Source organism: Muntiacus reevesi, chromosome 1, assembly GCF_963930625.1.
Source record: "Muntiacus reevesi chromosome 1, mMunRee1.1, whole genome shotgun sequence".
Classification (NCBI taxonomy): Eukaryota; Metazoa; Chordata; class Mammalia; order Artiodactyla; family Cervidae; genus Muntiacus; species Muntiacus reevesi.
The window spans coordinates 179,757,399-179,983,322 of NC_089249.1; the positions used below are offsets into that span (position 1 = coordinate 179,757,399).

The 225,924-nt window shown below is 43.2% G+C and overlaps 2 protein-coding genes and 1 long non-coding RNA gene across 8 annotated transcripts; 2 read left to right on the forward strand and 1 right to left on the reverse strand.

Moving 5' to 3' along the window:
- The first annotated feature begins 92,444 nt into the window (after nt 1-92,444).
- Nucleotides 92,445-136,030, forward strand: GFPT2 (glutamine-fructose-6-phosphate transaminase 2). Its single transcript, XM_065917240.1, has 19 exons — nt 92,445-92,550; nt 107,932-108,039; nt 109,034-109,132; nt 110,008-110,133; nt 112,397-112,455; nt 113,104-113,238; nt 114,931-114,992; nt 116,535-116,614; nt 117,051-117,168; nt 121,590-121,753; nt 123,130-123,225; nt 123,305-123,402; nt 123,673-123,793; nt 127,505-127,662; nt 127,813-127,927; nt 130,599-130,726; nt 132,627-132,794; nt 133,823-133,984; nt 135,179-136,030. Exons 1-19 carry the CDS (start codon nt 92,544-92,546, stop codon nt 135,221-135,223), a joined length of 2,049 nt encoding a protein of 682 aa, XP_065773312.1. The 5' UTR covers nt 92,445-92,543; the 3' UTR covers nt 135,224-136,030.
- Nucleotides 134,623-144,527, reverse strand: LOC136155484 (uncharacterized). Of its 2 annotated transcripts, none has more exons than XR_010660830.1 (3): nt 144,110-144,527; nt 136,805-136,932; nt 134,623-135,391 (listed from the first exon to the last, which is right to left on the reverse strand). It is a non-coding gene; the product is annotated as an uncharacterized lncRNA (long non-coding RNA). The 2 variants fall into 2 exon arrangements; XR_010660831.1 differs by having other exon boundaries at nt 136,805-136,935.
- Nucleotides 144,528-144,694: 167 nt separating this feature from the next.
- On the forward strand, nt 144,695-214,511 carry MAPK9 (mitogen-activated protein kinase 9). 5 transcript variants are annotated; one of them, XM_065917241.1, is made up of 12 exons: nt 144,695-144,901; nt 159,483-159,653; nt 171,357-171,486; nt 177,156-177,214; nt 180,065-180,203; nt 200,292-200,457; nt 201,896-201,967; nt 205,408-205,590; nt 207,015-207,139; nt 208,520-208,583; nt 209,877-209,948; nt 211,448-214,511. In XM_065917241.1, the coding sequence occupies exons 2-12, from the start codon at nt 159,532-159,534 to the stop codon at nt 211,588-211,590; spliced, it is 1,275 nt and encodes a 424-aa protein (XP_065773313.1). In that variant the 5' UTR covers nt 144,695-144,901; nt 159,483-159,531; the 3' UTR covers nt 211,591-214,511. The 5 variants fall into 5 exon arrangements, with proteins under 5 accessions (XP_065773313.1, XP_065773316.1, XP_065773317.1 ...); XM_065917244.1 differs by having other exon boundaries at nt 211,443-211,586; XM_065917245.1 differs by having other exon boundaries at nt 211,338-211,464.
- The last annotated feature ends 11,413 nt before the right edge of the window (nt 214,512-225,924 follow it).

Consider the following 225,924-nt stretch of genomic DNA (forward strand, 5'->3'; position numbering starts at 1 on the left):
ACACATGTTCAAAATCACTAATCATTAGGAAAATGCAAATCAAAACCACAAGATGCCACTTCATACCCACTAGGATGGCAATAGTAATAGCTATAACAGAAAATAACAAATGTCAGTGAGGAAAAATTGGAACCCTGCTCCCAAAACCTGACCCCGAAAAATACAGGCCTGGGTTAGCATCTCAACTCTACACATAAAACCAGTAAACCTAGTGAAATAACCAATCCCTTAGAGCCTCTGTTTCCTCATCTGGGACATGGGGATGATAATATCTACTGTGGACTATGGTGAAGAAGTAGTGATGAGAGATGTTATGCTGTGCCTCATTCTAAAGTTCTGAGGCAGAAAGATAATGTGTGTCAAGGACCTAGCACCAGTAAGCTTCCTTTATTCTGTTTCCGTTCCCCTCTATGGACCCTCCCTTCTCCCTGGACACTCTGCCTTTGCGACCTCACTCCTTCTCCACCCAAGCTTTCAGGAGAGGGTCTGACAATCTCAGGCCTGCCTATGTGTAAGCACAGAGTTCAAAGATTGACAGAGAGGGGCACATGGGAGAAATGAGACCAGGACATCGCTTCCCAGGACCCCTGAAAGTCCAGCTTTGGCCTATGGAAAGCTGAATTCTCAATTCTGTGGTAAGTAATCACAGACCACTCCAGGCTCACAATCCATTTCCAACAAGTTATGTTTGTGGCTAAGACAGCATGGTACCGGCTTAAAAAACCTCCAGTCCCTGCTTCCCAGCAGGACTGCCCCTTCCCCAGAAGTGGCAGCCCTCTCACTCTCTGGGCTCTCTGCTAGGGTGGGCCCCAGGCACACATGCCTTCATGTGGCTGTAATCACAGTGCTCTTCCCACAGTGAGTTGCTCAGGCCTCCAAATTGCGACATAGCTCTTAGCACTTTGCTTTCCAACACCATCAAGCCAAAGTATGTGAGCTCAAAAAACCACGCCTTGCTGTGAAAGGTTCCCCCTCTTTGGTTTATTTCATCAGAGCAAATTCCCAGCAGAGAGATTCTTGGCCTAGAGAACATGAACAAATATTTTTATGGCTCTATCTACTTATTGACAAATTATCTTCCCATATGCTTGTATATTCTCACTATCAATAAATGAATATACTTGGCTTCACTGCAGTATTATTGACTTTGATTCTTATTTAATTTTTAAAATGTTTGCAAATAGCTTTATTCTTCCACTTTTACAAATAAAAGTTGCTTGTTGTAATATTCATATACTGTAGACAAAGAGGTCGCTGGTAATTAGACATCTTATATAAAATAACTAAAATCCTAAAATCCCCTGTATACCATGCAAGCACATTTTGCTACACAACTGTAATATACCTTTATAACACTAAACAGTCAAGAAGTCTCTGGTGTCATTTGATAACCAATCCTTGATCACATTTTCCTACTGCCTCAGAAATAGTCTCTTTTCTTTTGGGAAGAAAAGATCCCCCTCAAAGGCCACCCAGGATATTTGGATGTTACATTTCTTAATTCTCTTTTAATCTAAAATGCCTCTCACCCTTTTGCTTTTCTTACCTTTTATTTATTGCATAAGCTAAGTCAGTCATCCTCTAGAGTGTTCCCTCTTTCCCAATTTGTCTGGGCTGCCTAGGGGTGTCATTTAACTGGATCCTTTATTTCCCCTTCAAGGCTCAGATATGGTTCTGACTGGCCAGAGGGCCCAGAACTGGGAAGTTGTGGGGTAGGATGTGACCCAGGTTTCTTGCCTTCTGCAAGGCTCCTCCTTGCAGTGCAGACTGGGTCACAGATCACAGCCAGCCCTGGCACTGGCTTCCCTCCAGGAGTGGCAGTCGAGGAAACCATCAGTATGTAAACATGCCCCTTTAAGACTGCCCTTAAAATTTTCTTCTAGAAGGACACAGCATGACCAAGAGTGTCGGGCTCAACAAATGCTTATTGGCCTCTGTCCCTTACAAAATGTAGAGGCTAGTCTGTTGGTAGCTACACCCAAAGGCTGTCCAGTAAAGGTGGCCAGGTAAGGTCCCTGAGATGTGGGCTTGCTGGCAGAGTTCAAAGCTGAGACAAGGGAGTGGAGGAACCAGCCCCAGAGCAAGTAAAGGTGAAGGAGTCACTGGGGCTTGGAGATGCCCCAGAGTAACAGAGAAGAACCCATTTAGCCCAAGGAAGGGCACTGCAGAAACTTACCCAGACCCCAAATATCTTTCACTAGGAGAAACACTCCTTCAGCCAGTCCAGTCATACAGGGAGTACAGCGGCCATTAAACGAATGGTAGAGAGGCATGCACTAATATACATTCCACTCAACAACAGGGTTGATGGTGAAAAACATCAAACTGCAGGAAAAGTAGGGACAGATTATGCCATTTGTAACACATACAGAGAGATGCTTGCCTAGGTACAGGTGAATGCAAGTGTCTGTAATTGCATTGGGAGGATCTGAAAGTACCGTCAGCAAATCTAAACAGTGTTACCTGGGGGCCTGATATTCAGCAAAGGGTGAGTGGTCAAGGAGTCTTGGCTTTACTGAAATAATTTTATTTGTATCAGAAAAATCCATTCATGTCTTACTTGAGTATTTGGAGTTAATTAGCTATGAATGGCAAGCTGCTCAGACTCCCATGGTAGCCACTGTTACCTCAGCATAGACTGGCAAGGCTGGGGATGCTCTAGGCACTGAGGAAAGCAAGATGGACAGGTCCTTGAACCCTAGACCCTGGCTGCTACCCCTAAGCACCGGGCAATGCAAGCAAGGACACATGCCAGGCCCCCAGCAACTATCCTGGCTTGCAGCAGGCCTTCCTGCCCAGTGGCTGGGACCCTTGCCCTGGGCCTTCTCTCCCTTCCAAGGACAAGGACCCTGGGGACTGAGGGGTCACCCATTCTGGCTGAGTATATGTTAGGAATGGCTCTGCAGTCCATCTGCATTATGGCCAGGTTCAGAGCCCTTCAAGCTTGTGGCCAGCAGGTGAGGAGTTGCTATCAACTCCAACACAACACCACCACCTTGGTCAGAACAGATCCAGATCTGGTCACAGGGACACTTGCTGGAGGCAGAACCTGGGAAGAGATATCCTCCCTCAGAAGTAGCCATCTTGTTCCCTGAATCATGCTCTAGACCCTGGCTCAGCTTGGAGCAGTTGCTCCTGGGGTTCTGGAAGGCTGTGGTGAGACTAACTGACTAAATGAAGCTGCAAGGTAAAAGAGAAGAGTGGGCCCAGGTGCTCAGCAGCATGGCAGGCCCTCTGACACTGAAATTCGGTTTCCATTCACTGCTGTGGTTTGAGTCTGGTGGGAGGACATTTAGATGTTCCTCACATCTAAAGTGGCCTATTGCTAAACTGCCCTACAGTGATGGGGTGCCAACTATCTCCCACCAGCAACCACACGCTTTGTCTAAAATACTTTGATATGAAGGAAGGAGGGTGTGATGATGAAGTCAGGCTGATTGCTACTGCTTGCATCCTTTGGCCTGACCTTCTCCAGGGATGGAACTGTACAGACACTGCTGGTGGATGCCCTGTCAATAGCTGAAGCCTACTCTAAGGTCACACAGCACCCCTGCATCTCTCTCCCTGGGGTAATTTGGTTATTCCAGACGTATCACTGTCTCTGGGCAGGGCAGTCCTGAGGTACTGAGGAACTGATTTCCCAGGATGATGGTGGGGGGTGTCAGTGCCCCAGCCTCTTTGCTGGTGGGACCTCTCAAAGAGTGTGCCTCCAAGTCTCTGGAAGTTCTCCGGGAGACTGAGCCCCAGCAGTAGCCTGTTCATTAACATGTTCTTTTTGGGTGTTAATCCCTTCCCATGTCCCTTCTCTACTCACTCAGAGGATTTACCACAACTTATGCTCAATAAACGAGAGAAATGGCATGGACCTAACAGAAGCAGAAGATATTAAGAACAGGTGGCAAGAACACACAGAAGAACTGTACAAAAAAGATCTTCATGACCCAGATAATCACAATGGTGTGATCACTCACCTCGAGCCGGACATCCTGGAATGTGAAGTCAAGTGGGTCTTAGGAAGCATCACTACGAACAAAGTTAGTGGAGGTGGTGGAATTCCAGTTGAGCTATTTCAAATCCTAAAAGATGATGCTGTGAAAATGCTGCACTCAATATGCCAGCAAATTTGGAAAACTCAGCAGTGGCCACAGCACTGGAAAATGTCAGTTTTCATTTCAATCCCAAGGAAGGGCAATGCCAAAGATTGTTCAAACTACCACACAATTGCACTCATCTCACAATGTAGCAATGTAATGCTCAAAATTCTCCAAGCCAGGCTTCAACAGTATGTGAACCAAGAACTTCCAAATGTTCAAGTGGGATTTAGAAAAGGCAGAAGAACCAGAGACCAAATTGTCAACATCCATTGGATCATAGAAAAAGTAACAGAGTTCTAGAAAAACATCTACTTCTGCTTTATTGACTATGCTGGAGCATTTGAATGTGTGGATCACAACAAACTGTGGAAAATTCTTCAAGAGATGGCAATACCAGACCACCTGACCTGCTTCCTGAGAAACCTGTATGCAGGTCAAGAAGTCACAGTTAGAACCGGACATGGGACAAGAGACTGGTTCCAAGTTGGGAAAGCAGTGTGTCAAGGCTGTATATTGTCACATTATTTATTTAACTTACAAGCTGAGTGCATCATGCGAAATGCTGAACTGGATGAAGCACAAGATGGAATCAAGATTGCCAGGGGAAATATCAATAACCTCAGACATGCACATGACACCACCCTTATGCCAAAAGGCAAAGAGGAACTAAAGAGCTTCTTGATGAAGGTGAAAGAGGAGGGTGAAAAAGCTGGCTTAAAACTTAACATTCAGAAAACTAAGATCGTAACATCTGGTCCCATCACTTCATGGCAAATAGATGGGGAAACAATGGAAACAGTGAGAGACTCTATTTTGGGGGGCTCCAAAATCACTGCAGATGGTGAGTGCAGTCATGAAATTAAAAGATGCTTGCTCCTTGGAAGTTATGACCAACCTAGACAGAATATTAAAAAGCAGAGACATTACTTTGCCAACAAATGTCCATCTAATCAAAGCTATGGTTTCTCCAGTAGTCATGTATGGATGTGAGAGTTGGACTATAAAGAAAGCTGAGCGCTGAAGAATTGGTGATTTTGAACTGTGGTGTTGGAGAAGACTCTTAAGAGTTCCTTGGACAGCAAGATCAAACCAGTCAATCCTAAAGGAAATCAGTCCTGAGTATTCATTGGAAGGACTGATGCTGAAGCTGAAACTCCAACATTTTGGCCACCTGATGGAAAGAACTGACTCATTGGAAAATCCCCTGATGTTGGGAAAAATTGAAGGCAGGAAGAGAAGGGGACAAGAGAGGGTGAGATGGTTGGATGGCATCACTGACTTGTTGGACATGAGTTTGAGCAAGCTCCGAGTGTTGTTGATGGACAGGGAAGCCTGACGTGCTATAATCCATGGGATCGCAAAGGATGGGACACAACTGAGTGACTGAACTGAACTGAACTGGCCTTATCCTGATATCAAAACCTGGCAAAGCCATTGCAAGAAAAGAACACTACAGACTTCCTTACCAATATATAGGCAAGATTCTTAAACAGAAGCTTACCAAATCCAATTTAACAATTGTAAAAATATTAATAAATCATGACCAATAAGGGTTTATCCCAAAAGTAAGTTTGATTTAACATTCAAAAATTAAACAATGTTACTGATCACATATAGTGAGTTTAAATAGTATTTCCTCAAAAACACATCCACTCAGAAATTCAGAATGTGACTTTATTTGGAGATAGAGTCTTTGCAGATTTAATTAGTTAAGGATCTTGACAAGAAATCATCCTGGATTTAGGGTGAGCCCTAGATTCAACGATTGGAATCCTTATAAGAGGATAAAAGAGGTCACAGATAATAAACACAGAGAAGGTGATGATAAAAGTGTGCAGAGATTGGAATTATTCAATCACTACACAATGAACAACTGGGGCCATGAGATGCTAGAAGAAGTGAAAAAATGATTCTTCCCTAGAGCCTGAAGGGGCAGAATAGCTTTGCTGACACCTTGATTTCAGAGACTGCTAGACTCCATAATTGTGAGAGAATAAATTTTTGTGTTCCTAAGCCACAAAGTTTGTGGTAATTTGATATAGCAATTACTATACTTTATTAAAAAGTAAAATAGACATTAGCTTGTCTCTGAACACTTGATAGAATGCATTTGTGAAGTCATCTGGCCCTGGACTTTCATTTCTGGGGACATTTTTTTGGTCACAGTTTCAGTTTCAGTACTTGTGATTGGTCTGTTCATAATTTCTTTTTTGTTCTGGTTCAGTCTTGGAAGATTTTACTTTTTGAAGAATTCATTCGTTTCTCCCAGGTTGTCCATTTTATTGGCATAAAATTGCACATAGTAGTCTCCTATTATCCTTTGTATTCCTGTGTTGTCTATTGCAACTTCTCCCTTTTCATTTCTAATTTTGCTGATTTGAGTCTTCTTGCTTTTTTTCCTGATGAGTCAGGCTATTGGTTGGTCAGTTTTGTTTATCTTCTCAAAGAATCAGCTTTTAGTTTTATTGATCTTTTCTTTGTTTCCTTCATTTCTTTTTCAGTTATTCCTTCTCTTATCTATATGATTTCTTTCCTTCTACTAACGTTGGGATTTTTTAATTTTTGTTTTTCTTTTTCTAGTTGCTTTAGCTCTAAGGTTAGGTTTTCTATTTGATGTTTTTCTTATTTCTTGAGGTAGGATTGCATTACTATAAGCTTCCCTCTTAAAACTGACTTTGCTGCATCCCGTAAGTTTTGGGTCATTGTGTTTTTGTTGTAATTTGTCTCATTTTTTTTTTAATTTCCACTTTGATTTCTTCAGTAACCTCTTGGTTATTATAGAATTATATTGTTTAATTTCCATGTGTTTGTGTTGTTTAGAGTTTTATTTTCCCTGTAATTGATATCTAATCTGATAGTATTGTGGTCAGAAAAGATGTTTGGTATAATCCTTCTCAAATTCTTTGAATTTGAGAGGGATTGTTGTGTGGTTCAGCCACTTGGGCTCAGTCATGTCTGAATCTTTGGAACCCATGGCCTGCAGCATGCCAGGCTTCCCTGTCCTTCACTATATCCCAGAGTTTGCTCAAACTCATGCCCATTGAGTTGATGGTGCCATCCAATCATCTCATCATTTGTTGCCCTTTCTTCCACTCTCAATCTTTCCCAGCATCAGGGTTTTTCCAATGAGTCAGCTCTTCTCATCAGGTGGCCAAAGTAATAAAGCTTCAGGTTCAGCATCAGTCCTTCCAATGAATATTCAGGATTGAGTTCCTTTAGGACTGACTGGTTTGATCTCCTTGCAGTCCAAGGAACTCTCAAGAATCTTCTCCAGTACCACAGTTCAAAAGCACCAGTTTTTCAGTGCTCAGCCTTCTTTATGGTCCAACTCTCACATCTATACATGACTACTGGAAAAAAAAATTTGTCAGCAATGTGATGTCTCCGCTTTTTAGTATGCTATCTAGATTTGTCAGAGCTCTTCTTCCAAGGAGCAAGTGTCTTTTAATTTCATGGCTGCAATCACTATCTGCAGTGACTGTAGAGCCTAAGAAAATAAAGTCTCTCATTGTTTTCACTGTTTCCCCATCTGATGGGAACCGATGCCATGATCTTAATGTTTTTTTTAATCTTAGCTTTTTGAATGTTGAGTTTTAAACCAGCTTTTTCCCTTTCCTCTTTCACCTTCATCAAAAGGCCCTTTAGTTCCTCTTCACTTTCTGCCATAGGGTTGTGTCATCTACGTATCTGAGGCTATTGATATTTCTCCTGGCAATTTTGATTCCAGCTTGTGATTCATCCAGTCCAGCATTTTGCATGATGTACTCTGCATATAGTTTAAATAAGCAAGGTGACAATATACAACCTTGACATACTCCTTTCCCAATTTGGAACCAGTCTTTTTGTTCCATGTCTGGTTCTAACTGCTGCTTCTTCATCTGCATACACGTTTCTCAGGAGGCAGGTAAGGTGGTCTGGTATTCCCATTTCTTTAAGAATTTTCAAGTTTGCTGGGATCCCAATGTTAGGGAAATTAAAAAGTCTTGTTTAGGCTTTCAAGTCAAAGCAGAATAGGACTCTGACCTTGTTTTAACCTGCCCGGACAATGCTGTGACTATAAGTCCCCTCGCTGACTGCTGTGAGTGCAAACCTTACAGCACTGTAAATAGGATAAGGGATGAATCTTGAGACTGTTGAGCCCATACAGGGGGTCTGGCCAATCAGGCCAAGGCTTAACATTCTAAGTTTTACACAACAAAACAGCATTAACATGAAACCAGAGCTCCAATTTGCTCACAGATTGATGATGCTATCAGTTTGCGTCCTGGGATTATAAGCGGGAACCCCAAACTGCAATTTTTGAAGTCTCGCCCATGGAGTGGATGTACTTCCTGGAACCTTTTACCATTTGGGACTCCAGATGTGCTGTGTCACAGGACTTCCCAGTGCTGTTTGGATGTTGGTCAAATCCCAATTTGGTGATGTATCCTCTGCTGTTTCTCTTTCTCTTTTCTTTTAATGTTAGTGTATTGAAAGTAAGCTAGATAATTCTCTAATAAATACTGATATTATTTATTTGTATATAACAAGTGGCTTATTTTGTTAACAAACCCTTTGACCCTGAGATGAAAGTGAAAACTTTCTGCAAAACTTCCAAAAAAAAAAAAAAAAAAAAAACTGCAGAGGGAGGAAAACTGCCAAACTCATTCTACCAGACCACCATCACCCTGGTACCAAAACCAAAGATGTCACACAGAGAAAAATAAATAAAATAAAAGTCAATATCATTGTGAACATAGACGCAATAATTCTCAACAAAATACTAGCAAACAGAGTCCAACAGCACATTAAATGGATCATACACCATGTTCAAGAGTTGTTTATCCCAAGGATGCAATGATTTGTCAATATATGCAAATCAATCAAAGTGATACACCATACTAACAGATTGAAAGATAAAAATCATATGATAATCCCAATAAATGTGGGGAAATCTTTTGACAAAATTCAACACACATTTTTGATTAAAAAAAAAAAACTCTTTAGAATATAGACAGAGAAGGAACCTTAAAACAATAAAAATAATGTATGACAACCCTCAGCAAACATTATTTTCAGTGGTGAAAAACTGAAAGCATTTCCTCTAAGATCAGGATTAAGACAAAAGTACCCACACTTGCCATTATTATGCAGCATAGTTTTGGAAGTCTGGACCTAACAGAAGCAGATGTTAAGAAGAATATACACAAGAACAAAAAAGATCTTAATGATCCGGATAACCATGATGGTGTGATTCCTCAATTAGAGTCAGACATCCTGGAGTGTAAAGTCAAGTGGGCCTTAGGAAGCATCACTATGAACAAAGCTAATGGAGATAAGGGAATTTCAGCTGAGCTATTTTAAGTCCTAAAAGATGATGCTGCGAAAGTGCTGCACTCAATATGCCAGCAAATTTAGAAAACTCAGCAGTGGCCACAAGACTGGAAAAAATTAGTTTTCATTCCAATCCCAAAGAATGGCAATGCAAAAGATTGTGCAAACTACCACACAACTGCACTCATTTCACATGCTAGCAAGGTCATGTTCAAAATCCTTCAAACTAGCCTGCAACAGTACATGAACCAAGAGCTTCCAGATGTACAAGCTGGATTTAGAAAAGGTAGAGGAACCAGAGATCAAATTGCCAACATCCGATGGATTATAAAAAAGCAGGAGAATTCCAGAAAAACATCTATTTCTGCTTCATTGACTATGCTAAAGCCTTTGGATGTGTGAATCACAACAAACTGTGGAAAATTCTTCAAGAGATGGGAATACCAGACCCACCTTACCTGCGTCCTGAGAAATCTGTAGGCAGGTCAAGAAACAACAGTTAGAACTGGACATGGAGCGACACACTGGTTCCAAATTGGGAAAGGAGTATGTCAAGACTATATATTGTCACCCTGCTTATTTAACTTATATGCAGAGTACCTCAAGTGAAATGTGGGCTGGATGAATCACAAGCTGGATCAAGATTGCAGGGAGAAATATCAATAGCCTCAGATATGCAGATGACACCACCCTTATGGCAGAAAGTGAAGAGGAAGTAAAGAGCCTCTTGATGAAAGTGAAAGAGGAGAGTGAAAAAGCTGGTTTAAACTTCAGCACTCACTAAACTAAGACCATGGCATCCGGTCCCATCAGTTGAGATGGAAAGCAACGGGAACAGTGAGGAACTATTTTCCTGTCTCCACAATCACCCTGGACCATGACTGCTGCCGGGAAATTAAAAGACACTTGCTCCTTGGGAAAAAAGTTATGAAAACCTAGACAGCTTATTCAAAAGCAGAGACATTGGTTTGCAACCAAAGGTCCAGATTATCAAAGCTATGGTTTTTCCAATAGTCATGCACAGATGTGAGAGTTGGTCCATAATGAAGGCTAAACTCCAAAAAATCGATGGTTTTATTTGTGGTGCTAGAGAAGGCTCTTGAGTCCCTTGGACAGCAAAGAGATCAAACAAGTGAATCCTCAAGGAAATCAGTCCTGAATATTCATTGGAAGGACTAATGATGAAGCGGATGCTCCAATGCTTTGGCCCCCTGATGAGAAGAGCCACTCATTAGAAAAGACCCTGATGCTGGGCAAGATGGAAGACAGGAGGAAAAGGGGAGGACAAAGGATTAGATCATTGGATGGCATCACCGACACGATGGACATGAGTTTGAGCAAGCTCTGGAATATGGTGAAGTACAGGGAAGACTGGGGTGCTGCAGTTCATGGGGTTGCAAAGAGTTGAACACAAATGAGCAACCAAACAAGAACAAAGCCATGACAGTGAGAGAAGAAGAAGAAATAAAAGGAATCCAGATTGGAAAAGAAGAGTTTAAATTCTCACTGTTTGCAGATGACATGATACTATACATAGAATGCCCTAAAGATGCCACAGAAAATTACTAGAGCTAATCAGTGAATATAGTAAAGTCACAGGATACAAAATCAATACACAGAAATCCCTTGCATTCCTATTATTAAAGACAAAAAATCATAGAAAGAAATTAAGGAGGCAACTCCACTCACCATTGCAACAAAAAGATTAAAATTCCTAAGAATAAACCTACCTAAAGAGACAAAACACCTATGCTCTGAAAACTACAAGACACTGATGAAAGAAATCGAGACAACAAAAAGAGATGGAGGAATATACCATGTTCTTGGATTGAAAGAATTAATTTTGTGAAAATGACTATACTATCCAAAGCAATCTACAGATCCAGTGCAATCCCTATGAAATTACCAAAAGCATTTTTCACAGAACTGGAACAAAAAATCTCACAACTTATATGGAAACACAAAAGTCCCCAAATAGCCAAAGTAATCTTGAGAAAGAGAAACAGAGCTGGAGGAATCAAACTTCCTGACTTCAGACTACAGACTACAAAGCTACATTAAACAAAGCAGTATGGTACTGGCACAAAAACAAAAATATATACCAATGGAACAAGATAGAGAGCCCAGATATAAACTCACGCAACTATGGGCACCTCATCACTGACAAAGTAAGAAAGAATATTCAATGGAGAAAAGACAGCCTCTTCATTAAGTGGTGCTGGGAAAACTCAGTTCAGTTCAGTTACTCAGTCATGTTCAACTCTTTGCAACCCCATGGGCTGCAGCATACCAGGCTCCCCTGTCCATCAACAACTCATGGAGGTTGCTCAAACTCATGTCCATTGAGTTCGTGATGCCATCCAACCACCTCATGTTTTCCGCTTCTTCTCCCACCTTCAATCTTTCCCAGCATCAGGGTCTTTTTCAATGAGTCAGTTCTCCACAACAGGTGGCCAAAATATTGGAGCTTCAGCACCAGTTCCTCAAATGATTTTTCTGGGCTGATTTTCTTTAGGATTGACTGGTTTGATTTCCTTGCAGTCCAAGGGACTCTCAAGAGTCTTCTCCAACACCACAGCTCAAAACCATCAATTCTTCAGCATTCAGCCTTTATAGTCCAACTCTCACATCTGTACATGACTACTAGAGAAACCATAGCTTTGATTAGATGGACTTTTTTTTTTTTTTTTTTTTTTGCCAAAGTAATGTCTTTGCTTTTTAATATGCTGTCTAGGTTCGTCACAGCTTTTCTTCCAAGGACCATATGTCTTTTAATTTCATGGCTGCAGTCACCATTTGCAGTGATTTTGGAGCCCAAGAAAATAAAGCCTGTCACTGTTTCCATTGTTCCCCCACCTATTTGCCATGAAATGGTGGGACCAGGTGCCATGATCTTAGTTTTTTGAATGCTGAGTTTTAAGCCAGCTTTTTCACTCTCTTTCACTTTCATCAAGAGTCTCTTTAGTTCTTCTTCACTTTCTGCCACAAGGGTGGTGTCATCTGCATATCTGAGATTATTGATATTTCTCCCGGCAATCTTGATTCCAGCTTGTGCTTCATCCAGCCCAGCGTTTCTCATGATGTACTCTGCATATAAGTCAAATAAGCAGGGCGACAATATACAGCTTTGATGTACTCTTTTTCCAGTTTGTAACTAGTCTCTTGTCCCATGTTCAGTTCTAACTATTGCTTCTTGACCTGCATATAGATTTCTCAGGAGGCAGGTAAGGTGGTCTGGTATTCCTATCTCCTGAATTTTCCAGTTTCTTGTAATCCACACATTCAAAGGCTTTAGCATAGTCAATGAAGCAGAAGTAGATGTTCTTCTGGAATTCTCTTGCTTTTTCTATGACCCAACAGATGTTGGCAATTTGGTCTCTGGTTCCTCTGCCTTCCAGCTTGAACATCTGGAAGTTCATGGGTTCACGTACTCTTGAAGCCTGGCTTGGAGAATTTTGAGCATTACTTTGCTAGTTTGCTATGTTCTTTGGCATTGGCTTTCTTTGGGATTGGAATGAAAACTGACCTTTTCCAATCCTGTGGCCACTGCTGAGTTTTCCAAATTTGCTGGCATATTGAGTGAAGCACTTTCACAGCATCATCTTTTAGGATTTGAAATAGCTCAACTGGAATCCCATCACTTCTACTAGCTTTGTTCGCAGTGATGCTTCCTAAGGTCCACTTGACTTTGTATTCCAGGATGTCTGGCTCTAGGTGAGTGACCACACCATCATGGTTATCTCGGTCATGAAGATTTTTTTTTTGTACAGTTCTGTGCTTTCTTACCACCTCTTCTTAATATCTTCTGCTTCTGTTAGGTCCATACCATTTCTATTCTTTATTGAACCCATCTTTGCATGAAGTATTCCCTTGGTATCACTGATGATAGAAATCTATGGGTATCTCTAATTTTCTTGAAGAGATCTCTAGTCTTTCTCATTCTATTGTTATCCTCTGTTTCTTTGCATTGATCACTGAGGAATGCTTTCTTATCACTCCTTACTATTCTTTGGAACTGTGCATTCAAATATGTATATCTTTCATTTTCTCCTTTGCCTTTCACTTCTCTTCTTTTCTCAGCTATTTGTAAGGCTTCCTCAGACAACCATTTTGCCTTTCTGGATTTTGTCTTTAGGGAAAACTAGATACCTACATGTAAAAGAATGAAATTAGAACACTTCCTAACAGTATACAGAAAACTGGATTAGAGACCTAAATGTAAGACCAGACAATATAAAACTCTTAGAAGGAAACACAAGTAAAACATTCTTTGACATAAATAGTAGCAAGATCTGCTATGACCCAGTTCCTAGAGTAATGGAAAATGTAATAAAAAACAAATAGAAAAACAAAAGTAATGGAATGTAATGGAAAAACAAAAGTAATGGAAAGTAATGGAAAAACAAAAATAAACAAATGGGACCTAATTAAACTTAAAAGTTTTTTCACAGCAAAGGAAACTATAAGCAAGATGAAAAGACAATCCTCAGAATGGGAAAAAATAATTACAAATGAAGTAACTGGCAAAGGATTAATCTCCAAAATATATTAATACAAGCAGATGATGCAGCTCAATATCAGAAAAACAAACAACACAATGAAAAAATGGGCAAAAGACCTCAACAGACATTTCTTCAAAGAAGACATATGAATTGCCAAGAAATACATGAAAAGATGCTCAACATGGCTTATTGTAACTAAGGAAATTTAAGTCAAAACTAAAATGAGATATCACCTCACACCAATCAGAATGGCCATCACAAAAAAACTACAAACAGTAAATGTTAAAGAGGATGTGGAGAAAAGGGAACTCTTGCACTTTTGGTGAGAATGTAAACTGATACAGTCACTATGGAGAACAGCATGGAGATTCCTTAAAAAAAGAAAAAGAAAAAAAATCTAGGAATAAAACTACCATATGACCCAGCAATCCCACTCCTGGGCATGTATCCTGAGAAGACCATAACTGAAAAAGATACATGTACCTGGTGTTCATTGTAGCACTATTACAATAGCTAGGACATGAAAGCAACCTAGATTTCCATAGACAGATACATGGATAAAGAAGCTGTGGTTCATATATACAATGGAATATGATTCAGCCATATAATTCACCCTGAATATTCATTGGGAGGACTAATGCTGAAGCTGAAGCTCCACTACTTTGGCCACCTGATGCAAAGAATCTACACGCTGGCAAAGACCCTGATGCTGGGAAAGATTGAAGACAAAAGGAGAAGCGGTGGCAGAGGACAAGATGGTTAGATATCATCACTGACTCAGTGGACATGAATTTCAGGAAACTCCAAGAGATAGTGAAGAACAAAGCCTGGCATGCTGCAATCCATGGGGTCACAAAGAACTGGACACAACTTAGTGACTGAACAACCTTACAAATTACTTACATAAAAGGGAATGCATTGATGTAAGTTCTAACGATGTGGATGAACCTAGAGCCTGTTATACAGAATGAAATTAGAAAGAGAAAAACATATATCATCTGTTAATACATATATATAGAATCTAGAAAAAATGGTGCTGATTAATCTTTTTGCAGGGCAAGAATAGAGATGCAGATAATGGACTTGCAGACACAGTGGGAAAGGAGAGGGTAGAATGAATTTAGAGAGTAGCATTGAAATGTATACATTATGATACGTAAAATAAATAGCTAATGGAAAATTGCTATATAACACAGGGAGTCAACTCGTGCTCTGTGACAACCTAGAGGGGTAGGATGGTGGGGAGGGAGGTTTAAGAGGCAGGGAGCATATGTATACTTATGGCTGATTCATGTTGTTGTCCAGCAGAAACTTACACAACATTGTAAAGCAATTATCCTCCAATTAAAACTATATTTTAAAAAGATTATGGAAGACTTCTATCTCTACACATTTGATGGGCTTGAGTTGCTCTTGATCAGCAAGAGTTTCTTTTAGGAAGATGAGATGAACCTGGAGCCAAAGAGAGCAAGAACTAGTTAGAATTGCCTGTATGTCTTTATTTGTCGCTGATGGCCTCAACAGATTTCAGAAGTGTTGCTTTATTTTCACCTTCCAAAACTTGAAAAAAAAAAATCTTGTTTGGGCCAATAATAAAATATCATACAAGATAGGGAATGCTGGTAAACTGTTCTGGCTTAGCCAAGATGACATTTCTAAAACTCCACAGGTCAGTTTATTTTCCTTTACTTTAATGTCTTTATTTTTTAAATGTTTGATTTTGCTTCACTTACTTAATGTCATAGTTGTGGGAATTACATGTGAATATACAATGAAAATCACTTAGCTCTTGAATATTTTTTTGCCAATTTTGGGGAATTTTCAGTCGTTATTTTTCAAATACATTTTCTACATTCTTTTCCTCTCCTTTTGGGACTATGATGACATAAATGTTAGACCTTTTGGTATTGCTCCATAAGTCCTGGAGACTCTGTTCCTTTTTTTCTACATTTTTCTCCCTATTGTCAGTTTTTCACATCAGGCTGCCGAAGAATTGAAGCTTCAACATCAGCACCAGACCTTCCAATGAATATTCAGTGTTGATTTCCTTTGGGATTGACTGGTTTAATCTCCTTAAAGTCCAAAGGATTCTCAAGAGTCTTCTCCAGCACCACAATTCAAAAGCATCAATTCTTTGGAGCTTAGACTTTATGGTCCAACTCTCACATCCATACATGGCTACTGGAAAAACCATAGCTTTGACTAGATGGACCTTTGTTGACAAAGTAATGTCTCTACTTTTTAAAATACAATATTTATGTTTTTCATAGCTTTTCTTCCAAGTAGCAAGCATCTTTTAATTTCATGGCTGCAGTCACCATGCACATTGATTTTGGAGCCCAAGAAAATAAAATTTGTCACTACTTCAACTCTTTCCCCTTCTGTTTGCCATGAAGTGATGGGAGCAGATGCCTCAATCTTAGTTTTTTTCATTTTGAGTTGAAAACCAACTTTTTGACTCTCTACTTTTACCCTCCAACAGACCACATTTTGTTGGAACATGGTCCATTGGAGAAATGAAGGAAACTACTTCAGGATTCCTGCCTCAAGAACTCCATGATCAGTATGAAAAGGCAAAAAGATATGATACTGGAACATGAACCTCCCAGGTCGGTAGGTGTCCAATATGCTACTGGGGAAAAGTGGAGAAACAGCTCCAGAGAGAATGAAGAGACTGAGCCAAAGTGGAAATGATACCAGTCATAGATGTGCTTCATGGTGAAAATCCGATGCTATAAAGAATAATATTGCATAGGAAACTGGAATGTTAGCTCCATGAATCAAGTTAAATTGGATGTGGCCAGACAGGAGAAAGCAAGAGTGCACATCGATATTTTAGGAATCAGTGAATTAAAATGGATGGGAATGGGAGAATCTAATTCAAATGACCAGTGCTTCCCTGGTGGCTCAGATGGTAAAGAATCCACCTGCAATGTGGGTGACCTGGGTTTGATCCCTGGGGTGGGAAGATCCCCTGGAGGAGAGCATGGCAACCCAGTCTAGTATTCTTGCCTGGAGAATCCCCCTGGACAGAGGAGCCTGGTGGGCTGCCGTCCATGGGGTCGCAAAGAATTGGACACGACTGAGTGACTAAGAACAGCACAGCATACACATATCCCCTCCATCATCATTCTTGACAGAAAGAACACAATAGAAGAGTGTGTCCTTCGAGGTATTCATTCAGATGACCATTAGGTCTACTACTGTGAGCAAGAATTCCATAGGAGAAATGGAGTATTCCTCACAATCAACAAAAGAGTCTGAAGTGCAGTACTTGGATGCAATCTCAAAAACAACAAAGTGATCGCAATTCGTTTCCAAGGCAAGTCATTCAGCATCACAGAAATCCAACTCTATGCCACAACCACTAATGCTGAAGAAGCTGAAGTTGAATGGTTCTATGAAGAAATACAAGACCTTCTAGAACTAACACCCAAAACAAATGTCCTTTTCTTCATAGAGGACGGGAATGCAAAAACAGGAAGTTAAGAGATATCTGGAGTAACAGACAAAAAAGACTAACAGAGTTCTGCCAAGAGAACGCACTGGTCATAGCAAACACCCTCTTCCATCAACACAAGAGATGACTCTACACATGGACATCATCAGATGGTCAATACCAAAATCAGATAGATTATATTCTTTGCACCAAAGATGGAGAAGCTCTACACAGTCAGTAAAAACAAGACCAGGTACTGACTGTCACTTAGATCATGAGCTCATTATCACAAAATTCAGACTTTAAATTGAAGAAAGTAGGGAAATCTACTAGGCCATTCAGGTATGACCTAAATCAAATCCCTTATGGGGCTTCCAGTTCAAGGTGGTAGAGTAGGATATATGCTCATCTCCTCCTGAGACAGCACCAAAATCACAACTAGCTGTTGGACAACCATTGATAGGACGGCACTGGAGTCCACCAAAACAAGATGCCCCGTGTCCAAAGACAAAGAAGAATTTGCAATGAGATGGTAGGAGGGCACAATCATGATAAATTCAAATCTCATACCTGCCATGTGGGTTACCCACAAACTGGAAAACAAAAAAACCAAAGAAGTTCTCCCACAGTTGTGAAGTTTCTGAACCTGGTGTCAAGCTTCCCAGCCTGGAGATTCAACAAAGGGACTGGGAATACCCAAGGAATCTGACCTTGAAGGCCAGTATGATTTGATTTTGAACTTCCAAAGGATTGGGGGAGACAGAAACTCCAGTCTTGGAGGTCCCAAACAAAATCTTGCATATGCCAAGACCTAGAGGAGAGTAGCAGTGGCCCCACAGGAGACAACCAAAAGTACCTGCTAGTGTTGGAGGGTCTCCTGTGGAGACATGGGTTGTCAGGGGCTCACCACAGAGACAGAAACACTGGCAACAGAAGTCCTAGAAGTCCTTACCCCCTTGGTGTAAGCCCTCTTGGAAGTCACCATCAACCCTACTATAGAACGGGCAGATCCCATGGCCGGGTCACCAACAAAGTGTGGGAGCACAACCCCACCTATCAGCAGACAATTGGATTAAAGCTTTACTGAGCAAGGCCCTGCCCACCAGAACAAGACCCAGTTTTTCCCACTGCCAGTCCCTCCCATCAAGAAGCTGACACAAGCCTCTTAGCCTCCTCTATCAGAGGGCAGATAGAAGAAGCAAGAAGTACCACAATCTCACAGTTAGAACCAAAACCACTTTACAGAAAGTTAATCAGGATGAAAAAGCAGAAAATTATGTCCCAGGTAAAGGGACAAGGTAAAACCCCAGAAAAACAATGAAAGAAAGTGGAAATAAACAACCTTCCAGAAAAATAATTCAGAATAATGATAGTGAAGATGATCCAAGATCTTGGGAAAACAATGAAAAAGATGCAAGAAATGTTTACTAAAGACCTACAAGAACTAAAGAACAAACAGAGATGAATAATACACTAGAAGGAATCCATAGCACAATGACTGAGCCAGAAGAATTAATAAATGACCTGGAGGACAGAATGGTGGAATTCACTGCCACAGAATAGAATATTAAAAAAAGAATTTAAAAAATGAAAACAGCCTAAGAGACCTCAGGGACAACATTTAACTAGCCAACGTTCATATTTTCGGGGTCCCAGAAGGAGAGGAGAGAAAGGACCTGAAAAAATATTTGAAGAGATAATAGCTGAAAACTTCCCTAACATGGGAAAGAAAATAGCCAACCAAGTCCAAGAAGCACAGAAAGTCCTAGGCAGGATAAACCCAAAAAGGAACACACTGAGACACATAGTAATCAAACTGACAAAAATTAAAGACAAAGAAAAATATTAAAAATAACAAGGGGAAAATTACAAATATCATACAAGGGAATTCCCATCAGGTTCCCACTGATTTCTCAACAAAAACTTTGCAAGCCATAAAGGAATGGCACGATATTTTTAAAGTGGTGAAATAAATAAATAAATAAAGTGGTGATAGGGAAGAACCTACAACCAAGAATACTCTCCCCAGCAAGACTCTCATTCAGATTTGACAGAGAAATAAAAAGCTTTCCAGACAAGCAAAATTTAAGAGAATTCAGTGCCACCAAACCAAGCTTTACAACAAATGCTAAAGGAACTTCTCTAGGCAACAAACACAAGAGAAGGAAAAGATCTACAGAAAATAAACCCAAAACACTTAAGAAAATGGTAATAGGGTGCACATGTCTCTTTCAGATCTGGTTTCCTCAGTGTGTATGCCCAGAAGTGGGATTGCTGGGTCATATGGCAGTTCTATTTCCAGTTTTTTAAGAAATCTCCACACTGTTCTCCAGAGCGGCTGTACTAGTTTGCATTCCCACCAACAGTGTAAGAGGGTTCCCTTTTCTCCACACCCTCTTCAGCATTTATTGCTTGTAGACTTTTGGATAGCAGCTATCCTGACTGGCGTGTAATGGCACTTCATCGTTGTTTTGATTTGCATTTCTCTGATAATGAGTGATGTTGAGCATCTTTTCATGTGTTTGTTAGCCATCTGTATGTCTTCTTTGGAGAAATGTCTGTTTAGTTCTTTGGCCCATTTTTTGATTGGGTCATTTATTTTTTTGGAATTGAGCTGCAGGAGTTGCTTGTATATTTTTGAGATTAATCCTTTGTCAGTTGCTTCATTTGCTGTTATTTTCTCCCAATCTGAGGGCTGTCTTTTCACCTTGCTTATAGTTTCCTTTGTTTTGCAAAAACTTTAAGTTTCATTAGGTCCCATTTGTTTATTTTTGCTTTTATTTCCAATATTCTGGGAGGTGGGTCATAGAGGATCCTGCTGTGATTTATGTCGGAGAGTGCTTTGCCTATATTCTCCTCTAGGAGTTTTATAGTTTCTGGTCTTACATTTAGATCTTTAATCCATTTTGAGTTTATTTTTGTGTATGGTGTTAAAAAGTGTTCCAGTTTCATTCTTTTACAAGTGGTTGACCAGTTTTCCCAGCACCATTTGTTAAAGAAGTTGTCTTTTTTCCACTGCATATCCTTGCCTCCTTTGTCGAAGATAAGGTGTCCACAGGTTCGTGGATTTATCTCTGGACTTTCTATTCTGTTCCATTGATCTATATTTCTGTCTTTGTGCCAGTACCATACTGTTTTGATGACTGTGACACGTGCACCCCAATGTTCATCGCAGCACTGTTTATAATAGCCAGGACATGGAAGCAACCTAGATGCCCATCAGCAGACGAATGGATAAGGAAGCTATGGTACATATACATCATGGAATATTACTCAGCCATTAAAAAGAATTCATTTGAATCAGTTCTAATGAGATGGATGAAACAGGAGCCCATTATACAGAGTGAAGTAAGCCAGAAAGATAAAGACCAATACAGTATACTAACGCATATATATGGAATTTAGAAAGATGGTAATGATAACTCTATATGCAAAACAGAAAAAGAGACACAGATGTACAGAACAAAATTTTGGACTCTGTGGGAGAAGGCGAGGGTGGGATGTTTCGAGAGAACAGCATCAAAACATGTATATTATCTAGGGTGAAACAGATCACCAGCCCAGGCTGGATGCATGAGACAAGTGCTCAGGGCTGGTGCACTGGGAAGACCCAGAGGATTCGGGTGGAGAGGGAGGTGGGAGGGGGGATCGGGATGGGGAATACTTGTAAATCCATGGCTAATTCATGTCAATGTATGACAAAAACCATTACAATATTGTAAAGTAATTAGCCTCCAACTAATAAAAATAAATGAAAAAAAAAAGAAAATTGTAATAGGAACAAACATATTTATAACTACCTTAAATATAAATGGATTAAATACACCAACCAAAAGACATAGACTAACTGGACATATATGCACATCCACTTGCCACATCACTCTGCCTGACCCCCTCCCTGCCCCCCACAACTCTATATGGTTATTTTATATTGTTAGGTTAATCATGTTCCCATTATGGCTTACAATTGTAATTATCTTCTATTTTTTGTCTGGCTATTGATTGTGAAAACTTATAAACATCTTTTACTTTTGTGATTAGGTAACTATTACTCACTTGTATCGTGATTGGTCAACAGAAAAATAAAAGAATTCTGTATCACCAAAACTGCCATTTAATAGAAAAACCTGCAATCACTTTTTAAAATCCAGATACATATCAGAATTATCTTGTAATTTTTTGAAAAATACAAATGCCCAGATATTGCTTTTTGTCTCCAAAGCTCCAGATATGCTTCTAATGACAAACATGTTTAAAAGCAACTGGACTATATAATGATCTTTTGCTTTTAACTGGTTTGTTTCTCTTTTTCTATTTCATATTCAGTGCTCCTATTTCATTCAGTTTATGTTTTCCAATTTCTGCATCTATTCTTTTTTTTTTTTTTTTTTTAATATTCCTTCTCAAGTCTTTATCAGGGATTCCCTGATATCTCGGTTGGTAAAGAATACGCCTGCAATGCAAGAGACCCCTGTTCAATTCCTGGGTTGGGAAGATCCACTGGAGAAGGCAAAGGCTACCCACTACAGTATTCTTGGGCTTCTCTTATGGTTTGGCTTATAAAGAATTGACCCCCAATGCAGGAGACCCCAGTTTGATCCCTGGGCTGGGAAGATCCACTAGGGAAGGGAATGGCTACCAACTCCAGTATTCTGGCCTAGAGAATTCCTTGAGGTCACAAAGAGTCAGACATGACTGAGTGACTTTCACTTTTAACTGTCAAGCCTTTATCAAGTGCAGTACAGGATGTCTTCAAGAAAATTAGAGTTACCAAGGGAATATTTCATGCAAAGATGGGCACAATGAAGGACAAAAATGGCAAGAATCTAACAGAAGCAGAAGAGATTAAGAAAAGGTGGCAAGAATACACAGAAGAACTATATAAAAAAAGGTCTTAATGACCCAGATAACCATGATAGTGTGGTCAATCAGAGCCAGACATCCTGGAATGTGAAGACAAGTGGGCCTTAGGAAGTATCACTACAAACAAAGCTAGTGGAAGCAATAGGATTCCAGCTGAGCAATTTCGAATTCTAAAAGATGATGCTGTGAAAGTGCTACACTCAAAATGCCAGCAAATTTAGAAAACTCAGCAGTGGCCACAGGAAAAGGTCAGTTTTCATTCCAATCCCAAAGAAAGGCAATGCCAAAGAATGTTCAAACTACCACACAATTGCACTCATTTCACATGTTAACGAGGTAATATTCAAAGACCTTCAAGCTAAGCTTCGGCAGTATGTGAACCAAGAACTTCCAGATGTACAAACTGGATTTAGAAAAGGCAGAGAAAGAGAGATCAAACTGCCAACATCCATTGTTCAGTCACTCAGTTGTATCTGACTTTTTGCGATCCCAGGGACTGTAGCCCACCAGGCTCCTCTCTCCATGGGATTTTTCAGGCAAGAATGCTGGAGTGGGTTGTCATTTCCTACTCCAACATCTGTTGGTATTATAGGAAAAGCAAGACAATATCAGAAAACCATCTACTTCTGGTTCATTGACTACCCTAAAGCCTTTAACTGTGTGAATCACAGCAAACTTTGGAAAATTCTGAAAGTGATAGGAATACCAAATCACCTTATGTGCCTCCTGAGAAGCCTATATGCAGGTCAAAAAGTAACAGTTAGAACCAAACATGGAACAACAGACTGGTTCAAAATTAGGAAAGGAGTACATCAAGGCTGTATATTGTCACCCTGCTTATTTAACTTAATGTGGAGTACATCATGTGAAATGCCCAGCTGGATGACTCATAAGCTAGAATCAAGATTGCTGGGAGAAATATCAACAACCTCAAGTGTGCAGATGATACCACCCTAATGGCAGAAATAGAAGAAGAACTAAAGAGCTTCTTGATGAAAGTGAAAGAGAAGAGTGAAAAAGCTGGCTTAAAACTCAACATACGAAAAGCGAAGATCATGGCATCCAGTCCCATCACTTCATGGCAAATAGATGGGGAATAATGGAGGCACTGGCAGATTTTATTTTCTTGGGCTCTACAATCACTGCAAGTGGTGACTGCAGCCATGAAATTAAAATACCCTTGCTTCTCGTTAAAGGAAAAAAAAAAAAAAAAACTATGACAAACCCAGGTAGCATATTAAAGCAGAGGCATCACTTTGCTGACAAAGGTCCATATAGTCAAAGCTATGGTTTTCCCAGCAGTCATGTATGGATGTGAGAGTTGGACCATAAAGTCTTATGGAGAAAAATTGATTCTTTTGAATTGTGGTGCTGGAGAAAACTCTTCAGAGTCCCCTGGACAGCAAGGAGATCAAAACTGTCAATCCTGAAGGAAATCAACCCTGAATATTCATTGGAAGGACTGATGCCAAAGGTGAAGTTCCAATATTTGACCATCTGATAAGAAGAAATGACTCATTGGAAAAGGCCCTGATGCTGGGAAAGATTGAGGGCAGAAGGAGAAGGGGAAGATAGAGGATGAAATGATGGGATGGCATCACCGACTCAATGGACATGAGTTTGAGTAAGCTCCAAGAGTTGGTGATGGACAGGGAAACTTGGCATGCTGCAGTCTGTGGGGTTGCAAAGAGTTGGACATGACTGAGCCACTGAACTGAGGATGGTCATAACTTTTCTTCCAAGGAGCAAGCATCTTTTAATTTCATGGCTGCAATCACCATCTGCAGTGAGTTGGAGTCCAAGAAAATAAAGTCTGTCACTGTTTCCAATGTTTCCCCATCTATTTGCCATGAAGTGATGTGACCAGATACCATGATCTTAGTTTTCTGAATGTTGAGTTTTTCACTTTTTTTTCCAGCTTTTTCACTCTCCTCTTTCACTTTCATCAAAAGGCTCTTTAGTTCCTCTTCACTTTCTGCCATAAGGGTGATGTCATCTGCATATATGAGGTTATTTATATTTCTCCCGGCAATCTTGATTCCAGCTTGTACATCATCCAACCTGGCATTTCTCATGATGTACTCTGTATATAAGTTGAATAAGCAGGGTGATAATATATAGCCTTGACATACTCTTTTCAGAATTTTGAACCAATCCATTGTTCCATGTCCGATTCTAATTGTAAGCTATCTAATGATAGTAAAACCATCTTTGTGTGTGGTTGCTTGAACTAAAACAATTTCAAATTCCATTTGTTCATTGCTGAGTTGATTTCTCCTCAGAAACTGTGGAGGAAAGAAGAGTGGACTGAAATATTTAAAGTATTGAGAGAAAAATCCACTAATCTGGAATTCTATGTTCTACAAGATAATCCTTCCAAAGTAAAGGTGAAATAAAGACCTTCTCAGGCATACAAAAATTAAGATAATTTGCTCTTGTTCTTGATTTTAAAACCCTTAGAAATTTAGGAAGAAATAATTTGATGGAAAATGTTTGACTTTTTTATGCTAACCTTGTATCTTGCAAACTTGCTAATTTCTTATCAGTTCCAGGACTGTTCTTGTCGATTCTACTAGATTTTCTAAATACAAAATCATACCATTTGTGAACACAGATATTTTTATTTCTTCCTTCCCAATCTGTGCACCTTTTATTTCCTTCTCTAGTCTTATTGCATTGACTAAGACTTTCAATATGATGTTGAAAAGCAGTGGTAAGAGAGAGCAGAGAAAGATTAAAGATTATTCCTACTCTTAATGGGCAAACTTCAAGTTTCTAACCATTAAGTTTAATATTAGCTGTAGGGTTTTTTGTATGTGTTATTTAACAAGAAGAAGGAGTTCCCCTCTAGTCCTAAATTTCTGAGGGTTTTTAAATCATGAATAGGAGCAAATTATCTTAACTTCTGTATACCTGAGTAGTCTTTATTTCCCTTCACTTTGGAAGGATTATCTTGCAGAACATAGAATTCCAAGTTAGTGAATTTTTCTTTCAATACTTTAAATAGTTCACTCCACTCTTCTTTCCTTCACAGTTTCTGAAGAGAAATCAAATTTAATTATTACATTTGTTCCTTATAGGTAAGATCCCCCCCCCCCACCTGCTGTTATTTTTTAAAGATTTTTTCCCCTTGATCTTGACTACCTACAACTTGAATAACATATGCCTAAGTGTATTTTTTTGTTTGCCATGTATCCGGCTTACTCTTTTCTGAACTTGCTGGATCTGTGGTTGGCTCTGACACTAATTTGGGAAATTTTCAGTCAGTGTTGATTCAAATATTTCTTCAGTTTCTTTCTCTCTTTCTTCTGGTATTCTCTTATAAGTCTTCATTTTAAAGTCTATGTTTTGTCTGATATAAGTAATGCTACTCCAGCTTCCTTTTGATTTCTATTTGCATGGAAAATCTTTTTCCATCCCCTCACTTTCAGTCTGTATGTGTCCCTAGGTTTGAAGTGGGTTTCTTGTAGACAGCATTTATAGAATCTTGTTTTTATATCCATTCAGCTGCTGCTGCTGCTGCAAAGTCACTTCAGTCATGTCCGAATCTGTGTGACCCCATAGACGGCAACTCACCCGGCTCCCCCATCCCTGGGATTCTCCAGGCAAGAACACTGGAGTGGGTTGCCATTTCCTTCTCCAATGCATGAAAGTGAAAAGTGAAAGTGAAGTCCCTCAGTCATGTCTGACTCTTCGCGACCCCATGGACTGCAGCCTACCAGGCTCCTCCGTCCGTGGGATTTTCCAGGCAAGAGTACTGGAGTGGGGTGCCATTGCCTTGTCCGATCCATTCAGCTAGTCTATGTCTTTGGGTTGGAGCATTTAATCCATTTGCATTTAAGGTAATTATTGATACCTATGTTCCTATTGCCATTTTTCTTAATTGTTTTGGGTTTGCTTTGGCAGCTCTTTTTCTTCTCTTGTGTTTCCTATCTAGAGAGAAGTTCTTTTAACATTTGTTGTAGAGCTGGTTTGGTGCTGAATTATCTTAACTTTTGCTTGTCTGTAAAGCTTTTGATTTCTCCTTTGAATCTGAATAACAGCCTTGCTGGGTAAAGTAATATGAGCTGTAGACTTTTTCCCTTTCATCGCTTTAAATATATCCTGCCAATCCCTTCTGGCCTGTAGAGTTTCTGCTGAAAAATCAGCTGATAACCTTATGGGAATTCCCTTGTATGTTATTTGTTTCTTTTCCCTTGCCACTTTTAATATTTTTTCTTTGTGTTTCATTTTTTTTGTTTGATTAATATGTGTCTCGGCATGTTTCTCCTTGGGTTTATCTTATACAGGACTCTCTTTGCTTCCTGGACTTGAGTGATTATTTCCTTTCTCACATTAGGGAAGTTTCCAACTATAGTCTTTTCAAATAGTTTCTCAGACCCTTTCTCTTTCTTTTCTTCTTTTGGGACTCCTATAATTCAAATATTGATGTGTTTAGTGTTGTCCCAGAGGTCTCTGAGACGGTTCTCACTTCTTTGCATTCTTTTTTCTTTATTCTGTTCCATGACAGTGATTTCCACCATTTTATCTTCCAACTCACTTATTCATTCATTCCTCTGCCTCAGTTATCTGTTATTGATTCCTTCTATTATGTTTTTCATTTCAGTTATTGTATTGTTCATCACCTTTTTTGTTCTTTAGTTATTCTAGGTCTTTGCTAAACATTTCTTATATCTTCTCAATCTGTGCCTCCATTCTATTTCCAAGATATTAGGTCATCTTTACTATCATTCCTCTGAATTCTTTTTCAGGTAGATTGTCTATTTCCTCTTTGTTTAGTTAGTCTTGTAGGTTTGTACCTTGCTTCTTCATTTGCAACATATTCCGCTGTTGTCTCATTTTGTCTAACTTGCTGTGTCTGTGGTCTTCTTTCCACAGACTGCAGGGCTACAATTCCTCTTCAGGTGTCTGCCCCTGGTGGCTGAGGTTGGTTCAGGGATGTGTGAACTCCCGGTGGGAGAGACTGGGACCTGCACTCTGGTGGGCAGAGCTAAGTTTTGTCCCTCTGGTGAGGAAGGCCGCATTTCAGGGGATGTGTCTGGGGGAGTCTGTGAGCTTCGTATGACTTTAGGCAGCCTGTGTGTGGGGCTGTGTCCCTGTCTTGCTGGTTGTTTGATCTGAGGCATTTAGCACTGGAACTTGCAGGCTGTTGGGTGGAGCCAGGTCTTGGTGCCAAGATGGGACCTCCAGGAAAGTTCATACTGATTATTCCCTGGGACCGAGAATTCTCTGTTGTTCCAGGGGCCTGGACTTAGCATTTCCATCACAGGGGCTCAGGTTCGACTCCTGGCTGGGGAAACAAGACCCTGCAAGCCATAAAATGCAGCCAAACAAAAAAAAAAAAAAAAAAAATGGAAAAGAAAATAGGCTAACAAAAATCAAAACAATTAAAACCAAACAAAAATCCCACAAAGAAGACAAAAGAAGAAAACAAACAAAAAATCCAAACCAAAACAAATAATGAAAATAAAACTAGCAAAAACAGCAAAAGAAAGTAAAGCAAACAAAAATTAAATACAGAGGCCAGCAAAACAAAAAGGAAAAGAAAACAGAACCAGTACAAATGATAAAAAAAAAAAAAAACTAACCAAACCAAACAAAAACACAAAGAAAACAAGAAAGAATAAAACAAGCAAACAAACAAGACTCCAGAAAAAAACAAAACACACAGTAAAAAAAAAATCAACAAAAGCAAGAAAAAAAGAAACAGAAAAGCAGAAAGCAAAGAAAACAAAAAATAAACACACAAAAGGACAACAAAACCAAAAAGCAATCAAAAACTGACCAGGTGGGGGGTGGGGGGTGCTAAAAAACAAAAACGAGAAAGACAGAAAAGCAAACAACAAATAAAATAAAGACAGATAAAAATATGTTTTAAAAATAAAGTTAAAATAACGATAACAAAACAAACAAAAAGTCCCCGGGGACTCCACTATCAATGTGCTTGTCCTCATAGTAAGCCACAGCCAACCCCCACCTCCCCAGGAAGTCCTTCAAGACCTCTAGGTAAGTCTTTGGACCCATCCTGGGACAGCTCAGACTCTGACGACACAATTGCTTCAGGCATGTGCCCCCACAATCCACAGCTGCTAAAGCTAGACTAGTAGTTGTTGAAGGAGTACTTATAATCCATTCAGATGTTCCACAGGTATTGGGTAAAACAGGCAGGCTTCCCTCATAGCTCAGTTGGTAAAGAATCCACCTGCAATGCAGGAGACCCCAGCTCAATTCCTGGGTCGGGAAGATCCACTGGAGAAGGGATAGGCTACCCACTCCAGTATTCTTGGGCTTCCCTTGTGGCTCAGCTTGTAAAGAATCTGCCTGCAATGCAGGAGACCTGGGTTTGATCCCTGGGCTGGGAAGATCCCCGGGAGAAAGGAAAGGGTACCCACTCCAGTATTATGGCATGGAGGACCCCAAGGACTCTATAGTCCATGGGGTTGCAAAGAATGGAACACGACTGGGTGACTTTCGCTTTCACTTTTCATACCAGGCTAGTCTCGGGGTTTTAATCTACTGGCATGTGCAGTTGTGTGGGAAGATTCCAGTTCCTCTGCCTCAGCTGCACAGCCCCTGGGGCTCAGCTCTGGTCTCAGCCCCACCTGTGTGGGCCAGCCTCAGGCGTCTGCTCCATGCCCAGGTGCTGTGCTGTGCTTAGCCTCTCAGTCATGTCCAACTCTGCAACACCATGGACTGTAGCCCGCCAGGCTCCTGTGTCTGTGGGGACTCTCCAGGCAAGAATACTGGAGTGGGCTGCCATGCCCTCTCCCAGGGGATCTTTCCAACCCAGGGATCAAACCCAGGTCTCCCCCATTGCAGATGGATTGTTTACCGTCTGCACCACCAGCGAAGCCCATGCTCAGGTAAGAGGACGCAAAGGCAGCAACTGACTGGGGCGTGCTTGCTCACTTAAGTGGGAAGGGCAAGAGGTGGCTACTAACCGGAGTGCACATTCTTGGTCAAGCAGGAGGGGATTCCCTCTGTTGGAAACCCCTCCCAGTGCCTGCAGAGGCAGGGGCCGGTGTGTAAGGAAAGAGTCTGTGATGGTGACCCGGCCCCTTGTGCCACTCAGCAGTGGCACCTGACTTCCAGGGCAGTCTACACTACCTCCAGGTTCCGGCTGCAGAGTTCCTCACTCCTGTCCCCTCCGACTGTCTCCATGCAGCTGAGCTCCTTACTTCCATCCCTTCAGCTGTCTCCTCGCAGCCTGCAGCAGTCCTCTTCCTAGGTCTGCTCTCCTAACCCCATGCTCCAGCGCCCAGTCCCTACCCACACTGGTGGACACCTGTCTCAGGCTGGGGCATGCTGTTTTGTTGTACAGACAATCTGTGCAAGTCTCGCTCTATCCTGACTGCCACAGACTGGCCATTGCACTTTCTTCTAATAGCCCCCGAAGCACCCCCTATCTTTATTACAGCATATTTCACTGCTGGTGAGGGGGCCCTCCCCAGGTTCAGTAACTACTCCTTTCCTTCAGCTCTCCACCCCTCAAGTGGTGAGGATTCCACCCCCCTTCCTTTTTTCTTTTTCTTCCCTTTCTCTCATCTGTCCTACCTGGTTACATGGGAACCCTTTCTTATACTTAGAGGTGTCCAAAGTCCTCTGCTGGCATTTAGCAGGGGCTCTGTGAGAATTTCTCCACTTGTAGATGTATTCTTGATGTATCTGTGGGGAGCAGTGAACCCCAAGTCCTCCTGTTCCACCATCTTGACCACTCTCTGATATTCTCATTACACATATATTACATCACCTGTAGTTGTACCACAGTTCTTGAATTTTATCTTTTTCCTCTTCACTTTTCAGTTTTGGGCTTCCCTCATGGCTCAGATGGTAAAGAATTTGCCTGCAATGCAGGAGACCTGGGTTCAATCCCTGGGTCAGGAAGATCCCCTAGAGAAGGGAAAGGCAACCCACTCTGGTATTCTTGCTTGGAGTATTCCATTGACAAAGAAGCCTGGTGGGCTATAGTGCATGGGGTCACAAAGAGTTGGACATGACTGAGTGACTAATACTTTTACTTTCACTTTTTGACATTTCTATTGACACATCCTTAAGAAGGGGAATCTACATCACGTCCAGTCCACTAATGAGACCATCAAAGTCATTCTTCATTTTTGTTACAGCAATTTCCATCATCAGCATTTCTTTTTTATTCTTAGAATTTTCATTTCTCTGCTTACATTGCCTATCTGTTCTTGTGTGTTGTCCTCTTTTTCCATTCAAGCTCTTAGCATATTAATCATAATTGCTTAAAATTCTCAATATGATAATTTCAACTTCTCTGCCATATCTGATGCTTTTTTTAATCTCTTGAAACTGTGTTTTGGCTTTCTTGAATGCCTTGTATTTTTTTTGTTGAAAGTCAGACCTGATGGATAAAAAGAACACTGGTAAATAGATCTTAGTAGTGTAATAATAAGGTGTGAGGAGAGAGGGAAGTGTTTCATAGGCTTATGATTAGGTTTCAGTCTTTAAATGAGGCTATGCCCCTGGACAGTGAACTTCACAAGTGCTTCTCAGTTTTCCACTCCCTCAGGTAAGATAGGATGACCAGAGAAGGATAGAGTTAGGTATTTCCCTTCCCCCAGGTAGAAGGCTACCTTTAAGGAAATGATAATAGTTATATTTGTTCCTCCAGGTGAATCAGATAATTCCAATTGGCAAGGCTCTGGCAAAATAGTTACACTTGAGGACTAGTATTTCAAGAAGAACAGAGTGTTCTGACATATTTTTAAATAGTTACTTTTCCCTCTCTTTGCAAGAAGCACAAGGGGACTTTTCTCTGATATTCACTGTGAGAACCTAGTAGAGTTCCTAGAGGTAAAACTCACGAAAGTGTGGATGTCCGCTCCAGCACTGGGTTGCCTGGAGCTTTTAACTCTCAGACTTGTCCACACTGAGGTTCCAACTCATCAACTGCAATTTAGGCACTGGTTTCTGTGTAAAGGTTTCTGCTCTGAGGTTTCTACTCTAATTTGTGACTGTCTGTATCAGCCTGTATGTCCAACTGGGGGGACAGTACTTTGCCCTATGACCTCATTTCTCTGACAGATCTAAAAAGAGTTTTTGAGTTTTCAGTTTGTTTAACTTTTTATTTGTCATTCAGACAGAGTGATGGCTTTCAAGCTGCTTACATGCCAGTCTGGAAACTGGGCATCTCATTTGTTTTTTAGCGTCCTCAGCTGCTCCACTCATTTTGTTCACTTTTAATTGCATTTAGTGGGAAAAACAGGATAGCGTGCTTATTCCATCTTCATTAGAACTTAGTTTTTGGAATACAATGTAATAAATATACGGTTGGAGGAAACACTGAGAAAAATATTTAACAAAATCTTACCAATTATTTCTGGTAGTCGGATTTGGGGAGATTTCTTATTCACTTTCTTATTCTTATCCACTTTCTTATTCACAGTCCATAGGCTCTGTGTGACCTATGATATTTCCTTCTCTGGGGGATCTTCCCAATCCAGGGATTGAACCTGCGTCTCTTATGTCTCCTGCATTGGCAGGCAGGTTCTTTGCCACTAGTGCCACCTGGGAGGCCTCTTATTCACTTTTTGGTCACTTCCAACATTTCTCTAATGATGTTATTGCTTGTAAAATTAGAAAAAAATCATTAAGCATTCTTACAATAACCCAAGTAGTCATGAACTCCCATTTAATGGTCAGAATCATTTCTAAGGCATACGTTTTGGACCATTTGGACAGATGGAGAGGTTATATGAAGTGCTGTTGTGGGGTAAAGGCAGCATCCAGGTAATGTGAACATTCTCGTTCCAGCCTTGGATACCACATCTGCTCAGGTGGAAGGAAGAGAGCAAGTGCAGATGCTGGCCTTTCCTCTTTCAAGGAACAGATCCCTAAGACTTTGTTTATTTTACTTTTCACAGTCTATTTTATATTGCCTAAATATTCCATTATAATAAAAATGTAAAAACAAAACAAAAGAACCATTGCCATAGGCTCTGACATTCCCTTACCCCACTCCTTGGGGCTGTGGACACATGTAGTACTTAATTGGTGGCGTCCCGAAAGATACATCTATGCCCAAATCCCTAGAACCTGCGGATATGACCTCATTTACCAAAAATAGTCTTTGCAGATGTAATTAAGTTAAGGGTCATGAGACAAGGAGCTCATTCTATGTTATCAGGGTGGGCCCTAAATCCAATAACAGATGGTTTTGTAAAAGAAGAGGAGAGCAACACAAAGGAGAAAGTGACATGAACATAGAGACAGATATTGGAATGACATGGCCAAAAGCCAAGGAAGATGGCAACCACCAACAGTTAGAAGAAGCAAATAATGGATTCTTTTCTAGAACCTCAGAGGGGAGTGTGTCTCTGTTGAGCCTTGCTTTGGGGTTTCTGGCCTCCAGAACTGTAATAGAATAAATATCGCTTGTTTGTGGCAATTTGTTACAACAGTCCTAGGGAACAAATACACCTTTAGAGAGGCCCAACTGTTGGCAGGTAATCCTGCCTTGGCCTTCTCCGTCTAGAAGTCAGACCCCAGGCAGACTGATGAGAAGTCAGTTGCAATCTGCTGTGGGAAGAGCAGAAGAGGGCAGCCTGAGGCCCTAGCAGGAGAGAAGACATAACCAGGGAGAAACCCAGTGCCTTCTGAGGAGGTGTTCCTGGTATACTGGTGGAGCTACCTATGGAAAGTATCTCCGTCGTGAATGTTATTCAACTGAATATTATATCCTTGGGCAAATGTGAATATCAGTCAGAATAGGGAAGGTCAGGCTGAAATTACAAAGAACCCTAAACTCTTTGTGAATTATAACAACAAAGGTTTGTTTTTTCTCTTATTACACATTTATATTGGATTATATATGGGTTCTGCTCCATATTTTCTGTCTCCATGATTCAGGCTGAAGAAGCAGGCACCATTTGAGATAATAATAGTCATCATGACAGAGGGAAGGGGAACATAAGCAGTTAAATTTCCAGACTCATTTGTCTGCCTCACTAGTCATTCAAACCTACTCAAACAAGGAGGGGAGGAAGTGTGATTCTATCATCTGTACAGAAGGTGAAGAGTTAAAATTATTGAGTAAACAGCTTAACAACTAGTACACTTTCTGTGAATCCAGAGGCAGGATATTACATTTTCCTTTCAGTGATTACTACAGAGCACAGGGCCTGGCTAAGATTATGTTTAGTTACTGCCAAATAAAAGAAAGACAGGAGGGAGGAAGGAAAAAAATAAAGAAGGAAGGGAGAAAGGATAAAGTCCTTGACATGTAGAAAATGTTTTAAGAGTTTTTCCAAACCAGCATGAAAATGGAATACAATAGGAGCGCTATAAGCTAGCTGCAATTGAATTGACTTTTATTTTTGTCCCTCCCAGTTTTGACTTACAGATTTTTGTCAAATTGAAGCCCACAGCCAGATAGCCTAGAAAAGCACAGCTTGAAAGCCTGAGGTCAGGAGCAAGGTCAGTGCTGGTGGACCTGACTTGAGCAGTCAGAACAGTGGCTGTCCATCAGAGCAAACCTTGGTACAGGTTCAGTGCCAGACTGCTCTTCCCTCCCCCATCCTTGAAACATGTTCCAGGGACCCAGGGCATGCCCACTTAATACACAGTGTATCATTTGTGTACCCACATGACTGCTCTGGCATGCTCTGTTTGGGCCAAAATATGTACTCTACTTCTAACATCCCACCTGGATGACAACACAGACCTGCAACCTTGCTTTCATTTCAGTATTACCCTTGAATTATTATATGCAAGTGTCAGAAACCCCACTCAAAATGGTTTTAAAAAGGAGTGCAAGTGGTTACAGATGGTAACCAGATGGTTACAGATGGTGGATCCAGCAGTGTAAACCAATCCTCTGTTTCTCAGCCTGGCTTTTTTCCATTAGCCTCATTCTCAAACTTGCTGTTCCCCATTGTGTTGTGCTGGCCTATGACCCTAGACTGATGCAAGAGTATTGTAGGGGTTTGAGAAATAGTTGTGGAATGAATGAATGATGGGCTTAGCATTCCAGCTTTATGTCCTATATTAGCTTAGCAATTCCATGGAAAAGACAGTAAGTGACTCTTTCCAAACCTGTCCTCAGGGTTGACGCTAATTAGTCTGGCCTGGATTTGCATCATGCATTTGTCAGAGTAGGCTAGATTTTGCCGGTTACCAGGTCAATCCTGAAGTCATTTACTGCTCATTCATATTATAGTCCAATGTCTTTGAGAGATGGGGGCTTTGCTCTAAGTAGTCACCAAGAAAAGTGTCCAGGCTCCTTCCATTTGATTTCCATTTCAATGTGAGGTTTTGTGGTTAACAGGGAAAAGCAAAAGAGAATATCCCATGTGAGAGATGTGTTAGGGTACAGGTCTACAAGTGGCATCCATCACTTCTTTCCAATTGCCATTGGCCAGAGCTGGCACAGCAGGAGGATAGAGTAGTCTTACAGATTGCTGAGGGCTATATGACCCCTTGAATTGGACGCTGAGGCCAGGAAGCTCACTGTTCTGATTGGTGAGGTCTAGGTTACACATGTAGCCCTGAGGTCAGAGAAGCAGATCAGCCCATCAAACCCCCTGGGCTGACTGCAAAGGATGCCTGCTTCCCTGCAGGAAAATGAGAGCACAATTACTATAAGTGAGGAGGACACTGGGCAAGCACAAATAATGCACAAATAAAGCAACCTAGGTGTTGCTTCTTAACCTTCTTCAGCTTCACTCAGGGCCAGCAGACTCCTTCTGAGCATCCTCACAGGGTCAAGTTGGTAAAAGGTCTCAGAACACTTTGATTTTATTTAAATTATTCTCAAATAAATGTTAGACCTCTGTGGTCCAGTTCAGTCACTCAGTCGTGTCTGACTCTTTGTGACCCCATGGACTGCAGTCCGCCAGGCTTCCCTGTCCATCACCAATGCTGAAACTCATGTCCACTTAGTCAGTGATGCCATCCAACCATCTCATCCTCTGTCGTCCCCTTCTCCTCTCACCTTCAATCTTTCCCAGCATCAGGGTCTCTTCAAATGAGTCAGTTCTTTGCATGAGGTGGCCAAAATATTGGAGTTTCAGCTTCAGCATCAGTCCTTCCAGTGAATATTCAGGACTGATTTCCTTTAGGATTGACTAGTTTGATCTCCTTACTGTCCAAGGGACTCTCAAGAGTCTTCTCCAACACCACAATTCAAAAGCATCAATTCTTTGGCACTGTTTCTTTATATATTACTTTATAATGATCACTCACCTTGATCACTCACCCTGTGGTCCATCAAAATCTAATTTAGTGAGACTATTCGAGGCTTGTTTTCACCACACAGACTCTGCACAGATAAAAAGATTTAGAATAAAATATTGAATACCTAGAAAGTAATATGTATTGTGATTATAAATCTCATGTATATTACTTGTAGAAAGAATTAATCAGCTTTCATTGAGATATGCTACAGTAACAAATAATCCCCCAAATCTCAGTGGCTTATAGCAGCAACAATTTATTTCTCATTCATTGGCAGTGGGCCAACAGGCTCTGTCCTATGTATCTTCACTCCAAATGCAGGCTGAAAGATTAGTCGCATTGAGACATACAGTTCACAAAGCAAGGAAGACAGGACTAGCCAAGTCATAATGGCTTTTAAAGTGTCTCCTCTGACACTGTCCATGCCACTTGTGTTCACACTCCATTGGTTAAGCAAGTCAATGGCCAAGTTCAATGTCAGGGGAACTGGGCAGTGTACCTGTACCAGAGGGAGGCACTGCAGAGTCACAGGCAACGGGCAGAGACACCTCACAGGCAAAAGGAGACTAAAAGAGTAGGAACAAAATGGTATCTATGACAAGGATAAAAAATATACTTATCACAATTTCATCATCCAGAGATAAACACTCTTACCTTCTTGGTGGATTTTTTTCAGTGTATATTCCTAGGCACATGTAAACTAACACTCCTGTCTAATCACAATTTGCATGAATCATTCAACATACTCAAAGGCGATCAAAAATAGGTACTCTAACCAACTGGCATTTCAAACCACAGTCAGATGATGTGATCAGCCTCCCCCAGTCGAATCTACACCCTACCACCCCAACAAACCGGTTGCCCAGACCAGCTAACTAATTTGGCTGGCTCTTGCTCTTCATCAGCTCAGTCGTTTCTGACTCTTTGCTACCCCAAGGTTGCAGCATGCCAGACGTCCCTGTTCTTTACTATCTCCCAGAGTCTGCTCAAACTCATACCCGTTGAGTTGATGATGCCATCCAACCATATCATCCTCTGTCACCCCCTTCTCCTCCTGCTCTCAATCTTTCCTAGCATCAGGATTTTTTTCCAGTGAGTCAGTTCCTTCATTAGATGACAAAAGTATTGGAGCTTCAGCATCAGTCCTTCCAATGAATATTCAGGGTTGATTTCCTTTAGGATTGACTGGTTTGATCACCTTGCAGTCCAAGGGACTCTCGAGTCTTCTCCAACACCACAGTTCAAAAGCATCAATTGTTTGGTGCTCAGCTTTCTTTATAGTCCAACTCTCACATCCATACATGACTACTAGAAAAACCATAGCTTTGACTAGACGGACCTTTGTTGACAAAGTAATGTCTCTGCTTTTTAATATGCTGTCTAGGTTGGTCATAGATTTTCTTCCAATGAGTAAGCGTCTTTTAATTTCATGGCTGCAGTCACCATCTGCATTGATTTTGGAGCCCAAGAAAATAAAGTCTCTCACTGTTTCCACTGTTTTCCCATCTATTTGCCATGAAGTGATGGGACCAGATGCCATGACCTTAGTTTTTTGAATGTTGAGTTTTAAGCCAACTTTTTCACTCTCCTCTTTCACTTTCATCCAGAGACTCTTCAGTTCCTCTTCACTTTCTGCCATAAGGGTGGTGTCATCTGCATATCTGAGGTTATTGATATTTTTCTGTGTATTCTTGATTCCGGCTTGCACATCATCCAGCCCAGCATTTCACATGATGTACTCTGTACATAAGTTAAATAAGCAGGGTGATAATATATAGCCTTGAAGTACTCCTTTCCCAATTTGGAACCAGTCTGTTGCTTCATGTCTGGTTCTAACTGTTTCTTCTTGATCTGCATATAGGTTTCTCAAGAGGCAGGTAAGGTGGCATGGTATTCCCATCTTTTTAAGAATTGTCCACAGTTTGTTACTATCCACAGACTCAGAGGCTTTGGCACAGGCAATTTTGCAGGAGAAACAGACTAACTGATATGGTACTGATGGAGTGTGTACTGCATGTCAGATGTCAGTATTTGTTGACTTAATTGTGTTGATTTGATTATGTGAAATGAGTCCAACTGACTTTATAAGTGCGGTATTGTGATTTATAAGAAATATATATATTTGGTCATTCAGATGAACAAAATATATCATGGTTCCTAAATCACAGGTCCCAAAACCCTTGGAACTTTCTGAATGATAAGAACAACAGGAACATCTTTAAAATATTTGACTTCTGGCCCTCACTTCCTGAAAACAGAGTCATAAAGGTGAAATGAGTGTCTTGTCATTCATAACAAGCCCCTTTCCATCTCAACTGTGTTTATGTTAATGAGGCGAGTTTTGGAAGGCAGCTAAGGATGGGGGCTGCTTGCCAAGGGAACCAACTGGAATAGAGGTCTGGAACTTTCAGCGCCACTCCTGATTTCCAAGGAGTGAAGGGGGACTGAAGGTTGAATCAAGGTTCAAGAATTGCTTAGTGGTGTGGGTAAAACTCCCACCCTCCACACATTGGAATTGGAGTCAAATCCTAAGTGTATTTTTTTTCTACATGATATCTTATTTTTTATTTTATAAGGGTTTCCCTGTGTTGTTAAAAACTTTTAAAAGTTTTCTGTGTTCTAAGAACCTTTAAAAAAATTTTGCAAGCACAATTTTAGTGACCATGTAAAGTTTTATTGTATGGTTATGTCATAATCACTTAACCTAAGTGCTGAATATTTTAAATGCTTCTAATGTGTGATATTTAAATAATAAGCTGCTGCAATCTGCATATGTTTGTAAAATAATCTCTTAATAAAAAACTGACTCATTTTCATCATAGAATATGCAGATAAAATTAAATTTGCCTATAATTTTACCTCCTAGAGACAATCATATGAATATACTTAAATATACACACTTATTTATAAACAAAAGTGAGATCATTTAAAATGAATGTTGTGTGATTTTTTTATTTATCTTCATGCTCGAGTCTCAAGATAAGAGAAGATAACAGGATTTCCTATTTGGAACCAGTCTGTTGTTCCATGTCCAGTTCTAACTGTTGCTTCCTGACCTGCACTACTCCTAATTGTCTCCAAATCTGAGGCCAGTGCCAACTGTAACCTATTGCTATATTTCCACCATTTCTTATGGCAGAGTAAGAGAAACTTAAGAGAACATTAAAATACAGCAAAATATTGCCCCCATACCTTCATCAAAGGAAAGAAAAGGCCAAGAAGATAAGGAGTTCAGAAAGAGCACAGTTCCATGTGATGCCTGCTGAGGCCAAATTTTCAGGATGTTTTCTTCACTCATCTGATGGGGTTTCAGTTAGTATGGCTCCAGTTGCCAGAAACTGGCTGATCTGGCTTAACTGCGGTCACACTTCTAAAGCCTCCATTCTCACTGTTGTTCAGTTTCTTGGCCCTCTTCTCTCTCTCAGGGCCTCTCCCTCCACATGGTCTTTCCCAGTAGGCTTTCCAACAAGAAAGCTGGACTTTTTACATTCCGCTCTCAAGAGTGCGAATGTAGAAAGGACTTTTTCAGACTCAGAACTGTCACTGGCCCAGAGTCACCTCTGACTTATTCTATTAATATTAGTTAAAACAAGTCACAGGCCCAGCCCACATTCTGAGGAAAGGGACTGCATAAGGATCTGCATGCTGAGACGTGTGATTCATTGAAGGCCTTCAATTTTTAAAATGAGTCTGTACCTCCTAAGAATTCTCAGAAATATGCCAGCAGGGGCCATGCTAGGTCATTTCACTTAGAAATTAAAGGAAGTGGAGAAAGGGGACCCTAGAGAAGAGGAAAACATGGAGTCATTTGGATAACACACCAAGAACATGAAAAATGGCCCAGCACCTGGAAGCTGCCACAGAGGCTGCAATGTTCCTAACTGAATACGACTTCTGTTGAAAACAATAATCAGGCAAGGCAACCCCATGAGTATGAAGGAAAGTTATGACCAACCTAGACGGCATATTAAAAAGCAGAGACATTACTTTGCCAACCAAGGTCCGTCTCGTCAAGGCTATGGTTTTTCCAGTAGTCATGTATGGATGTGAGAGTTGGACTGTGAAGAAAGCTGAGCACCAAAAAATTGATGCTTTTGAACTGTGGTGTTGGAGAAGACTCTTGAGAGTCCCTTGGACTGCAAGGAGATCCAACCAGTCCATCCTAAAGGAGATCAGTCCTGGTGTTCATTGGAAGGACTGATGCTGAAGCTGAAACTCCAGTACTTTGGCCACCTCATGTGAAGAGCTAACTCATTGGAAAAGACCCTGATGCTGGGAGGGATTGGGGGCAGGAGGAGAAGAGAACGACACAGGATGAGATGGCTGGATGGCATCACCAACTCGATGGACATGAGTTTGAGTAAACTCCGGGAGTTGGTGATGGACAGGGAGGCCTGGCGTGCTGTGATTCTTGGGGTCGCAAAGAGTCGGACACAACTGAGCAACTGAACTGAACACAGAGAAAATCACACAATCATACAAATACCAACAGCACAATCTTAGGATCTCTGAGAGACTATTGATTTTTTACTAATGACAAGTCTAAACGTCTCTGTTCCTCCTATCTCCTAAGTCAATGTTATTAAAAATCACCAAATTGTCCCTGCACCCAGTCTACAACTGATCTTTATTCCCCAAGATGCTCCTTAGGACCATCCAGCACAAGCCCACATTCTACAGGTCCCTCCCAACTCCCACAGTCCTTCTAGATTGTGTGCTCTCCCTTTGCTGTAGACTATCCCTGACTGTATATTCCTGGTGGTCTTTGACTGGTAGGCTTTGACACCATTTATTCATTCATTCATTCATTTTAACACTATTTACTGTCTGTCCATATACTTATTCCTCTCTTCCACAGGTTTCAGACCTGCCCCAACCTCCCAGGGCCTGATTCCATTTCCAGCACTCTGACCCCATATAACTAAATCAGTTAAATTGATTCTTTCTGGGATGCAGAAGTGTTGTCTTAGCACTGGCCCCAGAAGACCATGAGAAGATATGTCCTCATGTGTAAGCAGGTTAAAAAGGAAGAGCTTCATCAAATCTCACAGCCTTCTGGACCCTTCCCTTCTCTTGTAGGTCTGCTTTCCTGCCTTTGCAACATATCTTATCACCTCTCAGAGGTAGACTGGGCTGTGTAACTTACTGACCTCATCTATCAGGTCATGGGTCAGCCTCTTCTCCTTGTATCCCCAGTCAGGGACAGGGCCCAGCCCTGATCTTGGATGCTCTGATGGAACCTCTCAAGAAGTTATGGGGGAGTGACTGCTAAATTCTGTTAGGAAAGCAAAGAGTAGAGCTTAGGGTCAATGCCAAATCCTACCAGTGGTCTGAGAAGAGGATGAAGTCAACAGGGATGGCTGGAAATAGGCTGAAGTCCAGAAGAGGTCATTCTGACCACCATTGCTGAGAACCATTCCATATTCCAGCCATGGTCGACACTTTACATAACTTCCTTCTAAGCTTTTGTTTCCAGGAGTCTCAAGACCATCCTAGAACTCACAAGACTCAATACCAGGTTATATTCATAAGCTAATGTTTATTACAGCAAAAAACAAGAGTAAAAGCAAAATGAAAAAGACATGCATCAGATAAGGTCCAGTAAGTTTAGGCTCAGGCTTCCAAGTCCTTCCCCCATTGGGACCACATAGGACACAGTTTTCTCTGTAGCAGAGAACTAAGACCTCTGTGAAGTATCTCTGCCCAGGAAAGCTCACTCAAGTCTTCAGATCCAGATTCTTACAGAGAGCTGGTCACCTAGGCACATCCTGCTTTGACAACCAAAACTCAGGTTTCTAGAGAGGAAACCAGATACATCAGCAGCCCTGATGCTTACACCGAAAAATTCTGGATGGTACGTTTCAGAAATGCCCCACTGATCCAGCCATACACAGCATCATTAATCAGTAGCAAACAAACAAAACAAAAGATTCTGAGGGCCACATTCCCAGGAATTGACCAAGGGTCGATCTTGAATCTAGGCTCCTCTGAGGATATACAAGGACTGAGCAACTAGACCTGCTGCATTAATTCTTTGCTCACAGCTTCATAATGAGCTTGCATGTGGGGATTGCTAGCCTTTACAGAGGAGGAAACTGAGGCTCGGGGATACAAAATGACAAACTGGGGCAGGGACTTGAACCCAGGACTGTGTGGGATGGAAAAGTCGTGTCTGACTCTTTGTGACCCCACGGACTATACACTCCACAGAATTCTCCAGGCCAGAATACTGGAGTGGGTAGCCTTTCCCTTCTCCAGGGGATCTTCCCAACCCAGGGATCAAACCCAGGTCTCCTGCATTGCAGGCAGATTCTTTACCTGCTAGCCACAAGGGAAGCCCAAGAATACTGGAGTGGGTAGCCTATCCTTTCTCCAGTGGATCTCCCCAACCCAGAAATTGGACTGCATTGCAGGCGGATTCTTTACCAGCTGAGTTATCAGGGTGTGGGAGGGAAGATATATATTATTAGTAAGCAAGGACTCTAAGACTAGGTAGGTCTGGGTCCCCAGAATGATTCTGCCACTAAACCCCAATATTGTCACAGGCAATTTCAGCCCAACTGTATAATAAAAGCAAAAATGATAGCTCTCTCAGAGAACCATTGCTAGAAATGCCTGAAATAAGGCAGGAGATGTGCTTAGTACAGTTCACAGCACACCTTGAGTGATGTGTAAACTTGAGTGTTCCAGGCTGCAGTGACGAGGAGGCACAACCTGACTCCAGCCAGAAGCACAAAAACTGCTCTAAGTGAAAGGCTGTTGCTGAATGATAAGAGGCCGGGATTCTTGACCTCCGGAGGAGACGAATTTAATCCAGGGTCAGAGATGAGGCTGGATCGCTCAGAGATTTTGTGTAATAAAGTTTTATTAAAATATAAAGGAGATAGATAAAGCTTCTGGCATAGGCATCAGAAGGCGCAGAAAGAATGCCCCCCTGCTAGTCTTCAGCTTGATGTTATGTAGTCACTCGCAGTCTGTTAATGAAAAGAAAGGAATGTCTTAAAACTCAGAATGGCACCAGGCCCCTCACCCATAAATTGCATTTTGTGATAATCCTGGCACCAGATGATTCATCCCAGGCCATAAAACGATTGACTTGAATCTTGTAGAAGGGCAGATTACCATACAAATAGTTTTGTTTACATAGATTAGGGGAACAATGTCTGAGTATAACATACAAGTTTGTCAAGTAGGTTCTGAGCCATTTGGTGGAACTTGAAGACAGAGTCTGGGGTATATTAACATAGTTTAAGACAAACGTTTCCATAAGAAAAAAAGTATTGGTTAACTCAAGGTTTGAGAATAGTTAGGTTCAGGTGAAATCAGGTGTCATGGCAACACAGCATTTTAAGAGAAACTTCCTTTTAAATTTGTATAGAGAAGGAAAAAAATATCGCTAGTTTGTTTCCTCCTGCTGCTGAAGAGAGATCAAAATGTCTGGCACTTGCAGCCTATTTCCTCCATTTGGAGACCCCTGGCCTTCCTGCCTGTTACCCTCTCATAAGCAAAGTGGCAAGTGGTGCACTTTCAGTCCAAAGAGGCTGCTGCAGCTCAGCTTAGAAACACTATGGCCCTGACATCCCCTGGACTCTTCCTTGCTCCATCAGGAGCAGCAGATAGGAGAGGCCCCAGAAGGCAATCCTGGCATCTCCCTTGAGACAGGTCCAGGCTGTGGGTCTCACTGCCGGCATGCCAGCCTCTGATGGGATCCTGGGGGCAGGCCTGGGGCTGGGGCTTAGCCTGCACAAGTGCCGGGTGCCTGGCCCAGGGAAGCCTGGCCAGTAGACAGTATGTTCTCCTCCGCACAGGAGAGGAGTCCGTCCCCACAGCCTGCAGTAATCCAAGGTCCAGGCCTGGTCTTTGGAAGCCCTTTCCCAGGTGTCTGTGGGCGGCAGGACTCTGACAAGGTCCTCTGTATCATACACCAAGCAGGGGCAGCTGCAAGCAGCTGTCTGGTTTGTGGCCACCTTCAAACCTTCAGCGAGGCAGCCAGACTGGGAAGGGGGCCAAGCAAGGGTTTAGAATGAACAGACCTAGCTCCCCATGGGGACAGGCCCTCAGGTCTCTGGGTCTCAGTAGCCTCATTTATAAGTTGGGTGCAAAATTTTAATGAAAAACTGCATGATTCAGAGGATCTAACAGTCACTGGAGGCCACACCAGCCCACAGATTTGGGTTATCTGGTACTCACAGAACATCTTAACATTTTAAACTGATTGCCAACATTTTAACATCAGAAGACATTTGTTTGGAGAAGGCGATGGCAACCCACTCCGATTCTCTTGCCTGGAGAATCCCAGGGATGGCGGAGCCTGGTGGGCTGCTGTCTATGGAGTTGCACAGAGTTGGACACGACTGATGCGACTTAGCAGCAGCAAACCAGTCCTTCAGCAAAGATACTGGAAACGGAAATAGGACCATATAATACCTACCCGTGGCAGTGGAGACAGAGCTGCAGAAGAGAACATATGAACCAACCCGTGTTCTAACATGGTCCATGGACCTCTGGAGAACCCAGAGCTTCCTGGGTTATTTCCAAAAGCTCTGTGGACATGTTTGGGTTTTTTCCTGGAGAGAAGGTTCCCTGACTTAAGAGGAGCTACTAACTCACTGAGGATTAAGAAGCACTATGCTGGTTCAGCCTCATCTTTGACAGGAAAAGGAAACTTCATGCCCAGGGTCCCACAGAGTGCAAGATTCAGCACAGGGCCTTGGATTCCAGTGGGCCAGTCATGTCCTCCATCCACCCACACCATCCTGCTCTCCTCACCTCTCATGACACATTGGAGTTGTATGTTGGACCCAAGCCTAGTTTCTCTCTTGATCAAATTTTAGGGTAAGTGAGTTAGGTAGCAACTCTTCACTCAATAAAGTCGTCACAGTTTGCATGTTTGTTTCACTGTAAAGGAGTAGTACATGGTCATTAAGGATTTGAAAAGATCAAAGGAGAAAACAGCTTCAGTCACCCCTCGTCTCAACCTTCGGGAGTGTAGCCACTGAGGTATTTCAGTGTTTGCTTCTAGTCACTAATCTCTCTCTATAGATGGGGTGTGTGAGTGTGTGGGTTCAACTTTGGTTGTGTTCATTCTGTATATTCACATTATGCCTTTTTCCTCCGTGTTGTAAAAAAAAAAAAAAAAGACATTTGTCTAAAATCTGAATTTCCAGCTTCTCTGTAAAGGTAGAAGAAGGCTATGATCTGTCTCATGCGAACTGCAGCCCCACAAAGCCACAGGTAGCTAAAGCTGGGCAGCCGTTCCTTCAGTCAAGAGCCTCACTCCCTTCCCTGTTCAGCCACAGGCCCAGCTTCTTGCTCCTCTGACAGCCAGCTATGTAATCTGGACCTGCCAACTGCATGGCATGGGCTGCCAGGTGATGCTCCAAGAGTTCCAGGCAGGTTGGGCCAGATGGAGACCTTTTCAGGCTAGATTCTGATCTGCAGCCCCAGCCACATCATCTGTGTGTCCCCAAGCCAGTGTTGTCCCTGGTCCAGCGTGGAGGAAGTTACTTTCCCTGCCAGCCAGCTGTGGACACGAGCAGGACGAGTAGGGTTGAGGAAGCGGGTGACAGTGGGGGACTGGAGCGGGGCAGCCCAGCCAGGCACTCTCCTTCTTCCTTCACACCCAGGCAGGAACCTGAAGCCCCAGCAGGGCCTGACTCCAGGCAATGCAGGAGATGTTGGCTTCCTGCTGCCTGACTGGGAAAGAGCAGCCGGGGTGTGGGGTGGGGGAGCAGCTGGAAATCACAGACATGGGGAGATGAGTCCCACAGGCTGTGGGAAATCTGCAAAGGCTCTGGGTGGGGCAGGTCAGAGGTTTCACAGAGTGGGGATACTGTGGGAGGCAGGACTCTACCAGCGAGGACCACTGGGCCTTAAGGGCCTGCCTAGGAGGAGGAGGTATCCCCATCACAGGAAGGATGAGGGTGGGCAGCACTTGTCAACCCTACATCTTGCTCTGGGAGCTGATGGGGCAGGAAACCAGGCCTGCTCAACTCACTGAGTCTGTGTGGCTCCAGGCATCACTCTGGAAGGCAGAATGTAGACAGCAAGAGGCTGACAGGTTCTTCCTCCTTCTAGCAGGCTTCTCTAACGGCTACTCTTGAGTCCTTTTCCTTCGTTTTTTGTTTTGTTTTGTTTTGTCTTGTTTTTTGGCAAGCTCCTTCAAAACATCATTGAAAAGGTTCTTCCTTCCTAAAGTTTCCTTTGATCCTTGGGAAAACCTCCCTCTTTCTGCTATCCCCAGGGCCTTAGACATCACCAGGTTGTCCCACCAGCTGTCCACTCTATATTGTGATGGGATAGTCACATAGCTGAGTTCCCCACCAGGCCCTGAAAGCTATTGAAAAGGGCCACCTCCTGTGTCCCCGGTACTCAGGCCAAGAGCTGGCACAGAGTGGCTGCTACTTCCATGGTTCATGGGGCAGGGTCACTGTGTCCTCTCAGAGCAGCCCACATGCCTATGGTCCTTGCACAAGCTGCAGGCCCTCTCCTACAAGTGTGCAGCCTCATGGTTTCAAGGCCTATGTGCGGCAGGCCCAGGGGACAGGCGGGGTCTGCATGAGCTCAGAGGGGTGTGTGCGGGACAAGCATGAAGTCATGCTTGTTTACCAGGCTCTGACACAGCGCTCGTCATTTCCTCCCCACTGAGCCACACAGTGCTTTTCCAGCTCAGCCAGCCTCTGACTTATTCTCTGGCATCACACATTGTCACACTTACAGCCCACTTCAGCAGCAATGATGGGATGTTTGTCTGCACTTTGGCTTCATGAGGAGAGACCCTCCCAGCAGCTGGCTTCTTGGATCTGACATGGCAAAGTCTGCGAGGTGCCCCAGCTGCAGCTCAGGGTGTCTTTGGGGAGCATGAGGCAGGCAGAGCTGGGAGCCCAGCCAGGAGATCCCAGAAGGGAATTATCACAGGGACAGAGAAAGGGGGATGCCTTCTTGACCATGAATCTCCCAGTGAAGGGCCTGCAGCGTCAAGAGTCAAAAATGAGGACTGTCAAGGAGTAGCCAGAAGGGCCCCAAAGAGAGAGAGGCAGGGAGGGCTAAGAGACCACGTGCATCAGGTGGGGGCAAGGGGCTGGCAGGATCACTAGAGAGCAGATGAAGCAAGCTGGCCCGGAACTTCATTCCCTAAGTGCCGACCCTGAGGGAAAATGCCCTATGGAGCCAGACAATGGAGAGGCAGACTTCACAGCCTAGAGTGTGCTGTCCTACCTAAAGGCACTGACTTTCAAACAGCTTAAAACTTGCTGTGAAGTCAAAGCAGAAACGTGCATAAACATACAGGTACACACACAGACACACACTAACGTGCACGCATATGCGTGCTCTGCCCCATTTGCTCCATGACCACTTCGAGGTCCCTGGGAAGAAGTCTGTCAGATCCTCGGAGTTTGAGGGCAAGCTATTTTGTCTTCAAGGAAGGGTCACAGACTAGATCTGATCATGATGAAAAATGAGGGATCTACTGTAAAGATAGCATGGAGATCTAGCTATTTACAGTATCTTACTGAAATACAGTTTGTTGTTGTTGTTCAGTTGCTAAGTCGTGTCCTACTCTTTGTGACCCCATGGACCAGCACACCAGGCTTCCCTGACCTTCACTATCTCCTGGACTTTGCTCAAAATCATGTCCATTAAGTCAGTGATGCCATCCAACCGTCTCATCCTCTGTCGTCCCCTTCTCCTGCTGCCTTCAATCCTTCCCAGCATTAGGGTCTTTTCCACTGAGTCAGCTCTTCCCATGAAGTGACCAAAGTATTGGAACTTCAGCTTCAGCATCAGTCCTTCCAATGAATATTCAGGGTTGACTGATTTGATCTCCTTGTAGTTCAAGGGACTACAATTGATGAAAGCATAAATTCTTTGGTCCTCAGCCTTTTTTATGGTCCAACTCTCACATCTGTAAATAACTACTAGAAAACCATAACTTTGACTATACAGACCTTTCTTCGCCAAGTGATGTCTTTGCTTTTTAACATGCTGTCTAGGTTAGTCAAAATTTTCCTTCCAAGGATCAAGCATCTTCTAATTTGGCTTCAGTCACCTACCACAGTGATTTTGGAGCCCAAGAAAATTAATTCTGTTACTGTTTCCACTTTTTCCCCTTCTATTTGCCATGAAGTGATGGGACCAGATCCAAGATCTTAGTTTTTTGAATGTTGAGCTTTAAGTCAGCTTTTCCACTCTCTTCTTTCACCCTCATCAAGAAGCTCTCCTCTTCATTTTTTGCCATTAGAGTGGTATCATCTGCATATCTGAGGTTATTGATCTTTCTCTTGATAATGTTGATTCCAGCTTGTGATTCATCAAGTCTAGCATTTTGCGTGATGTACTCTGAATAGAAGTTAAATAAGTAGGGTGACAAATAAAGCCTTGTACTCCTTTCCCAATTTTGAGCCAGTTCCACATGCTGTTCTAACTGTTGCTTCTTGACCCACATACATACAGATTTCTCTGGTGGTCTGTTATTCCCATTGCTTCAAGAATTTTCCACAGTTTGTAGTGATCCACATAGTCAAAGGCTTTAGCATAATCAGTGTAACAGACATAGATGTTTTCCTGGAATTCCCTTGCTTATTCTATGATCCAACAAATGTTAGCAATTTGACTTCTTGTTCCTCTGCCTTTTCTAAACACAGCTTGTACATCTGAGAGTTCTCGGTTCATATACTGCTAAAGCTTAGCTTGAAGGATTTTGAGCATAATCTTGCTAGCACATGAAAGGAATACAGCTGTGCAGTAGTTTGAACACTCTTTGGCATTTCCCTTGTTTGGGATTGAAATGAAAAGTGACCTTTTCCATTCCTGTGACCAGTGCTGAGGTTTCCAAGTTTGCTGGCATATTGAGTGCAACACTTTAACACCATCATCTTTTAGGTTTCTAAATAGTTCAGCTTTATGCAAATACAATTTACATACAGTAAAACACACAAATCTTAAGTACAAAGGTGGTGAGTTTTTACCTATGTCTATGGACAGAGGAGCCTGGTGGGCTGCCATCTATGGGGTCACACAGAGTCAGACAAGACTGAAGCAACTTCGCGTGCATGCATGCATACCCAGGTAACCTTCACCTAGATCAATATAAAAGCATTTCCATCACTGCAGAAAGCTCCCTCATGCCCATCCCTAGTCAAGCCATACCTGTCCCACCCCCAGAGGCAACCACTGTTTGCATTCTATAATCATACATTAGTTTACACTGATTTTGAACTTTGTATAAATTGAATCATACTGCATAAACATTCTTGTACAAGTTTGTGTGAAGTTGTGGTTTTGTTTTCCTTGGGTAAATGCCTAGAATAAGATTGCTATGTCATAAATTATCAGTATGTTTAAGTTCATCAGAAACTGATGAGCAGTTTTCCAAAGCAATTGGACCATTTAAACTCTCACCAGCAATGAGACTTGTTTCATATCTTCATCAGCTTTTGGTACTGTCAGTTTTGTAAATTTAGACAGGCAAAGGGATGGGTAGTGGTATTTTGTTGAATTTGTATTTTCCTGATGAGTAATGAAACTAAGCACATTTTCATATGCCTATTGATCATATTGGATATTTGGATATCTTTTGTAAAGTACCTATGCAGAATTTTCTTTTCGTTTTTTATTGAGTTTCATCATTTTCTTTTTTAATTAGTAGAGGCTCTTTATAAATTCTAGGTATTCTATATACTCTAATCCTTTGTAAGATATATGTACTATGAATATTTTCTCCCAGTCCATGTCTTGCCTTTTCACTTCCTTAATGGTATTTGTGGGTGAACAGAAGTTTTCTATTTCATTGAAGTCAAATTTATCTTTTTTTGTTTTATGATTAAGTCTGTTTACAGTTTAAGAAATATTTGTCTACTCTAAGATCATGAAAATATTTTCCTGTTTTCTTCTAGTTGCTTTATTGTTTTATCTTTCACATTTAGGTCTTTGATTTATTTCAAAGTAATTTTTTTTTTTTTGTATGATGTAAGGTAAGGGATCAAGGGTCACTGGTGTACATAAATTTCCAGTTGAGTTAGCACCATTTATTTAAAAGGTCTTCCCTTCCACATTACACTGAAGCCTTGTTGAAAACATATGTGTGAATCTATTTCTGGGCTCTGTATTCTTTCCATTGGTCTGTCTGTTCTTATACCAACACAACAATATCTTGATTACCATAGCCTTGTAGTAATCTTGATATCACACAGTGTAAATCTTCCAGCTTTGTCCCTGTTGAAGTTTGTCTTAGCTCTTTATATTTCCATTAAAATAAAATTTATATTTATATTCCATTAAAATAAAATTTATATTTTATTTTTTATGAAGTAATGTTTTCTTTAATCTTTTCCTGATATAAAAAGTAATGCGTATTCATTGTATCCATAGAAATTTTAGAATCAGTTTGTTAAGTTTGCTGAAATTTTCACATTGAAGTTATAAATCAACTTAAAGAGAACTGATCTCCTAACAAGAATGACCCTTACAATCCATGAACATGGTACACCTCTCTATTATTTAGAACTTCATTAATTTCCTTCAGTGCATTTGTGTTAAGTCACTTCAGCTGTGTACAACTCTTTGTGACCCTATGGACTGTAGCCCACCAGGCTCCTCTGTCCATGGGGATTCTCCAGGCAAGAGTACTGGAGTGGGTTGCGGTTTCTTCCTCCTGGAGGTCTTCCTGACCCAGGGACTGATCCCTCATCTCTAACGTCTCCCACATTGGCAGGCGGGTTTTTTTTTACCACTAGAGCTGCCTGGAAAGCCCAATTTCCTTCAGTAATGTCTTGTATTTTTAAGTGTATAAATCTTGTACATTTATCATTAAAATTTTTAATATTATTGTAGTGAGTATTTTTTGTACCACTGTGGTCTCTTTCTAATGGTAACTCTATTCTTCTCTTTCTCTCAACCATTGTGTACATACTCTCAAATTTTGAAATGAGCCATCTGATTGAAATATTCATTACAGCAATCTCCCTAAAGAGAGGACTGCCCTTGAGTCTGATAACTAACCTGAGCTGGAATCTTCAAGTACAATATTTTTTTTTTCACATAAAATAGAAACTGTGTGTGACAGTCACTGTGACTGACACGCCTGCAACAATTCTATAGTGCATTGAATGGTGTAGCCTCACCCAAAGGTATATCCACTTAGAACCTCAGAATGTGACCTTGTTGTTCTTGTTCAATTGCTAAGTCATGTCCGACTCTTTAAGACCCCATGGACTGCAGCACGACAAGCTTCCCTGTCCCTCACCATCTCCTGGAGTTCACCCAAATTCATGTCCACTGAATCAGTGATGTCATCCAATCATCTCACCCTCTGCTGCCCTCTTCTCCTTTTGCCTTCAATCTTCCCCAGCATTGAGGTCTTTTTCAATGAGTCGGCTCCTAGCATCAGGTGGCCAAAGTATTGACGCTTCAGCATTAGTCCTTCCAATGAGTATTCAGGGTTGATTTCCTTAGGATTGACTGGTTTGATCTCCTTGCTGTCCAAGGGACTCTCAAGAGTCTTTTCCAGCACCACAACTCAAAAGCATCAATTCAACATTCAGCCTTATTTATGGTCCATCTCTCACATCCATACATGACTACTGGAAAAACCATAGCTTAGACTATGTGGACTTTTGTCAGCAGAGTGATGTCTTTGCTTTTTAATATACTGTCTAGGTTTATCATAGCCTTCCTTCCAAGAAGCAAGAATCTTCTAATTTCATGGTTAGAGTCACCATCTGCAGTGATTTTGGAGCCCAAGAAGAGAAATCTGTCACTGTTTCCACTTTCTCCATTTCTATTTGCCATAAAGTGATGGGACCAGATGCCACAATCTTAGTTTTTTGAATGTTGAGTTTTAAGCCAGGTATTTCACTCTCTTTCTTCACCCCCATCAAGAGGCTCTTTAATTCCTCTTCACGTTCTGCCATTAGAGTGGTATCATCTGAATATCTGAGGGTGTTGACATTTCTCCTGATAATCTTGATTCCAGCTTATGTTTCATCCAACCTGGCATTTCACATTATGTACTCTGCATATAAGTTAAATGAGCAGGGTGACAATAAACCAGTCAGTTTTTCCATGTCCAGTTTTAACTGTTGCTTCTTGACCTGCATACAGATTTCTCAGGAGACAGGTAAGGTGGCCTGGTACTCTCATCTCTTTAAGAATTTTCCACAATTTATTGTGATTCACACAGTCAAAGGCTTTTAGTGCAATGGAAATATATGTTTTTCTGGAATTCCCTTGCTTTCTCTATGATCCAACGAATATCGGCAATTTGACTCTGATTCCTCAGCCTTTTCTAAACCCAGCTTGGACATCTGGAAGTTCTCGATTGAAGTACTGCTGAAGCCTATCTTGAACGATTCTGAGCATATCCTTACTAGCATGGGAAGTAGCACAACTGTCTGGCAATTTGAACATTCTTTAGCATTGCCCTTCTTAGGAATTGGGATGAAAACTGACATTTTCCAGTCCTGTGGCCACTGCTATGTTTTACAAATTTGCTGACATATTGAGTGCATCACTTTAACACCATCATCTTTTAGTATTTTAAATAGCTCAGCTGAGATTCCATCACTTCCACTAGCTTTTTTTGTGGTAATGCTTCCTAAAGCCCATTCCAGGATATCTGGCTCTAGATGAGTGATCACACCATCATGGTTATCCAGGTCATCAAGACCTTTTTTGCATAGTTCTTCTGTGTATTCTTGCCACCTCTTCTTAATCTCTTCTGCCTGTTAAGTCTTTACCATTTCTGTCCTTTATCATACCCATCCTTGCATGAAATATACCTTTGATATATTCTATTTTCTTGCAGAGATCTCTAGTCTTTCCCATTCTATTGTTTTCCTCTATTTCTTTGACTTTAATTTAAATAAAAACCTTTAATTATGTAATTAAGGTAAAGCTCTTGAGACGAGTACACCTTGGAATAAGGTGGGCCTTATCTCCAGTGACAGGTGTCCTTGTAAAAGACAAAAAGGAGAAGATCCACAGAGAGTGCACAGAGGGGAGAAAGTCTTATGAAGACAAAGGAACTGGAATGATGGTTCTACAAGGCAAGGAACATAGGACTGTCCACAGGCACCAGAAACTGGAAGAGGCAGCGGGATGGATTCTCCCTCATCTCCCTCATGGTCTCCAGAAGAAGCCAGCCCTGCTGACACCTTTATTTCAGACTTCTGTCCTCCAGAACTGTGAGAGAATAAATTTATGTTATTCTTAGTCATCCAGATTGTGGTAAATTGTTGTGACAGCCCCAAGAAACTATAAAACATACACAGGCTGGTAACCAATACATAATAGACACCTGAACTGATGGATGATTTCCTCCAGTGTACCTGGTTGAATGAAAGAGATGCAGGCAGAAGCATCTTCCTCTTTCATACCACACCTTTCCCTCCATGATCTGGAGACTGACCCTGAGCTTCAGTGGGGCCAGCCCCACACTGGGATTCCTGTGGCAGAAAATGAGGGGCCTGGCCAGGTCCTTCACTGCTCTGTACCATGTTCTTCTGACTCCTCCTGGGTTGGAGATGTGGGAGAGGAGGGAGGAGAAGTATTGTTTTTTACTTTATGTTGATGCCTTCTGTGTGTGGCAGATATCCAAATGCGAATTCATTCCTTGGTTGAGTGCTTCTGGAATTCTCTCAGCAACCTCTGGTTACAGTTTCCTTATACTGGCAATGCTTCCTTGTTTGGCTGTGAAAGACCCTCTCTCTGACCCTGATCTGGAAATTCATCTGGCAGACACCCTCTTGGGGCTTGGCAACTCAAGGCCATCCACCTTTTAGATATCCAGTGACCTCAGGAAGCTCGCTCATCGTGCTGTGCCAGACTACAAATACAAGCCTTTCCCAACATGCTGCTATACTTAAGTGACTTTAAAGTGAGACTTAGCATCTGGTAGGTCAGTTTCTCCTAACCCTTTTATTTTAATAATATCCTTGTATACTTACTCATTGCTATAAACATTTTAAAATTTTTATTTTATTTTTGGTTGTGCTGGGTCTTTGTTGCTGCACTCGGGCTTTCTCTAACTGCTGTGAGCGTAGGGCTACTCTTTCCTGGGATGCACAGGCTTCTCATTGCGGTTGCATTTCTTGTTGCAGAGCACAGGCTCTAGGCACTCTGGCTTCAGTGGTTGTAGCACGGGGGTTCAGTGGTTGTGGCTCATGCACTCTCGGGAGCAGGCTCAGTAGTTACGGCGCTTGGTTATGGGCTTAGTTGCTCCAAGACATGAGAAATCTTCCTGGACCAGGGATTGAACCCATGCCCCTTGCAGGTGAATTCTTATCCACTATACCACCAGGGAAGTCCCTACTCTTTGTGATTATACTTTTAAAGCATTTGCCTAGCTCCCTATCTCTCTTCCCATCACCTTCCCTAGTCCTCAGAAGCCAAAACACGTTAAACTTCTATTCCAATTTGAGAGAAATAGCATTTCTATGATATTGCATTTTTTCCATCCAAGAACATAAATTTTGTTTATTTGTTAAATTTTGGGTCTTTCCATTCAGTATCATGGGTATTCTAATACAGGTTTTGTATCTTTCTTTTTAAAATTATTTTTAAGATTTCACAGCTGTTGTGAAAACACTTCAACATTCGTTTCTACCTGTTTAAGAAGAAAATATATTTTATATATCATATTTTCAGCCACCTTAAATTTTCTTATAAATCTTAGTTCAGTTCAGTCACTCAGTCGTCTTAGCGACCCCACGAACTGCAGCACGCCAGGCCTCCCTGTCTATCACCAACTCCCAGAGTCCACCCAAACCCATGTCCATTGAGTCGGTGATGCCATCCAACCATCTAATCCTCTGTCATTCCCGTCTCCTCCTGCCCTCAATCTTTCCCAGCATCAGGGTCTTCTCAAATGAGTTAGCTCTCCGCATCAGTTGGCCAAAGTGTTCGAGTTTCAGCTTCAACATCAGTCCTTCATTGAATATTCAGGACTGATTTCCTTTAGGATGGACTGGTTGGATCTCCTTGCAGTCCAAGGGACTCTGAAGACTCCTTTCCAAAACCACAGTTCAAAAGCATCAATTCTTTGGCACTCAACTTTCTTTATAGTCCAACTGTCACATCCATACATAACCACTGGAAAAACCATAGACTTGACGAGATGGACCTTTGTTGGCAAAGTAATATCTCTGCTTTTTATATGCTATCTAGGTTGGTCATAACTTTCCTTCCAAGGAGCAAGCACCTTTTAATTTCATGGCTGCAATCACAATCTGCAGTGATTTTGGAGCCCCCAAAAATAAAGTCTGACACTGTGTCCATTGTTTCCCCATCTATTTGCCATAAAGTGATGAGACCAGATGCCATGATCTTAGTTTTCTGAATGTTGAGCTTTAAGCCAACTTTTTCACTCTCCTCTTTCACTTTCATCAAGAGGCTCTTTAGTTCCTCTTCACTTTCTGCCATAAGGGTGGTGTCATCTGCATATCTGAGGTTATTGTTATTTCTCTCGGCAATCTTGATTCCAGCTTGTGCTTCTTCCAGCCCAGCATTTATCATGATGCATATAAGTTAAATAAGCAGGGTGACAATAAACAGCCTTGACATACTCCTTTTCCTATTTGGAACCAGTCTGTTGTTCCATGTCCAGTTCTAACTGTTGCTTCCTGACCTACATACAGGTTTCTCAAGAGGCAGGTCAGGTGGTCTGGTATTCCCATCTCTTTCAGAATTTTCCACAGTTTATTGTGATCCACACAGTCGAAGGCTTTGGTATAGTCAATAAAGCAGAAATAGATGTTTTCCTGGAACTCTCTTGCTTTTTTGATGATCCAGCAGATGTCGGCAACTTGATCTCTGGTTCCTCTGCCTTTTCTAAAACCAGCTTGTACATCTGGAAGTTCACGGTTCATATATTGCTGAAGCCTGACTTGGAGAATTTTAAGCATTACTTTACTACTGTGTGAGATGAGTGCAATTGTGCAGTAGTTTGAGCATTCTTTGAGATGTCTTTCTTTGGGATTAGAATGAAAACTGACATTTTCCAGTCCTGTGGCCACTGCTGATTTTCCAAATTTGCTGGCATATTGAGTGCAGCACTTTCACAGCATCATCTTTCAGGATTTGAAAGAGCTCAACTGGAATTCCATCACCTCCACTAGCTTTGTTCATAGTGATGCTTCCTAAGGCCCACTTGACTTCACATTCCAGGATGTCTGGCTCTAGGTGAGGGATCACATCATTGTGATTATCTGGGTCGTGAAGCTCTTTTTTGTACAGTTCTTCTGTGTATTCTTGCCACCTCTTTTTAATATCTTCTGCTTCTGTTAGGTCCATACCATTTCTGTCCTTTATTGAGCCCATCTTTGCATGAAATGTTCCCTTGGTATCTCTAATTTTCTTGAAGAGATCTCTAGTCTTTCCCATTCTATTGTTTTCCTCTATTTCTTTGCATTGATCACTGAGGAATGCTTTCTTATCTCTCCTTGCTATTCTTTGGAACTCTGCATTCAAATGGGTATATCTTTCCTTTTCTCCTTTGCTTTTCGCTTCCCTTCTTTTCACAGCTATCTGTAAGGCCTCCTCGGACAGCCATTTTCCTTTTTTACATTTCTCTTGCTTGGGGATGGTCTTGATCCCTGTCTCCTGTACAATGTCACGAACCTCCATCCATAGTTCACCAGGCACTGTCTATCAGATCAGATGTCCCTTAAATCTATTTCTCACTTCCACTGTATAATCATAAGGAATTTGATTTAGGTCATACCTGAATGGCCTAGTGGTTCTCTCCACTTTCTCAATTTCAGTCTGAATTTGGCAAGGAGTTCATGATCCGAGCCACAGTCAGCTCCCAGTCTTGTTTTTACTGACTGTATAGAGCTTCACCATCTTTGGCTGCAAAGAATATAATCAATCTGATTTTGGCGTCGACCATCTGGTGATGTCCATGTGTAGAGTCTTCTCTTGTGTTGTTGGAAGAGGGTGTTTGCTATGACCAGTGCGTTCTCTTGGCAGAACTCTATTAGCCTTTGCCCTGCTTCATTCTGTACTCCAAGGCCAAATTTGCCTGTTACTCCAGGTGTTTCTTGACTTCCTACTTTTGCATTCCAGTCCCCTGTGATGAAAAGGACATCTTTTTTGGGTGTTAGATCTAGAAGTTCTTGTAGGTCTTCATAGAACTGTTCCACTTCTTCAGCATTACAGGTTGGGCATAGACTTGGGTTATCCGTGATATTGAATGATTTGCCTTGGAAACAGACAGAAATCATTCTGTCGTTTTTGAGATTGCATCCAAGTACTGCATTTCGGACTCTCTCGTTGACTATGATGGCTACTCCATTTCTTCTAAGGGACTCCTGCCCACAGTAGTAGATATAATGGTCATCTGAGTTAAATTCACCCATTCCAGTCCATCTTAGTTCACTGAATCCTAGAATGTTCACTCTTGTCATCTCTTTGACCACTTACAATTTGCGTTGATTCATGGACCTGACATTCCAGGTTCCTATGCAACATTGCTCTTTACAGCATCTAACCCTGCTTCCATCACCAGTCCCATTCACAACTGGGTGTTGTTTTTGCTTTGGCTCCATCCCTTCAGTCTTAGTAGTCTGTTTCTAAAATGTCTTGGAAACACAGTTTCCAGATTCCAGTCATTTTGTTTGTAAATAAATGCAATTTTGTCTTTTTTCTCTAATGTAACCAATTATTTTCTTTTCTTGCACTATTTCTTTAGCACCTCAAAAATAGGCTTGAATTTAATGATGACATCACAAATATACTTTTTGCTGGCAATTTAATTAAAGTGATTTCAACCTACCAATAAATAGTGTATTTGCTATTGGTTTATCTTTGCTAATTTTTAATTTCATCTTCACTTAATTTGAATTTTTTTTAGGACATATTGCTAAATTGTATTAAATGCCTTGTTACATGTCTTGATATCAGTCCAGTTCAGTCGCTCAGTCGTGTCTGACTCTTTGCGACCCCAAGAATCACAGCACGCCAGGCCTCCCTGTCCATCACCAACTCCCGGAGTTTACTCAAACTCATGCCCATCGAGTCAGTGATGCCATCCAGCCATCTCATCCTCTGTCGTCCCCTTCTCCTCCTGCCCCCAATCCCTCCCAGCATCAGGGTCTTTTCCAGTAAGTCAACTCTTCACATGAGGTGGCCAAAGTATTGGAGTTTCAGCTTCAACATCAGTCCTTCCAATGAACACCCAGGACTGATCTCCTTTAGGATGGACTGGTTGGATCTCCTTGCAGTCCAAGGGACTCTCAAGAGTCTTCTCCAACACCACAGTTCAAAAGTATCAATTTTTCGGTGCTTAGCTTTCTTCACAGTCCAACTCTCACATCCATGCATGACCACTGGAAAAACCATAGCCTTGACGAGACAGACCTTTGTTGGTGAAGTAATGTCTCTGCTTTTTAATATGCTGTCTAGGTTGGTCATAACTTTCCTTCCAAGGAGCAAGCACCTTTTAATTTCATGGTGATTTTGGAGCAGTCACCATCTGCAGTGATTTTGGAGCCCAAAAAATAAAGTCTGACACTGTTTCCACTGTCTCCCCATCTATTTCCCATGAGGTGATGGGACCAGATGCCATGATCTTAGTTTTCTGAATGTTGAGCTTTAAGCTAACTTTTTCACTCTCCTTTTCACTTTCATCAAGAGGCTTTTTAGTTCCTCTTCACTTTCTGTCATAAGGGTGGTGTCATCTGCATATCTGAGGTTATTGTTATTTCTCCTGGCAATCTTGATTCCAGCTTGTGCTTCTTCCAGCCGAGCATTTATCATGATTTCCTCTGCATATAAATTAAATAAGCAGGATGACAGTAAACAGCCTTGACATACTCCTTTTCCTATTTGGAACCAGTCTGTTGTTCCATGTCCAGTTCTAACTGTTGCTTCCTGACATGCATACAGGTTTCTCAAGAGGCAGGTCAGGTGGCCTGGTATTCCCATCTCTTTCAGAATTTCCCACAGTTTATTGTGATCCACACAGTCGAAGGCTTTGGTATAGTCAATAAAGCAGAAATAGATGTTTTCCTGGAACTCTCTTGCTTTTTTGATGATCCAGCGGATATTGGCAATTTGATCTCTGGTTCCTCTGCCTTTTCTAAATCCAGCTTAAAAATCTGGAAGTTCTTGGTTCACGTATTGCTGAAGCCTGGCTTGGAGAATTTTGAGCATTACTTTACTAGCGTGTGAGATGAATGCAATTGTGCAGTAGTTTGAGCATTCTTTGGGATTGGAATAAAAACTGACATTTTCCAGTCCTGTGGCCACTGCTGAGTTTTCCAAATTTGTTGGCATATTGATTGAGGCACTTTCACAGCATCATCTTTCAGGGTTTGAAATAGCTCAACTGGAATTCCATCACCTCCACTAGCTTTGTTCTTTGTGATGCTTTCTAAGGCCCACTTGACTTCACATTCCAGGATGTCTGGCTCTAGGTGAGGAATCACACAATTGTGATTATCGGGGTCATGAAGATCTTTTTTGTATAGTTCTTCTGTATATTTTTGCCACCTCTTCTTAATATCTTCTGCTTCTGTTAGGTCCATACCATTTCTGTCTTTTATTGAGCCCATCTTTGCATGAAATATTCCCTTGGTATCTCTAATTTTCTTGACGAGATCTCTAGTCTTTCCCAATCTGTTGTTTTCCTCTATTTCTTTGCATTGATTGCTGAGGAAGGCTTTCTTATCTCTCCTTGCTATTCTTTGAAACTCTGCATTCAAATGGGAATATCTTTCCTTTTCTCCTTTGCTTTTAGCTTCTCTTCGTTTCACAGCTATTTGTAAGACCTCCTCAGACAACCATTTCCCCTTTTTGCATTTCTTTTCCATGGGGATGGTCTTGATCCCTGTCGCCTGTACAATGTCATGAACCTCCGTCCATAGTTCATCAGGCTCTCTGTCTATCAGATCTAGTCTATCTAGAGGTAGCCACCGAGAGCGCCAGGCTGTGACAGCACAGGAGCGTGGCCGAGAGGAGCTTCCCCACGCCCAAGGACAGGAGCCCCGCCCGAGAGGAGCTATCCCACCTCCAAGGAGCTGCTGTTTCGCTGGCGCAGGAGGGTCGAGAGGAGCTACTTCACGTTCAAGGTCAGGAGGGGCGGCTGTGAGAAGATACCCCTCATCCAAGGTAAGGAGCAATGGATGCGCTTTGCTGGAGCAGCCGTGAAGAGATACCCCACGTCCAATGTAAGAGAAACCCAAGTAAGACAGTAAGTGTAGCGAGAGGGCATCAGAGGGCAGACACACTAAAACCATAGTCACAGAAAACTAGCCAACCTGATCACAGGACCACAGTCTTGTCTAACTCAATGTCTTGATATAGTCACATACTTTTTCTCTCTTATGTAAATATTTCCTAGTCTTGAATAAATTTTCATTTTTGGAATAAGCCCTGTTTGGTCACTGTGTGTGTGTGTGTGTGTGTGTGTGTGTATGTATGTATATATATATATATATATATATATGTATATGTATATGTATGTATATATATATACTATAGTTTAAAATATTATATATTGCATTATATTTTATATGTAATATCTTATTATATAAAATGATATATAATATAAATTTCATATATAAATAAAATACATGTTTACATGTATGCTAAGTCACTTCAGTTGTGTCTGACTCTTTGTGACCCTATGGACTGTAGCTTGCCAAGCCCCTCTGTCCATGGGATTCTCCAGACAAGAATACTATAGTGGGTTGCCATGCCCTCCTCCAGGGGATCTTCCCAACCCAGGGATCAAACCCACATCTCTTATGTCTCCTGTATTGGTAGGCAAGTTCTTTACCACTAGTGCCACCTGGGAAGCCCCATATACTGCATATGTTATTAGAAATAGGGTTTATAAAAAATTAAGTTGCTCAAAATAAGATAACATTTACACAAAGGAGTAAAAGTATATGAATGTATATATATATATGTGTGTGTGTGTGTGTATACACATGTCATGTATATATAGTATATAGTATACATTCACGTATCATGTATATATAGCATATATATATATAACTGGTTTCAATTTTCTATCATCCTGTCATAAAACAAATGTAGTTATAAATCATAGTGCACCAGGACCCAGGAAAGAGGAACAGTGAGCCACAAGAGAGTGAACAGACTTACCTGTGAGTGTCCAGGAGTCTCCAGTGGAGATGTGGGCCCACAGAGGCCTCCTGTGGGGTCAGGAGCACTAAACACAACAGTGCTGGGTAAGTCCTTTTGAAGGAGGGCACCAGTAACACCATTGCACCTACCATAGTTTGGCCTCAGTCCAAAGAACAGGGAGGGAACACAGTCAGGCCCATCAACAGAAAATTGGATCAAACATTTACTGAGCATGGCCCCACCCATGAGAACAAGACTCATAATCCCTCACAGCCAGTTCCTCTCATCAGGAAGCTTCCACAAGCCTCTTATCCTTATCCATCAGAGGGCAGAGAGAATGAAAACCACGATCACAGAAAATTAACCAAAGTGATCACATGGATCACAGCCTTGTCTAACTCAATGAAACTATGAGTCATGCCACGTAGGGCCACCCAAGATGGACGGGTCTTGGTGGAGATTTCAAACAAAACATGGTCCACTGGAAAAGGCAAATGCAAACCACTTCAGTATTCCTGCCTTGAGAACCAAGTGAACAGTACAAAAAGGCAAAAAGATAGGACACTGAAAGATGAACTCTCCAGACAAGTAGGTGCCCAATATGCTACTGGAGAAGAGTAGAGAAATAACTCCAGAAAGAATGACAAGACAGAGACAAAATGAAATCAACATTCAGTTGTGGATATGACTGGGGATGGAAGTACAGTCCGATGCTGTAAAGAACATATTGCATACAAACATGGAATGTTAAGACTATGAATCAAGGTAAATTGGAAGTGGTCAAACAGGAGATAGTATGAGTGAACATTGACATTTTAGGAATCAGTGAACTAAAATGGACTAGAATGGGCGAATTTAATTCAGATGACCATTATATCTAATACTGTGGGCAAGAAATACTCAGAAGAACTGGAGTAGCCCTCATAGTCAGCAAAAGAGTCTGAAATTCAGTTCTTGGGTGCAATCTCAAAAACAACAAAATGATCTCTGTTCGTTTCCAGGACAAACCACTCAATATCATAGTAATCCAAGTCTATGCCCCATCCCTAATGCCAAAGAAGCTGAAGTTGAAAGTTCTACAATGACCTACAAAAACTTCTAGAATTCACACCAAAAAAAAAAAAAAAAAAAGATGTCCTTTTCATCCTAGGTGACTGGAATGCAAAAGTAGGAAGTCAAGAGATAACTGCAGTAACAGGGAGGTTTGGCCTTGGATTACAAAATAAAGAAGGGCAAAGGCTACCAGAGTTTTGCCAAAAGAACGCACTGGTCATAACAAACCCTCTACCAAGAACACAAGAGTCAACTCTACACATGGGCATTACCACGTGGTCAATACCAAAATCAGATTGATTATATTCTTTGCAGCCAAAGATGGAGAAGCTCTATGCAGTCAGCAGAAACAAGACTGGGAGCTGACTGTGGCTCAGATCATGAAGTTCTTATTGCCAAAATCAGACTTAAATTGAAGAAAGTAAGGAAAACCACTAGACCATTCTTGTATGACTTAAATCAAACCTCTTATGATTAGACACTGGAAGTGACAAATAGATTAAAGGGATTAGATCTGATAGACAGAGTGCCTGAAGAACAATAGACGGATGTTTATGATTTTGTACAAGAGGCAGTGATCAAAACCATCCCCAAGAAGAAGAAATGCAACAAGTCAAAAGGGTTATCTGAGGAGGCCTTACAAATAGCTGAGAAAAGAAGAGAAGTGAAGACAAAGGAGAAAAGGAAAGATATATCCATCTGAATGCAGACCTCCAAAGAATAGCAAGGAGAGATAAGAAAGCCTTCCTCAGTGATAAATGCAAAGAAATAGAGGAAAACAATAGAATGGGAAAGACTAGAGATCTCTTCAAGAAAATTAGAGATACCAAGGGAACATTTCATGCAAAGAAGAGCACAATAAAAGACAGAAAGAGTATCGACCTAACAGAAGCAGAAGATATTAGGAAAAGGTGGCAAGAATATGCAGAAGAACTATACAAAAAAGATCTTAATGACCCAGATAACCACGATGGTGTGATCACTCAACCAGAGTCAGACATCCTGGAATGTGAAGTCAAGTGGCCTTAGGAAGTATCACTACGAACAAAGCTAGTGGAGGTGATGGAATTCCAGTTGAGCTCTTTCAAATCCTGAAAGATGATGCTGTGAAAGTGCTGCACTCAATATGCCAGCAAATTTGGAAAATCAGCAGTGGCCACAGGACTGGAAAATGTCAGTTTTCATTCCAATCCCAAAGAAAGGCAATCCCAAAGAATGTTCAAACTACCACACAATTGCACTCATCTCACATGCTAGCAAAGCAATGCTCAAAATTCTCCAAGCTAGTCTTCAACAATACATGAATGGAGAACTTCCAGATGTTCAAGCTAGATTTAGAAAAGGCAGAGGAACCAGAGATCAAATTGCCAACATCTGTTGGCTCATATAAAAAGCAAAAGAATTCCAGAAAAACATCTACTTCTGCTTCATTGACTACACCAAAGCCTTTGACTGTGTGGATGACAACAAACTGGAAAATCTGTCAAGAGATGGGAATACCAGACCACCTGATCTGCCTCTTGAGAAATCTGTATGCAGGTCAAGAGGCAACAGTTAGAACCGGACATGGGACAAGAGACTGATTCCAAATTGGGAAAGGAGTACATCAAGGCTGTATATTGTCACCCTGCTTATTTAATTTAATGCAGAGTACAACATGCAAAATGTCGGGCTGGATGAAACACAAGCTGGAATCAAGATTGCAGGGAGAAATATCAATAACCTCAGATATGCAGATGACACCACCCTTATGGCAGAAAGCAAAGAGGAACTAAAGAGCATCTTGATGAAGGTGAAAGAGGGGAGTGAAAATGCTGGCTTAAAACTCAGCATTCAGAAAACTAAGATCATGGCATCTGGTCCCATCACTTCATGGCAAATAGATGGGGAAACAATGGAAACAGTGACAGACTTAATTTTCTTGGGCTCCAAAATCACTGTAGATGGTGACTGCAGCCATGAAATGAAAAGAGGCTTGCTCCTTGGAAGAAAAGTTATGACAAATCTAGACAGCATATGAAAAAGCAGAAACATTACTTTGCCAACAAATGTCCTTATAATCAAAGCTATGGTCTTTCCCAGTAGTCATGTATGGATGTGAGAGCTGGACCATAAAGAAAGCTAGGCATCGAAGAATTGATGCTTTTGAACTGTGTGTTGGATAAGACACTTACGAGTCCCTTGGACTGCAAGGAGATCAAACCAGTCAATCCTAAACGAAATCAATCCTGAATATTCATTGGAAGAACTGATGCTGAAGCTGAAGCTCTAGTACTTTGGCCAGCTGATGAGAAGAACTGACTCACTGGAAAAGACCATGATGCTGGGAAAGGTTGAAGGTGGGAGGAGAAGGGGATGACAGAGGATGAGATGGTTGGATGGCATCACTGACTCAATGGACATGGGTTTTAGAAAGCTCCAGGGGATTCTGATGGACCAGGAAGCCGGGAGTGCTGCAGTCCATGTGGTTGCAAAGAGTCAGACACAACTGAGTGACTGAACTGAACTGAATCATGAAAATGAAGTAAAAGCAAAATGAAAGTATTAAATTCTAGTTACATACCATTGCCTTTGGAAGGCTATACAGTGTAGTGGTTAGAGCACAAACTCAGGAGCCAGCCTTTGTGGTGCAGGAAGCACCACTACATGCACCCAGATGAGAAGTTGCATTTTCCAGCTTCACTTACAGATGGAGGTAAGTAAGGAGTTTTAATTGGGTCTTTTGAGAAAGGTTGACTTTTCATAATTCTGTTCATTACCTTTTCTCCCCATTTTTTTCAATTTAGACTCTTGTTATGATAGCTGGAGCTTTAGCAGCCATCTTTTGAGCATGAGGATGATTGCCACAGGCTGAGAATGGTGGAGAAATCTGGGTCCTGGAGATATCATGGAGCCATCACATGTAGCCTGCCTAGGCCCAGGCTGCATTTACATGGGACAGAAATGCACTTGTCTTGTTTAAGCCACTGTCCTTTCCTGAATATAATTTCCAGCTGAAAGAAGTGACAAAGGTGCCAGCTCACCCCACTGCAAGAGTCTTGCACACAACAAGCCTCTCCTACCCTCTCCTGCCAGCTGCAGGCCAATCCTAAGGAAACAGGAGAGGGGGCCACAGGGGAGTCACAGGCCTATATGGCTTTCCAGCCATGCAGCCTATATGGGAAAGTATGAGCATCAGCCATGTTGTTCTGGGAGCCCCTAGGCTGTCCAAGACACCTGGCTGTCTTTAGCGGGTTGACTAAACACCAGAAACCTAAGCTTCTTGGGACATAAACACTACAGATACCTTCAAATCCATCAAGACTCAATTTTCCTGTGCTCTCCCTGCTGGCTAGCAGCTCAGCCAGAACCAGTGCCTCACACTCTGAAGTGGGAAACTTTCTACTCCAAAACCTAGCCTCATTTCATAGAGGACTCAAGGTTGGAGGCCCCTTTCTGAGGCCCCAGGACAAGCATCACCACTTGCAGCCAGAGCTGCTGGGCAATTGTCAAAACAGGGAATGCCTTATGAGAGCTCTTCGAGTTCCCTGTATCTTGTGTTCAGTTTTCAGAACCACTGGGCAGACCCTTCTCCCCAAAAGCCTGTGGGTCTGGGAGCGTCTATGGCCTTTCTCAGCCCCATACATCCCATAACACTGTTGACCGGGAGTTTGTCCAAGTCCACATGCTCACAAGCACTGCTACCTTTCTGTGAGTACCAAGCAGCTGTCTTCTCCCTTGCCCAGTACTCCCAGCAACAATGGCCCTGCTTTCCAATGCTCAGTAAGAGCTTCTGCTTCATCTAGCTTCTTGCACACGCTTTTTCCCACCTTGGCCCATATTTGTCTCCTGGTTTGAGAGGGCAAGATTCTCTTTATTAGGGATGCAAATGGCATCAAGTTGACTTAAATAGCAAAGGAATATATTGGATCACGCATCTGTAAAGTCTAAGGATGGATTTCAGGTGAGACTTGCTCCAACTGTTCAGACATTATCACCAAGAATCTAATTCTCTTCTATCTGCTCTTCCTTCCACGGCAATGGCACCTTCCTGATGACCTCAGTTCCTCTAGGTTCTTCTCTCATGTTAACAAATGAGCTGTGACAGTTCTGTGCTCATGTCCTTTCCCCACACAGAGCTGGAGGCTGGGGCACGACAGGGTTCCAAGTCCCAGGCCCAGAAGGAATAGGAGAGAGATACAGAAGGATAGGCAGATTTGAGGGATGTGGATGCTTCTGCAAAGAGGAAAGGGGCCTGAGCCAGTCCCCACAGGAGCTGGCGGTGGGAACAGCAATGATGAGGGCTACCCAGGTTACCATGGCTACAGCTCTCTGAGGGGTCACAGCCGTCCTCCCCCCACAGAGGAGGATGCAAGGCTCAAGGAGGTTAAGCAACATCCCAGGTAGACATGGGTAGGAACAGAGCAGGCTCTGTTGGCTTTCCTGGCTCTCCTCTGACACTTGGATGCTGAGGCCTTGGAGTGGGTGACCCACCATGAAGATGGAGTAGAGTGGTGGCTGCAGGAGTGGAACCCAAGGGACCAAGCTGAGAAAGGACCTGGGGAGGAGCCCTGAGGTCTGGCCGGCAGTGACTTGAGGTAGGTGCATATCTCAGACCCTCTTGTTGCCCTGAGAAACAGCACTGCTTGGACTCTCTTGCTGCACAAGAAATCCAAAAGTTCTGGTTGCTAAACTGAGTTCATGTTTAAAGAAATACACAGGGATGGAGCAGAAGCAAGACTCTAGTCTGGCTGGAGGGCTAGCCTGAAGCAAGCCTTTCATGCAAGGCTTACTGAGTTGTCACCACCACCTGGGGTACTATTAACCCATTGTACACATGGGAGGCTGTAACACGGAAATGAGGTCACCTGTTCAAGGCACAAGCCAGGGGCTCCTGCTGCAAAGTGTCTTGGCCTCGGGCTTGCCAGTCCCAGGAAAGATGGGGAGGAAGCACTGGTACAAGTGTGTTCCTTCAGAGCCTTCTTCAAGAACCCAGGAGGGTAGGGAGATGCCAGACTGGCAGGCTGCAGAGTAGATGTTTTACCCCAGGATAGAAAGCCCCGTGCTCGCCTACTCCCCTGTTCCCCAGGATGCTGGCCTATTTCTCTAGTACATTCTTGGCAGCATCTTATTCCTGATCCCCTTGAGACACAGACCTTTCCCAGTGCCTTCCTATTCAGACACACAGTTGAAAGGACCAGGTGTGCAAATTTAACTGAACAAAGCTTCTTTTCTTTCTCACGGGAAGAGTGAAGGCCAGACCTCGGGCTCCTACCAGTGAGGGGAAGGGTTTGGCCCAGCCATCGGCTCAACTGGAAAAAAAGCATAGCATTCTCAGACGGGGACCTTCTCTATTTCAGGGACTCAGAGTTCCAAGTTTCAAAGCAGTCTCTGTGTTCACCTCTGAATTTTGACAAGGACTGACTTGGAGTCTCCAGGACGGGAGGCCTCACATGTGTTACCAAGGTGGTTCCAGGGTTCTCTGAGCTGCTCCCCTGGCTCACAGCTACCACCCCAAGGACACAGACACAGGAAGCAGAAAAGCACACTGAAGTTCTCTCTGAAAAGACTTTGTAGAGTACTTGATGAGTTTATTCTTTATTACTATTTGTCTTGCTTTAATTTATTGTCATGAATAATACTGTCCTAAAAAATAAACTAAAACAGTTATTTTAAAAGGTAAGTTCCCTGATTGGGTTATTTAGAACATTGCCTAAAATGAAGCACAGGGCAACCATTAAGAAGTATCTTAATGTGTAAGAAAGAGACAAAAATCTCTTCCTTCTACTTAAAGAAAAATAAAAGACATGATTTTTGGGAAAAAGAGAGCCTGTTGCAGATCAGCACAGAGACAGGAGCGGTTAGATGGGGCAGGTGACCAGACTCTGCAGATCCTGGGTCTCTGCACCCATTCATGTAGCTTGGATGGGCCCCTCAGTATCATTTCATCCTCCATCTGACCCCCAATGCACTTTTCAACCAACACAAACAGTTACTACACATCAGGCACTGTTCTAGAATCTAAGGCTACAGCAGTGGACAAAATAGACAAAAATCCCTCCCCTTGTGAAGGCCATTCTCATGAGGGAGACAGACAAGTGACACACACCCAGTGGGTGGCCTGCTGACAAAACTTCTATTCTGGAGAGAAACAGAGCCAGGAGGGAGGAAGGGAGATGCTGGGATATGGGGTGTACCCCCGACACCCTGGTGGTAGGGAAAGGTGCTTCATTGTTAAGTACCATGTTCAGGGGAAAACTTCCCTGGGAAAGTGACAGGAGAGCAAAGACCTGAGGAAGCGAGAGAGGCTCCCGCAGGATTCTGGGTGAGAAGAGCACCAAGCATAGGAAGGGGACGGTGTGTGAGGAGACGAGCTCACGCGCTCCAGAAGCAGACGGGCCGCCATTCTGTGTGACTGGATGAAGTGGCGGGCGGGAGAGTGGCGAGGAAACGAGCTCATGCGCTCCATTCTGTGTGAGTGGATGAAGTGGCGGGCGGGAGAGTGGCGAGGAAACAAGCTCACACGCTCCAGAAGCAGAGGGGCCGCCATTCTGTGTGAGTGGAGGAAGTGACGGGCAGGAGAGTGGTGGGGAGACGAGCTCACGCGCTCCAGAAGCAGACGGGCCGCCATTCTGTGTGAGTGGATGAAGTGGCGGGCGGGAGAGTGGAGGGGAGACGGGCTCACGCGCTCCAGAAGCAGGGGGGCCGCCATTCTGTGTGAGTGGATGAAGTGGCGGGCGGGAGAGTGGTGGGGAGACGAGTTCACGCGCTCCAGAAGCAGACGGGCCGCCATTCTGTGTGAGTGGATGAAGTGACGGGGCGGGAGAGTGGCAGGAGGTGGAGGGGAGCTGAAACAGTGAAGAGGAGGGACCCTACTGGTATGGGGTTCCCCCAAAAAAGATATGTTCCAGAATCTGTGAATGTGACCCTCTTTGGAATATGAGTCTTTGCAGACATAACTAATTAAGGATCTCAAGATGAGATAGAGCATCCTGGATTACCCAGGTGGACCCTAAATCCAGTGATAAGCATCCATGAGAGAAACAGGAGAGATGCAGACACAGGGGAAAAGCCAATGTGAAGATGGAGGCCAAGGTGAGAATAATGCAGCCTCAAGCCAAGAAGTGTTTGGAGCCACCAGAAGCTGGGAGAGAAAAGGGAGGGTCCTCCCCTAGAGCCTTCAGAGAAACAGTGGCCCTGCCCACTTCTTCATTTCAGCCCACTGAAGCTGATTTTGTCCTACTAGCCTCCAGAATTATGTGCTGTGTGACTGTGGGTTGCTTTGTAATCACTGATTTTGTTATGGCAGCCACAGATATGGGCCAGGATGAAGGTGGGGAGACCAATGTGGGGGTCACTCCAAGACACAATCACCCAAGTGACTCCCAATCCATCAGATCTGCCCATATCCAGGGTTTGACATGTTTACCCACTGCCTCGTGATTTTTTATTTAAAAAAAAGAAGTATCTCTCTGTTTAAATTTAAATACACATCTCAAATTGCAATATTAGATCAGTAAGTTAAATATAAAACTAGATTCATTTTCATAAATAGAAGGTAGCCATGAAAATAAATTCAAGGAAAGCCAAACTGTTACCACATTCTAATGACATACCGCACTACCTACTGAGTACTCTGAGTCTGTAGGCACCTCTTTGTGTCTGAAAACATAAAATAGGTGTAGTGTCAGAGAAGCAGCAAAGGCCTTCAGCCTCAGAGAGAGCCGCTCCAGCACTGCCCTCGTTGTGGGCTGCACGGCACACCCACACGGGGGCCACCACGGCCTACACCCCTCAAGTCCCTAAGCCACCACCAGCAGCATCTTGGGTGCTGTTGGTCTCTGTGTCAAATCCAGTGTGTGGGAGAAGGGTTTCCATGATGGGGGCAGGGACTTGCACCTTGGAGAGGTTGCAACAAGGTTCATTCCCTGGAAATGGACGGTTAAACTGATATGAGCTTCTCCCTTGGACAGTGAACAGTCTGGGGATGAGCCCAGTTTTATTCGTATTTTTAAATGTTGAGGTATCAAATGAAGTGCATCAGTATTTAGTTACAGATTTACTTTGCTCCACATGGGTTTTTTGAGGGGTTTCCAAGGTGACACAGTGACAAAGAATCCGCCTGCCAATGCAGGAGACACCAGAGACATGAGTTCACTCCCTGGGTTGAGAAGATCCCCTGGAGAAGGAAATGGCAACCCACTCCAGTATTCTTGCTTAGAAAATACCACGGACAGAGGAGCCTGGCAGGCTATAGTCCATGGAGTTGCAAAGAGTCAGACACGACTTAGCGAATAAAAGCAGGGCCACACTGCTTCTCCAAGAGTCTGACCTCTGAGTAAGTCATAAACCCACAAGCCTTCCTCAGCAGGGAGTGAAGGTCAAGGTGTTTCTTCCCCAGAGCTGTCTGTGTTTCTTTGTTAGAGGTTACAGTTCCTGGCTGGCAGCCCTTCCAGATAGCCAACCTCCCCCTTCTGAGTTTCTGATCCTGTGTACTGCTTCTGTCCCTTCAGGCAGATGGTGGTGGCAAAACTTCACCATTACAAAGTTTTGGGGTTTTGCACTGTCCCTCAAGGTTTTCCTACATCCTCCCCATACCTTGAAGGAGTCTTTTGTTAAATTCTTCTTAAGTTACCCTATCTGCCCCAGAAACACATCCTCAGAATGATCCCTGGGACTCAGTTGTTTGTATATTCGAGGAACACAAACCACAGCTCCTTGCAGGGGGAAGGAGGATGTGGAATATCTGGCATGCAGTGGCATCAGGAGTCCCCAAAGGATGGCTGGTGGTGGCATGAGATAAGTGCAGGTAGATGGCAAGGCATCAAGTGACTGTGACACTCATGGTCCAGGGAACAGTAACAACCCTAGAGCATCATTTGTCAAATGTGGCTTCTGTCCATGGACTGGTGCCATCCATCAGAAATCAAATAAATTTAAAAACTGAGTGAGTTTGGAAATCTTTATGGCATTTTGATCTAGCTGCAGCACTCAAGTGCATCTGAGAGCACAGCCAGTGTTCTCATTGCACACGTCACAGAACTGCTGGGGTGTTGTCAAAGACTCATGGTGAGCCACACGTGGTGCAGGAGCATCCTTAGTGATGGCTGCATGACTGTGTTACCATATGTGTTACCATGTGTGGGGATTCAGAGTTAGTCTTTTCCATAACACAAAAGTAGTTAAATGATGGGATTCATTTTTTCCTTTGAAAGATAATTTAAGTTTAATTATAACTTACAAAATTAATTGAAAAAAGTAGGGAACACCACTAGATCATTCAGGTATGACCTAAATCAAATCCCTTATGATTATACAGTGGAAGTGAGAAATAGATTTAAGGGACTAGATCTGATAGACAGAGTGCCTGATGAACTATGGATGGAGGTTCGTGACATTGTACAGGAGACAGGGATCAAGACCATCCCCAAGCAAGAGAAATGTAAAAAAGGAAAGTGGCTGTCCAAGGAGGCCTTACATACAGCTGTGAAAAGAAGGGAAGCAAAAAGCAAAGGAGAAAAGGAAAACTATACCCATTTGAATACAGAGTTCCAAAGAATAGCAAGGAGAGATAAGAAAGCATTCCTCAGTGATCAATGCAAAGAAATAGAGGAAAACAATAGAATGGGAAAGACTAGAGATCTCTTCAAGAAAATTAGAGATACCAAGGGAACATTTCATGCAAAGATGGGCTCAATAAAGGACAGAAATGGTATGGACCTAACAGAAGCAGAAGATATTAAAAAGAGGTGGCAAGAATACACAGAAGAACTGTGCAAAAAAGATCTTCATGACCCAGATAATCATGATGGTGTGATTCCTCACCTAGAGTCAGACATCCTGGAGTGTGAAGTCAAGTAGGCCTTAGGAAGCATCACTATGAACAAAGCTAGTGGAGGTGATGGAATTCCAGTTGAGCTCTTTCAAATCCTGAAAGATGATGCTGTGAAAGTGCTGCACTTAATATGCCAGCAAATTTGGAAAATCAGCAGTGGCCACAGGACTGGAAAAGGTCAGTTTTCATTCCAATCCCTAAGAAAGGCAATGCCAAAGAATGTTCAAACTACCACACAATTGCACTCATCTCACACGGTAGTAAAGTAATGCTCAAAATTCTCCAAGGCAGGCTTCAGCAATATATGAACCATGAACTTCCAGATTTTTAAGCTGGTTTTAGAAAAGGCAGAGGAACCAGAGATCAAGTTGCCGACATCTGCTGGATCATCAAAAAAGCAAGAGAGTTCCAGGAAAACATCTATTTCTGCTTTATTGACTACGCCAAAGCCTTTGATTGTGTGGATCACAATAAACTGTGGGAAATTCTGAAAGAGATGGGAATACCAGATCACCTGACCTGCCTCTTGAGAAACCTGTGTGTAGGTCAGGAAGCAACAGTTAGAACTGGACATGGAACAACAGACTGGTTCCAAATAGGAAAAGGAGTATGTCAAGGCTGTTTACTGTCACCCTGCTTATTTAATTTATATGCAGAGGACATCATGAGAAACGCTGGGCTGGATGAAGCACAAGCTGGAATCAAGATTGCCGAGAGAAATAACAATAACCTCAGATATGCAGATGACACCACCCTTATGGCAGAAAGTGAAGAAGAACTAAAGAGCCTCTTGATGAAAGTGAAAGAGGAGAGTGAAAAAGTTGGCTTAAAGCTCAACATTCAGAAAACTAAGATCATGGCATCTGGTCCCTTCACTTCATGGCAAATAGATGGGGAAACAGTGGCTGACTTTATTTTTAGGGGCTCTAAATTCACTGCAGATGGTGACTGCTGCCACGAAATTAAAAGATGCTTACTCCTTGGAAGGAAAGTTATGACCAACCTAGACAGCATATTAAAAAGCAGAGACATTACTTTACCAACAAAGGTCCGTCTAGTCAAGGATATGGTTTTTCCAGTGGTCATGTATGGATGTGAGAGTTGGACTAAGTGCCAAAGAATTGATGCTTTTGAACTGTGGTGTTGGAGAAGACTCTTGAGAGTCCCTTGGACTGCAAGGAGATCAAACCAGTCCATCCTAAAGGACATCAGTCCTGAGTGTTCATTGGAAAGACATATGTTGAAGCTGAAACTCCAATACTTTGGTCAGCTGATGCAAAGAGCTGACTCATTTGAAAAGACCCTGATGCTGGGAAAGATTGAGGGCAGGAGGAGAATGGGACGACAGAGGATGAGATGGTTGGATGGCATCACCGACTCAATGGACATGGGTTTGTGTGGACTCTGGTAGTTGGTGATGGGCAGGGAGGTCTGGCGTGCTGTGGATCATGGGGTTGCGAAGAGTTGGACATGACTGAGTGACTGAACTGAACTGAACAGAATTGATTGTGATTGTTATTAATGGAGATTAATTTTTAAAATATGATGACTTGCTCCATTTTAGAGAGAAATTTAAAGTGCATATCTTGAGCTTGCTCACTTTAAAATCTCTGCATTCATTTCTGTCAACATACCTCTGTGTAAGATGGCATTGGTTTCTCTACTATTGAAATTATGATGGACTTCCCTGGTGGTCCAGTTAAGACTCTGCACTTCCACTGGTCAGGGGAACTAAGATCCTGTATGCTGTGTATCCTGAGACACGGCTCCCCAAAATTTTTTTAATAAATAAAATTACTAAAGCAAAGAATAGAAAAAGCTTTATTTAAAAAATATATTATTCCCTGAGTGTAGCACTGTGTCAATTCAATCTATTAAATAAATTAACAAGTGATTTGTGGCCTCTTACCAACTTCCTAGACCAGGAGTACCTAGACAAGAGGTGAGGCCATGCTCTTGAAAGAAGACTCTAAAACTAGCATTATATTTTAAATCTTCCCTTATGCTTTCCCCAGTGGGACCCACTGTCATTTTCCAGAGTAACTGTGCACCCTGGGAAAGTACCTAGATCTTTCCAGGAACTGAAAGCTGCCTGTGAAATGATGTTAATCCTTGGAAACCTGAAATGGCCCACTGATCAGAATGGGGCTTATGGAGGTGAAGTGATAGGTGGGGTCCTTTTATTTTTTTTTATAAAAACATATTTATTGTTGGTTTGAAGACAATTACTGTGTTATTACATTCAGTTAATGGATTTTGGTTTTTTTTTAATTGGTGTATAATTGCTTTACAATGCTATGTTAGTTTCTGGTGCACAACAATGTGACTCTGCTATATGTACACAAATGTTCCCTCCTTCTGGAGCTTCCCTCCCAGCCCCCCATCCCACCCCTCTAGGTCATCACAGAGCACCTTCCCACTAGCTAGCTATTTTACACATTGTAGTGTATATATACCAATGCTATTCTCTCAATTCATCCCACCCTCTCTTTCTCCCAAACCCCATGTCCACAAGTCCATTTTGTATGGCTGTGTCTCTGTTCCTCCCCTGCGAATAGGTACGTCAATAGGTAGGTGGAGACTTGACTAGCTCCATCTCATAGTGGGCCCAATCATTATTTCATAAGTCCCGGCATGCATGGGGTGACAGTAACCTGCGTCATACCTAGATGAAGACTCACATTGATTCCCTGACTCAAGGCGATTATGAAAAAAAGTATGGAGCCTTGGTATACTCCCTTATCCCACCAAGAGAGTAAAGTGAAAGCAGCGCTGTATCACTGGGGTGTGCAGGGATTGACCCACTTCAAAGATTTGAAAAATGCAGAGCGGAGACTCCCACAGCATCCTCACTTAACTCGCCTGTGTATTCAGTGCAAATGCTGGGTTGGGGGTGGGGTGGTAAATGCGGTTCTACACGTGGTACTTTTCCAGAGCAAATAAACTCAGTTCCTGGCAACTATTACCCAGCTAGTGAATTTGTTTTTCCTATTCCTGTCAGTAAAGAAAATCCAAGGCACTTTGTCTTCACATACCTTGGGGCCATGTCACTTGTTTCTTGAAATCCCACCAAACAAAATGCTGGTCCATTGCACTGACCACATTGTACTATGCAGGGAGCAGCAAGCATCCTAGAAACCTTAGTGAGGAAACATTCCTGCCAGAGGTAAACCATGGGAAACTTCAGGGACCTCCACAAAGGCAAAGTTTGTAAGAGCCTGATGATCTTGGAAATGCCTCCAAAGAGAGAGATAAGATGCTCTATACTGCTGCACCCATCAGAAAAAGAGAGGTAAAAATCTTCAGATTTTGGAGGCAACATATGCTACCTTTGAATACCCGTTTCAACCATTTCCTGGGTAACCTGTGATTGTGAGTAAGGCCTGGAACAGGAAAGAGCCCTCCCTAGCACAGAAGACAGGTTCCTGGAGAAAGCCATGCCCTCTTCTGCCAACATGATTCTCTACTTGAAAATAACTTTCTGACCTCCTGCTGAGCCATAGTAGAGCATGTCCATTTGACCTTGGCATAGGGATAGCAAGTGTTCTGGAAGACCTGAAATACCCATCAGGAACTGACCCAACAAATCACAAAACTGTATATGCAAAATAGTCTTCCATCTTAAAACAGAAATAGTAAGTGCAAGCAGGTCTAGAAGACACAGTGTGCTATAGACACAGTTGCTATAGGAGGCTGGGATCCCCACTGGACTCAGCCCAGTGCTTTCCTGCTTCTTTCCCAACTTACTTTGGGTGTCTCAGGGAGCTGCTTCAAGATCAGTTGACAGGGAGTTAAAGGTCCTGTCTCATGCATAGGTTCTATAGCAAGCAAGCCAGCCTCAGAACAAAGTGAATAGCAGCTCCCATAGAGCCCCCTCCTCCAGATGACCCAGAAAGAACATGGTGAAGGGAAATCCTCTCTTTGGAGGCCCTGAATAAGGTGGCCTTGGTGACAGGGACAGAGGCATGCATGCATGGGCTCAACAGCATGAACTTTGCTGCACCAAGGTTAATCTGGCCACTGTCACTGCTGAGTAGCTACCTGCCAACAGCAGGAGCCAGTACAAACCCCCTGGCATGGCACCACTCCTGAGGGACCAGCTGGCCATTCATTGGCAGGCTCATTATGTAGGAGCCCTGCCATTATGGAAGGAAAATTATTTTGTTCTACTGGGATGCTGCATATTCCAAATTCATGTTTGCCTCCCCAGCCCGTAGAGTTTCTGCAACACCATCATTCATAGACTCAGAGATCATCTTATCCACTATATAGCATCCCCATGCAACATTGCCTCCAGCCAAGGGACACATTTTATGACAAAGGACTGTACCAAGGCCACGTCTCTTCACTGAAAAGCAGCTGGCTCATAAAAGTGGTGGAAGAGCCTGCTGAAAGGTTCCATTTTGGGCATCATCTGTGAGGAAATGGCTTTTGAGTTTGGAGTACTGGCCTGCAAAGTGTTGTATACGCCTCACACTGCTGACTAATTATGCTGCCATCTCCTCCTTAGGCAGAATTTGTAAGCTTGGGAGCCAGCTGTGGAAATGGGAGTGCCCCCTTCCCCCTCCCCCCCCCCCCACTATTTCACCAACATCCACTTAAAGAAATTTTGCTTCTCATTTAAGTGACCTTAGGCTCTGTGGGAGTTTACCTGTCCTGGCACCTAGAGGAGGAAATAGCATACTTATTATTCCTACTGCTGGAAGTTAAGAGTGTCTCCTGGCCATCTGAGCCAGGAGGATGGAAGAGGACACTGTACTGGATAGGAGACTGACTCCAATTCCCAGAAAGATACTGGGTTTTTGCTGTGCAGTGGGAACAAGGAAGACGCTGTGTGAGCCCATGCGATTCCCTGCGGTGCATCCTAGGACCCCTGGCCCAACAGTACTGGCTATCAGTTTAGATCTCCTGGCAGCTACAAAGTCAGAACTCAGGTGTCTATGTTTTAATCTGTTCTTTCTCCACTGCCCCACCACCCACTTTTCCCCTGCTATCACACACACACACAAAGAAAACAGTGGTGATGGTGAGCATTTTAGATTTCTCGTGGGGCCAAATTAAAAAACAAAATTTACTCCATAACAATACTATATCTGAGAAGTTGGTAAACTATAGCCTGTGGACCCATCTAATTTGTTACCTATTTTGTAAATAAAATTTAAATAAGGGCACACCCACACTCATGGTTTATGTATCATCAATGGCTGCTATAGCAGAGTTGAGTTCCAACGAAGAGAGTATGGCTTCCAAGGCTTAAATATTTACTATTTGGTCCTTGATAGAAGAAGTTGTGTTGGGGAGGATATGCAAAGAAAGGAAGCTTTGTACACTTTGGTGAGAAAATGAAGCCACTATGGAAAACTACAGAAATTCTTTTTTAAAAAATTAAAAATAGATCTACCCTATGATCCAGAAATTTCACTTCTGGGTATGGATTCAAAGGAAATAGAAACACTACTTGAAAAGATATCTGCACCCCTATGTTCTCTGTAGCATTATTTACAACAGTCAAGACATGGAAGTAATATAATAGAGTATCATCCAGCTATTTAAAAAAAGGCAGTCTTGCCATCTGTAATAACACAGATGAACCTTGAGGGCATTATGGTAAGTGAAGTCAGACAGAGAAAGACAAATACTGTATGATCTTATTTATGTGTAAATCTATACAAACCAACAGAAAACCAACTTGTAGAATAGATTGGCGGTTGCCAATACATTGGAGGGAGGAGGTAAGGAGTGTGCAAAATGGATGAAGGTGGTCAAAAGGTATTAATACAAACTTCCAGTTACAAAATATGTAAGACCTGGGATGTAATATATATCATGGTGACAATAGTTAATAGTACTGTATTGTATATTTGAAAGTGGCTAGGGGACTTCCCAGGTGGCGCTAGTGGTAAAGAACCCGCCTGCCGATGCAGGAGACATAGACACGCGCGTGCGATCCCTGCGGCAGAAAGATCCCCTGGAGAAGGGAATGGCAGCCCACTCCAGCATTCTTGCCTGGAGAATCCCATGGACAGACGAGCCTGGCGGCTACAGCCCATAGGCTCGCAAAGAGTCAGACATGACAGAAGCAACTTAGCACGCATGCAAGAGAGTAAATCTTTAAAATTCTCATCATAAGAAGAACTGTAACTGATGTGAGGTGATGGGTGTTAAGTAGACTTATTGTGATCATTTTGCATTCCAGTATATACAACTATGAATCATTGTGTTGCACACCTAAAACTAAAATGATATTTTATATCAATTATCTCTCAATAAAAATGAAAAAGTTGGCCAATACTTACTATCATTATTATGAAATGTTGGACCCCTTGTAGATGCATGAAATTTTCCCTGAAAGAATAGATGTTGAGGGCAATCTTTCATTTGCCCCTCCAGATTCACTATCTACCATCCTTCATCCTATTTTATATCCCAGGAGGCTGGTCTGTATGGACCACCTCAAAGGGCTCTCTTTCTCTTTGGCTTCCATTTGAGTTCAGCAGTGGGAGACATTTAGCTGGAGACTGGAGGGAGCAAGGAGAGTGAGACTGTTCCTGCCAGGCCACCTGCCTCCCAGCCCAAGCACACAGCTTCTGTCAGACAGTCTTCTCCACACAACCAGTTCAGTCTCAAGTTTCCAGAGGTTTCCTCCCTTTCCTCATTCCTTCAGGTCAAGGAACAGTATCATTCCCTACTGATAATAGCACGAGAGTACTGCCTATGATTTCCTTACATCCTGTCCATACCTTCACAGTGGGTTCTTATATGAAAATCTTTTCCAACCACCCAACTTAAGGGTGGCATCTTATCCTGCAGAAACCTTGACTGGTACAAAATATAACTGCTTATTTTTTCTACAATGAAACAATTTGAATCCTTCAGGATTGTATTCAATTTTAGTAGATTCCTCCTAATCCCCACTGATTCAGGATTTCACTTATGCATACATCACACACTACTGCCCCTGCCTTCTTGGAGTTGTATGTAAGTAGAGTGACCCTACAACTGATTTGCAGGCTATAGTTCCAGTTGACACCTGTTGTGTCAACATTGCTATTAGTCATGCCCTCCTTCACATCCCTCTGCAATGCAGGGGACCCCTGTTCGATTGCTGGGTCGGGAAGATCCCCTGGAGAAGGGATAGGCTACCCACTCCAGTATTCTGACCTAGAGAACTCCCTGGACTATATAGTCTATGGGGTTGCAAAGAGTTGGACACAACTGAGTGACTTTCACTTTCACTTTCACTTCTAGAGTCCCCGGTTTAGATAGTCAATAATGTAGTGACCCTACATGGATGGTGCTGGGTCTAGACAGTAGGTGATGTGGTGACCTCTTTAGAAAGTGCTGGGCTAGTCTAGGGGTCACTCTCATTTTTTGTCCAGACTATCCAGCTGGCATAAACCCCTTTACCTAGTCTGGCACTGAACTTTCAATCCTTGCGGTTTCCGTGGCATCCTCATCTCTCCTGACAGCAGAGCCTTCCGCATCCTTCTTTTTTTTCAGCTCCTTCTGCCCACTGTTATAGCCACTTGGGGTTTGTCAGTAAACAAAATGGGGGTGAGAGGTTGGGGGGAAAAGTGCTGCTTGCAAGGGTTTTTCTTCTTTCTGATTTTTGAAAAGGTGTTTGTAAGGCTGTGAACTTTCCTCCCAATTTGGATGTATCCCTCAAGTTTTAATACATACATTCTTACACAATTTCTGCTCTAATTCCTCTTCTTCTAGGGTTATTTAGAAGGATTGTGCTTTTTATTTTCAATTAGGTTTTTTTTAACTATCCTTTTATTGTACTCAGAAAAATATTCCTGTCAGCTTCTTTTACTCAACCCTCACAACAACTCATCAAGCTAGAGTATCATTCCCATTTCACATGAGAAAATGGAGGTCCATAAACAACCAGTAGTTAAGGGTCTTAGGGGTAGAGCAGAGACTCAATCCTAACCCAACAGGCTGAAAGTTGCTTCCCTGTCATGAAGGAGTCCACTGGGGGCTCTCGACAGGGAAGAGCCTGCTTGGCAGCTGCTTCTTGGCATCTGCGCTTTGCCTCCGCTCAGTGGTGACAGCAGAGGAACAAGTTGGCCTAGTCAGAGATGTGTCGCTACCCTCTCGGGCCCGAGAAGCCACCCTCAGATCTCAGCAGCAGAGGCCCCACTTAGCTCTCCCTCCAGCGCAGCAGAGGAAGCAAGGCACTGGCAGGGAGGCTGCCTACAGCCTTGCTCACTCGGTCCTGTTCTCCCAAGGCATCACGGTGAGCGGGGGGCAAGGAGTGGGTGTCAGGCAAGTAGCCAGGACCACTGGGTAGCTGCTTTTTAACAGGGGGCAGTCAGGGAAAGCCTCACCGAGGGGAGGGACATGAGCCAGTCCTGTGTAGCAATTAGGGCAAACGAACGTTCGAGCTCAGGGGATGGCAAAGGCCAAGGCCTTGAAGATGAAACAAGCAACTTCTTGTGCTGTCCACTCCTCACCACATCTGAGCATAGCCTTAGAGGGCTTTCATATCATCTCCTTGCCTCTGCTTTGCTCTTTGTTCACACATATACATGCGCACATCCATATATTTGTAGTCATACATATTCAAACACACTTTCAAACACACATACACAAGTTCCCACAAGCACATGCGTGTGCACACGCCTATACACACAAACCCCCAGCACGTGGTGGACACCTCTGATAACAGTTTGAACTAATGTTGGCCACGGAGAGTTTTGATGAGTGATGGAGCATATGCCAAATCCGAGAGTGCCACCCCACCTGAAGAGCCAGTGTCAGCACCAGCCTGTGATCACTCGAGGGCCCCCCGACGGCCGGAAGACTCTACACAGTGCACTGAGCATCTCTGGCTCCTCTTTCCATCTGTCCAATGGGTGTATTGGCCCAGAAGGCCTTGGAGTTCTTGTAGCCAGCTGTAGCCTGACTCAGCCGAACTCTGCAAAAAAAAAAAAAAAAAAACACAGCTTATTTTCTTCTTCTGTTAAAGTAAAGATGAAAATTCAAAAATCCTGTTGTTCTGGGAAGGGTGACAGAAAGGCTATCTGGCCAACACCCATCCCCATTGCCAGTGATCTCTCATTCCCAGCTGTGTTTTTAGGAGAAAATAAATAAGACTCCAAAAGCTGACAGCAGGGTGACTCTGTGGTTGTCCTCGGCAGAGGCCCAGCAGAGAACCCACAGGGATTACAGTCCCTTGGCCTGGTTGGAGTTCCACCCATTGGTCCCTGCTGGAGCCACTTCAGTTCCAATCGCAGGGCACAGCAGCAGTAGTCCCCTTCCCGTGGATGGCCCAGCCTGTGCCTGGGCTACCGCTCTCAGACTCTTTCTGGCCTTCTCCACTATCTTCTGAGCCCCTACTCTGTGCTTCACGGTTTGCAGAGGACATCCTCATCTATCCTCATCATTACACAGAAGCTAGGATTTCTCAGCCCCATTTGACTGATGAGAAAACCAACGCGCAGGAAGATGAAGGGGTTTACAGGGTCACAGGCCAGCAAAAGGGAGCACCAGAAGTCTGATCAAAACTCTGGACTTGAATTCCTTAGCATTCTCTCCCATCCCCTCTATACCCTCCATCTCTTCAAAGCCGGGTCCCCAAGTCCAAACAGTGTTTCCAGCTCTGAGCTCCAGACTCATGTCCAACAGACTGTGGACCACTCTGGTGCGATAGTGGACCACTGAGGTCTGCAGTCACCTCAGTTTCAACAGGACCCAAGCGGTAGTCCTCACCCCCCACTCAGCCTGCTACCATCTTGTATTTCAAAGATCAGCAAACGGCTCTTCTGCTGCCTCTAGAGCTGGACACTGGGGGCCCTGCTATGGCTCTCTTCCTTCCCACTGCCCACTTCTGCTATCTCTGCCTGGCCAACTTCCCAGGTCTCCTGTTCACCTCCTCTCTCACCCCAGGCCTGCACCAGTCTCCTCCTGCTCCAGAAATCTGTCTAAAGTGCAAAACTCATCAGGTGACTTCTCCATAAGGACTTATACTAAAACTCTGTGAAGTTCTGAAGTTCTAATTAAAATTCAGGAAGCGTTTTTATGATACTCAACTGATTGAAGATCTTATTTACATTTTTCACTTGTATAGTTTTTTCCAAGCTGAGGAAAGCGTTGACCATCTAGGAAATGGCCAATCATACAGCTTAAGTATAGTCACGGCGTTCAATATCACTTTACCTGGAGCTGGAAGCATTTGCTTTTGAAGTTGTACATAAAAATAACGTACATGTTGAAAGGTTTCTATGGTACTGATTTATCAAAATTGAATTTTTAAAGAAAATATTTAGACAGTAAAATAAACTTTTCTTCTTGTCAAAAATACAAAAAAAGAAGGAACCCCAGCCTCACTAGCTCAACTTGAGGTCTGATTCCACCTGGGTGGGCTTCCAACTTATCTCTCTTCTGCCTGACCTTATCAGTCCCACTGATTTGTGAGAGACAAAAGATTTCCCCATTAGTGATGCCCTTAGTCTGGTCACAGCACCTCAGATTTTACTTGAGGATGTCCACTCCCACCTTCCCTGGTGGCTCAGTAGTAAAGAATCCGCCTGCCAAGGCAGGAGACACAGATGTGGTTTCCATCCCTGAGTAGGGAAGATTCCCTGAAGAAGGAAATGGCAACCCACTCCAGTATTCTTGCCTGGAGAATCCCATGGACAGAGGAGCCTGGTGGGGTCTGCAGTCCATGGGGTCACAAAAAAGTCAGGTGTGACTTAGTGATCAAGCAAAAATGGCCACCTTTACCGCCTGAGACACTCAGCAAGTTCGATGGGCGGATGTGGACCACTCAGCATCTTCCCCCTTTCCCATCTGGGGACCCTTTCTTTCATCTCTCATTCCAGGTAGTTCTTGGGGTGAACCCCAGCCTCCAGCTCCCAGTTCAGTTCCATGACTGGGGAAGTAAATTCACTTCTCACCCCTCACCAGGGTGGCTTATTGTATAGACCCCAGCCACTGGAAGGGGAACGTGCCTAAGACCTGAGACAACCCAGTGTCATGTCCATCATCTTCAGTCAGCCAGGTATGGATGGGACCTGGCACAAAGTCACGTGTAGCCAGGACCCCTGGCATCGGCAATCACCACAACCTGCCTACATGCTTAGGGAGCTAAGACACGGTTAGCAGGTCCCTTCCAGGAAAGGCTCCCGTGTTCTCTTGTTACCACTATCTCTGCCATTCCACATACACCCATGGACATGTCAGGCTGGAAGCAATGGGTGTTGATGTCAACCTGTCTTCAGTTATTTTTGTTCACAAATGTGGGTCTGCAGACCCATGAAAATTTCCGAAGTATTTCACTTCATAGACTGAATCCAGTCAGCCTGAGGACATGGGATGGTTTGTACCCCTGTAGGACAAAGAGCTCCTTGTGCTCCTTGTCCCAGCTTCTCTGTTGAGGAGCTGGCTAGCTAGGCAGGGCCAAGAAGGCCAAGATCTCAGCTCAGCCGGCGCACAGGCACGGGCGGTGCCAGGGGCCACGGCGAAGAGCTGGTGGTGTAGGGGACACTGAGCCCAGCACTCCTCCGTAGACACTGTCCCTCCCCAATGAGCCTGTGGGGCTGGAACTCAGGCCCGCACGTGCCCCACAGCCCTCAGCCTCCCAGCAGCAGCGAGCCCTGGTCACAGGCTTGCCGCCAGCCGCTTTCCCGGCAGCACTGAAGACCCACACTGCGGCTCCCTAGCAAGGAGCCAGCCTCTCTGCTCCCCAGGAGCACATGAGCCTTAAGGACAAGGAGCCTTTTCCCACCAACCTCGGAGGCTCTTGATTTTTTTTCAGGAGAATGATGAAAACGTTTTTGAATTGATTGTGGTAATGGTTGCACAACTCTGTGAATATGCCTAAAACCATTGACCTGCGTGCTTTATGTAAGCGAGTTGCACGGGGTGTGAATTCTATCTCAATAAAACTGTTACCTATGAAACCAAACACAATGAGGGTTACACGCTTCATAACATCTTTGAGAGCCCTCTTTTCTACTGAACAGCATATCCGTGCTGTGTTTCTTACTGGTACTTTCCACTCTTCATGAAACCGGTCTCCTGTCAATACATATTGCCAAATTTCTCTCTAGAAAGTTGTACCCACTGACACTTTCTCAGGCATTGTGTGAGAGGGTCTGTGGTCTTCATCTTAAGGAAGGAGAGATTGCCTTGTTCAAGACCACACATAAGTTTGCAGAAAGTCAGGGGTCAAACCTGACCAGCCCGACTCTGGGGCCAGTGACCTCTCTGCCATCACGGCTGCCTCTGGCTTGCACCAGTATCTCCTCCCCTCCTGGTCTCTACATCTCCTGCCTGCTTCAGGCCCTGGAGATGCTGGTTTTCCAGTAGCATGGGGTCCCAACACAGGCTGCTCTGTCTGCTCTGAGACAGGCAGGAGACAGGTATCCAAAGAAACATCATGAAAGGCCTCGTGGGGTATAAAAACACCATCCCAAATGGTGCAGGCAGCGGTGTGGGGGCTGTTGTGTATGTTTTACGGATAATAAAAGTCTTATCACACAAAGGCACTGTGTCGACATTATTAGTATCCTGATTTGAATCAACAAGTTATTGAAAAAAACTTTGAGACAATTGAGGAATACTGAATATATTCCAATATATATCAATGTTGAAAATGAGTATCTGATAATATTAAGATATCACTATTAATTTTGTTTGATTGGATCATGGAATTGAAGTCATAAGAGCCTTTCTTTGTAAATACACATAATAAATTATTAACAAATCAAATCATGTCAGGATTTGTTCCAGCAAAACAGAAAACTCATTATTTTTGAAATTCGTCATAATGAAAATATGTGTACATGTGTTCATAACTGCTAAGATCAAAAAGATTTTCTAAAGATAGTATTGTTAAGGAGAAGAAGTTAAAAAAACACTGCACAAAATCTGATTTCCATGTGCAAGATAAGGAAGAGGGTTTCTGTAGAAGGATTATTTCAGAACACATGAAAGGCCTTTCCATGCCACACGACAGGGAGACCTGTTTCATTGTCCCACTGGTCTTGCCTCTGAAGGATGTGTTTTTACCATCAGAGGCATCAAGGTCCTCCTTTATGTCAGCTCAGGCTGGATAGAGTGAATTTCTGTCCCTAACAACAGAGCCAGACTTTATTTTTTTGGGCTCCAAAATCACTAGAGATGGTGACTGCAGCCATGAAATTAAAAGACGCTTACTCCTTGGAAGGAAAGTTATGACCAACCTAGACAGCATATTGAAAAGCAGAGACATTACTTTGCCAACAAAGGTCCATCTAGTCAAGGCTATGGTTTTTCCAGTGGTCATGTATAGATGTGAGAGTTGGACTGTGTAGAACGCTGAGCGCTGAAGAATTGATACTTTTGAACTGTGGTGTTGGACAAGACTCTTGAGAGTTCCTTGGACTGCACGGAGATCCAACCAGTCCATCCTAAAGGAGATCAGTCCTGCATGTTCGTTGGAAGGACTGATGCTGAAGCTGAAACTCCAGTACTTTGGCCACCTCATGCGAAGAGTTGACTCATTGGAAAAGACCCTGATGCTGGGAGGGATTGGGGGCAGGAGGAGAAGGGGACAACAGAGGATGAGATGGCTGGATGGCATCACCGACTCGATGGACATGAGTTTGAGTAAACTCTGGGAGTTGGTGATGGACAGGGAGGCCTGGCGTGCTGCAATTCATGGGGTTGCAAAGAGTCGGACACGACTGGGCGACGAAACTGAACTGAACTGACTAAACAACAGAGCAACTTCACTGATGTGAAGGTGGACAGATGCTCAGCCAGGGCCCCTAAATTCTCTGGCAGCTGATTTCCTGGAGTACTGAAAGGCATGAGACCTCGCCAGGTCCCCTTTTCACAGAAGGCTGAAGTTTCAGTAACAACTGCCTCGCAGGTTATACAAACAGGGGGTGATGCTACCTGTATCCCGTGAGAGCCCTCAGTGCATTTTAGAAAGATCAGTACTTGGAGGACCATGTCTAGTTCACGGAGGACAGAAGGCTCTGCCCCCAAAGTGTAGGGCCCAGAAAGGGAGCGAATGCCTCCTCCATGAACAGGCAGTCTGCCTGGCACCCCCTGAGCAGGGGCCAAGGAGAGGGCACACAGGGCAATAGTCCCTGGGGGCAAGGGCCAGCCTTACCAGGGAAGGCAGGGCCCCTACCCAAGCAAGCACAAAGTGCCTCAGAAATCCAGGCACGCGTGATTTCAAGCCTGGGTTGGTGTGTACAAATCTGCTTCCCTCTGTTTTATTTCCACTCCTGGATTTCCCCCACCAGAGTCAAGCTGATTACAAATGACATCCAGTCTTACATTCCGAAACCTTGGCAACTTCACCAGAAAGAAAGGTCCAGAAAAACCCTTCCAGAATGACACTCACTGGTTCTCAGGAACCTGATTTAGGCCCCTCGCCTGGCCCAGACCCAACCTTATGTTCAGAGTATGATGCTCTCATTGTCCAGGCCTGGGTCATGCTCTCACCCCAGGGGTCAGGGGGTAAATCAGCCCCTGTGCTCCAACAGGCCAAGAGTGGGGGAAGGGAGACTCCACAGGGGAATCCAGGCTGTTTCCCCCAAAGGGGAGGGAGACAGGCCCAGATGTCTCCTGCCCATCAGTTACTCCAAAAGGCACATTCTCCTGCCTGCCTAGTGAACACCCAGATGGTGTTCACTCTCTGAAGCCTTCTTCCTGCATCAACAGGATCTGGGAAGGTCTCATATCCCACTGCCTCAACGAACACAAAATGAAGCCACATATGGGTCAAGAGGAGCTCCAGGATTGCTTGGGTGCACAGCCCCCTGCCTGGTAGAACTCACCTTTATGGAGGATGCCCTCCATTGTCCTTCACGGTAGCCCACCCAGAAGCCCACCCTCTCCACTCGATGGAGAAGGAAACCAGAGGGTTCTGGACCCCAGACCTCCATCTTCTGTCTTTTGCCTGGGCTCTAAGAATCACAACCAAATTCTGCTTCTAGACTGAACAACTCGGAGGGGACACTTGCAGTATCCTTGGAGAGCCCCTTCTCCACTCCCTCGCCCAGGACTCTGTATGATACCAGCAGTATGAAGAAGTAGCAGACCCAGCTGCCTCTGGGCCCAGGCAGGAAACCCAGGCAGGTAGGACAGCCAGCACCAGCCTAGGAGGGGAGGCGGGGAGAAAATGGTTGTCAGGTTCTTCTTGGGACACTGCTACACTTGGTGCTGGGCAGCCACTGCCCCTCAGGGTGGGGCCATGGATCGCCCCACAAGAATCAGTCACAAGAAACCGGAAGTCTGAGGCACAGCCTGGGCCCTTTTTAACCTCCCCTTGGTAGCGGGGAAAACAAGCAGACAAGAATGCAGGTCAGAGTCTCGGCAGGGATTCATGAGAGCCAGAGTGACCAACTGTCATAGTTTGCCCAGGATTGAGGGGTTTCTGGAACATTGGAACTTCAGTGCTAAAACCAGAACAGTCCCAGGCAAATTCAGACAGCTCATGTCACCCTGGGTGATGCCCCTGGCCAGGTGGATTTAGAGCTTTTCCTAAAGGAAATGTGTAGGGTTTAGGAGACCAACAGGGCTAGATCAGCATCAAGGCATGCTCAGCCCAAGCGCAACCACTCGGAAAACTTTTTATGTCACATCCCCATGCCCTCACTACAAACTCTATTTTTGGCATATATCGTCATTATTTAAACAACATTATGGTCCTACTGCCAAAACTCTTTTGTAGCCAATGTTTGAATTCTGATTAGAAAGAATTTTAAATTGTCTTTCAAAGCCTGGATTTGGCCCAGGAATGCCAGCTTTGTCCCTGATGTCCCGCTGGTGCCATTGTACCCAGAGAAAGCTGGGCCTGTGTTCTGCTTGGCCAGGAGAGGGTGTATGCGTACGTGGGGTGAGCAGAAATCTGTGATTGCATCAGGCTTTGGATGGGGGATGGTAGTGAGTGGGGGGCAGTAGGCCCACCCCATGAAGGCTCTATGGTGAAGACTGGTGATGATAACACCTGCATGGCATGACCCAAATTCAACTCGTGCCAAGCAATGCAGTGTTTCAAGCTCCATGTTTCAGACAAGTATCTCCCCAGAAACAAAAGGGTACTAGATTCACCTTCACTCTCCTGCTGCTCTGCGCCCTGTTAAGCTGGCCTTCATCTGGGGTCCCAGGCCCTCTGACTTCTGGTTGGCTCTAGAAACCCAGCAGGAGGCCTGGAGTTGGGGGGTGCAGTTAGCATAGCCATCCTCTCCCCCACAAGGCCTTCAGTTCTGTCTGGCAGCCTCTCCCACAGCTGCCCTCTCTGACACCTGCTCTTTCATAAACAATGGTTAACCCTTAAAATTGTTTTTGTTCTTTATTTTCTAAATGAATGTATACTTCTTCTGGAAGAAAAAAGCTATAAAGATTTATAATTAGCCCTATTTTTAAAAAAAAATTAACTTATGATTATAAAAGACCCGAGTTCACCCTTGTGGCAGACCTCTTCTGGCAGGGGAGAGAAGGTGAAACAAGTTCTCCAAGGAATTCCTCAGCAAAGTCACCTCTGTGTTGGCCTAGCCGATGCTGAAAGGGTGGTCTTCTGTTTCATCAGGGGTGTAGTTGGGCGGGGGGGTGGGCAGGAGAGGGGGTTGGCGTAGAGACACCTGGTGGCCAAATCTTGAACTGCAAGTTTTGAGCTCCCCCTTACCCATGCTCCAGCCAAACTTCAGAGGCCTTCCTACCCCAGGCCCTTACTCTGTGGGAAGATTCCTACCTCACTTTCCCTCCTGGCTCAAGGTTTTGGCTGTCCCTGACCCCTGGACCCAGGTCAGTCTCTTAGATTCTCCCTAGCCATGGGCCTTTTGTACCCCACTCACCAGTTCAGTTCAGTTCAGTCGCTCAGTCACATCTAACTCTGTGACCACATGGACTGCAGCTCACCGAGCTTCCCTGTCCACCACCATTTCCCGGAGCTTACTCAAACTCACATCCATTGAGTCGGTGAGGCCATCCAACCATCTCATCTTCTGTCATCCCCTTCTCCTTCTGATTTCAATCTTTCCCAGCATCAGGGACTTTTCCAATGAGTCAGTACTTCTCATCAGGTGGCCAAAGTATTGGAGCTTCAGCTTCAGGAACAGTCCTTCCAATGAATATTTAAGATTGATTTCCTTTAGGATTGACTGGTTTGATCCCCTTGCAGTCCAAAGTACTCTCAAGAGTCTTCTCCAGCATCACAGTTCAAAACCATCAATTCTTCAGTGCTCAGTTTTCTTTATGGTCAAACTCTGCATCCATACATGACTATTGGAGAAACCACAGCTTTGACTAGATGAACATTTGTCGCCAAAGTAATGTCTCTGCTTTTTAATATGCTGTCTAGGTTGGTCATAGCTTTTCTTCCAAGGAGCAAGCATCTTTTAATTTCATGGCTGCAGTCACCATCTGCAGTGATTTTGGAGCCCAAGAAAATAAATTCTGTCACTGTTTCCACATCTATTTGCAATGAAGTGATGGGACTGGATGCCATGATCTTAGTTTTTTGAATGTTGAGTTTTAAGCCAGCTTTTAAACTCTCTCCTTTCACCTTCATCAAGAGCCTGTTTAGCGAAGAAATTCCTCTTTGCTTTCTACCATAAAGGTGGTGTCATCTGAATAGCTGAGGTTATTGATATTTCTCCAGTCCACTCACACCCCATCTGCACACCCCAGCCTATCAGGAGGGAGGTGATGAAAGGCTGGTGGGTGACTTCCTGCCCCACCACCAGGTCTGATCTCATCTGTTGCTGCTCCTTGTTCTCCTCACCTCCAAAATCTGAGCTGAGGCTCAGCCAGCCCTGAGGCAGGGTACTCCATCTAAGTGATAACATCTGGGTTGTCTGGCCCACGCTCCCTGAACCCCACCTGCTGTGGAGATCACTCAAAGTCCCCCTAGAATCTCATGCCTCCCCCCAGATGGAGTGATGCCATGCAGGGCTCCCAGCTGCAAGCACATCCCTAGCTTCCTGGACATGCCTCTGAGGCCTGGGAAGCAGTATATCCCACAGCTCTGGGCAGGGTTGGGGCTCTGGGCAAAAGGAGCCAATATCAAGGTTTGCTTGGCATTTCTGCTCCCAGAAGGGTACAAAGAAATAAGGAGGAAGAGGTCATCACTCCAAGCCATCCAGGGGCCACAGCCCAGCTGGGGCAGTTGGAGACTGGCGGTAAGGTCCTCGATGGAAGTCCCTGGGAGCTGGTGACAGCCCAGTCAGGACTTCTGCTGGAGTCAGAGAGTGGCTTTCATCATACCATGGACCCTGCAGTCCTCCCTAGGCTCTGACAGAAATGTCACAGCTGAGAAAACAGCTGAACAGGGCTTGTGACCAGGAGATAGCAGGTACCTTCCGTGTCCCCCAGAACAGCCACAGGACTCAGATGAACTCTGTACGGGGTGCAGGAGAGCAGATCTTTGGGCTGTTTGGAAGAAATCAGATCAATGAGCAAATCGTCTGACTTTAATAGTTGACTTGAGGGTGAAAAAAGTGCAGGAAAAGAAGCCCTGTCTGTGATTGCTGTTTGCAATGCTGGTGTAAGCTCCCCACTGGCCACAGGGGTCACTCCTCGAAAGAGCTAGCCATGGCGATCAGCCTGGGCAATAGACAACCAGCACTCATTGGGAGTGGGCTCAGGGCCCTGCTCCACCCGGCCCTGTGGGCTTCTGGCTCCAGCTACCCAGGCTCACCCTTCTGGAAGCACAGGGGCAGGGCCAGGCTGGGGAAGGTATCTATGAAGGGTCTCATATCCTCACTCCTCTGAGAGGAACCAAGTTGAGTCTCTTGATCCAGACCAGCCCCCTGGCTCCTGGTTTTGTGACTTTGGTCAGATTGCTTAATTTCACCAAACCTCAGGGCCTCCTGAGCTGCCCCCACCCAGACAGGTCCTAGACAAGGTGAGACCAGGAAGGGGCTCCAGTCAGCAAGACCTTATGTGCTAGGGCCACCAGCAACCTAATTGTTCCCCTGGACCTCCTCTGGATCCCAGTTCCAACAGGTTGAAGGAATTAGGATTAGACTTGGTTGCAAATGACAAAAGTCACTTCAGAGTGCCTCAGGTGAAGACAGGAATTTACTAAGCCCTGATATTAAGAAGCCTAGGGATAGATTGTGGCTTCAGGTTGAGCTGAAACCAGGGACTCCAAAAATATGTATCTTTCTCCATCCTAGGGATCTGCTTTGCTCTGGGTCCTTTGCTCTCAGAAAGCCTCTCCCCACAAGAGTGACAAGAGTGACAAGAGTGTTCCGGACATCACCAGTCTGCCAGCTGGACAAGGGACAAGCTCATCTTTTCTGTTGACCTCCCTCACGTCCATAAGCAGATTGTCAAGGGCCCAGCATGGGCCACACATTGACCCCTAAACCAACAGCCGAGTTACCTATCGGTTATGTGGCCAGCCCCAGGCCACTGTCCTCCCAAAAGTCTCCCAGGGACTGGTCCCCAAAGCAGGGCAGCACTGCAGATACCCCTACAGGGGCCCTAGCATTCATGCCGTTCACCAGAGGGAGCTGTGAATTCCTGGGGAGGATAGGGGACAGATGTGGACCCTGTTAGGACCTCAGGGCTCCTGGTGTCTTGGTTCTAGCAGAGGGCCTAATAATATCACCCTATTCCCTCCTCAGTTACAGAGGGTGGAGGTCAGTCTGGGGCAGAACAGCCTCATCTCCCAACTCAAGGTCTAGCCCTCAGCCCCAGGAGGGGGTTTTTGCACATAGCAGTACCTCCCTTCTTGAGTCTGTTGACTTCCTTTGGCAACTGCCCTGGCTCTATACTGACCTGCACCAGCTCCAGCCCCTGCCTAGCTCCAGGCAGCCTGGCACCTTCCACATCAGCCAGGTCTGTCCGCTCTCCCTATATCCCACCCAGAACTGCCCAGCTCTCTGTGACACTGGACCAAGTGTCTGCCTCCCCACCATTTTGTAAGAGCCAGGAGGGCCCAAGCGAGATCTATTTTTACTGATCTTTAGAGCCTACTACTAGGACAGGCACGAAGCCAGCTGCTCAGGAAAGAGGGAAGGAGTGAGTGAAATGGACAGTGCACTGTGGAGGGGGAAAAGCAAATGTGGCAGCTCCTGAAAACCACCTGTTTCCCAGCAGCTCTACTCAACCAACCCCCTCCTTACTGTTGCTCAGCCTCAGTTTTCTCAAAGGTCCAATGGGTACAATAAACACTTCCGCCTGCCAGGTCCTGCAGAGTCTTGACGCTAGAGACAGATTACATCAGGAAAACTGTTCTAGACAAGACGTAAAAAGCTTCGTTTTTTTTTGCCCCCCTCTAATACGACTTAAGAGTATCTGTTTAGAATTTCAAGATTTTTTTTTTTTAAGTAAAATCAAAAAAAACACCAGATGGCCTCAAAGTACGCAAATGTTGGGCCAGTTCTCGTGACCTTCCTCCGGAGACCAGGCTGAAAGCGCAGAGCGGTGGGGGGGGCAGGAACTCAGGCTTCGGTGACTCACGGCGGGGCCAGATTAGGCTTCCCGCGATTAGACCGGACGAGCGCAGGCCAGCTGCGCCGAGAAGTGGGCCAGCACACCTCCCTCCGGGATAGGCGGCTTCCTAGGCTCCCCCAGCTTTAATCAGTGCTTGGGGAATCCCGGCCTCTGATTTCCGGCTCTGCGGTAATCCCAGGTTCAAGTTCTGACAGCGACCCCTCTGCCGGATTTTGGCAAAGTCCCATTCCATCTCTGAGCCTACCTGTGCGCTGAGAGGAGCCTACCTGTGCGCAGAGAGACGCACACTCGAAACGCGGTTTATTGTGCGGGACAGAGGGCTCTGTGACTTACACTGGAAACCACATTACATCTCGGGAGGTAGGTTTCATTGCTATGCCCATTCTACAGATGGGGAAACTGAAGCACAAAGCGACTCAGGCCCCTGCTCGAGGTCCCACCACACCTACTCTGTGGCTGAGTCTCGATCTGAACTCAGGAAGCTCGCTGCGACCACCCGCCTGTTTCCTGCACCCACGTGTTACAGCGCGGGAGCCGCCCCTCTTGGGCGGCTTGCAGACTCGCGGGGGCCGGGTGCCCGCCGTTGTCACGACAACCGGCGGCCAATGGGGAGCGGACAGCCGGGAAGAGGCCCCGCCCCGCCCCCGCCCCTGGCGGCGGGCTCCCGCTGTAAGGACCCGAGGCCCGGGCGCGCTCGGGAGAGACGGCGGTTAGCGGCGAGCGGAGGCCAGGATCCAGCAAGGGCGCGAGCAGCAGCAGAGATGTGTGGTGAGTGCAGTGCCCACCGCCGCGGCGGCCGCGGGCTCCGGAGTCCCAGCATCTCAGAGCCTGGGCCCGAGAGCCGGGTGCCTGGGACTGGAGGTGGCGCGAAATGGGGGCGCCGACGAGGAGGGGCTCTCGCGGGCTGGGCCTGCAGCCGAGTTGGCCGTCCCACTGCGGGGTGAAGGAGAAGGTCGCCTCACCCCAGTCTGCAACCCACATCGGGGAGGCAATTGGTCCTGTCCTGGGCCCTCGAAACACAGAGGTGTGTTACCTCTGCACCTCATGTCCAGTGGTAAAAGCGCCCCCAAGTCTCCCACAAAGGCGGCCAAATGCAAGCTAGCGTGCTGGGGGTGCCCATCCGGCTCTCCATCTCCAGCAACTGAGGAGAGGCGACCACACCTGCTCCGCCCCAGTGGTGTGGGGAGCGGCCCCTGGTGAGCCCGGGAAGGGCCTGTGCGTCCTCCTCGCTTCCCAAAGTGAACTTCTTCTCCCTAGAAGGGTGGATTCCGTATTGCCGCCCCTTTATTGCAAAGAGCGCTCGACGAGGCACAGGGAAGGAGCAACAGTAACCGCCGAGCGTCGGGCGAATCTGGGAGAAGCAGCACTAGACTGGGAGAGGACTGGGGCCCCGCCTCTTGAGTACCGCGGTGACGCCTTAACGGTGGGGAGGGCGGCCCAGCCCGGCGCGCGCATCAACGATCCCTTACTCTCTCTGCTGGGTCGCCTCCCTGCTGGGGACACGGCTGAGAACTTCTGCTGGGACAAAAGGTCACTGTGCGTTTTTTTTTTTTTTTTTAATTGAGTGGGATTCAGTTACCCATTTCAGCCTCCTGTGGGTGGAGGACCTGTTGGAACGTTTGAAGCCATGAAAGGCCTCTGTCTGACTTTGCTGAGGGCTACTGGGGTGGAGTGTGCCAGCGGTGAGCTGTGGGCCAAAGTCTGTACAGGCCTTGTTTCTGAGGCCAGGCGCTCCTGTAAACCGGGAAAGGGACCGACTGATGGAGGAACAGGCCCCAGATTTTTGGGATGCCGCTACCCCAGGTCAAACAGACATCAATTTAAATTCCGGAACTCTCAGCAAAAATGTCAAGATTCCTGGGCATCATTGGTATTGTATATAATGGGTTGCCTGTAGGCCATTCCTGGGGAGAGAGAGAAGGCAAAGGTGGCAATTTTGCCAAAAGGCTTTGGGTTCCAAACTCCTTAGTGTGGCATTCAAGGCCCTTGGCCCCCTGGTGGTCTTGGAGCCAGACTGAGATCCTCCCACTGGGTCTGCGCCTCTAGCATGAGCAGCTTCCCTCCTTCTTCCTCTCAGATGCCCTTTTGCCCTTAAGACCACCTTGACTTTCATCCCAGCTTCAGTCTGTAACTGACCTATCAGGGCTCTAACCCACCCTCCAGCCCTCAGTGAAGTCAAGTCTTGTGGAGTTACTGCATGGGAACATTGTTTCCTTTTCTTGTAGCCAAGAGAAAGTCTTAGCTGGGCGCTAATGTGTCTTTTACATATTTCTGATTCTTGCACAGAGGAAGCTGTCCTGGGCTCGGAGCTTACAGAAATAGTGGGCTGGAATTGAACCCATTGGTTTGGTTTGTTAGTGTTTTTTTGGATTATTGTGTGGTCTGTATATATATGGCAAGTGATACTGGTTTTCCTTTATGTCTGTTTTCCTTTTGTACTTATTTAAGTTTTGGAACTTTTGTCAAATTTATAGAAAAATATTCAAGAAACAGTTGTGCGTTTGATACCAGGATAGTGCAATAATCATGAAGGTGCTCCTGGAATAAACCAATTACCCCCTTCACTTTACATTTCGGGAAATTGAGGCCCAGGGAAATCTGTGCACATCTTTGAGCAGTTGTTTTCTCTGGACTGGCTGTGGCTCCACTGGGATGCCACCTCGAAGCCATCTCAGAGCTCAGATCTCTGGAGCTGGTTCTGCAGGGGTCAGCAGGAGTTGAACTGGAGGTCTTTCCTTATCAGTTGCTGATGACCAGGCTCACAGTGGCTCCTGATCCCCTTTCTCTTTGCTGCTTCTCCCACAGGAAGCTAGACCCAGTTTTAGTTGACCCTTTGCTCACTATGCAGATGACCCTCAAAGTTTCAATGAACTGAGAAGTTTAGCCTGGCAGCCCCATGCCAAACCAGCAGACAGACAGCTTTCTGTTTGGTGCAGAAACAGAAACTTTATTTTTTTAATTACTTACCAAGCTACACAATTGGGAGATTTCACATAATTAGGTAGGATTTTGACTTCCCTTGAAAAAATCCAAAGATGAGCAACTCTGAGTCCATGTTTCTGAATAGTTTACAGTGGCCCCTGGAATGACAGGTGCAAACTCCCTTGTTCTCCCACGCTGACTCAGCTGCTTCACTCACACATGTTAGCTGATGACCCCCGTGCAGTCTGAGCTTGGGACCCCAGCATAGTGGAGACAGGGACACTGACTTTCCCCAGAAGAGAGGGAGGGGCCTGGGACAGTGCCGCAGGTCTGATTTCAAGACTGAGCTCTGCCGAGAGAAGAGGATGATAGGCATACCAGACTGAAGGCACAACATATGCAAGGGCATGATGGCATGTATGTGTGGGGGTTTGACAGAAAGAATTGCATGTCCTGTCTGTGAATTCTTAAATCTTTTGTGCTCAGTCATGTCTGATTCTTTGCAACTCCATGGACAGTAGCCCTCCAGGCTCCTCTGTCCATAGAATTTCCCAGGCAAGAGTACTAGAATGGGTTGCCATTTCCTACTATAACCCTATATGTTTAGTAACCTTTTTGTGGGCTATTATTCATCCTACTACAGCTGGATTCTTGCTTTCAGATGCTTTCCCTGAGAATAGTCCAGTGCTGCCAATCCCACATAGCAACAGATTGTCCAGCTAGCCAGAAGCATGGTGACCAGAGGGCTGCTGGTCAACACCCACCTCCTCTGGTCCCAGCACTCCACTCTCAAACTAGAGCCGCTGCAGTCAGAAGGTGAACATGGGCATCAGTTAAATACCCCTTCCTTCACTGGCATCATGCTGCATACCCAGTTGGACCAAGTAGGTTTCATACTCTCTCTAAAAGTCAGTTCCCATGTCATATAAATAACGTGCGTCTTGCTCTCCATGCATGCAGGTGATACCCTTTCCACTTACCTCTTTCTGCAAGACACAGGCAAGGTTTTATTCCCCAGAATCAAGACAGGCCAGGACACGCACACACTACACACACCGTGTGTTTACTGCACAGTGGTCTTTCAGGAGAGTTTGTCAGTGCTTATGGGGGTTTGCTTGCCTCTTGTCTTAGCTGAGGAAACAGCAAGTCAGGGAGATTACTTGACTCAGGAGAGCTCATCTTTTTGTCCCTAAGTTCTTTCGGCTCTCAGAACCTTGTCATATTTGACACTCCCTTCCCCCTTGTAACAGTTCAGTTCATGAATGGATGCCTCAGAAGAGACTGGGCTTGAGTTGATAGAGCTCAGACTCTGGGGTCAGGTCACCTAGCTTGTTGCCTCTCCAAGTTACAGGAATCCTGAGAAACAGAACCCCCTACCCAGTGATGTGCCGATAAATGTTAAACAACTCTTTAGCTCGTTCATCAGTTTCTGTGGTATGAATACTCTTACCATGGCTGATTTCAGGTAGGTCATCAAATGTGAGGTCCCTGAGCTTAGCACTGGGAAGCGATGCACACAGCTGGTCCTTAGGAGCCAGTCTCAGCAGCTTCCGAACACCAACGCCCCTACTTGTGGGACTTTTTTGGCACTCTCGTGCGGAGGGCTGCAGCGAGGTTGGCAGAGCAGGGACTCTGCACAGGCTGCTACCCTCCTCCTCATCCTCCTCCTGCTCCTCCTCCTCTCCATCATCATGCCATTTACCCATCAATCTTATTCATCAGGAGTTTCCCGAGTTCTGAGAAACCTTCTGGAGATTTTGTGATATAAGATTAGCAAATGGGGCTTTTTAAATTGAGTTTATTTTTATATTTAGCAAAATTTGCTTATAAAGGAATAGGAACTTGAGGTTACAAGCACTCTTTAGAGAAAGTTCTGAAGACACATTAGGTGCAAAGCCAAGTAATTTCATCTAGTCATCTGCCTCTTTAATTTTCAAAGGAAATATTTTACTGTAAAGAAAAGAAAAGTCTAGCCTAATATGGCAGTTTGAACTATTTTCTTGAAAGTTTTTAAAATACAGTTTAGAGTATTTATGTGTTGCTTCCCCTTTGTTTTGGTGAAATGGTGAAATGCTGATGGCACAGGGACACCACGAGTTTTTTGTTAAAAAGAAAAATGCCTTGCTCACGTTTACCGCAGGAAGCAGAGTCTCCTGTTATTCCAGGGGTTCAAGCGCTGTAGTAACTTGGAGCCCCGAGGATGCCTGAAGCAGGGTAAGGCTGTCCCCAGAGGAGCCAACCCCCTCCTGACCCTGAGCCAGGCCTTGGGGCTCCTCTGCCTCTGCTTGAGGACCCAGCTGTGGGACCTCCGTCTTGACTCACTTTACTCTCACTCTGCAGGGAAGCAGCAGGAATTGTCATCCCTGCTTCATGAATAAAGTAGCCTCCCCTGGTCTGCATGAGGGAGGCCTGGACATCCAGAGAGGCCAAAGCCCCCTCTTGCAGCCCTTGCTCTTGGCCTGGTGGCCTCCATCCTGGGGGCCTTCACCTGGAAGAGTATAATCCTACCTCCCCTGGCATGCCACACACACATACACATCTGACACTCAAGCATAAACTCACACACAGGTACTGACTCACACAATACACACCCAACACACATACCTGGCAGTCAAACACACACATGCACACACTCTCTTACACACACACACACACACACCGTACACACACACGAATTCTATGAGGCAGAGATCTCACTGGCCGTGCCTTCCAGTTTAGGACTCAGAATATTATCTAATCTCTACGAGGCTCATGGACTAAGGACATCAGATGCTTCAATTCTGAAAAGCATTATTGGTAGTAGTGGAAAGAGCAACCTCTGAGTGGAGGGTGCCAGCCTGGCTGGGTGGTGACATAGCCCTAATGGAGTAAGCCGCTACCCTGTGTGAGGTACGGGTGGTACTCTGTCTGGGACTGTCCACCCTCAATCACAGGGCAGTGCTTTTCATTGGGAAGCTGATCCTTGGAAAGGTGGAGATGTTTTCCAAAACTATAGCCACAGAATCGGAATATGGACCCCAATCCACCCTCTGTGAACTTAGACCTTCTTCCCTCATCGTCCAAGCCCCAAATGACCCCTCTCCCCATCTTGTACCCTATACCCCAGGGGTGGTAGGTTCCATGAGTTCAGTGATCCTAGTTCTGACTAGAAATCCAGAGACATCGCCCCTCCTTGTGGTCATTGTTATAATAACAAATTCACTTGAAGGTTTAAAGCACCCCTGCCTCATGAATGAATCTCTGAGGTGCGTTTGGTCCTGAGTCCCTAGATGATCTCTCAAGCCATATTTGAAGGGAGCATTAGAATTCTCAGACCCCCAAGGTGGGCTGGGCCAAGGGACTGCAGTCCCCTCTCAAAGGGCTTGTCTCTGTCCTGAATCACATGTGCAGTCTCTTCTGGACTCCCTCTGTGTTTATCCGTGTTTTTTTTTCCCTTTAGAACTTTTTCTCACTCTTCTCATCAGTTTTAAGAGTGGGACCCTGAAAACACAAAAAACCTCAAATAGCCAAAGCAATCTTGAGAAAGAAGAATGGAAATGGAGGAATCAACCTGCCTGACTTCAGACTATACTGCAAAACTACAGTCATCAAGACAGTATGGTACTGGCACAAAGACAGAAATATAGATCAATGGAACAAAATAGAAAGCCCAGAGATAAACCCACACACCTATGGACACCTTTTCTTTGACAACGGAGTCTAAAATATACAACGGAGAAAACTTTAACAAATGGTGCTGGGAAAACTGGTCAACCACCTGTAAAATAATGAAAGTAGAATACTTTCTAACACCATATACAAAAATAAACTCAAAATGGATTAAAGCTCTAAATGTAAGACCAGAAACTATAAAACTCTTAGAGGAGAACATAGGCAGAACACTCTCTAACATAAATCACAGCAAGATCCTCTATGACCCACCTCCCAGAGTAATGGAAATAAAAGCAAAAATAAACAAATGGGACCTAATTAAAAGCTTTTGCACAATGAAGGAAACTATAAGCTAGGTGAAAAGGCAGCCTCCAGAGTGGGAGAAAATAATAGCAAATGAAGCAACTGACAAAGAATTAATCTCAAAAATATATAAGCAGTGCATGCAGCTCAATACCAGAAAAATGAAAAAGTGGGCAAAAGAACTAAACAGACATTTCTCCAAAGAAGACATACAGATGACTAATAAACACTTGAAAAGATGCTCAACATCACTCATTATCAGAGAAATGCAAATCAAAACCACAATGAGGCACCATCTTATACCAGTCGGAATGGCTGCCATCAAAAAGTCTATAAACAGTAAATATTGAAGAGGGTGTAGAGAAAAGGGAACCCTCTTACACTGTTGGTGGGAATGCCAATTAGTATAGCCACTATTGAGAACAGTGTGGAGATTCCTTAAAAAACTGGAAATAGAACTGCCATTTGACCCAGTAATCCTGCTGTTGGGCTTACACACCAAGGAAACCAGAACTGAAAGAGACACGTGTACCCTAATGTTCATCGCAGCACTGTTTACAATAGCCAGGACATGGAGGCAACCTAGATGTCCACTGGCAGATGACTGGATAAGGAAGTTGTAGTACATATACACAATGGAATATTACTCAGCTATAAAAATGAATACATTTGAGTCAGTTCTGATGAGGTGGATGAAACTGGAGCCTATTATGCAAGAGTCAAGTAAGTCAGAAAGAGAAACACCAATACAGTATATTAACATATATATATATATATATATATATATATATGTGGAATTTAGAAAGACAGTAGCAACAACCCTATATGCAAGACAGCAAAAGAGACACAGATGTAAAGAACAGATTTTTGGATTCTGTGGGAGATGGAGAGGTGGGATGATTTGAGAGAATAACATTGAAACAAGTATATTACCATATGTAAAATAGATGACCAGAGCAAGTTTGATGTATGAAGCAGGGCACTCAGAGCTGGTGCTCTGGGACAACCCAGAGGGATGGGGTAGGGAGGGAAGTGGGAGGGGGTTCAGGGTGGGGGGACACATGCACATGTGACTGATTCATATCAATGTATGGCAAAAACCATCACAGTGTTGTAAAGTAATTATCCTCCAATAAAATAAACTTTTTAAAAAAAGAGTGGGGCCCTGAAAAGCTGTTTGGAGGCTCTGGATGCCAGGATGGCAGAGTGGGTACAGGGTATACCCTGAGCTGCAGTGGTTGGGCCAAGGTAGCCTCTGCCCCAGGACTGGGCATTTCTCCAACCAGCTTGGAGGGATTTTGCTATCCCTCTTGGGCAAGAGAGGGAGGTATGTAGTGAGAGCCTGCCTTGCTGTGGCTTGCCTCTGCTCTGTGGGGAGGGGACTGGATGGGAAGAGAAAGCTGGAGTCAGAAAAAGGAGTGTCCCATGGAGAGGTTGACCTCCTAGGGGTCAGGGGAGGGTGTATCAGGGTGGCCTGGACCCCACCAGGGAGTTTTGAGTGTGTCCATCAGCAGCCAGGTGGGCGTCTCCCCACAAGCCAAATCCCATCTGCTAACTATTTCTCATCCCTTGGGGGTAGAATTCTGAGACAGGTCTTATGCTAATTGGGGGAGCAGCAGTGTTGAGCCGTCTGCAGTCAGGTATACCTAGTTGTGAATTACTCAACTCTTTGGCCTTGGAGCCAGAAATGCCCTGTCTGTCCATGGGAGCCACAGCCTGAGCATAGGCATTGTGAGGTTTAGATAAAATGAGATTGACACATGGGAACGCTTCATAACCGATCATAGTAATGGTTGTGATTTACTCTGCAGCCCCTTCTGGGATCCTTCCCCAGGACATGGTCCATTTATCTAGAAAGCTCTCCACTCCAGCCCTAGGATGCTCATAGTACATGGTGGCTGGGGGTGGGTAATGCTGGGGCATATGTCTTTGTGTGTCTTGAGTGTCTTGAGATTACCACTGGAGCAGTGCCTTCCTGCCCTGGTGAAAGGAGCTAACACGCAGGGACATCAGGCTCAGCACTACCTACCTCTCTGGCCTTTGTGTCCCCAGTGTTTACACACTGAGGTTCTCACTGCTCATGCATTGAGAGTGACTGTCTCCAGCCCAGCTCAAAGGTCACCTTCTCTGAGATAACTCCCTAAACCTGTTCATTTATTGATGCATTTATTCATTCAAAAAAATAGTCACTGAGCACCTAAAATGTACCAGGCTCTGCTCTGGGTTCTGGGCAATGAATAAGCAATGGATAGACAAATAAACAAGACATGTGTGGTCTCCATCCTCATGAAGGTTATAATCCAGAAGGGAGTCAGACAGAAGACAAGAAGGGAAGTGCTATATGGGAAATAAAGGGCTGTGTGACTTTTTAAAAGCTGGGAGAGGGGACAGCCTGCAATAGGCCAGGTGGGTGACCTGTCAGCTGGCCCCTGCAGGATGAATTGAAGCCACCTCTTCAGAGAGCCAGGCCAAGAGTCCTCTGCCCCTTTCCCACCTCTCAGCATCTAGCCTCTCTGCCTGCAAATCTCCTGAGCAGGGGGATGGTCCCTGTGAACCATGACCTCTCCTGACTCCGCCTGCAAGGCCCCCTGACTGGGCCGTCTCAGCAGCACTTAGCTCAGTGATGTGGCCCCTGTGGGTCAGAGAAATGTGTATGGGATGATTTACATCTTAATCAAGCTGTCACCAGATCACACATTTGGTTTAACCATCACTTCCCCAAGAAGAAAGCCAAAAACAAATAACAGTAAAATGGTACTGTTTTCCTTGTGGTTTTATTTAATCATTTTTCAAGAGCTTCTTGTGCCGTATGCATACCTGCATTTGTGCCACATTCTCCCCAGGAGGAAGAAGCTCCTTGCCTGCTCCTTTTTCACAGCCACAGACACTGTTCCTGCTGCTTTACACAGACTCCTGTGAATTCTCTCAATAGCCCTGGGAAGTAGGTGGCGCCATCACCATGCTCCCCTGGGAGGTCAGTGACTTGCTCCAGGCCACACAGACAGAACAAGGGGTGGGCTGGGATTTGAAATCAGCATTTGGCAAAGGTAGCAGGTGGTAGCTGCTACCTTCTATGCTTCTCACTGTCACAGACTAGTGAGCAGGCGAAAGAGGAGTCACTCAGGTGTGGTGACCCTAAGGCTGTCTTGTTCCATATGAGACCGGCTATAAGACAGTGCTTTCTCACTTGTGGAGGCTACTGTTCCTCCAGGTGAGCAGAGCTGGGGAGCTACAGTGAGGTCAAACTGGGCTAGATGACAATCCTGTACCCACCACTCTCTAATTATATATGTACAATATGTATAGCAGCACATAGTAAAATACTATATGCAGGCACATGGCAAAATATTCCTGACTGTACACAAAGGACATATGCAGCAGAAAAGAAATCTCTGCCTCTTGTCAGCATCCTCATCAGAGGCCATCACTGTTCCCTGGCTCTCCCAGCAATACTCTGCATGTCTTCCTGCCCCACCTTAGATAATTTACTCATACTCTGCAGGCCACTCTTTCGCTTGACACATCTTGGAGATGTAGCTTGTTTTCCAAGAGAACACACAGCCTTACCTTATGCTCTATGTAGGGCTGCCTGCCTGTGGCCCTGCAGTGGCCACATGTGGCTGCGCCATCACTTACTTGGGCCCTGCTAGGAGTCAGGCTGTCCCCAGTCTTCAGCTACCACAAACAGCACTGAGCAATTATCTTCATGCATGCACACTTGAATCTCAGCACAAGTGTCTGCTGGATACATTCCTAGAAGTGCAGAAGCTTGATCACCAGATGTGTACATTTTAATTTGAGAGATTGCAAGTTGCCTTCCAAGAGAGTGCACAAATTTAAACTCTTATTGTCAAAAACTGGTTGATCTTAACTGATTTCATAGGTAAAAAATGGATTCTCTCTGCAACTCTGATTGCTGATGGAAGGGATTCCAGAAGGGAAATCTGACATGAATAGCAAGCAAGATTCCTGAGAAAGCAGCTTTGTATGCTATATCATTATTTTTAAAACAGTAAGAGCCTCATGGAGGTGCTGGTTTATTCACTCTCATCTGGTAGCATGCAGGGAGAGTGCAGCCAAGAGCAGAGGAGAGAAACAGTGCTTAAAAGAACTTACTGAACACATGTTGGTATGCTAGAGATTTCATGTTAGAAGTTAGATTTATGCCTTCTTGCGCAAAGACCTTGAAAACCACTTCTTGGCAACCCCTCTCACCACAGTAATCAACCAAACAGTGTCTGAGTGGCTGCCAAGCCTCCCAGCTGGGTGTGGACACAGCTGGTGCTCCTGAGCGCCAGGACCCTTTAGCCGTTCCAGCTTATTCCAGCCCATCAGGGACTGTGGAGCAGCAGTCAAGGCAGCCGCAACCAAGGAGGCTGTTGTAGATCTCAGAGCCAGAGGTGTGTATGTGCCTGACATGAGTTCAGAAGTGAAGTGTGACTCAGAGGAAGGGGAATTACAGGGGAGAATTTAAGAGCAGAGCCATATAGCACTCTTTCAGAAGGGTATTTTGGATTTAAAATAACTGGCCTGTGGGTGGGCCTTTGTGTCATTTGCAATGGCTGTTAGCTCCATTTTGTGAAATGTAGGTATAATTCTAGAGCAATTCCCAAGGTGCCAGGAAAGTTTTGCAGTTTAAAAGATACAAAAATGGTTTGTGAGTTGCTCCATCCTTCATATAGCCAGCTCTCATAGCTGTGTGCTCGTTACATTGACTGGAATTTCACCATATCCCTCCAGGGAACTTCCTACTTTTTTTGCAAAAAAGTTAATATTATGAAAAGTTTTACCTAATCATAGATTTTGGTGATGGCTACACAACTCTGTGAATGTACTTAAAAACCATTGTATTATATACTATTTCAAGTGTATAATATTATGGTATGTGACTTATGAGAAATGCTGGACTGGATGAGGTACAAGCTGGAATCAAGATAGGTGGGAGAAACATCAACAACCTCCAATAGGCAGATGATACCACTCTAGTGGCAGAAAGTGAAGAGGAACTAAAGAGCCTCTTGATGAAGGTGAAGGAGGAGAGTGAAAGAGCTGGCTTAAGACTAAATATTTTAAAAAACTAAGATCATGGCATCCACTCCCATTACTGAATGGTTAATAGAAGGGGAAAAGTGGAAGTAGTGACAGATTTCCTCTTCTTGGGCTCCAAAATCATGGTGGATGGTGACTGCCACCATGAAATCAGAAGACTATTGCTTTTTGGCAGGAAAGCGATGACAAACCTAGGCAATGTGTTGAAAAGCAGAGACATTACTGAAAAAAGTCTGTATAGTCAAGGCTATGGTCTTTCCAGTGGTCAGGTATAATTGTGAGAACTGGACCATAAAGAAGGCAGAACGCCAAAGAATTGATGCCTTTAACTGTGGTGCTGGAGGAGACTGCTGAAAGTCCCTTGGAGAGCAAGGAGATCAAATCAGTCAATCTTGGGGAGATCTATCCTGAACGTTCACTGGAAGGACTGATATGGAAGCTCTAGTAGTTTGGTCATCTCATGCCAACAGACAACTCATTGGAAAAGTCCCTGATGCTGGAAAAGATTGAGAGCAGAAGGTAGATGAATGGCTGGATGGCATCACTGGTGGAATGAATGTGAACTTGGTCCAACTCTGGGAGGTGGTGAGGGACAGGGAAGCCTGGTATGCTGCAGTCCATGGGGTCGCAAAGAGTCAGATGTGACTGAGCAACTGAACAGCAACAACATATGACTTGTATCCCAACGGTGGTTTAATTGCTCAGTCATGTCCAACTCTGTGCAACCCTGTGGGCTATAGCCTGCCAGGTTCCTCTGTCCATGGGGTTTCCCTGGCAAGAATACTGGAGTTGGTTGTCATTTTCTTCTCAGGGGATCTTCCCAAACCAGTACTTGAACCTGGATCTCCTGCATTGTAGGCAGATTCTTTACCAACTGAGCCATCAGGGAAGCCCCTGTATCCTATTAGAACTGTTAAAAATTTACATTAAAAGGTAATGGTCTTTTTTTATATTTAAGTAAGTTGACAAAAATACATCTTGTGGCCAGACATGTTTAGGTTTGAAGTGTAGGATAAATTGTGAGCTCCTGAAGCACAGATGCTTAGCTGGGTAAATGCTTCTCACCTGACCTAGAAGACAAAAATAACTGACTACCAAAATTATCCTTGGCCATTTTTAAAGGAAAACGTCTGTAACTGCTCAGAAAGCACACTGCGCATGTTTTAAAATATAAATTCTACATCTTAATACTTGTGTGCAAATATATCCTATATACAGTAGCATACAGTACCTAGAAATGCAAAATATAATTTTTAGCACTGTATAATTTTATCATCTTTTTTTGACTGAGTGTGTCTAGATTAATTTTAGCAAGTTATGTTTCACGTGATGTGACCCTTGTTACAGCTTCAATTCAGTTCAGTTCACTTCAGTTGCTCAGTTGTATCCGACTCTTTGCAATTGCATGGACTGCAGCATACTAGGCCTCCCTATCCCTCACCATCTTCTGTAGTTTGCCCAAGTTCACGTTCATTGATTTGGTAATGCTGTCCAGCCATCTTCCTTGTCTATCGCCAACTCCTGGAGCTTGCTCAAACTCATGCTCATTGAGTCGGTGGCATATAATATTTACTTAATTGAAGTTTAATCATTCATTCAATTATACAGTATTCACTTGAATCTAATCTAGAAACATTACAGAAATATCACATGAGTGGTTTGCTATATAATCATTATCAGTCCTCAGTTATATGCTGGCAGTTTGCCCTCTCCAAGGTTTATCTTTGGCAAATTTTTTCTCCAGTTTTATTGAGATATAGTTGACATATAGTTGACATGTAAGTTTAAGGTACACAACATCAGTTCAGTTCAGTTGTTCAGTTGTGTCTGACTCTTTGTGACCCCATGGACTGCAGCACACCAGGCTTCCATATCCATCACCAACTCCCAGAGCTTGCTCAGACTCATGTCCATCAAGTCGGTGATGCCATCCAACCACCTCATTCTCTGTCATCCCCTTCTCCTCCTGCCTTCAGTCTTTCACAGCACCAGGGTCTTTTCCAATGAGTCAGTTCTTCGCATCAGTTGGCCAAAGTATTGGAACTTCAGCTTCAGCATCAGTCCTTCCAATGAGTATTTAGGACTGACTGGTACACAACATAGTGATTTGTATATGTATATATGTATTGGTATGTGTTATATAGGTATGTGTTTATGTGTATACATGGGCTTCCAAGGTGGTTCTAGCGGTAAAGAACCTGCCTGCCAATGCAGGAGACATGAGAGATGTGGGTTCAATTCCTGGGTTTAGGAAAATCCTCTGAAGGAGGGCATGGCAAAACCCACTCCAGTATTCTTACCTGGAGAAACCCCATGGACAGAGGAGCCTGGTAAGCTACAGTCCATGGGATTGCAAAGAGTCAGACATGACTGAAGCAACTTAGCATGCATTCATGCGTGTATATACATGTTGCAGAATGATTACCCCCAGTAAGATTAGTTAACATTCATCACCTCACATATTTAAAAGTTTTTCACTGTGATAAGAGCATTTAAGATCTACTGTCTTAGCAACTTTGAAATATACAATAGAATATTATTAACTGTAGTCACCATGCTATACATTACATCCACAGAATTAATCTTATAACTGGAAGTTTCTACCTGTGGACCACCTTCACGTAATTCCCTCACCCCTTACCCACTACCTATGGCAACCACTAATCTGATTTCGTTATTCATGAGTTAGTTTTTTTAGATTCTATATATAAATGAGATCATACAATTTTTGCCTTTCTCTGTCTGATATACTTCATTTAGCATATTGTCCTTAAGATTCATGCATATTGTCACAAATGGCAGGATTTCTTTTTTATGGCTGGATGATATTCCATTAATACTACATATATATATATATATATATATATATATATATATATATATATATATTCCATGGTTTCTTTGTTCATTCATCCATCAATGGACTCTTAAGTTAATACAGATTTGTGGTCATTTTATTCAGCACCCCTGGCAGCTCAGACAGTAAAAGAATTCACCTGCAGTGCAGGAGACTCGGGTTCAGTCCCTGGATTGGGAAGATCCCCTGGAGAAGGGAATGGCAATTCACTCCAGTATTTTTTTCTGGAGAATTCCATGGACAGGGGAGTCTGGCAGGCTACAGTCCACGGGGTCTCAAAGAGTCGGACACAACTGAGCAACTAACCCTTATTTCCTTACTTAACACTATTCCACATGCATTTATTGAACAAGGACCATGTGCCAAGACACAGTAAGAAATATAAAGATAGAAGCACCTGCTGTGACTTTGTCAGGAGATTTAGATGTCTCAGGATGTAAGAGCATTGGGCAGCAGCCACCAGAGCAAGTGAACTCTTCTGGCCAGGGCCCGGATAAGCCTGCCCCAGAAGGTGGGGTTGGAGCTGGACTGTGAGAGAGGCAAGTTTTCCTGTGTAGGGCAAAAGGACAGAGAGATGATGTTTTGGAACACTCCCAGAGCAAGACAGACACAGACCTAGGGTTCATAGTCTCAAGCACTAGAGTGGAGGAGTTTGAAAAGAACCAACATGATGACTGTTTTTTCCTATTTGGTAAAATCTTGTTTTGATATATGATTGCTGAAAATAAAGCCAAACAAAATCTTCTCGATTGGTAGGCCTTCCTTGATGATAAGGATTCTCTGTGGGGCCAAGAGATGATTTTATGCTTGCTATTGTGTAACAGCAGTGCTTGTTGAATGTAATGCTCCAAGCCGCAAGGCCAAGTGGAAAGTGGAACTTAGGTCCCAGCCCCTGCTCCTACCTGTGGCGGGAGGCTGGGGTGATCTCCTTATCACTCTTCCTAGGAGTGTTCGGTGCAAACCCAAGGAGTTCACAGAGCGGGGACTTCCAGGTGTCCCCAGGTAGTTGCTTTGTTTTGCTGATCTTTTCTGTTATAAATGCTGCCACAGTGAACCATGTCTTCTGCAAGTATGTCCATCAGAGAAATCGTGGAATTGCAAGGCCATGCTGTGTGTGTGTGTGTGTTCTTCACAGGCTTTGTGAGTCCTTTAGTCACTGCAGGAGGACTGCATACCATGCCCTTCTAGAAGCAGGAAGGGAGTTTGGCTCTTCTTCCACTGTGTCTGGGGAAGGCCACACCGTCCTCTGCAGGCAGAGGAAGCTCTCCGGTGAGGCACGTCCAGTGGTGTCTGTGTCTCCGGAAGTGTTTTCTTCTAAACATGAACCAAGTGTTTTGTAAATGTATGATTTCCCCCTCTTTTAACAGGAATCTTCGCCTACATGAATTACAGAGTCCCCCGGACAAGGAAGGAGATTTTTGAAACCCTCATCAAGGGCCTGCAGCGGCTTGAGTACAGAGGCTATGACTCAGCAGGTAAGCTCCAAAGGAGACCACCATGCAAACATAAGGCTTGTTCGTTAAAGAAATTTGAAGATTTCTATAGAAAAATAGAAAGGAAAAACAAGGGTAAGAAAAAACCCATCAAAAGTGCCCCCCATCAATATCAATACCTCTTCTGGTCATCTGGGGTCTTGGGACAGTAGAAGTGTCATGCAGTTATTTATTGTTTTTACCTAATTACAATTATGCCATTCTGTAATTTTGTATTCTTCTTTCACTTGCCTTGTCATTTTCCGTTATCCTCAATGCTTGCTAACATAATCTAAGTGACTGCACAGTACTCCTCTGGATGACCATCTCACAGTTCACTTCTCCATCCACATAAGAGGTGGCTATTTAGTCTGTTCCCATTTTTAATTAAGCAACCTTAGGAGAAGAAAGAAGAGCCAGATAATTATATATCCCTATAAATTCTTAATTGGAAAAGGAAAAGGCAACCCACTCCAGCATTCTTGCCTGGAGAATCCCATGGACAGAGGAGCCTGGCAGGCTACAGTCGCATGGGGTCGCAAGATTCATGCACAACTTAGTGACTAATCCACCACCACCACCATAAATTCTTATTAGAAAGCAAGGTGGAAGATGGCAGGAGCACTAGTGCAGTGGAAATGCTGTTGTTACAGTGCCAGAGTGCAAAGCACAGAAGCTTTCTTAAATGAGCCCACTGCCTTTGGTGGCAGACACAGTGGCATGCCTCCTACAGGCAGGCTCCCAGGAGTTATCCTGGGTGAGCAGCCACAGCAGGGCTCAAGCGTGTGTTCCCTGCCTGCTGGGAAGCACTGCCACAGCCATAGCCTCCTCTTTCCAAGCTGATATTCTAACACTGTCTGGTTCTCTTCTGGGCTGCAAGCCTAAGGAATGAGAACCAATAAATTCACAGTTGTGTAGCCCTCCCCTGGGTTGCTCCCTATAATGAAGTGTGAGAGATAAAACAAATTCCAGTACAAAAATCATGTTTTCTTTACAGGTGTGGCAATTGATGGAAATAATAATGAAGTCAAAGAAAGGCATATCCAACTAGTCAAGAAAAGAGGAAATGTCAAGGCCCTTGATGAAGAGCTTTACAGTAAGTGGAGGACTTGACGAGTTCGAAGCAAATACAGCCTAGGCTGCTTGAGAAGCTCTCATCCCAGCAGCATTGGAGGCTAAAGACGTTAACCTATTCGTCTTTAGGAGGAGGGTTAAATCCATGTTGCAAAACTGCTGCCCAGAGCATGGGATGGTTTATTTCAGGTGACGGTGCTCTGAGTATCTCTTTTTCAATATTTAGTACTTACGTATTTTAATTTTTCTGGCAAATGATTCTGCTTTCCCATTTATGGTGAGTGAAGTCACTCAGTCATGTCCGACTCTTTGCGACCCCATGGACAGTAGCCTGCACCAGGCTCCTCCATCCATGGGATTTTCTAGGCAAGAGTACTGGAGTGGGTTGCCATTTCCTTCTCCAGGGAATCTTCCCGACCCAGGAATCGAACCCAGGTCTCCTGCATTGTAGACAGACGCTTTACCGTCTGAGCCTTTATTTTTTTTTCTTTAATTATTTATTTATTTGGCACTGGGTCCTAGCTGCAACACGTGGGATCTTCTTTATTATAGCTGAAGCCAGCTCTTAGTTGCAGCATGTGGTATCTAGTTCCCTGACCAGGGATCAAACACGGGCCCCCAGCATGGGGAGTGCAGAACCTTAGCCTCTGGACCACCAGGGAAATCCCTGAGCCTTCATTTTTAAAGTGAGTTTATTTCAAGTAAGTGAGTTAAGTTATTGATAAGTACTAAGTAACACGAGGGTCTGGCAGAAACTCCCAGAATGGGGCCTTTGTGGTTTATGATGGAATGTACTTTTGGTGTGGCTGATGTCTCCATTTAATGAAGCCACCTTAGGTAACAGCATCATGTCAATGCTTATTTTTAAAGTGTGGCAAACATTTTTCCTTCATCTAGAACAAGACAGCATGGACTTGAAAGTGGAGTTTGAGACCCACTTTGGCATTGCCCACACACGCTGGGCCACTCACGGGGTGCCCAATGCTGTCAACAGCCACCCGCAGCGCTCAGACAAAGGCAACGGTATGTAGTACAGCCTTGCTCCCCTGCCCCAGGGGCGTGACTGGCCCTGTGACGTGTGTGTCAGACTTGATCCACACTCAACGCCACCTGGCTTCTCAGCTGCCCTGTCTTCCCTGAGTATCCAAACTGGTGACCCTGGGTCCTGGACAGGAGGCAAATTCAACCTGGCCTCCTAAGTGCAGATGCCTGTGGGGAGTGCTGACTCCATGGGCATCCGCAGGAACATAGTGGCCCTTCCCACAAATTCTGTTGGCCCTGGGGACCCAGCCTCAGGGGGACTTGGTGGTGCAAAGGGTTGAAGACCTGGGCATTGTTTCTCGACTAGGGACCAGGGTGTTCCAGAGGGCAGAGTGCCTGAGGAAAGGTTTGAGTTCATCTCTCATCCGGCTGTACCCAGCCCTGCCTCTGAAGAGAGTGGTCCGCACCAGGGCAGGTAGAAGTGCTGATCTTGTCTAACACCTGAGGTGCCTGCTCCAATCCTGACCTTCCAAGTCCCCTCGCAGCACGTCAGCCCCCAGTAGGCCTGGGCCCACATGGCTTGCCTGAGCCCACAGGACGGCTCTCTGTGTGGCGGCTCCCTTAAACGGTGCCCCCAGCTCCCTCACACACAGGCAGGACGTGTGGGTTCGGAGCTGCCGCCGGAAGCTCTCAGAGACTCTGTGCTCAGCCCCCAGGGGTGTCAGGGCCTCTGGGAGCAGGATACATGGGCATATGAGAAGGCAGGGGATAATCCCTGACTCCTTACAGGGCTTCAAGGGCAACAAAGGTCTGAGACATCATCTAGAGGGTCACCACTCTAGTTTGGGCCTGGTCAGGTCAGAAAACTCCACAACCCACACCTGGTCATGATGGGAAGAGCGTCCGGGAGAGAGCATGATTTCTGGAGTCAGCCAGGGCCCCCAACCCCCAGGCTGATTCCCAAATGCAGCATAATGCAAGTTCTTGCCAAGCATCGTATTAGAGCAGGGCTCAGATACATCAGGGTAGCTGTGGGGTGTTTAATGAACATGCTGAACATGTTAGTCACTTCAGTCGTGTCCAACTCTGCGTGACCCCATGGACTGTAACCCGCCAGGCTCCTCTGTCCATGGGGATTCTCCAGGCAATAATACTGAAGTGGCTTGCCATTTCCTTGTCCAGGGAATCTTCCTTACCCAGGGATCAAGCCCTGGTCTCCTGCACTGCAGGCAGATTCTTTACCATCTGAGCCACCAAGGGTATTTATTGTGTTGGCTGAAAAATTTGTTCTGTAACATCTTAGGGAAAAACCTGAAACAAACTTTTTGGCCCACTCAATACTATTAACTAAACACTTGACAAGCCTCACTTGCTGTTAGTTGTTGTGGAAGTCAGGCCACAGGAGATAGCACCTCCCTGGTGCCTTTGCCCCTGTTCACACTGGTGCCTGGAGGCAGCTCCCCCTGCCCAGTCTGGGAGGGTGAAGCCTCTTCCAGAGAACAGGGAAACCCAGGGCATGCCTCTCAGCAGAGCAGCCGCATCAACCCCAGCCTCCTGCCCACTCACATGATAGGGTGGATCCCACCTCAGTGCAGACAGTGAGTCTGTGTCCCCAAAGCAGGGAGGCTCCAAGGAGATCCCTCCACACCCAAACTTGGAAGTGCCTGCCCTGACTCAGGATGAATAATTGAAAAGAAAACAACCAGGAAACAAGATTCGTAAGGTTTCTCTCTCATCACTGATAGCCGAAGAGCATTCTTTCAAGGAAGACTTATACCCAACAGCTGCATTGCATACAAAAATTACACAAAGAAGTCTTTTACAAAGAAAACACAGATTCTTGAAAACAAATTATTGATGAGAAGTTAAGACAATAGGCTCTGATGAGAGAAAGTGTGACAGGGTTAAGAAAACAATGTGAGGAAACTATGTCACAATAGATATGAAAAAAAAATGGAGAAGGGAGTGGATGTGAAGACAGTTAATAGGTAATGAAGGGTTAATCATCTCACGTGACATAAATACCAACATCTATTTCATGATATTGTAGCCCACAAATCAGAACTCAGTGCATGGCCAGGCTGATGGATGCTTTTTATCAAAGGAGAAATGTGTTATTTCCTCGGGTTTAAATTGAAGTCGTGGCAGATGTCAGTTCTCACCTCTATAAATGAAGTTTGCTTAACACAAGTGTCTGTATAAGCAAAGTTTGTAGAGTTTCAAGCTGTCAAATTGTCTGTCTTCACATCTGACTTGAACTTCACATTTTCATAGCATTTCTCTCTTGACTAAACTTTTCTTCCAGAATTCGTTGTCATCCATAATGGGATCATCACAAATTACAAAGACCTGAGGAAATTTCTGGTAAGATACTGCCCCTGGGTAATATCTAAGTCAAGAGATATTGGTCTTTCCCAGAAACTTTCCAACCGTCTTATTTCCTGGAGAAAAAAAGGCAGGAGCAAATTGCCATCCACTCTTGGCCACGTCACCACATTGGACGCTGACCTTATCCCTAGCTCAGCCTCCTTCCCAGATCTCCCTGGAGGAGAGGGAAGGGCATTCACATTTACCTCAAATGTTGTTTCAGATTCACAGCAGATTCTCAAGAACAAAGTGTATTCACTAAATAACATACCGACTCATACACCAAATGGAATGCAGGGTGGGAAGACAGACGCAAGTGTTTCAAGTATGAAGAGGTTGTGGTATTGGTTGGGAGGTGGTGGATTTGACTCAGTGTATTTGATCATTTTGATTGCTACATTTTTTGCAATGTCCAGATTAATTGCAAGGACAAGCTTCTGAGGCGGGATGATCTCAGGGAAGACTAGAGTGACTCAGCTGTGTTAGGCTGTGGGACTCAGGCAAACATTTCTCATCCCTTCCCTGTTTTCCTTGTTCTCGCCTTAAGTCACTCCAAGGACAAGTCATGAGGGAGGAGAGGGAGCTGGCCAGGCCAACATTGCACAATACCTGTTATCTGACACTTTGTCCAACCAAATATTCCAGGAAAGCAAAGGCTATGAGTTTGAGTCAGAAACAGATACGGAAACCATTGCCAAGCTGATTAAATACGTGTTCGACAACAGAGAAACTGAGGACATTACATTTTCAACTCTGGTAGAGAGAGTCATTCAGCAGCTGGTAAGTTACAGTTCTCACTTGTCTAAACCCTCCCTTCATTCCTTTACAGTTTTCATCAGCATTTATTAGGCAAACCCGCACCAAGTACCTGAGGACTAAAGATGGCTTATCCACAGTGTCTGGCCTTAAAAGGTTGCATCCTTGTACATATGGGAGGAGTTCTGAGGTTTTGGTGGGGGACTGCCCAGGAGAGACCCCTCTTTGGAGAAGGAGATAGAGTAGGCCCTCCGTGGGATGGTGGAGGGAGGAGGAGAGGGCTCCAGACTTGCTAGAGTCCACCCTCTGAGCATCGGTGACGTCCATAGTTTCCCCCAAGATGGGGGCAGTTTGGAGACAGTGTTCAGGGCCAAGAGTCTGGAACATCTGGGGTCAGAGGCTTCTTTGGGTACAAACACTGCAGTTTAAAATATGTGACCCTTTTGTCTTTTCAGTCTTTTTTTTTTTAAGTAAGTCTACTGTTAAACCCTTTGCCGTATGACTCCTGTCTTGGGGGACCTTAATTTAGAGAACATATTTATAAATAAAAGCCTGTCCCATAACTAATGCACAGTGAACCAGTTTAGTTTTGCAGCATAGTATTTCCTCTTTCCCATTTGTAATTTTAAATTTTGGGAATGCATCCCAGTGGTGGCCCTTTTAAACGTCAGCGGTGTACCCGTAGCAACACAGAGCTCTTTTTGGCAGAGACTGGGAAGAACTTTTCTGTTCAGTCCTACTTCATTGTTGACAAACCAGCAGGATGAATATCAGGCTCCTCAGATTCTGTCTAAACCCCCTTCATCTGGGGCAGTTTGAAAGACCCTTAGAGGCCTGGAGTTGCTGGCCCCGGGTATCTCTGGCACACTGGCCATAGTGTAAGACCCTGGGTGTGCCCAGGTTCCCAAGTCTTAGAAATCCAGACTGATAGCTGGCTGTACATAAGGTCAAGTAGGGTCCTGGTTAGTATGGATGGTCAGAATGTAGGAGAGAGTTTTGCATCAAGGTTTTAAATAAGGAGAGTATTTGGAGTCTTGAGATAGGAGAGCTATATTCTAATTCTGATTTGCACAAACCAACAAGGTAAGACACAGAGTCGTTATTGCCATAGAAATAATAATTATAACAACTCATGCTTCCATGGCAGGCAGTGTTCTAGGCACTTAAAATGCTTTGGCTCACAGAAACTGTACAAGATGGCCGCTCACCACGAGGCACAAAGAAGACTGAAACGATTGCCCAGTTAAGGCGAGGAGCCCGAATTTGAACCCAGGCACTAACGTGTGTGGAGCTAAATAGAGGTCCTAGTTTAGCCCCTTTCATCCTCATGATTGCTCCCTGAGTAGGTACAGTCCCTGAGGCCCAGGGCCGCACCCCTGCAGTTCTCATTTCCTAGCCGCAGCAGTCCACCCAGTTCATCACAGAGCCAGAAGCTGTTCCTTCTGGGCCTGGACAGGGCGATGTGTATTGCTCACGGTGAAATCCACAAGTTCCGGGCTTTGGTGCTTGATTGTGGAGTGGTCGGTTTCTGGTTCCCCTCCTGACATCCCTGTGCATGTGCCATCTTGCATTCAGTACCCTGAGTGAATGACCCCAGGACCGCCTGCAGTGAAGAGGCCCCAGGGAGAGCTGTCTGCAGTCGTGGACTGACTGGGCTGCAGCAGCCTAGCTTAGCCAGAGTGAGTTGTTCTTCAGTCTCCTTTCTTGTCTTTTCAGGAAGGTGCATTTGCCCTGGTTTTCAAGAGCATCCACTACCCTGGAGAAGCCGTGGCCACAAGGTAAGGCAGAATGCACTGACAATTCCAGTTACAAATAAATAAAACAAAATCACTTAGCTTGAGGCCCAAGGTAGGAGCAGGGCCTCTGGCAAAGTGGAAGGTACTAAAGGACAACTGTGGCTGGAGTTTCTGGTTTCTTTAAAAGAGAAACTAGAAAATTGGATATTTATTTGAAATCTCTAGATTTTTTTTTTTTAGGAATTGACAATAAATTCCAACTGAAAATAAAATTGTATAGCAAGGGCAGATCCAGGTTTCAGGTCAGTTTCAAAGATTCCCTTTAGAAAAAGCATGTAAAATTATGAACATGAAATTAAGAACAAAAATGAATGTTGATTTGAGTCCAGTAAAGAAGAGACCTTGAAAGCCAAGAGCTTTCATCACCTTCATGCCGGGTGTGACCCAAGAATCAGCTGAGAGGGCCTGGGTCAGCCCACACATCCTTCTGTTAGAGCCCAGTACTGTGTGGGTTCACACAAGTGGGTGTGTGGGTGCCGTTATACCACCTACCTGTCCATCTGTCTCTCCATCCACCATTTGTCTATCTACTCATTCATCTGTCCATCCCTTCTATCCATCCATCTGTCTCTCCATCCACAGTCAATCTGACCATCTACCCATTCATCTATCCATCACTCCAACCAATACTTGTTGAGCACTTGCTGCGTGCTGAGCCGGGGACCCAGGGACACTGGACCCTTAAGGACTGGACAGTTGGTTGTGCAGGAGGGCAGAGCTGGGCTGAGAATGTCGTTCTCTGTGATGGGGGCTGGGAGGCAGTGCACAGGGGGCCCAAGGGGAAGCAGGTGTCGGCCTGGGTAAGGCAGGCAGAGAAACCAGCGTGAGCAAGGAGCCCCAAGCGAGGGATCTGCAGTTAGGCCAGGATGGTGACAGGGAGGGGCGCTGGTGGGACTTGAGGCTCCTGTAGTCTCAGTGTGTGCTTACTGACGCCTTCTATGTGCCCGGCATGGGTGACAGCAGCGAGCAGGGTTGTCTGGACACTACCCCGTGAAACCCGAGAGCTGGTGGGGAGTCGGGAGGTGGCAGAGGTCCAGCTCCGTAGGATCTAGGCTGCCCTGTGGGTGCAGGCTTCATGCAGAAGGCACTGGGGAGCCATTGAGAACGTACCTGTGGCCCAGACTATCACAATATCAAGGCAGGAAATAATGTGAATGTATTATAATTTTATTTTTCCTTGAACAGGAACTAAATTGCCATTTGGAACTTAAGCATTTCAAATTATAGAATTATAAAATGCTCGTTGGTCCCTGTCACATTTTGAAACTCCTTTTAAAGTCTGTTATCGTGATGTTACTATTTTGAATGCAGAAGAAGGTAGTGTGAAGAAGCAATAAAAGTTTATTTTTCTAAATTATCTATAATTAGTGGTTCTGTAATTTCTGGAACAATCTTTGGGATCTTGGAGTTTCTTTGCCCTGGAAAGGGGGCTCAATGTGGGTACCATCTCAGTGTTCAGAGGACATCCAGCCCAGCCCAGGGTGTCAAGGCAATAGGTAACTCAGTTTCCTCTTATTCTTACAGGAGAGGCAGTCCCCTGCTCATCGGAGTAAGGAGCAAATACAAACTCTCCACAGAACAGATCCCCGTCTTATATAGGACACGTAAGTTTCTTGAGAAGGACTTGAACAGCGCCACAGTGTTCCGGGGGCAGCAGCGCCCCTCAGAGGCAGGATGCGTTCCTGCACCCTGCTGGGACCAGGTCCAAATGGTTTTCATGCAACTGAGACTTGGCTCCATGTTTTCAAAAGCTTTTTATTGTGTATATTTTCAATTATGTACACAAGCCAAAGGAGCTGTATGTGGTTCTGTTACATAAAGGCACCCATGTCCTGATATGAGTGTTGATTTGGTTTGTTTTGTTACCAGTCAATTCAGAGCTCTTCCTATTTGGAGATCTTTTACACAATTTGGCTGATACAGACAAAGCTAAAAATTGCACATTTCTGCCACACGTGTTCAAAGGGGAAACTGGCTTCTTCCTGTTGTTCAGAGGAAATAGCTTGAACAGGATTTGTGATCCTTCCCTTCGTTTTCTAGGCAATATTGAGAATGTGAAGAATATCTGTAAAACAAGGATGAAGAGGCTGGACAGCTCGACCTGCCTTCACGCTGTGGGCAATAAAGCAGTGGAATTCTTTTTTGCTTCTGATGCAAGGTAGCCAGACCTTGTTTCCTTTCTTTCCGAGGATTATGGAATCAAGAAAGACGGGCTGAACACCCTCCTTCCTTACTTACCCCCTCATTTGAGCTGTTTTCTCAAAGCTCAGCAAGGGGAAGAGGTGACGGCCCTCCCGAGGGAATCCTCGCCCAGTGACCACCTTGGGCGTGGCTGGCAGCAGCAGCCCTGGTGGCCACAGGCGAAGTCCACTGATCTAACAACATATGGGGCTGTACAGAATAATTGAATTAGTTGCCAACATTGTAAAACTGGGAAATTTTCCATAAAAATCTAAACGTCTGACTTTCTTGGATAACCAACAGACTTGAGCACACCAGACAGCTCCCTCCAGTCCTTTCTGCGGGGATTCAGAGGCTGCTCCCTTTAGATGGGCAAGTGTCTCCAGACCTTCGGTCCTTCTTGAGCCTCGCCTGCCTTTGCCAGAGTCTGCCCATTCATAAAAGACAGAGTCAAGATTGAGGGTTCTGGCCCAGTGGACCCCAAAGTCCACATTCTCATCAGTACACCAAACAGTAATTCTGAAACTTGAGAGAAAGTATGCTTCATGCCCATTTTAGTGTATCCAAAAAGTGGATACACACAAATACACTCAGAAAAGACAGAAGCACTTTCCTGCTAGTTGAAATAGAAAACCATCATGTGCGCTTAGTCGCTCAGTCGTGTCCGACTCTTTGCAAGTTCACGGACTGTAGCCTGCCAGGCTCCTCTGTCCATGAGGATGCTCCAGGCAAGCACACTGGAGTGGGTAGCCATGCCCTGCTTCAGGGGATCTTCCCAACCCAGGAATCAAACTGGGTCTCCTGCATTGCAGGCAGATTCTTTACCAGCTGAGCTACCAGGGAAGCCCTAGAAAACCATCATAAACACAACCACTACCACCTCCTTTATCCAAATCTTCATTATGCCTTTTTTTCCCACCACCCTCTGGCAGGGCCTCAATGTGAAGCAAGACCTCCCCAGGTGAGGTCTCCCGGGAAACCTGAAGTAACGGGAATCTGCAGCCCAGGCTGCAAGGCCTGTTTCAGCCCCTGTATTTCATGCTGATTAGGAAAGGGCAGCAGTTCCCAAACTGTGTTTCTTAGTGCACCATTTCAATGAGAAACTAATATTTCAGTGCTTCTAAGATATATAGTTATTTTATAGATTTTAGCATCTATGAGTAGCATCTTGCAATTATAATTTGCTATAGTTTTAATTTTTTAGAAGCACATAAAATAATCACAATCTTAAGATCAATATTACCTTGTATTCAGTGAAGTATGGTAGATGTTTCTCAAAAAAAAAAAGCCATAAGTACATGAAAGATTAAGCAATTATTTATAGGCAATATGATCATATACTTTTATATGATTATATAAAGTCCACCTGATAAGCTGTCAGAAGTAATACTTATGGGTCTTCAGAGTATAAAGATGTGGAAATTTGACATCCCAGGAGTAGCCACTTTGCTGTCAGCTCGAGATGGGTAGTAGGGGACCATATCCACCCTATCCCCGACTCATGTCTCCATAAGTGACTGGTACAGTTGGCTCTCAGCAAAACTTTGTTGAACGAAAAAAGTAATCTATTTACCACAGCTGGAAAAAAAAAGTTGTAATCCCTTAAAATAAATTTAAATAGAAACAATTCAGAACCTGTTTGGAGAAGATTGCAAAAGTTTACCATAAGAAACAAGAAGAGATTTGAATACAGGGAAAGATTCCACATTCCTTGGTAGGGAAGTCATGTCCGACTCTTTGCAACTCTATGGATGATGCAGTCCATGGAATTTTCCAGACCAGAATACTGAAGTTGGTAGCCGTTCTCTTCTCCAGGGGATCTTCCCAACCCAGGGATCAAACCCAGGTCTCCCACATTGCAGGTGGATTCTTGTACCGTCTGAACCACCAGGGAAGCCCAAGAATACTGGAGTGGGTAAGCCTATCCCTTCTCCAGTGGATCTTCCTGACCCAGGAATTGAACCAGGGTCTCCTGCATTGCAGGCGGATTCTTTACCAGCTGAGCTACCAGGGTGGTCCTAAAATAAATTTAAATAAAAATAATTCAAAACCTATTTTGAAAAGACTGCGAAAGCTTACCATGAGAAACCAGAAGAGATTTGAATAAACGGAGAGATTACCACATTTCTTGGTAGGAAGGCTTAGTGTTGTTATGAAGACATTAATTGGTTTACAGTTAATTTAATAATTTAAAATTATTTTTAAAGACATGTACTCTTCTTAAATTAATCTGTAAATTCAATTCTGTCATTAAATCTTTGACATTCTTTTGTTTGTGTAAGTTTTTGGAACTTGAAAAAGTGATTCTACAGTGTGCTGTGTGTATGGATGAAACAGTACATGTTGGAAAATGAGAGTGACGGAGGTGACTCTCTGGCGTATGAAGGCATGCTGTGGAGCTCTCGTGACAACAGTGACCAGCTTGCCCTGTCCACTGAAAGCTGGACGCTGTGAGGAGGGCTTTGCCAAGACTCCCTTGTAGTCGTCACAACAGACCTCTAGAGGAGGCACCGTGGTTACCTTCCATCCTGAAGCTGAGGAACCCAAGGCGGGCTTAGAGGGGTCGTGTCTGTGTTGTCCAAGGCCACAGCTGGTGAGAGACAGGGATGAGGACTCCACCTCGGGTCTAACTCCTGGACCTGTAATCTTGATGACTCCCCACCCACTCTGTAAATTAAAGCAGTCGTTATATTTAAACATGCAGATTACATGCACACGTAAATCAAGCACACATGTTAAGCCCTGTCTGAAGGAAAGTACAGTGTAAGCTGTATTTCTTTACTGGAGATTGAATCAGGCTATTTTTACTTCTTCCTGTTGTTGACTGTGTTTTCTGCTTTTTATTCAAAGAACATATATTGTTTAAAATATTTTTTCTAGTGCAAGGGCTTTCCACCCTACATTATCTTTCTTCGCTAGGATCTGGAGATGCCTCTCTTAGAGCCATCAACTTGATTGTTTTCTCTTTTTAGCTTTGTATCAGCAGTTTTAAATGCTCATTTTTCTGCACAGGGTACAGATTGGTGTAGCACTTGGTGGAATGAGCGTTTTTTTCTCTCATGGCCCTTCAAGTACCACCTTCATAGTGTTAAGTGTTAGTCGCTCAGTCACGTCTAAGTCTTTGCAACCCCATGGACTATAGCCTGCCAGGCTAGTCTGTGCATGGAATTCTCCAGGCAGGAATACTGGAGTTGGTAGCCATTGCCTTCTCCAGGGGATCTTCCTGACCCAGGGATCGCCTGCATTTGCAGGTGAATTCTTTACTGTCTGAACCACCAGGAAAGCCCACTCTCATGGCTTTTACCATGTCTGTGTACCACCTGTACTATTGCTTACCTTTCTGTTTCATTTACCATCTCAAGGGAAAAATCATTACTTTTCACACAGAGAAAGTTATAAAAATAAATACAATGACTGCACATTTCATTAATGGGTAGATCTTACAGTTAACTTTAAGTCCCTCCCTTGGCTTGCATGCATGTGTATGTGTGTACAAGAGGAGTCATTTGTCCGAAGGAGTTTCCTACTAAATGGATTTTGTTGTGCCTCTTCCATGGTCTTCTGTTTTCCCTGCAAACAGGAGTTTACAGTTATCTAGAAACTTGATCATCAGGTTTGATGTTTTTTTGGCAAGACTATTTAATAGGTAGTGTGTACTTCCATCAGGAGGCTCTATGTTTCATTGTCGTTTTGTGGTACTGTTAAAATCGGTATCACCGGCCTTATTCATCCATTATAAAGCTGCTCTCAGAGTTTCATCTCTTCGTGTCAGTAGCCACTGACAGACCTTGATTAGAGCTATTAACAGTTATAAGTTCATAGGTTGATTATTATAATTCTGTCATTCCTTATTAGCTGTATTTACCTCCTATAAAGAGAAACTTGTCTTCTTAAAGTGTGGTTATTCTGAAAGACAGATCATTTGGAAAGGCAAGATAAATGTTTCATACTTTCCCTTTATGATTCAGAAAAATGTTAGTTCTTGAACATTCTCCACAGTTGACATTGTTTGGATCCTGATTTGAAGAAAGCAATTATAAAAGGACATCTATGAGATTATTGGGGAAATTTGAACCTGCTGGATATTTGATGATATGAAGGAATAACTATTACTCTAAGATGTGATAATGGTATTAGAGTAGGGTTACAAAATAATTCTTACCTTTTAGAGCTATAAGCCAAAAGGTTTACAGATGATTTGATGTCTGGGGCTGGCTTCAAAGTAGTTCTGGGGGCTGGAAGGGGCAGGAGGTATGAATTAGTGTAACTATGGCATATGGCAAAGTGCTCTTCGGTGCTGCTGATACGGACCCACAGTTGAGACGCAGTGAGTAACTGCCATCTTGTAACTGTCAAGGGTGGGCCCTGTCTCTGACACCCATGTTTTCCTTGCTCCAGTGCTATCATAGAGCACACCAACCGGGTCATCTTCCTTGAGGATGATGACATTGCCGCAGTGGCTGATGGGAAGCTCTCTATTCACCGGGTCAAGCGTTTGGCTAGTGATGACCCATCTCGAGCCATCCAGACCTTGCAGATGGAATTGCAGCAAATCATGAAAGGCAAGTGTCTTTTGAGAGTCCCTGTGCAGCAACCTCAGGGGCAGGTACTCGGGGGGGGGGGAGACTCTCTTCCCAGTCCAGGGCGGGCACCACAGCCTTCCTGCCTGCTCTAAGCGCTGGGATGGGGCCGCAGGTGGTCTGTGGTTCATGTAGCTCAGGGAATGGGGGGTGCCTGGCCTGGCTACTCCAAAGGGAATGTCTGGCTGTGTCCAGGAACCAGGTCTTCCTGCTTGATCTGACCTCAGTCCATCAACTACCTCCCTTCAGAACTCTCTAGGACACATTCCTACAGGCCTGCGGTAAACAGGACTGCTTTCTCCTCGCCAAGGGAGCCCGTCTTCCTGCACCCACACTGGTCTCTGTGCACACGCTTCTCCACAGGGCCACCTGGGTAAACTTTTAAAAGCGCAAATCATACCCTCTTATACTGCTGCGTAAAGCCCTCCGATGGCTTCCCACTGCTCCTTGAATAAAACCCACACTCCCAGCAGCAGCCCACAACCACCCACACCCAGCCGGGCACCACCTCATGCAACCCTTTCTCACTATGCCTCTGTCCACCCATCCGGCCCTCCTCACCATTACTCAGACAAGTCGAGTGCTTCCTTACCTGAGGGGGGCACTCACTCAGCTTCTCACAGGACCGGCTTCTTTTGGTCATTTCCCCCAAAACGTTGCTCCCTCAGAGGGCCCTTCTCTGATCTGTATCTGCTGTGGCCCCACCTCTCCTCACTTGCTCTGTTTGCTTCGTGTCACCCTTTCTACAAGTCCTCTGCCGAGGGCAGCATACGAGGACGCTGCAATGCTGGGCATCATGCATCTGTATGTCACAGAGGGCACTCACCCTGTCTGCACACCTGTTGACAGGCATCAGGCATAACGCCTGTCAGGATGTCTGGGATATTATCTGCTTTCATTCACATCAGAGTCCTAGAAATATGTGGCTCAAAAGGTTTTTTTGTTTTTCATTTCAATGCAGAAGTTAGGAGTGTATTTGGTTTTAAAAAGTGGCCTATTTCCTTGGACTTGCTTCATGCGTACTTTCCTAAGTAGGAGGGTAGAAGGAAGGGAAGCATTGTGCTTTCTTGTGGCCTTGCCAAGAGGAGCATGGCCCAGGAAGGCCAGCCACGCATTTGTTGCTTACATCCCTCCCTCCTTCAAGCTGCAGGGTGTGATATGCACAGTGAAGACAGTAAGCATACCTGACCTGACTTGTCACCGTGAGTCTCAGATGGGACAATACCTGGAGATACCCTTCGTAATCTGTAGTGGCCTTTATACGTGTCCCTGTGACTGCATAACTTTTCTTAAAAGCTAAGCAGTGGTAGTGTAACAAAATTAAAATTGACTCATCTTGTTGATGCTTGTTTGACCAGGTAACTTCAGTGCATTTATGCAGAAGGAGATATTTGAACAGCCAGAATCAGTTTTCAATACCATGAGAGGTCGAGTGAATTTTGAGACCAACACAGGTAATCCCTCATCGGAGCCCCAGGCCTATGCGTGGTGCCTGCGTCATGTCAGCATTAATGCCCTGCGTGTGTCCTGCAGTGCTCCTGGGTGGCTTGAAAGACCACTTGAAGGAGATCAGACGATGCCGGCGGCTCATTGTGATTGGCTGTGGGACCAGCTACCACGCTGCTGTGGCCGTAAGTGCGACAGGTCGACCCTCAGTAGTGCCCAGGAGGCAGTGTCGGCTAGGGCAAGATGAGTCTTAGATCCTGTCCTCTCTTTGGCCTTCCAAACTTGTTGCCATGGGCCAGTATGAGAACTGGCATGGAGCCGTGTCTTCTGCAGTTTGGCCTGTGAATGCCTGCATTTCCCTGCCCACCTGTATGTAGTGATGTCTTAGAAGCTCAGCTGTCTTTGTCCCTGTAGTATCTGTAACTGACTCTAGTTCCCATTTTTGTTGGCTTTAGACGCGGCAAGTTTTGGAGGAACTGACCGAGCTCCCTGTGATGGTTGAACTTGCTAGTGATTTTCTGGACAGGAACACACCTGTGTTCAGGGATGACGTTTGCTTTTTCATAAGCCAGTCAGGTAAGGGCGATAGGTTTCCGTTAGTTCACCTCAGGTCTCTGTCCTCCCAGTGAGGCACTGCACAGCTCCCCCTCCTTCATCCACTGATGTTCTCTGCACAGACCGTGCCCCACATGCTCTGAGCTCAGAGCCACTTAACCCTCAGAGTCATCAACTACTGTCCTGTTTTATGAGGAGGGCCATGCAGCAGCAAAGTTTTTCCTTCTCCTGACATTCCAAGTCCAAGACTTAAGAGCCCCCTCACCGAGGTACTCATAAATGTGTGTTGGGTTTAAATTAGAGGAAAGTTTAATGCTCCTGGTTGACAGTCCCTTCGAGAACTGCTTGGGCACCATGCAATGCTCACGCAGTCCAGCAGTTGGAGGCATAGACACTCCTCACATGTAGAGAATCCAGGCTACCCTCTCTCAGCTCAGGAAACCCTGCCAGGGTGCCTTTCTAACATTCTGGAGCATTTGTTCCAGCTCAAGGCAGGACAGAGGGTCCGGGAGGTGATGCACGGCTGTGTGCTTGGAACTCGTATGCATGAGCTCTGGGAGAATTCTTATAACACTTAACTCTGCAGAATTCCAAACCTTTATAGAAAAGAGTCTCGCCTGAGGAAGCGCCTAGCCTAAGCAGTTATGTTATGAAATAGCTCACCCCTTTTGTATCATCATAGCCACTTTAACCCCTCTCTTTCACTGGCTTATTTAAAAGTCTATATCACACATGTTATTTTATCCATAAATATTTCAGAATGTATCTGTAAATGATAAAAGAAAAAATATAACAACAGTGTCATTATCACAGCTGCAGCATTAACAGAATGCCTTAATATCTCTTTATGCTGTTTTCAGCATGAATTATTAATAGCGTTTACATTTCAGTGACAAGCTAAGAAAAACTAACACTGACATACCCACTATCTAGCTGACCACCTCGTTCGCGGGTGCTGCCCTCTAGCTTCAGTTGCCACTTACCTTTGGGTTTATAATTCTGTCACAGCCTAAAAATGTTTCATGAATTGGTGGAAGCCACTAACCAAAGAATGGAGGTGCATTTAGTGTGGAAATAATACAGTGGTACCTCATGAGTGACTTCATAGAAGGAGTTTAAAGTTTCATTTTGTTTCGCTCTGTACATTAAAAATTTTAAAACTATCAAAAATGGGTATACTGATGAATATAGATATGTCCCCAACTCCCAGCCCTGGCCCCCACTGGTGCTGAGAAAGGGCCGTGTGGCCCACTGTGCTGGATGCAAGTCTGAGTGGAAACAGGAAAGAAGTGGGTCACAGTTGCACCAGCGTGCACTGGAACAAAGTTAGGATGGCAGAGCCAAAAGTGGTGGCTCTGTGGACACTGAATGTTTGATTTTATATTCTGGATCATATCTAATTTCACTTGAGTTCTTTAGGACTAACCAACAGGGACTTCTTGCTGTTTTATGCGTGAACCTATGTAAGTTGTTTTTTAATAAAAAATAATTTGAGTCCACCCTTGGAGGCTACAAGAAATGTTTTGCTTTAAAACAAGATCTGTTTGAAAAGCACCATATAGGGTCATTCTTGCTTTTTAAATATTAAATTTCAGCCCATTCTGAATGAGATTGTTTAGAGTCCAAAAAAGAATACTGGGAGCCAGGCCCAAGCCAGGCCTACTCCATCACCCATAGCTAATTGGCCTTGAGCAAGTGAGGCATTGATTTCCTCCATCTCTGAACACCTCATCCTAAAGGGGAAATGGAGGTGATGCCTCCCATTGGGGAGGAGTTGTCATGAGAATTCAGTGGGACAGTGGGTGAGAAACTACTTGTCACATAAATAGTAGCGAAATCTTGAATCTGAGAATCCACCAGGGCACAAGGCCAGACAGAGTGGGTTAAACAGAAAATGGGAAGTGAGATAACAGAAGAGTAAGTATAAACCACTCTGTCTTACGATTCAAGAAAAATTAGAGAAGACCAGGGACAAGAGAGGCTTAAGCCATTTTTATTTTTTCTCATTTGTTTTTATTAATTGGAGGCTAATTATTTTACAATATTGTAGTGGTTTTTGCCATACATTGACATGAATCAGCCATGGATTTACATGTGTTCCCCATCCTGAATCTTAAGCCATTTTTAGAAAAACTTGTCTCACATATTTTTCATGAAAACCTCAATTATGGAATTTAAATGTTCTGTTTAACATTCAACCACACACAAACTTTTAATAAGTTCCTTCCAAATTAGTTCCACTTACGAGTCAGCTTTCATCTTCTATTTACAGAAATGATCACAGTGAACCACATTAACTGCGTTACTAAACACCCAAGTGATCAAGTGATTCCCATATGCCTTTGCGGTGGTGGTCCCCACATGGAGGCCCCATCCAGTTGAAGAGTACCAATTGTCATGATCAAGGTTTCAACATCCCTAGAACATGCACTTCACACTAAACAGTAAAATGAGAAGTGATAAGTTAATTTCAAACTTTGAATCCAAATCCCTATGAATGTTTTATTTATAAATAGTTTTTTTTAATAAATAAGTTTTAAATATTTAAATAAATAATGATTAAATATAAATAATTTATAAATAGTTTATTTATAAATAAACATTTATTTATTAAATAGTAAAAAGTTCCTATTTACTTTTAAGACTAAAGAATTCTCCTTTTTTCAAGATCTAAGTGCTAATTGTGTCTCTGGCATTCAGTTCAGTTCAATTCAGTCGCTCAGTCGTGTCCGACTCTTTGCGACCCCATGAATCACAGCACTCCAGGCCTCCCTGTCCATCACAAACTCCCGGAGTTTACTCAAACTCATGCCCATCGAGTTGGTGATGCCATCCAGCCATCTCATCCTCTGTTGTCCCCTTCTCCTCCTGCCTCCAATCCCTCCAAGCATCAGGGTCTTTTCCAATGAGTAAACTCTTTGCATGAGGTGGCCAAAGTATTGGAGCTTAAGCTTCAGCATCAGTCCCTCCCAGGACTTATCTCCTTCAGGATGTACTGGTTGGGTAACCTTGTAGTCTAAGGGACTGTCAAGAGTCTTCTCCAACACCACAGTTCAAAAGCATCAATTTTTCAGTGCTCAGCTTTCTTCACAGTCCAACTCTCACATCCATACATGACCACTGGAAAAACCATAGCCTTGACCAGATGGACCTTTGTTGGTAAAGTAATGTCTCTGCTTTTTAATATGCTGTCTAGGTTGGTCATAACTTTCCTTCCAAGAAGTAAGCATCTTTTAATTTCATGGCTGCAGTCACCATCTGTAGTGATTTTGGAGCCCCAAAAAATAAAGTCTGACACTGTTTCCACTGTCTCCCTATCTGTTTCCCATGCGGTGATGGGACCAGAAGCCATGATCTTAGTTTTCTGAATGTTGAGCTTTAAGCCAACTTTTTCACTCTCCTCTTTCACTTTCATCAAGAGGCTTTTTAGTTCCTCTTCACTTTCTGCCATAAGGGTGGTGTCATCTGCATATCTGAGGTTATTGATATTTCTCCTGGCAATCTTAATTCCAGCTTGAGCTAATAAAGAACATCTTACATTAAAAAAAAAAAAAAGAAAAGAAAAGAATCAAGTAGAAAAAATTGTTGACCACACATTTCCCTTTCTAAACACACACAAACTGTCTGGGCACCAGTTTCTGCCTAAGAGCCAGAAGTAAATGAGTCAGGGGTGGAGGTTAAGGCTGGCAGAGCCACATACCTGTGAACTGAAAAGAAGGATCTGTGTGGCAGGGGAGACTGCAGACACGCTCCTGGCACTGCGCTACTGTAAGGACCGCCGAGCTCTGACCGTGGGCATCACCAACACTGTGGGCAGCTCCATCTCCCGAGAGACTGACTGCGGCGTCCACATCAATGCAGGACCGGAGATTGGTGTGGCCAGCACGAAGGTAGGAGCCACGTGGGCACCCACAGGAGGGCCTCTGCTGGGTGGGGAGCAGAGGGGAGCCCTGGAAGGGAGCCCCGGGATCTGTCTCATCTTGAGCCGTCACCACATGCACATTGCCCCAGTTCTGCTAGCACCACTCTTCTGTCCTCAGGCTTACACCAGTCAGTTCATCTCCTTGGTGATGTTTGGTCTGATGATGTCTGAAGACCGCATTTCACTGCAAAACAGAAGGCGAGAGATCATCCATGGCCTGAAATCTCTGCCCGGTATGTTCCAGAGCTCACCTGCTCGTTGTCAAATCCTGTGGACTGTTCCTGGCTGCTCCTTTGCCTGACTCTCTCCATAAATGATTCTGTTAATCATTCCCTTCTCCTCAAAACTTCTACTTACTGCTAAACTCCTGTAGCAGCCCCGGCACTGGGCCAGGATTCCAGTCCGCACTTGTCCTCAGGCCTTGGAGCCCTGCACGCTGGGGCCCTGTGCCTCTGACCCTTGCCAGCTCCCTTCCCTTCCAGGGCCTCCCTCACCAACCTTCTGATCTTCAGCAATGCCGAGCGCTTTTCACCGGAAGACATTTGTACTGGCTCTTTCTTCTACCAAAACCCTCTTCCTCCAGCTCTTCATATGACAAACAGCTCCCGTCACCCAAGTCTTAGCTGAAAAGTCGCCTCCTGAGACCCTCCTTAGTAACCCTAGTAGGGGCCTTAATCTGTGCAACCCCATGGATTGTACCTTCCAGGCTCCTCTGTGCATGGAATTCTTCAGGCAAGAGTACATGCCCTCCGCCAGGAGATTTTCTCAACCCAGGGATTGAACCGGGTCTCCTGCATTGCAGGCAGATTCTTGCCTGCAAGAATTGGGAAGCCCAATCCCCTGATTAGCGCTCTATAAGCAGGAACCCATTTCTTTCCTTTATAGCACATGCCTGTTCTCCTGTGTATTGGCCTGTCTTCCCCAACCGTGTCACCCTAGTGAGCACCAGCTCTGTGTCAGAGTCACTGTGGTGTCCAGGTGTCCAGCCAGGGCAGACAATCAGGAGTTGCTCAGGAAACACGGGAGTGAACGGCCCCAAGGCTCTTCTGGGCGGGGCTGTTCCCAGTCTTACCAGACTTTCTTCTGCAACCAAGGGCAAAGAGAAGGCAGTGAGGGAAAACCACTGTGTAACCATACAAGATCTCAAGGTCTGAATCTGACCAAGACAACATTCTAAAAATTTATTAACAAGAAAAGCATTTTAACTTTAAGCCAGGTAATAATCCTGCAAGAACAGGACTGTCTTCTGGTAAGTGGGCAGTTATCAAGATGTGACCCAAAGATCCTGGGGGTCTAAAAGACCCTTTCAGTGAAAACTGTTTTTGTAGTAACATGGTATTCATGATAAATAAGATGCTTTGCCTTTCCTGCCGTGTGGACATTTACAGTACATTACAGTGGCCACCACTGGCACTTTCAGCACTCTTCAGGGCTGAGGCAGTACAATGTTCTCATGACCAACATGCAACAACTTCACTTAGCAATGTCTTTGATTATGTGGCAAAATGCATTAATTGTACTAAATTGTAACACTTTTTAATATTCTATGTGACAAATGGGATGTATGCAGAAAGTGCTTCTGCTGCACCCTGAAGTCCGACGGTTGTTCCAGAGAAAAGCGCCCTGTGGTTGACTGAGTAGCAAGCTGACTTGGTATTTGGCAGACATTTTCTCAAAAGTGAACCAACTCAGCCCAAAACTTCAAGAAAAGCTGATGATAGTATCCATTGCCAATGATAACCTTTGAACTTTCAACCAAAACAGGATCTGGAAAACTTGCAGCTGTCAGCTCAAGTGTGACAACCTCCCAATACTCAGAAACATCCCTGATAAGCTCACAGTGATTTTAACAAGTCTGATTTTTTTTTTTTAATATTTTATAATGTGTCCATTTTTGAAAGATTTGAATAATCCAGTGAATCAATATTTTGCAAATGGCCAATGCAGTGTTACAAAATTATGCACATGTAAAAGATCCATTTAAGCAAGTACACAATAGACTAATACATTTTAAGTTGACAAAGTAGGAAATTTTTATTGATATGATCTCAGATACCACATTTGCACTTACTGTTTTAAGAAATTGTCACTTCTTAAGTTTGGCGTAATATCAAAGACATTCACAATTATTTGAAAATTTTATTTAGATACTCTTTCTTTCTCCAGCTGCAAATCTGTGAGGCCAGATTTTCTTCAACTAAAAAACATATTGCAATGGATTGATTGAGGAAACAGATAAGAGAATCTGTCTTCTATGAAAAAGTCAGGCATTAAGGATTTACAAAAATGTAAACAGTGCCGCTCTTCTCACTGTTTTTTTTTTTTTTTAATTTCATGGGTTTATTGTTATTTTTAAATGAGTGATTAATTTTTTCAGTTTCTAATCTGGTAAATATTGATAGATAAATCCCACAAAAATAAAGGCAACAAAGGCTCTTAGAAATTCACAATGAATTTTAAGATTATAAAGGAATCCTGAAACCAAAGAGTTTGAGGAGTGCTGGTCCATCTCATATAGGCTTTTTCCCAGACATAGCCATGGCCAGATAAGGGGTATTAAACTGGAGTATCAGCTCTGGCTGGCCAGCTGGAGATTTAGCCTCACTGACCCTCTGTTGCCTTGCCTGTAAAATGGAGCTAGAAATAACACTTCCCTGCTTACCTTATGTGGTCAGGAAAATATGAACACAAATACAAATCACCGTCACAATAAAATCCTAGCTGATAACACAAGCTGTTTCCCATAATCTGCATTTAAAATTCTTTTAAACTAATGCAAGGGAGACAAGTGTGTAAGCGATGTGAGTTCGGAAGCCTTGTCTTATACTCCATGACTTTTCTCTGTGAATCTTGCTCTATAATTGGTGTGACTGGCTCTCCCCCTCTGCTGTGTGCTTGACTTAGAGCTGATCAAGGAAGTGCTGTCCCTGGATGAGAAGATCCACGACCTGGCCCTGGAGCTCTACACGCAGAGGTCGCTTCTGGTCATGGGGCGAGGCTACAACTATGCCACGTGCCTGGAAGGAGCCCTGGTGAGCCCCCTCTGCCCAACCCCCACCTGCACCGGCCCCTGAGTGAGGGCAGGCGCGGGAGACACCTCAGGAAACGTACAGGAGGGAGGGCAGGGCATTGAGCTGGGGGAGGGGAGGGCGTCGCTCTCTGACCCAGTGTTCTAGCCCTGCTGACATGGAGATGCAGGTCTCTCCTGCAGAGAGGGGCAGGGCCCAGAGCCCTGGGGTGTGAGCCTGCACCAGGCGCTATCTGGGATAGCCCATTCAAACCTCACGAGCATCTTCGGAGAGACTGGCAGTTATTGTTCACGTTTGACCCAGGAGGACATTGAGCCTCCAAAAAATTCACCTTGCTCAAGATTACATAGTAGAAGTGATCAAGCTAAAATTCAAACTCAGTTAAAAAAAAAAAAAAACAAACACTTTGCTCTTTTCTATTCCCACAAGAAGTCTGTGTGGGAGGATTTGGGCAGACAGAACTGCAGGGTAGAGTCTCTACAAAGTTTCCCGTGTTACTCCTCAATCTTCTGCGGTGAGGTGAGATCCTACAGGAGAGAAGCATAGAAAGCCGTGCAGTTTTTATATCAATGACTGGCTGTTTTGCCCACTGCAGCAATAAAGATGTGGCTTGAGAGAAAGCTGATGGAGTAGGGGCAAGATACCAAGACCACAGGGCTGCTAAGAGGGTGGAAAGAGATGTACAGAGACCCGAGCCTAGAGTTTGGCTTACTCATCCTCCATTTGCTGTTTATGGATCAGATGATCAAGCAAGGTAAATGGGAGACAGTGTCAGAAGGGTGGCAGTATCTATAACTCAGCTAGAACCCCGTCCTCTCCCTGTGGAGCAAGTGCCTATACCCCACCACTGCGCCCAGTTGGAATAATGATGCCACTGGTGGGAAACAGTATTATAGGAGGTAGGGAATTGGGGTGAGGTGCAAGCCATGAGTTGCCTGATTGCAGTAAGCTTCAGCTCCCACATCCTTCCAGTGGAGATTCTGGCACCTCTGAGAGGCCAGGCACACAGCTACTCAGGAGCAATAGACTCAATGCTCGGGCAGGGCACCTTTTGGTACCCCACGGCTATGCCTCTGCTGTCTAGTGTGGGATGCTCAGCTGCAGCTCCTGAGTGTGCTGGTGAAAGATGCATATTCAACTATGTCTCCAAGTTAGTCCTGGAGGAAAGAAAGAAGCTTTTACACTGCTGCTGGCACAAGTCCGTGGCCCCTCTGTGGTCGCTTGGGTACAGTACTTCTGCTGTCTGCAGCATCCAGGGTGGGGCCACACTTCTAACAATGTTTCCCTGACCCAAATAGTTCTAGGGGAGTTGACAAATGTTTTCTTCAACACTCTCACCAGTTCAGTGACATGGGTTTTAATGGTAACTGGAAAAAAAAAATGTATCTCTCTAAACATAGGGGGAAACTCCATTAACACCCCAGTGTGTGTCTTTTTGCTTGATAGTTAAGTTGGAGCAACACTTTAGAAGTTATTAATGATCTAGAATTGAGGGATTGGTTAATCAGATAATTAAATGAAGGTGTGGAATATAATGCCATCATTACAAACTATGACTGTTAGGGAAACCATGGGGCTGGCTCAAAAGGAAAGGGGAAAAGCTAGATTGACACTGACTTGCCCATCCCGGTGGGGGCAGGATGGCTGTGCCCCAGAGCTAGCGACTGAGGACACAAGCTGTGTGCTGGGCTTTGTGCGTGCTCTAGACAGCAGGTAACCCTCTTCCCTGGGCCTGGCCTCACTGGCTGCCCTCAGTACCACTGACCACTCCAGTGTGTCCATCTGCCTGTGGACCTCAGCTCCCTGCTTTCTGGATCATCCTTTCCCTGGCTTCCCTTTCTCCCCACTGGGTGATCTGCTCCCATTAGCAGCATGACACTGATTCCACCTCATGTTTCCCCAGAAAATAAAAGAGATAACCTACATGCACTCAGAAGGCATCCTGGCTGGAGAGTTGAAGCACGGCCCCCTGGCACTGATTGACAAGCAGATGCCTGTCATCATGGTCATCATGAAGGATCCTTGCTTTGCCAAATGCCAGAATGCCCTGCAGCAGGTCACAGCCCGCCAGGTGAGGCCTTCCGCCAGGTTGGGTCACTTCTCTCCTGTTCTCTTCCACTCATGCCCACCTCACCCACTGTTGGCCAGCACCAGCAATGAGTGTTCGTTCCTGCTAGTGAGCAGGTGTGAGCACACACTTCTGGGATCCCTCACGCATGGTGCACATTCAGAAAGGGACTGGCCAGCCTGCAGCCACCCCCACAGAAGCTCCTAGGTGAGGCCCGGTGATCCAGATGACCCGGAGGGGTCCTGGATCCGAAACATGAGATCAAAGGAGGTCTGGTGGAGATCCCTGGGGAGCAGTTCTGATATTGGCCACCCAGAGTTAGATTTCACAGGTGAAGGACTCTGTCCTCTACAAGACCACCCTCACGTCAGCCACCAACTGCAGTCTTTCGGCTTCCCAGCCCACCCACATTTCTGACCAACTGGATCCAAATTCAGGAGTTTCCATTACTGAAACCGCCCCCCACCCCCAGTTTCAGTAGTCCACTAGGACTTGGAAAACACAGGCTGCTTCCTCTGCCCCAAACAGTCTTCCCACCTTTCTTCCAGCAGTTGGCCTCTCTTCATTCAGGTCTCAATACAAATGCCTCCTTTTCAGAGAACTTCTCAAACCTTCCCACTGTCTCCCAATCATGTTACGGGGTTTTACTGCCATGGTGACATTTATCGGAAATTCACTGCTATTTATTGGTTTGCTTATTGACATTTTTGTTTTCCTACCACTTGACTATGAGCCCCTAGAGTAAGGGGTAAGAACTCCTGCTCTTTGCAAGGCACACTGAAGCCACTCAATAAATGGGTGCTGAATTAATGCACCACCACAACCCCAGAAGCATAGGAACCTTTTGACAAAAGCCTCCAAACTCTTTGACCTTTACACAAATCAGATACCTCACCTGACCCATAAGTCCAGCAAAGACAAAAGATCACTGTTATTATTGCAATACGTTGATCTTAGAAACTCTGCTGTGTGTGACGGATTGCTCTTTTCAGAGATGACCTGCATCTTGTGATCACATTTCTCTGTCTTAGGGTCGCCCGATTATACTGTGCTCCAAGGACGACACTGAGAGCTCCAAGTTCGCATATAAAACGATCGAGCTGCCCCACACCGTGGACTGCCTGCAGGGCATCCTGAGTGTGATTCCACTGCAGCTCCTCTCCTTTCACCTGGCTGTACTCCGAGGATATGACGTACGTCTAAAAACTGCACCTCATCCAGCAAAGGGGAGAGACATAATCCCAGAGTTCCATTTGGCTTTTAATACTTATTGGGTATAAATATTCATAAGGGAAATATTTTCATTTAAAATAATTTTTTAAAGTAACTTATACCCCCTGAAAACAACGACAGGAACTGCAAGATGTGTGAAGACCGTATTAAACCATAAGCTTCTCACCCAGAGGCAATTTGATGAGCAAATTTAATATCTTAGTTTGGTCTTTTCCTTGTGCCTATAAATTTTTTAAGATTTTTTGAGATAATATCAAGGATGAAATTTCACAACTTTCTTTTTAATACATTACAAGTGTATACAAGTTCTCAGATCTTGAACTTGTAAGCAGCATTTGATCGTTGCACAATATTCCACCACAGTCTTATAACACAGATTTTAACAGTGACTTAATCAGTCTTCTGTTGGTTAAACCGTTTCTAATCTTTTGGAATATCTGCATAAATAACAATTGCAGTGAATTATCTTTGTGCATATGTACATCTTCCTCCCATATTAGAAGGTTTATCCTCAATCTAGCAAATCATTCAACATTTTGGGATTCCTATTTCAATTTCTGTTCCAGAAAAGAACCAATTTATGATCTCACCAGAAAGAGTGTGCGGATAGAAGTTTTATTACAATTTTATTCTGAGGAGCTTTAAAAAATACATATCAACACCAAAAACAATATAACAAACATCCGATGGTACATACATCATCCATCATTGACATTTGTTTCTTCTCTTCTTTAATGTTATTGTAAACAAAATAAGACCCTGTAGATAAAGTCGAAGCCCACTTTATCAACCATCCTCAGTCACATTTCCTTCCCAAGCCCCACCCTTAACCAATATTTTAGTGTGTCTACTTCCAAGAAAAGTGAATTTTTAACAGTACAAATTGAGCTAGCTGTTTTTAATAGCATGAATCATATCCTTTTAATAGTGTTAACACTGCATGACACATATCAGGTGCACCATTAACGTTTACTGTATAAACATAATTGTTTCTAGAATAAGAAATCCCTTCCAAGATGCAGGTCTCAAGGAGCTCATGGTTGGAGGTGCCCAGGAATATTCATCTCCCTATTGTAAAGTACTTTGAGAGCTGGCTTTACAACAGTATGTTGCTAAGACCTGTGGGTCTGAGCAGCTACTTTCTGTTGTTTTAGGTTGACTTCCCCAGAAATCTGGCCAAGTCTGTAACCGTGGAATGAGAATGGAGAGGAGACCACTGCCACCTTGAAGACCTGTCCCAGTGAAACCAAGTGGGAAGAAAAGCTGGCATTCGGCGTGTTCTCAGTAGATCCCGATAGAGCTTGACAGCTTCCATGTGCCTTGTACCCAAGTGCTTTGCTTACAGCAGGTAGTGTTTTCTCTGTGTCCTGAAGTTGCCAGAGGAGAAGGGAATCATTGTTTACACATGGGGATCTGAGCAGACTCTTCCAATACCGTGCAATAGAGATACAGCTCTCTTCAGAGTAACTGTGAACCTTTTTTAACCAACACTAGTTAAAGACAAAGTATTTATAATGACAGTTGTATAGCTTTTAAGTTATTTTTCTAGTATGTGGCTTTCTGTAGCCAACGGTGCCCTCAGGCTACCCAGTGCACCCGGTCCCTGGCAGGGAATGTTCATCTCAGATTTGAGTGCCAGGCATTGCCCCTCTGGACTCCTTTCTCCTTTCCCATCCTCTCTTGGCTGCTACTGAGTCCTGTGCCCTGACCTCAAGGAAGCTGCCTCCCACCATCTTCCTATGCCTCCATAGGTCTATGACATCGCAGCTCTTTTCAACAGTGTCTTCTCATCTAAATCTCTCCGCCTGTCCAACTTCTCTTTCATCTCATCATGGTTCTTTTTCAGCCCAGGCAGCATTTTGGTCCCTGCTCCTGCCCATAGTAAAAACAGCCCGAAAAATCCATGCAAGCAAATAGTTTCAAGTGGGCTACCTTGCCCTCTATTTAAAAGCATGCACAATCAAAGTACTATGCAATTTTAAGACAATAAATAACAGTAAAATTTAGTGTGTGTGTGTGTGTGTTAATCTTGTTCTTTTTGTGTACATATTTTTTGAGGGCTCCTCAAAACAAACTGAGCAGTAACTCATGGGGGCGGCCCTGTTTCTTGGTAGCCACTGGCATTGCCCCCATACCCATGACCTGTATGCTTCTAGGAGGAAAATGAGGACTGTGTTAGGGTGGGACAAAATGCAGGAGGTTTGGAACTCTGGAATGAGAATCCACTCAACAGATGTTGGAGGGGGTTGGGCCATGAGATTCTGCTTGAGATGGCTGCCCAGAGCCTGCACACAGCATACAGAGGTGAAACTCAAGATTTGTACTTTTTTCCCCAATGATCCTATAAAGTTACCAATTTTATTAATAGAATCAGGCAGGAAGATAGAAAGCCAGAGAGGCAGTTCTGCAGTTGGAATCTGGCTCCCTATGAAAGTGCTATCCCAGATAGCACGAATGGTGTCTTCATGGCAACTAACTGATATGTGGGGCTCTAGAATACCATCAGGTCTTAGCTCTGAATTACCTGTGGGCTATTCAGTGACTTTTCCATCTCCTTCTAGGCTCTCCCCTGTATAACGGGGGTTGGAAACCGGGGGACTACATTTCCAGTTAAATTCCACCAGTGAGAAGCACTCCTGGGAGATTTGAAAGTTTAGAAATTGTATTATTCATTGAGAAATTCGTATCTCTTATTTCTGCTCTGGCAGAAGCAGATAGGGGGTCCTATTGTGGCCCTTAGCACTGATACACCCACTATGGCAGTGCTCCATAAAACTCACCCATCACTCAGTGCTCCACACTGCTGGCCACCAACAGAGGCTTCCTGTGGCTCCTCCAGGATCCCACTTCTGAAGAGCTGGCAGGAACCCGAGGGGCCCTGATGGCGTTCTCAGACCTTCCTTCTGCCCTTCTTACAAATAAACAAGGGTGTAAGTTCTGCTGGAAATGCCTGCTCTGGTTCCTGACCAAACAATGACCAGAACAACTTTTGAGGTTAGGAGACTACAAACTAGCCAGAACATCTTTATCTGAACAGGAACCAGAAAAATGTATTTCATCCTTCACTCCTGAAGTGATGACTATCCTCACTTCCATACTAATTCATCCCTGGCTTTTCTTTATAGTTCTGTTTATCATATTCACATAATAATATTTAAACAAAATTACTACCTAGTCTTGAAATCAGAGGACAAGCACACACCAGCCATGCAGGAAGGGCAGCGCTGCCCCCGCTGGGCAGAGGCTCCCAGAGGAGGTGAGCAGAGCAGTCCTGGGGCACGGTCTGACTTCCGTTTCTCCGGGAAGTGACAAAGCCCTTTCTGGGGAACTTGCAAGCAAAACCACGAGTGGGTTTGAGAAACAGGGCTCTCCATAAACAGGTGTCAGCCAGGTGCTGGACATGCAGCAGAAGCCGAGTCAGTGAGAGTGGCTGCTCTGTCTTCTCCTGAGCCCACCGTGGTCTACTTCCTGTTCTCGGGGAAAAGCTGAAAACCCCTGTGAGTGATGTGTGTGTCCTCAGCAGAGCCTAAGAGGAGAGACCCTTCTTACACATGGTCAAGACAAGGCAAGCACTGATGAGAATCTGGGCCAGTTCTCCTGAGCATTCTGTGCTCAAGTAAAGAAGGTGACCTGATGGAAATGGGGGTCTTGGTGATGACAGGCCATGTGGTTCAGCTGCCCTCCCCATCAGCAGCAGAGCTGTCACTCTGGGGTCACCTTTCATCTTCCTCCAGGAAGTCCCGCCTCATCGCTCATCTCTCTTGCTTCCTGTCTCATAGTCTTCTTCTGAATTTTCTTTTTTGTTCTAGTGGAGCACATCCTCCTTGAGTAAAGATGCTGGGAGGTAAATGTTTTGAGGCCTAGCATGTCCAGAAATGACTTTATTACTCACACTTGATTGAAGGTTTAGCTAGTTATATAATTCTAGGTCAGATAAAAATGTTTCTTTCAGAATCATAAAGGCAACGATCCCTTATCATGTTCTCAGTATTGCAGCTGAGGAGTCCAAAGTCCCTCTGGTACGCCTGTGTCAGTGACCTCCTTATTTCCTTCCTTTTGGTCCCTATGTTCTCAAATATCACAACAAGGTGGCTTGGATCTCTCTTCATTTAGTGTTGACTTCAGTCTGGTTACTCATAACTGTCAGGTCTGGATGTTCTCTTGAGTTACTTTCTTGTAGACTTCATTTTGCTTCTCAAGCCTTTCTGTTATTCAGAGGTGAAGCTGCTGGAACATATATCTCAGGGGTAGAGACTTTGACTACAGAGGTCAAACTACTAGAATGACCTGTAATTTCTTATCCTTTCTATGATTCATCTTAGCTTTTTGTGCTACTAATTGGGAGGTTTTTTCAGTTTTCTCTCCCAACCTGTCTACTACCAAGATTTTTCATTTCTTCCAAATGATTTAATTTCCAAGAGCTTTTTTTTTTTAGCTCTGATATGTTTAACTAAAGCCCATAATTTATTCATATGTCCATAATTTGTCTCTAATTCCCTTTTCCTATTCAAGGACATCACATGTCTCCTTCTGGCTATGACAGTTTCTCAGACTTCCCTTGTTTTTTATTACTTTGACAGTTTTGAGGACTATTGGTGGATATTTTGTAGAATGTCCTACACTTGTATCTGTCTGATGCTATTCTCATGGTTCTCATGGTTAAGACTGGTGTTCTGTGTTTTGGAGAGGAAGACTCCAGAAGTAAAATGCCATTCTCATCATTTCATATCAAGGGTACATACTGTCAACATGTCTTATCACTGTGATGTTAAACATGGTCACCTGACCAAGGCAGTGTTTGTCAGATTCTCTATTCCCCAGGGCTTTCTGGGGAATCTGCTTTCCATACTGAACTCTTTAGAAGGAAGCCACAATGCCTACCCCACACTTAAAGAGTAAGGAGTTATGCTTCACCTCCATAGGAGGGACGTATCCACATAAATTATTTGGAATTCAGTACAGATTTGTCTGTTCTCCCCCACTTTTTTGTTGTTAAATCATCTATTTCTATTACTATGAAACTCATGGATATTTATTTTCATACTTTGAGTCACAACCTAGAACTAGGTTACTTATTTTGTTGTTCAAATTTTTCAGCGATGGCTACTGGGACTCCTTCAGTGGGCTCCTGTGGCACGCCCCCTTGTTTGTGGATGTGCTTCGGAAGCACTTCCTGTCTTGCCTACAGCCTGCTCTAGGCTCATCTTGGATATTCCCAGACCCTGTCCTAGAATCAGCCATTACTCTAAGGACCCCTGGTTTCCTTTATTTGAGAATGGCATTAGAAACAAGACTTAGGCTCTGAGTGTCTTACTCCCGGGATGTCATCGCTTCTAAGCCATCTCAGCTGAGAGCACAAGACATAGTTTGTGTGTTGAATTTTTTTTAATGGTGGTTCTTGTTTCAAGGAGGCAATATTTTTTCATATCCTCTGAAGCCTGCAAAGATTTTTTTTTTTCTGTTGGAATTTCCTTCTCTACATAGCCTGTTTTTCTATTTGATTTGTCTTAGTTTTCTTTGCCATGTGACCATGGACTGTTCAGTCAGATTCAAGGTAGGTGGAACAGTCCTGGGCACACAGTGGCACTTATTTTGATGCTGAGATTCACCACTGGTCAATGTGGTAGGGGACTTGTGGGCAGATGGGGGGTCAGGCCTTTCCTTTAGTCTTCAGGGTTGGTCAGACTTGCAGAAAAGTTTTCCAGTCCCTTGCGTTTGAGCAAGGGTCCAGCAGCTGGTACTCTGGGAAAGACATGGAAGAGGAGCGCTGAGGATCACGGCATTCAGTCTTGGGGCCATGGGGTCCCCATTCGCATACAGCTCCCATACTTTCAGCTATGCCCCCAGCTCGGACACCCTGCTTCTTATCACTGGAAAGTAAAATCCAGACTTCTGCCTTTCCCAACTGTTTTCTACCCTGTCTCTTTCCATGTCCTCATATGAGGCCGACTGACCAGCACAGGGGTGGGAGCGAGCTATTGCAGTCCCCCTATGGGGGTTTTTCAAACTTGATTTGAGACAGAGGGCCATCCCCTCAGGTGGTGGGAGAGCAGAAGGTGAAATGGGAAGAAGGAAGCTGACACAGAGGAATGGGATGGGACAGAGAGCCTCCCTCTGGCTGCCAATTCCTCACCCTAGCTCTCAAGCCTGCAGTACGGAGACCAGCTTTACCCCTGCAATCCCTCAGGTGCTACGATGCAGGAAACTCCCCACATTGTCCCCATTGGCTTAACTGCAGTGTGACTTTCTATAACACAACTGAGACAGTATTGACTTGAACCCTCTGGCACATCTCTGGTCCTGGTAAGGGTTGGGGAGAAGACAGAGGAGGGCTTAGGGGAGTGGAGGGAGAGCAGGCCGTGTAGGGGGAGACTGAAAGCCCACTCCACATGGAACCAAGGCAATAAGCTAATCCCTTGCCCAAAGGACCATAACTGAAGTGGAGAGCCTGACTGGAACCCAGGCAAAGAGGCCCGCGTGGGATGGGGAGGTGGGCAGTGTCTGCAGCATCCAGGGCAGGGAAGGGCAGCCAGAAACAGATTCTAAAGGGCCTCCTCATGGGCAGGCCAAGGGCAGAAGTCCCCAGTCAAAAACCAAGCAAGGTTTTCCTGACTACTCCTCTCTCAGCCCTACACCGTATCTCCAAGACCCAACAATTCCACCTCTTAAAGTTTTTTTTTTCCTTTACATTAAGTTTTCTTTGTATAATTTACACACATTAAGTCATCTCTTCTTAGGTGCACAGTTCTGAGTTTTGATACATATATAGTCATACGCCTGTGCGCTAAGTCGCTTCAGTCATGTCCGACTCTGTGCAACCCCATGGACTGTAGCCCATGAGGCTCCTCTGTCCATGGGATTTTCCAGGCAAGAATACTGAGTGGGTTGCCATTCCCTTCTCCAGGGGATCTTCCTGACCAGGGACTGAACCCATGTCATAGTCATATGAGGGCCACCATAATTAAGATACAAATAAGAGTATACCCAACATCCCAAAAAGAAAGCTGACTGTTGAAGAATTGATGCTTTTGAACTGTGGTGTTGGAGAAGACTCTTGAGAGTCCCTTGGACTGCAAGGAGATCCAACCAGTCCATCCTAAAGGAAATCAGTCCTGAATATTCATTGGAAGGACTGATGCTGAAACTGAAGCTCCAATACTTTGGCCACCTGATGCGAGGAACTGACCCACTGGAAAAGACCCTGATGCTGGGAAAGACTGAAGACATGAGAAGGGGAAGAGAGAGGATAAGATGGTTGGATGGCATCACTGACTCGATGGACATGAGTTTGAGCAGGTTCTGGGAGTTGGTGATGGACAGGGAAGCCTGGAGTGCTGCAGTCCATGGGATTGCAAAGAGCTGGACACAACTGAGCAACTGAACTGAGCTGAACTGATCATCCCTAAAAATTCACTTGTGGCTCCTGGTAATTATCTCCCCCCGCCCTCTACCTTGACCTCTGGCAACCACTAATATGACTTTGCTTTTCCCAGAAGGTCATATATATGGAATCATATGTGGTCTTATGTTTGGTTTCTTTCACTTACTGTTTTTAGTATTTTTCCTTGTTGTGCACTTGCCATCAGGCCAGCTGTCAGGCAATATCCTACTGCACGGATATACCACAGTTCCTTTCCATTCACTGAATTATGGACACATGGGTTGTTCCTAGTTTTTCACTTTTTTGAATAAAGCTGATATGAACATTCTTTATGTGAACATGCTTTTATTTCTCTTGGGTATATAGCCAGTGATGGGATTGCTAGGCGATATGACAGGTATATGTTTAATGTCATCAGAAACTATCAAACTGTTTTTCGAAGTGGATAAACCAGTTTGCTTTTCCACCAGCAGTGTATGAGAGTTCCACAACATTGCCAACACTCGCTATTGTCTTTTTTAATACAGCCATCCTATTGGGGTGTGTAGCGGGGTGTGTACTGATAGTGGGTTGTAAATTAACTTGCATTTTCTTAAAGTTTTGAAACAATTTTAAAACCAGTTCCTTCCTCTTGACACCTGCTGCCTCGGACCCAGGCCAGCTGTCATCTTCTCTTAGAGGGCTGTAGCAATAGCTCTTTAATTGGTCTTGTGATCTTAAGTCCCTCAACCCTGAAACTTCATGTGCCTTAATGATCTTTCCAAAACAAACATCCCATCACATTGCTCACTTCCTTTCTTCACACTCCACAGCAGCTGCCCATTACCTCCATAGCCAGGTCTCCACCCTGTGATGCCCCAAGGCCCAGTAGGAAAGGAGTGAGTGAAGTCGCAGGCAGAAGTGGGTAATAGGGAGTTAAGACTGTGGTGAACTAGGGTCTCACCTAATGGGGCAGCTGCCACTCAGTTCCAGCTGAAACTATGGGAATGTGAACCTCACGTTGCCAGAGCTTTAACTATTAGCCAGACAGTGAAACCAACAATTTGAGAGTTTTCAAGGTGAAAGCTCCCAATTTTTAAATGTTGGCAACTAAAAAACATAGAAACCTAGAAAACTCTCAGGGTTAAACAAGGCACTTAGTGAGCTGAAGCCAGACTATGGGCCTCCAGTCACCCGTGCCAGTCCACCCACCTCAAAGCCCCCATAACTTTCCAGTATCCCTTCTCCACCTCCAACAAGAATAGCTGACGTGTGGCTCCCCGAACACAGCGTGCAGGTCTTCACCTCAGAACCGCTGGGTCTGAATGCTCTGTCTGCCTAAAGCACTGGCCCAGCACATTCCTGCTGGCTTTCCATCCTCAGCTGAGGCTTCCTCTTGTCCAGGAGGCCTTCCTCAACTGCTTTTCCCCACCTGGCAGGCTAGATCAGCTGTCAGTCATGCCCATATGTTCCCCTCTCCCCCATCCCTGCAGTTCTCAACACACTTGTGGCAGAATCTTCTCACTTGTTAGCCTCCACTGGAATTCTGTACACTCTTCCAAGTACAGGCCAGCTCCCTGACCTCTATCCTGTCACTTCAGCTGTGTCCATAAACGTTCACTGCACGTCATAAGCCAGAAAAAAGCGGAATCCTTTCAGAAAACTACATGACATGCTCTCCTCTGATGTGTACAATGATTTTTGGAACTCACTTTGCATGGGGGTGATTGCTGCAAAGTCAGGACTGCAGTGTATCTGAGAATAGGTGCTCCTTTCTAATCTGAAAGGCACCTAGGAACGCTCCTTTGTAAACCAACAGCTCTGACAGCCAGACCTCCTTAGTTTCCCATAATCCTTGATGGTGGCAATTGTTGCTTCCTATTTTCTGTTGTGCTTCCAGAACAGAGAGCAGCATGGTTGGGTGTGGGCAGGAGCCTATCAGGTGGGCCCTCATCAGTGCAGGCTACACTCGGGAACTACAATTTCAAACGCGGATGGGCCATGCTTAGTTTTAGAAAACTCGCTCTGGTAGCCAAGACGAGGGTGGCCTAAGGGGAACTCTGTACCTGGATCCCTTCCTCTACACTACCCCTCTTCTGAGGGCCTGGTGCCCCCAGCCTGGCCCTGGGTCACAGGCTTGCCAGTCTCCCCAAATTCTGCCACTCTGCTCGGAGCCCCTTAGCCCCTTAACTTCCCCATTTGCAGAGTCCTGCTCCTTCCCTCCAGTTTGGCCCTTGCCCTGGCCACCCTATGAGGGCTGTTCCTCCTTTACAGTTCACAAGTCTCCCCATCCCCAAAGTCCTCTCGCCCCACCCACTGAGCTCTGAGATCTTCCCCAATGGGTCCAGGCTTCGTGCCTCACTTCTAGCTTTGCTAATGGAAACACGGATCTGACAACAACTCACCCATCATTTCACACCTTCAGACCTGCTGGAACCAGATCCAGAGGCTAGCCGGGGGAGATGCCTCTGAAGAAGGTCACTACCAACAAATCATAGGTCCTAAGGGCCCTCAGCACTGCACTCCATTCCCTCCCTTCTCCTCCCTCTCCTCCCTCTGCCATTCTCCTCTGAGAAGACCAGGAATGATCCTTTGTAAAACTACAGCTCTGAGAGTCAGACCTCCTGAGTTTCCCATAATCCTCGATGGTGGCAATTTTTGTTCGAGAGGCTTGAACTCTGCTCCAGGCTCACCAGCCAGTCTCCTCCTCCCCTCTGTCACTGACCTGCCGGGCCCAGGTGCCTACACATGGCCATCTTCTCCCATGCCTCGGCTTCTGGCAGCAACCCTCAAACTCCTTCACAGTGAGAAAAGGAATCCAAGGTCCGTTCCTCTCGTCTCCACGTCCTTGCCGCCTCCGCCTCCCAGTCCTGGACGCCAAGGCCCCGTCGCCCTGGCCCTCCCCTCATGGACCTTCTCCACCTTCCTCCAGACCGACTCGCCGCTGTCAGTCTGCACCTGCAAGCCCAGCGGCCAGGCTTTCGGTTCCGTCAGTCCCCTTCTCTATCGCCTCCCAGCGCGGTGTTCGGCCGCCGCATCGCGGGCGCCTGTAGAGCTCAGTCGGCGCGCCGAGCCGGGCCTGCGTCAATAAGACGCAGAGCGATCGGCAGCGCGGACGCCGAGCGCCGCTCTCCGAAGAACTGGTCAACCAGCGCCGGGCTGGCCCCACCTCTCCTCCGGAGCCGCCCGGCAGTAGCCCCAGCCCCGCGCGCGCGCGATTGGCCGCGCCCGCCCAGCTTCCCGCGCGCTGATTGGCCGGGGCACGGATCGGTCAGGCCGGGCGCCGCGGCGGCGGCTGCAGCGGAGGAGAAGCAATCCAGACCGGAAGGGTCCTAAGCGCCCCGGCGCCCCTCACACCCTTTGCGGCGGCGGCGACGGCGGCGGCGGGGCGGAGCGGAGCAGAGCGGGGCGGGGCGGCCGGCCGAGCCCGGGGCAGCGGAGCCGCGAGCAGCTAGCGCGCTGCGCCGCCAGTCCGCCCGCCAGCCCTCTCCCTCTGGCGCGGCGGCGGGGAGGCGAGGTGAGCCCGGCGGGCGGGTTAGGCCCAGCGGGGACTCTGGGACCGAGCCTCGCCGGGGAGGGGCGGCGGGAAGGCCGCGGGGCCAGGCTCCGCGGGGACAGGGGGGTGCGGAGCGGGAAGACCGAGTTCTGTGGGCCGACCGGGGTCTGCGGGGTGCTGGCGACCCCGGCCGCAGCCCCTCGTCCTCCAGGCTGCCGCAGTCACCCCCTTACGCCCGGCTGTCCTCGCCCCACAGCTGCGGGCTCGCTACCCGCTCTGGCCCCGGCAGACCTGCTGGAGGGTCTGTGGGCGCCCCCTCCCCCGCCCCGATTGTTTGGCACCCAGCTGCATACCTCCTCCCGGATGCTCAGAAGCCTGGGATCTGATTCCTGCGACCTTGGCGAAGGCACTGATCCTTGCTGTTCCTCTGTTTTCCCCTCGGCAAAGTGGGGGAAATGTCTCCCCTTTTTGGACAGGGTTGTTGTCAAGCTCTCTGAATGTGTGTGAAAGCCCCTGGGCAGGAGCCCGCCCGGTGCACACTTGTGGAAAAATGGGCGGGATACTGCTTGCTGGTTTGAGTGTAGCAGAGTCCGCCCAGAGTCCTCCATCCTCGTGCTCCCCAAGTGCCTTGTCATTGCATACTCAGTGCCCAGCAGTGCCTGAGCGGGCCCTGACCAACTCACCCCCGATAAGTCCCCCAACCCGGAGCACTGGTCTCCTAACCTACGCATCTTACTGGCCTTGAACATTCAGCCCTGTTTACCTCAGGACCTTTGCATTTGTATCCAGTGATTGGAGTTGCCTCCCAGATCTTTGCAGAGCTGACTCCTTCTGGTCCTTCTCCTCACATGTTTCAATTTACAGTATGCTGTTCTTGACCACCCTTTTTATTCCTTTAGTCATTCTGTCTCATTATGTTAATTTTCTTTCCAGTATCTGGTTTGAAACTATTCTATTGATTTGCCTGTTTATTTTCTGTTTCTCCCATTAGGATTATAGCTTTATGAAAACAGGTAGTTGTCTGATTTGTCCACTGCTTTATCCCCAGTGCTTAGAAAGCACACAGTAAGTATTCAGTAATATTAGTTAAGTGAGTGAATGAATGAATGAATGACCCTGCCAGCCTGTTGCCTCTGCTTTCTCTGTTTAGTGACTTCTGACTAACTTGTGAAACTTGTATGCAGATGGTAGGTTGCTTTAGTTTTGTGAAACATTTTGATGTCCTTGACCCCTTTATTTGGTAACTATCAGAACAAGCTGTAATATAAAATCTGACATTTTTATAATGTTTTAGCTCTAACTTCCTTCCTCGCATTCAGGACACATTGACTGAATTCTACATTATCTAGGTCAGCTTTCTGCTCAGCCCTGGGGACACAAAGGCAGTAGCAACAGGGTCCCTTCCTCCGGAGAGCCCAAGAGCCCAGTAGAGAAAGCAGACATGCAGACAGTGCTCGGACAGCTTGCTGTAGAGGAGGGGCTGTGCTGTGGGAGCTTGGAGGAGGTGGTGGTGCTTGGCTGGTGCTGGAGTTGACTTGAATGGTGATGAGAAGCTTGTCAGGTCTAGGGGAAGGCAAGAAGTGGGGAAGGGCAGGGTGAAGGGGGAGCTTCAGCCCAGTCAGTTCAGTTCACTCACTCAGTCGTGTGCAACTCTTTGAGATCCCATGGACTACAGCACGCCAGGCTTCCTTGTCCATCACCAACTCCTGGGGCTTGCTTAAACTCATGTCCATCAAGTCGGTGATGCCATCCAACCATCTCATCCTCTGTCATCCCCTTCTCCCATATTCAGCCCAATATTGGGGTCAAAACTCAGTCTGTGGGGCCAGGTGTGAGAGATTGGAGTAGTGGAGACCCTTGAGAACCAGACGCCACTTACCCAGCAATTTTTAGAAAGAAGTCAGAACTTGAGATTTGTATCTGTACTCTCTTCATTTTTAATTGTTGGCAGTAGCTTATTTTAAAATGTTTTCAGTGCTATGAGCCAAGCAAATGCAGACCTCATTCAGTTTTATATCAGGATTGTTGGACTCCGGACTTCAAGGCAGGTTGTTTAGGAGGGAAGAGTTGCAGTGAGCTAGAAAGGTAGCCCAAGGCTAGGGGAGCTAGGCCCTATTTGTCCAGGGACTCTCTTTTGTCACTGGAGCCCTGTGATAGCAGCTAGGAAGCCTGCTAGCCTCCACTTTCTACACAGAAGGAAACAGAGGCTCCCAGAGTTTGAGCAGTCTGTTTTATAGCAAGCAGCTGGAAAGTGAAATTTGAACCCAGGTCTCCCACAGATCAGCATTCTTTCCTGAGCCCCTTAGGTCTGAGTATTTTCTTTGGCTCTTAATTTGTTCTGGAAGAATAAAATCCAATCTAGTTAGTGTTTCCCTTCATTTAGCCTTTTTTTTCCCCTTCAAAACGATCCTACAGGGTTAAAGACAATCCTATTTTGGCATAGTCATTTCTGAAGAGTTTTGATTTTCCTGAGTTTCTTGAGGAGAATCCACTCCTGAGAACTTAATTTTCAGGTTGCTACTTTGAGTAATTTGTTGACAGATTAAAATGTGTTTATTTGGCCTTCCTAAATAAGTGTTAGAGGGTACACCTCAATTTGTCTGTTTAAAATAAAATGTCTTAACTTTCTGGATAGAGAAAAGTGCAGATGATGCAATTACTAGTGAGTAAACCAATTTATTTCATGATATATGAGGTAAAACAAAGCCACATTTTTTCCTTAACATTGTCGATTTGGCAGTAGGAGGGCATGGCAGCTCACTCCAGTATTCTTGCCTGAAGAATCCCATGGGCAAAGGAGCCTGGCAGGCTTCAGTCCATAGGGTCACAAAGAATTGGACATGACTGAAGTGACTAATACACATGCACGCACAGCTGTTTCTGATCTAGTTATACTTGGTTAAGAAGGTGACATTTTTACATAATTTTCCTTAAGGATTATTAAATTTGTATTTGGCCTTTTGTGATTGTATGAACTAGTTTCAACAACAGTCTTTGTTATAACTGTTTATTATGAGAAATTTCAAACATGTAGGAAAGTGAACAGAGTAGTATCCAGCTTCAGCAATTACTAACTACTGGTCAACCTTGTTCATCCCTGACCTCATGCCTACAACCCTCATACACGCCCCCCCCCCCCACACACACACACACTGCACTTTCATTTTCAAGCAAATCCTAACTATCATGTCATTTCACCCATAAGTTTTTCAGTTTATGTCTGAAAAATTTTTTAAATAAGGATTCTTTTAAACTTGGAAAAGCAGAAATTAGCCATTCTGTCATATCAAATAGCCAGTTAGCATTCAGATTTCCAGTTGTCTCATAAATTTTATAGTTTCTTTAATAGTTTCTTCCTTGGACTCCAGATCCAGATAAGGACCATTTATTGTGTTTGGTTGATAATATCTTTTAATCTGTAGATCCCGCTTTATTTCTGTTTTTCTTTTCCTTGTTGTTTATTTGTTGAAGTGATAATATTTCTGTTATTGGGATTTTACTGATTGTACCTCTGCAATGTAATTTCTCGTGTTTCTCTGTATTTCTTGAAAATTTGTAGTTGGATTTAGACTAGGTTTGGTTGGATCCAGGGAGCCTTCTTAGGTGGAGTGTGCGCTTCCTCTAGAGGCAAGTAATCTTGCTTGACTCACACTATGATGTTAGCTACTGTTGATACTCAGTGCCTGGACCCTTTGATTCATTAAAAGGCCAAATTATTTGGGGGGACAAGTTTGTGTATCTTTTGCACAGCAAGAATTCATTTTTTATAAAGTACTGTGGGTCTTTTCAGATTTTATATTGGCCTTTGGATTGCCAGCTAAAATGTTTTTAACTGGTGCCTCAAATCCTCTTTGGAAAATGTTGGGGTATAAATTAATAGATATAAAAATAATCAGCAAGAGTAGTCTCAATTTTAGCATAGGAATTCCTTATAGCTAAGGAAATTTACTAGATATTTGAAAGTGGAATTTAGCAAGTTTGATTTTTTTTTAATTTTATTTAGTTTTTTGGTTCATTTTCTTGGTTTTGGATTTTATAAAGTATTCTACTCCCTCTTTCTCCTAGCTAATTTTACCTAAGAATTTTTCTTAAGTAAAGACTACATACTCTAAAACATTTCAGGCATAATAAAAATAGATTCTAAGGATATATGGATTACAAATGAGGTGGGTATTTTTTCCCCCTCCCTTGTGGCTCAGATGGTAAAGAATCTGCCTGCAGTGCAGGAAATCCCGGTTCAATCCCTGGGTCGGGAAGAACCCCCGGAGAAGGGAATGGCAACCCACTCCAGTATTCCTGCCTGGAAAATCCCAAGAACACAGAAACCAGGAAACAACTGAGCAACTAACACTTTCAGGTTTTCAAAAGCAAGATGTTAACTCTCTTTATGTTAAATAAATTCTGGCCTGTTTTAAGGTTGTTATTTAAAGTATTTCCATACCTGAATTATTTGGCATTAGGAGAATGAACAGTGTGAAAACCACCTGTTAGCTTGTCTTTCCTTAGGCCAACATAGAAAAAACCTGGGGATTTGGTTTAAAAACATATTTTTACTTAGAACAATTTGTTTAAAAAGCATAGCTCCACTCCCTACAATGATTCTGAGAGAAAGAATAAGAATAATTGCCTTTAAAACAACTCCTTTTCCTTAAAATATATATGTTTATACATACACATATGTTTCTACAGATTTGTAAATAATTTAATATGTTACACTATTTGAATATTGTGTATCTAAATTGATGCTGCTACTAGTTTGATTTCAGAATATCTAGGCTTAAGGATGCAAACCAAATAGTGAATCCCCTAGCTCTGATTCTGGAATCAAATCTGTTTTTCTAACTCTTAACTCTCAGAAACATAGCTACTATTATATGTTGTAGAGTGGATGATTTCTAAAAATTTCATGACACATCATCTATCTGCCACACCCTAGAATGAAAAGTAAATTCTGTGCATTGCTTCCTGTCGTATCGTTCATGGAGTTGCTCACCAGTATTAACCATGTCAACCTTTGCACTTACCAGGTTCTAGTTCACATTTTCAGAATGCAGATATTTGTTTGGAACAAGCAGAGTGGGTGTGGTAACATCTGTTCTGAGGTCGGCTAAGGTGAAACCATGGCCTATGCTGAGCACTGCGCTGGCTGTCCTCAGAGGTAGACTCTGCAGTTATCTCCGTTCTACAGATGAGTGTAGTCACTTGCCCAGGTTCACTCACCCTGACTCCAGAGCTGCCTTACACTTATCGTCCCATTTAGTTTTCCTTTAACAAGTATTTACTGGGCACTCACTGTGTAATTAGCAGAGGACTGAGAAATAGAGGAGCTCACAGAGCAGAAGCAGAGATAGACTTGCAAGGCAAACGAATACAGATTGTGGGGCCCAGAAAAGGGGGAGTGCCTGGCACAAGTGGAAAGGAAGGCCTACTGAGGGAGACTTGCAGGAAAAGCAGGTGCTTGCCCTGGACTTAGGAGGATGAAGTTTGGCCAGGAGCACAGAACGGAGAGGGAAGTCCTATCAGGCAGAGAGACCTAAAGGTGTACAGTAGCTGGTCTGCTGCTCCCAGTGGGGTTGATAATGCTTGAGAGTGAGCCAGAGGCCCTACAGAACTCCTCTGCTGCTCGCAGGATTAGAATTTTACTCTTTTTTTTTCCATTTATTTTTATTAGTTGGAGGCCAGTTACTTTACAATATTGTAGTGGTTTTTGCCATACATTGACGTGAATCAGCCATGGATTTACATATATTCATCCTGATCCCCCCTCCCACTTCCCTCTCCACCCTATCCCTATGAAAAGGATTTGTGATTATACTACCCTTATGTTTGAGTTCCTTCGATAGTGACCGACTGTGTTAAGAATAAAATTCTAGTGCTCAGGGCTGGTGCACTAGAGTTTTGCTCTTAACACAGTCGGTCACTATTGAAGGAACTCAAACATAAGGGTAGTATAATCATAAATCCTTTTCAACAAATCTCTTTTAATTCTTATTTTGAAATAATTACAAATCCTAAGAGGTTGCAGAAATAGTTCAGAGAGGTCCTGTGCCCCCTTCACCCAGTATCCCCCGACGGTTGCGTGTTTATGTAGCTATAGTACGATACCAGAACCAGGCAGTTAGTATTGGTACAGTGTTTGTATAGTTCTCTGTTGTTTTATCACATATGGAGGTTCATATAACCACCGCCATTGCCATCAAGATACCGAACTATTTCATCATCCCAAAGATCTCCCTTGTACTACCCCTTTATAACCACACCGCCCCCCTTACCCCCCACCATCCGTAATTCCTGGTAACCACTAATCTGCTCTATATCGCTGTAATTTTTCATTTTAGGGATGTTGTATACATGAATTATGGGCCTTTTGAAATTGGCTTTTATCACTAAAATTGTCACTAAAATTTCATAATGCCCTATGACCTACCCAAATTGTTGCTGAGTATCAATAATTCAATCATTTTTAGTGCCGGGTGGTAGTCCATCGTATGGATGGATGTACAGAAATTTGTTTAACCATTCACCCACTGAAAGACATCTGGATTTCTTCCAGTTTTGAACTATTTACGTATATAACTGCTTGAGCATTCGTGTAAAGGTTTTCATGTGCACAGACCATGGATTGGAGGTATCAGGAATGGAGACTGGGAGAGCACTTTGGCTGTTGGTGTGTCTTGGGCACAATGAGGTGTTTACTCACAACACTGGGTATCAGGGCTGGAGGTGGGGAGACTGATGACTGCAAGGGGCCAGTAGGAGATATTCTTGCTAGACACTTAGGATCCAACTGTGAGTAATATGATAGCCAACTACTAGTTGTTATTCTTTGTCTTAGTATATGCCATAACTTAAGAACTGATGTTCAAAAGAGTGGCTCTGAGATGTTGTAAGGTTTCTGGTTATTCAGAAAAGATAAAGTTGTGCTAAGATCCCTGGAGAAGGGAATAGATACCCACTCCAGTATTTTTGCCTGGAGAATTCTATGGACAGAGGAGCCTGGTGGGCTACAGTCTTTGGGGTTTCAAAGAGTCAGACACGACTGAGTGACTAACACACACACAGGCGTACTATTTTTAATGAGAATAAAGTAGGAAGAAAGAACAATTTGATTAAAACTTTTAGCAGCAAGCATTGAAACAAAGAAGGTGATTGTGAAAATCTGCTTTTAATCACAGCAGTCAGTTCATTTAAATATTGAATGCCCTGGGTATTCTGAAGCATTAGTGTAATTAAAGGTTTGATTCTGTGGATCACTGCTTTATCTTCATCATCAGAAGAAAAGTGTCTAGGTGGGTTGAAGGCAACAAGATTGTGAAGACCTGTATTATTTTGTCCTGGTTCTAACTAGCCCTTTGGCAATCACTTTACTTTCTAAGTAAAATTAGAGATATTCCAGTACTATATTGGGAAGAGCATGGATATTGTAGTCAAATACACCTCAATTCAAATCCAGGCTATGCTACACTCCAGCTGAGAATCTGGGCAAGTTACTTCCTGTCTGCAAGTTGTTTCCTCATCTGCAGGGTGAGGATAGTACCCTGGATCTCACAAGCTGTTCAGTTCAGTTCAGTTCAGTTCAGTCGCTCAGTCGTGTCTGACTCTTTGAGACCCCTTGAACTGCAGCACGCCACACCTCCCTGTCCATTACCAACTCCCGGAGTCCACCCAAACTCATGTCCATTGAGTCGGTGATGCCATCCAACCATCTCATCCTCTGTCGTCCCCTTCTCCTCCCACCTTCAGTCTTTCCCAGCATCAGGGTCTTTTCAAATGAGTCAGCTCTTCACATCAGGTGGCCAAAGTACTGGAGTTTCAGCTTCAACATCAGTTCCTCCAGTGAACACCCAAGACTGATCTCCTTTAGGATGGACTGGTTGGATCTCCTTGCAGTCCAAGGGACTCTCAAGATTTTCTCCAACACCACAGTTCAAAAGCATCAATTAATTCTTCGGCACTCAGCTTTGTTTATAGTCCGGCTCTCACATCCATACATGACCACTGGAAAAACCATAGCCTTGACTAGACGGACCTTTGTTGGCAAAGTAATATCTCTGCTTTTTAATATGCTGTCTAGGTTGATCATAACTCCTTCCAAGGAGCAAGTATCTTTTAATTTCGTGGCTGCAGTCACCACCTGCAGGAGAATGTATGTAACTGTGTACTGATCCTGGCCCTCTTGCCTCCCTGTCTCGTCTCATCTACCTCAAATCCATTCTCTGTAAAGGGGTCAGGGTGACCATTCTTCAGCTTTTTATTTAAAGCGTTTAGTTTTTAAAATGTGAAATATGTGTATAGGTAAAAGAAAAAAAAATGTTATAATGTCAGGAATGAAAGTCTCATTTTCCACTGTTTCTCTGCACTTGCTAGTGTATTGACTGTGTTTGTGTATTTTTCTGTACAGTGGCATTTACTGCATGTACTCTTCTTTGACTTGTTTTATTTCCTGATACATCTTAAACGTCTTTGCATATCAATGCCTAAAGTCCCTGCATTGTTAATGGCTTTTTTATGCTTTTATGCCATAATTTATTCAATCATTCCAAGGGTACTTTTTAGATTATTTTTAGTTTTTTGCCTATTACAGGCAGTGTTGTAAACATCCTTGGACGGTTGTCTTTGCATCCTTGTACAAGTATGTTTGTCAGGTGGAGTCATGCAGATTTTTCCTTAGATATTACCTATTTTACTTCCAAATAGTGTTTTACTAATTTATGTAATTTATACTCACCAGTATTGTGAAAGTACATGCTTTGTCACAGCTAGGTTGTTACTTGCATGCAGGTCTTGCCTCCTCCAGGAAACCTTCCTCTGCATCTGCCTCTCACTCATGCATTCCAGTTGTTCTCTCCTTCTGCACACCACTCTGCTGCACTTCTGCCATGCAGACAGCGCATACCCCCAGGACACTTCCTGTATGGTATGATAATTATGTGTTGGTGGTTTGGAGGGAAAGGATTGTCTGCTTAGTACTCCATGGTTTCCTTGGTGGCTCAGAGAGTAAAGAATCTGCCTGCAATGCTGGAGACCTGGGTTCGATTCCTGGGATGGGAAAATCCCCTGGAGAAAGGAATGACAACCCACTCCAGTATTCTTGAATGGAGAATTCCATGGAGAGAGGAGCCTGGTGGGCTATAGTCCATGGGGTGGCAAAGAGTTGGACATGACTGAGCGACTGACACACACACACACACTCACACACTCACACACACACTTGCACACACACACAGTTGCACGCACACACACTCTCACACACACACTCTCACACGCTTTCTCAGACACATACACACTCACAGACACACACACACACACACTCACACCCTCAGACACACACATGCTCACATGCACACACACACACACTCACACACTCTCACACTCACACACAGTCACACACTCACACCCACTCACATTCACATACACTCTCACACACACACAGTCACACACTCACACCCACTCACACTCACACACACACACTCACTCTCACACTCACACACACATACTCACACAGTCACACACTCACACCCACTCACATTCACATACATTCACACACACTCACACAGTCACACACACACACCCACTCACACTCACACACACACACTCACTCTCACACTCACACACATACTCACACAGTCACACACTCACACCCACTCACACACACATTCACACACACACACACACCCCTCATGTTTGGTACACTGCAGGCTATCAGGAAATGTTTGTTGGGAGAGCTGAGTAGTAAATAGTAGCTGACATCTCCCCAAGACTCGCACTACATGCTCCCCACTGCTGTTTCCCAGTTGAATGTTATAACTGTACAGCTGTGGTGGACAGATGTGCTGTGCTAAGTCACTTCAGTCGTGTCCGGCTCTTTGTGACCCCAGGGACTGTAGCCCGCCAGGCTCTTCTGTCCATGGGATTCTCCAGGCAAGAGTACTGGAGTGGGTTGCCATGCCCTCCTCTAGGGAATCTTCCCGACCCAGGGACCAAATCTGTGCCTCTTACATCCCCTGCATTAGCAGGCAGGGTCTTTACCACTAGTCTTTACCACTAAGCCCCAGAAAGCTATAGTTAGAGCTAATTTTTTTATTAAGAAAAGTTCATCAGAGATTTAATACTATGTTTACAGTACCTGAATTGTTTATATTTAGAATACTAGAGGTAGAGGAAAAAGTTTTAAAGCATTTCTTACTCCAGGCTGTAAATAGATAGGAATGTTCCTCCTGCCCAATGTTTGTTCATAGAGTGGGTAGATTTTACTCCAATATCCTGTAGGGGATACTACAGGAGTCTCCAATCTTGAAGAAATAGAGTTTTTCAGTTAGAGCAATTCATTTGACAAGCATTCATCAAAGCAGCATGGTAAGTGGGGAGGGTGTAGACATGAGGCAGTTGCCTTTAGCAAAGGCCATGCCGCTTCCTGACCTTGAGGCATCCACTCACCACGCTCAGGTCTGTAAGCGCAGAGTGTATCCTCCCTTTGAGGAGCTCCTCGCCTGGCAGAGAGGGGCAGAGGCAGGCCTACCGAAGCTGAGTGACAGGCGGCGGGTCCCACTGCTGGGCGCCGAGGTGAGGAGCCAGCCCCTGCTGGGGATGGGAGTCAAGTCAGGGACTCTGCCTTCCGTGTGTTGGTAATGTGGGTGCCTGAAGAAGTCTTACACTGCTCAATTTGTAAATTGTCTTCTGAAGCCTGGTTGATGTCCATTTTGTTTGTGACTGTTTCTTTTGTTTGTGGTTGTTTTTTAGTAGCTGAGTAGTGTCTGACTCTTTGTGACGCCTTGGGCTGTAGTCTGCCAGGCTCCTCTGTCCATGGGATTTTCTAGGCAAGAACACTGCAGTGGGTTGCCATTTTCTTCTCCAGGGGATCTCCCAACCCAGGGATTGAACCTGCGTCTCCTGAATTGGCACGTGGATTGTTTATTGCTGAGCCACCAGGATCACGAGGTCCATTTTGTTGAAATACATCTCAGGAGTTGATTTCATTAACAGTTAATTTTTATGTTTTCTTCTTTGGGCTTGGGGTTCTTTCTCTTGCTCTCATGAAGCCCAGGCTTGGCAGAGGAGGTGGCCCTAACAGATTCTTTGTTAAGTGACTTTCTTTTTTCCTGCCTGATAAGGGCAACTTATTTTAATTTAAAAATTATTTAAAATCTTGAGATGAAATTGTATTAATTATTGATCTAATGATGTAATATAGGGGGCTTCCCTGGTGGCTCAGATGATAAAGAATCTGCTTGCAATGCAGGAGACCAGGGTTTGATCCCTGGGTTGGGAAGATTCCCTGGAGAAGGGGATGCCTATCCACTCCAGTGTTCTTGTCTGGAGAATTCCGTGGATAGAGGACCCTGTGCGCTACAGTCCATGGGGTCACAGAGTTGAACACAACTAAGTGAGTAACACAATGATGTAATATACTTCCCAAATTCACAAAAGCTAATCTAATACTGTACCAGTCAGAGTATGGGTTACAACAGCTGTAGCAAAGAGATTTCCAGAATTATTCAACATGATCTAGATTAATTTATGCCAATCTCAATGTGGACAGGTGGACCAGAATGGCCCAGCTCTGTTCCACACCGACATTCAGGACTCTGGCTCGTGGGTGATTCTAGTGTCTTCAGCATGTAACTTCTGGGACTACAACTGCTGATCACCCAGCCACCAGCAAGGGAGAAAGATAGATTGAAAGGCAAGCAGCTTTCTGTTTAAAAAATGATCTAGAAGTAACATCCATCATTTCTGCTCACATCTTATTAGGTAAAAGTTGGTCGTCTGGCCACACCTGGCTGCCAGGAAAGTGGCCAAATGTCTTCTCTAGCTGGACAGCTGTTTGTCCAGCTGGAACAGGATGGCTCTTATTATTAAAGTGAAGGGAGGAGTGGATCCTGGAGTAGGTCAGCAGCCGGGCCCTCTCATACTGTCCCTGGCCTCTTTAGACCTATCCAAAGTCAAACTCTCCAACTCTGCAGTTATCTCCTGCCTACCTTCCGCTGTTTCACCTTTATTTCTCCCCATCTCCTACAGGGCAACAAGTTACACACATTCTTCCTCTAAGCCATGCATTTCCTTCTTTTCCCCACCTACCAGATCCTGCCATTTTTGTCAGGTCTGCCTGTTTTGAGCCCTGCTCATTCCAGTCAGTCCCTTTCTCAGCTTCCCGAATGACCTCTCTGAAAAGCAAGTCTGAGAGCCTGTGCCTCTTGTGCTTTGATGCCTCCACAGCCCTTAGGCCCAGGTCCAGACCCAGATGGCTCCCAATGGCTTCCAAGGCTCGTGATGATCTGGCCTTGTTTTCTGTCTCCAGTTTTTCCTGTACGACCCAGCAAGACCAAATCTCAAATGACTTGTCATGCTTAGAAGGCACCTCCAGCTCTCTCCACATGCTCCTTCTCTTCCCTGCACCTTAAACCCCCGTCCTTCTGGCTTTAGGACCCTCCTTGCATTCACTCACTTCTGGGTGTACGCACAGTGTGCACTCTCTGCAAATTTGAAACCCAAAAGGCAGGCAGGCTGGCTGTTCTGGCAAGGGACATGGTCCACAGTGGTACTCAAATGCTTTGTGAATGACCATCATTGCTGGTACATTACTATATGGCAAAGAAACAGCAGATTGTATTGACTCCTGGCTTTTCGCTGAGTCTGTCTCTGATCCTTTGCATTTGTACTCCCCTGGTCAAGCTGAGCACCATGTCTGAGCACAGACTGTGAGCTCTGTGCTTTTACTCTCTGGCAAGATTGTCCAGGGCCAAGGCCTCCTCTTCCATGAAGCTCTTCTTGTTTCTGCACTCCTGCTTGTGGGTTGAACGTCTTTTGCCTTTCAGATTTGTTTACATTTTGCTTATAGCCCTTACCTCTTTGTAACTTAGATTACAATAAAGATAACAGACTCATTACTCACATTTCTTCCTCAAAGAGTGAATTAGATGATGCTTCAAGACCAATTCCTGGTTGATCTTGCCATGTCTTTTGTATTATTTATCACTTTCTTGTTCAAAGGCACCCCACAAATGTTGAAATGAATTGTCTCAACCTCCTAAAAACTATAAATAAATTAAGAGAAGGATATTCCTTCAGATGTCAGTAAAATGGAGCAGCATCATGAGGGACTCATGAGCTACAGTATTATAGGGTCAGATCAGCAGAAGTGTATTGAATGTTAACTCTGTCCCAGGGCCCAGGCCCTCCCTGTCCTGGAAATACAAGGTGCCACGGTGATCAAGATGGACCTCCCCCTACCCTCTTAGAGCTTAGGACCAGCTTCGCACAGCTGCATGGCTTAGCCAGCTCACTAAGCTTTGGGTCGCTGCAGTGTAGCACGGGGCTGGCGATCCCTGTGGGTCATCGTGAGCAGTTTGTCAGTTTATCTAGTGCAGTGCTGGCCTCCCAGAGACAGTCCTCAACTAGTGTGCAATGACTCTTGGTCAGAGTGGCTACTGGTGCTAATAGCTGTGCCTCAGTCACTGCCCTGAGAATGGTAAAAAAATACATATATGAAGCAAATATAAATTTTATGAAATACGTATCACCAGTACCAAAAATTCCATGAGTAGACATTAAATGTTAGGTGGTAGAACAAACAGGCAAGAAGTTGGGGCAGCTGTAGAATAAAATTTAAATTCTGTGTTTTTAAATAGTGTGGAATACTTACCTAAGTGATTTTATTGTTGGCCTTTTAATTTTTAAATAATGACCAATATAAATAACTTGCTAACTTTTGAATAAATATTGTCAGACAGGAGCCAGGAAACTAAGTAAGGGTAACTTCCTTCCAATTGATTTCTGTTTGTTTTGTTTTCTGTATAAAATCACATAGGCTCCTGCAGCGTAAAGATCTTAGCTTACTGTCTAAACCACAAAAAGGCTGCTCTGGGGCTGCCAGTTTATACTCAGACCTCGTGATTAACATCATAGTGTCCATGTTATTGACTGTAGGTTATGACGGAATTTTCTGTCTGTACTGAAGCCCACTAGTGACATGGGCTTCCGGGAATATAGGCTAGCTCCAGAACCAGCTCGAAAGTTAGGAACACACTCACCAGTATGCATGGTGCTCACAGATGTCACCAGCCCTCCAACACCCTGTTGTCCTTTAACTTAGCACTTTTATAATCACTTTGACATCAGATTTGCTTTGTGGTTCATCCCTTTAGCCTGAATTTGGGGACAGAGCAGAAGCCTGGTTCATTTGTTTTTCTGCGTGGACATAGACATGTTCATTTTGCAACATCTCCAGAACACCTCCATGTCTGGTTGAGACAGTTCAGCATAATCTGGCCCCACAGGAAACTGATGAGAATTACATAGTGACGTGGTCTTGTCATGGCTAGTAAAAATGTGCAAATTCTTTTCTCCAAAGGTGGTGGTTTCCTAATCCAGTCCCTTAAGATGTGGTCATGCGGGGTCTCAAAGTTTCTTCCCTTCATAATAGTCTTGTACATTAAGATGGATGTCGTTGTATTTTTTGGTTGTTGCTTAAGTTCAGAACTTGGTCTGAGTTTATCAGCCTATAACCATAATGTCTTATATGCCAAAAATTTGAAACACTATTAAGTGAGCTATGCATGTATAATTTCAGTAAGAAGTCATGTTCATTGTTTTTTTCTTCAAGGAATCTGACGACTGTACCAGTTCTTTGGAATATTATATGACACTACATCATGAGTGACAGTAAATGTGATAGTCAGTTTTACAGTGTACAAGTGGCAGACTCAACTTTCACTGTCCTGAAGCGATACCAGCAGTTGAAACCAATTGGCTCTGGAGCCCAAGGAATTGTTTGGTAAGTATGGTCTGTTTCAGTAGTGTAGATTGAGTTTTTGTTGTAATAAAAACTTAATAGTTCTAAGCTGTCAGAATTTAAAAAACACTGATGATAAAAAATACTCTTTGCTATAGGTTTATAAGCTAAATTGAATCAACCTCTTGCTTTTGTTACATATAGTCAGATTATAGGATGCAAACTCAAATTCTTAAAAATGCTGCATAAATTTAAATAGGTAGAAATTTTTCTTTGTTTCTTTTTTCTTTTTTTGTTTGCCTTTTCCATTCCCCCTGTCATAATGATATTAGAATAATAGGTATGACAGTGAGTTGTAACCGAAATTTGGAGTTTTATTCATTTCTTCATCCTGGCCACCCTTCCCCCTCCCCCTTTTATTCCCAATCACTCCTATTCATTTCTAGGCGCCATCATTGCAGTGCCTCGCCCTTCATTGGCAGGATGAGGCCAGTCAGTGTCATTATCACCCCATGGATTAACCAGGAAGGGATGCCGTGTGAGGGGTTGGGCTGGCCGGCTCTTCCTTGGTGTCTCACTTCAGCTATGTGTCCAGCCCAGCCGTCAGAACCGTTGGTCTGACCCTGAACCTTAGTCTCTTGCTTGGTAAGACAGTCAGCTGCCGCGACATCACTGGCCAGCTAAAGGTAAAGTTTTTCACATTTTCTAGACTACAGTTATCAGCACCTCCCAAACTTTTTATCCCTTAGTTTTCTGGGCAATATCTTTTCTTCTTCTTTTGGTCAATAAAAACAAGATTGCCTTTACATCTAAGAGGAACTGTGGTAAAGCTAATGATTATAGCTGGTAGGTAAAGGGAATTCAAGATAAAAGAGAACTCTTGAGTGTTCTGGCTGGGGAGTTTATATTTTTATTAGAGGTATTGAGTTTAGAGAATCTGCATCTGTGGTTTGTAACTGATACTCTGTTGTAGAGACGTATAATCAGGGAAGGTAGTTGTTTTCTTCAGCCTAGGTAGTCAGAGGTCCTGGGAGCTGAGGAGTTGGTAGTCCAGAGATTCCTAGAAAAGCTAATGAGGGAGAAGGGGCTGTTGGGAAAGAATGCCTGGCTTGCATCTAAAATAGTGGTGATCTTAACTTTCAATGGATAGCTTGTTATATTGGTACTTAAAAACCCAATGTACCAAGAGAATTTTTAAAGTGAATGGATGGCTCATATTAGGATACTTTGATGTCAGTAAGAAATTCTAGTTGTAAAATATTCTTTTGATTTATAATATATCTCTTATTTGGAACTGAATGGTAATTTGACATAGGAAATTAAGCAAGACAGATGAAAAGGACTTTTAATGTAATAACCACATTTAGAAGTTGATTAGAAGTTCATAATTGTAAATGGAGGTCTTTATAAGGTTTAGGCAGTTAAAATTAATGACTTCATTACAGCATGGTAAATGACAACGAACTTACATGTTACTTTATAAAATACTGTTTCTCAGGAATTAGTTTTGATTTCCAGTTTGCATATACTACTTCTCATCTTTGTTTTTTTAAAGAAATGTTTAATAATGAAATTACTCATCATGGATGTATATTTTTCATTAAAAAATTCTAGTTTTGAAATGAAAGCTCCTAAATGTACCATTATAAGCTAAACCTCCTCTCATAAAAGCATTGGTAGAATTATAATATAGAAAGTTCTGAATTTTGAAAACATTTTAAAAACTAGGAGTCCAGAAAATCATCTGTAGGCACTTGATTTTCAAAAAGGGTGCCAAGATTATTCAAAGGGGAAAGAGCACTCTCTTCAACAAATGGTGCTGAGACAACTGGATACCCACATACGAAAGAATGAAGTTGGACATCATGTGGAAATTTAGCTTCAAATGTATCAGTGACCTATATTTAGGACTTAAAACCAAATGAAACTCTTAGAAGAAAACAAGCGGGGAAAGCTTCATGACCTTGAATTTAGAAATGACACCAAAAGCATGAGCAACAAAAGAAAAAAATTGGACTTCATAAAAAAAATCTTTTTTGTGCATCAAAGAATACCAACAAGAGAGTGAAAAAACAACCCACAAATGGGAAAATATTTGCAAGTCATATATCTGACCAGAGTCTAATACTTATAAAGATCTTTTACAACTCAGTAACACAGAAGACAATTTTTAAAAAAAGAACGGACAAAGGACTTGAATAGACATTTCCCCTAAAGATTTATGGCCAATAAACATGAAAAGATGTTCATTGTTAGTCATTTGGCAAATGCAAATCAAAACCACAATGAAGTACAACTTCACACCCACTAGGTAGCCATAATCAACAAAATGGAAAATAACAAATTTTGACAAGGACATAAAGCGAACAAAATTAGAACCCTCATACATTGCTGGTCAGAACCGTTGGTCTGACCCTGAACCTTAGTCTCTTGCTTGGTAAGACAGTCAGCTGCCGCGACATCACTGGCCAGCTAAAGGTAAAGTTTTTCACATTTTCTAGACAACAGTTATCAGCAAATGTAAAATGGTACGTAAATGTAAAATGTTTAGGCAGTTAAATGTAAAATGGTACGGCAATTTGTGAAAACCAGTTTGGCGTCTCCTCAACAAGTTCAGTTCAGTTCAGTCGCTCAGTCGTGTCTGACCCTTTGCAACCCCATGAACCACAGCACACCAGGCCTCCCTGTCCATCACCAACTCCTGGAGTTTACCCAAACTCATGTCCATTGAGTCAGTGATGCCATCCAATCATCTCATCCTCTGTCATCTGCCATCACCTTCTCCTCCTGCCTTCGATCTTTCCCAGCATCAGGGTCTTTTCAAATGAGTCAGCTCTTCGCATCTGGTGGCCAAAGTATTGGAGTTTCAGCTTCAGCATCAGTCCTTCCAATGAACACTCAGGTGTTAAACACGGAATTATTATATGACCTAGTAAATATTCCTAGATATATTCCCAAAAGAATTAAAAACAGATGTTCAAAAAAGACTGTATATAAATGTTCATAACAGTACTGTTCACAGTAGCTGAAAGGTGAAAACAGGCCAACTGTCCATCAATAAATGAATGGATACACAAACTGTTATATACATACATGGAATATTATTCATAAAAAGAAATGAAGCTCTGATGTATGCTGTGACACGGATGATCTGCAAAAACATGTTAAGTGAAAGAAGCCAGACCCAAAAGGTAGTACTATTATATGAGTCCAAAGTAGGTGCATCCATAGAGAGAGGTGCAGATTGGTGGTTAACTAGGACAAGAGGGAGACGAATGGGGAGCAATTTCATAATGGGTATGGAGTTACCTTTTGGGGTGATGAAAATTTGGGGGTTTATTTAAAGGTGGTGATTGCACAACACTGAATGTGCTAAATGTTACTGAATTGTTCACTTTAAAATGGCTCATTTTATGTTTATGTGATTTTTTTTGAAAAAAAAATGTAAGCTGAAGGATGCCTTAAGTTAAGGATGTTTGTCATTTAATGGATACTCTAGTATTATAATATTATATTAAATATTATAATATTTTCATTTATACAGTAAAATGTGTTGTCATTTTTTGTAACTTATTTAAATTCTTTTAAAATTATTTAAAAGAAAATACTAAGAGAATGTACGTTTAACTCTTAGTATTTTCTTTTAAATAATTTTAAAAGAATTTAAATAATAAAATTTTAAATAATTTGTTGGGAATTTTATTAACATTTGTAGGAGCAGCTGTCACCTCACATACATGTAGATGCTAAAATTTTAACACCATCCTGAATCTCATGTCTTGCAAATTCCATTTCCATAACCTGAATTTTTATTTTAAGGAAAGATCGAAAAATGAATTTTGCCCGTTTCTCCTTAAGAAAGAAGTCATTATTTTGAACTGATTAAGGTAGCTCTAAATGAACCCCTGCATTATAAAATAAAACAGTTTTTTTATAATCTTTGATGTAGTTATTCACTTAAGTTTGTAATCCAAGCTAGTTATTCATTACCAAATCAAAATCTTTTAGTTGGGTTAACGTTGCTGATTCATGAAAAAGGGGTTAGTTAATTTGATTCAGATTATTGGTACTTTGTTTTAGAAATGTTTGTGCAGTTATGAAAATTATTCTTAGACTTTTGGGATGTTTTCTTTTGGCTTTTAGATGAGGTGCTATCACAAGAGTGGGCCTAGAGGATTGGAGACCTGGTTTCCATTATTACTTTATCACTCCTTTCTACCAGAGCCTGTGCTGGCTTTCTGTCAGCCGGGAAGGTGGGTGGCTTCTCCTCACCTTCTTTCTAGGCTTGAGGCTTCACGGTTCCCCTGAACTGCAACACTGATGGTGCTGGCAGTCCTACTTCCAGACTGACAAGAGAGAGACTTCCCCCACTTGTCTTCGGAGGATTTTTTTTTCTGCCCGTTTTGCACAGCATCTTGAATATTGGCATTATGCTTTAAAAAGTCCTCAGAAGAAAAGTGTTCTTTTTGTACAAGGCATAAGGAGAGGATATTTTTACCTTGTTGTACTGTTTAGATGAAGCAAGAAACTATGAATGGTTCCAGTCAGATTTGTTTCTTTCTTATCACTGTTAGAAGGGCCTGAGTATCCCTACCATCAAGCCCTGACTTTTAGCCTCTTCCCTTCAGTGGTCCCTTTTCTGCAAACCTGACAGAATCTTTCCCATGTCCATCACTTTTGTCCCCACTGCATCTCCTGGTTGGGGAATTCTCTGCAACCCTGCTGGTTTATCCAGGCACTATCCCCGGTCTTTTAAGACTTAGCTCTGAAACTCCAGATAGTCTCGGTTCATGCCTGGAATAGAGCCTTCTTTCTGGTTAAACTAAATGCTGGACTAATGCACATGTGCACACTCGTGTGCACATGCATGCTCCAGGACTGTAAGATAATAAATTTGTGTTTTAAACTAGTCAATCTGTGGTAATTTGTTATAGCAACAATATTAAACGAATACATGTGTGTTCTTACATTTTTGAGAAATAAAATATCATAGTAGCAATAATGCATGGTTTATAAAAGCTTGTTAATCATCTAAACTAGAGCTTTATAAAGACATTGACATTGAAGTCTCTCAGTCATGTCCGGCTCTTTGCGACACCATGGACTGTAGCCCACCAGACTCCTCCATCCATGGGATTTTCCAGGCAAGAGTACTGGAGTGGGTTGCCATTTCCTTCTCCATTATAAAGACATAGGGACAGGTAAATTAAAGTGCAGGTACTGATATAAGATTAAATGGAGGAGCTGGGATCCAAATAAAATATTTTGACTCCTAATTCTGAATTGTAAAACAGCTGTCTGATTTATTTGCTTCTATGTTTTTGTTGTTCATTAAAACTGTTAGTAAAATAATTAGGAGGTAACTTTTTAAATGTTTATCATTTGCAGTATTTATAAAATTAAGTTATTAGTAGAATTAAATAGTTACAAGCTCTATAGGAAAAATGTGTGTGTGTTTCTTTCATGTAGATTCATTTTTTTTTTTCTCTCCGTCTAAAATCTCAAGCTGTTAGTCAGAACACTAGGGAGTATTTGTTTTTCAAAACAATTCTATGAAGCGTTTAACTTCTTTTTTTTTTTTTGCTTTTTAAAAAAAATTTTAATTGAATTATAGTTGGTTTACAGTGTTGTTAATGTTTGCTGTACAGCAAAGTGGTTCAGCTGTATGTATAAATGCATTCCTTTTTTTAAAATATTCTTCTCCATTATGGTTTATCATAGAATACTGAATATAATTCCTTATGCTATCCAGTAGGACTTTGTTGTTTATCCATTCTGTATATAGTTTGCATCTGCTAACCCCAAATTCCCACTCCATCCCTCTCCAGCCCCTCTCCCTCTTGGCAACAAGTCTGTTCTCTATGTTTGTGAGTCTGTTTCTGTTTCATAAATGTTTATTTGTGTCATATTTTAGTTTCCACATATAAATGATATCATATGGCATTTGTCTTTCTCTTTTTGACTTACATCACGTAGTATGTTAATCCCTAGTTCCATCCTTGTTGCTGCAAATGGCATTATTTCATTCTTTTTTTTTATGGTGGAGTAGTGTTCCATTGTATACATGTACCACATCTTCTTTATCCATTCATCTGTCGATGGACATTCAGGTCGTGAATAATGCAGCTGTGAACATAGGAGTTGCATATGTCTTTTTGAATTATAGTTTTGTCTGGATATATGCCCAGGAGTGGGATTGCTGGATCATATGGTAGCTCTACTTTTAGTTTTTTAAGGAACCTCCATACTATTTTCCATGGTGACTGCACCAGTTTATATTCCCACCAACAGTATAGGAAGGTTCTCTTTTCTCCACACCTTCTCCAGCATTTATTTGTAGACTTTTTAATGATGACCATTCTGACTGGTGTGAGATGGTACCTCATTGTAATTTTGGTTTGCATTTCTCTATTAATTAATGATGTTGAGCATCTTTTATGAAGTGTTTAAATTTCTTTTTTAAAAAAGTGTATTACATTAGATCTGAGAGTGCTTAGAAGTGACAGTTACAACCTTAACTTGAAATGGTTGGTGTAGCTTATTCCTTTTTGCTTTCTCTGGTTCTGTATAAGCATGAATGTTGGCCTGTTCTTACACTGTTTTATTTTCTGTTAGTATATATAAATGAACATAATGCCCACAACAAAATTTTTGTGATAAAGTAGATATATGATATAAGGTATAGGAACGCTGTGATTCAGGAGAATTGAGTTCTAAGTCCAGCTCAGATCCTCATAGCAGTAGCTCTTAGTTACCTTGGGCAAATCATTGTGTCTCTATGGACCTTAATAGTTACACCCCTAAAATAAATGTTTTGGAACTTCTTATGTAAATTGGTGGATCAAACACCTAAACAAAGAAACCAGGAGGGCAGTAATCAGTGTATATGAAAGCACATTTAACAAGCTTCTGCAGAGGAAGTGAGAATAAGTAGATGAGACATTTGCCACCAAGAAAAGAACCTATGTATAGTAGAACTCAAGAGAGGTTTTAGGTCTAGAGATGCCAGATACAGAAAACAAAGATAAAATGGGTGGCTGGAAATACGGATGTTAATTAAACATGTGTCTGCAAAACAGTTTTGCTAGTTGTCTCCCAGCCTTCCCAACCCATCCCCATGCTCAGCATTTGCCCCTAGATAGTGAGTAAGTAAATGAAAAATTATTAGACTAGGATCTGGGAAAGGAGAAGCCTAGTCAGAGGAGCCCGGGATTTGGGGTGGTCTTTCCATTGAGGGCATTTGAAAATTCTGGAATGGGCAGCTAAGAGATTTGAGAGTCCTTTGGAGTGTCTTGTGGGGCTATAGGAGATAGGGATTGGAGTCCGGGGCCCTCAAAGGGGCTTAATGAACCTTCTTCGCTTTGAATGGGGTCCAGGAAAGGGCTGCATGCTAGAGGTAAGAACAAACCGGAAGGTAACAGGCTCTTGCAGGCGCTGCTGCTTAGCTTCACATCGTCTCATTTACTGAACTCAAGGTGAGGTGAGCCCAAATTGCTAGTGTCGAGGTCCAGCAAAAATAGATGTAAATTCTACCTGGAGGAAGACAGCATCATACTGGTTATCAAATTATTTCTAGATAGCAAACAGTTTTGCAAGTTCAAGGTCCAGCACATAGTCAGAAATAACTAGTCACAGAAGGAGATTAGATGACATTCACAAAATCCAACACAGAGGAAAGAAATAGATCCATAGGAGTTATTGGCCCTATTGGATCCAAACTTCCAAAGAGCTGTGATGTTATGTTGATAAAAGACAGTATGAAAAATTTTGGGTGGAAAATGCAAACTTTAAAAAACTAAATAGAAATTATAGAACTCTAGAGATATAGTAATTGAATTATGAAGTTAATGGGTGGGTTTAAAAGCATATTATTAATAAGTATAACTGAGGAGAGAATTGTGATCTGAAAGATAGGTAAGGAGAAAAGTGTCCAGAATGAAGGCTGAGGAGACAAAATGTTAGAAACATACAGAAGAGAGGATGTATTTGTTTTCTATTGCCACATGACAAATTACCATAAACTTAGAGATGTAAACAAAGCAACAACCATCGGTAATTTCATAGTCCTGTGTAGGTCAGAAATCTGGGTGGGCTTCCCTGGGTTCTCTGCGTGGCATTTCACAGGGCTGAAATCAAGGTATCACTGGACCAGGCTCTTATCTGGAGGCTCTGGGGAAGAATCTGCTTTCAAGTGCATTCAGGGTTCTTGGCAGAACCCAGTTCCTTGCAGCTGTAACTCGGAGGTCCCTATTCCCTTATTGACTGTCAGCCAGGGACCACTCTGCTCCCATTCCTTCTCAAGACGGACCCCCACCTCCATCTTGAAGGCAACAATGGCATGTCTCGTCCTTCTGTGTGGATTCAGATCTCTCTGACTTTCCCCTCTTCCCAGCCAGCCAGAACAAACTTTGCTTCTAAAGGGCTCTTGTAATTGGATTAGTGCCCCTCCACCCCTTCCCTTGTGATCTCCCGTTTGTTGAAATAACATTTAGTCCCCTTATGGGACACAGGGTGAATATACTGCAAGAAAACCAAATGCCTAGAAATCGGTAGAACAAACCACTTCGGAAAACAATTTGGCATTATCTACTAAAACAAAACATGCAGTCTCACTCTTAGCTATCTACTTGTTAAAAATACATGCATAGGGTACCCAGAACCATGTACAAGAATGTTTATGACCATTCTTTGTTTTTTGTAATTGCTTTGCAAACTGAAAACAACCAATATATCTATGAACATTATGTCATATAATCATAATGAAGGAATGTTATAGCAATGACACAGAATGATTGGATGTATCTCACATACAACAACGGATGTATCTCATAAATACCACGTTGAGTGAAGGAAGTCAGACACAGTTTCAAAAACCAGGCAAAAATAAATGATGCAGGGTCTTAAAGATGCATGTTTGCAGGGGCTTGAAGATGCGTGTTTATCAGGTTAAAGCAAGGAAGTGATTCTCATGAAAGTCAGAAGTAGTTACCGTCTTTGGAGGGCAGTGGCAATAGTGATTAGTTAGGAGACGTGAGTAGGGGACTTTGGGGGTGTTGACGAAGCATGATTCTCTGTGATAAATCATTACGATAAGGAACAAAAAAGGAAGCAAAAGAATGAATACCAGACAGGTATAAGCCTTCTGTGTATAACCAACAGCACTCAACTTTGGCAATCCCAAGAGAAAATTGATTTCAAACTTAGAAGATAAACTATCAATCAAGGATAAAGGAAGAGTAAGATGATTTATCTTCTATGTGCTTTTTTCCTAAGGAATTTCCCTTAGGATATATTCCAACAAGAAAGAGAATACAAGATTGTATAACAAGTAATAGTGGAGGCCAGTGAAAAGAAATCCCGGAGTGATAGCTGCACATCAGGCATTCGAAACCAAGAAAAATGTCTTCCCCTCCAAATGGAATAGATTCCAAACAATAGATAATTTGAGAAGGTAGGAAGTACTACTGACAGGCTCTGGCGAGATATGTTTGTCTTCTCTTAATAAGAAAAAAAAAAGCTTTATTAGAAACTTGTAGTAGAAAAGCTAGAAAAAGTCATGACCTAAAAAGGAAATAAATTTAAAGTAACATGAGGTTTGAGAACTGGTAGAATGTAGGAAAGAGAATCCATTTAACCTTAATATCAGAAACAGTCTCGTTCTTTTATGAGTGACAGCAAATCATGTGATCTTTAGAAATGAAATGTATCCTTACTCTGCAATTAGTAATGTTTACATGTGCATACATACATACACTTCATATCTTGATTTTCAACTTTTAGACACATCCTACGGAAGAAACACAGAAGACCTAATTATAGAGACTGAAAGATGTGTTATCAAACTTGACCATTTAAGGCAAATTTCGAAGGAAAGAGAGTAGAGAGCTGGAAGTAAAAGAAGATGAAGTGTAATATTCTCATTTTACATACTGGGCAGCAAGAAATTCCTTTAAAAGTTGATGAAACAAGTTTAGGCATGTTATTTAAAGTTACAGTGGTGACCAAGGAAAAAATTAAAAATAACATGGGAACAAAAAGCTCTGAGGCGTCCTTGGGGGTTTCAGATAAGTGACTAAATCCTCAGTTTTCATAATAGGGAGTAAATAGATAATTTCTAAAGTTGATAAATGAGGAAAGAGTGATAAAAGTATATTTTTGGAGTTGAGACATGACTACAAGAAGTAAAGCCAGGAATAATTGAAGATAGCTCCTCCTGGAGTTGAAACTAGGGAACATGTGTCTGCTCAGGTAATTCAGAATTGGTTCATCTTTCTCACTGGACAAAAACTTGTTTGTCCAAAAAAAGATGTCTGTTTTTAAATTCTTAAGACTGAGATATGTATGTGCTTCCCAGGTGACTCACTGGTAAAGAATCTGCCTGCAATACAGGAGACTTGGGTTCACCCCCTGGGTCAGGAAGATCCCCTGGAGAAGGAAATGGCAACCCACTCCAGTGTTCTTGCCTGGGAAATCCCATGGACAGAGGAGCCTGGTGGGGCTACAGTCCATGGGGTCACAAAGAGTCGGACACGACTCAGCAACTAAAACAACAGTTTTATGTATATACACACACACGCACGTATAAGTGTACAAATCACACATATATATTAACGATTTAACAGATCTAATTTTTTAACATTTTATAATTCATATGAATAGTGTATTTGCATACATCTGTGTATACGTGTACACATAATGTGGACTGAGTTAAAAAACAATTCCAAAGTAACTTGACAGCTTTCAACTTTAAAAAGTTAAAATTGAATTAAGTTTGAGTTTCTTGGCAAACAGATTATTAATAGAAGTGAATAAGTGTAAACAGTGTCATAAACTGAATAGAATAAATAAATAGAAACAGTGTTTTAAATGGTTCTTGGGTTCTCAGATGGTCTTTAGCAGCTTTTAACCCCCAATGAGGAGCCAGAAGGTAACAATAACAGCAAGTGATGCTAGTACTAGCTTGAAACTAGTACAAAAAGTATTCAATTTTTCCTGTCTATTTTTTCTAGGAAATGAATCGTAAATTTCAGCTGGGAACTTGAGATGCTAGAAACAGATCCCCTAGAAGATTTTATTTCTTACCATAGTATTAATAATATTAAGAGGTATTTCTAGTAGAATTTTATATATATAGCAATTGCTTATGTTAGGGATTTTGTATCTTGGGGATTTACCATGAACTGAGATTTTGACTTCTGCTTTCTTTTTAGATTCTTTCATCTAATTAATCAAATTAGATTAATTAAAACTTTTAATCAAATTAAAACAATTAATCAAAACTTAGATTTATAATATTACATTCTTCTTAGGAGCTCAAACCATTTTCTCCACTGTGATATTCCAAAATATATTTTATTTTGTGATACCAGTGAGTTTTTTCAACTTATTGACATATTTAAACTGAAGATTTTGTTTCCTGACCAGTCTCATGTGCTCTATATCAAATTACCTGGTTCTGAAGATAGTAATCTCAACTAACATAATGCAATGTCAGTGTGCAAAGGATTGCTGAATCCCATCCTAGCTGCAGCTGCCAGGTCGGTGCCTCTGGAAGGAGTCAGTTCATCCTGCACTGTTAGCCCACTCACTTTGTTCTTCATGTGCAGAAGTGCCCTGAGTGAAAGCAAGCAGATGTTTCCTTATTTGTTATTCAGTTAGAAAGATAACACATTGAATGTACATTCTGCATTGCTGTATTTTCCAGAATTATCCTAATGGGTTGCTTATTGTATTTCTTAATTATAGCGCTGCTTTTGATACAGTTCTTGGGATAAATGTTGCAGTCAAGAAACTAAGCCGTCCTTTTCAGAATCAGACTCATGCAAAGAGAGCATATCGTGAACTTGTCCTCTTAAAATGTGTCAATCATAAAAATGTAAGTAATATCTGTGTTTCCTCTGTATACTTTAATGTTGTCAATGATACGTGATAATCTTCTGGGTCTTTGAAGATACAATGAGTTTAGACCAAGGGTAAGCTAGTGATAAAAGTACTACTTAAATGTTTATATTTTATTGATAAAATTGTTAATCAACATTGGGGATGTTGAGTCAACAAGAGGAATTGTGGTCCATAGGAATTTAGGTCACTCATTAGGAATGGGAATGTCCTTGTTACCGTTTGGTTTTCACTATTTCAGTGTGATAAAGTGGCAAGAGTATCGACCTGACCAATTGAGAAATAGCTAAATACTTTTTAGGAAAGCACTGTTCCATAAGTAGCTTTTACATATTCATATTTATGGAAATAATTGTTATTAGATAATGCTTTGTTCAAGGTAGTTCTTCTTGGCACAGAAATCAAAGCATTGTACATTGTAAGGAAAAACAGTATCTCTCTAGAAAATGAGGTACTCGGTCATGTTTCATGTTCTTTTGCTGATCCCTGAGTATTATGTGGAACATGATTTTGATAGCCTTGCCATGTTATAAGATTATAAGATGGTAAGTCTAGAAGGGACTTTGGAGACCCCCTCCCATCTGACTTCTCTTTGTTGCAGAGTTGAGGGGATAAGTATCTTTAAGATCACACTCAGCTCCTTTTGTTATGACATTTCTGCTGGATGTTTCTGGTGTAGGGACAAAAAACTAAGATAATTTCAATCTTTTGAGTCTGTGATATGAATTTGTTTTTAATTTCTCCAGTGCATGCTTTACTTGTTGTTCAGTTGCTAAGTGATATCCAACTCTCTGCGACCTCATGGACTGCAGCACTCCAGGCTCCTCTGTCCTCCACTATCTCCCAAAGTTTGCTCAAATTCATGTCCATTGAGTCAGTGATGCTGTCTGTCCATCTCTTCCTCTGCTTCTCCTTTTGCCTTCAGTCTTTCCTGGCATCAGGATCTTTTCCAATAAATCAGCTCTTTGCATCAGGTGGCCAAAGTATTGGAGCTTCAGCATCAGTCCTTCCAATAAATATTCAGTGTTAATCTCCATTAGGATTGACTGTCTCATCTCCTTGCAGTCCAAGGGGCTCTCAAGAATCTTCTCCAGCTCAACAATTTGAAAGCATCAGTTCTTTGGTAATAAGCCTTCTTTATAGGCAGACTCTCACATCTGTACATAACTACTGGAAAAACCATAGCTTTGACTTTATGGACCCTTGTTAGCAAAGTGAAGTCTCTGCTTTTTAATATGCAGGTTTTTGTGTCTAGATTTGTCACAGATTTTTTTCCAAGTAGCAAGCATTTTTAATTTCATGGTTGCAGTCACCGTCTGTGGTGATTTTGGAGCCCAAGAAAAGAAAATCTGTCACTGATTCCATTTTTTTCCCTATCTATTTGCTATGAAGTAATGGGACCAGATACCATGATCTTAGTTGTTTTTTTTTTTTTTTTTAATATTATTTTATTAGTTGGAGGCCAATCACTTCACAACATTTCAGTGGGTTTTGTCATACATTGACATGAATCAGCCATATAGTTACATGTATTCCCCATCCCGATCCCCGCTCCCACCTCCCTCTCCACCCGACTCCTCAGGGTCCTCCCAGTGCACCAGGCCCGAGCACTTGACTCATGCATCCCACCTGGGCTGGTGGTCTGTTTTACCATAGATAATATACATGCTGTTCTTTCAAAACATCCCACCCTCACGTTCTCCCCCAGAGTTCAAAAGTCTGTTCTGTACTTCTGTGACTCTTTTTCTGTTTTGCATATAGGGTTATCGCTACCATCTATCTAAATTCCGTATATATGTGTTAGTATACTGTATTGGTCTTTATCTTTCTGGCTTACTTCACTCTGTATAATGGGCTCCAGTTTCGTCCATCTCATTAGAACTTGTGATCCAAATGAATTCTTTTTAACAGCTGAGTAATATTCCATGGTGTATATGTACCACAGCTTCCTTATCCATTCATCTGCTGATGGGCATCTAGGTTGCTTCCATGTCCTGGCTATTATAAACAGTGCTGCAATGAACATTGGGGTGCATGTGTCTCTTTCAGATCTGGATTCCTCAGTGTGTATGCCCAGAAGTGGTATTGCTGGGTCATATGGCAGTTCTATTTCCAGTTTTTTAAGAAATCTCCACACTGTTTTCCATAGTGGCTGTACTAGTTTGCATTCCCACCAACAGTGTAAGAGGGTTCCCTTTTCTCCACACCCTCTTCAGCATTTATTGCTTGTAGACTTTTGGATAGCAGCCATCCTGACTGGCGTGTAATGGTACCTCATTGTGGTTTTGATTTGCATTTCTCTGATGATGAGTGATGTTGAGCATCTTTTCATGTGTTTGTTAGCCATCTGTATGTCTTCTTTGGAGAAATGTCTGTTTAGTTCTTTGGCCCATTTTTTGATTGGGTCGTTTATTTTTCTGGAATTGAGCTTCAGGAGTTGCTTGTATATTTTTGAGATTAACCCTTTGTCTGTTTCCTCATTTGTTATTATTTTCTCCCAATCTGAGGGCTGTCTTTCAAAATGGATTAAAGATCTAAATGTAAGACCAGAAACTATAAAACTCCTAGAGGAGAACATAGGCAAAACACTCTCTGACATAAATCACAGCAAGATCCTCTATGACCCACCTCCCAGAATATTGGAAATAAAAGCAAAAATAAACAAATGGGACCTAATGAAACTTAAAAGCTTTTGCACAACAAAGGAAACTATAAGTAAGGTGTTTTTTTTTTTAATGTTGAGTTGCAAGCCAGCTTTTTCACTCTCCTCTTTCACCCTTATCAGCAGGTTCTTTAGTTCCTCTTTACTTTCTGCCATTAGAGTGATATCATGTGCATATCTGAAGTTCTTGATATTTCTCCCCGCAGTCTTTATTCTAGCTCATGATGCATCCAGCTCAGCATTTCGCATGATGTTCTCTGCATATAAGCTAAACAAGCAGGGTGACAATATGCAGCCTTGTTATACTCCTTTCTCAATTTGGAACCAGTCTGTTGTTCCATGTCCAGTTCTGTTGCTTCTTGACCCGCATACAGGTTTCTCAGGAGACAGGTAAGGTGATCTGATATTCCCATCTCTTTAAGAATTTTCCACAGTTTGTTGTGATCCACACAGTCAGAGGCTTTCACGTAGTCATTGAAGAAGTAGATGTTTTTCTGGAACTCCTTTGCTTTCTCCATGATCCATCAGTCATGCCGATTTGATCTCTGGTTCCTTTGCCTCTTTGAAACCCAGCTTGTACATCTGGAAGTTCTCAGTTCACATACTGCTGAAGCCTAGCTTGAAGGATTTTGAGCATAACCTTGCTAGCATGTGAAATGAGCATAATTGTACAGTCGTTTGAACATTCTTTTTCATTGTCCTTCTTTGGGATTGGAATGAAAACTGACCTTTTAGAGTCCTGTGGTCATTGCTAAGTTTTCCAAATTTCCTGCCATAATGAGTGCAGCACTTTAACAGCATCATCTTTTAGGGTTTGAAATAACTCAGCTGGAACTCTGTCACCTCCACTAGCTTTGGTTGTAGTAATGCTTCCCACTTGACTTCACACTCCAGGATGTCCGGTGTCCGGTTCTGTGTATTCTTGCCATCTCTTCTGCTTCTGTTAGATCCTCACCATTTTTGTCCTTCATCATGCCCATCCTTGCATGAAATGTTCCCTCGGTATCTCCAGTTTTCTTGAAGAGACCTCTAGTCTTTCCCATTCTATTGTTTTCCTCTATTTCTTTGCATTGTTCACTTAAGAAGGCCTTCTTATCTCCTTACTATTCTCTGGAACTCTGTATTCATTTGAGTATATCATAAAAACAAAAGTAAAAAAAGTTTTTTTTCTTAAAATATGGTGGAATGTTGCTAGATCTCATGTACATTAATGAACATAGATATAAACCATTTTTTAATAGCAAAACAGTACATTTTTAAATAGCAAAACAGTACAAATGCACAGTAATTCATTTAACCAATTACTTATTATCAAATATTGTTTCTAGTTTTTTACTACTATAAGCAGTGCTACAGTGAACATCCTTATACAGATGAATTCTTTGGCCAAGATTCTGGGTCAAAAAGTATGCATACTTCTGGTTTTGATATATACTGACAAATTGACCTCAAGGAAGACTATCAGTTTTACACTTTCATTGAGTACCTGAGTATGTCTTTTATTTCAGAATTCTTCAGAACTACATATTGTTGATTTTTTTGTTTCACCTTACCAAACTGATAGATGACAAATGATGCCTTATTTTTATTTTCGAGGTTGATTTTCTTTCCATATCTCTACCAGCCTTTTATTTTTATTTCTTGAGCGTTTGTTTTCCATGACCTTTGTCCATTTTTCTCTAGGCCTGTTGGTTTCTCTCAATGCAGGAGATGCAAGAGATGCAAGGGGGAAAAAAAAAAAAACTGGATTCACACTTCAATCTTTACAGCAAGATAAACTTAAAATGGAATAAAAAATTAAATCTAAGGCATGAAACCGTGAAACCTTAAAATGTTTATGAAAATATCCCTTGCCAATGCAGGAGATGCAAGAGATACAAGTTCAATCCCTGGGTTGGAAAGATCCCCTCAAGTAGGAAATGGCAGCCCACTCCAGTATTCTTGCCTGGGAAATCCCATGAACAGAACCTGGTGGGCTACAGTCCATGGGGTCGCAAAGAATCGGACATGACTGAGTGACTGAACACACATTGGTTTCTTTCTTATGCATTTAGAGAAGATCTTTGTATATTAAAGCTATCAACCCTCATTTCTTTTCCATTTGACCTAATTTAGGTTGTTTTTGCCATACTGATTTTTGTCGTCATTTAATGTTATCAAGTCTTGTGGATTTCTTGTCATGCTTAGAACAGACTTTTCTACATCAGAGTTGTATGAATGTTTATCCATATTTTAAAGTTTCATGGTTTCATGCCTTAGATTTAAGTTTTTGTTCCATTTTAAGTTTATCTTAAATAAACTTAAAGGTGTAAACGTTAAAGTGGTGAATCCAGTTTTCTTTTTTCCCTCTTGGCTCTCCAGCCACTCTAATCTTCAGTCTTTTATACTGAATAATTCAACTTTCCCATAGTCATTTGAAATGATTGAGGATGTGTTTTTGATGCTCAAGTAGCAGAATTCATTGTATAACATTGGAGTACCAGGACCAAAGCCTGCGATGGGGTCAGTTTTTGAACCCTCTTTAGGTAAATACATAATACTGTGAGACATTTCATCTTTATTATACCAAAATATAAGCTTAGCCCTCATATTTCAAAACTTTCTAGAAATTTGCACATTGTATTTAAGTTTTCAGAGTTAACATACTGCTTTATTTAGTGTTTTTCTACTTGTAATTGCTTCCTTTTTATGTTCAAAGCTGGAAAGCATTATGTGTCAAAATTCTGTAATAATAAGTTACTAGGGACACATAAAAGTGATTTGATTAAAAGTGCATCTTATTTCCAAGGCAAGAATCCTAATCATTTAACTTTTGAAATACTGTATAATAGAATGTTTTGGTAAAAGCAGTAGCAATAATAAAATTACAAAGCTCTGCTGTGATTTTTTTTTTTGCTAGTTTTTACTACATTTTAATGTTAAACTTAATTTTTATAGTCAAGTAGAGTTGTTTGACATGCTGAGGTTTAATTTTCTCTTTTCAGATAATTAGTTTGTTAAATGTGTTTACACCACAAAAAACTCTAGAAGAATTTCAAGATGTGTAAGTATAATTTTTATTCAGTAATACACTGTGCATGAAAGATTGAAAATTTAAAAGAGAACATGACTGCTTTTTTTAACTTAGGAAATTCAGACAATAATACATTTTTAATGATATCTTAGCCACTTTTCACTGTGAAATAGAAGCAGTGAGGAAAATGAATAATAATATTCAACCTCTCATGCCTGTGGACTTCTCAGGTGACACCAATGCAGGAGGCGTAAGATCCTGGTTTGGTCCCTGAGTGGGGAAGACGCCCTGGAGGAGGGCATGGCAACCCAGTCCAGTATTCTTGCTTTAGCACCCCTTGGACAGAGGAGCCCGGCAGGCCACAGTCCACAGGGTCGCACAGAGTCAGACACAGCTGAAGCAACTTAGCACGCATGTGCTTATCCCTAGATGGTTATCATTTCTACAGCAGGTACAGGATGACTGAAAGTGGATTCCTTGGAGAAGACAGTGCCATTAATACTGCTGATTTGCTTTACTGAAATATAAAATGTTTTTCTCTAGTCCCCTAAAATCCAGGATTGTGGGGTTTAGGTGTTTATAGTTATTATTTGAAATGGGTAAGTAATTAAATATTGTATATTTTCCAAAATCTGAAATAGAATTGTCTTACTAACAATGAAATGAAATATTAGTTTATTACTGAGATACAGTGCTCAATTTTATCCTAAATTTATTGGTTTATTCATTCAACAAATATTTGATTGCCAGAAATTCCCTGGCAGTTCAGTGCTTAGGACTCCATGCTTTCAGTTGAACAGCCAAAAGGAAAATTTGATTGCCATCTTTGTGCTAAGCACTCTCTTGAACTTAACACACTTAGTGACCAAAGCAGGCAAAAATTCCTTTCATTATTTAAGAATTGCAGCTGATTGTATTTCTTCCTAGAGCTTGAAGGAAGACCAGGGAAGATAATCAACATAACAAATAGGGAAGTGATGTCATTCATTAGAATGTGGCAAATGCGGAAGAAATGGAGCTGAGTGAGGGGATCAGAAGTGCTGGGGTTGGAAGTCAGGCTGCAGCTTTAAGTGGGATAGTTAGCGAAGGACCTCATGGGATTGGTGACATTTGCAGAGGCCTTGAAGGAAATGAGGGGGTTAGTCCTACAGATACTTTGAGAAAGGTAGTGTCAAGAAAGAAGGAATGGGCTTCCCTGGTGGCTCAGTGCTGAAGAATCTGCCTGCCAGTGCAGTAAGCAGGGGTTTGATCCCTGATCCAGGAAGATCCCCCATGCCACGGAGCAGCTAAGCCCATATGCCACAACTCCTGAGCCAGCTCTCTAACACTTGGGAGCCACAGCTGCCGAGCCCACGTGCTGCAACTGCTGAAGCCCACGAGTCCTGGAAGCCGTGTTCCACAAAAGGAGAAGCCACCGCAATGAAAAGCCCACGCGCTATAAGAGAGTAGCCACTGCTTGCCGCAACTGGGGAAAACCTGTGCATCAGTGCAGACCCAGCACAGCCAAAATTAAAATAAATACAGTTATATTTTAAAAAGATAGAAGGAACAAGCAGCGTAAAGGAGCAGACATGGGAGTGTGCCTGGTGTGTGCTTTTGAAGAGCAAGAGCCTGTTTGCTGGATCGAAGGAAGCAGAGGAAAGTAGAAGAGGTCGGCTCAGAGAAGTGGCAGGACCGACACTGCTGGACCTCTAGGCCATTGTAAGGACTTCCCTTTACAAGTAAGACTTTCAGTGGAAGAGTGAGTTTATCTAACTTACATTTTAAAATAACTTGGTTTCTGGACTGAGAACCCACTTTATGGGATAGAATACAGAAGACCAGTCAGGAGGCTATTGTAGTAGTTCAGGTGAGAGATTATTGTGGGTGATAGTGATGGTAAAGGCACGAGATTGGATGTCAACACTGCTTTGAAGATAGAACCCCAGTATTTGCTCTTAGAGAGGCTGTGTGGTTTGAGAGAAGGAGTTGCTGAGAACAACATTTGGAATTTTGGCTCAGGTGCTCACCAGAAGGATAAAAGTTCTCTCAAGTGAGATGAGGAAAGCTACGGGAAGAACAGATTTGGGGCTGGCGTAGAATCAGGAGCTCGGTTTTAGACATAGAGTCTGTTGGGCACCCCAAATGATCTGTGAAGCAGTCAGATAAGTGAGCCTGGAGTTCAGGTAGGATGTCTGGGTCGAATGTGTTAATTTGGGAGTTGACAGTCTATAGATGATGTTTAAAACCTTGAGGTCAGAAACCAGAGAAGATCGTCATGACAATGAGTACAGTAGAGAAAAGAATGCCAAGAAACAGGCGCTGGCACTCCCGCAGTAAGAAGCCAGTGGTAGGAGAGGCCACAGTCAGCCAGGATCATGGAACTAGCCACTGCGCTCAGCAACACGGAAGGTGTCAGGAGCCTTGAAGACGGTTTCAGCAAAGTGGTGGGGGCCAAAGCCTGATTAAAGTGAGATTAAGGAAGCATGGGAGAAAAGATTGAAGATGATGAGTGCAGATACCTCTTTGGGGAGTTTTGCTTGCAGAAAGACCAAAAATACAGGATCGCAGCTGGTAGGGGAGGTAAGGTCAAAAGTTTCCTTAAGATGCGAGCAGTAACAGCATGGTTTCTATATTGGTAAGAATGACCCAATAGCAAAAAAATTTTAAATATAGGAGACTTTGAGTGTTTGAGATTCTATTTACTGTGATATAAAGATTGCTTCTTTTCAAAATAGCTTATAAATCAAGATACCTAATAAAAGCAAGTTATCTTTTTACTTTAGCCAGTACAGTGACTAGGTATGAAGTTATTACTTTTTTAATAAAAATCCTGATTTAATACCATAAAGGAATTTGGATAATTTTCATGTGTACATGGCTGATCATTTATTTCCTCAGGTATTTGGTTATGGAATTAATGGATGCTAACTTATGTCAGGTCATTCACATGGAGCTGGACCATGAAAGAATGTCCTACCTTCTTTACCAGATGCTCTGTGGTATTAAACATCTACATTCAGCTGGTATCATTCATAGAGTAAGTAGTGATACTGTATTGGTTTTTTCCTTTTAATCAAAATCATTTTGTTATTGTAATCTTCAGATACAAAAGAACGTATTTTTTAAAAATTTGTCAATGTTGAAAATCCAACATTGGGATCATGTTACTTTCTCAAAGATTGTTGAGATTAGAAGACATTTGTGGAATGCCTGGTTTACCTGCGCCCATCTGAGCCACCCTGAGTGCAGATATGAGCCAACTGCCCAGACTCATACACAGAAAAATGCTGCTTTTTTTTTTTAAGTTTTTATTTGGAAATAACTTAAAACTTAGAAAAAAATTGCAAGAATAGGACAAAGAACTTCCAAATACTTTTACCCAGATATCCCTGCTGTTAATAGTTTTCTCATACTTTAAATACTGTTTTTAGTGCAAAGAATTTGAATTTGGGGGTGGGGGAAAGTTAAAGGCCAAGTAGTATATGATACAGTTGCTCTAGAAGTTTTATATGAGTTATCGCCCAAGTATTCATTTCTTACATCATAAAGTTCTACCGCTCCAGCATCCCAACCCTACTGGTAGGAACTCTTGGAAAGGCTCCAGGCAGACCTCTTGACTAGGCCAAGGCTGGAATTTGAATGGTGGTGTTGCCTGTCAGGGAGTACATATTTAAAAACCAGAGAGAGGTTCTCTAAGCTGATTTTATGAGCTTTTGTAATTTTTTGATTTGTACCACTGTGTAAACAATCATGATAAAGTTTTTGTTTGTTTCTTTGTTGTTTTTTGTTTTTTTTAGCAACTGAAGTATTGAGTGAGACAGGAGGCAGAGATAATAGTTTTATTGAAAGGTTCTTAGTGTTCCTTAAATAGTTACTGTATTGATTTTGTTGACTGTCTTGATGTTATGTTTCAATAGCAAAAAGTTGTATTTTCTGTGAACTGAAGTCTGTGGAGGGAAGAAGTGAGACAAGAACAATGAAACCTTTTCATACACAAAAGAACAGAGAGATTTTTGATGGTATAGTAGTAGTAATTCTTTTGAATCTGTTGGGTGGTTCCATCACAGCCGCTGAATGGAGGCCTCACACAGTAGCAGAGCCCACAGTTCAGAGAGGGCCAAACCCTTGCCCCTTGCGAACATGAGGTCTGAGGCCTGAGTGAGGTCTGCCGCCTGAGGCCTGCCGCAAAGATTCCTGACCGGTCTTCAGTCATTTAAATAATCGCCTTTGCTGCTGCCATGTGGTCAGTTAAAATAATATAAATTCAGTTGATGAATTTGCTTTAAAAATAGTGACACTAGTCATTTTAATTAAAAATAAAGATTTCCTAGCATACCATTCTATTTCTTTTCCTAAAATATTCACAGACTTTTATATAAATTAAGGTCTATATATAAATATATATAAAATATAAAATAAAGGCACTCCTAATTTCTCTTAAATACATATTATATTAAAGTCTTGCCTGAGAATAAGTTCTCAGATAATTAGGCTTCATTATGTTAAGCTTTATTAATTTTGCACAGGCAAGCGGTTTGTCTCGCTTGTGTCTCCCCTCTTGGGCCCAGACGTACATAGGGAAGCACCTCTCGTTCCAGGGATGGCTTGTGAGAGCTGTGGCATACACGTGCCTCTGTTAGGTGATGCCTGGCCCCTGCAGTGTAGGCCCACACCGGCAGACCAGAAAGTCACGTAGGGTCAAGGAGGTTTTGGTGTGCACAGCATGACCTCGCCGACCACCTCTCCATCCTCTGTGTCTCCCCACCGGCTCTTCCTGCCTTGTCTTACACCTTCCTGTTCACACATTAGTAGGGCTGCGGACTTCGTGCTTGCCTGAAAGCACCGTGTGCACATTGGGGGAAGGTAGATAAGGCCCCTGTTTGCACACCCACCACTCCTCCAGGTCCCAAGAGGTGATCAACCACACTTACCCTTTAGTGTGTTAATGGTTTCCTGCGAACTTTTCCTGTCCTTTTTTCTGTATGTGATACCATAGACAAAGAAGGAGATGGCAACTCACTCCAGTATTCTTGTTTGGAGAATCCCATGGACAGAAGAGCCTGGTGGGCTGCCGTCTATGGGGTCGCACAGAGTCGGACACGACTGAAGTGACTTAGCAGCAGCAGCAGCATGTAGACAAAATGTGGTCCACTGGAGAAGGGAATGGCAAACCACTTCAGTATTCTTGCCTTGAGAACCCCATGAACAGTATGAAAAGGCAAAAAGATAGGACACCGAAAGATGAACGCCCCAGGTCGGTGTGTGTTTGTGTGTTGGTTGCTTGGTCATGTCCGACTCTTTGCAACCCCATAGACGGCAGCCCACCAGGCCTCTCCATCCATGGGATTCTCCAGGCAAGAACAACGGAGTGGGTTGCCATTTCCTTCTCCAAAAGGAACCATAGAAAGAAAGAAAGTGAAGTCGCTCAGTCGTGTCCGACTCTTTGCAACCCCATGGACTGCAGCCCACCAGGCTCCTCCATCCGTGGAATTTTCCAGGCAAGAATACTGGAGTGGGTTGCCATTTCCTTCTCCACCCCAGGTAGGTAGGTGCCCAATATGCTACTGGAGATCAGTGGAGAAATAGCTCCACAAAGAATCAAGAGATGGAGCCAAAGCAAAACAACACCTAGTTGTGGATGTAACTGGTGATAGAAACAAGGTCCAATGCTGTAAACAGCAATATTGCATAGGAACCTGGAATGTTAGGTCCATGAATCAAGGCAAACTAGAAGTGGTCAAACAGGAGATGGCAAGAGTGAACATCAACATTTTAGGGGTCAGAGAATTAAAATGGACTGGAATGGGTGAACTTAACTCAGATGTCCATTATAACTATTACTGTAGGCATGAATCGCTTAGAAGAAATGGAGTAGCCATCATAGTCAACAAAAGAGACCGAAATGCAGTACTTGGATGCAATCTCAAAAACGAAAGAATGGTCTCTGTTCGTTTCCAAGGCAAACCATTCAATATGACGGTAATCTAAGTCTATGCCCTGACCAGTAATGCTGAAAAAGCTGAAGTTGAACAGTTCTATGAAGACCTACAAGACCTTCCAGAACTAACACCCAAAAAAAGATGTTCTTTTCATTACAGAGGACTGGAATGCAAAAGTAGGAAGTCAAGAAACACCTGGAGTAACAGGCAAATTTGGCCCTGGAGTACAGAATGAAGTAGGTCAAAGGCTAACAGAGTTTTGCCAAGAGAACACACTGGTCATAGCAAACACCCTCTTCCAACAACACAAGAGAAGACTCTATACATGGACATCACCAGATGGTCAACACCAAAATCAGATTGATTAAATTCTCTGTAGCCAAAGATGGAAAAGCTCTATACAGCCAGCAAAAACAAGACTTGGAGCTGACTGTGGCTCAGATTATGAATTCCTTATTGCCACATTCAAACTGAAAGTGAAGAAAGTAAGAAAACCACTAAACCATTCAGGTATAACCTAGATCAAATCAATAACGACTATACAGTGAAAGTGAGAAATAGATTTAAGGGACTAGATCTGATAAACAGAGTGCCTGATGAACTATGGACGAAGGTTCATGACATTTAACAGACCGGGAGCAAGACGATCCCCAAAAAAGAGAAATGCAAAAAAGCAAAATAGCTGTCTGAGGAGGCCTTACAAATAGCTGTGAAAAGAAGAGAAGCAAAAAGAAAATGAGAAAAGGAGAGATATTCCCATTTGAATGCAGAGTTCCAAAGAATAGCAAGGAGAGGTAAGAAAGCCTTCCTCAGTGATCAATGCAAAGAAACAGAGGAAACCAATAGAATGGGAAAGACTAGAGATCTCTTCAAGAAAATCAGAGATACCAAGGGAACATTTCATGCAAAAATGGACTCAATAAAGGACAGGAATGATATGGACCTAACAGAAGAAGATATTAAGAAAAGGTGGCAAGAATACACAGAAGAACTGTACAAAAAGATCTTCACGACCCAGATAATCATGATGGTATGATCACTCACCTAGAGTCCGACATCCTGGAATGTGAAGTCAAGTGGGCCTTAGGAAGCATCACTACGAACAAAGGAGGTGATGGAATTCCAGTTGAGCTATTTCAAATCCTGAAAGATGACGCTGTGAAAGTGCTGCACTCAATATGCCAGCAAATTTGGAAAACTCAGCAGTGGCCACAGGACTGGAAAAGATCAGTTTTCATTCCAGTCCCTAAGAAAGGCAATGCCAAAGAATGCTCAAACTACCGCACACATGTACTCTTCTCGCATGCTAATAAAGTAATGCTCAAAATTCTCCAAGCCAGACTTCAACAGTATATGAACTGGTTTTAGAAAAAGCAGAGGAACCAGAGATCAAGTTGCCAATATCCACTGGATCATCAAAAAAGCAAGAGAGTTCCAGAAAAACACCTACTTCTGCTTTATTGACTATGCCAAAGCCTTTGACTGTGTGGTCACAATAAACTGTGGAAAATTCTCAAAGAGATGGGAATACCAGACCACCTGACCTGCCTCTTGAGAAACCTGTATGCAGGACAGGAAGCAATAGTTAAAACTGGACATGGAACAATAGACTGGTTCCAAATAGGAAAAGGAGTATGTCGAGGCTGTATATTGTCACCCTGCTTATTTAACTTATATGCATCATGATAAATGCTGGGCTGGAAGAAGCACAAGCTGGAATCAAGATTGCTGAGAGAAATATCAATAACCTCAGATATGCAGATGATAGCAGGCTTATGGCAGGAAGTGACGAAGAACTAAAGAGCCTCTTGATGAAAGTGAAAGAGGAGAGTGGAAAAGTTGGCTTAAGCTCAACATTCAGAAAACAAAGATCATGGCTTCCGGTCCCATCACTTCATGGCAAATAGATGGAGAAACAGTAGAAACAGTGTCAGACTTTATTTTGGGGGGCTCCAAAGTCACTGCAGATGGTGACTGCAGCTGTGAAATTAAAAGACGCTTATCCTCGGGAAAAAAGTTATGACCAACCTAGACAGCATATTAAAAAGCAGAGACACTACTTTGCCAACAAAGGTCCGTCTAGTCAAGGTTATGATTTTTCCAGTAGTCATGCATGCATGTGAGAGTTGGGCTGTAAAGAAAGCTGAGCACCGAGGAATTGATGCTTTTGAACTGTGGAGTTGGAGAAGACTCTTGAGAGTCACTTGGACTGCAAGGAGATCCAACCAGTCAATCCTCAAGGAAATCAACCCTGAATATTGATTTGAAGGACCGATACTGAAGCTGAAACTCCAGTACTCTGGCTACCTGATGTAGAGCTGACTCATTTGAAAAGACCCTGATGCTGGGAAAGATTGAAGGCGGATAAGATGGTTGGATCGCATCACCATCCAACCAATGGACATGAGTTTAAGTAAGCTCCCGGAGTTGGTGATGGACAGGGAGGCCTGGCATGCTGTAGTACACGGGGTTACAAAGAGCTGGACACGACTGAGCAACTGAACTGAACTGATACCATAGGCATAGATACACCAGTTCAGTTTTGCTTACTAAGATGGTTCAAACTAAACATACAATTTAATAACTTGAAAAATAAAACAGCCATAATCCTACCACTTTTATGTTGTATAATTAAAAGCAAATGGAAAGGAAAGTCCCCCAGCCCTCCATTGTCACCTTGAAGAGGCCATTGATGGCATTTGGGTGTTTTCTTCCTGACTTTACACTGATACATCTTCTTACTTAGGTAATACCAGCATATCTGTTTATACTTATGTCCTTTACAACCTTTATTTTTAAAAAATAGGATCATCTTGTACATGATTGTTCTGCAACTTGCTGAATGAGTTGGTCAATCTTTTTTTTTTTTGTTTTTATCAAGGATAACTTATTAAAAAGGAACCCCCACTTTCTCCCTCCTATTACTCTCTCCCCAGAAGCACTCATTCAGTTCTTTTAGCTGTTATTTTGGTGTTTATCTCCCTATCTTGAAATAATATGATTAAATCTCTATTTGTTGATCTCTCTTCAGTTTGGGACAGAAGATACTGATTTAGCTCTCTTTCACTCTCCTGTCCTCTCAGTATAGTTACAGTATAATTGGTTTAGATCAGATGTCAGTTTTACATCATCAGGACCTATAAACACTTTTCACAGTTAAGCTTACATTTATACCATGATTATATTTCTTTTCCCTTCAACTTTTTGTCCCTAGATTTAACAACACTTGTCTTTCACTTGTTAGAGTTGTGGTCTTTGTTGTTTGTTTGAAGGAGGAAGCAAATATGTCTTTACTGCTAATTAAACCCTACGCTTTGTGCCAGATAGTCTAAGTGTTCTCTTGCTGCAGATGGCTTAGCTGTTTCATTGGTTTGATAGTCTTGTGGAACCTCAGCCCTGCTCACATCTGGACTGGCCACACCCATACCTGATGCCAAGGCCTTATCCTGGCCTTGCCCCAGCATTTTTCTGAGGATTTCCTTCACCTCTCTCTGCTTCCTGACCCCCATCTCTCCTTTATTTTGGTGGGACATATCTTCCAATAGCCTCCCCAAAAGTGGTGCATGGAAAGTAAAGTTTTTGAGGTCTCTGATATCTGAAACTCTTCTTCTGCCCTATCACATGATTAATGATTTGATTGAATATAAAATTCTTGGTTATAAATCAGTTGCCCCCTGAGGTATAAGTACTGTACAATTGTAGTGTAGTGTTGTATGGCTTTTGAACTTTCTGATCCTTTGCAGATGCCCTGGTTTGAGTTTTGTTTTTATCTCTGGAAACATCTTTTAAAGTTTCTTTATTTCTTGTATTCTGAAATGTTATGGTGATATGCCTGCATATGGAATTTTTTTTCATTAATTGTGGTGGGCACTTCAGTCTGGGAGGACATGCCATAGAGTTCTTGGAAATTTGTATTATTTCAGAATAGAAATGTGTTCTTTATTCTGTCTTTCTCTGAAGTACCAGTTAGTTGGAGCTCTTTTTTATCTTTAAAAGTTCTTTTTTATAGCATTTTGTTCTTTTTTTAAATTGGAATATGATTGATTTACAATATTGTATTAGTTTCAGGTGTGCAGCCTAGTGGTTTAGTATTTTTGGAGATTATATTCTATTATAGGTTGCTATAAGATAATGGGTATAGTTCCTTGTGCTGTACAGTATACCCTTGTTGCTTCCTTTATATATCTTCCTTATATATATCTGTTAATCCCAAACCCCTAAATTGTCCCTCCCCTCTTCCCTCTCCTGTTTGTTAACCACAAATTTGTTTTCTATATCTGTGAGTCTGTTTGTATTTTGTATATATATTTATGTGTATCATTTTTTAGATTCCAAGTGATTGATATCATATAGTATTTGTCTTTCTCTGACTTATTTCACTAAACATAATATGCTCTAGGTTCATTTACATTGCTGCAAATGGCAATATTTCATTCATTTTTATGACTAATATTCCATTATATATATATATATGTATACATATATATATATATATAAGCATATATATATGCTTAGTCACTCAGTCATGTCCAACTCTTTGCCACCCTTTGGATTGTAGCCACTAGGCTCCTCTGTCCATGGGATTTTTCAGGTACAAATACTGAGTAGTTTGCCATTTTCCTCATCCAGGGAATCTTCCCAACCCAGGGATTGAACCCACATCTCCTGCATTGCAGGCGGATTCTTTACCTACTGAGCCATCACAGTATGTATATATATATATACATACAATCATACAACACATCTTATTCAGTCATATTATTAGGCACTTACTTGGGTTGCTTCCATGTCTTGGCTGTGGGAAATAGCATTTTCTTCTTGCATGAAGGCACTGTCATATCTACAAGGCTAGAATTTCTTTGAAGTTTTTTTTCTACTAAGTGATAGTTTTACTGTTACAGAATTGTGTTATTTTCTGTTGATCAATCATGATACAATGGTATTAAACAAATACACATAGTCACAATAATAAGAGATGTTTATCAGTTTTCACAATCAATATCCAGACCAAAAAAAAGATAATTACAATTGCAAGAAATATGGTTAACCTAAACAATATAAGATAATTACATACGATTTGGAGGGGTTAAGTAGAGTAGTGTGGTAAGTCAAAGTGTGTACATGCACATGTTTTCATCCACCCAGGTGGTCTGTGTCTTTTGGTTGGTTCATTTAATCCATTCACATTTAAGGTAATTTTCAATATGTATGTCTATATAGTCAAAACTATGGTTTTTCCAGTACTCATATATGAATGTGAGAATTAGACCATGAAGAAAGCTGAGCGCCGAAGAATTGATGCTTTTGAACTGTGGTGTTGGTGTTGGAGAAGACTCTTGAGAGCCCCTTTGACTGCAAGGAGGGCAAACCAGTCAATCCTAAAGGAAATCAACCCTGAATATTGATTGGAAGGACTGATACTGAAGCTGAAGCTTCAGTACTTCGGCACCTGATGTGAAGAGCTGACTCATTGGAAAAGACCCTGATTCTGGGAAAGATTGAAAGCAGGAGGAGAAGGGGACAACAGAGGATGAGATGGCTGGATGGCATCACCAACTCAATGGACATGAGTTTGAGCAAGCTCTGGGAGTTGGTGATGGACAGGGAAGCCTGGCGTGCTGCAGTCCATGGGGTCGCAAAGAGTTGGACACGACTGAGCAACTGAACTGAACTGATGGTCCTAGTACCATTTTCTTAATTGTTTTGGGTTTATTTTGTGTAGATCTTTTCCTTCTCTTGTGTTTCCTACCTAGAGAAACTCCTTTAGCATTTGTTGTAAAGCTGGTTTGGTGGTGATGAATTCTCTCAACTCTTTGAAGTATTTGTTTGTCTGTTTGTTTGTTGTAGCCACACCATGTGGTGTGTGGGATCTTAGTTCCCTGAACAGGGGTTGATCCTGTGCCCTCTGCATTGGTAGCACAGAATCTTAACCACTGGTCTGCCAGGGAAGTCCCCTTGAAGTTGTTTTTCTTTTTTTTTTAACTGCTACCTGCATTGTTTTTCTTTCCCCTGAGGTTTTTTGTTTTGGTTTTTTTAGTATATTTGGTCTCTCACTGTTGTATGTGAGGCTTTCTTCAAATGTCTTGTGACTTTTTGTCACTGGTCCTATTTAAGACTGAAACATTAGAAGGCCGAGTGAAAGTGCCTCAGCTGAGATTGTTGAATGAGAGGTTTTTCTCTAGGGCAGCAGGTAGCCGCAGTGTCTCTGTTTTCAGATCTTTTCTCTGGACATTATTTTCCTAGAAAAAGGCTCCGGTCTCTTGACTGAGGGAGAGCAGCTTAGTTGCTGGTATGAGAGGCTGTGTGGGGTGGGGCTGAAATTCTCATGTGGCAAAGTGCAGACTTCACTACAGTGCCCTGTCTTCAGGTTGGGCTCCTAACCCATGCCTTTACTGTGCCTTATACCAGCAGATCTGTTGGTATTGTGCCTGAGGCCTGAGTCTGGAAACTTGGTTTTGGATTTTGTAGATAGTAGGCCAGTGGAAGTAAAGATGTGAGAGTTGGACTGTAAAGGAAGCTGAGCGCTGAAGAATTGATGCTTTTGAACTGTGGTGTTGGAGAAGACTCTTGAGAGTCCCTTGGACTGCAAGAAATCAAACCAATCAATCCTAAAAAAGTCAATCCTGAATATTCATTGAAAGGGTTGATTCTGAACCTCCAATACTTTGGCCACCTGATGTGAAGAGCTGAATCATTGGGGAAAAAAACCCCGAATGCTGGGAAAGACTGAAGGCAAGAGGAGAAGGGGATGGCAGAGGATGAGATAGTTGGACGGCATCACCGACTCAATGGACGTGAGTTTGAGCAAGCTCTGGGAGTTGGTGATGAACAGGAAAGCCTGGCGTGCTGCAGTTGGACACAACAAAGCAACTGAACTGACTGATGAGAAGTGAAGAAAGAACCACGACCTGTGGGGATCTGAGGGGTCTACCTTGACCTTTCTGCGAACCTTCCCCCCCACTTCCATCCCCTACAAATCCCTCAACATCCTGCTCCCTACCCCATCCTGCCTTCTGCAGTGCTTGTCATTCAATTCCACAGCCCTGTCTCACTGTGGGCCACTCACTGAGGGTGGGATTACTCCACTTGGCCAAGTTGTTTATTCCTGTGTGCTGACTTCCATCCCCATAGAGCATATGAGGTTTTTCACTGAAGGCGTTAGGGTGCCATGATGGCATTAGACATGCAGGAGATGCGGGGAGAAGGCCTCTGAGGAAGAGCAGAAAGAGGGAGTCAGAGGAGGTGGGAGAGCTGGCAGGGGACAGCACAGTCTGACCCTTTGGCACAGAGAGGGTGTGAAGAAGGGCTGGAAGCTGTCTGTTAGAGGAATCCAGTGTCTCATAGGAAAGGACCTCCTTCTCCATGCAGTTCCATGCATGTGGGCAACAGCCGCTGTGGGACTTGTGGCCTTGTCGTGAGTGGAGGGGAGGATTAGGGCCCCTCAGCGGGGTGTCTGTCAGTTGCACGCCCACAGTAGAGAGATGGACAGGCATTTTCATGGCTACCACTGTCCACCCTTGTCCTTGTCAGCTCTGCTTCTGCACACAGGTCAAGAGCAGCCCCCTCAGGCTCCTCATGAGCCTCCCTTCCTGAGGGGAAGAGACAGACCACAGTCCCTTTCACCAGGTGGTTGACCTTGGAGCCACAGCAGGTCCTCATTCTCTGCATTGTTCATTCCTGAAGTGTACAAGTCTGGTGGTCCAAAATGGACCACGGGGTCCATGGACCCATGCAGCAGTCATCTTCCCAGTCCTCAAGTATGTGATTGGAACTGATACACTTGACAGTGATAGTCCTGGCAGATTGACCCCTGCATTTGTTCTTTGATCTGGAGTTAAGAGTCATCTTGATTGGAAGGCCAAGTAGAAACATGAAACTGCCACCCTCAAGATAGTACATCAAAAATGCTGTTGAACTCTGGAGATGGGGGAAGAGTGGAGGAGATTACTACCACCATTAGAACCTAAAAATGTCAGGGGGTGGTCCCTCCTAGCTCAGTTTAATTCACTAGTCCAGCCCTTGAAGAAATGAGATGGATGCTAGAGAATGTCGACCCCCGAGACCGAGCTGACCAGGGGTCCTGATTTTAGCTGCTGTGCTGGACACGGTGTTGTCCAGCACAGATTAATAAGGCCTCATCTGTGTCATACAGTCATTGATTTGGTATGCGTTCTCCCATACTGATTAGAAAAGAGGATCAGAAACCTTGTGAGATGGACAGCAATCTTCTTTCACAGTGTTGCCCCAGGCCTGTGTCATAATATAGTTGGAAGAGATCTGAACCAGTCTCCATTTATTAGCTAGCCTCCATGACCACTCCCTACCACCAGCTGGGGGAGGCATGATGCTGTTTTGAGTCTTTGACTTTCATTGTCCACTTAGAACTTATGTCTAATACTTCTCTAAACGTCTAGTTAGGCTCCTGTCCCAAGACACCATCACCCGAGTAAGCGGTCATAGGTGCATGTGCGGAAATCAAGTCAGTGGACAGTGGTTACACTTCTTCAGTCAGCGGGTCTGGATCGAGAACTGATGAGGAGTGACAACACCCTCAGCCTCGACTCCTCTGCTCCTGCCCTTGTTTGGTTGCAGGTGTTTTGTATACCCTTGTTGGCTGCCCCAGGGCCGCCATCACCATACTCTGTGCATCAAGCCCCCAAATTTAGGTGTCGTTTGTATTTTACTGTGTATTTCTTGTTTTCCTTGTTTGGGATGGTTTTCAGGATTTGGAGGGGAAGAATTGTCTTTACTCTGCCATCTTCAAACTAGAAATCTACTTCATTAGTGGAAAGCTGCTTCTGGTCGTGTGTGGAGACTGATGGGAGAGTGGCTGTGCATGTGGGGAACCCTCAGAAGCCCCGGGATCTCTCTAGGCACCTTCCATTGCCTCCCAACATGGCCACCTCTACCATTCCGGCCAGGATAGCAACCCACACCTTCCCACAGCTTGATTCCACAGGTCTGCATTTGACTATCATAGTTTTCCAGTAGATGGCAGTAAAGTCCATCTTTACTTGGATGGCAGTTTGTCCAACAAAATCAGAGCAAGAGGGCACTCTTCTGACAGGTAGAGGTGGCTGGTATGTGCATGTTTTCTAACCACACAGCAGTTCATCAGGCTGGATGACACCGCTCTGATCATCCTTGTTCGTGTGGCTGTGTTAGTTCAAGGCCAGGCTGGATTTCAGCGACTGCTAGGTGGTCAAGTATGTTGTTAAGTCATGTCACTAAGTCATGTCCAGCTCTGCAAGCCCGTGGGCTGTAGCACGCCAGGTTCCTCTGTCCTCCAGTATCTCCTCAAGTTTGCTCAAATTCATGTGCATTGAATCAGTGGTGCTATCTAACCATCTCTTCCTCTACCACCCCCTTCTCTTGGTTTCAGCCTTTCCCAGCATTAGGATCTTTTCCAGTGAGTCAGCTCTTTGCATCAGGTGTCCAAAGTATTGGAGTTTCACCTTCAAAATCAGTCCTTCCAATGAATATTCAGAGTTGATTTCCATTAGGATTGACTGTCTCATCTCCTTGCAATCTGACAGACTCTAAAGAGTCTCCTTCAGCACTGCAATTTGAAAGCATCAATTCTTTGCTGCTCAGCCGTCCTTATAGTCCAACTCTCACATCCATACATGACTACTGGAAAAACCATAGCTTTGATTATATGGACCTTTGCTGGCAAAGTGATATCTCTCCTTTTTAGTATGCTGTCTAGGTTTGTTACAGCCTTCCTTCCAAGGAGTAAGCATCTTCTAATTTCATGGCTGCAGTCACTGTCTGCAGTGATTTTGGAGCCCAAGAAAAGAAATTCTGTCACTGCTCCTACTTTATCCCCTTCTGTTTGCCATGAAATGATGGGACTGGACACCATAATCTTAGTTTTTTATGTTCAGTTTCGAACAAGCTTTTTCACCCTCTTATTTCACCTTCATCAAGAGGCTCTTTAGTTCCTCTTCACTTTCCCCATCAGAGTGATATCATGTGCATATCTGAAGTTCTTGATATTTCTCCTGGCATTCTTGATTCCAGCTTGCGATTCTTCCAGCCTGGCATTTCCATGATGTACTCTGCATATAATAAGCAGGGTGACAGTATATAGCCTTGTTGTACTCCTTAACAAATTTGGAACCAGTCAGTTGTTCCATGTAAGGTTCTGATTGTTGCTTCTTGGCCTACATACAGATTTCTCAGGAGACAGGTAAGGTATTCCCATCTCTTTGATAATTTTCCAGTTTGTTGTGATCCACACAGTCAAAGGTTTTAGTTTAACCCATGAAGCAGAAGTAGGTTGTTATTTTGGAACTCCCTTGCTTTCTCCGTGATCCATTGAATGTTGGCAATTTGATCTCTGGTTCCTCTGCCTCTTTGAAACCCAGGTTGTACATCTGGAAGTTCTCATTTCACATACTGCTAAACCTAGCTGGAAGGATTTTGAGCATAACCTTGCTAGGATGTGAAATGTGTGCAATTGTATGGTAGTTGGAACATTTTTTGGCCTTGCCTTTCTTGGGGATTGGAATGAAAACTGAACTTTTCCAGTCCTGTGGCCACTGCTGAGTTTTCCAAATTTGCTGCCATATTGAGTGCAGCCCTGTAACAGCATCATCTTTTAGGATTTTAAATAATTCAGCTGAAATTCCATCACCTCCACTAGCCTAGGTCCTAGTAATGCTTTCTAAGGCCCACTTGACTTCACACTCCAGGGTGTCTGGCTCTAGGTGAGTAACCACACCATCACGGTTATCCTGGTCATTAAGATGTTTTTTCTATAGTTCTTCTGTGTATTCTTGCCACCTCTTCTTAATCTCGTCTACTTCTGTTAGGTCCTTAATGGTAAGGACCGTCTGTCCTTTATCATGCCCATCCTTGCATGAGATGTTCTCTTGATATCTCCAGTTTTCTTGAAGAGATCTCTAGCCTTTCCGTTTATGTTGTTTTCCTCTGTTTCTTTGCATTGCTCATTTAAAAAGGCCTTCTTATCTCTCCTTACTATCCTTTGGAACTCTGCATTCAGTTGGGTCTATCTTTCCCTTTCTCCCTTTCCTTTATTCGCTTTTCTTTTTTCCTCAGTTATTTGTAAGGCATCCTCAGACAACAGCTTTGCCTTCTTGGATTTCTTTTTCTTTAGGATGCTTTTGGTCACTGTCTCCTGTACAATATTATGAACCTCCATTCATAGTTCTTCAGGCACTCTGTCTACCAGATCTAATCCCTTGAATCTATTCATCACCTTCACCATCTAATCATAAGGGATTTGATTTAGGTCATACCTGAATGGCCTAGTAGTTTTCCGTACCTCAGTTTAAGCCTGAATTTTGCAAAAAGGAGCTTGTGATCTTAGCCACAGTCAGCTCCAAGTCTTGTTTTTACTGATTGTATAGAGCTTCTCCATCTTTGGCTTCTAAGAACATAATCAAATTTTTATATTGACCATCTGGCAATGTCCATGTGTAGAGTGGTCTTTTGTGGGTTTTTGAAAAGGGGTGTTTGCTATGACCAGCACATTCTCTTGGCAAAACTCTGTTAGCCTTTGTCCTACTTCATTTTGTACTCCAAGGCCAAACTTGCCCGTTATTCTGGGTATCTCTTGACTTCCTACTTTTGCATTCCAATCCTCTGTGTTGAAAAGAACATCTTTTTTTGGTGTTCTAGAAGGTTTTATAGGTCTTCATAGAACCATTCAGCTTCACCTTCTTCAGCATTACTGGTTGGGACGTAGACTTGGATTACTGTGATCAAGATTGCTGGGAAAAATATCAAGAACCTCAGATACGCAGATGACACCACCCTTATGGCAGAAAGTGAAGAACTAAAGAGCCTCTTCATGAAAGTGAAAGAGGAGAGTGAAAAAGTTGGCTTAAAGCTCAACATTCAGAAAACTAAGATCATGGCATTTGGTCCCATCACTTCATGACAAATAGATGGGGAAACAGTGGAAACAATGGCTGACTTTATTTTTCTGGACTCCAAAATCACTGCAGATGGTGATTGCAGCCATGAAATTAAAAGACGCTTACTCTTTGGAAGGAAAGTTATGACCAAGCTAGACAGCATATTAAAAAGCAGAGACACTACTTTGCCAACAAAGGTCCATATAATCAAAACTATGGTTTTTCCAGTGGTCATGTATGGATATGAGAGTTGGACTATAAAGAAAACTGAGTGCCGAAGAATTGATGCTTTTGAACTGTGGTGCTGGAGAAGACTCTTGAGAGTCCCTTGGACTGCAAGGAGATCCAACCAGTCCATCCTAAAGGAGATCAGTCCTGGGTGTTCATTGGAAGGACTGATGCTGAAGCTGAAACTCCAGTACTTTGGCCACCTGATGGGGAGAGCTGACTCATTTGAAAAGACCCTGATGCTGGGAAAGATTGAGGGTGGGAGGAGAAGGGAATGACAGAGGATGAGATGGTTGGATGGCATTACCAACTCAATGGATGTGGGTTTGGGTGGACTCCAGGCGTTGGTGATAGACAGGGAGGCCTGGCGTGCTGCAGTTCATGGGATCGCAAAGACTTGGACATGACTAAGCGACTGAACTGATGTTGAGTGGGTTGCCTTGGAACCCATTCAGTCACTTTGAGACTGCACCTAAGTACTACATTTTGGACTTTTTTGTTGACTCTGAGGGCTACTCCATTTCCTCTAAGGTATTCTCACCCACAGTAGTAGATAGAATGATCATCTGAATTAAATTCACTATTCATGTCTGACTTCCTACTTTTACATGCAAAAGTAGGAAATCAAGAGATACCTAGAGTAACAGGCAAATTGGGCCTTGGAGTACAAAATGAAACAGATCAAAGGCTAATAGAGTTTTGCCAAGAGAACACACTGGTCATAGCAGACACCCTCTTCCAACAACAAAGAGAAGACTCTACACATGGACATCACCAGATGGTCAGTACCGAAATCAGATTGATTATATTCTTTGCAGCCGAAAATGGAAAAGATCTATAAGTCAGCAAAAACAAGATTGGGAGCTGACTGTGGCTCAGACCATGAACTCCTTGTTGCCAAATTCAGACTGAAATTGAAGAAAGTGGAGAAAACCACTAGACCATTCAGATATGACCTAAATCAAATCCCTTATGACTATTCAGTGGAAGTGAAAAATAGATTTAAGGGACTAGATCTGATAGACAGAGTGCCAGGTGAACTATGAATGGAGGTTCATGACATTGTACAGGAGGCAGTGATCAAGACCATCCCCAAGAGAAATGCAAAAAGGCAAAATGGCTATCTGAGGAGGCCTTACAAATAACTGAGAAAAGAAGAGAAGCGAAAGGCAAAGGAGAAAAGGGAAGATATACCCATTTTAATGCAGAGTTCCAAAGAATAGCAAGGAGAGATAAGAAAGCTTCCTCAGTGATCAATGCAAAGAAATAAAACAATAAAATGGGAAAGACTAGAGATCTCTTCAAGAAAATTAGAGATACCAAGGGAACATTTCATGCACAATAAAGGACAGAAATGGTATGGACCTAACAGAAGCAGAAGATATTAAAAAGAGGTAGCAACAATACACTAAAGAACTATACACAAAACGTCTTCATGACCCAGATAATCACGATGGTGTGATCACTCACCTAGAGCCAGACATCCTGGTATGCGAAGTCAAGTGGGCCTTAGGAAGCATCACTACAAACAAAGCTAGTGGAGTTGATGGAATTCCAGCTGAGCTATTTCAAATCCTAAAAGATGATGCTGTGAAAGTACTGCACTCAATATGGTAGCAAGTTTTGAAAACTCAGCAGTGGCCACAGGACTGGAAGAGGTCTGTTTTCACTCCATTCCCAAAGAAAATCAATGCCAGAGAATGCTCAAACTACCACACAATTGCACTCATCTCACACACTAGCAAAGTAATGCTGAAAATTCTCTAAGCCAGACTTCGACAGCATGTGAACTATGAACTTCCAAATGTTCAAACTGGATTTAGAAAGGCAGAGGAACCAGAAATTGCCAATATCCATTGGATCATCGAAAAAGCAAGAGAGTTCCAGAAAAGCACCTACTTCTGCTTTATTGACTATGCCAAAGCCTTTGACTGTGTGGATCACAACAAACTGTGGAAAATTCTTCAAGAGATGAGACTACCAGACCACCTGACCTGCCTCCTAAGGAATCTTTATGCAGGTCAAGAAGCAATAGTTAGAACTGGACATGGAACAACAGACTGGTTCCAAATTGGGAAAGGAGTATGTCAAGGCTGTATATTGTCACCCTGCTTATTTAACTTATATTCAGAGTACATCATGAGAAACGCTGGGCTGGATGAAGCACAAGCTGGAATCAAGATTGCTGGGAGAAATATCAATAACCCCAGATATGCAGATGACACCAGGCTTATGACAGAAAATGAAGAAGAACTAAAGAGCCTCTTGATGAAAGTAAAAGAGGAGAGTGAAAAAGTTAGCTTAAAGCTCAACATTCAGAAAACAAAGATCATGGCATTCGGTCCCATCACTTCGTGGAAAATACATGAAGAAACAATGGAAACAGTGACAGACTTTATTTTCTTGGGCTCCAGATTCTTTGCAGATGGTGAGTGCAGCCATGAAATTAAAAGACACTTGCTCCTTGGAAGGAAAGTTATGACCAACCTAGACTGCATATTAAAAAGCAAAGACATTACTTTGCCAACAAAGGTTCACATAATCAAAACTATGGTTTTTCCAGTAGTCATGTATGGATGTGAATGTTGGACCATAAAGAAAGCTGAACACCAAAGAATTGATGCTTTTGAACTGTGGTGCTGGAGAAGACTCTTGAGAGTCCCTTGGACAGCGAGGAAATCCATCCATTCAATCCTAAAGGAAATCAGTACTGAATATTCATTGGAAGGACTGATGCTGAAGCTGAAGCTCCAGTACTTTAGCCACCTGATGCGAAGAACTGACTCATTAGAAAAGACCCTGGTGCTGGGAAAGATTGAAGGCAGGAGGCTAAGGGGACAACAGAGGATGGGATGGTTGGATGACGTCAGCTATGCTATGGACATGAGTTTGAGTAAGCTCCGAGAGTTGGTGATGGATAGGGAAGCCTGGCATGCTACTGTCCATGGGGTTGCAAAGAGTGGGACACGACTGTGCAACTGAACTGAACTGATTCCTGTCTCTTTTAGTTCACTGATTCCTAAGATGTCAATGTTCAATCTTGCCATCTCCGGCTTGACCATCTCCAATTTGTCTTGATTCATGGACCTAACTTTCCAGCTTCCTATACAGTATTGTTCTTTATAGCATCAGACATTACTTTCACCACCAGGAATAGTCACAACTGAGTGTCATTTCCACTTTGGCCTAGCCACTTCATTCTTTCTAAAGCTATTAGTAATTGCCCTTTGCTCTTCCTGGTAGCGTACTGGACACCTTCTGATCTGGGGGCTCATCTTCCGGTGTCATAGGTTTTTGCTTTTTTATACAGTCCATGGTGTATACAAAGGAGAATCTCCTTGGAAAGAGGAGCCTGGCAGTCTACAGTCCATGGGGTTGCAAAGAGTTGAACACGCCTGAGCGACTAAGCACAATTAATTTATATTCTGAAATACCCTTTCCTCTTTGGTTCTGAAAAAGGAACCTAGGAACAAATTGGTTTGTTTTACCTTAGCTGCATTACTGCCTCCTCATAGGAAAAGGTCGCTGGTTTGAGTGTGGTGCCTATTCTTCCCATGCTTTGTTTTGTATGGCCTCGCAGCTGTGGGTAGGGTTGGCCGTGCTCCCGTCAGCACTTCATGTTGGGACATGCATGGAGGAAGTGCTCTGGGGCAGCCAGGGACCAGTGCATCTGCATGGGCTTGGTAGGAGTTTTCATTATGTTTTCAAGCAATGCATAGTTATGTTATAGTTTACTGAATTCCAAATGTTTAGAAAGAAAGCCCTTAGCAGCAATGAAACTTAGTTTTGACTGATGTAAATCTAAATGTTTTTCTACTTATCCCAGTAACATTTGGCAGCTGTCACTCAAGGCGCACCTATGCCCATTGGTGATGCATCAACTGGAAAGTTTCAGCCAGGTGCTGGTCCTAAAACATCATTTACCGTGTGATGTGACTTGGCAATTTGACATTGTAGCTACACAATTAAAGCACTTGTGAAAATAATAGATATGGATTGTTTAGAAGTCATAGTTTCTAGGGTGAGTTTTCAGGCCGAAGTTCCAGGCAATAATCAAATTCTTGTGACTTGAGGAAGGGTCTAGGATGTAGGGGATCGCCATAAAGAAAGGCCCTAGAGTAACGAGGCGAAAAGCTGCAGAAGTTTTGTGATGAGTTGCGTTGAGAGTGTGGTAGAGTATGATGTGTACATTCACGTGGCAAACATTTTCTGAGAATCTGCTGTGCCAGACTCCATGCTGGGAGCACAGAGAGACCTCCTCTCACAGAACCCTCACTGGTAGGGGTGAAGAAGGGACTTTAAGAGTAGTGTGTGTGCCAGGGAACGGTAGGTCCCAGGGGATGGGAAGTTGGTGTTGGTAATCATGGGATTCTTCTCCCAAAGAAAGAAGAAGCCTTTGGGAGATTCCAGGGTCTGAGAATTCTAGCCCTATGCTGTCCAATATCATAGCCTCTAGCCACATGAAGCTATTAAATACTCAGAATGTGGCTATAATTATAAATAAATACTGGATTTCAAAGACAGTACCAAAAAATGTAAGATATCTCAATAATGTTTGTATGTTGGTTACATTTTAGAAATGAATACTATGGAAATACACTGTATTGGATTAAAGAAAATATTAAAGTTAAATCTTACCTTTTCTAGTCACTTTTTTAAGGTGGTTGTTAGAAAATGTAAATCACACATGGGGCTTGAATTATATTTCCGTTGGATAGCAGGGAAGAACCAGAATGTTGGGAACTGAAGGATGACCCAGGCGTGGAAGGAGGGACGAGTGGATGTTGTAGAGACTCTCAACAGAATTTAAGCAAAGTAGTGTCATGCAGGTTTCCACACAGCAGATAAGGGCAACCGTCTGGTCTCTCTAGACTGATTTGTATTGGTTTCAACTTGAGAGTTAGGTTTTCCAACATGATTCTAAAATCCCAGGGTTCAATTCTAACTTTCTTCCTTCTCCCAGCACTCTCACTTACTTCAGTGGTCACTGACCTCACAAATCCTTACCAACGTGAGATTGTTTACTTAGCATGCTTTGGTTCACTGTATTAATTCAAACCTTTTCTGTCCTAGGATCTGAAGCCTAGTAACATTGTAGTAAAGTCAGACTGCACCCTTAAGATCCTTGACTTTGGCCTGGCTCGCACGGCGTGCACCAACTTTATGATGACCCCCTATGTGGTGACGCGGTATTATCGGGCACCCGAAGTCATCCTGGGCATGGGCTACAAAGAGAACGGTGAGTACAGACAGAACTGGAAGAGGCTGCGATGTTTAAAATTAGTGCTATTAGTCATCACTAGTTTTTTTCTCTTTCCTGTGAACTGTATGAAATATAATACGGAGACTGTTATGCGTAGATTATCATAGTTCACAGATGAGAAATAATTTTATATTTCCATTGGTTAAAATTATTCACGTTTGAAATGAATATTTTGGACATTTATCAAAGTATAATATACTTACAAAAAAATATGCAAATCCCAAGTGTGCCGCTCAGCGGAAGCACACCCACGTAACCAGCAGCATAACGGAGGCCTCCCCGGGACCCCTCTGGGTCTCAACCCCCAAGGGAAGCCGTTATCCTGATTTCCAGCACCATAGATTGACTTTTCTTATTTTTGAACTAGATATAAATGGAACAATACAACATGTGCTTTTTGTGTGTAAAATTGGTGTTTGTTTGTTTTTTTAACAGCAAGACTTATTCTAGCAATATCAGAGCTCTTTGAAACTTAGCCTTTGAAAAATTTGTCAAAAAGAACTAAAGCACACTTACTTATAAAAAAAAAAAAAGAGTCTGAAAGTTTGCCTAAGTCATCTGAAATGAGTTGAGCTTCAAGTTTATTCAGATGTTTTAGAACTTGTGCTCCTATTCAGAGAGACACAAGTCTGTGGCCTTCTAGTCCTCTATGGACATGAGAGAAAATTCTGTCCCCTGTTAGCGTCTCTCAGCCCACCTCCACCAGCAGGGGCACTGAAGAGCTCTGTCTGGGCTTCTGAGGCCTTGATTCATCTGGGCCCCGCAGAGAAGGGGAACAGCCAGAAGGTGAGGCACCTCTGGCCCTCTCCGGAACCCAGGCAAGCCTGGCCCTGTGGGGCCCCGCTGACTTGACAGTTTAGAAACGGATCACTCCGAGGCATGGTGTTCATACTTCACACGAGTTCTACTAACAAGCTGGGTCTGTCTTTGTTTGGGAGGGGATTTGAGAAAAGACATGCGTGGGGGCGGTCTCTGGCTGGTTTTAATCACCTGGTATTTGGTAGTGGACATCTGGTCTGTCGGGTGCATCATGGCAGAAATGGTCCTCCATAAAGTCCTGTTCCCAGGAAGAGACTGTATCCTTCACAGGGAGATACCTGGTGCTGACCACAAGGCCGGGAGCCGGGGTGGGCTCGTGCCTGGAAGCAGCTTTCTGGGGACAGGCACTCCTTATTTCTGGGACTTTGTCTTTGAAGCTGTAAAGTGTTGGACTCTTTGGCACTGAAAGCCCAGATTGCTGCAAACTGAAAGCCAAAATAGAGGTCAGCAATCTTTCATACTGTCTAAAACAGTTCACCCTTAACTGGCCGTTTATTTTCCATGTTTATGTATTTAGTGCACTGTTAGAAACCTTTTCCTCACCTTTGTTTTGTTCATGGCACTTCATAATTTTGTCATTTCACTTTATTTTCAGTTGATATCTGGTCAGTGGGTTGCATCATGGGAGAGCTGGTGAAAGGTTGTGTGATATTCCAAGGCACTGATCGTATCCTTCCCGGGGACCTTCCCGGCCATGTTTTCCATAAATACCAAAGGCAGCAGGATCTCAAAAGAAAAATGTCGTAATTCTAGACTGTATTCTAAGGAGGTCTTGATTATATATGTTAAATTAGTGTCACAGATCAAATGGTTCAATTTTATGTTTTCTTTCTTACTTGACTAACGATTTTGTTGAGACGTAGAATTAAATCAATTTATATTCTTAATTTTGTTAAAAATAGCTTATAAGAAATGCCTTTACTCTTTGACAAATGTGTTCTGGTGTTTAAATGAAAATACTGTTTAGTTAATTAACCATCTAGGGAGTTGTCTAAATTTAATAGGCCAATATTCTTGTGTAATTTGTTTAATATACTATTTCATCAGTTACCAGGATGCAATAGAATATTTTCCTCCAAAGTAAGAACTGAAGCGTGCTACATAAGACCTAAAGGGAAAAAAATTAAAGTGAAAAGTTTGTGAGGAACAGTATTTGCTAAATTTTTTTGTTTGTTACTCTTCTGACATTTCGTAGAAACTTTTAGCGATCCACTTAGATGGTTATTTGTGACTTCCCTACTGGGGAAGTCTAAATAAATATAAAATGCAAAAGGTTAATTTATACTGTGGTCAGCAAATCATATTAATGATATGTAGCATAAGGAAGAATAGATATATAATAGTTTCAATAGCCTTCTTTTCTCATATTCCTCATGTTCTTCCATCTTCAGTATTTTTTATTCTAACTTAGTTCTTCACATATACCCTTTTTCATTTGTGTTCTCACCACCTAAAATTTTCGTTAGTCTTTTGATTTTATTTTTTCATTATGAAAGCTTAAAGTAGTCTCTGCTGGCAGATTGATGGTTATCTTTAAGAGAAATTAAGTTGTGTAGTCAATGTTTTATATATATTTTATTAATTTTCATTTTTATGATTTTATGAGGGTGATTTTCTTGTAATATAAATCTTCACAACACAAACTTGAAATGAAAAAATTTTATCCCTATCATTTTATTTACCTTCCTTAATAGTTTTCACATCATAGATTTTATGTGAAGTTAAACATAGCATTTTATTTTGTTCTAATACATTTTCTAGCAATTTTTCATAGCCTTACCTTAGATTCAGTTGTTTCAAACTATAAATAGGAAATATTTAATTTGCAAATAAACTCAATATAAAAAGGAAAAATTGATGTATTCTAAAGATATGTTTATTTATTATGCCATAGTACGAGGCTTGTAGGGTCTTGGTTCCCCAATCAGGGATTGAAACCACGCCCTCAGCAGTGAAAGTACCGAATCCTAATCACTGGCCTGTCAGGGAATTCCCTAACGATATATAATTAGAAGTATCAACTAAACATTCACTTTGTCTCAATTTTTAATTTATTTTGCATTTTTCCTTTCTTTAACTACTTAACTATGTTCTTCAGATAGTACAGATGTGAAAAGTGTGGGGAATTTTTGGTGCATTATTAAATAATTTAAAGTTCTTAATTTACATATTAACATCTTACAATATCAGTAATAATAATTTTATGTATAAGGTCACCTAATGTCATCCTTAGAACACACACAGAGATTACCATCATTTTCCAAAGACAATTTTGCTCTTTTTTTCAAACATGAGATAGAAAAAGATTCTGAAAACCAGACTGCAGTTGTCAGAGATTTGTTTTAGGTCCACAACCGAAGGTAGAAAAGAACTCCTCGTGGCTTATAAGAAAGAGAAAGCTTCTGCCAGGTACCTTTCAGGAAGTACGGGACCCTGGAGGCCCAGAAGCAGATTACTGAGGGAACACATGAACACTGTCAAAAAGGTGAGGACTGAGAACTGAGGGACGGTCCCCTGCAACTTTGATGGGCACAGTTTTCATGAAATGATGGCTGAAAAGAATGGTTAAGAGAGAATGACAGGGTGGGAATTGAAGATATAGACAACTCTGTATTGCTGCAAATGGGAATGGTAGCTAAGCTACGGAAGTTCAAAGGAAAGTGACTGTTCAAAGGAAATTGACTGTTGTTTTAAGATGAGAGGGAAAAAAATTATGTTTGATTGGTGATGGAATGCTCCAGTGGAGAGCAAAATGGTGATGGTATGCCAGTAAGAAGAAAGCCATTACAGGAGACAAGAGGGCCTCCTCCTTTGTTCTTTGAAGAACATGTTTGTTCCCGAGGTTCTTTCACAGTGATATCATTTTATTTTTCGAAGACATACCTCAATTAATCACTTTTTAAAGATTCTATTTATTTATTTGATTCCTCTGGTTTGTGTTCTCTTATATAATATTTATGGTTTTAGAATCACTTTCCACATTCATCTTGCCAGTTATCTCAAGCTTCCAGAAAAAGAGAGAAAGCTGGCATTGTCTACATTTTACAAATAGGAAGATGAGACCCAAGGGGATTGACTGCCTGACACCTAGTGAGTGACTAACACACAATGGAGTCTGAAACCTAGGTCATGTACTTTGAAAGGAAATAAAACACACTTATTTATATTGCAATGATAGCCAGAGTCAGTGCCAAGTAAAACTTAATGGCCTCTCAAAGCTGGCGCTGCTCAATGTTGTAAGCCCAGCTACAGTGGGAGATGACCTGATGAGGGCTCAGAAAGTCCAGAGCCCAGGCTCCCGCCCCCTCCCTTGTGCAACCGCATCCTGCCAAGCCCGCAGGGTGGCTCCCAGCTGTAAATTGAGCAGTTAGGTCTCTCTATTTTAGGGAACTTTATATCTAACATAGCTTTATTACAAGAAGTGGAAGCGAAGTGAAAGTCACTTGAAAGACACTCAGTCTTGTCCAACTCTTTGCTGGAATTCTCCAGGCCAGAATACTGGAGTGGGTAGCCTTCCCTTCTCCAGAGAATCTTCCCAACCCAGGGATCGAACCCAGGTCTCCTGCATTGGAGGCAGATTCTTTACCAGCTGAGCCACACGGGAAGCCCAAGAATACCAGAGTGGGTAGCCTATCCCTTCTCCAGGGGATCATCCCGACCCAGGAATCGAACCAGGGTCTCCTGCATTGCAGGCGGATTCTTCACCAACTGAGCTATCAGGGAAGCCCATTATTATGAGAACTGATTTCAATTTACCTACATAATTATTACCTACTTTCATGTTTAAGCCTTTCAGTCATAGATATTCTTCAGATTCAAGATAACTTTATTTTGGTCTAGAATAGGAAGCCATAAAGACTTCATTGTGTTGATTTAATAAACTGTGACCAGAGTTTACATGGTGCAGAGTTTGTTTTTTTAAATAGTCTTAATTAGAAACCCAAACCTTATTTGAATATTATTTCAGAATGCTTCTGCTGACCCAGTGAGCTGGTCTGATTAATTATTCATTGATAAGTATAATTTAAGTTTCTCTTTGAATGATGCAACTTTATGTAATATGAATATAAGGCGTTTCAGTTGTATTTTCCTCAAGAGACTCCTTAGATATTGATCAGTGGAATAAAGTTATTGAGCAGCTAGGAACACCATCTGCAGATTTCATGAAGAAACTTCAGCCAACTGTGAGGAATTATGTAGAAAACAGACCAAAGTATCCTGGAATCAAATTTGAAGAACTCTTTCCAGATTGGATATTCCCATCAGAATCTGAACGAGACAAAATTAAAAGTAAGATATCCTTTTTTCTTATACTTGTTTTCATTATCTGGTGAAGCTTTTTTTATGTTTGCATTCTAAAATCTGTGAAAACTGAAAGATGAAATAGTTGAAAACCCTCAAAGTCATTTATAGGCTAGAATGAAGGCATTTCAGAAAGAAAGCTTAAAGACCTAGAAGTTTTGTCCTCAATAAAGGGGACAAAACTGAAGCCTCTGGTCACAATATTTACATAGTCTGAAAGATTCTTATATTAGTTACAGCAAATGGAATTCAAACTGTTATCAGGTGTAAAGAATACTTGAATAAAGATTCTCACCCATTTGAAGAGTCAGAAATTTTAAAAGGCCTTCTCCCCTTATCCTGTGCCCATCACTAAAATGTATTTTAAGGGAAAATAATAGATTTGATTTTCTCTACATCAAGACAAACTGTGCCTCATTCAGAAGAGTTCCATCTCTCCTTTGCCTACATATGTGAACTTTATTTGGTTTGGTATTTATTTGGCTGTCCCGGGTCTTAGCTGTGGTGTGTGGGGTCTTGGGCTGTGGCATGCAAGCACTTAGGTGCAGCATGTGGGCTCTAGTTCCCTGACCAGGGATTGAACCTGGTCCCCCTGCACTGGGAGTGCAGTATCTCAGCAACTGGACCACCAGAGAGGTCCCACCTGTGAATTTTAATTGCTGAAACCTAGGTGAGCCTTGTATTTAACCAAATTATTGAGCTTGTTCAATTTTTTTCTAACTACTAATCTCTAGATTTTTTTAAAAGTGTACATTGTATACAGGTAGGCAAAGCAGAGGTCTTCCCTGGTGGCTCAGTAAAGAATCCGCCTGCAGTCCAAGAGACCTGGGTTTGATCCCTGGATTGGAAAGATCCCCTGGAGAAGGGAATGGCTACCCACTCCAGTGTTATTGCCTGAAAAATCCCAAGGACAGAGGAGCCTGGTGGGCTACAGTCCATGGGGTTGCAGAGCCGGACACGACTGAGCGGCCAAGCACAGCACAGGCAAAGCAGAGATATCTGTGAAATGTCTGTATGACGCAAATATGAAATCTTTGTGCGGCTCAGTCCGTTCAGTTTCACTTTGATGTGGCATCAAAAGAAAAGGCCTGCCTGTGCTTCATGCCTGCACTCTGGGCAGCGCCACCCTCAGCTTAGCTCCTGTACCCTCGCTGTCCATGGTTTGTCAGCTTTATGCCCTGTCCTTCCCCCCACCATACTCAGGCCAAAAGCACCTTTGAAAGCCTGATTTGTAGTGGAAATGGCTGCTTGATTTCCTCTTAAAGAAAGAGACTAATAATCCTGAATCTATCACCAGTTTCTCAGAGTTAGTATATTTTTGCTCTGTCTGTGCTGTCACATTTAGTTCTTTATTGTGTGATTCTCAGGTTAAAATTGTTACTTTATTAATCTAATATTTGTTTTTACCCTAGCAAGTCAAGCCAGAGACTTACTATCAAAAATGTTAGTCATAGATCCCGACAAGCGAATCTCTGTAGATGAAGCTTTGCGTCACCCTTATATCACTGTTTGGTATGACCCTGCTGAAGCAGAAGCGGTAAGCATCTATTTTGAAAAGAGTTAAAAAAAAAAAAAAGAAAAGAGTTGTGTGTAAAGGCAGGGCATACATTTCCCTGGATTTTCTGTCTGCCAATCTGAAGTGGCTACACAAAGATTTAAGGTTAAAAGGACTCCTGATTACTTTGAGGCCGTACAGCAGGGATCCAGCCCCTTTTAGGACCCGTTACTGGGGCTGCACCCTGAGTACCTCAGGAGTAAACATGCTTATGCTGTGGTGATAGAATTGTCATTTATTTCCATGCTGACGTGTGATCGTAGGATCACCTTTTTCAGGCATCCGTTTGTGTACCTGGTACTGTGCCTGGGTTTTGCTTTTATTATCTTGTTTAGGTATCCAGTCAAGCTAAGAAACTTGCTGAAAATCACAGGTCTGTTCATCCTTCCCCAGAGGTACCGATTAGAGAAGTTCCACTTCTGAGTGTGGTGCTCATGTGCATTTTTCTGTAGCATCCCTGCTTTGAATGGTCTTTAGTTGAAAGTTAAATAATTATATAGTGGCATGCTCATTATTGGGCTTCCCTGATAGCTCAGTTGGTAAAGAATCCGCCTGCAATGCAGGAGACCCTGGTTCAATTCCTGAGTCGGGAAAATCTGCTGGAGAAGGGATAGGCTACCCACTCCAGTATTCTTGGGCTTCCCTTGTGGCTCAGCTGGTAAAGAATCTGCCTGCAATACAGGAGACCTGGGTTCGATCCCTGGGTTGGGAAGATCCCCTGGAGAAGGGAAGGCTACCCACTCCAGTATTCTGGCCTGGAGAATTCCAGGGACTACATAGTCCATGGGGCCGCAAAGAGTTGGACACGACTGAGTGACTTTCACGTTCACATACTCATTTTTAGGTTTTGTCCTATGTATTTAACCACCATTTTATTCATTGTCTTATATGAAAATAAATTGATTTACAAACATGATTTTAAGTAAATTTTTGAAGCAGTCCACTTATGATTTGGGGAGTGAATTTGGGAGTTCTAACAGGAAGAAATATAAACTTGAGATATATTTTGCAGCTTCTCTATTTCCTAGCACAGTACCTTGTCCAGAATGGATCTCTAGGAAGCAGCCTGTGATTGCTAATTTTATAATTACATTTGGGCAGATGTCCTTAGAGTGTAATTATTGGCAGGACTATAATAGGTCTATTTTTTGGTTAATTTTTCCATAATTATTTTGATTTTGAAACCAATGTAAATATCATACTTACAAAGAAATCTTTAAGCTACATATTGAATGAAACTGCATCATTATAAATATTTTATTTTTTTTAATAAATATTTTAGAAGTCTTACAAGTGATTAATTTTCTTCAGGCCCCATTATTTTTTCAACTGTTAACTTTACCTGTAAAATTTAATTTTTAGCCACCACCTCAAATTTATGATGCCCAGTTGGAAGAGAGAGAACATGCAATTGAAGAGTGGAAAGGTAAAGATGGAATTTATTTTGATTGTTACACATTTTTTGAAATGGGGCAACTTAACACTTTTTGACAGTAGCCTTTCTAAGGGAGGGGTGGAGACCCTTCACCCGTTATCCTCTCTCTTCCCACTTCCCAGCAGAAAAAGAACTTGAAGATAACAAAATTAGAGAGGAACATGTATGAATTGCGTATTTGCTTCAGAAGACAAAAACAAAGGTTTTTCACACATCTCACATTATCAAATCTTGATTTGTAAACTAAATTCAGTAAGTGTCTTACGCTTAACTTGATAACATGTTGCAAACTATTGAGTAACCCCAGTTCACAGGCCCCTATAAAGCGAATATGAGAGACCCCACTGGGGTCATGTGAACTTCTGCTGTATTTGTAAGCCTTGTCGTTTTATACACGTTTTAAAATAAGAGTTTGGGGGAAATTGCAGATCAAAAAATGCAAATGGTTATTATTACCACTCTAACCAGACAACCCACAAGAAACTAAACCAGTAATAAAGAGGTTAAACTAAAAATATTTCATTAAAAAGCAGAATCAGTAATAGTTGAGAACTAAAAATATTTCATTAAAAAGCAGAATCAGTAATAGTTGAGAACTGTGGTCAGCGCAAGTCAAACATGGTGGCGTGTCCTGCCCAAGAGCCCCTCCGTGGGAGCAGGGATGCTGGTGACCTGCAGCACGCACACCCACAGGCCTCACTCGGTGCCTGCAATGTGCTAATTTTATTTCATGAATACCAAACTTTTAGGCAGCTGCTGATATCTTGCTTAATAGGCAGTTCTTCTGACACATGAAAATTGAGGAAAACTGAGATTGAAACCAAGAAAAAACTTAGGTAACTAGACCAATTTCTGGCCAATCTGGAGGAGTTACATTTGGAGAACCACAATGGTGGAGGAAAAACTGCAAAAAGATGTGAGAATATCCAGTAGTTAAACTGTTCTGTTAGAGTCACTTTGCTAGTACTTTTCCTTCTTTTCCCTACTCCCCATGTCTCTCTTCCACTCTCTCCCTATCCTCAACTTGGTAAAACCCACTAGTGGATCCAGAACTACCCTACTTTTATGGCCTTCTTAATTGGTTGGTTGAAAAGATATAATTGGTTTGAAAAGATACAAGGAATCAAATTATATTTTGGTCTAGGTAAACTATTAGTTGTCCGTCTATCACATTTAAAAATAGCACATCACAGTGCCCTTGGAGTGGTTCTGGTTTATTTGGAAGCAGGGTTTAGAGATGCAGAGAAACTGATGAAGCATTCTAACTTGCATTTCTATTTGAAGAGCTAATTTACAAAGAAGTAATGGATTGGGAAGAAAGAAGCAAGAATGGTGTTGTAAAAGATCAACCTTCAGGTTAGTGATTGCTTTAATAGTTTGATTGCATAATACTTTTCTTTCTCTATTTTTTTAAGTGCCAGCTTGACCAGCATTGGATTTGAAAACTCCTTGTGTGAAATAGTTTTCTCTTTTTGGTCTGCTCTGATTGTGGCAGCTAACATTTTACTGATGCCAGGCAGTGAACTAACTGTATTGTGAACATTCTTGGTTCATTCTTGTAACAGCTACTGTCATTTTCATTTATAGATAGGGGAATTGAATTTAAAGTTTTTTCAACGTGCATGACCTTCTTTATACTGCCCCCAACCAATTAAAAAAGAAAATTAATGAGTCTAGATAAAGTGGAATTTGGTTTTCTTTTGAGAAAATTGTTCATATAATTCTCCCATCTTTCTGCTTGATCTTCTTAGTGGTAGGCATCTGACTAACAATTAGAAAGCTGTATGACTATTAGAGGCATAATATATATGGTATTAACTTATAATACCATCTCTAAGGTTCTGAAAATTAACGTGAAATCGCTCAGTCGTGTCTGACTCTTTGCGACCCCATGGACTATAGCCTACCAAGTTCCTCGGTCCATGGGATTTTCCAGGCAAGAGTACTGGAGTGGGTTGCCATTTCCTTCTCCACTATAAGGTTCTACCTTAAACAAAATTCTTTACTTATGTTTATTTCACATTTGTATTCACTCCACTCCCACTGGAAAGCACATGCACACCACACACACATGTAAATACCTACGGGGCTGTTTCTTATTCTTGAATTTTATATTCAGCATGACATGTGTCAAGTGTCAGGAGATTATATAACTTTGATACAAATTTAGGTGCTTATAGTTAACTAAGCACAAATTTAAGACTGACCTCTGAGACCCTGGATGTTTTGTTTTTGTTCAAAAGGCTAAAATATAGATAGTAGGAAATAGGTTAGTTTCATTTGCCTTAAAATGTCAGTTTTGGGGATTTAAAAGGCAAAAATAAAATGAACAAGAGTCCACTAAATTTTGTTCCTATTTTTTTCTTGTTTGTATCATTCCTTCTTTTAGAAGGTTTTTTTTTTTTGCAAAAGAATTCTTCAAAGGTTGATGTTTTTTCCCTTGGATTAAGTGTTTATGATTATCATTGAAGTGTCTGATGACACTTGAATCCTACTTGAACTTGAGCCTTTTGTGATACTGATAGTTTTAGGATAAATTCAACAATTTTCTTTTAATATCTTTTTAAAACCAGAAGGTATTTTTAAAGTAGTTAACATGACTATACATGTGTATGATATTTAGCCACCAGGAAGAAAGAATATTGCAGTGAAAGACAGAGGACTATTTGAGACTTTGAGCCTAAAGAAAGACTCCACAAAAAGTTCAAAATGTACAGTCAACTAACTTCTTGTTTATACTAATAGTATAGGAAACTGCAAAAGGACAGAGCTGAGGAATGGCCTGAAGTCTCACTGCCTGGATCTGCAGCAGTGTCGTGCCTCAGGTTTTATTATGTTTGGTTTTCTTAGCACAGATGCAGCAGTAAGCAGCAACGCCACTCCTTCTCAGTCCTCGTCCATCAATGACATTTCATCCATGTCCACGGAGCAGACGCTGGCCTCAGACACAGACAGCAGTCTGGATGCCTCGACAGGACCCCTGGAAGGCTGTCGATGATAAGTTAGAAATAGCAAGCTTGTCATCAGTGAAGGAACTCTCACTTCCATGGGCGTGAAATGCTTGGGAGTTGATGGAACCAAATAGAAAAACTCCATGTTCTGCATGTAAGAAACATGATGCCTTGCCCCTACTCAGTTGTACTAGGCTTGCCTTGCTTAGATTATAAAATGAAGCAGATTATGTCTAAAGAAAAAAAAAGTACAAACCACACATTTAGAAATTTTGTTCAAGGTCATTTCAGGTGAGCAATTAGAATTTATGAATTTTTTTTTTAAGTTGTGCGATAATAGTGATCATTTCCCATCTTCAGTAACTGTTGGGATTTATATGCATGACACAAATGCTTGCTTGGATTTGCCCTCTAGCACTTTGGAAATCAGTATTTATAAAGCCAAATAATCTTCAAGGTAGTGCTGCTTCTAGAATTGTCTCTTAACCCTCTTAAGTAATTTTGTGTTTGTCCAGAAAAAAATAGATTTATATGTATTAATTGGCCACCATCATATTATAATATCTTACCTTCTTTTAGGGTATGAATTAACTTTCTTTCATATTTCAGAAGGAATATAATTAAATCTGTATAATTAAAAAAATGTAACTTTTCTTTAATTTGTCATGTTTTAGGCTGAGAATTATCACTGCTAAGACCAGGATACTTTGTTTTCTCTAAATTGTGTTAGTCTGGATGACTGTACATTCAGTTTTACTGCATGATAGCATTTTAAGTTTTGTTTTATGCTGCTTAAAACATATATATGTTTAAAATCCTATCTATGCCATCTCTTTTTCCTTGGTCTTCTGGACTTACTAATTTGAAGTGCTACCTAGAACTTCATCTTCTTTATTAGCCACCTAACACCCATGTCAATCATATGATGGCAAATAGATTCTTGACCCCATCACCTGCTGTTAGAGTAGAATTTTACGAAGTGATCACTAAAGATGATGGCAGTCACTTGCTGAGTGCTTGTTTTGCTTGCGCCTGGACTGGGTCCTATCTCACCTCCTCTAGGGTAAGATACATGATTTCACAAGGCAGAGTTTCCCTCTTCCAACACAGCATTCTTCCTCAACTTTCTTTCACAAAAGAAAGCACCCAAATCCCCTTTGGTCTGCTTTTGGAAGCAGGCTGACTCAGAATGCCTGTTTGTGGTCGTCCTCCAGTTTGTGGAGGCATTTCCTTTTCCTGAGGGGAGACCTTCTGAGAGAGGGAGGAACTGTCCTAAAGGGTAATTATTAGCTGTTAAATATCTCCTGATTTTAAGCTGCTCACCTGAAATTGATACTTTCAGACTAATATGGAAATTATTCAAGATTCAGTAAAATCCTGAGTATTGAAGTGTCATTGCAGAGATGGAGTTATGATGGTCACACACGGCTACCTGTGCTCGTGATGCTTTCCCCTGAGCTTATTCTACTGCAGATTCGTATCTTTTGTTCAGTTATTTTGGAAGCTATTGAGTCAACATTGTCACATTCTATAGAATGTGTTCTGAGGAGGAACTTTGTTAAGAAAGTTTATTATAAATATTATCTAAAATATATGATTCTCTCTATACCATTTGTATCTTATTGGTCTTATCACTGGAAACTGGAACCCTTGATGAACAAAATTAATATTGAAGTAATAAATAGTTTTCTATTGTGATGTTTAGACATGTTCAGCTGTAAGATGGAATACTAACTTGGATTGGGGCAGAAATACCTGTTACATAGCTGAGGATTATTTGGCTTCAGAGGCCTGATGGTATAGTGAAGAAAGTTATCGCTGTACATATATAAACATCTTAAAATGACCTAATACACATTCCTTAAAAAGACTTTACTAAATCTATCTTTGAAAAGAAAAGGAAAGGGGAGAGTTTAAAAAATACATTATCTGTCCTCAGCTTATGTATATGCAGCACAGGAACGGGAGGGCACATGGAAGTCCCACTGGGTGACAGTACATTCAGCCAGGTGGCGTTTATAAATGGAGCTAGGTGCCATACCGAGTGACTTTCTGCTCACTGCTTCCTCCGTTGTTCACGGATGAAGTCCATGATGGTATGGACGGGTTTCCTGCCAAGACCACCTGCCATCAGCAAGTGATGCGTGCACCCCAGCAGGCCACGGTGCTGCAGACCGCAGAGCTCCTCAGAAGTACCTCACCCCAGTTCAGGGTCCTCCCTCCTGAGCTGGGACGTGCTAGGGGCCTGGTGCAATGCAGATGGTTCCACACTGCTCTCCGTGGATAAATTCTGGTGTTGGATAAAGAACTGAAAAATGTGCTCAATTTTTCATCTTTTCTATTTTATTTTTGTAATTTATATTGTACACAACCCTGGAAGTAACTATTTTGGACACATATTTTTATAAACCAGGTAATTTATTATTAGCCTGGAATTTGGACTAGGTTCATTTTGTTTGTTGACTTAGTTTTTGTTAAAAAGGAAATGACTGCCTCCCCTGTCAGGTCTTGATTTCAAGGGCAGGCTCCAGAGAGCAGACAGTCTACAGAGTAGGAGAGCATTCTAGAAACATCCTGCTCAGCCTGGTCAGCTGTGGAGACAGGAGACAGAATCAAGGCTCTGTGCCTGCCTGTGCACCATGGCGCTCAGAGCCGCATCCTAAAGGAGAAATGCTTGGTAGGCCCCTGCTGACACCCAGAGTCCAGAGTTGAAACACTGAATGGGAGACTGTTTTAATCCAGATTTGATGCTGTGTAAAGTAATGGTAATGATATATGATGATGAGTTCATATTGGTTGATTTCTAATGTAACTCCTCTGGTGTTTCATACTGGTAGTAAACACAGGTGTGACCTTTCAGATTGCATATCTCAAAAGTAACATTGCCTAATGTTTTATAATAAAATATATTACGTGTGTTTTGATTGGTGAAAATAATACAAATACATTTTAAAAGAGAAGTATATAACATGTCCAATTTTTGTGTGTTTTTAAATGACATGTGACTGTGTATTTCTACATCACCATCTCTGATTACAGATTTAACATGAACACAAGCAGATATTGGAGTGTTGCCATCCCAGTCAATATTAATAGATGTTTTTAAATTGAAAAGCAAAATATTTCCGTTAGATCCCTTACTGAAAATATTCTGCAACTTCCTGAATCTAAATTTTCAGAAACATGCAGTGCAAGGTTGAATATTTGGAATAATTGTTTTCTCACAAGAGTGGCAAGAAGAATGGACCAATCAGTCTTTCACTGTATCATTTAAAATCCTTAACGGTGCCTGTGTGCTTGTGGTTTTCTGCATGGATTAGCCTCTTTCATTTTGCTTCTGGTTTTGAGGTACTTTAGGATTTTTACTACTTAAAACCACAGGAATAGAAGGGTGCACAATGGCTCACTTTCTCCTTGCTAGGACTAGAGTCATTCCAGATGGGTGAGTGTCAGTCTTATTTTTAAAGATATCTAGGAAAGGAAAGTGGAAGTCCTTCCGTTGTGTCCTACTCTGTGACTATATAGGCACATGAAATAGGAAAACATTTCTCTTGATAATGACCTGGGCTCCATTTCTCTTACCCTCCCCCTTCCCACTTTCAACGTAGATAGTACTGAAATACTTTAAATTTATTGACTTAAATGGTACATATAGATTTTTGTGGGATTTTTTTAATGGGAAGGGGTGTGGTGGTGTTCAGTCGCTAAGTTGCGTCCAACTCTTTGCGACCCCATGGACTGCAGCATTCCAGGCTTCCCTGTCCTTCACCATCTCCCACAGTTTGCTTAAACTCACGTCCATCAAGTCAGTGATGCCATCCAACCATCTCATCCTCTGCTGTCCCGTTTTCCTCCTGCCTTCGATCTTTCCCAGAATCAGTATTTCAAAATAACTTACTGTATACTTTCCTGAAGATTGTATTTTGTATTTAAGTGTAAGCTTACCTTTGGTAGTAAGGCAGTTATTTGATATTTTTGGTCTTTCATCAGGAAAGTTGGTAACCAAATCAATAATAACAGTAACAAAGTGGCAACAAAGTGGCCAGTAACATCTCTTTGAAGCCAAATATGATCATGACTTAAGAGGATATGCTGTAATGTTCTTTATCTTTCTGACTTACTTCACTCTGTATAATGGGCTCCAGTTTCATCCATCTCATTAGAACTGATTCAAATGAATTCTTTTTAACGGCTGAGTAATATTCCATGGTGTATATGTACCACAGCTAAAGAACATTACAGTATACTAACACATATATACGGAATTTAGATAGATGGTGGCGATAACCCTATATGCAAAACAGAAAAAGAGACACAGAAATACAGAACAGACTTTTGAACTCTGGGGGAGAACGTGAGGGTGGGATGTTTTGAAAGAACAGCATGTATATTATCTATGGTGAAACGGACCACCAGCCCAGGTGGGATACATGAGTCAGGTGCTCGGGCCTGGTGCACTGGGAGGACCCTGAGGAGTCGGGTGGGGAGGGAGGTGGGAGGGGGGATCGGGATGGGGAATACATGTAACTATATGGCTGATTCATGTCAATGTATGACAAAACCCACTGAAATGTTGTAAAGTGATTGGCCTCCAACTAATAAAATAATATTAAAAAAAAAAAATTAAAAAAAAAAAAAAAAATAAAAAAAAAAAAAGAGGATATGCCTATCACAGCAGCCACTGGGCACTTGTCACTCACTGTTTCCCCAGGGCCCAGGGAGTCCTTGTGAACAAGGGTGTTTGCTCTGCCATTTCTGTGCTGTGGGACTTTAGCATTGGAAGGGAAATTCAGAATCAATTTTCCAACCCCCTGCACAACAGTTGAGATGTAGCCACATCGGGAAGGGCACCACAGGGCCACCCTCAGAACACCGTCCCACTCACGCAGGCCTCCTGTTCTCACAGTCATGGACACCCTTGAGAGTCTACAGAACGCCGTCCCACTCAGGCGGGCCTCACTGTTCTCACAGTCGTGGACACCCTTGAGAGTCTAATGAAAACTGTGACCGCCTCCCCCACCCTTAGAAAAAGGCCATGAGCACAAGATTTTGCCAAACTTTCTGAGGAATCCTGAACCCTGGTGGTTACCATGTTAAGAGCCCCTTTCTAGAAGCAGTTTCTAGATGCTTTGTGATCTTAGAGGGAAGCACAGACTGCAAGAGGGTTCCCCTGATCTTCTCTGCTCTAAATGGTTCTGACACTTTTGCAGACAGATCTTGGGTATAGATAGGGACATTTTTACTCTCAGCCCCAGCATAAGTTGACATTCTTGTTCTGTGTTCAAAAGAGCATATAGAGACTCAATTCAGTGAAATGGGTTGTTTCCAGCATTCCTTCCACATGGAACTTAGCTGTAACGTAGGAACTGTAGGTTTATAGTGCAGAAATCATAGAAACATTGATATGATTAAATGCAGCTCTTCATTGTAAAGTAGTTCTGTGCTGAGTTTTGAAGTACAGTCTTGGCTCTATTTTGTGTATACACTTTGATTTCATCAAGAACAGGAATGAACAAAGAGGTTCTCTAGTTCACATTGCCATTCATGGCACTGAAGACGTTATCCACCCTCTGCTCAGATGGTTTTAATGAAGAGAATGTTCTTCCCACTGCATTTTTTTTTTTATATAGTTTTGACTGTTAGAAAGTTATTTCCTGGGACTTCCCTGCTGGTCCAGTGGTTAAGAATTCTGCCAGTAAATGGGACATGGTTTCGACCCCTGATCCAGGAAGATCCCACGTGCTGCGGGGCAGCTGAGCCTGTGCACCACAGCTACCAGCCGCCCACTCTGGAGCCCACGAGCCTGTGCCCCTAGAGCCCGCGCTCCACAACAAGAAGCCCCTGCAGTGAGAGGAAGCCTGTGCACTGCAGCTAGGGAGTAGCCCTGGTCCCCTACTAGAAGCCAGTGTATAGCAAGGAAGACCCTGTGGGGCCAAAAGGAAAAATAAATAATAAGGTAAAAAAAACAATAAGTTCTCTAACTGAACAGAAAACTTGGTTCCCACAACTTCCACCCATTGGTCCAAGGTCTTTCCTTCGGGTGAAATAGAGTGAGTCCGACCCATTTTTATGAGACAGGCTTTAACACATTAGTTGAAAAGATACACTCCAAGTCCTTCCTTCTCTAGCTTAAACTCAAAGTTCTCACAACCCTCTTTCATATGAAAAAGCTCCCAGAGCCTCATCACCTCAGAGCACCCTAAAATTATGGACGCAGATATGAATGTAATCTTTCTGCACAGCCTGAGCACGCACCCTCCAAGCGAGGCCACACTTATGAACACAGTCTCAGGTGGCCTGAACTTTAAAAGCCACGTTCCACTAGGGGCCTGTAGTCTAGCAAAATGACTGGGTTTTGTGATGCTGCGGTTAATCCTGATGCTGTCATTCCTCATAAGCATTCTGTCCGCCAGCTTGTGACATCCATCAGTTTTATGAGCATGAACAGGCCTTCTGAAAATTTATCCAAAAGGTGACTGACTGCCTTGAGTGGCAGGACCGAGTCTTAAGGCAGACCTAGCAGTCACAGTGACCAGAGCCACGTGGCCAGCACTTTGCCAGCCTCCTCACTAGAGTTCTTAGCCCAGTGGCTTGTCATTCAGCTCTTGTGGAGTGTTATCTTGCCACAAGGAGAGGAGGAAGCATCTTGATGGACACTGTGCAGAAATAATGAAAACACTTCAGCAGCTGCCTCTGATCTGCTTGCTTCAAGAAAACAAATTAATTTGGCAATTGCACTGGTTTTCAGAGTTTATGCTTTTATTTTCTCTTGGGAGGATCAGGTAGTAAGTGCCAGCTTCCTCTTCATTTCTACACCTATGAGATCTTGTGGCCACTAAGAAGTGTGACCAATTGCCGTCTCAGTATCCACAGGTCGTTGCATGGGCAGGGGAGCGAGGCAGAAACATGTGTTGGCCTTATTTTGTTTCCATGAGAATAAAGTGGCGTGTTTTGAAGAGTACACAATCGTGATTCCACAAGAGACCAAGCTGCCCTCCAGTGGCTGTTAATTAGAGAATTGTGTCCATCCAGCACAGCCTGGCTCAAGCTGGGCATGACTTTAGAAGTTTATCCCCTTGAGCACACCTTGCCATTTTTCACCTAATAGCAGTCATGCTACTCTGTTTTTATTTGATTTTAATCTAGGCTAGAGTTGCAATATAGAATTTCACTAATAGTTAAGTCTGTCCAGCTCTCTGTTGTAAAGTTGATTTCTTAGGTGTTTTAAGCAGCAAATTATCATTCTAAAGATGCTATTAAAAAAATAACTATTTGACCAGAACCCTTGGTTGTATGTGTTTGCTCTCAGATATTCTCAAAGATAGCTCCCTCACCATACCTGACAGGAATAGAATGCAACAAGTGAAGGTCTGGCTCTTCTCCCCTTACCCACCCTCCTTACCTTGACTGTCCCTGCTCCCATGAAAGTTGACCCCGCCCCTGTCAGGAAATTCACTCCTACAATCACCTCTATCCCGTGTCGTCACTGCCCCCTCCTCTGCTCCACCATTTGTCATCTTTGCGTTACCTGCATGAAAAAGAAAAAGCTGCTTAACCCAGCATCACCCTTGAGTTGCTCCCCTTCACAAGAGAAATTGAAAAGCAGTTTCATTGTCTCTGCCTTCTCTTATCTCCTCTCTCATCTACTCCCTTTTTAAATAATATGTGTGTGTGTGTGTGTGTGTGTGTATACACACACATATGAAAACATAATCAAGAATGAGAAACTAAACATACCATATCACCCCATCTGGAGATGACCACTCTTGATACTTAACTGTACTTGCAGATCGTTTTCTATGGACACATACATATCTAGATGATTTTTTGTTCTGCTTTTTGCCCAAATGAGGTCATACTGTGTGTGCATGCTAAGTAATTTCAGTCAAGTCTGACTCTTTGCGAACCCATGGATTGTAGCCTGCCAGGCTTCTCTGTCCATGGGAATTTCCAAGCAAGAACACTAGAGTAGGTTGCCATTTCCTTCTCCAGGGGAACTTCCCCACCCAGGGATCGAGCCTGAGTCTCATGTCTTCTGCATTAGTGCTGGCAGGCAGGTTCTTAACCACTGCTGCCACCTAGAAGCCCAGTCATTCTGTGCGAGCCTTTTATAACCTTCATTTTTCAGTTAAAGGTCTCCAGCTGTCCATATCAGTAAGCCTTCATCAGGTTTAGTAGCCAGGGCCTTGGGATTGCCCCAGTGTCCCAGAGTCCTTTAGCAGTGTGTCCTGCCAGGATCCAGCTGAAGCCCTTGCACTCCTGGGGTCTGGTTTCTGGTTGTCATGTTCTTAAGATTCTCCTAACCCTCCATGACACCAACCTACCTTGTCAGGCGGGTCAGCCGGCAGTACCTGCAGCTTCTAGCTCTGTGTGGCTGCTTCCACGGGGTTGCATTGACCATGCCCTCTGTCTCTGATCTTTCTTGGATCTAGAAAGCATATCAAAAGGTTTAATAGATTCACTGGCATCTTTGGTTATTTAAATGAAATTTAAGTGACATTGTGTCCTTTATATATATATATATATATATATATATATAAGGGTCAGGGACACTATATATATATATATAAAGGGTCAGGGGTCCCCAACTGGACCATTGACTGGGGAACCAGAGGTGAGTGGCAGGCGAGTGAGTGAAGCGTCATCTGTTTACAGCTGCCTCCCGTCGCTCTCTTTACTGCATTATGACAGTGTAATAATAATAGAGATAAAGTGCACAATAAATGTAATATGCTTGAATCATTCCTAAACCATCCCCCTCCCTGGTCCGTTTAAAAATTGTCTTCCACAAAACCTGTCCCAGGTGCCAGAAACGTTGGGGACTGCTCGCTACTTTATATGAACTCCCAGCAGAAGACGTTTAGCATCTTTTTGACCCACTGTCAATGATGCTAAATTGACCTCTGGGTTCAGATAGTCCCAGTCCAGTCCTCTGTCACGCAGTCATGTTTTGTCTCAATACTAGAAAGTCGTCCACATAGGCTTGCTTTGGCAGGGGTCCCATCCACCATATACCTCATGCAGTTATTAACCTCAGGTGATAATCCTTGCCGTGAGCAGGAATTTCACAATTCATTCATCCCGTTGATATCTTTCACCACCACTCTGTTGTCAGGGAGAGTTTCCTGGCATCAGCTCTGGCAGGAAGGCAGGGTCCCCACCTTGTTCCTTCCCTTCAGCAACCTGTGCTCGGAGTAGGGTGTGGGTTCAACCGCCACCTCAAATGGTATATCACAAGAGGGTTCATATTTCTATCTTTGAGTGTTCCCAGTCATTCTTTCTGAGACTTCAGTTGTTATAACTGGGGCCAGAGAAGCTGATTCCTTCCAGTCTTTTTGACTGACTGCATTAAGTTTTTAACTTTTTATTTTGAAATAATTTTGAACTGACAGAAAAGTTGCAAAAATAGTCCAAAAGGTTCTTGTATATCCTTCCCTATCCCAGCTCCCCAAAGGTTAGCATTTTACCATATGTGCTTGAGCCTTCTTTGTCTGCATACATACAGTTAGTTAGTATACATGCATGCATGCACATCCACTTATATAGACGCATATGTTCCTATATACACACATTTATGCTGATACAGAGTCACTAATTTCCCTCCACTGATTGTTTTTATACTCAGCCTGATTTTTTTAATGTTTGTAAACTCATGAATAATGAGGTTTATGCATGTACTTTACAAAGACAGGTGTACTTTATGGTATACTTGTATACCATTACAAGTATACATAAACATGTAAATAAATACTGTGTGGATATGTTAGTAGTATTTATAATAGGCATCATTCATGTAGGTAAATGTGTCCACATGACTTAAGAGAACTTTAACTAAAGAATTAGTGTGTGTGTGTGTGTGTGTGTGTGTGTGTGTGTAATGATTGATAGTATCAAGGGTATAAACAAATTTAAAAGGTAGTGGAAATCTGAATACTTTCTTCTTAGTAAACTGACAGGTCAGGCAAAGATCCAGAAGACTGAAATGCCAGTTATTTAACTTGGACTCATAATAAAGAATATTATACCTAATAGATATATTCCTTTTGATCACACATAGAATTTAAAGGAAACTGACTATATACCAGGTCACAGAGGATGCTCAATAAATTCCGAAGTTAAAAATACACAACTGTTTTTCTATGATAATGCAATAAATTTGAAAAGATCTCCGACATCTGGAAACTAAACAATACACAGAGCAATCTAGGTGAAAGAGGAAACCATAAGGAAAATTATGAAATTCCTAAAAGTGCATGACCTCAGAGTTGCACTGCATACCCAATTTGATCCAGCTAAGGCTTAAATACTCTTATCAAAAAAGGACAGTTTTGTTTTTTTTTTAATGAGTTGAGTGTTCAAGAGGTTGACAGAAGACCAACAGAGCAAGCTCAAAGGCAGAGAAGAGGAGGAATAATAAAGGCAGGGACAAGAAACTAGAAAATAAAAATGAGAGGAAAAAAATCAGTGAAACTGAAAGATTAATAAGCTAGACAAGCTTCTGGCAATATGATCAAGAAATAAAGAATATGTAAGTAACAGACAAAGTGGAAAAGGCAAGTTATGATAGACATTTTTTAAAAATCTATAGTATTCTAACAAATGTGATAATCATCAAGAAATAGATAAAATTTCTTTAGAAATTAAGCACTAAAATTGTCTCAAGAATGCTGATACTAAGCACATCATACATACGAACTTATTTACTCTTCTCAACAGTTCTATGAGGTTGGTATCAGCTCCATCTTAAAATTTGGGAAATGGAGGCAGGAAGAAATCATAAATTCCCACAGCCAGAGTATGTAGAAATGGGGTCTGAGGCCGGAGCAGCTGGTACAAGCACCATGCTCTTAGCCACTGTGGGCTGCATGGCCTCCCAAAAACCTGACTGGATCAGTGGCCATCAGAGGAAGTGAAGTGGTCGTCAAAGAGTTCCCCTCCCACCCCTGAAGACTCTCCAGGAAAAATCAATCTTACAGACCAGTTTTCACTAAATTTTCAAGAAACACACTATCTTATCTAGCTTTTCAAAGTCACCCAACTCAGTTTAGACTGGATTAATCTTGATTCCAAAATTGGATAAACACAGATCAAGATTATGCTCTTTTAATGGATGCTAGCTGATTCCAAGATTGTGTTGTTTATTTCCAAATTCAAGGGTGACTCAACACAATTGTTTCAATAAATAACGTATTTTTGTTTAGTTTTTAAACTCCCAGAAAACTGAATAGAAAAGACCTTCCTTTGGGGAGTGGCAAGGCTTATTTTGAGAAGAGCAGGAGACATCAAATGGTCAAATGTGCATGGCTGAGCTAACAGAGAAGTACAGGGTACAATAGCCATGAGAGGCCACCTTGGACCATCAGACCAGGAGAAACTAGTGTGGTCATAGCGGTGACAGTGGGAGGAGGTGGGGCTTGTGGCTGAGCGCAGGCAGGCAACCTGGCCAAGTCTCTTCCCAGCCCCCTGGTCTAGAAAGCCCAGCAGCTAGCTGGAGGCAAAAAGCCCCACTCCCCAAGGACGCACTGCCACCTCTGCAACAAAATCAAAACGCATCCTTCTGCAGAACTATGTTGGGAGTCCTCATCTGGGCCAAGATGCTTCCCCGGAGCCCCCACTTCCAGGACCGTCTCTGTCCCCACTTCCCCTGCAATGCCATCATTTTTCAACAAACGCCTGCTGAGAGGCTCCTGTGTCCCATTAATAAGACACAATGGTTAATCCAGCTGAGCTGGTGACTGGGGACAAGAGGTTGCCTGGGCAGAGGAGTCTCCAGTCCTGCTGGCTTCATCTCCAGCAGACGGCTCAGCAGTGGCCGTGATGCTCCTGACTTCCACTCTCGTCCAGCCACTGCCGAACCTGTACCTCTCCCTAGACTGAGCCTGCTACACTGCAGCCTCAGTCACATGTCCCTGCCTCTGTGGCAGCCTCCAGAGGTCCCACTTAACCAGACGAGTGCCAAACCTGGGCTCCCACTGCCACATTGCTCACACACACTTTTACATGATCAAGGTTGCCAGCATCATATTTAGGATATTTGGCTGTCCTAAAACTACTTTCTGTGTTTTTATCCTGCTGGTAGAGTCTAAACAATTGAAGGTCAGTAAACCATTTTGACCACATCCATTTGACCATAGAAGAAGCAAGAGAATTCCAGGGAAAAAAAAAACATCTACTTCTGCTTCATTGACTGCTAACACCTTTGTGTGGATTACAACAAACTGTGGAAAGTCCTTAAAGAGATGGGAATACCAGACCACTTTACCTGTCTCCTGAGAAACCTGTATGCAGGTCAAGAAGCAACAGTTAGAAGCAGACATGGAACAATGGACTGGTTCCAAGTTGGGAAAAGAGTACATCAGGGTGGTATACTGTCACCCTGCTTATTTAACTTATATGCAGAGTATATCATAAGAAATGCCAGGCTGGATGAAGCTCAAGATGGAATCAAGATTGCCAGGAGAAATATCAATAGCCTCAGATATGCAGATGACACCACCCTTATGGCAGAAAGCAAAGAGGAACTAAAGAGCTTCTTAATGAAGGTGAAAGAGGAGAGTGAAAAAGCTGGCTTAAAGTTCAGCATTCAAAAGACTAAGATCATGGCATCCAGTCCCATCACCTCATGGCAAATAAATGGAGAAAAAATGGAAACAGTGACAGATTTTATTTCTTTGAGCTCCAAAATCACTGTGAACAGTGACTGCAGACATGAAATGAAAAGATGCTTGCTCCTTGGAAGAAAAGTTATGACCAACCTAGACAGCATATTAAAAACCAGAGACATCGCTTTGCAGACAAAGATCTGTATAGTCAAAGCTATGGTTTTTCCAGCAGTCATGTATGGATGTGAGAGGTGGACCATAAAGAATGCTGAGCACCAAAGAACTGACCCTTTCAAGCCATGGTGCTGGAGAAGACTCTTGAGAGTCCCTTGGACTGCAAGGAGATCCAACCAGTCCATCCTAAAGGAAATCAATCCTGAATATTCATTGGAAGGACTGGTGCTGAAGCTGAAGCTCCAATACTTAGGCCACCTGATGTGAAGAGCTGACTCATTAAAAAGACCCTAACGCTGGGAAAGATTGAAGGCAGGAAGAGAAGGGGACGATAGAGGATGAGATGGTTGGATGGCATCACTGATTTAATGGACATGAGCTTGAGCAAACTCCTGGAGATAGTGAAGGACAGGGAAGCCTGATGTGCTGCAGTCCATTGGGTCACAGAATTGGATACGACTGAGCAACTGAATAATGACAAAACCATTTTGATGCTGTGATGCAGATTCCCGGGTCCCCACACAGACCCTCTGAGTCCAAAGTCTTGGTCATCTGTGCTGTAAATGAGCTCCCAAGGAAGGCCCAATATGTATCCACTCTGCCCCGATGTGGGCCCCTCGAGGGCAGCAGCTTGATCCTGACCTCCCTGCCTCCTACTGTGCCCCAGGGCAGTTAATGGGAAGCCTGCAGGGTTTGGGCCCCCAGTTTGCTCTGCCACCTCCATAAGGTGCCTGCCTGCTCTGAGCCTCTTTTGTGGAACAGTGTCTGAGTTTCCCATTACCACTATCACAAATTACCACAAACCTACTGGTTCAAAACAAGTGAAAGTTGCTCAGTCGTGTCCAACTCTTTGTGACCCCATGGACTATACAGCCCATGGAATTCTCCAGGCCAGAATACTAGAGTGGGCAACCTTTCCCTTCTCAAGGGGATCTTCCCAAACCAGGGATCGAACCCACATCTCTGGCATTGCAGGCAGATTTTTTACCAGCTGAGCTGCATGCAAGTGTATTCATGTACAGTTCTGTAGGTCAGAAGTCTCCCATGGGTCTCACTGGGCTTAAAACAGGTGTCAGCAAGGTTGGGTCCTCCTACAGGCTCTAGGGGAGAATTCGTTTCTTGCCTTTTACAACCAGCAGAGGCCTCCCACATCTCTGGCTCGTGGTCCCTTGCCGCACACTCAGAACTAACAGAGTAGCCAGCATCTCTCTGACCCTGATTCCACACTCACCTCTCTGTCCCTGATTCTTCTTCCCACTCTTCTGCTTTTAAGCACCCACTGATTACATGGCGCTCACCCTGATAATCCAGGGTGATCCTGGGTCGAGGTAATCCCCAGCTCAAAGTCACACCTGCAAAGTTCCTTTTACCACGGAGGGTCACATATCCACTGGTTCTGGGGTTTAGGCCTTGGGCATCTCTGGGGGCCATTATTTTGCCCATCACAGATGGGATGTACCCCCTTATAATTAGCGTTTCTCTAAGTGTGACCCATCTTCTGCCTGCATCAGCCTCACCTGGGGCTCTCATCCTAACTGTGGAGCATGTTCACCAGACCTGCTCAGCTCAAGAAGCTGCCGGAGGCGGTGACCGCAGCACCTGCTG

What these genes read in the sequence shown, in the direction of transcription:
- MAPK9 (XM_065917241.1), top strand. Translation starts at nt 159,532, where the DNA reads ATGAGTGACAGTAAATGTGATAGTCAGTTTTACAGTGTACAAGTGGCA. An exon ending in CTAGAAGAATTTCAAGATGT is followed by an intron (nt 177,215 to 180,064) that starts GTAAGTATAATT and finishes TTATTTCCTCAG; the next exon opens with GTATTTGGTTATGGAATTAA. An exon ending in ACCCTGCTGAAGCAGAAGCG is followed by an intron (nt 207,140 to 208,519) that starts GTAAGCATCTAT and finishes TTTAATTTTTAG; the next exon opens with CCACCACCTCAAATTTATGA.
- GFPT2 (XM_065917240.1), top strand. An exon ending in CCCCGTCTTATATAGGACAC is followed by an intron (nt 116,615 to 117,050) that starts GTAAGTTTCTTG and finishes TTCGTTTTCTAG; the next exon opens with GCAATATTGAGAATGTGAAG. An exon ending in TGGCCTGAAATCTCTGCCCG is followed by an intron (nt 127,928 to 130,598) that starts GTATGTTCCAGA and finishes TGCTTGACTTAG; the next exon opens with AGCTGATCAAGGAAGTGCTG.